Raw genomic sequence first — 288358 nt, forward strand, 5'->3', positions numbered from 1 at the left:
TTGTACTTCTGGTGTGTGTACCTGACTTAATTCTTCCAGCAATCTTTTTTTTTTTTTTTTTTAAAATTCTGTGGAGAGTAAATATTACTCAACATACAGAATCATCTTCCTTCCCTGAGGCAACAGTATAATGTTGACTTAAGACTTTTTTTTTGTTGTATTTTTCAGTTAAAGGAATATGAATGCAATACTGCAGAAGCACTTCTTAAAAAAAGAAAACACACACACACACACACACAAATCGGCCATTTTAGTAGCCCCAGTAAATGCAACACTAAAAACTTACAATCATAAACCTTTATGAAGTGCTGGCGCTATACGATTTCTGTGCTTCTCAGGCCTTGGCACTTACTGCAGACAACATAATTGAACAGACCATGGCAATGGAGAATTGCTGGCCAGTGGGGATGTTTGTCTTTCATCATCTCCCCAGAGTAAAACAAATAAAACAGTACCATATTAGAGACTTAATCAGGTGGGGTTGTGGTATTCATGGTGCCAACCTACTGTGCCAGTATTTAAAACTACATCTACAGACTGTCTTGGAGTTGCCAAGTATTGACTGCACCTTTCTCTATCTTTGATGCCTGGTTAATACTTACTCTGTGGTTATCACTCTATTGAACTCAACCTTTTTAAGTTATTGATTTTTACTGATCAGCAATAGTAGAAATATATGTTTCACTTTTAGGTGAAGAACATATATAGTATATATAGTGATAGACAGACATTTTTTTTCTGATTTTCTTTTTAAAAATTAGGATTTTTTTCTATTTATCAAACATTATTTTTAACTTATTTTTTTACTACAATGTAAACAAACCAAATTGTTTTATTTGTGTCAGTCTCTATTATTCCTGATGTTTCTTAAAAAAAAACTATTATATATTAAACTGAAAATCTTTGCTTTAATATCTAATTCAATACTGCCCTGTGGATGGTGGTGGTTGTTGGTTTGTCTGTGTAAACCCTTACAGCGGACTGGAAGTCATCCAATATCCTGACCTTCAATGAATAACCTTGATTCTAAAATTCAACAACTCCGCTTGAGGTAAACCATCCATCTCATCTTCGCTCTGCCAGGAAAGGGGTGAAGTGATGAAATAATTACGTGTCGTTGTGTAATTAAATGTTATCTGATCAGTAGCACTATTAACGGGTCAAGGTGGGTCAAGAAGGTGTATTTTTCCTCCCGTCACCGTGGAGATGCAACGGGACAGTTTAAGGTAAATATCCAACTATAATGCAATCTGTGTAATAATTCAATAGATCTACACATACGATAATTTACCTTAAGAACATATATTGAAAGATAAAGGCTCTATTTTAGTGCATGTATTTATCCTCAACATTGTATGTATTGGAAATCGTTTTAATATGTAGGTACAACCTACTGTAAAATGTAATAGTCGCTTTAACCAGCATGCGCTTATAAGCACACACACGCCTAAGACAAAACAATAAGGAGTTAATTGTTTAGACAATCAAACGCTTCATCAAATGGAGCAGAACTTCTACCCAGATGGTTTATTTGTGTTAATACCTGATCCCCAAGCTACTGAATTCCATTGGAGGAGATACAATCTCTGCTGATCTGCCAAATATTCTTGGAATTTTCACTTAGTCACTGCAGATATCTGCAGAAATCCGGTGGTTCTTTTGATAGGCAGTATACTGCTTTGCTTTTTTTTTCTATTCTCGTTTTCGATTAAAACTGACAATCTGAAAAATCTCTGTTTCAAGTAGCCCATACAAGCAGAAAGTAACAATCAACCCAACATCGTGCTTAGAATGTGTTTTTTGCATGTAATGTACTGGCAATTGCTGCTGGCATGATATGGAATGTCTGTCGCATTTCAGAATCACACGTCATTGCTTTGAAAGCTTATTTCAATTAAACGCTTTTCGCTTTAGGGAGAAGAACTCAAGAGACTTTGTAATACAATAATATAATTTGGAAAATACATAAACCCTTTCGTGGTCTTTTAAAACATAGAGTTGCATACAGTATAGTAGGCCTATTCCACTATATTGATATTTTGTTTTAATGCACACAGTTGGTAGGTGTTACGCAAGGTCATCTGTATTTTTAACTAAAGAATACACTTACAATAATAATAACATTAGTATTGCTTCTGATTTTAGCTTCTTCCGTGGTTATTTCGTGTGTTTTTTTCCTTTGAAAGCTTGAAGAAAAAAAGTTATATTATAATTAGACATAGATAGTTCAGTACTGTATATTCTAAAAAACATATATTATAATACCGCCGTTATTAAACTGATGCATTTATCTTAACCCACTATGTAGAAATATAAGTTTAAAATGAGTGTAACCTTACGTTTTCTTTATACTGTAACTATATTTCGTTAAATGTATATATTAGCCTACATTGTCTCCATTGGAGTACAGCTAGCAAAAATCAATTACAATTCTCCATCTTTGACAAAATAATTAAGACTAGATTGGCTTGTTAATTTACTCCTGAACGGCTGATCAGCGATGGATGCAGCTGTATGGCCAGTGCTTCGGTGTTCTCTGTTGAAGTGATAAGTGATGCCAGAACCAAAAACTATGGGCAAACCACAGAATAGCATGTAAAGGGACAAGAACCACAGTACCGCTGCTAGTTACAGTAAATAAAGCACCATATATATATATATATATATATATATATATATATATATATATATATATATATATATATGATATACTATAACTGTAATTGCTTTTGTCTTTTCAATTTACTCACTACTAGCAATATGGTTTAAAACAGAACATCATAACATGGAAATAACTTACAAAATTATTTATTTTTTCTTCATCATAATATTTTGGAGACACCATTTACAGTAATATTCTTCACACGGCTGCCTGGATATAAAACAACCGCAGTTTTGTGCCGAATCTGTGCATACATGCCAGCGTTTTCTCACTATAAATAAAACGCAATGCCTTTGCTGGCATCAAGCATGCTTATAGTTTTACGTTAGCATTTATTTTTAGACTAACTGTATGACTGTAAAAAGCCAATCCCCCCTCTCTAAAGGATTACGCTTGCTCAACAGTCCGTGACAATGGGACGCAAGTTCTAACGCATTTCAATTTTTTTGAAAAGCATGGAAAGCGTTTCTACACGCGCTTTTGATTTCCAACAGGTCCCCTTTTGCGCAATAACACAAAAAGCCTAATACGATTAGTAACGTTAAGTGTCTCTCTCAAAAAAGTTGTCGAGGTATTCTTTTATAATCTAAAACTATTTCACGACTTTAAATTAAGCCTTTAAAGAACAGCCTACAAAATCTTTGTGAAGTGCACATTTATTTTTAAATAACATAATACGAATCTCTGTCCTCCAAATATGTCTTTAGGATAAATATTATTTTAATAACATGTACAACGTCTTTAAGTTAGACGACGGTCGTAGTTTGTTTGAATAGCTCTGGATTTTTATGAAAATACTGTCTCAATGCGACAGACGAGAATTCTGCATTACGTGCACTCCATTAATAAAACGTATATCCATTTGATGTTAAACATTTTAAAGCATGAATTACTGATCTTAAACAAAAACGCTTTTGAACGCAGCCCAAATCATAATGTTAAAAATGTCCAGTGTTTTCCATGGTTTAAATAAATTAGACATTCGTTATTAAAAAAAATGACTTTTCGAAATTAATTTGTCTACACCAAGTTACAAAATACACCTATGAAGTATAAAACAGCATAATTTCCTAAGATCATTTGTTTTTGCTAATTATAATGCCATTTTATTGAAATCAATGCTCCCTTTCTGTATGAATTTCAACAACCACATTCCAACAGCACTTAATAACCAACCGTGGAATATTACCGTATAATTCCTCGAGTGTATTATTCAGCTCCAAATGAGTCACTCCAAACACGCAAGCTCGAAGAGGATGAGTGACAGCTATAGCCGGCGCTTGCGCTTGCTGTCCCTTTAAAAATCTGAATCCAAGGCTAATGATTTATCAAACTCTTATTATCAAGAAAATGTCAGGCGAAGGGCACCTTGCTATGCACTGACGCAAACCAGATCTTTCTCACGGAGGTATAGAAAGCTTTGCACTTACAAGAGCTAAATGCAGTCCATCTAAAGCCTTTACTGCTGTTTTCTTATCCTATCTGTTGCTGCTAGAAACATGGTAAGCATATTTTACTTTTACTCACTAAATGTTGTGTTGACTACAAAAGGGCACAACAGTTTCTTATACAAATGCTTTTTTTGTTTTATTTTACCAGGAATGTTAAGTTATTTGTTGGGATTTAATGTCATGTCATGTCATATCATATGAAGCATGGTTGCTGGCCATGGTACTGAAATCTTTCTACATTTTGACTTCGTGATACTTTTTATTGTTTTAGCTGCACTATAGGCAAGATAGTTTAAACACAGTTTTATTTTATTTCTTAACTACTGTTTTATGTTGAATATGTACTGATGTATTGCTCTGTTTTTTTTTTTTTGCGATGTTTACTTATTCTGAAACAGCAGTAACAGCTTAGAAAGTTGTTCAACTGCTATAAGTATTTTTTTTCAAGGTTTACATGGGTTTTTATGCATGCATTTATAAGATTTTGATGTGCCGAAATCATTTATAATGTATACATATATTGTCAATTAGCATTTATATTCTCTTAGCTGTGTACTAATTCTGATGCAAAATACATTTATTTTGAAGAAACAATTTTTTTAAACGATCCTATCGCGTGCATTTTTTTTAAATATAGTTTTTGATTTGTACGATTTAAATTATAAAAAAGTCGTATTGTGTCTTACTTGTAGTTCAATAGTGAATATTACCCGACCAGAGTGAGCAGATATTGTATTTATCCCACACATAGCAGAGCCCAGCAGCTTGTCTATTGCCTATCAATGTGCTTTTCTGAATGACACGGAGGAAATGGGGCGTAAAATTAAAGAATCTTTCTCTAATGGTAAAAAGGAGACCCTAGCGCCCTGCAAATCGTGAGCTGAAACCAAAGAGCCCGAGCAAAAAAGCTTTCAAAATTGTTTCACACAGTCGCGTGGTTTGCATATTATACAGTATTTAAATATCAAGACTAAGTTGGAAAGTCTTTACCGAAAACATACTAGCATTTAATTAATATGTAAAGGTTACGTGCGCGAACGCGAGACGCTGCTCACCTGCTGTGGTTAAACGTGTTCTTGTTTGGATGTGAGTTTGTTTGTTTCAGGGAATAGTTTGTGAGGCGTATTAATTCTGAACGCCTTGTTAGATTCGACCGCAAAATATTTACACATTTTCTTAATGGTAGGGGAACGAAAAAGGCACAGTTACAGATTATACCAAACCGTTTCCCCAAAGTACACCAAAACCTCACCCGATGCGATGACTATTGTTAATGTATCTATAAGCACCTATATCTAGTCGTGTTAGGTAAACACCGTTCAGATTATTTTTATGTTTTACTTCGCTTGGTTGTGAGCACAGTAAAGATTTGTGCAATGTTAATAAGCACGATTTAAAACAAGATTGTATAACCGTTGAGTCTTTCAAATAACGGTGCTCGCCTTTTGTTGAGTAAATGTATTTATTCCCTAGGACTATTCTGAGCAGAGAGACATGGCCAAGCACCCTACTAAAAACCATGCTCCCCTGAACCCTGGAGGACAGCCTGACGGTACTGCTGGAGCTATAATTAACAAGCCTGAAAAGGACCAAAACCTACCTTCTGAGGTCCATCCACCAGCACAAGCAGCCAAGGTTTCAAGATCTCCATCCATTGAGCGGAAAACTTTGTCTGCAGTTGAAGCCAAACCACACGCACCAGAGGCGATCACAATAGCGGGGACGTTAAAGAACACCAGTCCCGCTCAAGTCAATTCTGTCACTCGCAAGGATTCTATAGAGCCCGTACCGCACAAGGATGCATATACAACTGTTTATAGCAAAATTGTGACTCCCCACTGCACCGAAGCGGTACCCAATCAAAGTATTATGAAGAGCACAGTCGAGCAAAATAATGCCACAGGCAACTGGACAACCATGAGCCAGACCACCGTGGTATTAGGCACAGATGGCAACACGTCTGTTATGCCTGGCACCGGCAACGGGGTAAGTAGTTTAATCATTGTTTCGCTCCAGGAAGGTTCAGACAACCAGGAGCGCATACACGGTTATGGGGTTTGAACTAAGCCATGGTGCTTAGCTGACAAATTATTTTCATGTGTAGAATCTATTACCTTCCGTGTCCGCGTTAATAAACCCAACAGCAAAACAAAAAAAAAAAACAAACAAAAAAAAAAAATGTATTCAATTACTAGCGCCTCAGGGATTGAAGCACAAACCATAGTAGCCAATCAGCTATAAGCCGGTTTATTAGCAAGCCTTTTAGTAAAATAAAATAGAATGTAGGGGTATTGTGATGTTATGAAATGGGGTAGCAATTACACACGGGTATACTTTCTGTAATTCGATACCATAATTCTATAGGCTGTATTAATGTGTATGTGTGTGTGTGTGTATGTGTGTGTGTGTGTGTGTGTGTGTGTGTGTGTGCGTGTGCGTGTGCGTGTGCGTGTGCGTGTGCGTGTGCGTGTGCGTGTGTGTGTGTGTGTGTGAGTGTGTGTGTGTGTGTGTGTGTGTGCGTGTGCGTGTGCGTGTGTGTGTGTGTGTGTGTGTGTGTGTGTGTGTGTGTGTATGTGTTGGTGTGTGTGTGTGTGTGTGTGTGTGTGTGTGTGTGTGTGTGTGTGTGTGTATGTGTTGGTGTGTGTGTGTGTGTGTGTGTGTGTACACGTTATTATTGTCCAGTGGTAACATATGGATCAGAATATTGTTCCTAGCCTATTCTAACTATAGAATGGTGCATCCACTGTCTTTTAAAAAGTCACGTTGATTCTTGTTGATAACTAGAATTTAATGCAAGACCCTTATATCAAATCTGGGCTAGACGCCTACATCAGTCCTGCCATAGTACGTTCGGTATAGTTAGTTACTGGTGGAGACGATCTTTAGCTTCTGTCATGAACTATTCTCTTAAACCGAACAACAGCGGGTGCAAGGATGTAACCCGAATCTTTATTTTATTTAGACAATTGATTTAATATTGGGCAAACCCTCTGTTCAGTAGACCTACACAAATTATTCTTAGGACATAAAGAGAATCATGCTGTGTAAAAAGCACCCTTATAAAAAATAAATAAATGAATAAAAAAAACCCAACAACAACAACACCTTTGTATGTGCAAAATAATGTTGCAGTTTCCCGTGTCTGAGTGACCGCAGGATTTTACAATGTAATCGTCAAGGTTAACAATGGTTTTTACATAATGCTTTACCGTACTTGTATGTCTACTTTTTTGTGTGATTTTACTGTGCTGTCATTTTTCCACGTTGTTAAATAAACTTTTATAGGCGCTAAGATAAGAAACCGCTTTGTTCCCAATATAACATTCTGTACCACGTATTTGGGTAAAAAGTGTTAGAATCTGTGCAGTATAGGATTTATTAGAATTTGCATATGGAAATAAATATGTTCAAGCACAGAAAAGGAATTGAATCATATCTTGGAGCGCCGAGAAATATTAAATATCAGGTATTTCCTTCAGGGTGATGGCGATGATGATGACGAAGATGGGGATGAAAACAAAGTCAGAGGAAACTGGTCAAATAAACTGGATTTCATCCTTTCTATGGTTGGTTACGCTGTGGGTTTGGGAAACGTGTGGCGATTTCCCTACCTAGCTTTTCAAAATGGAGGAGGTAAGAACCTAAAACAAAAATACTTTAAGGTCTCAATTTATACTCAGACATGTAAGCAGATAACGTTTCTTTAAACTGGTAGATTAAGATTAAACTACCATCAACATTTGTAAATTGTGTTGCCATAAAATTGAATGGATTAAAACATTCTAAAACTTTACATGTAAACTTCTTCGTTTCATTTCCAAAGTGAGAGTTGTATGCTATTTGAGGTTTGCGTATTATTATTATTATTATTATTATTATTATTATTATTATTATTACATGTCAAATGTAAATGAAACTATTTTGTTACTATCAAGTCGAATACTAGATCATACCAAATTAAAATGTGGTTGGTATGGCCCTTAATATGTATCGTAATGTTATGTTAAAATTAAAACCAATCAATGAAATAACAAACGTATTAAAGCACATTTCTAATGTTGAGAATGCATGCTACACTTTACGATTTTATAATCACAGAAGTTAAGGGATGTTAAAATACAATAACATCGACAATTATATTTACTTTGACAAACATATACCGACAGAACAAGCATTGCACCGTAAAACCAGATGTTTAGTCATTCATTTTAAAGGCATCTTACTGTTTATTTTAATTGTTAAAGAACATACTTTTACATGCACAAAGAAACGCGAATGATTCCAAGATAAATATTACCGTAAGTTATAAATACTGCAATGGTATTCAACATATGTAATTCTTAAACATTTAGTTGGAGCCTATCCCTTGATTTAGAATTTACAAAATATTATTGAGATGTTACTTTGAAGGCTCTTTTCATGAATTAAATGCAATTTTATATTGTATATACTGTTATCAATTCGTTTTTAGACTTTCAAAGTTTGATAGAACCCATTCTTTTTTCTTCTGAGCACACAACGCATTTGAACCAAAACACATATTTCCAGTACTGAATACTTTTAGTGGAGTTGTTGTCTCGTGCATTAAATTGTTAATCATGCGATGTCGATGTATTCTCAACTCGTTTGAATGTTTCGTCTAACTCTCTTTGTAATCCCAGATTTCTATACCGGTCTCCACAGGTGCGTTTTTAATCCCTTACCTGATAATGCTGGCTCTCGCTGGTGTCCCTATATTTTTATTGGAGGTATCGTTGGGTCAATTTGCCAGCCAGGGCCCTGTTTCTGTATGGAAAGCTATTCCTGCGCTCCAAGGTAAAGTCTTTATTTCATGACAAAGGTTTATTTTCTTATTAAGTTGCATCTGATTTTTAAACTACCATAAACACCACAGGCACACACACACACACACACACACAATATGTAGCTATGCTTTTAGCGAACAATGTTTGAAACAACAAAAGCCCTTCTTCAGGGGTTTAATGTTAGGCTATATCTAAACTCATAATACGTTTTACTTAATGTGGAATTTGAAGTTCTATGGACTATATTCTGTACACGGTGGAACGACGTGTACATAACATTTCATTTGTGTTGCATGACCCAATTTCTTTTTTATATAGGTATTTAATGCGTGTAAACCAGAATTCTCCACTGCTTTATTTTCTCCCTGTAGGCTGCGGGATTGCCATGTTGATTATTTCTGTTCTAATAGCCATATATTACAATATTATAATGTGCTGGACTATCTACTACTTGTTTTCGTCCTTGTTCGGATCTCTGCCGTGGGCGAATTGTAGAAACCCGTGGAACACACCAGATTGCAAAGACAAGGACATGCTTTTGTTAGGTAAGATCGTGCTAAAATGTTCTTCAAACATACAACTCTCAAACAAATTGTTCTGGTTAAAAATACCAATTGAAGGAACTTTTTTTATATATATAAAAGACGCACATTTGAATAAGCATTTCTCTCGAACTGAATGTATTTAGCCTAGTTCAAAGGGTCAATTTAAAAGGAAATTGACCACGCGATTCACCGGATTACCCCACGCAAAATAATCGGTTCGGTATTTCATTTTATTGTAATAATTTCTAGTTTTAGATCCAACTTTTTGGTGTTCATGCTTATTTGATTTAACTATGTATTAAATACACAGCAGTAACACAGAGTGTTAGTGCAATGCTTATTTATGTTGTTAAGTATTTATTAATGGATTCCATAAGATCTATGTTTAATTCTTGAACACATGCAGGGTTGACTTTGTTTAATAAGCAGGCATGAAGGCAATTCTTACGCAAAACTTTTTTTAAAATTTCAGATTTCCATAGCTTTTAGTTCGACATGGTCTAACCATAAATGCTGACGGGTTTTCTAACCCCCAAAATACTATTACTGCGTAATGCAGGAAGCCCTCCACAGGTATCAATGTGCAAATGCATGCGTTCGTTTAGTTTCTACTACTGCAGCTGGTTCAGATAGCGCACCACAATTGCTTCACGGTAATTGAAATACACATTTATTTACATATGTTTATGAGCCTGCGGTAATTAATTTATTTAATTGCGGAAAACAAAGTGGTTTCATATTATACAGTGCTTCTTTTTGGCTTTTTGGAGAGATATTTAATATTCATATGAGGGTTAATGCAGAGGTAATACAAATTCATGCAAAGTGCTTTTATGAACATACAGGGATGGAAATAAGACTGCTATTGCATAGCAGTTTCACCTATGCCAGGTTTTATAATGAGCTTGATTAGCCACAGTGTATAGGCTCAGGTGTGTCTTATTAAACCCATAGTAAAACCAGGAATAGATCAAACTGCTATGCAATTGGAGTCTTATTTCTATCTGAAAATTCATAAGTAATTATGCTATGATGTGCTTTTTGTTTCTACAGATTCCTGTATATTGCGTGATAAAAACATCACGTCTATTAAAAACACTACCTTTTGTATGTCTGCCAGTGTTGCCAGTAACCTGACCAGGCTCACTAACGTCACATTGGAAAACAAAACTTTTGTCAGCCCTAGTGAGGAGTATTTCAAGTAAGAGGATACCTTTAAAGTAACGTGGGATCTCTTTTTATTGTTTCAAGCCAGCAATTCATCACTTTTATTCACCCTGACTGCTGCTCAAAAACATTTGTATATGTTCTTCTCATTTAGTGTGTCTGTATGTGCACTCTGGGTTCTATCAATGATCTAAACCAGGCGTGTCCAATCCCGGTCCTGGAGGGCCATTCCACTCCAGGTTTAACAGCTAAAATTAGATAACTTTAGTGTTTGGATGGAAGTTTAATTGCTTCAATTAAACAATGTAGAACAGGGCTGGAAAGAAGACTGGAAAAGCCTACTTGGTCCGCCCCTAATCTAAACCGTGGCAGAAAGCTGATCTCAAACTTGTAAACCAACTCTTTTGCAAACCTCTTTCCACAGTATTTTTTATTTTATTTTGCAATGTTACGTCAATAACTGGCCGCTGGAAGAAATCACACATGGGATTTGAGTAATGATAGTGATGTTTATATTGACTGCTGGAGCTCCATTCCAGACCAGGTTTGACAGGTAGAACGATGTAGTCACTGCTTTGGGGTCAGCCTGGCAGTTTAATTGGTTCAATTAAATGATTAAGATCATAGGATTTTGAGGACAAAAATACACTAGAGTCTCACACATGCTCTTAGGACCCTATTCTCACTTGGTTTACATGCCATTTACACACTGGAAGAAGGGTTTCTTCCAGGACTGTAAGTACCTTTTTTCAGCACATAAATCGTGCATAAACCAAGTGAGAATATGGCCCTTAGAGATCTTTAACAGTCCTCTTCTTTTAATGGTTAAACAATGGTGATATTTGCATCTGTCACAATCTAGATCAATTTAATCCACTGATCTGAAAGGGTTGCCCATCCCCGGTTTAGATCATTAAAATACAGCCCGACTTTGTATTTCCATCATACACTCGCTCAGCTACACAGTCACACCAAAGTGCAGAATCTTTAAACAAAGATACAAAGCAGGACAAGACGTTTTTAAATCATCTCTAAATGACAGCATATTTGACTGCTTTATTTCTAGAGGTGTGTGTCTTTCTTAGGACTGATAACACCTTCAGTGTACATGTTTAAACAAGGCTGTATATGATCACAGCTGAAAAGGACTAGCATTCTTGGTCTGATCTACTTCATATACACACACATAAAGAAGAGCATTGAGAAATGATGTATTCTATTTATGTAATGGGCCTGTTAAAAATTCTTCTTTTTTTAATCTGTCAGTATACAACAGGCTTTGATGCCCCAAATGTAAAACTATATATTCTATTTAACATGAATGTATATTTGCAGGTGTACAGCATTCACAATAATGCCCTTTTATTTGGCAGGTACAATGTATTGCACATTTCAAAAGGCATTGAATACCCAGGGGACATCAGGTGGCCACTAGCCCTGTGCTTGTTTTTGGCCTGGGTCATTGTCTATGTATCGCTGGCAAAAGGAATAAAGTCATCAGGGAAAGTAAGATTTTTTTTACTGATAGCACAGCACAAGTTAATTATACCTTCAGTAAGCTTGTATCAGCCAGTTTCATAAGATTACAGAATGGTTTCTCAATAAAGTGAAATATTCCGGATATTTCTGAGATTAGCACTCTGTACCAAAGCAAAGCGTTTACAGTATTTCTATGTGTGTAACTGTATGGTTGGCATTTTATAAACTGTAGTGTGGAGCATTCCCACGGTGGTTTCTTTTTGTGTTATGTTTGTTCATGAATATATTCCAGATGTTCATAATAATGCAGTCATTCTTATGAACATCTGGAATATTAAGATTGAATAAGATTGTATTATATGGTCTTCAAAAAAATCGGAAACATTGAAAACAGTTCCTCTCACCAACAGGAATTGGCCTCTGTTGTGCTGCACTTAATGTGGCCACTAGAGGGTGGGGTTTGTTGTTTTCCTCTCCACATGATGCAACAAGGCACTCTAGTGAAGACTAAAACAAGCTACACTGCATCTCCAACTTAAAAAAATGTAACAAATTCTCCAACTTGAAATAGCTCTGCATTATGTGTGTGTGTGTGTGTGCGTATGTGTGTGTGTGTGATGTCATTTACTACATAGTTCATGATGTAATGCTCCACTATTCCGGTCTATTTATACCTTCAGGCATCATGGTATTAAGTCTATTTATCCATTTCTTTTCATTAATTCTGCAATGTTGTACATAATCTGAATGTTCTTCTTGAACCTGAATTCTCTTCATTGCAGGTAGTATATTTTACAGCTACGTTCCCCTATGTGGTTTTGGTCATTCTGTTGATCAGAGGAGTCACATTGCCAGGGGCTGGAGCTGGAATCCTATACTTTATAACACCGAAGTGGGAAAAGCTCAATGATGCTAAGGTAGGGTTTATTATTAATATTAGTTCTGGTGCTGTCTAAAATGACATAGAAGTGCATAATAGTTCAATGAGAGCAGTATACAAACACTTAATAGTCTGATCTTAAAAAATATAGGCAAAGAATATGTGTGTTCATGCATTAAGGTTTTAATAATGTGGGCTTGTATTATGCAGGACAAAATAAAATGCATTCCATAGGCATCTGGGTCAAAAATGAGTACAGTATTTAAAAACTATTACAATATAGTGGTTATTGTAGCCTTGTTTTAGTGTTGTTTATTATTGCATTAAGTAAATTGTCATGGGTGTGATTTTCTCAAGCATTTACATAGAACAGCAGTGTAAATAGTGCACGTAGTTTACTTACTGATGCAGCCTGGCACTGTATTTTAATGAATAAATACATCATACCAATGTAAAGCAAGTACGTAGGAGGTACAGTGGATAGAAAACTTGCATTTCAACACAGGAACCCTGGTTTGATTCTGACCAGGGACGTGAGAAACTCAGTGATTTTATCTATCTATCTGTCTGTCTGTCTGTCTGTCTGTCTGTCTGTCTGTCTGTCTGTCTGTCTGTCTGTCTGTCTGTCGGTCTTTCTGTCTATCTATATATCTATATATGTATACATTCTTTCCATGCTGTTCCAGTAACTTTCCACAGTGCTCTTTACAGACCTTCCTAAACTTGTGTTTCATTAATAGGTGTGGAAGGATGCTGCTACTCAAATTTTCTTCTCCCTGTCTGCAGCCTGGGGTGGACTAATTACTCTCTCATCGTACAACAAATTCCACAATAACATTTACAGGTAAACAGGGAAACTCAATTGCATATATCTTATTACACACAGCTGTCTCTGTCTCTTCTGTTCTTCTCGTCAGCTCTTCGGATGGGCAAGAAAAGCGCCAAACCCACATGCAGCAATATTTTAATTCATAAAACAAATGGTTGTGTCCAATGGGCTTTCAAATTAAAAAAAAAAACAGAGCAGTTTCAAAGGGGCCACTCATGATTGAACTATTGAAATAGACCCCACAATGTGTAATGGTTGATCTTCTGTCATGCTGCTGTTTAAACAGCAGAGGGCACAAGAGATATGTACATGTACTGGAATGTAAAATGTTATTGAGTATTTTGGCTGCAGCCCTGGTTAAAATCACTTTCTTACAGTTTCCAACACTGCACAACCAGGGAAACTTGTACCTTTATGAGACTTCTTTTGGTAGACAGCATTTTAATGCAGCCGGTGGCGGAAGCGATGATTCACAGAGCAATTTTCTCTTCTTCAGGGATACGATCATAGTGTCGTGTACTAATAGCGCTACCAGCATCTTCGCAGGATTTGTCATCTTCTCAGTCATCGGGTTCATGGCCCATGAACTTCAAGTGCCTATTGAAAAAGTTGCTGATGAAGGTAATGTGACAGAGCTGCATGCGGGAAGGGATTTTACACAGAAGCCAGATAGTGCATTTGTTAAAGCAGGATGTATTGGAATGAGGAGCTTCACCTGTAAGCGCTCTCCTGAGGAATCCTTTTATACATTATGATGTTTTATTTCTCTTCACAAAAGTACATGGTGTAAAAAGGCTTACGGGTATTTAGAGTGGTGATGTACTTGAATTGAAAAGCGATGCACAACTTAATAATTCACTAGTTTGTTAAATCAGGGTTACTAGGCTGTCAGGTTTTTTTTTATGTAAGTCAGGCAGCAAAATAAAGAGGGAGCACTAAATATATCTATAGGAGTTTTAAAATTAGGACACTGCATTAACTCATAATGGGACCAAGCAGGCAGATAAACACTCAAGTCTGCCAAACCTCATGTATAAAACGTTCACAAATCATTATTCATTTTCATAAAGCAGCTTGCAATAGTACAATAGACATTATTAGAGAAAATATGCTTGATAATGACAGTATTTAATTGTCCTTATATGACAAGAGCATGCTTTAGTATTTCTTATATATGCCATGACATTAATTAGTCAGTGCACTGGTTCTGTTTATCAAACTAGTTGTAACCCATATTTATTATACTGCATCAGTTTATTACATGTGTTAATTACATGTGTTAACTCTGTTTAAGCACGTGCACTGTAGTGAACACTCACAGCTAATGTGTAATTGTTATCAGGCTATGAGCATTTATTAAAGTAAGTAACTATAATTCTTCTTTGTATACTCTTTTAGGACCTGGCATTGCCTTTGTAGTTTATCCAGAAGCATTAACCAGGCTTCCTCTCTCTCCATTCTGGGCCCTGATATTCTTTTTAATGCTGTTGACTCTTGGGTTGGACACAATGGTAACTATTACTATCTTGTTATCTACAAGGAAACAAATTCCTACTCCTCTTTATATGCATCTTATGTAAATGCTAGATATAAATAGAGAAGTCCTTTAACTCCATATTCATTCTGCTGGTGTTTTCTTTAGACTTACTCACCCCACCTTATTGAGATTTTTAAATACAATTTGAATATGTTGTTGGTGGTATAAAGATACTGTTACGATCATTAACAGTGTCTCTTAGCAAGGCAGAAACTGTCTCAGGGATATGTGTTATGCTGCACATTTCAATTTAGCTTAGAGGGAGGTGATATATCCAAGAATTCTCCAGTTCTCCACTACGGAGGATTTGATTATCAATGGCAAACAACTTAATGTAAATAAAATGCTTTTAATTAACAGAATGTGCGGCATGACGCTTGTGCTGCCAGCGGAGGAGGTTTCACACATTATTAAATTGGGTGATTTTGTAGTAAAGTGCCCTGCTGTCATTTAAGTGTGTGCCACTTACTGTGGAGTTAACTTGGCATTGAATGACGGGTCATGAGAACATGTTCTCTTTCGCTGGATGACAAGGGCAACTTGTGTGTTTTCCTTTAAGGCTTCATGCAAAACCTGAAATGTCAACTGCAATAAATGTATGCTTGAGGCATATATTTGAGTGATATTTACATGCTGCATCAGGCTTGTGTTAAACAACCAGGGTGTACAGTAGCAGTGCAATACACCTCCAGCAGAAAACAAATGAATCATATCTGTCGAGGAATTGTGTTGACTTTCCTCAAAGGAGGGGGTCCAGTTGAAATCCTCTGTATTCTGTTTATTCATTGTACTTTCTATCTATTCATTTTCCGGCAGTTTGCTACCATTGAGACAATAGTAACATCTATTTCTGATGAGTTTCCCAAATACCTGCGTAAACACAAGCCCATTTTCACGCTGGTCTGCTGCGTCTCATTTTTCGTGCTGGGATTTCCCATGATAACGGAGGTAGGCAGCGTGTGCTCCAGACGCTCTATATTTTTCAATAGAATGCCCCCCTGAAGTAGCTTGTTTAGTTAGATAAACCAACATTTGCTTTTCTGTTTGGGTAGCTTAGACATTTTCCATTGCAATTAATTTACCAATAAGAAAAAGCCATCACATTCTGAATTATATGTGAAGAGAGGGTGTGCTATGCCAGTAGCAAGCATGTTTAATAATGAAAACCTGCGCAGGATTTGAACATACAGTATTAAAATTGCAGTATTGTAAGTCACACTAATAAATATGCATTTAGTACATAGAGGAAGCATGTGTAAAATCAGCATAGAGCAGGATTTATGTTATACTCACATGTATGTTTTTATTTTTCTATTTCACTTACAGAATGGAATGTATATGTTGCAACTTGTGGATACATACGCTGCCTCATACTCCCTGGTCATCATTGCAATTTTCGAACTAGTTGGAATTTCATATATATATGGTAAGGAATATAATGAATCATTGGAATAGCTTACAGTGTGGTTTAAACATGGGCATTAATTACTCACTTCCCATTGGTCCACCTTGCGTTTTCTTCTAAATCATGTGTTACCTGTTGCTTAATTCATGATCCAAACCATGTGGCTTTTTCCACATAGGCCTACCCATTTATCATCTGGTTATTTAAATTATGATTATGTAGTTTGTTCATTTTGTGTGTGTGTTATTATTTACAGTTATTATTACACTGTTCATTGGGATTCAAAATGACTGGTATATGACATTGATTATCGTGTTGTAAAAGGTATCTATATCCACTAAGAGCTGAGCTAAAAATGCTGAATGACTGGCAACACTTTATTTTGTGTGCCATAAAAATGTATTTAATTGATATGCAATAACTAATTTATACACATTGTACATGTAAATAAACAACCAATATGTGTGTAATAGGAGTGTTTGTGTTAGGCTTCCTAATTATCTACAATGTTACCTGTAGGTATGTTTTGGAATGATACTGATATTTTGCATTTCAAAATACAGTAAAGTGTTACTGAAAAACATTGAACAAAATAAAATTAGGCGTGCAATACAAATCTTAACCACTAGATGGCTGTAAAACTATTTTTCATGAAGTCTGCCTTCACCCTAAAATCCTTTGTTTGGACATTCCAAGTGCCAGAATGTAAATCATACAATGTGCTCATGAACTGTAAATTTCATTTTAACTACATACAATATAGTTCTCATTATTATTTGGTTATTAATCTAAAATAGGAGGAACAGCATCATTAAGAAGAAAGTAATGAATTGGTTTACCTGATGTTCTCTTTAAAAAGGCAGTATTGTGAGAAGAATCTTTTAAACAGGATATGTGTCGTTGTTTGTTTATTGCAACCCTGCTTTCATTAGCAATTAGGAGATGGTTCAATTCCATGCTGGTTTCTAAGCCTGTCTCCTAGTGGCTGGCTTTCATCACACACACTTCTCCATTCCATATAGTATTGATTGATATAAACAACGCCACACTGTTTTAATACATAACTTATGCAGTTGCAAATCCGGGAGACTGATGTTCTTGGCAATATCTGGTATGTGTTGACACAGGGTTGCAAAGATTTTGTGAAGATATCGAAATGATGATTGGATTCCAGCCAAACAAGTTCTGGAGAGTTTGCTGGGCTTTTGTCACTCCAACTATCCTTACAGTATGTGTATATATGTGTATTATTAATACATGCATCAGTATGTTATAAAATATACTAATAATATTAGAATACATTTTAATGTACATAGATTTATATAACTTTACATTAAATACATATAAAAATACTATTTTAAACATGTATCTATAACTGTCTATAATGCATTCATTGTTGTGTGATTATGCATTAGGGAAGTATTGTAATGGTTAAATACAAGAGCAGAATTACTGTCTAAACAATGCAAACCAAGAGATACAAACTGTATCTGAAGATCTGTTAACATGTTATCCTGGCATGGTTTAGTCTGAAAATCTATTCATGCTTCCTTCTAGTTCATCCTGTTCTTGAGTTTGTACCAGTGGAAGGTTATGACCTATGAGGATTATGTGTACCCCACTTGGTCAATGGTGCTTGGATGGTTGATGGTAGTGTGTTCTGTCATTTGGATTCCTATTATGTTTGTGATTAAAATGCATCTGGCCCCTGGCAGTTTCATTGAGGTAAGTATATTGAGAGTGGTTGTCAGGGTAAGCTTTACATAGAAGAAATTAATCTCTCTCTTAATGAACTGAAGTAAAGGGTAATGTGTAGGCAATCATTTAAATAGAGTGGCATGAAACCAACTGGACAATATTAAGAATACATGCATTCATCTATTAATGTGGTCTCTGTGTGCCTCAGTCTACTAGCTTAAAATACCAAAACCCCAAGATCTGTCAATGAACAGGCTTGTAATTCACTGTGCAGAAACCCAAATACAGATGAGATATACAGTACTTGACTCTGTAAGGAAATACTGAATACTGTGATATATTTGAAGTGCTAGAGAGACTTAGTACGGTGATATATTTGAAGTACTACAGAGATTCAGTTGATACACAGAAATCATTTAACCTTCAGTAATGTATTGAGGAAGCCTGGAAGACCAGTTTGATCAATACATGTGGGCTACAGAGAGAGACAAACATTTAATTATCTAAAAAGCACATACAACACTGTAGTCTAAATTTCATTCTTATTTATATTAGAGACTTTGAGACAGATATATAAAATCTGCAATTACAGCAGTAATCCACTAGGTGGCACATGATCAATGCAAAAAGACGTTGTTATCCAGCTGGCCACTAGGTGCCCTGTGAGTTAAAATTGGATTAATAATAAAGGCAAGACAATGTTAAAGTTTAAATGATGTTTGCCATTATCTATCTATCTATCTATCTATCTATCTATCTATCTATCTATCTATCTATCTATCTATCTTTAATATGTTAAAATGGATTTGTGTTTATATTGCTTTAGAGGCTTAAGCTGGTCTGTTCTCCACAACCAGACTGGGGTCCATTCTTGATGAAGCATCGCGGAGAACGCTACAAGAACATGACCGACCCCCTGGGAACCAACTCTCTGGGGCTCAAACTACCACCAAAGGATTTTGAATTAGGAACTCAGTTTTAGTGGCACTATCCGTTCTCTGTCACTTTATTCATGTAGTTGTTTATTTGGTAAAATCCACAGGCTCGTAGTATCATCAGATCTAGATATTTGCTTATTTGGGGAAATGTGTTTTATTATGTGGTTTCCATAAGTAGCTGAAGCTTGTTACAATCGCATATTTGGGGAGTTCAATTCAAATAATATGAATAAAATAAAATAAAAACTACATATATTGTCTAGAAAAGCTGTCTGGCTTAATACAGTTCCAGTGCTGCAGTTCCAGGCTGAATGTCCTTCAAGGCATTTTTCTGCTTTATTACAAAACTGGTACAGACAGTAAACATCTGTGCCTCCTATAAATTCAATGACTTCTATAAAAATGCTAGCTATAAAAGGTTGGCATTTACTAGTACCTGTTTATAGGCTATACATTTGTATAAAAGAAATAGTTTTGTGTGAAATAAAAATGGTACTTGTGGCTACCATTACTTCCAACATTTATCCAACATAAAGTAAATTTACAGTTACCAGTATGTTTGTTCCTAATATATGTAATAAATGTATTCTTTTTTATCATAAGATAAATAACAAATATGTGATTGGTGCCTAATTCTATATTCTCGCAGTAGTTTATCTGTATGCTCAGTTTTACACAATATTGATGGTTTTACTCGTACATTAATTAGAACTGCCCAGCTCTTGTATAGTTCTGCATTGTAGAAACTAGATGTACCTTTCTCTCTTCACTAAAGGGGAAATTAATTGCGCCCCAGATCTATAAACGCTTCAATACATATTCTCTCTTATAGAAACTTAATATAAATGAATGATTGTTGATAGTTTGTACCATGTATGTTTATGATGATCCGTTTGCCTCCTTTTTAAAAGAAAACGCCATCCAGAAAATATTGATCTATGCTTTAAAATTTGCAGATATATTTGATGGCCATATACGCGGTGGAGTGTGTTTATTGATTAACAGTACATTTTGTGATCTAGTTAAGGGAGTTGTGGGTCATTTCCCCTTACATAATCAAGTGATTTGTCAAGTAGAATTAAAAGTAAACTAATAAGAGAGAATCTGTATAGCTATAATTGGCAAATTGTCTATCTAATTGTTACTTGTACAAATTTACACTTTTTACAAAGTGATCAGTGTTCACGTAGTACGTACTAGTGTTGTCATGTCCCTCTTAGTATCTTATGATGTAGAGATGGTGAGAATAGGATAGTTTAGAAACATTTTTTTCTTAAACTATTATAGTCGGAAATCCTCTAGTTGACTTCCGGGGACCGTTTCGCCATTCATTTGTCTGTTTGTCTTCATGTTACAGGGTCTCAGGTAAACTTATGTTCATAAATTCAAGATGTATTTCAAATATCACCATTGTAGATGACTAATGATATTTAGCTCCTCGTATTTTAAAGACATGTGTTACTTTTAAAAGATTTCAGAAAAACTTTAAATAAAAAAAAACAACAACAACAACAATAACAGGAAGATTCTCCATGCTGCTGTTGAAAAGATATTCTGCGGTAGCTTCCTGTTTCCTGTTACATTTAGGCCTGTCCAGTTGAAGCCACTTAGACAGGCAGAATTGCGACTCAAGTTCATTTTCCTTTGAGGCAGCTCATTACCATGCTCATGACTCTTCAGAGCTGCCTTAAGACAATTCTAACATAAGTGTAAAGCACAGATTTGCATTTCTGTTGGTAATGGAAAAATACACTGCTTGATTTAAAGGCTTTTTGTTCATCAGACTTACTGTTTAGAAGCAGCAAATCTTTAGCTGCAATAGCATTGCTATTTAGCTAATAGAGCAAATAGCAGAAAAGCCATTTTCCAGTACTGTAACAGCGTGATATAATCGTAGAGCAAACACCATGTGAGGAATATGAACATTCCATTCGAACAGTCATTACACGCTGTGTATACAAAGCAGGGATTGAAACACTTTTTTTTCTTCACAATTTTTTCCCCCTGTTTTGTAGTTGTTATGAACCATGACTTTTATAACAGCATCTGTCCTTCGTTACTTTAATTGTATGTGGGTTTGAAACTGTAAATTTGTCACCCTTCCATACTTTGAGCCATACTTGTAATAACCTTAGCTTTGTTTGCATTTTGTAGAACAACCCACACTGTTTCTTCTTTCAGTCTTTGCTAAGTAAACAATTGACACATCTTGAAAAGTAATCAGCTCCCTTGGGAGATCAGGTGAGCTCTATATCTCTGCAATGGGGAGGATTAGGACATCTAGACTAAGCCACTCTGCACCCAGTTTGAGATAGTTTTCTGAATGAAGTGTTCTAAAAGTTATGGCCGTATAGACAAGGGTTATCCCAGTGATTATATTCTCCTAGTTGAATCTATGGACCTTGTTATACATAGATTTCAATTCTGCTGTTGGTAAATAATTCAAATAGGGCCATCGTTGATGTTTAACATACATAAAAGAGAACTATCATCTGCACTCATAAAAGAAGCTGCTTTTCCTTAAAACACTGTTATGAAAGACAGCTCGAAAAAAGGGGTGTTATAGATCTGCCACTGTTTAGGGCAATAAAAAGCACTGTATATCTGTATTCAAACAGCATGTTTTGTGGAAATCCATTCAATGTTAACAAAACACACAGGGCTACCTTTTGAACCAGAGCAAAGGCGCGGCAACGTTTTGTACTATTTCAAACTCTTTAATAGTTGTGAAGGTTAGTATCTGACACCCCACTTGCATCGAAGGTGTATCTCTGCATCTGTCAACAATGAAATCCAATTTTACACTAGAGCAAAAGTGTATTAAATGTGGTTCCTGTTGTTACATGTTTTGCGTGATGTCCGTCCTTTCATAGTTTGTTTCGTAACTCATCTTCCACTTCAACAGGTGCATTTAGCCTCACCCAGCTCACCCATCCCAACATGGTACAGAATTCACTGTCACTTTCTCATTGACATGAAGGAGAAGGTTATTCTTTACTAGATTGTTCTGATTACACAGTATGTAGAGTATGAGTTCAATTATTATTATTATTTATTTTGCCTACAAGTCAACTTTAGGCAGTAGATAACCAAAGAGGGAAGAGAGATTTATGAAGGGTAAAAAAAAAAAAAAGAAAAAAAAATGTGAGAGACTGAGAAACTGCCAGTCATGTTTCATTTGTGTTCATTATATTTGCAACATAGTAAAACAAATACATCTTCAGGTAGCCATTGGCCTTATAGATGTGTTCTAATTTTAGAAATATATTAAATGTATTTAAATAAAAAAAATAAATAAATAAATAAACAGAGTAGCCTATAGTCTGCCATATATATTATATCTCTTATGTAGTGTATGTTGTGTCTTTTTTGGCACTTTATTGTGGACCTATCACGGTATAGGTTTAATTCTTAATTACTTGCATAATGTCATATATTTGTGTGTGTTCTCCCTGGGGTGCTGCTGCCTATGGATATAGATATGTACCCCAGTCAGGTCCTAAAACACTTGTTTGCCATACAGATAAAATATAAAGATATAAATATTATGAATATTGTGCCATATGTATCATGGTATATTACATGTGAAATGCATTATTTATTTTAAAAAAAAGTCATTATTCTTGAGGCCCTACCTCAGATTTTGTATTTATGTATACAAATGCAATTTATGTATATTAGATTTGCCTATATTACAATGTTACGGACTAGAGTTTATCCTATACTGTATAAGTTCTGAAATCACTAAATAAATGTCAATGTTTGAAACGTCACTTGTGTGTATCTATTCTTTTGTTGTGAAAGCTCATGCCCCAGACCATCACAAGCAGGATGGCTTTAGGATATTTGTACACTAGGGTGGGTGATTAATACTTCTCCCTTGGTAACTTGATTGTGCTGAAACCACGTTTAAATGAGCCACGAAACATAGCATAACATATTTAGCACTTTTTCTGTCACAGCCTGGCACACATTGCCATGCATGTATTATAGGTAAACATGTTAGCATGTACAGGGTAACTATAAAATACAGAGCATGCTATTGCTGATTGACAAACCTTAACTCGTTATTTAAAACGGAAAATGTAACACCTAAACATTAAAGCTATATTATTTATATCCGCTTGTGTAAATGTTTTAAAAATAAAATACCACTACTACTACTACTTCTCTCTACATTCCTTCACATCCTTTCTTTAAAGTCCTCGTTGCAATATTCCAGCACTATCATTTTCAACTAACTGCTGGTATCACTGTTTGTCTAAACCGGGGTCGGTCTATTACATTTGTAGGGGTATGTTATAAAATTGAACAGATTTTCTAATAACAAAAATACGCTTTACTAATAAGAAAGCTGGTTGATGCATAAACACATGTGTCGCAAGACTCTATAACCACAAGCACCATTGGAAATAAACATAAGCATTTTATGGGTCAATTTGCTTAATAGCTCGAAGGTTGGCGTGTCCCTTTTCTGACGTGGGTGGGCTGTTCCACACAGCAGCGTACAGCACCAGTGGAGCTGGCACAGTTTTCAAGGCAGCCTGAGAGCGAGTTTGAATTTCAGTGAAATCCACCGCGCTGGGTCTTTTTTGTGGAAACTGTACAGAGTTACACCCAGTAAATACAAATGGATGTGTTTCTGATGATTTTCGCAGCCCTGCTCATTGCAAAACCAGGTAGGCATTTAAAAAAACAAAACAAAACTTGACTTCTTTATACACCAGCATCAGTATGAAAGAGTTTATTTGCGCATCTTTTATGAGTATGCATCAGCCTTTAAAATGACATGAACACGAATACAGAAGTCAAGACGTGCCTCTACCAAATTAGAGAGCATCTGTACATATTTAGTTTCCTGTGCTGTGGCACAAGCATCGTGTATAATACACATTTGTATACATATAAAGCATTACACGATTTAAATAAATCCTTCTGGGACTCAATGCCTTTGTTGTATACATTATTTGTGCAATATATACAACATTGACCTAATAATACGTCTGAAAATGAAATAAATAGAGAATACATTTAAAATGTGCACTGTATTTGTTTATAACTGCGTAGTGTACGCAAACCTTATTGTGACTATACAGATGTTAGCAATGCTTGATGCTGCAATTCACCTCTGAACTTTTTTTTTTTTTAATTTGTAATTAGTAGGCGATTATCTGCATTTTTCTACAAGCTAATGTAATTACACAGATAACATTTAACACAATAGAAATCTGTTCGGCTTTGTGTTTTGTGTGTGTTGAATAATTGTTGATTACTGTTTACTGGGTATTGAAAAGCGTTTTCAATCTTGATACAAGTGTGTACAGTACTCTGTACTACTCAGCCATGGTAACATCCTTTCCGAACGACTTCTTAGTAAAGGCACGGGATATATATATATATATATATATATATATATATATATATATATATATATATATATATATATATATATATACGACAATCAGCTTTTCTTTAGAGGCAAATTGCACAATATTATTACTGTACGATATATGAGTATGAACTCTATTAATGCAACTACAATAAAAAAAATGACATTTGCATGAATATTAAAAACATTAGGACCTGTTATTTCAGTAAAGTGAAACGTGTCGTACGTTTATGCTTCTGATTGTTTTTTGTTTGTTTGTTTGTTTGTTTGTTTGTTTTGATGCTAACAACAGCTTTTGTTTTTCTATAGTTTTCGGGTTTGGAATGGATCCCGAGTTACACATTGATATTATCAGCGAACTGGACTTGGTGAATGCAACCTTTGGAGTAACCCAAGTGGCGGGGCTACATAACAATAGCAAATCATTTTTGTTTCAAGGTAATCGTCTTTACTTCTTTACATTTCCACCGAGGCAGCTTGAAGCAGTTTTTGTTGTTGTTGTGACTATTTCTTTAAAAATTAACCTAATTCCCTGATCTCCAGGGAAATTAACAGTACATTTGTAATGTGTGTTACAGCTGTCTGGATGGTAGAACATAAATAAAAAATGTAGTGGTTATTTTTATATATATAAGCGTACACCTCACATAGTTACTTCAAAACTGTACAGTGTAACCACAGCATGTTTCATGTGTTCCAATGAGGAATCAGACGCTGATTTGGGTAAAGCCAGGTTTGTGCACTCAGGGAAAAGTGATTCTGCATGGAAGGTATGATTTATGACATTCATTTACCACCTAAAACAACTGTATACAATGCATCTCCAGATGAAATATGTCATGAAGAAGAAAACTAAGGAGAAGAAACAGGCATATAAATGTGAGTTGGAAGGTGTGTAAATGGAGATTTATGTTTAACTGACTCTGATGTACTTTATCCACAATCGACTTACCAAGGTTAGGCTGGGGTCAGTGCTTTATCTTTCGAGATATATATATATATATATATATATATATATATATATATATATATATATATATATATATATATATATACCAACAAAGATGTTCTGGGTCTGCGGTTCATGATATCTGTGGTTAGAAATCCTATTAGTTCTGCTTGCTGTAGCCTGCAGGAGAGATAAAGCAACCAATCCTGCACAAGGTGGTGTTATTTTTGGTCGCAAACCAAGAAACTCCCGGGAGTGCTATCTGATAATTACTTCACATTTAATTTGTCCCTTGCAGCAGCTGCTTTCAGGTTTTCTGCTTCACGTATACTTAAAATGTATTACTGATATTATAACTTCATGAATATTTCATGTAGAAATTAGTGCTTAACCTCCTGGAATTGTGGATGGTTATTTTTTTTTTTTTTTTTAAGTGTAGGCGCTTGAAGCAGATATAATATTATTATTATTATATATTATTATATATTTCTTAGCAGACGCCCTTATACAATTGTTACAAGGTATCACATTATACATTATTTCACATTATACAGATATCACATTATTTTTACATACAATTACCCATTTATACAGTTGGGTTTTTACTGGAGCAATCTAGGTAAAGTACCTTGCTCAAGGTTACAGCAGCAGTGTCCCCCACCTGGGACTGAACCCACGACCCTCCGGTCAAGAGTCCAGAGCCCTAACCACTAGTCCACACTGCTGCCCATTATTAGCTCTTGAGTAATAGTGTTTTTCAGATTATTCAGGGTCCTAGCACCAAAACAAATGCCAAATTTCAGTACCGTATAGACCTATATGTTTTTTACTTAACACTTTTATGCAAATTAAGAAGCAGAAACCAAGTGAAATTCTCATTTTGATTTGAACTCCAAATACATTTTCCTGCTGTGAATTATTTAGCACCCTTTAAAAATGTATTTCAGCTTCTTAAACTCCCTCATACTATATAAGAGACTGATTGAAACCTGACATAATAAGCCTGAAATAAGTGGCATTTCTTTTGTCGTGCAATTCAATTCTCACATTACATAAAACCCTCTGTGCTGCCTTGACACTGCTATGCATGCTGGGATCAAAACCACAATTTGTAAAGAGGAACAATAGGAATTACACTCACATGAGCATTGAAATGATTCCAGATTCTTCTCCTGTGAATCTCAACCCCCAAAGGCTCTGATAGTTTTGTGTTCCATTTTTCATTTACTTGGGAAACTACTTTACTTGCATTGAATTGACTTTTAAATGTCTCTCTTGGCAATGAACATGACTAGTTTACTCAGTGACTCTGTGGTCCACTATATGTGTGGTAACGTTACTTGATTATTTAAAAAGTGTTGGTCTTTAAAGTTATGGTTACATATGACAGTATTGTGATTGAGATGGTATTTGTACATTTACTATATCTTGCCTGTTCAAAGAGATGATTTATGCAATCTACTTGTTCAACATTAACCATTCTTATGATGTGTGTTTCTGCTCAGATCATAATTTTTCCATGCTTAGTACCTGTTTCAGCACAAATTGGTTTGGAATGTTGCACAGTGCTTCACCTACGGGCTTCAGTCCACAGCACAACATTGATATGCTTCCCCACCTCACTGCAGGCAAATCAGCCTTGAGGGAGCTGTTCACATTCAGTTGGTTGCTAGAATAGTAAGAATGGCAAATAATAACCAAGGCAGAAATGACAATAAGAATGATAAGAGAGCCCACATAATATGATGTTAAACATGTTGGAAATTTTACAGGATATAATTCCTTTACTGTAAGTTACATGCTCAACAGATTCATTTTTAACACAGTGCATTGGAGACATTAAATATACTGCATTGGAAAGTGGACCTGCATGAGTCACAGTGCAGTAGGAGGACAATGGGATCTTTATTCACCCTGAAATACACAGGCTTAGACCTCTAGGTGTTGCAGCGTTTCTTCTCCCAGCAAATCTCAACTTCAACATACTGTCCCGCCCAAACTACCACCAGACATGCTACAATAGCAATGGCTCTACTTGATGATTTAAAAAAGGCAGTTTTGAAGGTCCTTGACGTAAGTGATGTGCAGCTACTATTTAAAACTCTTTTAATCCAATCTCAGTATTACCCAGAGCTGTTAACCAAAGCTTGTGGGACTTGGTCTGGCAGCACTGTATCAAAACAGGAGAACATTACTCCAGTGTTATCATTTCCCATCTCAATCTGCTAGCTTATTAACCAGAATCATAGCTCTTTTTTATTTGCTTAAAATTGCCAAGTTTTTTTAAGACAGTTTTTTTTATTTTAGCTTTTTTTTTTAAAGTGTTGGGAATAAAAGTTAGTGGATACAGCTGGTTTATTTAGCATTAATCTACATTCTTCTTCTTCTTAATAATAATAATAATAATAATAATAATAATAATAATAATAATAATAATAATAATAATGATGGTAAAAACTATGACAGTTTGAAATTTACATTTTATAATTTAGATTCATTATACAAAACCTCTATACCAGAATGCTGAGTGAACTTAACAATACACAATTTAAGATTATTGTCTGTCTTAACATTTCTTGTTCGGCACTGGAACTGAAATCATGTTTACCAGATCTATTCACGATAATATTAAACACCTGGACCAGCAATCACTGGAAGCTCCTACAGCAGTTTTGTACTGTTAGCTATTTTTATTAAGACGCAGATATTACCCTCTTAAAGAGTGTCCTCTGACCACATTGCCATTTGCTGTTTCTGTTAGGTAATGTATCATAAACATTAGCGTTATTGCCTCAGCCAACAACACAATACAGTGGGGACACATGGGGCACAGATTTTCAAATGAAAGCCCATTTCAGCTCAGGAGGGAGAGGGAGAAGAGTATTAGCATCCCAGGCACGTTGGCTGTCACTGAACTCTCTGCAAGGGATGCTATCAGACTTATCATATTTTATTCATGAGTTGTGGGCAGCTTTGGTGAAGCATGTGAAGCAGAACTCGCAAGCATTACCTGGATGTGCAATAATCATAAAAAAACTATTTACACACATTAATTCTTAACAAATTCTGTCTGAAAGCCATGTTCCTTCTTGTAATGGGCAGGGTAAATGTGAACTTCAAATAAAGTTACATTCTTTGCTTCGCTGTTAGTTTCAACGTCTTGGAAAAGGTCAGATTTTCTCCTTCACCCTGTAACGTTGATTAAAAAGAGAATAGTGAACCAGAAGTCAATGCAGTTGTAATTAAATGAGTGCTTAATAGCAATAGCCTCAGAGCATTTTCAAATAGTGCAGCCATCATACGTTGCGAACTACTTTTTAAACATATTTTAAAACAGCTATTGAAATCCCTTTAGTTTCATGACTTACATCATTTTCTCAAGCATGCACCGACTTTACTACGAAGTTATTTTAATGGGAAATAAATAACCAGGTGTAGCCTATCCTTGATTAGCAAATAGTTATTAAAATCCAAGTTCACTGGGAGCAATAGAGCCACATGTTATGATACATTAGCAGGGAATGGCATCACTGTCATTGAATGCATAGGTAAAAAAAACACACATTCCTCAAAAATGGAAAACTGACAGGCTAAACGAATTTATACCAGCCATCCTTAAAAGTCTGATTGATTATATTTTTAAAAGTGGGAGATAATGCCAGTCATGTTATATACCCTGGTAAAGTCAGATGGAATCAGCCTCTGGAGTGATTAATGTTAGGTTGTTAAGAAGATCTGTCACAAAATTAAACTGATACCACTTGCATTCAACTGTTCTATTTACCAGTAATGGATAGCAAAATCGAAATAACTGGTACACTACTACTTAAAATAAAAAAAATAGACAAAAGTGGAACAGACCTCCGCCTATGACACACACAATAAAACACTTTTACAGTACAAGAGACTCACTGATGTGTAGACTGATATAAGTAGCAGCATAAATTAGATTTTGTCATCAATACAGGATCTGTTATATAAACTCTTAGAAAGACAATAGTCTGCTGCAGGGTTTGTAATCAAGGACACTTCATGTTATGATGTAGTAATAAAAAGTATGACCATATTCATTTAAGAATAGGGAGACCCCTAACATATGCCTGCTGTTGTAATAGATGAATATATTGCAAATTAAATTTTAGATCCAAAGAAGGACTATATGTAACGTCAACCAATTGATCAAAATAACTTTATTTTAAAATAATGCGTTATGCCCCATATTCACAGAGATAAAGAAATAAAACAAGTGTTTTGGAAAAAGTAAATGCAAACACACACACACACACACACACACACACACACAAGTAGGGCTTAAGTTTTTTTTTTTTTTTTTTTTTTTTAATCAGGTAACAAATTGAGCTGATTCTGTTTCATAATTAAACTGTTAATTGCAAAACAATCTTTGCTTTTACCTTCATATCTTGCCTGAGCCTAATTCTGGTCCCTTTGATTTTTATTTCAAACAGAGCTGACAAATTACGTGAATTGTTCATCCCCGGTCCTACTTTTAACTCGCATTTCATTTTTGCAGTCGCCTAATTTAACGTTGTGCTTTTGTTATTTTCCACACAAGTTTAACAGGGCGGAAAATAGCATACCTAGTGCAGAGTGTACCCTGACAGCAAGTCAGTTGTCAATGGGAAGTGTTTTTTGCTAAGCAGTCAGCATCTTCAGGGGATTCTCATGAAGAAGATTGCTCATCTGCATCTCAGCCATCTACTTCTGACTGTACGAGTACTACAGTGACCAAAGCAGTTGCAAGCAGCAGTAAAGCAGAAAAACACAAACGAAAAATACGTTCTTACAATTTTGAATTGGAGATGAAGTATCCGTGGCTTATCGAGACGGCAAGATGAAAGAGCTTGGGCAAAAAAAATATATATATATACGCACGGATGTACAGTTTTTCAAGAATCTTCGCTTAAAAGACACGGTGATCCTGTTGCTGTTATTGGAATGCAGAAAATTTTGAAAACATACATAGATGAAGGCAACAAACAGTGCTTAGAATCCCGTCTCGTTGTCATGCGAACGGTCTACTGTTAGTATATATAACAAAGAAAAAAGTGTGTCTGTGTTTATATGTATATCTATACACAGACAGAGATTTTTTAAACTACTACATTCCATAAGAGTTTTTAAAAAATGTACCAAAATGCACATTCCTGGAGTTTATTAGCCTTTGTGTTAAAATGTATATTTGATGGATGGGATGCAAAATTGTGGGCATGTGCGTTTCAGGAACGCATGAAAAGAAAAGCCAGCGCGACCTCTGATTAGAACTTCAGGATTGCTAATAAAAATATTTTTTATTTAATCTCCTAGCTTTATTGTGGTTTTTCAAGGTAAATAATCACTGGAAAACAGCAATTTATTTATTACCTTGGTGTGTATGTTTTTTCATGCTTGGTTGCTAAACTGGTAAACAACATGGAAAGTCCAGATGGCTGAATGCTTCGCTCATATTTAATAACTCATCAACTAATTACCTAACGATGCAGGTCATTTATTAACATATAGCATTTAGAATCACTTAGTGGATTTAAAAATACATGGATTGCCCTTTGAAGGCCTTTCACCAACTTTTTGGATTGAAGTCTTATTTGAAGATAGAAAAAATTACTTTAGGAGAGCTCCAATTATACAATTCATGCCCTCTCTACAGTCTGTCATTGTCTATCATACTTCATCTAAGTGAATAATTGAGAATCAAAATGTGTGTGTGTGTTGTACAGCATTTTTGAGCTAGGGCTGAACACCTGGGATGTAACTTCAATTTGTTTTTACATTTTTTTTTTTAAGGAACAATGACAAATAATATACAGTGAATAACTACTTCATCAGTGATCTGTGCAGTGATTGCAGCTAGAGTACAGAAAATACAAATTCAGGATGATATACACTAACTCAAACTTCAAATGATCTAGTATACATTTCAGTATTTGAATTAGTGAATTGTCAAAGAGATAGTTTAGGGAAGTGTTTCCCGAACTATGGTCCGCGGACCACTAGTGGTCTGTGAGCCTCTTTCAAGTGGTCTGCTAGTTTTTAAAATGCCAGCGTGATTGTTCTGCATTTCTCTATTTCTCTAGTTAATAGTGTTTCCCAATCGCAGTTCTAGGAACCGCCCAGGTTTTTGCTTTTTCCAAGTTCTCAAAAAATATGTGGACAAAATAAAATTTTGCAGTACGTTTTGCAGTACATATAAAAGGATATACTTAATATATCCATCCACACATTGCATCATTGGCTACTGTCCTGCACGCTTTGTTTTTGGATGCATTAAGACTCAATTAAGTACATCTTTTTATTCGCGCTGCAATCAGAAAAAGTGAAATGATTTTTGCAGCACTGGGAGACTAAACATTCCTGTGGGAAGAAAATTGATTTGTGGTTAAAAACTGTCTCGTTAAAGCAGAACATGACAGAAAACGAAGAAGACAATGAGTTACAAAGTTTAACTGTTGATTCAAAGAAACGAAAAGGTATCCGAAGATACTGTGAGAAGTGTTTAGAAATGCTTTGTCTTATTTAGCAGATATTTTCAGTCAGCTAAATGCACTCAGTTTAAGCTTACAAGGAAAGGCAAAGTGGATGCAATTATAAAGAAACTGGAGCTATGGGTCCGTCGTCTTGATAGGTCAAACTGAATCATTTCCTACACTAAGCAATTTCCTTGGTGAAAATGAAGAACAGCTTCCCATTGATGTGAATGATGCCATCAAAGAACATCTTCAAAGCCTAGGAACACAGTTATGTGAGTATTTTCCTGCGATTGACTGCAGAAATGATTGGATAAGAAACCCATTTCTGAATGAGGATGGTGAATTGTCAACGAATTTGATGTCAAAAGAAGAGAAAAACCTTTTGGAACTGTCTTGTGACAGTGCTTTGAAATTAGTGTTTTCACATAAAAATTTGATTGGGTTTTGCTTACGTGTTTGGTCTGACATATTTAGTAGTTACATATTTGATGCCATTTCTAACCACATACATTTGTGAAAACGAAGTACTGCAATGAGCTACATGTGGAACCAGATTCGAGAATTAAACTTACGTCAATTCAACTGGACATTGAGGTATTGTCTTCACTGAAACAGCAACATCTATCTCACTAATGCACCTTTATGACATGTACAGTAAGTCACACATTTTGCTTTCACAATCTACTTTATTTGATTGATATGTTTTTTGTAGTGTAGTGTAGAGGTTTGAAAGTGGCCCGTGGTCACCAAAACTTTGTGAACCACCGGTTTACTGTATTCTGGGATTATAAGATTTAAGTATTTGTAATGTTTAACTACACTTGAAAACAAAGCACAGCTATTGCACACCGTGACGCTATAAAAAAAATCACAAAGACATGTTTTGCTCTTTTATGTTTTCAATTATGGACTGCTGAGGATCTCTCAGCCAATCAGAGTGCACGTTTCGCCTGCTGTATTCCATGACACATTGTGACATCAACCGTACCATTTTGAGTTTTTACCATGCTGTATTCTCAATATTGGCAATTTTGACAGTACATGCTTTAAAACTCATTCATGAGGCACCACTTGGAATTCCATTCAACTGCAAAATCAATTCAAAACGGTGACATCACAATCGGCCACTTATCAGTACTATCTTCCTTTTCCCTCTTTTCAATGAAAATCACAATGGACTATAACGGTTGGTCATGAATAGAAAAGAAATATAGCTGTATTGTTTAACTTGTATGTTAACAATAAGGCAGTATGCAATGAGTTATAAGACGAGGAGCATCTTTGACTGGGTAATGTCAACACACGTACTGCGTAAAACGTTCACTTCCACTCGTGCCGATATTTCCCACATTCACAGATGTTCGTTGTCCTATGACCCTATAATATATTTTGCTTTTCATTTGCACCCTTTGCTGTAGTCTCCATGGTTATTTCCTTCAGTTAGACAGGTTTTGATGGTGAAATTAGACTGTATATAAAATAACTAGAATTTGGATTGCTTTGCTACTGACATTTGTTGCAGCTGAACTGCATATAAAAACTAAAGAGACCTGTAACTGGCAGCTGCATTGCAGTCATGTTCAGTACCTGTGTTGGGACAGTAATATAATGTCTGCCAATAACATAAAGAGACAAATCTGAAGGCAATCACATGACATGCAGTAACCATAGAGGCAAAGAATGGTATGCATTATATATAGATGTATTCCTGCATGTCGGAATATATTCTGCTGCATAAAAAACCCTTGTAGGTAGCAGGATTTCTGTGTCTTATTCTCTTCTGCTGTAATTCTCTTCTTTCTAGAATCTGTTTGCAGATACATAAACAAATTACTTTTTTTATATACACAGTATGGTACGGCATTATTAACCCACTTGCAATCGTCCAATACGTTTACTAAAAGGACACAGACATAGGAAAGCAACGACAAATACAAGTAAGGTGCCAGAAAAGAAAGGTTTCCAGGGGAACAGTCCAGATAGCATCTCATTGAAGCATGATGTATCGGCTGTCCCTGTAACTTTTTGTATTGTTTTATTGACTTGAAATGTGAAGGGTACGATAACCACCAATCCCATACAACTGTCTGGAAACCACCTCGGAGGTTTATTTGTCTCAATGCTACGATTTCATATAAACAGATGAATGAATTGCCTTCAAATCAGATTTTGCAAAGAGCATTCATATACTGTAGGTGAGCTGATCAGATTTTGGAGATGATGTGCTCAAAGACTGATGGATATCTGTTCTCCTTTTTATATTGTAGTCTCTCTTTCTCTCAAAGATTTATCAGTTTGAAATAGCCGTGAAGGTGGGTGCCCTGTTAGTAAGAGAATCTGTCTCCAAGACTGCACCTGGGAAATCAAGCTCTTTGTCACGTACACCTCTGAGCAATAACAAACTTTCCCAAAAGGCCAATACTAATCAGTCTACTTACAATGCACGCTAACTCAAAAAAAAATTCAATCTGTGGCCTGAAATTGAAGTGGTCTGTCAGTTTGTAATTCTGTTTTCAATTTGAATGTTTTATTCAACCTCTTACCATCTATTCTTGATTTTCCAAATTGTTTTTTTTTATTATGCAGTTTTTCTTTTTCAGTAAACTTGCAAAATGTAAGCCACAAAAAGTATTCAATCATTGCTTAATTGGTTGCATTACATTTTTTTTTAAGGTAAATGATAATAGAGTTAATTAATTTGTTAAGCAAGATAAAAAGGTGAATTTGTAACTATTTTGGTTGAGAAAGCTCTTTGTAACATTAAGACCAAAGAACACAGACCTTGGAATTCGAGTCATTAATTGAAAGGAACATGAAAATTCAGAAAGAAAAATTGGTAGTCTTTGAATCTGCAGAGTCAACAGTTCACAATGTTACTCAAAGACACTTTAAAAAATATGAAAAACTGGAGGATGACGATTCATTTTTCTAAAGCATATGGAATTTCCTGGATTTTAAGATTTTAATGATTCATAATTACATAGAATTTTGGCTATAATGTATGCATGAAAACCCAGTGCATTGATTGAATGAACTCTGAGGCTCAGGAAAACTTTGCATCTCACATCATGTAATTACATTGGAGCTTGGTAAATGGTTGCAAAGACAATTGTAATATTTTACAGCTGAAGAATATATTATCTACATTAACATTATATCTAGCAACGTATTATATATGTCAAGATATCAAGTTGTTTCCGAATGTTTTTACAGTATAATGTCATTCTACAATTTCTTAAGATGGTACGTCATTGTATTTAAATAAGCCCCACTGTTTTATTTTAATGGAAGTTGTGAGAGTTCATAGGGCATCGTCACACTCTTGCCCTGGTTATTACTACAACTTCTAATTTAACGAAAACTCATTAAACTAAAACAATAATTAAAATAAGACATCATCGTGAGTCCTTTGAGTATGGCAGGATGATCTTATAAGGAATGCAGCTGTATCTGACGAAAATGTAAAAAGCTGCAAGAAGAACTCAAAGCAAATTAGCATAATTCAAACCTGAAAATACAATCCCGGGAGCTCCAAACTCAACAATAAAATATGCACATAATACGACTACAAGCAAGTGGTGATTACCCATTGATGCTGGAAATACTGTAAGCCCCAGATTGAATTGCCTGAGCCCAATCAGAATGGGCCACATTAGGGGTTTAACCAAGGCAGAGCTTGGATTACTGTTCATGTATGCGTTTAGTTGATTGCTTCACTGCTTTCTGCTAAGAATTGCAATAAATGTTTGTATGAATGAAAACAAAAACCCAGATGAAATGGGCTGTAAACTGACATTCCAATATCTCAGGTCCCTTTGGGTTTCCATTGATTCAGTTAAGCTGCGTTATAGTGTCAACTAGAGCAGAAATGGAAATCTGCTTTATTCATAATATGAATGAATTGGGTGTTTGAAAATAGAACTGGAATCATACCATTCGGTTAAGCTGTTTACATATTCAGTTGAAGTGCTTTTTTTATTTTTTACAATTTGGAAAAAGATGAAGGCAATAAGGACTGTACCATTATACGATATAGCTTTAGTTTTTTATTACATCTCGTGCTGTTTTTTTTTTTTACTTTCAGTCTATTGCTTGGTGATATCTACTAGATATATCAATCCCATGGGTAGTTACTGTACACAAAGGACTTGTAGCCAATTATAGGTTTGCTTCTGTCTTAGACAACACCGCTCTCAACAGCATCTTCACCACAAATGTCAACAGACAAGTAGTGCCTCTTTCTTTCTTTCTTTCTTTCTTTCTTTCTTTCTTTCTTTCTTTCTTTCTTCATGTTCATACTCAGCTACTCTGGAGGTTGTTCATTTCTCTGAAAATTAGAGCAGATCCCTGGAGTGTATTTGATAAAGCGACTCTCTCGTGAAGATGAGGTGGAGAGGGCTTCAGGGTGTGCACTAGAACTGATGTCACCACCGACTAGTGGAAAATCTCATTTATCAAACAGTTTTCCCAATTGGAAAAAAAATGAGCTGGATAGTTTTTTTTTTTCTTTTGAAGAACCCTGCATGAAATGTAAAAACAAAACAAAAAAAAATCCAATACAATGATGAGTTCTATTTGTTCATATTACTAAAATCTACCAATAAGGGAGATTTTTTTCTGAACTTGTTTGATGATCATTCATTAAACCATAAAATAGTTGGGTAAATACAGTAGTTGAAAGCCATGGGCTGAAATCAATAGTGTGCAATAACAGCCTAACTCTTTCTGTATTGACAGAAACATCATAGTATTATATTGAAAGAAATAAACTTGTCTATGTGTGTTATATATATATATCTATATATATATATCTATATATATATAGATATATATATATATTTTTTTTTTCCCTATATTTTTCCTATATTATTATTATTATTATTATTATTATTATTATTATTATTATTATTATTATTATTATATATTTCTTAGCAGATGCCCTTATCCAGGGTGACATACAGTTGTTACAAAGTTTCACATTACAAAATATCACATTACAGATACGAGCAGTTATAAAATACAATAAAATCAGTAGTAAGATCAAATTCAAATTAGAGAAAATAAAAAGAAATACAGAAAATAATTACATTTGAGAGCGATTACGACTAAGTAAATTCTATTAAAAGCAAGTAGTAAGTATGATAAATGAGCAATTACAAAAAACGTGAATACGGAAAAAACGTGAATAAATGTTTGCTGGCAAGAAATAGTCACTAATTTCAATTTTATTAAAAATCTGCAAAATTAATTTTTATGTTAATTTTGCACAAAATTAACATAATTACTCAATTCAGTTTATATGCGGTGTAAGTATAGTTTACATGCGGAAACATTTGTTGCTGTAACTATGTCCCTAGTGAGACATCCGCAAAATGAAGTTGCCGCAGAATGTGCTGTATATGGATTTGGATCTTTTCAAGCCTGTCTGCATTTGGCTTTTAGAAAGTGTTCAGTATGCACAACAGAATCTGTTTTCCCACTGCTGAACCCCATTCTGCCTGTAAGGTTGAGGTGCACAGCTTTGATTAGGCTCGGCAAAAGAAAAAGAGGATGAACAGTATCATTTTATAATTAGGCCATTATTAGTGCGATTGTGGGAGGATATTCATTTCGTTTGGAGTAATGAGTGTTTAGACGGTTACATTGTTTCTAGAAAATTATCCATAGGAAGCATATGTTTCTAGTATCATGACTCTCCGGTTTGAGATTGCTTGCCATTTACATCATTAAAATGGGGTATTAAGTGTACCAAGGCTATGGAAATCAACATCCCTAACAATACATGCAACTCTCTTCAGTGTGTTTTTATTTGTAAAGAAAATTCGTTTTTTGTGACCCTATTTTAATGATTTTAGCAGCTGCGGTTTTTATGCCCTGTTCAGATCAATGGAACAGGTCCTATCCATGAAGCGTTAACATACCAGTGAATTCATAGTGCCTATTTGTCTCTTGTGTCCATTAAAAAGGCTGTCGTGTGCAATATCAGCTTAGTCTGGGTGGCTAGGTTATTCTTCTACAACATGAAAACAACAAAAGAACAGATCTCAGACCCATGTATGCATAGCTTTTGATCAGAAATCTGAAGTTTAACATCTTGCTTCCAGTGGTGTCCTGCCTCAAAGACATCACATTACAAATAGTTTATAACATGCTTACTGTTACGGCAGTACGTTTCTTTTAGAGGGACAGTCTTCCAGATTGGGTGGAATAATGGAAGCCCTCCAGGGATGAATATGTTAACATGTTAGATGAGAAAAAAAAAAAGCGAAGTTCTAAGTCAAACCAAAAGACTGCATGCCCTTATCATGACCAGTGTTTGCCTTAGGAGAAATAATTTAATTTCCATTTCAGAACACTTTTTTCAGCTGTAATCCCCTCCTTGCCGGATGAAAGTTTTTTGCAAATGTGTACTAAATGCACTAATCTTGCACATTTCATTTCCCAGATAAAGAGAGAGAAATCCACGCCTCACCACACGTAGCTGAGAAAGTGATTCAGCTGTTTAGGAATAAAAGTGAATTCACGTTCCTGGCAGCCATCCAGCAGAAGTCATCAACGTCAGGGGTCATATTCTCCATCCTTGAGTCAGAACACAGGTAAACTTCTATACTTATATATCGTAGATGAAATTTTGTGCAAAGGCAGAGGGTAATTTGGCATGCTGCACTATTGTCTTGTCGTAAACGGTGACTACAGCAAACAAACTACCAGGAATCCAATTCTGCATTCATTCTATAAAGTCCTTGATGGAATGAGGGATAAAAGTGTTGAATAAATTGAATTTGTGTTTACCCCCTGCTCCTACAGCACTCACAAGTTCACCAAGCACAGTTGGCTCATTTAGTTAATTACCACCACTGCCACTGCTGTACTCAGCAAGCGAAACAAATGTCAGTCAGTCAGGCTAAATGCAACCATTTGAATTTTATAGAGTTTAATTATAATTTACTGTGCATTTCTAGTAGAAATGTACAACCCCCCCCCCCCCCCCCAACACACAGGCATACTTTCACATATTTTTTTTTTTCTGAGCTGCTGGAACAGTTGCATGGTGGTATGTAGCCAAAAGGAGTTCTGTTGTCTAAGGTCTGCACTAATATTTCCTGTACTTTAATGAGCACTAAAACTGTAGCACTAAATTATAACGTGGACCTGCAACTTCAACCTTAAAAACATAAAAAACAACATACCTTCCCCACGCTTCCTGCATCCATAGAACAAACCCAAGGTAAAGGTACCAATCTTCTATTCGGGGATTTTTACATTATGAATAGATTTGAGTTTCCTATTATTGCCAGAAATGAAACACAGTTGCAAAAGCAGAGTTGTACTATACAGGAGAATATGTAATATTTCTGTGTTAGTATTATTATTATTATTTTTTTACATCATTCAAGTATCAGCAGGGTGTTTCTTTTTAATATTTTTTTTTTCATAAAGGCCATTCTATTTGTTCTGATTACATTTCTTGCTTCTCATTCCCAACTCAGTTTGAGGCCCTGGTCCTCAGGATTATTCTCCTGACAGTCATATACTAGTGGGCATTACAAATTGGAAAGCATTAAATTCAGAAGCAGCAGTTTATTCCCAGAAAGGCTTTAAGAAATGCCTTGGATTTTCAAACAAGTTCACCGGGTTCTGTATTCTTTGCTTCATGATAGTGTTGCCGACTTTTATTTTAATTTAACTTGTCAGCATTTCAAACCTTTTTTCCTGTCATAGGATGTTTAAAATTACCCTTGTCTGTCCACACAAGCTTGTTCGAATGTAAAGCCTTAATCTATACAATTTCAGCTGTCAGCAATAACATGCTGATTATTTCACATGACATGTATGTCAAACATTTCCTGTTTGATTGACATGAACTCTCATTTATAGGATTTACTAGAGATTTACGAGTATGTATGCTTTTAGTCAGAAACTGTACTTTCTTTCTGGGGCCAAGGAAAAATAACTGAAAAATCGTTTTATTCAAGGATAATTCCTGATTGGTTTAAAAGGATGATTGTAAACAAAGCAATGGCATCAGCAACATTTGCTTTATATTTTAGATTGGCATATAAAACATGGTAATTTAACATATATTAGAGTTTTCCCAAACATTACCTGAATAGTTCAATCGCTTTTAAAATTGAAACTGATATTTATGCAATAGAACACTGATTAGCAGACATTGTTTCTAGGTAACACTTTATATTAATGTGCTGCTTATTATTGTGTTATAAATGTATAATATATGCTTAATAACTATGTTATATAGTGTTAATAAAGCAGTATAGATGGTTTATAACGATGCTATAAAAATACTAAGCCGTTGTCCAACATCTGCCAGCATTTTCCAGTCTCTAGCAGCTTCCAGTTGTTCTAGACGAGTTTTGGTTTTAATACCTTTTCTTGGTGGTTGCTCCCCTGGATGGAGGAATGCTGTTCTTCGTGTGTCATATATTGCTTGCATTAGTGGCAACCTGTTGGTTATGCTACGCTGGTCTTCCAATGCTAAGGCTAAACATCACAGCACCTGGTCATGACGCCAAGTAAACCATCCTTGGCTAAGACCCACCTTACATCCTGTGAGAATGTGCCTTAATGTAGAAACAACACTGATCCTCTTCTACCCATAGAGTTCCCCTTATTCAGTCATTGAGACAGGAAGTGATGTACGTGACCTGCAACAATTAAGCTTTTTAACGAGAAATGCGTTCATTAACAACCTCATCGACTCAATTTCAAAGCATTAATGGGTTGATTCAATTAACACATTTACTTGCTACTAAAGCTCTCGTTACTATATCACAGGTTCGACACAATAACACTGATTTTTGAAAATCCTGCCCTGTTATCTTTTAATGTACATTAGGCTGTTTTGTTATGGCTGTTGTGTTATGGCTTTGTGTTGCAGAATAAGATTGTAACTATAACCATGTCAGTAAAATAGACTTTTATTGGGTTCTATACAAATACAATTTATTATGTGTCCTGGACACTGTACAGGACACTGTCCTGGACACTGTACACTGTACACTGTACGGCAGCAGTGTGGAGTAGTGGGTAGGGCTCTGGACTCTTGACCGGGGGGTTGTGGGTTCAATCCCCGGTGGGGACACTGCTGCTGTACCCTTGAACAAGGTACTTTACCTAGATTGCTCCAGTAAAAACCCAACTGTATAAATGGGTAATTGTATGTAAAAATAATGTGATATGGGCGTCTGCTAAGAAATAAATAATAATAATAATAATAATAATAATAGTAACATAAATAAGCTCAGTTTAGAAAATCAAACAATTTGTGTTGTGTCAAAAATGACAGTGTTAGAACACATTTTTTATGTGTTAGAGTACATATACAGAACCTTATATAAACAGGCTGTATGACCTTGGTAAACCATTGATGGCATGCTGCCCATAGTTAAGATGTGTTTTTTTTGGCTTCAGAGCCATATTTGTTGAGGGCAGTTGGCTAGATTGGTGTGAAATGTTCCCTTAACAAGCTTGTTAAGCCCTGCCAGTCTTAGCCATTGTCCTCAACAGGTTGTATTTAACCAGGTAATTTGTTTCCACCTGGGGTTACCTGGGTGTGGAGTGTGTGGTGGGAAGACTGGCCCTTTTTTGTGCAAACAGAGTGAAACTTATATGTGTTCTGTTGTTTGTGCAGGAGCTGAGCTTTGCTCTGACTGTGTATTAGTTAACTAGGATAAAAGCGGAATACCCCATACTTATACTGGGATTCCGTTGGAGTTAGGTTTGGTTGTGTTTCTTTTCTTAAAGGGCCAATGGCCTAACGCCGAATCTGAGGGAAGCAATAAATGGGAGTTTAGCCACCATATTCACATCTTTTGCACAAGGAATAGCAGTAGTCTGTTTCTTATAATGACTTGGAATGTACCAATCGAAACTAAGTGTCTTGATGTGTGACTGTATGATGACCTGTTGCTAAAGAGCTCTCTCTCTATATAAATATCTGTATTATTTTTATTCACAGTTATTTTGAACTGGAGAGCAGCGGGTTACGAGATGAAATCAGATACCACTACCGCTTTAATGGGAAACCCAGAACAGAAGCATTCCCTTATCGCTTGGCAGATGGACAGTGGCATAAGATTGCGCTTTCAATCAGCGCTTCTCATCTGCTACTCCACGTGGACTGCAATCGGTAGGAAAGAAAAATATGATGGATCTCTTCTTGTTGCAACTCTTTTAATAATACTCATACTTAGTAGCACCCATACTTCTTAGTTATTTCTAATAAATCAACCAATATGCAGGACTGTGCTCTAGATCTAGACAGAATTGCAAACTCGCACATTCATTTATAAGCCGATCTTTATCCACCCTCACACTTGTGTAAAGCATAAAGCCTGTGTAATGATGTGCTGGTCCGGCTTAAAACATGTAATTAATGAGAAGCAATGAAGACGCCGGTAATGGCTTTGGTCACTCTATGGCTTGTGACAGGAAACTTTGTCAAATACAAGGTGAATTATGCTGTCTGTGGTTTGCTTTATTGCCTTGGCCATTATCCTATAAATATATGTACTGTCACACCATTAAAACCTCAAAGCTGTGGTAAACTTCTTTTGAAAATCTGAAAAAAGTCTACGTGAAACTCAGAGCATTGTATGGAATTGTTAATGAAGTGGATCATTTATTTTGACGTGTAATACATCATTGAGAAAAAACATCAATACATTCCCCTTCAGATAGGACTGCTGCTTGTTAATGCATTGCAATCCTATGCTCTTAACCCTACTTGGCATTTTACACAAATATATGCACAGCCACACACAATGAAGTGATGCTCACAAGTATCGGCACCCTCAGTGCTATTCCCATGAGTAGCATGCAATATATTCATTGTTTTAACACTGGCGTCAAAGATCAGGGTTTCTGTTCCCTAGCCTGGTCTACGGCCAGGTCTGAATCCAATCAAGCATTGATGGATCGAAGACAGCCTTCAAATATCGAGCAGTTGAAATTAATTTGTTGAGAAAAGTGTCACATTATATCCCCTTAGGTTCCTGCAAAATGCGCGTCCACACCATCACAACGAAATTCCAGCTTGTGACTTCCTATTCAAGTAGTCTTTTCAGAAAGCCATTTTTTTCAGGTCATTGCTCCGGGTTGAGTGACCAACAGATGAAATTGATAGATCTGTATCTGCTGTATTCTGGCATCTGTCCAGGGATGTTTCATTTAATGAAATCTGCCAACCCCAGTTGGAAAGTTGCAGTTAACAATATCCCATTACTCAATCCCTACAGACCCTTACATTATTTTCTGTTCATTTCTCCTGGGTAGATATTTGAACTAACTGTTAATCGTCCTTTTGCAGTGAACTTGGGCAGTCCATGAATCAGACTGTTCCACTATATACCATAACCTTTCCAGCTTTCTTTCTCAACCCTTTTGATTTTTAGCTCCACCTATTTTGCAATGTATACTGTACATCAGCAGTAAAGTTTATATATAAACAGTATACATTCTTTTGCATATGCGTTGAACCTGTTATGAATAAACTGCATAGTATTAACCCTTTGCAGTCCATTTATTAAGTGCGTGTCAGTCGCGTCAGGTCCAATTTATTTTCACACGCACAGTTATTTTTAGACGCGCTGTTTAAAAGTATTTTTTTCCACAGTCAAATGGGTTTAAAAGGCCCTGCATATCAACAAAGCACTCACTAGGCATCTCCAGCTCCGCCCCACCCTTTCGTTCGCTATAGCTTTCACATATGCTAAGAAATAAATAATAATAATAATAATAGTCGTACATACCGATCAATCATCTCCTGATCACTCATTTTATCACCAAACCCCTCAATAATGCGATCCAAGTCATTATTCTATTACTATAACATCTCAAAAAAGCTCTGCAAATGTCCATGATATTCTCTGTGCGCTGATTCAGTAACAGCCAGCTTGTTTCCTTATGGCCGCTGTTATCTGATGCCAGGGGCAAGTATGACTAATCATGAGATACGCCCTTTTTTTTTTTTTTTTTTGGCTTGTCTTGGCTCCTGTCGCTCCCACTCGGCCATTGAATGGTTTTCTCTGCTTTTTCCGGAGAAAAAACGACTAGAAACCCGTTTTTTGTGTTTTTTTGATGATGTCGGACAGGGTCCGACATTGGACCGGATAGGAATAATTGCAATGTCGGACCAGGTCCGACAATGGACCGCAAAGGGTTAATGTAAGTATCCATTGTGAATAATACATCTATAAATATAGTGTAGAGGGTGTTGAAAAACTGTATTAGACTGTTGTTAATAATAAGATGATATAGCAATTTGGTTTAGGTTCTTATTCTTACATAGTGTATTAGATTATGTGAACACACTTTGAAAGTGGTTCAGGGTAATTCATTCCCAGAAATGCACAATGTTTCATGGAAAGTGACAGGTCTACTGCCTTACCTAGTTGGGTTTACTTGAACAAAAACACATATCTTTATCCTAAAGGCCTTTGATTGAAACTGAAATGCTGTGAACATTTAGCTGTCTAAACATCACATTAATGATAATACTAAAATAAATTAGAGGAATTCTGGTACTTCATTAAAAAAACATTATTCTAGGAGAAAAGGGCTTTTCCTGTTTTAAAAACCTGTGAAAGCATTTGGAGGAAGACAGATTACGTGAAAGCCGCATTTCTCAAGGGATGAAAGGTGAAAAGAGACTGCAATCCTTTCTAAAAACAACCTGCCAATAAATGTCCGTAATGAAGGTATACAAATAGTTCTGTTGAGATATGCTATATTTCAGATGTCGATTAAAGAATGATTAGGTAACAGACACATTTATGTCTAGTTGGATATGTGCAGAGGAAAAATACCTGCTGAGAACTATGTACTAAACCTTTAATTTACACTACCTCTGAACGTGTGAATACTGCTATGCTCCAATTAAAACGTTAGGTTACTTACCATAACCCTGGTTCCCTGAAAGAGAAGACAACGACCAAACATACTCATGGGATATGCCTGCCTGTTGGTAGGTATTCACTGAGCTCTTTATATCAGAGCTGCCGATAGGCCCCTTCCTGGGGTGACGTCCTCGGTCCCGCCTACCGAGGGATCAAAACAGTCAGCCTACGGAACCCATGTCTCTTTTTGCATCGAACCCATGAGGGCGACCGATGCAACCTCGCTGGTTGGTGGTCATCTTCTCTTTCAGGGAACCAGGGTTACGGTAAGTAACCTAACGTTCCCTTTCAATTAGAAGACGACCACCAAACATACTTATGGGAAAGTATACTAGAGCAGTCATGAGGGAGAAGGAACCTGCAGCAGATGAGGGACGCGTCAGAACCACATAACCCAAGCTTAGCGGTGCAAGTGTGCAACCTCAAGGACCCTCGTGCCTAATGAAGGCAAGGAAGGATCTATCACATTAAGGCAACAGAACCTGGAGAAAGTATGCAGCGTAGCCCAGCTAGCTGCAGTACAGATATCGGACAGTGAGGCCCCTCTGAAGAGGGCCCAAGATGTAGCCAACCCTCTGGTAGAATGTGCGGCTACCCTCCCAGGTGGGGGTAAGCTGGCACTATCATACACAGTCGAGACTGTATCCACAATCCAGTGCGAGAGTCGCTGCTTCGAGAAGGTCTGTCCTAGGGTCCGTATACCATGTCAGACAAAGAGCTGGTCAGTATGACGCAGAGCTCTTGTCCTATCCATGTAACATCTCAATGCCTGAACCTGGCAGAGGAAGTTCAATCTCCAATCCTCCTCCGAAGAAAACAGAGGTGGTTGGAAAGACTCCAGTTCCACAGACTGGTTCATGTGGAAGGCTGTGATCATCTTAGGGAGTAAAGCAAGGTTTGTACGTAGTGACACCCTGCTGCCATCGTCCCAGATACGCAGACAGGAGCCATGCACTGACCTGTAGCTCACTGACCCACCTTACGGAGGTGATAGCCAAGAGGAAGGCTGTCTTCATAGACAGATCTTCAACACTATGGAGTGTAAGCTCAAACTGGGCCTTCGTAACAGCCTCCAGCACAATATCAGGGCTCCATTCGTGGAGAACGACTCTCTTTGGGGGGCGTAATCGCCGAGCACCCTTAAGAAAACTGGTTGCCAAGAAATGGTCAGCCGGAGATACAGAATGCCGCCTGGTATGTAACCCACTGGCGCCGCACAACACGACTGCATGGAGTGCTAGACACAGGAGCGCTTGAACACCGCGAGCACTGAGGTACCGAAGCACCGAGGGCACCACGTGCTCCAGGCTATGTGTGCACCAAGATACTAAGTAACACGTGCACCAACCAACACCGTGCACCAAGAGCACTAGGCGCTGTGTGCACTGTGTGTACCAAGCACTGTGAGCAGTGCATGCACCAGACACCGTGTGCACCGAGCACCATGCGCACCGAGGCACCGCAGTACCAAGGGCTGAGCGTGCACCTAGGTACCGAAGCACCGGGGGGCAGCTAAAGCAGCAGTGCCTACACTGACCGCGTGCAGTCACACACCTGGTCAGCGTGCAGCATACAGCATACTAGGGTGGGCGGGCCGAGGCAGCCGGCGAAGACTACTCTACAGTGGGACAGGTAAAAACGCAGCCCCGGTGGAGGAAAAACACGGCTGAATGGCTGTTGTTGTTTGTTTTTTGGTTTTTTTAAACTGCACTGCAGCTAATCCACAGCCCAACGCAGGCAAAGCACAGAGGTGGACACGCAACAACAAAAGTAGAATTTTTTTTTTTTTTTTTCAATTTCGCCCAACTGCACTCACAGTCGCCGGTGGGATCACTTAACGGCGGGGGTACAGCAGAGCCTAGCCCCGGCGGAGGAACTGTGTTTTTCCCAAGAGTGTAGGGTTGAAAAGACACACACACGCACTCCTTTAAATCAATATTGCACAGACAGTCGCACACATACGACAGACAGTAAGAAAAGACAGCCTGCAATGCAAGAGAGGCAGGCTACTGAAGAAAGGAGATGAGAAAGAGGCTTTGTTTTAGAGCCGCTGATTCCACGAAAGCGGCAAGCCAGCTTTCAGCACGAATGCAGGGGAACTGCAGTCGACTCGGAAAAGCTCTTTCAAAATACGCTCAGTTGCTAACACAGAGGTCTTACCTTACTGCCTTGAGAGGCAAAAAGAGAAATGTTTTCCTTGGGCTGACTGTTTTGATCCTTCGGTAGGCGGGAAGGGGCCTATCAGCAGCTCTGATATAAAGAGCTCAGTGAATACCTACCAATAGGCAGGCATATCCCATAAGTATGTTTGGTGGTCATCTTCGAATTGAAAGGGAACTGTTTTAACACACAAACCTTGTAATTACAACAAAAAGTTGTAATTTGGTATTCACTTCTCTACTTGTTAAGCAATCACACCTCCTAGCCTTGACAACAAGGAACTAGTCCAAAAGTCATAATGCAGTAAAAAAAAAATTGCTTACACAATGAGCTGTGTTAGACAGTGCTTTAAAAACCATGTGATCTGCATGAGTATGAACACCCTGGATGTCTATATAGGAAGTGCCTTCACACTCAACTTTGTGACTTTCATTATTATTTTACTCCCAGTAACAAAACTACCTCTGGAGGTAGGCTTAGCTAATTTAGAAGTTAGGTGAACACTCTCTCTGTCCGTTCCTCATGTTCTCTATCCGCCCTATTAAAGCCGTGTGAAAACTGTGTGAAAGAAATACCTGTCTAGAGAGAGATTCATTACCACCAGGCGAGACGCGGGAGGTCCACCAATCCAGCTGTTGGTAGAGGGCAGAAAATAATTGCCAGTGTCTCCAACTCGGCAATTATCATGAAATTGGTAAATCATAGACGAATGGACCACAGGAAGAAGTAAAAAGTTGGAGACATAAAAACAAAAATTATTATTCATATTACACTATGGTTCATAAAAGGGAAGGGAAAATATGACTGCATTAGAGTGAAATGAATGATGGAGAAAGACAGAATTAGGGTAAGAAGGGGCTTGGTAAAAGCCAGATAATGAAACATCAAAATTCTGCACAGGCTGTTAAGGGGAGATAGAAAATAAGTAAAGCAGATTAAGTGGGTCACTTTGTAGAGAGAGTGGATGACTAAAGGATTACATAAGAATTCAGAGAAATGGGGGTTGTTTAAAAGACAATGTGGGTTAGAGTTGTAGGAATCTGCATCAACCCTCCAGGGGGAAAAGTCAGATGGCGTAATCTTTTTAGGTGGGAATCATGCAGGTAATTAGAAAGATCAGGGTGATGGATAATGGAGGAAGTGAATTATGCAGAAGTAAATACAAAATATCCAGAGGAAACATTTGACATTTGACATTTAATCCTTCCTTTTTCAACAATAATGCATCTGTTTTTGAGGTGAACCAGAAGTACTTATTATTATTATTTATTTCTTAGCAGACGCCCTTATCCAGGGCGACTTACAATTGTTACAAGATATCACATTATTATTTCATACAATTACCCATTTATACAGTTGGGTTTTTACTGGAGCAATCTAGGTAAAGTACCTTGCTTAAGGGTACAGCAGCAGTGTCCCCCACCTGGGATTGAACCCACGACCCTCCAGTCACTGTTGGAGGGAGCCAAGATATTGTGGTGAAATTGTTACAAGCCTTTAGGCCACCACATGATTAAATGTGGGTATTATGAGTAGTTAGCAATAATTAACAATAATAATCTATTTATTTGTTAAATTGTAAACGCTGATAACTATATATTCTTGTTTTTGAAGCAGATAATTCATACAAAAATGGTTTAACCCTAATTCTCTTTATATCATAAGAAATATGCACAGTTATTTTTTGTCTGCTTTTGTAGCCAACAAGAATATATATTCCCCCCCCCAATTAACAACTTTTAAAATACCTACAGAAAGTGAATAGAATAGATTTTGTTATTGCTCTTGTTTGTGGACAATTTAAAGATTCACTCAGAAAACATGTCATACCACCTCTTTATGCTGGTTATATACCACCCATCTTTTTAACGATAATTATCTTCTATATTATGCAGCCTAATGAAGGAGAAGTTAAAATGTCAATATAGCGGTATGCTAAATTGAAAGTCTTTCGCTCATTGATTTTGCTCCTATAATGTGTACCACACAGGGATGCAGGTCAATACTCAGCATCTTCTCATCAGGCTCAATTATTGGTTCCTCTGACATGCAGTACAGTATCAAAGATCTGCGGAATTGCTTTTATGTCTTTTCACATTTGTTTGGCATCTTGAAAGAACAGGTTTAGCCTGTTTTTCAATTAAACAAATAACACTGTTGCATCAGTCTCTCTCCAGCTAATGATTCTAGTCTTGACATCTACGCCGTATGTGCATATTCAGAACTGATAATATATACCAAGTTCAGCAACTTTCTAAAAATAAGCAACAGTGGCAGTTGTTCCCATGCCACTGAAGGAGATCCTGCCTGAAGGACTGGGTGGAGCAGAGAATGCCCTACTTCCCTTCCTGATCAGCATGTAACTTCAGGCTTGTGCCACCAGACCTGCGTGCACATTCCCCTGTGTCTCGCTGGCTGGGCACTGTGCTAGCAGTCATGTTAGGAAAAAGAGGACAGTCTAAAAGAAACTCAAAGCTTGCGAACAATGAACTAGCTTGCCTGCTGCTTTGAAAAATGTGTAATATTTGCTGTAATGTCGTTTATTAATCACATAAGACCCAACACAGAGGATATTTTGTAGAAGTGTCCTGTGATCCCTGATCATTTTCCATCTGGAAATCCTTTTTTTTACTGTGCCTTTAGAACTGCCCATCCCGTTGTGATGAATCTTGGCATGGGCTTTCATTAGCACAAGTTGTTGAGAGTATGTGAATCTAGGTCACAATAACAGACATATATTGATACTGGTAGATTTGGTAATCTTAATAAACATTCTTAATAATTAAGCAAATAAATGCATAGTAGTATTACATTAAAATAGAATGTTTGACTATATACACATACTTTTTTCTTTTTTTTTAAGGCAAGTGAGTGTAACTTCACCAGAGAAAATAAGTTAATTTTGCTTTCACCCTGTCTTAAACTGTAAGCAATTTTAATACATTTCTCAACTAAAGTATTTCTGCATTCTGTATTAATCATTTTTAAATCCAGTGGATTGTGTTTCTGTTCTGCTGTTGTATTGCATACTTCATTAAGAAGACTTTAGGAAAGCCAAAATAATTAACACTGTCTGTGGGAAAAAAAAATGTGTCAGTATAATGTGACAAGAAAAGATGAATCCATGCAGGAATATTTTACCTGTATCGGTGGCTCCCAATGTTTTCAAAAGAAAATGCAGTATTTGTTCACAGACCTCAAACAACTTCAGACCATAGGTACATGTATTTATAGCGTATGAGGCCCATTCCACATTACGTGGGTTACAGTTTGGAGCACACCCTCCTGCATTGTAATGTAGGCTGAGGACTGGGTGTAAGACATATTTTTAGTTATGTAGCCAAAAGCTTCCTAAAGGAACATTTTCTTTATTTAAATTTTTAAAAACTCATAAGGAGTCCTTAAAGTTGCTGTAACAGACGTGACGTGAAATGGGCCATAATTGGTTGATTTAGTGATGCTTTTTTAAAAAGCAATAATGATGTTTACATTGATACCTTACTTCACTTATACAGGTGCGTTGATGCGGTATACTTACTTTCTAATCACCCTGTATGTTTTAAAAATGTGATACTGTATTTATCTCAGTATGTATAGATCTCATCTACTCATCTGCTCTTATCTACATTCACAGCTGCACACAACAGTCACCCTCTCCGTATTTTGCCATTTTAAGTTTTAGTTTAGTGGCGAAATCCACCCATTTATCATTGACATTTAACCACCTCAAAGGACATCTTGTGTTTCGTTTTAAAGAGGCTTGCGGTTTTCAAGCGCATACTGCGTAAAGTCTTTAATGTATGCCTGGAGTTCTGTGCAAGATGCCATAGTGTCAGTTGGGGAACTATGCATGATTTGAAAGACTGCAATTTATTTCTGTGGGAAATACAGCTGACACAAGTGTTTTTTTTTTTTTCCAAGGATAATGCTGTCTTTACGGGTGTTTCATTGAGTTATCAGAATAGGCCTGTAACAGGGAGAGACCTGTGCTGACTCTTCTGATGTGTTCATAGTGCTGCAGGGAGAGGGCAGCAGCCCGTCAATATCCGCCTGTCAGTCATGGCAGTGACAGGGAGAGGTGGGAGAGTGGGTGTGCGGGCTTTCCTTCTCTCTGAGTGGCTGAGAGGCGGGTCTTGGGGGAATTGCTGGCCCTATAAGTTAACATTCTGCTGTTCCCTCAGGTCTGCCCTCTGAGACGTAAAAGGCATGCGGAAGCGCTGGAGTAAAAGCTGCGGGGACGGAAATCCCAACAAGAAAAGAAAATAAAAGAATTAGCGGTAGCAGGGAAAAACCTTGGGCAGCCCCGGTAAACAGTGTATAGCAGGCTGAGGGAGCCGCTAGTGTAGGATGGAGACCCGGGCCGTGCGGGTAGCGACGGTTGGGGTGAAGCTGCCGAGCGCAGCACCTTTTATTTGTAGTTTTGTTTACTGTGTTTTATTTTCCCTGTTCCTTTCGCCTTTTGATTATTGTTTTGTTGAACACCTGTATTCTGTACCGCCCCCGGTATAATTGTGGCTCTGTCGTTTCCATAGTTGGTACGGCAGACCACAGACAACAGCGCCCTCTGCGGGCTGAAAAGAAATTACACTCCCATAATAAAACTGGGCACCTGTGCGGTGTTCCTAAATTACTTCTCTGTGTCCTGTGTGTCAGTGAATTACCCACCACCCTTCCACAAGGCCACATGCTGTCATTTAAATATAGAATGGGAAAATTGTAATTCTAAGAAACAAGGTTGACAGCCACTTAACGTTTGTTAGGCGACTTGTGAAACATAGATGCAAGTCAAACATCATTGAAAAGTATTACTGGAGTTGGCAGTTTAAAAATAATCACTATTATTTTTAGAAGATAACCAATTTTATCAGTAAAGTTATTCGCTGGAACCAACAATTGCTGCTTGATATAGTGGATAAACAGGAAAATATACCCTTGCTTATCTGTAGTAGCAGCCTGGACAAATGGACTGTGAGTATGATGCCTAAATAGGTGGAACATCTAATTATGCTTATCAACTTTTAATTATGGATTATCTAATGGAACATGAAATTATGCTTATACACTGCTTGGACAGCAATTCATAAAGACTCAGGGAGATTGAGCTTGTTGGCAGAAAGGTGACAAGCGGCTTTTCTGCCTTGGATAAAGGCGTCTGCCAAATAAATAAATAAATAAAGCAATGCTCTGTGTACAGTGGTGTCAGAAATATCAAACACCATAAATTGAAGGGACAAAAATAAAATGAAATATGAGATAGACATGGGGGTATTTTGGCATTTGTCAGTTAAAGCAACTCAACTCAGTATGAAATGACAGTAATGAAAGCTTAGATTGCTGCTCTTAACCAACCAGGCCAAGCTCAAGCTGATTTAGAAAAATAAATCAAACTTTAAAGGTTCTTTCCTCAGTCTCCCTAAAACACGTTTATGGCAGCATGCCATGGAACCATGATAAAAGTATAGACATGCAGTAAAGCATATTAAAGAACATAACAGGATGGTGAAGCACAATAAAAACCGTGGGGAAATATGCTAAACAGAGGAACTTTAATGTGACTGTACAAAATTGGCTATTAAACTCCACAATTCAGCTGAATTCTGTGAGCAAATTAGTTTGGATATCAACTGAGCACAGCAAGTACTTAGGCTATCTATTGAGGACCCATACAAAATGTACTGTATATGGAATACTTTCATTTTACTGTAATATATTAGACATATGTATTTGTTTTATTACGGTTAATAGCTGTTAATCTGTGTTTCATTCTTAAAACTGAGCTTTTAACAATGCTTACCCTTGACATTCCTAATGAACAAAGCCAGCAGAAAAAAAGAAAAAAAAAAAGATAACCTAATTTGTATGTATCCTCTGTGTTATCAACATGCTTTTCTCTGAGGACTCGTAATGACCCAGGTTTATTTCTGATCAGGGACTTCTGATTTGTAATTTCTATGACCTGTGTTGGTATCCAGCCCAGACTGAATTAACCAAAAAAAAAAAAATAACATTTTCAGTCTGTGGCAATTTGCAAAATGAGCTCCGATAGTCTCACCCCATTTCTTAGTGCTTGAATGTCGCCATTACAAAATTACCAACCCTAATTGGCATGTGATTCTGTGGTCTCAAATCACAGAGGCCAGAGTAAAGAGATGCAGTGCTGAGGATTAGTATGTAAATTTGAGGCTGTTGAGATTGGGCATGCAGTGCATGGATAGGTCCCTTTTCTATCTCTGACCTTGAGAACACTCATGCTAAGTTATGCACAGACTGTTGCCATCTTGGCCAATCTGAAAGGAATATAGTGGATATATTCAATACACCAATTCATATAATGCTGAGCTGATTAAAACAGAAAATCTATGCAAATGAACGGTAAAAAAGGGCTGTGATCATAAATAGAAATGCTGTCTGCAGTATTTCAGTTCTCAAACCCAGGCTGAGAGACTTTCAATTTAGCAGCCTGTAGTTTTTTTTTAGCAGAAGGCAGAATTGTACCTTTTTTGTTGGTAGATGTACCTTTTTTGTTACCTGATGCATCATATTGTAATAGAGCTGGGGCTCTCAAGCTTGTTTGAATCATGCCCTACATCAGCAATTTCCTATTTATTTATTTATTTTTATTATTTTATTATTACTAGGGCTGGGTATCGGCAGTTTCTTCACGAAACAATACATATCGCGATGCGAGGGTCACGATACGATATATGTGTCACGATACAGTAAATGAAGCATGAAACACAAAAATCACACAATTGTCTCATTTGCTTGTGCAAGTGTTTGCAATAACACTGGTAAAGCACTTTTGGTCAAGTAAGCTTTACAGCCTGTTTTGCTTTTGTTTCCTGTTTCTGCTGAATGGTTAATCTTTGCAGCTGATGACTGCAGTGAACTCAGCATGTTTATATTGAAAATATTTTAAGTGTTGTGTCTGGAATTGGTGAGGGCACCTCAGTGTAACATGGGAAATAGCATGCTTCATCTCCAATGCTCAGTGTCAGTCCTGATCTGACATCATGCAATACAGACAGCTCTTATGATTACATGTTACCGTTTATTTTTCAGTAAAAACAAGTTTAAATTGCAGTGAGTTGGTTCTGCTATTTACGAGATGAAATACGAAATGTTTACACAACACTCGAACACGCTTGGTCACCGTCACTGTTGCATGAAACTGGGATTACCGTATTCTGCTGGTATTAATACAGCTCCTATCTGCGCTGACAAGCATTTGTAGTCGATGAAATTGTTAATAGTATTAGTGCATTTGTTACCACCCTTCTTGCACTTCAGTTTATTAAAACGTGTGATATGCGTTTTATTCCCCCTTACAGATCGACATCATAGCACATTCATAAATATTGACTCGCTTTTAAAGGAGAGGCAGCATTTTTGTGTTACAAGCGCCAACGCGCCTAATCCCGCAAACATTTTAGTCCCAGTCTGGATCCTTGCAAATTTGAGCCTTACACATTTTACACACAGTGTGACTCTTATAGAACATGAGGCGAGTCCACACTGGATTTTAAACCGGCCGGATTAGGTTGAATTTCGCCTTTGCCCTGATGAAATTATCAACGTTAATAACTCACCTCTGCTCAGCTTCTGTTTCGCGCCACTGCCGGCGGACTTGACAACACAGTGAATGGTAGGTGAGGCTACTAGAGTACATGATAATGAATAATATTATCTAATTATCAGTGTAGACACAAATGAATGCATGCTCATGTTAGCAGACCAAACAGTGTATCGATAAAAACAGTGTATCGATACAGGGGTCACGGGGTCATTATTAACATCATACAATAAAATGACATTACTCCTTACTGGGGTAACACATTTAAGGGTGGTGTTATCTACCATAGATCATTTAGATAACTAAATGGTACATTTGAACAGAAAAACAAATTTGAAAAGAAATTTGCCTCCTTGCTCTTGCCAGTCTCAACACTGATTCACTAGAAACTTATTACAGGTAATTTAGGGCTTTTCAGCATCTTTTTCTTTAAGACCCTTTTCAAAGATTATTGGCTTCATATCGGCAAAGTAGTTCCTTGGATTCTTCATACCCTTGGAAGACCTTTAACTTTTAAGTATGTTTGTTTTCATTTGCAGGATTTATGAGCGTGTTATAGACCCTCCACAAACTGATTTTATGCCAGGGAGCACTCTGTGGCTTGGCCAGCACAACAGAAAACATGGCTTATTTAAGGTGAGTACCTGCAGTGATTTGGATAAGCCAAGCTACACTTACAATATGAAAATACTGCAGTCCATTGTAATGTATCGAAGTAACAATGAATATGCTATTGTGCTTTTTATGCAGAGGAAATGAGATTCGTAATACAGTAGAAAGCACTGATGAGCTTCTTTTTGGACATTCTTTGTTAAGTAATTTAAAGTTCGGATACATTATGCTAAGTTATTATGCTTACAATTAACATAATTACAACTAAGTAGATGGATTGATTAGTTCCATTTCTAGAAAACAACTTTCAAAATTAAAACTAATAACCACCCACATTCTTGTGAAGCTGGTTATAGAGCAGAAAAATAACATAACATAATGATTAATTAGACTCCCTGAGTTAAAAGCTCCTTTAAAAAATAATGACATTTTCTTTTAGAATTGTTTTTGTAGACGAGAGATGAACCTTGACTCAGAAAAATAGCTTGCTGTGCAACATTATTTTAATACGCTTCAAAAAATGGCAGTAATTTAAAAGATCCATTTTGCTCTCTGTATTCTAAAATCTGAAGACTACTCACTTACTTATAGTACCCGAATTGTATTGTTTGTGTCTTAATAATGTCAGCATGCTTTGCCATAAAGAACAACAATACTTTTTCTCTTCATTCTGTGCCTGCCAATTTCAACAATTACACAATCATATGTTTTGACATTGGGCACCTTTATTATTGATCTTACCGCTGCAGATCTTTCAACATCTTATCCCAGAAACCATTTGAGATATTCACCCTATTCACAAGGCTCTATAAAGGGTAAACAGCTTCAGATGTCATCTTAATTGAGTTACCTTTTTATTAGGTTTTAAATCATGCTGAGTACCCTGTATTATCTATTGTATATCCATCTTAACCTGGCTTTGAGCTGGCATGGATCACCCTTCAGCATTAGCTGCCTTATTTCCTGCAATTTTCTCTACTACCTCATTCCCTACTAATCATGTGAGAATATGACTTTTAAGCTGTGCTAGCCCCTTTGCTGTGTAGTAAAGTATAGAGAAGGTGGGGTCTGCCAAGTTGAAAGTTCATGTTGTCACATGATTTACATGAAACCAGGAAGTAAATGCAAACATGCAGGCAGCTAGGGAACTAGAAAGATTATCCAATCAAAGCCGGGATGAGAAAACATTTATATAATGCAGCATAGGAGCAGCAGAGCTCAGATGCACTAAAAATGATTGCAAATACACTATTATTATAAGGTGAAATCAGTTAAGATGGCTTATGGAAATGGCATATGCCTGTAACACAGTGTTAACATATCTGATAGATGCACAATTCATTCAAAATTCAATCCCCTGTCATTTTCCATAAACAAAACCAACAGCAGCAGCAGTACACAACCTGGCAAGAAACTTGCTGCATGTTGTCTACATCCCAGGCGCTTTTTGTGATTGGCTTCCTGCCATGTTGTGAGCCCACTTCTGTCTCCCGATTGGCTAGTCTGCTGCTTAGTAGTCTTTTTTTTTTTTTTTTGTAAATTCATCACCATATGTGATGCACTCAGACACTTAAAAAATGTAAGTGAAGCAGCAGTTAGATATAAAGACACCCGAACAGCTCTGATATCATTACATTCTGGTACAAACCAATTCATTGTTTGTGCACATTCCCAGTGGATGTTTTTTTTTTTTTTATTTAAGTCACTAAAACGTATCCCCTCCAGCTGGATGTAATACTTAGCAGTAATCCTTGACAAGGTTCCTTCCCTAATACATGTTTTGTTGGTTAATATTATGAGAAAAAATAAAGGACCGTTTGTGGGGTCAGAAAGGTCTGGGGTAGGTCCGCTTTTGAAGGGATTATTGCTATAAATAAAACTTAGTGATGACAATAAAGTGCCTGCATTGTAATTTAATAGTTTAGAAAGACCGAAATGAACTTAGGTATAACAGTGTATGTAACCCATATCGTTTTACTGTATACAGTATTTCTGTGTTTAGTTAGCTGGAGACTGGTCCATTCCCAGCAGTTAATAGCGGCGTCTCGGCAAATAAATGCAGTATTTCATTCCGTGCTCTTTTCTTGTTTTGATCTCACTGACTCCAGTCCATTTGAGAATTTAAATTCTGTGCAGTTGAGGCATTGTCTAGACGATAGGGTAGTGGGTGGGGTATGTCTTCAGCCCTCTTAACCTTGGCTATGTGATCTGGCACACTGTCATGCTGCAGCAGAACATATCTCTCCAGCTTCCCACGCCTCTCCTTCAGATCTCACATGCTAATGAGTTTGCTCACAGTCTCTATGCTAAAATGAAAAATGATTACTTGAACATTGTTCCTGAGCATTACCTGCAAACTATCTTGTTCAGCATAAATCTACCCAAGCCACAGAGTTTTCTTTATTCTGGAGTCTGTGCTGTATTTTTAGTTATGTGCAGTGAGCGTGCAAAGATAAAAAAAAAAAAAAAAAAAATATATATACTATATAATCTAACTGATTTAAAGTTTGTAACTGGTTAATTGCTTTTTGTTCACACAAAACAACTTTTTTATATTCTTATCCAACAGCACAAAATACTTCTCCTGCCTTTTACATGTGATCTAACACCAGTACAAGCTGATGAATACGCATCACGAGTCAGGCGTAACTCTACTGGGGGTGGAAAGTGGGCGTGACTCATTGAAATACTCAGTAGAGGTTCACCTAGTATTCTTTTTCCCAATGAGAAATAATGAACCTATCCAGTTACTCAAGGAATCTATTCATTGCTGCAACGCGGCCCTCCCAGTATTGCTAAGACACCCATAAAAATGAGATCAGTGCTACCCAGGAGTGTTTTTAACCTGGATCATCATATGAACTGAATTGAAAACCGGATCACTTTTAACTCCAAAATCAGACCTGTATTCTTCAGTGCAGAGGAGAAAGAAGATTAGCATACTGGAGTTATGGATGTAAAACCTGTATAGTATTGCTACATACTGCATTGTCTCAGTTAACTCCCTCAGAGGCTGTGGCTGGAAAGTGTTTAGACAAGGCTGAAAGAAGAGTTCGTTTTAGGGTTAGGTGATAGATGGAAATAGATAAGAAGTGTTTAGGTTGGGTCTACAGAGCTTAGCCTGTAACTGGCTTTAGAGGGTTCTTATCAAATGTTCCTATTGTTTCATGTGTATGATAATGGCTGATATTTGTTTAAATATGTCAGAACGCCCTCACAGTACAGTGTTTACTGTATGGGTCATATTTCCTAAACAAGCTTTGATGCAACTCAGATGCACAAATATGAGCTATTGTGTGTGAAGTCGCCATGAATAAAACAATAAAGAAAGAGAGTTTTCATTTTGGATTACATCATTGTTGTTTCTTTGATGAATAGCACAGTAATTAACATTAATATAATTTATTTTTAGTTAAAAAAATACTTTTGCTTGCATAAGTATTCAACCCCTGTGCTGTGGAAGCTCCCAGTTTACACCGATGAAAGAAATTGGCCTAACGAGGACACAATTACCTTACCATTGGCCTCCACCTGTGAACGATTAAAGTTGCTGTCACATTTTCTGGATAAAAACCCCACTGTTGAAGGATCATTGGTCAGGCTGTGAATCTGAAGGAAAATGAAGACCAAAGAGCATTCTACAGAAGTTAGAGATAAAGTAATACAAATGCATAGATTAGGGAAAGGGTACAAAATAATATCCAAGTGTTTGGATATCCCAGTGAGCACAGTTGGATCAATAATCAGGAAGTGGAAGCTGCATCACACCACCCAGGCACTGCCAAGAAAAGGCCGTCCCTCAAAACTCAGCGCTCAAACAAGAAGGAGACTTGTGAGAGAAGCCACAGAGAAGCCAACAATCACTTTGAAGGAGCTACAGAGTTCAGTGGCTGGGAGTGGAGTAATGGTTCACCAGTCAGCCATATCAAGAGCTCTGCATAACACTGGCCTGTATGGGAGGGTGGCAAGAAAGAAGCCGTTATTCAAAAAGTACCATCTGAAAGCACGTCTGGAGTTTGCCAGAAAGCATGAGAGTGACCCAGCTGCGATGTGGGAAAAGGTTCTGTGGTCAGATGAGACCAAGATAGAGCTTTTTGGCCAAAAATGTGTGGCGCAAACCTAACACTGCCCATGCCTCAAGACACACCATCCCTACAGTGAAGTATGGTGGTGGCAGCATCATGCTGTGGGGATGCTTCTCATCAGCAGGGACTGGGCATCTTGTTAAAATTGAAGGAAGAATGGATGGAGCAAAATACAGGGAAATACTGCAAAAGAACCTGCTTCAGTCCACTAAAAAACTGAAGCTTGGGAGGAAATTCACCTTTCAGCAAGACAATGATCCCAAGCACAAGGCCAAAGCAACATTGGAGTGGCTCAAGAACAAAAAGGTGAATGTCCTACAGTGGCCCAGTCAAAGTCCTGATCTCAATCCCATCGAGAATCTGTGGCACTATTTGAAAATTGCGGTCCACAACCGTCGTCCAACCAACCTGAACAACCTGGAGCAAATCTGCCAAGAAGAATGGGCCAAAACCACTTCGACACTGTGTGCAAAGCTGGTACATACTTACCCCAAAAGACTTAAAGCTGTTATTGCAGCGAAAGGTGGCTCTACCAAATATTAATGTGTGGGGGTTGAATACTTATGCAAGCAAGATATTTCAGTTTTTTATTTTTCTTAAAAATATTTCCCAACATGAAACCAATGTCACCTTACAATAATTGTACCATTTGTAATTCAGTAATATGAGAGAACTGGTCAGGGGTCTGAATACTTTTGCAAGGCACTGTATATATATATATATATATATATATATATATATATATATATATATATATATATATATATATATATATATATATATATATATATATATAGTTACCTAGTTCATATAAAATATATATTACACATAAAGTGTATTGTTATTAATTGATAGTTACATTTTAAAGTTATACATACATTCACTGGTATTATTTTTCTTTTCCTCATCCAGCATACCAAGCGAGCTCTTGAAGCAGTCTAAGAATCTTTTGAACCAGTTTCAAAACTGATGCTGGCCATTCTTGGAATTTATAACACTGGGCTAAGGACAGCATTGACCCTTATGCATGTTGTGTGTACTGTATGCTGTAATTCACATGCCTGTAGGCTCAGGTGCCAGTGAAAGCAAAATCATACAATTGTGATACCCGTCTGTATAGAAATATACATAAGTTAAAGCAATACAGTGTGTCAGAACGTTAGGCTAATGTTAGTTACAAATCATTTAAATGACGTAATCATATATCTAACAACAGCAAGTGTAATGGTGATTTAGCATGCTTGCTGTAAATTGTGACACATGCGGTGATGTTTCTCGTATACCTTTGAATATAGCCAGCTATTGAAATGCAGAACAGCTTGTTTAAAGAATGAACGTTTGTGGCTTATAGACAGAAGAGAGTTTCACACCTTGAATGGTTGCCAGTGTCTTTTTTGTTTTGTTTTTGATGAACATTGTTTTGATTTATGTTGACAATATTGCTTAAATAAGCAATTGGATTCGTTGTGATATGACAATGCATGCTGCTTGATATTTATTTCCCGAACAATACAAGATGAAGCCCTTTAATGTATTTGTATTTTTTTCAGGGTACTATTCAAGATGTCAAAATAATCTTTGCGCCTAATGGATATATTACACAGTGTCCAAATCTTAATCGCAGTAAGTACAATCCTGAAATGAGCCTGCTGTAAATTTAGTCGACGTTTTTTTTTTTTTTTTTGAGGATTTTCCAACTTTGGATGTCTGTTTTAGATTACGAAATCTGTATTTAAGACATTTAACAGTAACACGTAAGCTTCCAGATTTTTTAAACCTTGATGCCTTTGATTCACTTTGGAACTTCTAGTTAACACTTGTGCTTATTTTAGAAAGCTTAAACATTGAGTATAAAGCTAACCAATTACTGGAACAAGAGCACAGTATTGTATGCCTGCTAAATTGTAACTTTAATTCAAACCATTTTTGCAAAACAGTTGTACCGAGATTGAAAAGAAGCAATTCATTCAATTCAGTCAGAGAACTCATGCGTTAGATAAAATATTTATTACAAATTAGACACTAACACATTTATGCATATTATATGTTCTTGGATAAAACAGTTAAAATATAATACATCTTTGGCCTTTGGCCTTGCCTCGGGGAACCCTTGCCTATAAATTTTCCCACTGATAAGTGGAGAGGCTGACTGTAGGGAAGCCATGGGCAGGAGGCAGGATAGCTGCCCTCTCCCTTAGACGAGCTAAAAAGCAGGTGGAGGCTGGGGAGGAGGAGGCGAACGCTAACTCAAAACAGGGAGGTAATGGATCAGGTAAGATTTAAATCCTTTCCTTGATAATCATTGGACAAGTAATTATGTTGTTAGCGATAGGTACTGCTATTTCGATTGACAATGTCTGGCTGTTGATGCTTGATGACTTGATTTGACCGACTGATTAAAAGTGAGTTCCCTGCCTGAACTACCGCTTTGCTTCATTTCTCTTTTATGAAAACTCCCTGTGGTGCTTCAAATACTAAATGTGAGGGTTAATGAGGTCCACAAAAATAGGTGAAATAACAAAAAGCAACTCTCACCTTCTTTTAATTCAGTAAATCTGTTCTTAAAACTGTTACATTTGAATAAACATATCCATTTAGAAAGTCTTCATCTGCCTGCATTAGTCACGCTCAGTGCAAGAGCAAATAATATTCAGCACTAAAACATGTGCACTGTATAGTGAAGTGATATGCACCTTTCATGTGCGGTTCTGTAAACTTGACATACAGAAGTATGTGTGTATTACTACATACAACATATAGTGTACTCTGCAAGCTGATGAGTGATTAAACAGAACCCTTCTGTTTAATCAGCTATCAATGCCACACATTCCCAAACACCAGTTAACTTTACTTGATTACCCAAGCTCTTTCCCCGACAGATGTTGGTCCCTGTAAACTGATTACAATTTTTTATTGCCTAATCTTGCAGAACCGTTGACGAACATGTTGAGTGTTTGCCAGAACACTGAAAGCCTTTAATTTGTACCTAAATCTGGCCATGGTTTCTACACCTATAATATAATATAGTATGTATAATGTGCAATAAAAATGATTATGCAGCTTTAGTAAGGTTGCCAGTATATTAATTTTAGGCTTTTTACAAATCATTTGCTGTTTAAAATCTTCAAAGAAAACATTACACTCTTCACATACCCTCTGAAGGGAAAAGAAGGATGTTTGCACCTTGTTCTATGGCGACGGGTAATAAATCTGTCGAAATGAGAAAATAATTTCACTGGTCACGTTGATGTCATGTCACAGCTGTGTGCAATTGATTTAACACACCACGTAGACATACTTGAAAATACAGTTATAATTCTATTTCAATGGCTTTTCTGTTTTTGTTCTTTTCATGTTAAAGCGTAAATACAGAGAAGGGACATCATGGGGGAATAATTCTGCTGCTATTGTTATTGTTGAAAACACAATTATTATTTTTGGGGCTGTAATAACCATGCTGCCGAACACATGCAGTTCTAATTTGTTTATATTATATATAATTTTGTTTTCTCAACATCAGAACTCCTACAGATGCTTCACATGTTTGTTTTGTGTTTTCTTTCACTTATGGAGCCTGTCCAACATGCAGTGATTTCTTGAGTCTTGTACAAGGCATCATGGATTTGCAGGAGCTTTTGGCTAAAATGACTATAAAAGTGAGTACACCTGGATAACCTTTTCTCTTTCACAGGTTCTCTTGAATGAGGAGTCTGTCAGTAAAGTGGTTGGGACCCATTGTTGCCATATAAAGCACAGGGTGCTTACAAAACAGTACATCAATGTGGAGCTGGCACAATAGGAGACAGCGATTACTGTAATGTGGCCTCTTTTCTATTTAAGTTGTATGCTCTGCAGGGAACACTGCATGGAAGCTTGTTATAAATGCATCGTATAGTGAATTGATAGATGTCTGTTTACTTTTTTTTTTAAATACATAAAACTGTTTAAAATACCAATTTCTATTGTTATTACAGTATTTTGTAGTTTTCTAACATACTTGGTTTAAAACAAAGTTTTATTACATTGATGAAAATGACTGAATGCTTGTACAGATGCCGCTAACACTTTCCAAGTGTCACACAGCATACATTGGCGATTGATGCATTATTAATTCATGATGAAGAGAAGAGTCCCAGCAGGAGTCAATGATACTGTCTCATGCTCATTGCTGTTCTGCCCTTGCAGGGAAAAGTGTCCTAAGTAGCAAGAATGAATGAATCAAAACCATGGGGGGTGGATCAGCTTTGAAAAGCAAAATATTGTATTAGCAAATGTATAGTGTGTATTCCATGAGATGTTGTTTTATGTGCCGTGGCTGTTTTAAATGCTAGATTATAATTTTTTATGGCATTGTGTTATTAATATCCTTGCTGGGGATTTAATACTGTAAGCTACAGAAATACTAGATGGTCTCAAACATGCATGACTTCCACTGCCCTCGAGCTGGGATGAAATAAAAGTTCCAGTACTCAGTACAATAAATCCACACAAAGACTTGTCAGCCATTTCCAGCAATATAAAACACCAGCACCTAAACAGTGAAAATGAAAAAGTGCTGATACTTTGTACTGTGAGTATCATCCCATTTGAAAAAGCGCTGATACTGTGTACTGTATCATCACATTTTCAAGCACTGTAAGCAGTTCTGTTTGCTAACCTGCAAAGAAAAAAGATTCTCCCCATTAGCCTATGTCCAACATCTTAAAGGCTTAGTATCTTCAACTTGTACCCTGAAGTCCAACCTTAGGAAAACAGTTCAAAGTTACTGATTCAGTCTATGATGTTTAACCTAAGAAGGTTTAGCAATTAATTATCTGAAATGTGTATGAACTTAAGTTGGAGTAAATGTGGGTCAGTTCCATACAGCCTTTAAATTAGAACTTCAGTTTGAGGTCACTGGAATAACATTCTGTCTCTTGCTACAGTATAACCATATTGCAGTCCAGCTTCTCCTTAATATTATTTCACTCAATTTTTATAGCATTTTTAACTGCTGACCTTTTCCCCTCCTGCATTAGCGACTTGTTAGTTACTGCATTTTCCAGGTTTTATTAACCACGTCTCCAGTTATATCATGTCTGAAGATTTGTAACTTTAAGCTTCGGAATTCATGAATATGATGTTACTTTGCCATTCACCTTTGTGTACAGTGATACATGTTTTTGTGATTAATAAAAAATCATCAACCAGATGGAATGGTTTAAAGTCAATTCCACTGCTGTTAACTTTAGAGCACTTCTCACAAACCTACATTATTGTCAATGCTCAAGTAGGGAAGAGGTACAGCAGCAGAATCATCATGTTTGCTCCTATATGTTCCTTTCACAGGGAAGGAATGTACAGGGTGATTAGAAAGTAAGTTTATCACATCAATGCACCATATCATTGATGTGGTAAACTTACTTTCTAATCACCCTGTACAATACCAATAACAATACAACTGCTCAGTTTGCCCAGGGTTTAATGGTGCCGTTAAAAAAAAAAAAAAAAAATACAAATAAAGCGTGGCGCTTTGCGTTTTGTTTTTCAGTTAAATTATGCGGAAACAAGACTAAGCCAGCTGGAGAGTTGCCACTGTGAAAAATCCTGCAAGGTGAACGGAGTAGGCTTCAGAGATGAAGAGTTGTGGGTGGAACCTGAAAACTGCAGAAACTGTGCTTGCAAAGTATGTTTAGAATACTTTCTATGGAAATAATAAATGTCATTAAAGATGTAAATTACAGAAGTAAGAATCACTCCTTCACGGGGAGACACCAACTAAAAAAATCAACAAAAACAGTTGAATTCGTAACACCGCTGAAGGCATTAGTCAAAACGCTCGTCTGTTTGAATAGATTCTTTTAATTTTAGATACTGGTACCAGTTATTTTTTTATTTTTCAGGTGACGTTTCCTTATTACTAACATAGTTGCATTTTGTTTTCCATGCAGAATGGTGTGGTGGAGTGCAGGAGAATCCTCTGTCCTCCTGCTAACTGTTCTGCAGGCTCGCTTCCAGTACATGTTGAAGGCAAATGCTGCAAAGAATGTAGGCGTAAGTCAGATACACTTAATTATTTTCATATGGAGCTGCTCTTTAGAAAAGTTCACTTCATATCTTGTAGCATTACCGTGCTTACAAAAAGGGGTGATACATAATCTGTGGAGTATTACTTTAATCATTGCTTGTTGGATTTAGATCAAAGTGTCAAAGATAATTAACAACAAGTATTGTGAGGTCAAAATGTGTACGAATATGCAATTATCAGGTTACATTAAATAGTATAACATGTTGGATGTTAGTCCTTATTCCTTTAACTCACTGGTTTTTAAAATACTGCAGTCTTAGTTGATTACATTGTTAGGATGTCATCTTGAAACAAACTATCTTTGACCTTTAACTTTGTTTAAATGTTTTACTAAATCTATATAATGCATGCATTTTATGAAGATACAGATTATTCTGCATACATTGCTAAAAACTGTATGCTACATTTGATATTATTGTAAAGCTAAAATCATATGAATTTATGCTAGTGTTTATGTTCTGGTGATATTTTGTTATACGTGTCTATTAAATTTAAGGATATACCTCCAGTTTGTCAACCGAGGGTCGACAAATATTCATAATAAAGCTCAACAATCCTGGAATATGATAAACTAATTCTACAGTATAATTCAAATTCTAATCCTGTCTTAGAAAAAAAACAAGTTTAGTTGGATGGCAAGAGGGCAAGCCAGCCAAGATTTGAATGTTTATATGATTATCTGCCATGTGGAAGATAAGCTTGTAATCTTCAGATTGGATATTGTGTTTGTCATATTATGTGTGCACTGTTGTTGCCCGCTGGGGATGTTGAAGGATTTGTTGCAAGTTATTAAACCAGGAAATCAAGATCCTCAAGGCTATATATATATATATATATATATATATATATATATATATATATATATATATATATATATATATACTGTATATATATTCTTTTTTTTATCTACAGCCAATTGTATCTACATGGGAAAAGTGTTGTCTGAGGGACAGCGAGCCTTAACTAAAAGTTGCAGAGAATGCAAGGTAATTGTTTGATTTTCGAATTGTGTGTTATACTGGGGTATTCTTAATTAAATTAAGCAAAATGATCATGTTAGCATGGTTATACTAGTTCCCTAGCAGATAAACGATGTGTGAATGTCTTTCAGTGACATACACAATCTGTCTTCTTAAGTTGCATGGGGGACCATATTGTTTTTGGTCAGCTGTCTTGATGTGTTCATCATTTTCTTCACTATAGACCTGCTGTATTCCTATCTGTACTGTACGTAATGCATTTTCGATTGCTTTCAATGCTGGATTTAATGGCTTCACATTAATTCTGCGGTTCTTGTCTGCATTTCTTGAGCAAGCAATAAACATAAATTTACTGGGGTTTCCTCCTCATGTATGATATTAAAAAGGCTCAGAGGCTTAATTATTGAATATCACATTTATATTAACCCTCAGGCATTTGCTGTAACCTTACATCTGTGTTTCAGTGGAAAATAAACCAGTGTGTCATAAGGGACTAAGGCTGCTGTTCATAAAACATCATTAAAGTCATTTGTTATTTTACAACCTATTTATTTTTTAAAAACTCCCTTGAATTCAATGTTTAAAACTTTTCCTATCGAGAGAAAATGGAAAGTGAGAAATGGCTTGTATGGCAACACATACAATTTCCACTTGAAAAACTCCAATTACTGTTGCCATGTGTTCTGTTTCTACAGTACATTTATTCAATGAACTCCTATGAAATGTTCAGTGTCTAATTGCAGAACTACAAGTATACATTTGAGGTCAGTAGGCAGTTGAGAATTGTCAAATACAATTGAGTTGTTTGTATTTTCTTGTTCCTATGACATCACTTTAAGGGACCGTGGTCTAAGAGAGATTTTTCATCATGAAATTGTTTAAATAAAGAGTACATTTGGGTCATTTCAAAGGTGACTCTGCCCCTTGCGTCAATATCACGTGTGTTTTTTGTGATAGAAATTCCCTACAAAAATCTTTGAAATTATGCTGACGCTATTTGTCGGGATCTAATTGAAGAGAAATTCAATTATTTATTATTAATCATTAAAATTGGAATATTTGCAAAGCTTCAGACAACATCTCACCGTGTGACCTTGAAAGTGGAGTGGAGGAATCTTGTGCTGTTATATTTAGTTATTAGGTATTACATTAGTTATTTTCTAATGGAATATGACACAGCACTGATTTATAACAGGATATATTTAGCAATTGCTAAGATTAGTCGGTCATTCTCAGTGTCTACATAACAGAGTTTCGCAGCTGATTTTATAAGATACCATGAAAGATTTTGTGACTATAAGACTCAATTTTTCTATTACTGTATCTTGTCTTTGTTGGTTTCAATTATATTTCGTGACCTATTTCCAGTTGTTTGATTTGTGTAGACTGTTTTTAATAGACTTCAGAGTCCTCGATGCGAGATAACGTTTAAAACATGCACGACTTATTGTTTTATAACCTGGGCAACAAGATTATAATCATCACACTCTTTGTAGTTTTTGAAACAATAGAACAATGGTTATGAAAATACTGCAACAGAAATGTGTGTAAAAGACAAACAGCTGTGACAAATACCAAAAGGAATTATCTGTGCCTTTTTGGGGACAACATCAGAGATAAAAAACAAAAAAAAGCAAATGATCTCAAATAAAAATACACCAGCAAACTATATTTTGAAATACAATTGGAGGAGGTAAGATTACAGCAATGTTGTACTATGACGTTTTAGTCCTGTACATACATGTGCTCTGGTAAATGCTTTCTTTCACAAAGTACAGTATAAAGGCCCTAGTTAACAGTGTAAAAAATCACCAATGATTACATCGTTTGGAATAATAATGTAATAAAAGCCATGAAATCTGTTTCTATTGCAGAACGGGATGATGGTGAAAGTGACTGAGAGCTGCCCAGCTGTTAACTGTACAGAAAGTGAACGTTTTCTACCGGAAAACAGATGCTGCAATGTTTGCAGAGGTTGGTTACTTTGTAGAATTCAACCATCCATTTATGGTTACTTTGCCTTTGGGATGTATCTGTCTGTGGCAGTGGAGTACTGAACAGATTGAGTTTCATACAGTATTTTGGAAATTGTTGTTTTAAAAAGTTATTTGTTGGTGGTACTGTACAGTTTGGATTTGTTTGTTTGTTATTGTAATTGTAGAACAAGCCACCTTTACATACAATTCTCCAAACAAAGGAAGGTACGATGTAATGGTATTTATTTTGAATGGTTCTCCTTGATGGGAGTGTATATTACTATTTTTTTAAATATATACATTTATTGTTTCTGTAACTAGGAAAGGACAACATATGCACTGTTTACTATCAGATTGACCCTCCTTCCCTGAGAACATAGAACCAGTGCACCTTGATTTTACCAGATGTATAGGATAGTATATTTCACATCCTATGGAATTCTAAGATATGGTCTCCTGTGACAGCGGTGACTGCTAATGTAATCTTATGAATCTAACTGGAATCTATATAACTGTATGCAAGGTGTTGGTCCATGTTATGGAGTATGAAACATATACCATTAAACAGAATAATCGGAGCATAATTAGCATTGATTTAATCATGTATGGACTGGAATGTTTGGTTAATTTAAATCAGCATTGCAACTGAATTCCAAAGTTTAAAAGAGTTTCTATGGGAATTATTTATTTCTGACAAGTCATGAAACCTACATAAACCTTGGATTAACCTGAAATAAGAATTTAAAAAAAGCTTACAAGCTGTTAAAAGAATGTATAATCATCTGTAATTGGTCAAAGCACACCTCTCACCACCTAAAGTAGTATTCTTTAGAACAGAACAGCATGAATAACCCCGCGCCCCCCCAAAAAAATAATGGCTGCTGCCTTAAAGCTTTTGTGAAGTCCAAAATGTGTTAGCTAGGTATTGGTTTGTCTCATTTTTCTAAACTTAGTATGATATAGTTGTGTAGTATTGAAATGATCCAGCTTCTGTTCAGTGTACAACTGTGGATCCAGATCTTACCAGATCTCAAAAGCTGGTCAGTACTTAGAAGACTTATCTCCCAATTATTATTATTATTATTATTATTATTATTATTATTATTATTATTATTATTATGCATTTCTTAGCAGACACCCTTATCCAGGGTGACTTGCAGTTATTACAAAATATCACAATCACCTTACAAAATATCACGGTGCAGAATATCACATTACAGTTAAGAGCAGTTATAAAGTAGAATAAAATGAGTAGAAAATAAGAGCGAGTTTGACTAAGAGCAGTTGACTTATAGTAAAAATATTTGCTTATACAAGTAAAGTCCATTTAGAGCATGTAGTAAGTACGATAAGTGGATAAGAACAATTTCAAATAAGAGCAGTTACCAAAAACATGAATATGGATATCTGAGAGTAAAATCAAGTACAAGATACAGTGAATAGTTATAATTAAGAGCAGTAGTAGGATACGGTAAGGTAGGAAGCAGTTCAGTGCAAGTACAAGCTGATGCAAGTACTGGTACAATGGGGTGCCATATAGTCCAGTATAGTAGAGTTGTGAGGTTTACAGATGTGTCTTTCTGTTATGATTGTGCAAAGAAATTGAAATAAGGCATCTCAGTGGACAGATATTGTATGCTATGAATGGAATAACCACACAGCTGTATCTAATTTTACTGCAGGCTATGACTTCTGTGCTGAAGGACATAACTGTGGAGAAAACTCAGTATGCAAAAACTGGAATACTAAGGCTGTCTGTGAGTGCAAGAGTGGCTTCTCTTCCATCTCCGGAGACTCGGCATACTGTGAAGGTAGGACTATAGACATGCACAACATCACTGCAGTGAAAGAGTCAGCTTGCAAAAACAATAATGGAAACCATTCACTGCTCTATATTAAAGCACCAAGGCTAGATTGCAAAGTGGAACAATAGGGGTGTCTATAGCTCAATTAGTAAGCCAGTACTGAAAGACGGTGGTACCTTCTCAGAAAAGAAGACAAGATGCTGTTATCATTACAAACCAGGGTTTTATGGAATGCAAAGTATATAATTTTGATTTGGCCAAAGATAGGAATAAACAGGAAGCATTTTTTTAAAAAACATTTAGAACAAAAGACAAGACATTTAAGACAAGAAATTGACTGGTCGTTAATGTTCCTCACTAAAACTATAGGTCTTTCTGTCATATTAAAAAAAATAAAACTGGAATGGATAGATATGTTTTGCCTCTGGCATTTCCCTTTTAAGAATCTGTGGACCATTAAAGGTCTGGATTGGCAGCCTGTCTTGATAGAGGTCACGCAGGAGTCATGTTACATAAATAATAAACTATAGAAGCATGCTATGTAGATATGTAAACCTTTGTTCTTTCAACCACCAATTTTAATTTGTAAATTAATTCAACAGCGGAATTCTTTCATGCCAAAATTTGCTTTGGAAATGATCACAAGGATAAGAGAAGTAATCTGTTACATGGCAATGAAATGTATAAGTGACATTTCCAACTCTGTGGGTGGTGGTATCAGTTAACCAGCAAACATGTTCATCTCTTGAAATATCCTCATGTCTTAGCTAGTGAACAAGGTCCTTATTCAGTCACCCACTTTTAATATCAATTTATTGTGGTGATAGGTTTGACTTTGACAGCGAAGGCTACATTAATCTGCACAAGATAAACTTTTTTGTTTGTTTGTAGCTTTTTTGGTCTTTTGTGCCATTTGTTTACTGAAACACATTTATAGATTTTCATTTCAACGTTGTTACATAAAGAAGCGACAAAAGCTGAATCTCTGGGCTGTCAAACAAGGTAATTTATCAGATTTGACTTACAAAACACTGACATGCTCTAAAGGTCACCTTATATACTAGATAACAGAATCACAAACACATATGGCCCATTGGATCTATATTTTACCCTTTAGGTGTACTACCGATGTTGGCAAATCAATCCTTTCAGTTGGATCCCATTGCTTACAATTGTTTTTTCATTTTTCACAATTTTCCTTTGTTTATGGCTAAAATAAATCTAATTTGTAATCCTGTCATTAACACTGTAACTGGATCACTTGTATGTATGTATGTATGCATCTATGTATGTATCTATGTATAAAAATGCCCACATATGTATATGGGTGGGTTTATATACAATATGTGTATAAAAGGGTGTTAACTCAGACGCATACACTTCAACAATTTAAAATGTAAAGCAGGAATTTAATCCCTAGGCATAGTCCAGATTATAATGCTGTATTTTCCAATTTGAAACAGTGTTTTGGAGAAAAAATATGTGTTGGTTAGATTGATTGGTAATGTCAACTGTCAGTAGTGCAAAGGATTCCAACAAGATATTCGATTGGAGGTGTCAGTAAGCTGCCAGACATACAGGACTTGTACCGTATGTATTTCATCACATTACAACAAAACGTCTCATAATTTTAAACTTGCCCCTTTGCCGATCTTAGACTTGGAAATTACCTTTGCTTCCCTCAGACAGGGTATGCAGGAACTGACTACAAACTGACTATATCCTTTATTCATAAGATTGAATACTGCAATATCCTCTACAATTTAGTAGAATTATTTGTCGCTTGTTTCAGGAAATTTTCAAGCATAGGTTTACAAAAATGATGCTCTATTACTTTAGATAATAATCTTAGCTGAATCGTCTCAACATTTTCTTATATTTCAATCTAAGAGTAATTGGTTTCTCTCTCTAATTAAAAAAATATATTGATATTTAAAACCAATTCATTGTATTAATATTAAAAATTACTGTTCATAAGTTATGGATAAAATGGGTTGTGCTTCACTGTCATCTGTTAATTAGGCTCATATAAAAGTGTGCTAATCGGCTCACATTAAACTGTATTGCTAGCTCTTTCTCACAAAGTGATGTAAATTGGGCACATTTGGTGCCGTCGCTGGTGTTCACGCCAATGGGCTGAGTTCACCCTCCAACAGCAAAGCAGGGTTAAAATAAGTCACAACTTGGATGGCAGACCACCAAGAAGCACCAGATGACAGATGCTATAAGGTGTAACTGGAGGTGTATCACAAGGGGACCTTCTCACATGTGAGCCAGCACTGTTCATTGGCACTGGCTGTTTGGAGAGCCTTTTTTATGGATAAAGCACTAAACCAATGAGCCCCTTCCAAGATCAGGCCTTCCCTGTAAACAAAATGCCATCTTAGTGGTCAGGTCCAAGCAGTGCCTTCCTTGGCTTGGCCTTGCCGGCAGGATTCAGTACCTTGGTGACGTCCATTGCTTAGATTTGCAGGTGGAAGGGGACAATATATTTTATATAGCGCCTTTCATAGTGGACCAGAATCACAAATCGCTTTACAAGATGCAGTAACACCAAAATACATACTACTTTAAATACAAAGTGCATAATACATGATATACAGTAAAAAAAAAAAAAAAAGCCTAATACAATACAGTGAAAAGTGCATAATACATGATATATTAGCATAATACATGAAATAGTAGCAACAACACAGCAGCTAATAGCAGATATCAGGCTTAAAGAGCATGGAAAGCAAGAGAGAACAGGTGGGTCTTGAGAGTTGATTTAAAGTGTGCGAAGGTGGAAGCATCACGCACCAAAGCTGGCAGAGAATTCCAGAGTCGGAGCCATGAAGCTAAATGAGCGTTCTCCAAGTGTGGTGCACTTTTGCTTGGGGATAACAAGCAGGCCTGAGTCGGAGGACCTCAGCTTGCGGGCAGGGACTTAGCGGGTCAGCAGGTTGAGGAGGTACTCGGGACCTGTTTGATGAAGGGCATTGTAGGTGAGCAGGAGAGTTTTGAAAGTGATGCTGAACTTTACAGGTAGCCAGTGCAGCTGGGCAAGATGGGGGGTGATGTGTTCACGTTTTTTACATCTGGTAAGGATCCTGACAGCGACATTCTGAACTAGCTGCAGTCCGTTTATGGTGCATGTCGTGAGACCACCATAAAGAGTTGCAGTACTCAAGTCGAGATTTGTAGATCTCCTGATTTGTAAGTGGGTTGCAGTCAGGAAGTGCATTTAATGGCCACCCTTGAGACTTACTCTCCCCCTTCAAGCACCCAAAGTGTTACAATCCTACAACAGCTGCAGCTGCAAAAGCCTTTTGATGTACTGTACAAGTACGAAGCGCTCTCATAGCTTAGTAAGCAAACCAAAAATGGATATGATCGCTATGGGGATTTTTTTTTTTTTGTTTCTGTTGATAACATTTTACAGCAAGTACCTATAGCTCTCATAGAGTATTATCAACAGCTGCTAAGGGAAAGAGCTATGAATTGTGTTACAAGCTCTACCCAGGCGTTTTTGAGTTTATCTAAGGCTAACAGAATTGATTTCAAGGACATTTGTGTTTGTTTATCGTATACATGTGAAAATCAGCCAGGGAGGTCAATTATATTGTACATATACTGTATATTCCATCAGCATACTGGCTAAGTAAAGTGGACAGACTACCCATCACAGAGCATCATTGTACTGTTACTTATAGTTTGATTAAATGTGGCATAATGGCAAATTACATGTCCTACATCTCATAAGGATTATCATCAACCAAGTCTCTCTTGACTTAAGTAGCATTTTCGAAAAATGGAACTGACACGTTGGGTAATTTTAAAGGGCACATGCCTACTTCACCAATTGCTAAAACAGCATTTAAAGTGGGTCCACATCTGAGTGACCAGTTGCGCAACCCATTTGCTCCCGAAATCGCGCAACTCAGTTGCAAGCAATTTCTGTGTCCACATCTGAGCATTTACTTGTTGTGGCAGGGTGGCTCGCAGTGTTGAGGTGTGGTGACGTCACGGACCAGGAAGTACAAAAACCAAAACAGTGGATGGGCGGGTGAAGCTGAATGCAACGGCACTCAGCGTGGATTTATTAAATAAACAAACCAAAAACAAAAGATTTAAACAAACAACAAAACAGAAACAAAAGGGCTCGAGGGCCAAACGAATAAACAGACAAACAAGTAAGTGTCGTGCTGGCTAATCCAGCACGTTTTAGCAATTGTTATTTCTGTCTCCTCTCTATCTCCCCGTACCTCCTCTCTGCACCCAACCCTGCAGCACGGACAGCTGCAGGTTCTTATACTCTGGGCGAGGGGTTAACTAAATAATAATAAATAGGGGCGGGACACTCCGCCACACTTGTGCAACAAGGTTCCCGCATCTACAAGTTTAATAATTTTTATGATAACTGAGGTGACATTTTTTTTTTACATTTTTATTCCATCTACAAGGTGAAGTGTTTTTTTTTTGTTTTTGAGAACTGAGTTGACACGTTTTATTATTATTTTTTGTCCCGTGTCTACAAGTTTAGAATTGTATTTATTTTACTTAATTTTTGACAATTGAGGTGACACTTTTTTTGGTCAGGTTGTAATGTGTCCAGTAATTAACGAGAAAGAGTTGGCTGTTATTATTTTTTCAACTGTTGTTATTTTAAATGCCATATTCCCTTAAGAAAAAACAGAGCCACGTAAAAGATTTTTTTAATTATTTTTAAAATTAGCGCTTCTTTATGACAGGATATGCAAGCTATGCAGTCAGCATTATAAGAACCAATCAGAGTTTGCGAATCACCACGTGATCGCCTATGTCTACAGAAGTCGCTCAGGAGGTTGCTTGGAAAGTAGAGCCCTGCTCTACTTCAATCAACTGGTTGCGCAACTGCTCGCAACTGGTTGCAGGGACATCCACATATTAGCGACTCGGTTGCATGCCTGATCGTTCAGGTGTGGACCCAGCTTAAGCCTGCTAGTCCAGGAGCCAACATTGCATAATTTTTCTAAAAATTGACTTGATAGTCCCTAAAAGTACTAGAATTTGAATGTCCATTTTTGTAAACTACAGATCTCAGAGAGAAGTAAATAACAGGTCAGCTCAAAATATGGATTGCAAAAATCCTTAAAATTGCACAAACATAAGGATGATTGCCTTCCAAAAAAAATGTTTTTTAACAAAAGAACACTGTCGTACATAGTTTGCAGCCAAACTCTTAAAAATTCTGCACGACAACAATATCAACATCCCGGCTAGAAGCGAGCGTGTGGCGTTGTTCAATAATAATTGTACCTTATATCTGCTACACCCACGCTGCCTCCTTCTCGCAAGCGCGCTTTCGCAAACTCGCTCGCCCAGAGTCCCAGGACAGACTGCAGCAGCCCCTCCTCTCCAGTCATGGTCGTCTCCTCCTCTCCTGCGCAGCACAGCTGAACAGAGCCGAAAGAGCTGGACATTGGGAAGAACATCTCAATGCTGTTGAACAAATGCTGCCTTACATTGCTGCGGCAGGCCACTACAGATATGCAAATCACCTACCAGTCTATCTTGACGAAATGAAAAATCTCCCTCAATCAGCACCAGAAGTCAATACAGAGTTTAAAAATGGAAATTTCACTATTCACAGAGCTACAGGTAGATTTAATGGAATATGGAGTGACCTAGCCTTGGAACAAACTTACAATCGGCAAGGTAAAACAGCCCCGATTAAAGGTCATACAGAATCATTCTGCAATGGAAAAATACATAAAAAATATCTCCTGTCATGACTGAAATTTCAGAAAAGGTGAAAGAAATGACCCATTTACACCAGGATTCACAGGAAGGTCACCATGACAACTCAGCAAAACAAATAGAGAAAGAAAACTCTGCTGTTGAGTTTCTAGTAAGTACTGGTACATATATAAATCCATGGAATTCAAGAGATATACCATTCTTGGTGAATATTGCTACTGGACAAAGAGCAGATTCACAAGATGTGCTCGATGCAAAGCAAAAATTGATAGAAGCACTGAAAAAAGTTAAAGAAACAGACAGTGACACGATTAAGAATATAATGATAATGCCATTCCTCTCCAAAATGAAAAAAGTCACAACTGAAAAGCAAGTCAAACAGATACATGCAGATGAAAGTAATGTTATATGGTCTCGCTATTTTGCACAAAATATGGATGAGAAGAGTAAACTTGAAGCATTTCAGCATCATTGGGCAGCATGTCCACCTTCCCTCTTTGAAGAAGATGAAATAATGGTGACTGGATTTGCTATGTGGAAGGGCCAAAAAAAAGTGATTTTTTGATACCACTTCACAATGCCATTGATATTTTGTGGGAACAAGAATGCCCATCATCAACAGTGTATATCATTGATGCAATGGCTTTTACCCAGAGATCTCAAACTCTGAATGTCTCTACTTTTAGAGACTTACAGCATAAATGCCTGTGCAAAATAATCAAAGAGAGACCAGCAGGTTGCAATTGTATTCATATAGTTGGTGACTGCTATGATGTAGACATAACCTCCTCCCTTAACACTAGAACTACTGGGCGTACATACATGCCTAGAACTACTGCAGCTGTCTTTTTTTTACGTTATATTAAAATGCGTATAAAACTACTGTAGCGTCGCACGCTGCGAAACTGTTCTGTGTTAAATGTAGTCAAAACAGTGTGTTTATTTTAACATACCAAACATAGTGCTTACTTTTAATTCCGATTTCCTCACTTGTATTTTCCCATAATTGTTGGCTCATTATACAAATTATAAATCATGTATGAGAACCAATCACTGTTCAGGATTTCTTGTGCAAACTGCACAAGAGACATAATAAGAGACATCCTACATTCCACGTATTAGCTTATATAATTACACTAAATAAACATCATTGATAACATCAGTTTATACGGCATTCACACATCCTTGTATGCAGATTGTGGTCTGTGGTATTAGGAACTGCATTAAAACCATGTAGGAGGTTTGGAGAGAAAAGTAATGTCTCAAGTCTCATCAACTCCCAGATCATTCAGCAGATAAACCAAGGAAAAAAGGAAAAAGGTAGATGCTAAGCTAAATTATTCCATGTAGTGTGCATACAGTATATGTATGTATTTATTAGTGTTAATTTACAGTATGTTGGGAAAAGGCAATTAACCTCATGCATAGGCCAGACTATTCCTTCTCTTTACAGATTATTTGCTACAACAGAATTCAGTTTGATTTCAGATATTCATGCTGTAAAGCTTAAGTGTGAGAAAAGAAAAGAAAATAAAGAAACTGAATTTTGCAGGTAACCCTCTGACCTTTCTAGAGCACAGTCATAAATCTAATTCAAAGGCTTTTAGAGTGCATGGAGGATAGAAAAAAAAAAAAAACAATTCAATATAATGTTCATAATTTAATGAAGAGTGAACTTTTGATTTATTTCCCTGTCTGCTGTTATTCAGATTACAGCTGTTGCTTGTGTTGTGTTTCAATTATGAACCTGTTAGAGCTGCGATCAAGTGACATTTTGCATTAAGGAATAATTGTTAAGGTTCTATTGCAGTGTATCGCCTTCTCTGTCCTACTTCCCTTTTTTTTTTTTTTTTTTTTTTTATAAATTTAGTCGTTGCCAATTATTTTTATTATTTTTCTCCCAATTTGGAGTGGCCAATTATTTTATTATGCTCAGCTCACCGCTACCACCCCTGCGCTGACTCGGGAGGGCGAAGACGAACACACACTGTCCTCCGAAGCGTGTGCCGTCAGACGACCGCTTCTTTACACACTGCGGACTCACCATGCAGCCACCTAAGAGCTACAGCGTTGGAGGACAACGCAGCTCTCGGGCAGCTTACAGGCAAGCCCGCAGGTGCCCGGCCAGACTACAGGGGTCGCTGGTGCGCGGTGAGCCGCGGACCCCCTGGCCAACCTAGCCCTCCCTCCCACCGGGCGACGCTCAGCCAATTGAGCGCCGCCCCCTGGGAGCTCCCGTCCTCGCTCGGTCAATTTCTAAAATAAAAAACAGATTAAGATTATTCACAAACCCTTAAATTGCATATCTGAGTTGTGGATTGTTCATTTTATGGTGGGCATTTTTTCTTTTCTGAACAAAATAAATACACGTGCTAATGGTGGTTTGGAGTAAATAGCTTTGAAAAGTGTAGCCTAGCTAAAGGTTCCTGTGGTGGAGTCACTACCCAAGTCTTGCAGTTTTAAATGCCAGGATTCTCCAAACCTTTTCAATGATTTGCTTGCTGATCCCCTATTGATGAGGAATCGTCCTGAGGGAGCAATGGAATCAAGTGCTGAATAAACATTACTTAGCCATTTTAAATGTGAGTGAACCTCTGAAGTAAATTGAAACTAAAAGCCCCAAACAATAGTTGGAATCTTACAGACATATACACACACACACACACACACACACATATATGTTGGGGGTTGAAATCAGGGGGGTTACTGACAGACAAAATTAAAAATGTATTGTTTAGGAATGCATACGTGTGTCTTTTTTATGATTTGAATATTTTATATGCCATTACGAATTGAAGTGTTTTGCATTGGATTTTGTATGTTTCTCGGTATTAATACATCAAAATATATGTTAACCGGCACATTGACTATATATTGAAATGAATAGCATATGTCAAGAAAAGATATGCATGTGTTTCTGCTGTTGAAAATGAATCATATACTGTAATGTCTTATAAAATGAGGTTGTAATGGTCTTGAATACATTTTCCTGGATCTTTTAACTGGTAAATGTAAAAGGATTAGGTACTAACATCAGTACTGTCTGCCCATTAACAATCCTGCAGCATGCTGAGAAAACTTGCCATGCAATTGTGTTCTTCGGAAAGGAAATGCCACTGTTGGAGAGTGGTCTATTGAAGCTCAGTGTAATTTACTGCTTTAAATGTCAGGGAAAAAAATTATCTAAATTAGAAACTTGTTATTATTTTACCCCAGACTTCTATTGTGAAAGAACAAAGCATTGCAGTGGAAGATTTATCTGCAGCTTTTCAACTTCTTGATGAAAACATTTCTTCATTTGTTTCCCGTTAATTTTGTGACAATTTGCCGGAGTGCTTTACAGTCTTGCTTCGGTGGCAAAAATCAATGAAATTCAGTAGACTTCATTCTTTTTAATTAACCAGGAGTGTACGTTTAATGATATTTTGAGCATACACAGTGTTGTTAATTTAGCAGCCACGCAATGGAAACAAGAACGTTGAACATTGCATTCTATATCTCTGAATCAGTACAGTAAAGTCGTTATTTTAAGAAGGTTAAGTAGACAAACATTTTCGGCTTGTGAAAACACTTGTCTACCTTGTACTATACCTCAGAATTTGTGATTGAGTGTTTGTAGTCATGAGAAAATTCAACCTAATTAAAAACACTATTTTCATTCTTTTGGAAGCTAATACATTTAAAATAATAAGCTTTCAAAGAAGTCTTATTTAAAAAGTGAGGCATTACAATAAATGCTAAAGGTCATTTTTTAATAGATCGATAAATCAAGACTACATTTTTGCTTCATTTGTGTGTGCATTGTGCTGAGCAGTGATGACGATGGACATAAAATGATACCTTAAAGAAGGAAATGCACAATGTATGTAGACTTTCCTATGCATTTGGCTAATGTCAGTATTTAATCACCTGGCAAATGAGTTACGGTTCTTACAAAGATCTACAAAAGATTCTTATAAATGCATGACACATGTAGTTGCTTGCTTGTTTCCAGATGGTGGTGATTATCTGTAACACTATGAACATAGTTATTATATGTAAGCTTTATTTCTACTGCACAAAAGCTTGGGACTCTTGAAACTTAAGAACAGCTGAATGTATTTGACAATTTGTATATAACTTCATAATGGTGGATTTGTTTTCATGGTATTGTTTCTAATTAATAAGCTTTGTTCAGCAGTGGGTTGCGAATATTTATTAAGGAGAATGGAAAGAAGAGAATGCATATTGCTTTTTAAGCTAAGATCACACCAGTTACCCTCAGGCAATTGAAACTTGTTGTTTATAAAATGCAAACAACTGCAGCATTGAATAAAACTGTCTCAGAAACTTGTTAGTTTGGAGATCACAAGTGGATCAAACAATGTCCAGAGAATGAACTCTCCAAGGCTGGTGGGACCTGTAAAGTTAGACGAGGATTTGAGCTCTGAACATGAAGAAAGTGTAGTTTGAAAGCACAGATACATTATGCATGCAAATTGCACCTTGCTTCGCAGATGCGTCGATGCCAAAAAAGCTTACAATGGGGAATCGCAATTCTAAATTCAGCCCACGTCTGCTTTCTCTGTTCTTTAGGCACAAACCATTTGCAAGTTTTATCTCAAGTGTGGATCACCCAGAAACAACAGCACTTCTCCAGTTGTATTATTTGTAATATTTAGTTTTGTTTGGGGGGGGGGGGGCTGGGTTGGGTTATAGTGTTCTATAAATTTAAATAGACAAGAGGATATGTTATGTCATAAAACTGTGTTTGGTAAATACTTCATAAGACATAGACAAGAACACCCTTTATGCAGATGTTTTAAGAAGTTAATTGGCTTGTTTGAATACCTGCCTGAGGGCAAATTTACAGTTTCACAGTGAGAACTCTTTATCAAACCAGCTTTCTTGATATTACCCTTAGAGTGTCTTGAATACATTTACACCTGAAATGGCACACAATATGAACACATATAAAAAGTGTATAGAAACTTTAAATATGAAAATAAAACACAGTAAAAGTAGGAAGCAATCAGCCTGTGTTTTTCTATGCTGTCGAATTAGCTTTTTGTGGCTTAAATAATTTATTATTGTGACAATGCAGAAGGTATTGTTTACGCTTGGCACTATTCCCAATTTTTGTTTTTTTGTTGGAATGTGAGCAGGAAATAAATGGGTGAATTTGGGCAGGATGCATCATTGATTACTCTATTCATAATTTGTTACAAAATCAACAAAGCATTAGTCTACAATCTGTTTTAAAGGTGCATCATTATTTACATGCAGGATAAATAATGGTTCTAAACGGGAAAACACACAAAAAAAAACAAATTACTCTGAACCATCATGTTTTCTGTTAATCCTACTCGAAAATGAATACTAGTAGTTGGTTGCTGTATTACTCTGCCAACCAGTTCAGCGTTCTGAATGTCATACTTTGGCATAGATTGGCTGAGGATGACAACAATATTTTCATAAAGATTTCTTTAAAATAAACCTTTTTAAAATATAATAGCTGTGTCCTATTTTGGTTTGAAATTCCTATTGAAAGAGGAAGGTAATAACACACTTGGGATTACCTGCTGTACAGTAGCAGCCTAGCCTGTCTTGTGAGGTTATGATGACTTAACATTTTGTTATATGTGAATGCAGTTGAACTTTCAATAGATAAAAACTGTGAAAGAAAGTCATATGAGGAGCAGTCATTTGTGTCTACATGATTGAGAATATAGACAACACTTGTTTTGTTCTGGAACTTAACCAACGTCTTAAGCCACTGAAATACTCTTGAAGAGAGTACATGTTTTTTAAAAGAGATTCTGTCAGTTACTCTGCATGGTACAGAAGACTTAGCAATCTCCATAACATACCTTTAGCATGGTTATAGGAGGCCATGACTGAAGATGATGAAGAGTGTACATCGTCACAGAAATAGAAAAGAACTCAAGGACTACTATTCATACAGTACTGGGCTGTTTAACATGCAGCATACCTGTTATTCAGCAGAGTGCATTTTGGCAGAGTTCAGATTATTTTGATGATGAATGTGTCAAAGATTTGACTTAGGGAATTTTAAAATGTAAAACCAAAACAAAACAGTATATATATACAGTATATATATACATATATACATACACTTAGCTGAAGATACATGACTACACACAAATGAGAAGAAAAATGCTTACAGTCGTAAAATAATAATAAAAAGCCAATATTATGCTATAATTTGAAAAAAAAAAACATTTTCTTAAAACTTGGAAGCATGGAGATTTCATATATTTGCTGGCTGATGCACAGAGGTCAAGGTAAGCTCTATAAAAGTATTCTGCAGATGAAGGCCAATTATTGAAGGTATTCACCCTTGGAGACCATTATCAGATTTATGCTGCCATATGCTGAAAAAATGAAATCAATCAGTTAAAGTGAGTAGTGTTGACACTGGTTGTAATGTACGGTTGTGATAAGGGCTTAGAGCTAATCTGTCAGCAGGTATCAGTTTATAAGGTGATAGTGAGGGAACATTACCATATCATTACCATAGCACTCTACAAACAGTAAAACATGACAGAGGTCCTGTCTGTGGGAGTTTTAATGCATGGTGGTAAAATGAAACCTAATGAATGATATAGCCAGGAAGGATTTGTGCAATGTATAATGTTGCAACTTTTATGCAGTAGCACTAATTGAGTTTGGGTTTTGAAAAGATAATGAACCACGCATCCAAAGTTTTTCTTGGAAAACTTGGTTGTATTTCTGGAAGGAGAATCCGCCCACTAATCAACACATCATATCCAAGTGTTATAAAAACTCTTTTTGGCTTGCATTAATGTTGCTTCTTTTTGCTTGGCCTCTCAGTCACGCACAGTGAGGCCAAACAGGGAGACTGCTGTCTTTAGAGCCTGGAGGAAGGGCTCCCCTCAGCCATGGAAGGTTTCCTCCTACCAGCGAGTAGGGGTTTTTCCTTACCTGAGTGCAGAGCGGTTGGTATTTGGTTTCTGTTGGGTGTGTGGCAGGCCCATGTTTCAGCTGCTTACTTTTCATTCATCCTTTTCCTATTTTTGGGGGGTAGGTGGCATTGCACCACTGCAGTGTTGCATTAACCAGTCATCATTTTCATTTTATCCAGTCATGGTTTGGCAGATTTGTCTTTTGGGGGGAGGTGGCCCTACGAGCCACTTCCTATCCGCGGCACTAGACTACATGATGTCATCGTGTATTTGCTGGTCGGCCAACATTGCGGATAGCTGTCAGCACCCACGGACAAGGTCACCGCCAAATTCATCATCATCATCATTAATTCATCTGTTCAATTGCAATTTAAATCATTGTGGATTCTCCGTACTGAATAAAAGGTGTTCCTTGTTTAATGATCACTTTTTTCTTTAATAATATTCCTAAAGAGCGGTATGAGGGTTAGGGTTAGGGTTAGGGTTACTAAAGAGCGGTATGAGGTATCTTAGCAATCATTTCAATAACCAAAACACTGAGACTGGAGCTTGTAGCAGTTGGTCATTTGAATGCTGTCATTTCTTTACATTTCAATGAAATTGCGTATCTCCGTGCACTTGTGCTGTGTTGTAACCTGGTAGTAGCTGATGTACTCAGTTAAAGCTATTGTAATAATTTTAACCTACATTGTTTTGTCTGCAAAGCATGCAAAAAGTGAGAAACTCATTCAGTATCTCTGTAACTGCAGATCATAAAACTGTAAAAACAAAATACAAATAAACAGGCTTTTCACATATTAAAAACGACATGTGCTGTATTATTTAGTTGTTTTTTTTAAACATGATCAATTCATTCTGTATTACTCTTTATCCAAAACATATTCCAGTGTTCATTTACAATGTCTTTCAAAGGAGACAAGTGGTCTTATCTCTAGCAGAACAGCAGCTGAACCTGAGGTCTATAAATGCACTCTTGTTGACAATAAAAGTAATCAGTTTAAGTGTTTCCAATGCTAATCCAGAAGCCACCGTGCTAGATTCTGTACTGAAATATCTTGACAAGTCCCACAGTATCTCCTAATGAAAAGAAGGCAGTCTGGCTGTTGAGGATCCTGCAATTCCTTTTTAGTAGTAAACACATCAGTCTGCCTAATGCCAGCATAAACCATATGCTGTTTTAAATTTATAGGTGATGCAAAACGTTTGACCATAGCTGTTCTTGATTATAGAGTATCCACAGAATGAAATGTATGAGAGAGAGAGAGAGAGAGAGAGAGAGAGAGAGAGAGAGAGAGAGAGAGAGAAAGAGAGAGAGAGAGAGAGAGAACATTCGCTAAGATTAATCTCAAATTAAAGATAGTGTTATTCACAGTTTTGGGTAAATTACATACTTTGCTGTCATTCATTGAAAGAGCTGAGCTTTAAATTTAAAGAACAAGAATACAAATTATACCTGCAGTTGACGAATGTGTTGCTATTATTATGAACACACTAAATTACAAAGCAACTCTTTCGGGAAATGCAATTAATGTACTGTAGCTTCTCTTTTAGCTTACTTGGCAGCCTAGATTCAACTCTGATTACTGTAAATTGTTGTTTGTTGGCATGCCTACCTTTCTCTTGGATTGTAACAAACTCCAAGAAATGTGAACTTACTACCACAGTTCTGGCCTCATTGCACTGGCTACCAGTGCATTTTCAGGAGCTTGTGACTAACTGTATAATTTAGCTGTGGATCTTGCACTCAATGATAAAGCATTCTAAAGCTTTAAACCACAACATGTTCTGTATATACAAATTAAGTATGTTAATATCAGGTTTTCATCAGTTTTTTTTTTAATTTAAATGTAATGACTTATGTTTCTAAGTGTTCGCTGGCTACCTCCAATCACTTTGCTGGTGAAGAGGCAGGAAATATGTGATGTGATATCTAAGGGTTAAAAACGATTGTGTGGTGTTGTGAGTACTATGCGTTATCATGTTGTGTTCTGAGCACAGGACATTCAGCACATTTTGGTGAGAACTGCTTGAGATGCAGTTCTCAAAAAATAGTTAGGATGCTGTTATGTCTAGTTTGAGGTAAAGCTGCTTAGTTAAAAACAACCCCTTCTAAGGGAGTCTTCATCTTTGAGAAAGTTCTCGAAAGTTCTATAATCATGACGTGTTAATTTGCCTATTTGTTGCTATGCTAATCAAGTATAAATATTGTGCTACCTTGTCAATCATTAAGAGAGAGTGTGTTCCTGTAACCATTGCTGCGCTTCCCTTGCGCATTGTATTAAAGCTTTTTGAAACTGCTATTCGAGTGGAGTCATCAGTCATTTCATATTAAACAGGGTTTTACCAACTACACCGGCAAGCCTAACAAGCAAAGAGTGCACAAGAAATACACTCTCAACTTGATTAGAGATGTTAACCGAACACGTATAAACATACTGTGCACGATTCCTCATACCTGTAGGTCCTTGACTGCAGCTGGCTGCATTTCTATTCATAAGGTTGCTTTCACCTCTGGATCTTTGCTTACTGCTTAAGTGATCCACAACATAAAACCCTCACAAATACATCCTCATTTCTAAAATATAGTCTTGATTACTTTCAGATAGCCTCGTGAACTAACCTTTTGTGGTTCTGCCTGTTAAAAAAAATATATATGCGCAGACTTTTTGTTCTGTTGAATATCTTACAAGCTCTGCTTTAAATGTCTTTGTTCAGATAGTTGCTCTGTCTCCACTGTGGAAATCATTGTACATGTTTTATTTTCAGTGCTTTGTTCCTTCACCTTGAAACTTACAGGGAAAGCAAGAAATGCAAACGAGAGGCATTATTTATGAGAGGAATTGCACAGAAATCTGTACACGTAACTAAAGACACGAAGATGCCTTTTGTACTTTTGAAGGTAATTGCATAAAGAGCAAGCCACCATGTTCTCACCTCTTCTCGACAAACGTTTGATAAAGAAATAATCTGGGTTAGATAAAATACGACCACTGGGTTGCCTGGTAACATACAGCTTTAAATGTTTTTTTTTATTCGGCAGCATTACCGATCCTTCAGCGAATACTTATTCTTTCATTTTGTGGAAAGGGTACCATATCCCTTGTGTTATAAATCAGATAGAAGACTTAGAGTTATTTCAGATGCAAAGCGGTGGTTAAGTACATTTGCTTTATTATCATGGCGAGCAGCCCGTCTTCCAACAACTACATAAAGAAGTGAAATGATGTATGCAAGCAACAAAGCATAATTATTGCTTATACTGAGGCTAATGTAATTAAGTTAGAAGATCCTCTGTTTACAAATTATATGCGCACTGAATTTTCATACATTTTGCTCAGCGTTTCTATGATGGTTTGAGAAATCCACTTACAGTAAATGCAGCATGACCTGGCTGTGTGGATCTCCTGCCTAGCTAGCTAAATGAGATCTGTAGGGATATGGTATGTTTCAAAGCTGACAGGGAATGTTCCAACATGAGAAGCTAAAGCAGTGTCTTGTTAACAAAATGCAGATATAAAACGTCTTACAAAATCAAAGCTGTGCTAGAGACACTCTTCATACTAATAAAAAATGTTTTGTTTAATACTTAAAAAACAAGGCTCAGAGTTATGTGCATAGTCCCATTCAGATTTAATAAGCTTTCAACTGACCCTTATATACCCATAGCCTGCCCACTGTCATATTTTTCAATGAAAGCAGTGTTTTGAATAGTGTGTGGACTGCATTTGTTTTGAGTCACACAATTGCCCTACTTTAGTTACATACCATTTATGGGCCCTTTGCTGTGTTTTACTAGCATAACCCATATCGTTATGTACCCTATTTAAACACTGATAGTCAGGATATTGGAAACTATGCAGAACAACACTTCTATTTCCATTTTCTAAAGCACATATACGTCCAGTATTAAAACCACCACAATTACCGTGGAAATCCTCAAATGTCACTGAAATCCTTCTTCAACTTGATCTGTAATTTTTGATGCTGCAGTATTTGTAATGGCATATCCTAAACAGTTTTAATCAAATGGTTTTATATGGCTTGTTCAGTATTTACGTTGTCGGGTGGTAGTGTTTATGGAAGCTGTTTTATGTCAATTCATCAAATTAATTAGCAAAATTGTCAATAGATAGCCCTTTCAGAGTTGAAAAATACAACAATAAAATGCTCCCATGGACTTAACATTGAAAATCATTGCTTTTCTTTGTCGATATTAGGGACATGAATGCTAAAATAAAATGTTTTAATGTGTATCTGTTGAAGACAACTACCTTTTCAGCCTAATGGGTTTAATTTTTGAGTGTCCGTGTGATAAATATACTTACCACTGTTGGAGTTGTGTAACGCATAACTTAGGTGTAATGTATGTTATTGTACCTGAGTTGCTTTTGAGGTGAAGTTAAGTGTCACTCTTTGATACATTGGCTAATTTGCTGCCTTCTCTATACGGTTAACAAAGGGGATTTGAAATCTCCAAAGATTAAGTGCATCGTAGCTTTTCGTAGTTACTGTTTCAAAGGCTCAAGCAGTTTACAGCAAAAAGCTGTCTTTTAAAAGAAGAAGCAATGTGTCCCAGTTTCAATCCACACGAGGCCAGAGAAATACATTTCAAAGGCATTACATTTTAAAACAAAGAATTACTTCCGAAATAGGTTAAAGCTAGACATGAGATCTATGTCTGATCAATAATGCAGTGGGACAGTCTGTCAATGTTAGATTACGTTAAGGCACAGAACCATCCAGAAATTCCTTTGAGGAATGTTTGGCTGGAAGGTGGGAAATAGAAAGTCCAGAGACCAGGAGGATGAAGAAAGAACTTCATTTTTGCAATCTAAATATTAATTATATCCCAAATGTTTTGCTTCACTACTAAGGTTGGTTCAATTTCAAACACCACAGCATTTAACATGGATAGCTTATTGTTCTTTTTCAAATCAGAATAAGTATGGTACAATTAGGAACTCCAGGCTATGGACTATTTAAAATGAAACCTGAAGGTCAAATAAATGTACTTGTTGCATCTAGGTAGAACATTTTGCCCCTTGTTCACAGGTATTACAATGTATTGAAGCACAAAGCTAGTATGTGTTGCCTCTTAGCTGTGCATGGTGGTGCTGCTGCATACTGCCTAGTGCTGTGTCTAGTTGATTGCTTTTAGAATGCACTGCGTGTTTTGGATGATGCCCAGCTGCAGGTGACAAGCACCTCGATCTGTTAGTAGCCTCTGGTGACCACTGGTCACCTTGGCAAATGCTGTGTATTCCCAGACAGCTGTATTCCTGGTCACTGTCACAGCTGAGTTATATGGTCGTCCTCAGGGGACATGTGAGAGGAATGAATCCTGCCCTGCATGTGTTGCTAATCAAAGCGGTAAGGCAGTTTTTTTTCTTTTTACTGTTAGTTTGCAGTTTATCTTTTGTGTTTATAATTGTATTATTTGATGTGTGACAATTACATGCTTGGTGGTGCTTTCTGGTTATTCGAAACGCGATTAACAGCAGCAAGGCTCCACTTACCAACACATTGCTTAGCCAGTCTGCTTCCATCCTGACATCTGAAGTTAGCATTTATTACAGTTCTCTGAGCAATGACTTCCAGTGGTTCAAGATTGAGTGGTCGATTTGTGATGCCAAAAACTGCCCTGCAGCCACTGAGCTGAGACCGCCAGTCTCATTACATTTGAGCTGATCTGGATTCTGCAGGCTAGAAGTGTAAAGCAGCACAATCCAACCTGATCTCTTTCCCTGCCCCTTCTCTGATGAATGTGTTTCATAAATCGCTTCTCTGAAATGTAAACGCCCTCACAACAGCACAAAACTAAATTAAAGTCTTCTACCTCAAACAACTTTGAATTCTGCGCCAAATCGGAATCTTTAAATTAAGTTTGAAAGCTCATATGAAGACCAGCCGTGATGACCGTCACAAAATAGAGTTACTCAGAGACAGAAAAACCCAGACAGACTGAAAGCCCTACACATGTATATGAATTACATGGAAATACCGAGCCACACAGTTCTGCTGGGAACTCTCTGTGCTGTGTTTCAGTCCATGTGTTTTGGATGATGCCCTATTCCAGGTGACAAGCACCTTGCACTGTTAATAGCCTCTGGTGATTGCTATTTACCTTGCCAGATGCTGCCCTGCGCCAGGTGGAGAAACCTGTCAGCAGACAGTCATCTATCTATGCATGTCCTTGTTGCATCCTGCTTGTAGGTCCTTTGTCCTTCCCTGTAATCGAGAGCATATCAGCACTACATTGACTTACCTTTAATACATTTGACACAATGAGTCAGTTGAAGTCTGCATCAACCTTTTGTATAGCACTTTACTGTAGACTTTCGGAAGATATATTAAAGAAAAATTAACTTACCCGGCAGTTCATACGATTAATGGGTACTCTTGGCCTGCTGTATTTTGACCCTTGCATCCTGGGTTCAGTGGGCATGATTGAGGACTTTTATTTAAGTGTCAGGTGCATGTGAGCATGCAGTGCAGAATGATTTAAATTGGTAGTGAATGTGACATTAATAGCAGCATCAGTCAAAGATAGCCACCAAGTTTATCAATAATATATACTGTATTACTAAGTATCTGAATGTATCCGTTTATTAAACCTAAAGCATTTGTGAAAATATGATGTTTAGCTGAGATTATTAAAATGATTATACAGTTTGTAAATTGCTTTTGTGGACCATTTTTTAACTATTAAAAATATAATTTTCAGCAGCACCACTGTTCTCTAAAAAGCAGTGTTAGTCCTTCAGAATGCCACTGCAAAAGGTGGTCAGGGGCACAGAAGCTCCATATCAATTATATGGTTAGCTTACTAGAATTTATCATCTGAAGATAGCATCTGTGTGGATCTGAAAGATTAGGCCAGTCAGTATCACAGAGGCAGTGGTAGAAGGACACTGTAAGACAGGGCACTGAGTGCTATGGATAAAAATAGACTAGCAGACCAAAAATCGTGGGGGAAGGAGACGAATAGCGATAGTCAGGTGTTTTAGAATTGTCAGGCTACTGTGGTGATTCATTATTTTAAGACAAAAAAAACTATTTAATTCCCTTAGAGCACCCAAGTAAATATTTAATCACAGGTTGTCTAAAGATATATAATGTGCTGTATATTTAAAAATAGCATACCTATCATATAATTTTATTATGCACAGTAATTTGGAAACTGATATTGTTTTAGCTTTAGAGGAAGCTCTGCCCATATTGTTTGGTATTTTATTGCCATAGCATACAGTTGTAGATAATTTTTTCAGAACATGGATTTTGTTTACAGTAAAATAAGATTACTTGGTAGTGCTCAGTATCAGGAATGAGTATAAACCTTAAGAAAAATGATTGTATTCTAAATGCTATGTAATAACTGTTTTAGACCAGAATGATGGTTATTTAAATACATTTTTTTAACATACTTTTTTTTCTAACATGCACTCTTTTAAACAGTTTATATGTGTACACGTATAGCACGTGTGTGTTTTATAGGAGGTATTATTATGGTAGAACATTATGCTAGGGTTGTATTTGAGGGTTGCATGTTAGAAATGAGGTGCTTGTTGTACACATGATTGGAACTAAAGGTTTGTTTGTCATAAGTGTTATACACAGAATGTACTTTATGTTCTAAGCAATATGGTAAATATGGCGAATAGGATATAGAGGGTTTCCCAGTGGCTCATCTAGTAAAAGAGTGTAAGCTAAGTCATGCAAGCATGCCTAATATGATATTGTAAGAACCTGGACTAGAATTTGATACGGAATGTATTCTCTCTCTCTCTCTCTCTCTCTCTCTCTCTCTCTCTCTCTCTCTCTCTCTCTCTCTCTCTCTCTCTCTCTCCACACAATATCCATCTATATCTATATCTATATCTATACCTATCTATCTATTTATATATATATATATATATATATATATATATATATATATATAGGGTGATTGGCAAGTAAGTTTACAACATCAACGCACCATATCATTGATGTGGTAAACTTACTTTCTAATCACTCTTGTACACTATCACTGTGTATTTCGTTAATAATTGAATATGTCATTTTTGTCTTTATTTTTTCAAGTACTGATATCAAAATTCACTGTTTTAAAAAACAATCCACAAAGAAATTCTGTAGGGGAATCTAGAAAGCCTTAGACCAAATGTAGCTCAATGGGAAAGTGCTTTATACAAAGCTAAAAATACATCCCTGATGCATACAGTATCAACAACTGGCAGATGCCTATTGCAACATTCAGTCTTTATGTAGAGCTGATTTAAGTGCATCTTGCCTGAAATTAGATCTTGCTTTCTAAAATCTACTGTGAGAGCTAACTGTCAGCCATCAGCTATTATTACACATATTGTGAGTTTTTGTATTGCCCAGTGTAAAAGTGTACTGTTGGTTGATTTTTATTATATAAACCTTTGGGTAAAGTTGTCAGGAGCCCATGGTTTTGAACTCCGGCTCACCAGATGCGTGCTGACCAACGAATACAATATCTGAGATGAATGTGAGGCAAGATATGAATGTGTATGTGCCAATGAGAAATAATTGAATAAAATAAGAGAACATGTTGTTTTCAACTTGATGCAATTTAAACTGTTTAATGTGTCTAAGGACCAAGGAAAGGGGAATTTATGTTGACAATTTTACTGTTCAGGGAATATTCGATTACCAGTTCCGAGTTCCGAATGACACCACAGATTACTTGTACTATCTTCATTGCAAGGGTGGATTGAGGTAGAATGAAGTGAAAGTGCTCCAATGGTTGGTTATTTTATATAAATATGTGTCCCTCAAGTAAAACTGTCAGTTATAGTATGTCGGGTGAGTTCAGTTCTCCTTCCACTACTCTAATTGTCTCACAGCCAGTAGGTATTGGCCAGAAGTAACTTTACTTTAAAGATATAACTTTCATGAATGCAGTGTGCTTCTGAACATAACTGTTTGTCATATGGTGGGAAGCGCAATGAAAGCGGAGTTTATATGCTTTCCCTTGGTTCTTAATGAGTCGTGTCCCCATGTTATGTTGTTTTGATAGGCTTTTAGCTTTGTCACACAGCAAGGCAGTGAAATCTCACAACCTTAAAGCTCTTGAAACTAGAAACATGACCCTGTTTCCTAACATTCTTTACAAAAAGGACAGTAAACCAAAAAAAAAAAACCCTTCAAATTTGGACCTTCTAACTGAAGTTGGACTTTATTTAGACTACTGTGCTCTGCACATACAGTATTTGTTACACAGTGAAATTCAATGCATGCCAAGTCATCTGTTGCTGTGTTTTTTATTGCATTGATGTATGTATGATGGAGGGACGGACGGATGGATGGACACGACAACACTGATTTTGATGGAGCAAGACCAGTAGTGAAAACTAACCTATCCCAAGGGGCGGGTTCTCCTGAGAAGGCACACATGCCTTATTTTAATTTTGAGTCAGGTTAGTAATGAGCTGAATTAATGATGCCACTTGATTACTTTGGTTGGGTGTGGTCCAGACGGAAGTTCAACTTGAATTGTTTCGTAAAAATAAACAAAAAAGAATGCTTTTGATGGATTGAGGTTTTGGGAAAAAGGGATGTTTTGATTTTCCAATTTTCACAGTCTGTTTTTACCAAGTTTAACGTCTGTACTTGCACATCATTTTTAATATCTTTCTGTTGACCTTTTTCAATGAATTTTAATGTCTGATGCTCTCTGTAAACAAAAATTCAGACAAACTTTGTCAGCTTGAATACACCTAGTTCCTTTATTTTCCCAAGCTAGAAGAATTTGCATGCAATTTTTAAAGATTGATACTGCATATCATTTTCCATCAAATTATTTTTCAGTCCTTAAGTATTCCCCTGAAAGTGGAGGCATCAATCATGTATTTTTATCACCCAAGGGAACACCCTAAGGTGATCTGTAATATCTCAAAGGTGACATGTAATCTATGCCCATAAATCAAACCTTGAGTTGAGTAATTTCAATTTGTATACAAGTTAGAATATTCCATTGTATCCGTGGCAAGAAAATTTTGATTATTAAACAGAGCATAGATTTCTAATAAGAAAATGCAATTTCTGTCAGAAATTCAGTCAAGTGTAATGCAACTCTAGGGTTTTCAGGGGACAGCTGGGGGGAGCAGAGTGTCCTATGGTTGCTTGGACTCTAATCCTTTTGAAAATCTGGTTACTAAAGCCCCCTGGCAGTTTGCTTTATTTATTTGTGTGTTGTGATTACGTTCATACAATTAGGCAATATTAAAACAACAAATCACTTTTATGATCAGACAATATTAAAACAAAGGATCAGCTCGTGAAATTGTATCTTGGCCTCCTTTTTAATGAATAGTAGCCGTACTCCATTCATCCCAAAGAGAATTTCATCATATGACATCTAATATGTGTTTTCACGAAGAGATAGTAATACTAGGTCAAGTGTCTGGCATTTTTTCTCTACTGATCAGCAGCTGTTTTCATTGCCGCAGACAGTCGGTTGGCAGTTTCTTGATCTCAAGATCAGATGTTCCTTCATCCTTGCAAAGGCAAACATAGTTGCACTGGATCTAGTCCCATAAGTAAGAATGAAAGCATTGTCTAGGTAAAAAAAAAAGAAAAAGAAAATACGCTAATATTAGTTGTGTGGCCTGAAGATGTGTCTTAAAAAGAAAAACACTGATATGCAACACATTTACTGTATGAGATTACCAACATAAGCAGCATCTAAATCAACTTCTTCTGCAGTAATCGTCAAAGATGAAAGTTTACAGTAGCTTTATTAAACAATACGGGGTTGATTTGATCATCCTACACCAAGCCGGACGAAACCCCAGCTGGATTTTATGGGATAGTTTACATCACTGGGGAATCTCACTGGTGTTCATCAACCATCTGTCCTGGGTTATCCCAGGCTTGCCTGTTTAAAAAAAGTGCTTGATGCAATCTAGGGTAGATTCCTTGGTACTGAAAAATGTTAATGTAACCACGTCTAGAGTTCATGCTTTACATTCAGGTCAGCTTTTTATACCGTAAGATGTGGTGTATAAACTCACGTACGTATAAGTCACATGCTGCATTGAAAACAGTACAATAATGTTGATAAAAAGTCAAAAATGCATTTTTACATAAGGCTCAAGGACCTTGAAATTTGAACACAGTGGTTTAGATTCAAGCAGATTAATCCTAATGGCATTCTTATTCTGCACAGTGGCCACTACCTGCTAGATCATTTTCCCCACGGATAGTTTAATGCACTTGTGACTCTTAAATGTTGCTGTGGTGATTATCTGGAAGCTAATGCCTGCTGCGTTGGATGTTACAGCTAAATTAAATGGAAAAAATATTGGACAATTCATTCTCTATGCTCTGGTTACTACAGTCTCTTCTGCTAATGAAACAGAAAGGATAGCTATTCATTTTATAAGTTTCCTTGCCGTGTTGTTATTCCAAAACAAATTCCTTTTTCCAGAAGATAAGCAGAACTGGTTGGCTGAGGGCAGTCTTGAATTCCTTATTTGCTAAGCAGTTATCTAAATACCTGTCAGTCAAACACTTACATAATCCCCAAGAAAAATCCATATTCATACCTTTAGTAAACTGTGAGGTTATCCCATTGTTTAGGAAATGGCCCCTGAACCCAAAGTTTTTAGAGCAGTCATTTGAGATTGGCATTTTAATGGCCATTAAAACCCCTGCATTTTTTTTTGTTTACATTTACATTTACCTACCATTTACTGTTGATGGAATGTAATTGAACTATTTTAACAGTACACCTGTCTCCTTGATTTAATTTCACATTATTTCCATTACTCAATTCACCTCCTATATCCTGGCTGCAGGCGGTTTTGATTCATTATGCCGGCCAGCTTCACGCTGTAGGGCTAAGTAATTATAACTCTTAGACACTGCCCCTGCTGGGATCATAGTGCTGAGCACGCTGCAAGTGGTACGCCCCCTACTGGAGGTTGGCAGGGATAATCCAATTTCTAGCGTATCTGGAGAGTACTTTGGGAAAGTGCTTAAGAAACATGCCAAACAAAGAGCATGTCTACTATAAAGTACTGCTAATAACTATAGACAAGTTATGTTATTAAAAGGTTAGTTACAATCAAAGAGACAATGTTGGTTGGTGGCTAAGCAAAAATGCATTCGTTTCAACAGGTACTTATAACAGTAACAACAATACTTGTATTTTTGTAGAAGACTTTTCAATGCAAGGCACAGCAACTGTGCTGCCGCTGGTTGGCCACTTGCTGCAGAGGATGAAATGAATCATATTGGTCAAGTAGATGTGAAGGAAAGCAACATGCCTCTTTGCTTAATTCACAGTCCAGTCTGTTTTAAGCTTCTTGCTGCCACTTAGGAGGTATTGCCAAAGCGGAACATGTGCAATCAATTTTCTTTCAAACATGTTGCCATAACATTTCTACATTCCTAAACTCCCACATTATTGAGCTATTTGCTATAAGCTACTTGCTAAGCAGTTGACGGGATTAGTGAAAGTAAGAAAAGGTCGGTTTGTTATAACTGTGTTTCATTAGACACACAGATACCCGTGACAGTATATTGTTTGGATAACATTTGCAAGAAAATAACAGTGGTCCTTAAAGGCATGCTTGATTTGCAATACTGATTTACAAGTGAGTAACACAATAAAAAACACAGGTTATCAATATATTTAGTATGTCTTCCAAACCCAAAATGAAGAATTAGGTATTTCTGTACGTTTAATAAAACAACTGGATGGTTCCTTATAAAAGTTTACCACAATAAAAACATAGCTAAATGTAATAAAGCACAGTAAAAGCATTGTAAAGCATAGGTAAGCATTGTAAAGCCGAGAGATGTATGGTAAAGGCATAGTATAACCATGGGAAAACTGCAAAATTACAGTGTAAATTAACCGTGGTAAACTAACATACAGTAAAGGGTCTGACCCAACTTAGTGTTGATCAGTGTGACCCAGGATTTTGGGAGCATAGCTTGGATTACCTTTTGTGCAGTTTGTACATTACGCTGAAATATATTCGTCCTATAGCATTTCTCTCTTAATTGATTTATTATTACATGAAAAAAAAATGAAGAGGATTATTTGAATTTTAAGGCCAGCTTATGGTACAATATTCTGCCTTCTCAGTATTCTACAGGTTTGAGCAATAGGACTAGTCTAACAGACGTGTGCAACTGGCCCCAGGAGATCATGAAGAACAAATGGAAATTTGACCTCTCGGGCAGTATCTAAATGCTTATTGAATGACCTATGTTTCAGCCACTGCATCTCCCTCTATGTTATTTTGAATATGTATTATTCACAGGTGCTTCCTGGCTTTTGTTCTGGGCGTCCTATTGCACGTTCCATAGTGTAATAGTGTAATTTTTTTATAGCTCTGGTATGTATTATCTGTGAAGTTCTATCTGTCTAAAGGTTGGTTTGTTCCATCTGCAGCTACGGCCAAACATTTTGCATCACCCTATATAATTAACTAATTTTGCTTCATAAAGTCAAATGAAACCTGCTGAATAATGTTACGTTAACATATTGAATTACATAGCACTTTGTAGTTTTCCATATACTTAACAAAAATCTTGACAAAAATTGAAAAATGTGACTTTTAGAAATCTAACATGAATTCCCAGGGGGCGGTGCACAATTGGCCAAGCACTGCCTGGGTGGGGAGGGTTTACTCCCCTTGTGGCTGACTGGGCTCCTGCAGGCCTGCCTGTGTGCTGTTCAGACCTGCTTGATCCAAAGACGCTGTAGTTCTGTAATGGCTCCATGGCGGGCTTGCAGTGTGAAAAAAAGCAGATGGCTGATGCAAGTGCTCGTATTCGTCTCTCCCGAGTTAGCGGTGAGTCGGGTTGAATAATTGGGCATTCCAAATTGGGAGAAAATGGGGGTAAAATCATAAAAAAAATATGATATCTCAATCCTAAAATTTGAGGTGATACAAACCTTTGGCCGTAGCCGCACATGTACTTGAAACTGCATTGATATTGCTGTGATTCTGTACAATAACTGTCATTGAACAGTTGCTATTCCAGTAATGAATAAAGGATGGTTTGAAATCTGGAGCTTTCTAAAACACAGTACAGAAGGACAATAAGATGATGTAATTTTCCCTGCATCTTTTGTTCTGTGGTTGAATGGGAAATATATGACTCTCTTCATGATATAGTTGCCTAGATGTATCATAATGAAACTATGCAGGGCAAGATGAAACAGCTGCATGTTGAAAAATTGCGGCGTATGTTACAAAAGGTTAATACATTTTTTAGATAATATCTAAGTTTAGATTTAATGAGAATCCTGTGAGAAGAATTATTTCTTTGTCTCTTACTTTGCTTTAATATGCACACTGTGCATTACAAAATGTATAAACTCTTTGATCTTGAATCATTTTGAAGGGAACATTATATATACAGTGTACTCAAATTTAAGTCACCCCTGAATTCAAGTTACACCCCCAAATACAGACACCAAAAAAAAAAAAGACCCTGAATGCAAGTCACAACTCTCAATGAAAAAAACACAATAATTAACAGTTAAATTACTTTTTAATTTCTAGGTGCCAGCAGGGAACACTGTATTACTGTACATTAAAGCATCAGAGTATGTCACTTACTATATTATTATTATTATTATTATTTATTTCTTAGCAGACACCCTTATCCAGGGTGACTTACAGTTGTTACAAGATATCAAATTATTTTTACATACAATTACCCATTTATACAGTTGGGTTTTTACTGGAGCAATCTAGGTAAAGTACCTCGCTGAAGGGTACAGCAGCAGTGTCCCCCACCTGGGATTGAACCTACAACCCTCTGGTCCAGAGTCTGACAGCCCTAATATATATATATATATATATATATATATATATATATATATATATATATATATATATATACACCCTGAAAAACAATGTATAAGTTCCCCCCCCCCCCCCCCCCCTTTTTTTGAGACTGCAATTTATATATGTATGTTACGGCCAATGTCCGAAGTCGACCAATGACATAAATGGCCGGGCATTGTTGCCGGGCAGTGCCCAAGAGCAGCAGCCAATGACAACATTGACCGGGCATCGACGTCATTGCCCAATTTTGTCGGTCCATGTTGTTATAAAGACCCCTGTATATTTTAGAATACTTGATTGATGTCATTTGCCGAGTTTCGGACATTGGCCGTAACATATATATATATATATATATATATATATATATATATATATATATATATACACACACACACACAGCCCACCGGTACTTCCCTCATCAATTAACATTTTATATCGAATAGCTATCTCATTTGTTCAGGTCATTAATGACTGAAGTTGTAGACAGATGGTGTTTTATTTACAGTGTTACTTTTGTTTCCCCAGATATTGATGAGTGTGCAGCAGAGATGCATTATTGCCATGCTAACACTGTCTGTGTTAACCTCCCTGGATCTCACCACTGTGACTGCATCCCAGGGTATATAAGAGTGGATGACTTCTCCTGCACAGGTAAGTGCAGAGACTTCTAAGTAGATTGGGATAAAAAAATAAGTTGTGCATTGCTGCTGAATACTGAACTTACCTGCAATGTATTCATCCATTAGTGTTGAGACTAATGGATGTCAAGTTTGTTTTTGTACTTCTCAGTACATGCCTGTGGTCTCTGCAGCAACAATATCTTAATCATTATTAAATTAAATTGTTAAATTATTTGCTGTGATTTTAGGTTCGTTTTTCAGTGATTTGCAGAGCTTGTACAGAATTTTAGCATGTTTCTAGATTTGGTTCATTGGGCAAAATGGAACTGTGCAGTCTCTAATTATTCCCTTCGTGGGAACATATGCCCATTTTTCTGGTCATCCAGTTATGATAAAACTTAAGATAGGCATTCACTAGCACCTTGTCAGAATATAGCTCTGGTGAACTAATTATACATAATGTCTGACCTCTGATTGGTTATGCTAATGTACAATACCTCTTGGGAACTGTTTGCCTGAATTTGATCAGCATGGATATTTGACTAGACAATGCTTTTTTTTTTTTATCACGTTACAGATTCTGATCAGCATGCTGAACAAATCACTAATCTGATCAGGGTCCAGTCCCAAATGTTTCAGATTAGCGAGAGTCTGCTGTTCTTATGAAGACTAAAAAAGATACAGTTTGATGGTACTGAAAGAAAAAGATTTTGGTGCATCAAGATCTGCATCATCAATAGGCACACTTGCCATCAGTAATTTACTATTGTTGCTTCAGACTTCATCTTGTAGTTTAACTAAACTCTTGCAATCTAGAAACATTTAGAACTCTCTTCACACATGGCAATAGCACATTATTCCCACAGTAGTTCTGTACTCCAGGATTGTGCTCAAGTGTACTATTTCCTTATCAGATGTCCTCACCTCCCTTTGGCCTGACTGTTTTATTGTCAATTAGTTGCTGTTCCTCTGGATCGTTACACTTTATAAGTGTAGTCAAAGGTTAATTGGAGTTCACAATGTATTTTATTTTAAAATGGTCTTTTCTGCTATATTTGATCTATAGATTTGCATGTCATGTAATTACCATATGTTTACATGAATTTCCACTTCTGTTTAGATTCACGCTCCTGTAAAGGTCAGGCCAGAAATACTTTCATTCTCATAAAAATAAGTGTTGCTTGTTAAACAGACAGACAGCATAGATGGTCTTCAGTGAGTTACAGAAAATTAATTTCATCTAGGGTTTCTGTGATGTCATAAATTACGAGACCGAAGGTCGAGTAATATATAAACTGTCACAGTAACCTGAGATGGAATTGTTTTCCTGTAACTCACTGAAGAGGCCCATCTATTATTATTTTTAGAATACATGGATACCCTTGTGATGCTAATATTAAAGAAGACGAGGTTCAGCAGTAAAGTTTGTTTTTTTTAAACGTAGTGTTTCAGTGCTGTACAGACATTCTATGTCGTTATCCGTTTCTCTGAGATACGAATGTACCAGCTTTACATCTTTTTTTTTAATGTACTCTCATTTTGTTGATCATTAATGAACATTTCTGTACTGTGGGTGTTGTCGAGTGATTGAAAATGAGACATTTTGTGTTTGAATTGAAAGTGATGGTCTCAAGGAGTCGAATGGTTCAAAGTTTCCTCTAGAGGAATTATCACTTTTTGGATCTCAGCCTTCTTACTGCAAGTTGCCAACACTGAGGTACTGAAAATAAGTAGATATGTAGAAAATAAATCAAACAACCTTGCTTCACTAACTGATGTCTTTCTTAGAGGAAAACACGAGGCCTGCAAAGTGATGGTAATTCAAACTAGGTTAGGTTTACTGGAATAGGTTTGCTAGCTCTGTGTGTTTTAAATATGCCTACATTGATCAGTTATTTAATAACACTGTAGATTTAGTGCTCCCATGGTGGCAGTCCTAGAATTTCATTGCCCATAACCTGCTGCCTCCTCCTGCTCTCTGATATTGAGGGATTTTTTTTTCACCACACAGCTTGAATGGCTTTTAAGTTCTCCTGCAATTTATAGTGTAAATGCAATCCCTTTTCCTGTGTTGAAAAGCAGACTTCCTTAATGTAGCCTGTCTCAGAATGGGAAATGTCTTGTAAACAACATTGACAGGTTTATTTCACTCTTAAAAGACAGACAGCATCTTAAAAAGCTCACCAGTGACACTGACTTAAAAATGAGTCAGAAGGCAAGAACAGGCAAGTCTATGTGTCTCTGAGTGATTCCACTTAACTTTGCTAATCAAAAACCAGGCATCCTACTGTGGCTGAAGAAAATTAGCTATAAAAGATGGTAAAGAAAATCAATCCTCCTCCAAAAAAAAAAGAAAGGCTTTTATAACTGTTATAGGAAAGAGTTTCTCCTTTGAGGTTAGATCTTATGAGAAACTCTGAATTCATGTTCCCTTTGACAGGGGCATAGTGAAGGTGGCTGTCTGTCTGCACGTCCTTCATTTTACAGTGTTAGGTATATCCTGAGAACCACTTGTCCTATTGTGATGAAATTCGTGAAGGACCTTCTTTTGCATACAATATTGAGTGTACCATAATCTGGGGGTATATAGTGCCTGTCATCCTTGCATGTTCACATGTGTCAAGAACACTGCTTAGGCCCTTGAAAAGCAAATTATTTAATTAATTTGAAAATGACCAGATGTCACACGAACAATCCAAACTTCAGGGTATGATAAGAACCATGAACATGGACCAGAATGACCCATTGGGTTGGGCTTGCTGTAGTTAGTTCCCTCACTAACATGAGTACTTGTGTATTTAATGCTACGTACGTAAGCCACTGTGAGCTTCAGTCTTGGGTTCCCTGATTTCTGGAATGTGACTTCTGCTCAGGAAACAATTGATCAGATTACATCAGATTTAGACATCAGCAATATGTATTAACCGGTTAGTTTAGATAGTTTGTTGTAAAATTCAAGTTATATACAAAAATACAATGGGGCAAATATTCAAAGGTCTTGCGAATTTTCTCATCTTTCTCGGAACTCTGCTTGCGTTGTGAATGTTTTGCGTAAAATCACAAGTGAGTGAAATATAAAAGAGTTGCTGAGAAACTGCAATTATCGCAGTGCTGCGCAAATTAATAAATTAACATGAAATCAACCGCAACTCTCTCTCGAGGTATGTAACCATCGCAGCTTTTTGCAAAATGAAGACGCATTATTTGGGCTTGACGACGCACAGCCCCAGCACCCCTTCAGCTATGAAAGATAAAAATGTCATTAAATGTTTTGCTCTCAAATGCGTTTTCTTACAATTCTCAACACAGTTTTATCCATTCTGCAAGTTCTTGCGTGTGCTAAACAGAGACAGTCCACTGGCTGTGAAAGAAGTACTGCGACTCTATTGTCATTTTTTATACACACGTGAAATAAGCTTACTTGATTTGAAAAACGTCTTGAACAATACAAGCAAATTCCTACACTACTTGGTTTGATTGAATGAGTAGTACTCATCAAGCTTCAATATGAAAGCTGAGCATTAATTTCAATAAACAAGTTTTTAATGAAAACAAATATTGTAGCCTACTTCACTAAAGTGAAAACTGGCTTCTGTTTTCTTTAAATACCACTGCTTCCGATTATACTACTGCTTAATAACAGGAACATTCACAGCGCTGATAACGGTAGATATAGCTAGATTATTACTACAGCGCGGACCATGGGTCAAACCAATGTTTGAGTAGGGTGCGTGTATTGTTTTGGTTTTTTTTTTATCAATGTCAGCCTTCTGGAGTCATCTGAATGCCTTTCCGCTTTTTATTTCATTTCAAACCTTTTAAATGCCAAACCATAACAAAACATAGAATAATAGTGCATATACACAGAGCAAAAAAAGTGCAGAAAATACATAGTTGTCCACCTAGAAACAGAGATTGTCCTGAAATTATTATTATTATCCAGGGCGACTTACAGTCGTAAACAAAAATACATTTCAAGAATCACTGTACAAGTATTAATACAATTAAGCAATTAACAATTAATACAAGCAAGATAAAATACAATGACTTCAGTTCTATATAATGCAAGTTCTTGCGTGCGTTAAATGACTTCGGAAATACTTCCTCCGAAATAATTAAGAGGAGTGTAACCAGTCTTAAGTGATTTCCATGCAACATAGTGATTTGCGAGCAAATTAACTTTAGCTCGTGGTGGTGAATTTGTGGGGTTATTCATGACACCTCCCCAAATTTGAGGCAAAAGCACTTGCGAGAGAACAACCATTTTTTGATTTAGAACTTCAAAGTCTTCGAAAGGCTGTTTTTCAATACAGATTATGAATATTTTAACTGACTGCAGTCCCTCTGGCTAATTCTGGCCCAAAACAGGTTACAGGTGCCTTTCTAGAATATTAATACGTTTTGAGTTTTTGCTCTTTAGAAATACAGTGTACAGGTGGTACAGGGGGAAGTTCAGTGAGAGCTACTGAATGAACAAAAGCATGCCTAAGTGCAGATGGGGTCAAGTGACTAAAAAATAGAATGACTTCAATATTATGAATTCAATTAGTTTGGGCAGTCTCAGTCCAGTCCACAGCTGATTCTCAACATCCCAAAGCAATTCCAATCAGGCACTGACCATTACCCAGTCAAGGGAAACAAGGGCAATGGGTATATGGATGAGAATGTAAAACTGATGGAATAGGACATTTAAATAAACGTTTTATAACAATAGTAATATAAAAATATATTATCCCTAAAAAAACATTTGTATTGCCTGCCATTGGAACTCCAATTACTTTAAAGCAAAAAGTATATCAGTTTACAATGTACAGTACAAAGTACTGTATAATATTTATTTCCATAGGTAATTATCTTTCAATATACTCGGTTTATATGCAGCTGTCCTGTAACACAGTGCAATATATGGCTTGCTACAGGGAGATTGATGAGTTCTTCTAGAAGGGGCTGCAGATTGTAGTAATGTATTAGCATTGCATGTGTTACAAACAGACAATGGAAGGAAAATATTGAATTTGGATAACAGCATTTGCGTTTGTTTTAATTATTATTATTATTATTATTATTATTATTATTATTATTATTATTATTATTATTATTATTATTATTAATCATTTTAACTTACTTAATTTTAAACTTGCCCTTGCAGATCCTTGACAGATAGACTTACTAAGCATGTGCTCCTATGAAGGTGTAGGAGTATTTAAATGAAAGTTCTGAGCTGGTGTTTTGAGACTTTCATTGTGTGCTCGTTTCTTTTACAATACCAGAGGTTAATACAGCCAACCGGAAACGTCAATACCTACTCAATCATTCTGTAGACATGTGTCCTTGTTAAAAAAATTATTCAGTGTAACAAACCCGTTGTGTTTATATGGAGCCCTTTTAGAAGTGAAAGCTGGATCATGAGTTTGGCCTCACTGAGATATGGAACTTATTTTTTTCCCCTGTCATTTTGAGTTTACATCAATTCAGTAATCCTGTACCTAAATTTAGCACATTTAACAGGGGCAAGTTAATAATAAAGATACAGTCTCCGACAGCATATTCCTTCTTATCTTCTGATTGTTCAAGCACAATCCTGAGATTACTCCTTGCCGTAAGCAACCATTAAAGGCTTGTCAGTGACTATTATATTATCTATTATTTTTTGCTGTTTGATGTCAGCATAGGTCTCTTTCTAATGAGACACAATTTAAAAAATATGTATATATAATGTTAGGATTTAGAAGGTAGGTAGGAGTAAAAAATAAATTATGCTCAGAAAATATTCATGATAAAAAAACGAAAAGCCTATTTTTCACAATGCTAAACTAAAAATGACATCTTGACTCTTCACAGCTTACCATTCTTTCACTTGCTTGCATTGTACCACTGTAAACCGTTTTAAAACTGCCAGATCCACAACTAGTTTCACAGATAAAAAAATCTTGTCTCCTGAAAGAGTTAAAGCAGCCTGTGAAAGGTAAATTTGCTAATGCTTGCTTTAGCAAAGAAAAATATAATTGAATGTAATTTAATGTAATGTAAATGTGTTACTTGTTTCTGTAGCTTATGACGGCCGTGAATTAATCTTTTTTTCCCATTATAAACACTTTCCTTAATGTAAGTAGCAGTGACACTTTTTAAATTGCTATATTAAATTGTCTCACCATCAACTTATTTTATTCATGTTGTCAAATACATTCTGATAGGTGTTTAAGTATTAAAATAGTGGAAGACAGTTGATATAATAATTACTGGTATGTACACTATAGCAGACAAAAAGGGAGACACAGGACAAGTGAGAGAAAGAGAAGCAGCAGTAAGATATACCCCTTACCTATACTTCTGTTTTGTGTAAACTACGCTGTGTTCCCAGTGAGAAAATAAATAAAACCCTTTTTTTTTTTTGGAACCCTTGCATCGCCCTGAATCAATACAAGTGCAACATTACATTAACAACAACAACAACAACAGCGAAATATGACCAATAGATGTCACAAAGAATCCCGCAGCATGAAGCGCATTTAACAAAACTGTATTCGAAATGAGATGTTTATCATTATTATTATTATTTCAATGTTTCCAGTACTGAAAAAAGTTACACAAGTCTACAGATCTGAAGGGACTAAATGTAGGTGTACTATATAGTATTTAAATATGTATTATGCACTTAAAACATTCATTTATGTGATATTTATATATATATATATGTGATGTTTTTATATATATATATATATATATATATATATATATATATATATATATATATATAAATTACAATTTAGTCTTCAAATACAATTAGAAAGCTTTTTTTGGTCTCAAAAACAAACGCACATCATATCATATAGTTCATGTCAGTGCAATAGGAAACTGTAGATGGCTTTACCTGGCCGGTAAATTGACATCTTGTTTAGTAAAAGCCTCTTATTTTGTGAATGACATTGACGAGCAATTAGACAAGGTACAGGAAAAGAAATCAATCAGTATAATGAGAGACTGGACAGAAATAGCCTTCATGGAGTAAAATGACCCTCACAAGTTACATCTCTGACAAGCAACGTCTTGTTCCAGAAGGGCCTATTAGGCAGCTGGTTGCAAAAAGTTGCATCAAATACCCTGACATTTAAATGCAGAACAAATAATTACAGTCTGTCAACCGGTTTTAAATAAAAACTATTTGAAGCGTCTCAGCATGAGGTCATACAAGGATCATTAGATCAGAAAGATGATACAGTTTCCTGGCACAACCATGCTCAGTCCTGGTCAAAGACCTGCAAGCATTAGCACTTTCAGACAGAAGAAGTATGATTTGACTATGAGTAGTCTTAAGGAATTAATGCCACAAACACTGCCTCACATCTATTGCAGTAATTGAGATGCATGCTGAATTTTAATGAGGAGAGAAATCTTTCTAATTGGGCGAAGATTATAGTTTCAGAATACAATAATTTCAGCTGTCTAATTTGGCCGTTGAGTCTTTGTTTTGTAATGTATGCAGACTCATTTTTGATGTGAAGTAGTAAAGAGGTCATCTTACATGCACTGCACCCTTCTAATTAGTTACCTCTACAGACTGCATTAACAAAGGAGGAGGCAATGTGGCACTGACAGCATGCTTCTGGTGATTTAGTGCCTGGTAAAGTGGCTAATCCTGACTAGGAGGGGACTGAAAGCCTTGTACTGGATTACAGGTGTTTTAAAGTAAGCATACAATACTGTTGTCTTTTTATCGTTTGTGAACTGTAGGGATTTATTGGATCTCTTTTAGACCAGTACAACGGAGGTCTTAGTATTGGAATCATACTCGTATAGTATGAATGTTCGTAAACAGTATTTATGACAGTAGAAAAAGTAAAACCAAAAGCATTTTATCGGATTTTGCTATATACGTTGAAAACAATCCCTATTGTTAATTTTTCCCCAGTTCTGTTAATACCAGATGATGTTCTTGCATGAAGCCATACGACTTTTTCTAATGTCAGTTACCACTGTGCACTGTACATTGAAGTAAAGGGCCAAGGTACTCTTTATCTGCCTTGGATTCAGTCTATTCTGGGCTGTGTTTACATAGAGGTTGTGGCAGAGCTGAAGCCCTGCACATGTAAATAGTGTGTATTTGTTTATTTTTAAATAAAGTTTGTTCAAATTTAAGTTTGAGCAAGATATGGCAGGGTTGGTATTAGAATCCCTTTCTGACAAGACAAGGGGAGGGAGGCCAGGCGTTAATCGATTTACTGATTATCAATTAACCCTGGCCATCTGCCTATAAGAGGAGCTGGAAAGCCAGTTCTTTGTTCTCAGCAAGCTGAAGGTGAATCGTCTGGGAATCCTCAAGGCAACCAACAAACCAACCGGCCAACCGACCAACTCCTCATCACTGTGTGTATAATGGGATCATTGGAACCAGGATTGCCGAGTGTGTAAACCGGGATTCTAGTGTTTAGCATAAGGGATTCATTTAGGGGGTTTTAATCCCACAAAAATATATTTGAGTGTGTGTTAGGGAGAAGGTTCCTGGAGCAGGACCATCCTTATAGTGGAAGCAGCGCTTGACCACTCTTGGTCAACTTTTCTTTTCTAGCTTTGTTTTGTAACAGTGTTTTGTTTTGCCTTTTTGTGTTACACTTGCGGTATGTCTGCCCGTGCTCTACTGTCACTGGTACTGCCATGTGGGTTATTTTATATGTAAATAGAACCTGCGCACCTGTGAGGCGTGTCAACCACAACTCCCATGTCTCTCATGTTTCACAGCTGATAATCCACACACCACTAATACAGAGATCCAATACCCTCAACTGCCCTTCTACCATGTCTAAAGCATTACCTTTACACTGCAGAAGATCAAGTACAGTACACCAAGCTAGAAATAATAACAGATGTATCCTTACCATAGAGCAGCTGCAAGTGATAGATTTAATGTTGAGGCAATTGCACAAGGTATCACAGTAGGAACTCACTGGGGGGTAGTAATGTAATATGTTTCATACAATGTTCAGAGCTGGTTTTCTCTGTGTCCAGTGTAATGTGTTGTGGACTGTTACAGTCACGTTTCTTCTTTCCCTTCTGAAGCAAAAAAATAACCATCATTACAGACCAAATCTGACTGGACACATTCATTAAATTAACCTTTCATTTCATATATTATTAAAATGGAGGAGAAATCGTTTACTTATGTGCTCAGTTTGCAAGAGGGCTTAATAAGTGCAACTCCCAGACTACACGTTAATAAGGAAGAATTGTTGGGAGGCTTATGTATTATAGTTCCTACATATTGATCAGAAACATGTCAAACAGTATGTTTCTCCCCTAGATGTATCCCAAAATGAGTGTGGGCCTTCAGGGCAGGAATGGCTCTTGAACAAGACAAAAGACAGAAAAAAATAAATAAAGAGCTCTATTAAAATGATCTAAAAATAGGAGCTGTATTGCATTAATTATTACTACTGATAGCACAAACACTGTGATTTTATCCAGGTCAGAGGTGTTCAATATTACTACTGTTCATGGATCATTAATATGGGGCTGTGTGTTATTTATGTATTTACATTTTTATTAAACTTGAAGATCAGCAGTTTAGACCAATCACCTTTTACTACTTCTTCCCTCACAGAACATGATGAATGTGGAAGTGGACGGCACAACTGTGATGAGAATGCAATCTGCACCAACACCATCAGAGGACACAGCTGCACCTGCAAGCCAGGATACGTGGGCAACGGAACCATCTGCCTAGGTAGGTGTGCTACTTGCAAGCCAATTAAACCATTTTGTTAAACAGTGCTGAAAGACTGGGAAGATTTAATAGAGACACGTGTTCAAATTAGTTGCAGGTGTATGTTGGGTCTTCTGAGAGAGCTGTACATTTTGGAAAGTGCTTGTCACACAATTTGAAGGTTGGATGAACTAAACTAGCACCGATTTTAGAAGGCTACAAAATATATTAAATTAAATATAACTGAGCATTGTGTTATGTTGAATTTTTTTTAAAGCCCTGTTACTTTTTGCATATGTTTTGTAACATAACATACATGTATGGTATGTATAAAGTGAGATGTCAGTCTGTGCAATCACCAAATAATTTAACAATGCCTGCTTTCTCCAGTTTTATACATACGTCTATATTTTTATATTTCTGGAGTCTATGGCCGCCACCTCTATATTGAGATTAAAACCATTCAGAGGTAGTCAGACAGTGCCTGAAGCCCAATGGAAATGATAGAAAAGGAGAATTACCCACAAATAGTCATGCTGTACATTCACATTAATCTTCTGAACCCAGGCACTAGGGAGATCATTAATATTACTACTGTGTGTTGAAGGGTAACACAACTGCCCTGTAAATCAAACAAAATGGAGTAACTCTGAGTCATGTTCTGAAGTATTTCTTAGCTATTTAAAATAATCAAGATTACGAGATTTAGTCAACTCTTGTTTTTTTGGGGGGGCGGGAGGGGGGGGGGGTGTCATATTTATTTTGTTATCCCCTGCATCATCCAGAAAATGGCCAATTTATGTTTAATACCTCTCAAATTGGTGGTAGGATCCATATTGGTGAACCTGTTGGTTTAAAAGCATAGAGGTAGTCATATGGTAAATGTGAGCATCCTATTATTGGTGTCTTGAATTTTAACCTTATGAGTCATGCATAAAATATAAATATATAAAAAATAAAAAACAGAATCTGTGTATCCAGTTATATTGCAGCCAGCAGGTTCCTGGCTTCTAGGAAGTGATTAAATCCATTGTTATTTTGCCTGCAGAAGAAAGAAAAAAAACATGTTGTGGAAAGATTTATTTAAATCAGATTGCAGAGGAGGAATTTGACTTCTTTGACTTGTTAGTTTTAACCACAAACAAAATACCTTATTTTTCATGATGCATTTACATTACATTCCTAGAATTATTATGCTTCACCAATCCTGAGCTAATTCTGTAGCTGTGCTACAGTAATTGCTGTGCTGTGGTTTTGATTTAACAGAGGATGGTCAGAATGCAGTCAAGAAGTATTCTTCTCGTTTCGTTTGTCAGTTTTCAACTTTGGAATTCTCTACCAATTGCAATATTAACTCCTTATCAGTGATTGTGATTAGGAAATTATCTTGTCAAGACCATCAAACTGGAGGGGAGTTGTAGGGAGGTAAAACTTTAAACTCTTGATTAATATAAAGTCAAAAGAGTCACTGTTGGATGAGATGGTGACGCTTGTTGAGAAATAGGGCTGGCGGATATCAAGCCCTTTTTCCTCTTTCCAATTTAGGCAGTTTGCCTTTAATCCAGTGTGGACGATAAAGCAATTACATAAACATCCTCTTAGCTACAAGCAGTGAACTAGCAGAGGAAGTTCAATTAAAACATAGCAGTAGATTATAGATTAGTGTGGTCACTATGTTTAACTTGAATAGTACATCCCTCTGTCAGGGAGACAATAAGAGGGTCCATCTTTATAATGGTCTATTTCAATATGAAAGGGTTTTGTTTTAAAAAAACAAACTTATATGTACAGGCTGACGCAGTGTCTTAGGATAGTGGCTCAATACCACAGAAAAAACACTTGAATGTCTTCTGCACTTCCTCTGAGTTCTGAAGTAATTCATTTTAATTCATGTGAATTTAATTACCCATATTCATTCCAACATGATCACATGTTGATCACATGTATAAGATATGCATTCATGCACAAATTAACAGCTCTCATAGTCCCCTGCTCATGCACGAATACATTCTTTATACATGTGATCAACATAATTTGTTACAAAGAAACATGAAATTAATATGTGTACTTAAATTCAAATGAATTAATAGGGCTGAATTAAAACAATTAATTACTTCAGAACTCAGAGGAACTGCATAAGATATTCAGGTGTAATTCCTGTGAGATTCAGGCAGAATTCATTTTTTTAAAGTGGTACCGATAAGTGAGCTACAAAGTGATTCTAAACAACAAGAAGAAAACATTACTTAAGATAACTGGTATTTCAGACCCGTATTCGGACCAGCTCTTGAAACCATTTTTACTCGTTTCCTTCAACTATACTAATAATAAACAATACTGTTTCAATAGATGTAAGATAAAGAGCTTGCCTTTTAAAATTTGCATGGGTTTTTACAAGCATTGCATAAACTCTGGGATCAGAGCAACAAATCCTTGTTTCGGCACAGATTTTATATTTAAGAGGACTTTATTGCCTCAAACCATCCAAGGAAGAACACAAGAGTTTAATGGATATCTTTGGCAACAGTTTGTAGGTTGGTGAGGTGATGGAGGATACAAGTCTGAAAGCTGTGGCCATATGTGGCTGGATTCTGTCGCTCTTCTAAGTACTTTGCCAGAGGGTAACACAAAATCAATATCATGCAGTACAGCTATCAGCATGTGGCTAGATCACTTCTGCTGAAGGGCTGGAAAGCGGAGGCTACTAAATAGAGCCTTATCGCATGATATCCCACATAAGAGGAAATAGTGTTTAAAATGTTGAAATTCTCAGTTAAATCTTTCTGGATAACGAAATGCAATAAGAAAATGAACCCTACATACCTTTCTGTTTACCGGCATTACAACTGATGCATCTGTTCTCGCTGGCGTCAGTTGTGGTTGTGGATTGCACACTGGTTGATTTATTTCAGTTGTTTTCTGCTGTTTTTCAGACAGTGTTGTTACCCAAGTTCAGCTCATCAGGTGCCTCCTGATCCAGACCAGACCCATGACATTTTTTATCTTTGGCCACAGCATGATGTATGATGCTGAAAAGCGTTGATCCAGTAATGTTTCCAAAAAGTCAAGATATTTGCCTTGGAGCCAAAAACTCAAAGTTTAATAGTAATCATCAGCCCTGAGCATTACCTTTATACATTTTCAGGGTTCATAGTCGTTAGTCTTTTTTATCCTTTCTAAAGGCAATTGTGTCCTCTTGGATTGCCACACAGAAATGGGAAATTGCCATGGCTGAGCGGATACAGAATAGCTTATTGTCAGAAAAAAGCAACACCATTCCCATCACAAATGTGTCATCCTAAAGCCAATTAAAATCCTGCAATACTTACCAGGCTGGATCATTGGTTTTTGATGATTTTTTTCACTGACATCATAGTACCGAACCACAATCATATTATATTTGAACCTGTTTGAATCCCCCCCCCCCCCCCCCCCCCCCCCCATTATAAGGTTTACTTGTCTTCTACAGTCAACTGCATCATTGGGTAGCCAGAATCATGCACACACGTTAGTCACTTAAAGCTCTGAACCACAACAAAAACACATTTTGCCACACAGTATATACAACAAACATTGCTTATTTATGTATTAAAATACACAAAACATTTGAAGTGTGTTTCAAATTTGTAAGCAGTCATCAGCCACCCTACCTAAAGCTAAACCTCTAAGTGATTATCGCTGACTGTATGCCTTTTAGTAAGCTTTCAATTATTTTGCATACTGTGGCTTTGCACTTTCACAGACAGAGAGAGAGAGAGAGATAGAAAGACGTGGTTGTGTAGTTTTCAGGTCATGAGCTCTAAATCAGCAAAATAAAAGCGGTGAGGGAGAAAACTTGACTGGAAAGACAAGATTCTCCCTTTAGGTCTGATAAGAGACTCTCGGATAGCAGTTTGACAGAGACAATATGATACCTGGCTTCTGTTCTGGCTCACAGAGAAAGCTGTTATAATCTCTCCCCTGCTGTTGCTCACTTCATCAATTTCATCATGCTTTTGCATTGGCAGAAATTAGCACTTGACAACCTGCCATTTTCCTTGGCTGTGCAGGTATAAACTGGTGAAAAATATCAAGCCTTCTAGGCAAATAAAACTGTTCTTTTCGACATTTGTTATTACTAATATATATATATATATATATATATATATATATATATATATATATATATATATATATATATTGCTACATTGCACCCTAAAAGCAACATGCAAATCTTTCCTGTTTTATGTACTGTATGTCTTTAGGCCATATTACCATGGATATGCAAATGAGTCTTATTCTTGCATACTCTATGACTGTTGCCATAGTAACATAGTGGATTCTTCTGAGACTGTTCCGTAGGCCTTAGACTGTACAGTATGTGACCTGTTAAGGTTAATTTAGTGATTAAGTAGGTAAAAATAATAAAACAATGTATTAAAACAATTGATATTACCAAAAAAATAGAAACTATGTCAATGGACATAGTACTGGAGGTGTAAATAGTGCAACGATGAAGGAATGATGAACCTTGTAGATGATGCCTGGAATTGAAGAAGAAAATGCAAGCTTTATTGTCACGAGCCACCATAGCCAGACAGAAGAAAAGCTTTTAAAACAAACTACATCACAAATTACAACTCTGAACAGCTATTTCAGCCAAACCACAGACAGGTCTCTCAAACTGTCTCATCCAGCCATAACCAGACTGCTAATACTGACACTGTATACTTGATAAGCCTAATAATTACACAACTATATGGAACATTTCAGGCAGCATTCTTAGACCCCGGTATGAATATGCAGACCATTCAAGTCTAAAATCAAACTACCTATACTGATGTCCTTGGAGGCTAGGGCTTTGTTAACATCAGTATTTTAGGAACATTAAATTATGATCTGCTGTTTAAGTAAGTCTACAACCTGTACATTATGTCTCAGAAGGAAACATGTTTCACTTATCATGTAGACATTGCCTTGCTAGATATGTCCCTTGATTGATTCCATCTAGTGTAGGTCCAACTGTGGAACAATATAAGCCTTCTTTCACTCGGGATTCAGCCTCCTGAAAGCTCACTATGTCGGATCCCCTGGAACACTTCTAGCACCATTTAATGTTGCCTGCGTTACACATTCCGTTTCTGAAAGGAGAGAATCACTCTCCACATTGGCCTAAGTTTGACTAAATATAAGTTTGATTTTATCATACCAATTACATCTCCTTCAGTGGAGAATAATATCTTCACCTTCATGTTAATGTCATAGGCACAGAAATAGTCCGACTGCCTCTAATTTATTCATAAGACAATGATATCTTCAGTGGTTGAAATCCTTTCAGAGACAAAAAAACATTATCTATTGTCTTATCACTCCAATGACTAATTTTACAGACAAGGAGCCACTGGATTGTAATGTGATTTATAAAAGGCAGTCTGCATCATTAATGGAGGACACTCCAAGGCATAGAACATTTGCAGGAAAATAAAAAAGTTAGCTGATGTTAAATGTAGTAGTGACATTGCATGTTAAGTTGACATCTCTCTGGGTCTTTGTTTTTGGGTCTTTGTTTTTGATTTTACACATGAGGTTACCAGAAAGTGTTTCAAGTAGAATTTCTAAATGCAAGCTCATTATTATCATAATTATCTCGTTTGTATTTGATGGGTTATAAAACGTTATCGTGTGTATTCTAGTTTATAATTACACTTACAGACATGTCATAGTTTAGTACTTTGCAAGCAAGGTGTGGTCCGGTGGTTAAAGAAAAGGGCTTGTAACCAGGAGGTCCCTGGTTCAAATCCCAGTTCTCTTAAGCATACAGCCAAACTCAAGCCGTCCCAACTCATCTCATCTCAACTGGCCGTACAGAGTGGATGAATCGTAGCAGTGTGCGTGCCCTTAAAACCAAGATTATGCAGTCGGGATATCTTCAGATTTGAAGATTGAACATATTGAATCTTTTTCAGGCGCAGTTTCGTTCAGATGTGATCAGTCTGTCTGTGTGCGGCGGTTGCCGACCAAGACTGACTGAGACTGATTAGTCATAAGAGTGTCAACCAGTGGTGAAGCAGGTTTAAGTGACATAGCTTGTCATGTAACTTGTCATACAAGATGGCGGAATATTAACAGGTTTAGTTCCACAGGTAAAAATACATTAGTCTTGAATTGCTCTGAGTGTCCTGAATTCAAAAATACCAGATAAGTGCACATTTGAATAGTTTTTTTAGGCGTTTACTAATCGAAGGTAAATTATCAATTTACCTTTTTATTATCAACCTACTGGCAGCCTATATTTTCTTACTGCGCTAAAACAGAAGTAACTGGTATGTCGATCTCCAATAGGTCACAAATCACAAGCCCTTTGATCCACACACTGAGAAAAAGACGCCAAAGTCAAATAAAAATCAACAGGTTGGATTTTATTTACCACAGGCTAAAGTGCAGTAGACAAACTATGTAAAAAGTCAAATACTGCCTGAAACGTTTGCACGGTGTAAATGGTGTGGCAAAGTGGTAATGACGTGCAGGTGAGTGCAGTGCAGAAGAATCACACAGACAAACGTTGGTACAGGTGCAAGGGTGTTTATTTAAATTAATAAATGTCCAGAGCCTCAAGGCAAAACCTGTAACTAATAATAATGCTGGAAGTGATACAGCGGCGTGTATCACTTCTCGTTATAATCCTACGGGTTTGACCCGCAACCCCAAAGTCCCGTTCCGACACCCACACTAAACACAAACACAAAGACAGTGCGTGATTTAAGTGCTAAAAGGTGCAAAACAAAAGACAGTTCCAGTAGTGAAAAGGTGAGTGGTGAAGTCCGGGTTTGTCGCTGGCCTGCGGCTGCAGCTCCGGATCGTGCTCAGTAATCTTTAGTGAGACAACAACACACAAGACACACAGTGTTAGAACACAGACACAAAACACTCACGGTCGATCTCACAAACGGGCTCCTTCTTGGTCATATAATTTAACCATATGCAAAGGAACAGATCACTCAAGCCATGCCCCCTATTTATACCCTTGCCCATGACCCCGAGGTTAACGAGCGCATCCGCTCCTCCAGTCCTCGGATGCCACGCCGCTTACCGTCTGGGTCACTGAGCTCGGGTGCCATAGCTCCGCCCCCTTCCGAACTGACCGACTTCCATCTACCCTACGGAATAAATTGTCGTGCCATTTCATTAAGGGTACTCTGTTCCTCGTACACCGTGCTCTCACAGGTCGAAAGGGAGATCTAACACTAAGACTCATTCGATCTCTGTCACATATCCCACCGCTCAGAGTGGAGCCGAAGGAACACTCGGCTAAACCTACCTTTCCCATTACTCCCCCCTCCCGGGAAAAATAATCCGCATTTTGGTGGTCTTTCCCTGCACGGTGTACCATATGGTACATGAAGGGCTGCAATGCCAGATACCACCGAGTTATCCGGGCATTGCTGTCCTTCATTGTGCTTAACCACTTGAGTGGGGCGTGGTCAGTGACAAGATCAAATGAGTGTCCCAGCAGGTAATATCTTAAAGAGTGAGTAGCCCATTTAATGGCCAAACACTCTTTTTCGACGACGGAGTAGTTGCGCTCCCGAGGGAGCATTTTTTTACTTATGTACAGAACAGGGTGTTCTACTCCGCCTACCATTTGAGACAGGACTGCACCCAAGCCGACATCCGAAGCATCGGTGTGGAGGATGAATCTCTTAGTGAAGTCTGGCGTGATGAGAGCAGGGGCCTGGCAAAGTCTCTGCTTAACAGTATTAAACGCCCCCTGACATTCTTCTGACCATTTAATTGAATTTGGTGCGCTCTTTTTGGTGAGGTCAACTAAGGGATTAACCACTGTGGCATACTCTGGGATAAAGCGGCGGTAATAACCGGCTAACCCCAGTAGCGACCGCACTTGAGCCTTGGTTTTGGGGATTGCCGCGTCTACCAAGGCCTGGACCTTGGAGACAACGGGTTTCACCCTGCCATTCCCCATTACAAACCCCAAATATTGCGTTTCTTTTTTGGCAAACGCACATTTTCGCAAGTTAGCTGTCAGCCGGGCTGCCCTTAGAGACTGAAGGACGGCTGTGATCCTAGCCAAATGCTCTCGCCAGGTGGAGCTGTAAATGACCACATCATCAATATACGCTGCCGCATATTCACGATGTGGGTGTAAAACCTGGTCCATCAGTCTCTGGAAGGCAGCAGGCGCACCATGTAACCCAAACGGCATGGTTGTAAAATGAAACAGCCCCTCTGGTGTTGAAAATGCGGTTTTCTCTCTAGAACTACGAGTTAACGGGATCTGCCAATATCCCTTCGTCAGATCCAGAGTGGAGATGAACCTCGCCGTCCCCAGTCTATCTAGGAGTTCGTCGACCCGAGGCATGGGATACGCATCAAACTTGGCAATAGCGTTTACCTTGCGGAAATCAACGCAGAAGCGGTTGGTGCCGTCCTTTTTGGCCACTATCACAATTGGACTGCACCACTCGCTCCTGGAAGGCTCAATCACCCCAAGTTCGAGCATGTCCCATACCTCTTTGCGAACGCCACTCCGTCGACTTTCCGGGATCCGGTAAGGTCTCTCTCGCACTGTGACACCTGGGGGAGAGATAATGTCATATTCAGCAAGGTTAGTTCTACCGGGCGTGTTAGAAAAAACATCGCTAAATTCCTCAATTAACCTACGTAGTTCACGTTGCTGATCAGGAAGTAACTGTTCCCCCATCGAAATGTTCTTTGTGCTAGAGGGTTCTAGCTCGGGCCCTAAATCATCCTCTATATTGCCTGGGGCTATAAATAACACCTCTCTTGCCTGCCAGGGCTTTAATAAATTTATATGATAAATTTCTTTTTTGTTACGGCGATCGGGCTGTTTAATTTCGTAATTCACCTTTCCTATAGCCCGAATCACCTCATATGGCCCTTGCCATTTAGCACATAGTTTGGATTCCGCTGAGGGAAGTAGCAGCATTACTTTGTCTCCAGGTCGAAAAGTTCGGATTAATGCATTTTGATTGTAATGCTGCTGTTGTCGATGCTGAGCCGATCTGAGATTGTCTTGGGCCAAACGACCGACCAAATCTAGGCGATCTCTCAGTAGGAGCACATGCTGCACTACATTTTTGGACGAGCCTTTGTGCTCCTCCCACCCCTCTCTCAACAGATCGAGAATGCCGCGAGGCTGTCGGCCGTACAAGAGCTCGAAGGGGGAGAACCCTGTCGAACTCTGCGGCACCTCTCTCACCGCAAAAAGGAGGTAGGGAAGAAGCGATGCCCAATGTTTTTGCTCCTGATTCACAAATCGTCTCAGCATCGCCTTTAGAGTCTGATTAAAACGTTCCACCAAACCGTCCGTCTGTGGATGGTAAACCGACGTTCTGATGGGACGTATTTTTAGTAATTTATATACCTGCTGTAGCGTATTTGACAAGAAATTAGTTCCATGATCAGTCAATATCTCGTTGGGGATCCCTACTCTTGCCATAATCTGCACTAGTTCTTTGGCTATCACAGCAGCACTAGTGGACCTCAATGGAACTGCCTCTGGGTATCGCGTTGCGTAATCTACCACCACTAATATATGCGTATACCCGGAGTCAGAAGGTAGCAAAGGGCCGACTATGTCCACTGCGATGCGTTCAAAGGGGGTGGAAATAATCGGCAGTGGGACCAAAGGGGCGGGGCGCACTCGACCCGGCGCTACTCTCTGGCAGTCTGGGCATGTGGCTACATATTTCGACACTTCCTTATAAAGACCTGGCCAAAAGAATCGAGCCAATATCCGTTCCCTTGTCTTGTCAACTCCGAGGTGCCCCGCAAAAGGGATATCATGCGCCAGCCTCATGACCTCCAGCCGACAAGACGGGGGGACCAATAATTGTGTTACAGGATGTCCTGTGCCCGCGGCCAGGTTTACCCTATATAGTAATTGCCCCTTGATAATGAAGTGTGGAAATACTAGTGCCCCAGCGCCTTCAACATCCTTACCTTCAATGGACCGGACCTGTCCCCGAATGTGCACCAGTGATGGGTCATTGTCCTGCTCCCACACTAGGTTCACATTCGAGTGCCACATGTCCGGTATATTGAGCGGGGCGGGAGTAACATCTGCCCTTGATGGCCCAGTAACCTCGCCCTCTCGGTCACACTGCGTTCCGACCCCCTTCGACTGACGTTTTTCACCGTTATAACAGGCTCCCACCAGCCCCCAGCCTTGTCTCATTAACGCTCCCTCCCATTTCCGCAGCCTTCTCTCTTTGTTTGTTTTTTTCGGCCGGAACAGGGAAGAGAACATTTCCGCTTGAAAGGGAAAAACATTACCAATCATTTCCCCTTCTACTTTTTCTGCCACATTTGCGTGTATGGCCGGGACTGCCCTTAATTTCAATAAATCTTTATAGTTGGGCCAGTCCCGACCCAGAATAATGGGATGTGGTAACCTTTCCGCTACCCCAACTACCAGGGAACGTTTCATCGGACCGACCGATAAATATGCTTTTACTGTGGGGTATGTTGCCGTGTCTCCATGGATACAGGAGATCGCCACCTGACCTTGTGGCTGCCACACCATACCGCCTAAGAGAGATGCTCTAATTAAGGTCTGACCACACCCTGTGTCCACTAATGCATGGGTTTTCACATTTCCAAAAATCACCTTAACAATACAAGGCCCCTCCCGACCATTTTTCCCTCGCTTACCCGCTTCAGATGCCAGATTACAGACGGCCACGTCACACTCCATCGCAGATGGGCATGACCTAGCCTGATGTCCCGGCTGGCGGCACCTAAAACAGGTAGGGGGAAAGGAGGGCACAGTATTAAATGGTCTGTCCCGCTGCTGGTATGGCAACGGGGCAGGGGCAGCACCTCTACCCCAGCTGGGGGCCAACCTTGGTCTCCATGAAGAGGAGGCAAGGTCGCCCATTGGGGTTGGTGCTCTTGGAGGTCGTTGAACCGGTCCTGGTGGTGGGGCTGATGGAGCAGAGAGAGGAGGTGGGGCTCGGCCGCTCCGTTGAGGTGGGGTGAGTAGCCCGGTCTGGGCGGATACCAGGGAGTCCTCGAAGTCCTCAGCGAGCTTGACTGCCTGTTCCAGGGTGTCGGGGTTGTGGCGCCGTATCCATCCTTGGGTCTCGGCGCCGACCACATGACAAAACTGCTCAATGACGATGGCCTCCCCCATCTGGGCAGTTGTTTTTAGCGCCGGGGTGAGCCAGTGTATCATGTGGTCACAGAGCTTCTGCGCGACCACCCTGGGGCGTACGTTCGGGGACCTCCTGTACTCCCTGAACCTCACTCGGTGCGTTTCCTCCGTAATGTTAAGACGGCGGAGAATAGCCAGCTTTACCAGGTCATATTGAGCGGCGTCGTCATCCCCCATCGCCTGGTAGGCTGCCTGCGCTTCCCCAATCAGGCAGGGTCCCAGCTGGCTTGCCCAGAACTGTCGGGGCCATGACGCGGTGGTAGCCAGCCGCTCAAATGCCACCAGGTATGCCTCTGGATCATCATCCGCCGTCATTTTCTGCGTCCGTGCTTTGGGCGCTCTGAAGCTGCATTCTGCTGATGCTGTGGGAGGTATTGCCAGCCCGACCCTCTCGATCAGCGCAGTGTACCTCTCCTCTCTCCGTCTTTCCTCCACCTCCCGTCTGCTGTCCAGCTGCTCCAGCAGCGCCGACAGTGTTGCGTAGTCCATCCTTACTTCTGACAACCACGTGTGGCAAAGTGGTAATGACGTGCAGGTGAGTGCAGTGCAGAAGAATCACACAGACAAACGTTGGTACAGGTGCAAGGGTGTTTATTTAAATTAATAAATGTCCAGAGCCTCAAGGCAAAACCTGTAACTAATAATAATGCTGGAAGTGATACAGCGGCGTGTATCACTTCTCGTTATAATCCTACGGGTTTGACCCGCAACCCCAAAGTCCCGTTCCGACACCCACACTAAACACAAACACAAAGACAGTGCGTGATTTAAGTGCTAAAAGGTGCAAAACAAAAGACAGTTCCAGTAGTGAAAAGGTGAGTGGTGAAGTCCGGGTTTGTCGCTGGCCTGCGGCTGCAGCTCCGGATCGTGCTCAGTAATCTTTAGTGAGACAACAACACACAAGACACACAGTGTTAGAACACAGACACAAAACACTCACGGTCGATCTCACAAACGGGCTCCTTCTTGGTCATATAATTTAACCATATGCAAAGGAACAGATCACTCAAGCCATGCCCCCTATTTATACCCTTGCCCATGACCCCGAGGTTAACGAGCGCATCCGCTCCTCCAGTCCTCGGATGCCACGCCGCTTACCGTCTGGGTCACTGAGCTCGGGTGCCATAGCTCCGCCCCCTTCCGAACTGACCGACTTCCATCTACCCTACGGAATAAATTGTCGTGCCATTTCATTAAGGGTACTCTGTTCCTCGTACACCGTGCTCTCACAGGTCGAAAGGGAGATCTAACACTAAGACTCATTCGATCTCTGTCACAATGGTCAATAGCTAAATTAATAGGCTAAGCGCTTCTTTTGGTCTCCACCGTCTAATCAGCATACGATGTCATGAGGGTCGCTATGTTGGGCTAAGTTAATACAAAAATGTGTGCAGGGCAGTATTAATTAAATTTGCATACATGGTATCTAGTTGTGGTCAGTAATTCAGTCTTAGCAGTGTGCGACACCCAGTCGGGAAAAACTGAACTGTGACGTCAAACCAAAACTGAGCACAACTGATCGCAGAATCTGTGCACACTCAGATGAGATGAGTCCGGACGGATGAGTCGGGCTGTGTGCGACGGGCTTTACTGATTCACTGTGTGACCTTGAGCAAGTCACTTCACCTCCTTGTGTTCCATCTTTCGGTTGAGACATTGTTGTAAGTGACTCTGCAGCTGATGCATAGTTCACACACTCTAGTCTCTGTAAGTCGCTTGGATAAAGGCGCCTGCTAAATAAACAAATAATAATAACAATGAAATAGAAAACAAAGTAAATAATAAACCGAATATTTTTGGTGGTTTTGCTCAGTGATTGCTTCTCTTCACATTTCATCAGAATACATATTAAGAGACCTGGAGAATCCGTTACTAAACAATGTATAACCATCCGCCTGTTTAAATATTCCTCCTTAACAAAACTGGCTGAGAAAACCAATTAAATGGTTTAAATGGCAACTAATTGGATACTGCTTTGACAAACTGACAAATAATGGGAAGGCGTTGAGTGAGCAGAAGTCTCCATCAGCTTTTCAATCCTAAAGTCCTGCTTTGTTTTAATTATATTTCTCATTAATATGTCTGGAATCCTAAGCATGTTTTGATTTAATATAATACATTCAACTTTTTAAATTAGGTATCCAGTCTATATAATGCTCTTACTAGTAATTATACATTTGTGTTAATTTATAATACAGTGTCTGTTTTTGAGCCCAGCTTAGCAGTTGAACTTATACAAGTGAATGGTTCAGAAAACAGGTTGCTGAAGATTGTCCCTGATACACAATATATTTTAAAATAAGCATACCTTCTCCATATGGTAGAACTGGCCATGGAAATTACCCACAGGTCACAGTAAGGCCAGTAGAACATTCAAACAATTTTACACCTGATTGATTTCAAAAGGAACTTTGCTTGCAAACTCAAACCAGAACTTTTATTAGAGTTTCTACAGGACAGCTAATTATTGTTGTTACACTGTCTCATACTATTTAAAATAGCAAAATAGGATGTTATGCAGAAAACTCCTATTGCCTGCAATTTCAAAGGATGTTTTTTTTTTTTATATGAAAATAACCAGCGCCACAACAGAAAATGAATGTAGACACAGAAATATGACATCTACAGCTGTTTAAACAAATAGATATAAAAAAATAAAAACTACATAATTGCTTTTAATGTGTCAGGAAGGGTCAGAGGTTTTGCTTAGTAAGTTTACCTTATGCAATGTCAAGGGCAATCTATTTAAAACTGATCCATAACCTAATAATTAAAAGCAGACTCACTTCTCCTGACTCTATGATCATGTACACAGGAACGTTAGATTAGCTGCCCCAGGCACTCCACCAGTCTATTAAAGAGCATTCTGTAGACTACAGCGTATGGCAGTTAAATGAAAGGGTAACATTTTGTCGGTTAAACCAGGGTGAAATAGTTACATGTAAGAGGTACCCTTCTTTACCAGCATGCATGCCCTCAATTTCTTAAAATTGTTTAACCTCCATTTCTGTGTTTCTTTCACATTCACTGTATTGTCTTTTTTTTTGTTTTTTTTTACCCTTTTCCACACTTATTAAATGATCCCAGCTCTGTTTTTTAGTTAGAAAAGAGAGACGCTTATGTCAGACTTTGTGTAGTTCAGAGAAGTAGGACATGAGAAATGGGTGAATATCCCATATACTTAATGAACAAAAACTGAAAAATGTGACATTTCGAAAATCTAACATGAAATACTGTAGCACTATTATGGCTTCCAGTAGACTTTTGAGATATAATTTTGCAATTTATTTTATTACATGAATATCACAATTATGTTCATATATATATATATATATATATATATATATATATATATATATATATATATATATATATATATATATATAATTTTTTTTATTTTTTATTATGTCTCAGTCTTAAAATTCTTGGTGATGCAAAACTTTTGGCCATAGCTGTATACTGTAGTAACCTTTTCATCACATGATGAATAGAAAAGCTGGATCCTGTCATTTATACTTATAGAAAGGCTGTTTAAAACCAGCACCCTGCTTCCCAATATAGTTTAATGAGGTACCACACAAATCCCAGTATCTGTGAGAGCCTGTGAGAGCAAAGGTGAATGCTTTAATCAGACAGATGATTGACAAATGTAGACGGTTAGTTTTGAAAGCTCTTTCATTATAAAATTGACTTGGGGGAGGGTTGCACATCAGGGACTGTTTGAAGTGTTCAGTGTCAGGATAAGAGAGGCAGGTGATTCAGTTATTGTTTACATGGCTAGACAAAAGAAAGTCCGTAGAATTCCCAGCTGAATTATTAATTGTATTGCTTATAGTCAAAGAATGGAAGCTCTCCCCGAGAAGAATTGTGGTCAATGTTGTGCCTCCATCTGCTGGTTTTCAGCAGCCATATGTATACAATCATTTTTATTATAGTTATTGTTGTTTGTGTAGCGTGGTGGTCTCAATGTCTGGGTAATTATCTGCGAATGACCTATTGTAATGCATAACCACTTTATGCTTAGACCAAATGTATTACTAATTATGTTGATTTGTAATTGATGGGAAGAGCATGAAACCCTCTCATAGGTCTACAGCTTCTTAATGTTCTGCGCTATTCATGTTAAGATTTAAAATTCAGCACAGATTTTTTTAATTGAAACTGTATGCAGATTTTGAAGGAGCAGAGGCTATTCAATACCCAGTGCATTAATAATACATAGACATGACAAGGTGATTTGGAATTATGAATATTCTGGAATATGAGTTTGATTCTTAAGGGAAATGTCACGGTCACAGTAAGGTTCCTTACTGCTGTTGATGCAGCTCAGTGCAATAAATGTTCAATCTCTAGAGCTTTGGTCTTGGCTTCTTATTAGCTTTCATTTTGGTCAAGGTTAACTAAGTTACATGGATCAATAGCTCTACTTCCCCAATTCCCCCATTCTTTCCCTAGCTACAGTACATCTTGTGGGTGAATGAAGAGCTAGGTTAGATAATGGAAGAAAAAGGCAATTCTTTTTTCTCTGGCAGCTGGAACACCATTTGCAGCTTGTTCGTGACAAGGGCCATCCCTTTCAATTCCCCCGGGTCTCAGGCCTCACATTCCTCCAGGGTAAAGCTCTTACAAGCCTAATTAATTCCATACACTTTATGAATATTGCATTCATATTTGCTCCCATTAAATGTCTTCGCTGTAAATCAGACAACTGGTTTGTGGCAATGAGAATTGCTGAATGTGTGGTTGACCAAATGGCTTTTGAGTCTGGTTTTGGGCACGTCGTTAACAATCATTATTCATTCTGTATTTTTGATGGAGGCTATGCATTTATTTACTGATTTTAGCATTTGTTTCTTGGGATACAAAATTAAGAACACATTTTGGGTTAGATTCCCAAAGCTGTTTACTCCAAATTGTCATGCTGCATTTTTTTTTTCTAAAAGAAAAAACACCAATTCCAATTCTAACAAGAAAAACAAAGTCCTTAAATTGATGTTGTGAGTTATTTCTGGTTTGGTAAATTTAGTCTGGTGCATTTTTACTATCTGGAGCAGCTTTGAGAATCTAGATCTATGTCTCATTTACAGTATGGTCCCGGGGTGACACAGACAGATTAATCTTAACTTCAGATGTTTAGCATGATTTACCAAACCTTACTGGTAAGTGGAAAATAAATGTTTTTTTGTCTTGATAATCTACTTACTGGGAATGAAGCAAGCATTCTGAGATTGTTCAGCAGAATCTAGGATCACATTCCCATCCACACTAATGCTCCTTTTCTTTCATTCCACAAGATAATTTCATAGACACAGATTTGGAATATGTAAAATGCCTGACAGTGGTTTTGCAACAGCATTCAGTAATGCTTTATTTATAGTAACACTTCATTACCATAATGTGTTGGTAATGCACTGCAGCTTAAATGTAATTACTTATGAATGGGAATATTAAAGTCATATTAAGCTATTATAAATGTATGAATTCACAATGCATTTTTTAAATGAAATCCTACCCCCTGGGTATAACATCCTTCTCGATAATAGGTACATTATACATAAAAAGTAATCTTGACATGGAATTACAATACACAAACATATAAAAAATGTAGGACTGTTTCTTTGCTTTCCCGCCACTAAATTATTAATTTCTAACAAAGTAACCAATTAAACTCGCCTTGCATCCTCTTCATTGTTGCTTAATTTTTGCATTGCCTCTCCTCTGCTCCCCCACACCCTTTTCAGGGATAGCAGATCTTTGTAACAAAAGGGTAGCTCAAGACATGAGAGCAAAGATATTTGTGATTGTTATTGTAACCATACTACAAAACCATTCTCATTTTACTCAACAGCAAAACTTTTTGTTCTGGCTGAAATACATTTAGGGCAATACCAATTGTGGATAGTATCTGAATAAAATCAAAATGACTTATGGTTTTGTATCTGGTTTTGCAAAATCATCAACATATTTAAAATTGTAATATTCTGCCTATGAATGTGACCGAATTAGATTGTAGTGGATATGCATTTGCAATTATTTCTGCAAAATGGTTCATAGTGCTAAGCTGTAAACTTCACCTTATCTGAAATACAAAATCAGCCCATGGTTGCTTTGTAAGTCACTGATTTAATGTACCCTCATGTGCTATTATATGGAATTGCAGATAAGAAATTCACTTATGTCTGAATACAGCCTCAGCTTTGGCATCTCAGTACCAGCTTAGAATGAAACTATGTTTTTACATGTGGAAAGAACACACTTTATATGTTCCATTAAAGTAGCATTGGTACAGTGCAATATATGCAGTATTTTTCATGTAGCCTATATTATTGTATGCATATTTCTGAAAAGCATGGAACAAAAAAAAAACAACAGTAATAGATATGCCAAGTTACTTTTGCATTGTTTTAGCATTACTAAAACTGTTAAAAGATTAATCTTAAGGCCATAATTACTCTTGAGGTGATCAAGGCCTATTACAGTATCTACCCAGAAACTTTGAATATAAAAACAATTGAACACATTTTGTTCTGTAATAGTAAAAGAAAAAGGTTTATAATGTTCAACTCTTCGTTCAGTAAAACAAAACAGGTGTATATCAATCTGGGTGGGTTTTATTTGTTAAAGAAAGCTCTTTAAGAAGTTTTTTTTTTTTCCATACAAATTGACATTGTTCCATGGGACAAAATGTGTCAAATTCAATTAACAAATTGAAGAATCATCACCTTATTGAGACAGAAGTATACTTCCTTATCTACCCGTTAGTCTCGTGTTAAATAATGCTTATCACACAACTTCAGAACAAATAATGTTGCGTCAACGAAACTTGGTATACAAATGCACAAAGCTATGAATGTGCAAGATGCTTTATCACATATAATGAATTGAGAAATGGATATGCTTTTGTGACATTTCAAAGTGTTCAAATATAGTTAATGCAGGCAATGACTGTATACTTTTGTGTACAAAACAGTGTCCTTGGAAAGGCATAATTCAATGAAAAAAAATATATGAAGAAAGTAACTCTTCTTTAGAAATTGTGGTCCCTTGCCAGCAATTCTGCTGAAGTGTCTAATGTGCACGGCTGTGGGATGCAGTGGAAGAGCTGTGCAACCATTATCTAAATGGCACGTTGATGGTTATCCATTTTCCCTGATGAAAATATTTATTAAAAAAAAAAAAGTTAATTAGTTCATCTTAATAGGCATTCATTTCACACTACAGTTAGATTTAGTTTTACTGTGTGTTTGTCCAGATATTGACAGCAACAACAAAAAATATTTTACATCAGTACGGTATGGTACACTTTTTTTACTTTTGGTATTCATTGTGAATGCTACCCTATTTGGAAAGGTGTAGCTGAATTAGATAATCAGGCATTGATCTTTTAATGAGGTGCCAAGTAATTATTTGACAGTTGCCTGATTATTTAATTGACTGTCAATGAGATCTAGGAATAATATTGCTAATTCTGCTAAGACACAATTCCCCATATTTATCTTGCCTAGTTCCCTGCCTGTCTCTCTATAACAAATGGTGCTAGTCTATGTTTCTTGTCTCTACTTCTGACAGCATCATCTTCGACTAGACTGATAACAAAACATATACAGAGGCATACATTGAAAACAAACTCTGTTGAATAACAAATGGCAGTCTTGTTTCTGTGGGCTAAGGAAATGACAGTATTTGAACCAGCTTCCCAAAGGTGATTAGTGAATATAAATTCTGAATACAGACAAAATGTAGTGTTTAATACACTCTTAAATTTGAATGCATAGTGTTAATATTATATAGCAATAACCAATACTTTAAGGTGTGATGTAGGTATCTCCTTAACTGCCTGATATAACTAACACATCTAAAGAAATTGCATGAGAGGGTTAACACTTAAGGCCAATTGCAGTTTTACTGAATTCAATCCAAATCCTGTTAAGATATTTGGGTTGGGACTTTTAAAACTGCCATCCACCTACCCATTGACTACTGGCCATCAAAAAATACTGTCAAAGCGTGAAAGTGGTGACGAATGCCTTTTACTATCAATTTCAGGATTGGGTGGTACAGCTTTCCAAATTGCATATGCTCGGTGCTTGGCCCTCTGCCAGAAAGAACTCAAGTTTCATTTTATACACCTCTGGATTCAGAGTCATGTCCTGGTCTGGCCAGCGGTCACACTGTAACATTCACTACAGCAGGTGCTCAGTGCCTGGAGGCTACATTAAAGCATACTCATCCATTTAACATTTAGCCAGAGACGAAGAGGGAATGTAACTCTTTTCACTTAATTGATGTCATTAGTGTGACATGCATGGGTTTCTGCTGATGGAAGTAAAATGATAATTATAGATATAGATACATTGAGTCAATATAACTGTAATTAATTTTAAGTGTGCAGATTATTAGTGCGGAACCAATCAGGCTTCTAATTATCTGATGATAAAAATGCTTAAACTGGGGGGAACAAGTCAAATTAAAGTGAATAACAGCTTCTGGCAAAGCACTATGCTTTTTTTTTTTTTTTTAAATGTATTTATTTAATTATTTATTTTCCCTTAAATGGTTGTTATATTCGGCAGGTAACTTTTCCAGATTTCATATCAAATGATCATTTGTTTAAATGTATGTTTTCTAATGTTTTGTTGTTGTAAATCTTTGGGCTTTTAGTACAGTAAAGTTAATATTACATTTAAAAAAACAGGGTAAACACAGATTCCTCGTGTAAGAAGTTATGTAATGCATTGCCAGTTCTTTAAACTTGTTCAAGTCACACATGAATAAAAAAGGTAAAAATTAATATTTACTAAGAAAACAGTACAAGTTGATACCCAAATTGTAGTTACAAAGTTAAGAGGGAATGATCAGAGAATATTGCAATTCCTGATGTGGAAGGTATTATATTGAAGGTATTATATTGTAATAATCTGGACCTGTGTTTTATTTTGCTTCATTGTTATTTGTGTAGCTTTTATGTAGCTTGCATTCTTTTGCAACAGTATAGGTATTATATTTTTAAAAACTATTGCTAATATATATTTTTAAAAGCTATTGCATATATATATATATATATATATAGAGAGAGAGAGAGAGAGAGAGAGAGAGAGAGAGAGAGAGAGAGAGAGAGAGAGAGAGAGAGAGAGAGAGAGAGCTCAACGAGCCAGCTGCCCTAACGTTTCGATATGGTACATATCTTTCTCAAGGGAGCATGTGTTTGAATCAAAACATTGGGGTTATTTATAGTTTTCTGACGACATGACAACTTCTTGTTATTGTTTATATGCAATAATTTATATTTATTACCATTGATGTAATGGTGTTCTATATATTGTGACATAATGAAAGGTGGTTCTGAATTCTTTTATATAAAGTTGTCCCAGTCTCTCCAACATATTTTATTTCATCACATTTTTTCATAAATAACATTTTTACAGTAGATATTAGTTTTTAGTGGATATGTGTTGTTCTTATGTTTAATTATATTTTTACTTTTGTCCATGTATTTACACTTTTACATGTACTAGTGCAAGTATTTGCAGAACCTATTCTGTCAATTATTCTTTTATGTTTACTGTGAACTAAAATATCACCTAAATTAGCTACTCTTTTGAATGCTACAACTGGGGCCTTAAGAAATACTTTTTTCAATTTTTCTGAATTATGTAGAATCCGCAAGTGTTTCCAAACTATCTTAGAAATATTGGGCAAAAGTTTAGAGTAAGTCATTACTAATGGGACTCTTTTGACCTTTTTATCTCTATTTTTATAATCTAGTAGATCGTCTCTTTTTAGTTTATCCACTTCTCTTAACTATGTCTCTATAATTCTTTCTTTGTATCCTCTTTTTTAAGATTTGTTTTTAATACATTTCTTTGTTTTACATAATCACTTTCTTTTGAGCATTTTCTTCGTATTCTTAATACTAGACCCTTTGGGATTGCCCTTTTAGTGTGTATCAGATGTGCAGAGGACATGTGTAAATACTGGTGCATGTCAGTAGGTTTACAGGAGAGGTCAGTCTCAATTGAACCTTCTTCAAGTTTTACTATGGTAACTAAAAATGATATTTATTTTCTTGTCCATCGAAGGTTCACCTTAATATTACTGTGTATTTCATTTGCCATTTTATGAAACTGGAAAAGATATTCTTCTCCATGTGTCCAATTTATTAACTAAAGCATTGTTCTTTTTAGCATTCTGCGAAGAAGGCTGCAGGAGTGGGGGGGCATGTGTGTCACCAAACATGTGCCTCTGCCCTTCTGGATTCACAGGAAGTCACTGTGAAAAAGGTAGGACTTATTTTCTGCACTTAATCGCTAAACTGATGGCGTATCACATAAGCTGACACATAGTGACGAAGTGTGTGTTATTGTTTATAACACATTTTATAACATCTCTAGGTATATTATAAATTATTTTTAACTGATCCATAATCTAAAGTGCTGTATTCTTTTTAAAACATGTATACGCTATTCTTCATTGTGTTGCTAGTATGTGTCTTGAACAGTCAAATCTGCAGGTGTATGCTGATTTTCTCACTGTGGTTTGTTGCTCTGCAGTATTAAAGTTGTGTTTTATAATGCAAGGTTTATCGTGAGGAAAAAAGATACAGATGTCTGTAAAACACACACACTTCTCAGTGTATAATGCACAAGGTTAATACAGGATTGCAATAGACTGTGCTTCACTAGTGGTGTACAAATAGCAAAGTAGATTGATTTTGAATGCACTTATATCTACAGCGTATTTATCTTCTGCCTTGACATTTAAATATATTAGCTGGTATGAATAAGAGAATATAACCCCTTTCTCACTGTCCTGTTTTTTTTTTTTTATCTGGATAACATAACAGCAAGAGGAAATTACTCGACATGCAAAGATCACAATGCAACCAAAGCTTTACTGAATATTTCCCATTATTTATTAGAAAAGGTGAAATCCTTCTTTCAACACTAATTGCATGTAGTACTCCTATAGGCCATATTGTGAAGCGAGGGCCAAGACATTTTCTAAGAGGAATGGAGATGCTGATGGTACCATATGATTAAAACATGACTTTTGGATATTTTGAAATCGATACATTTCAGAATTCTGTTCTGTTCAATATTTTAGCAGATGAGCTAACATCTCTTGGGTGTGAGTTTCTGTTATCTTATTCAGGCCTGGTTGTGGGAAATGTGTAGACAGCGGCTTAGCAATCTAAATGAAACATGGACTGGGAAATACTTTAAGAAGAGCATCTTTCAGTCTTAGTAAAATCAGCACTTGTTTCCTTTATTGTACTTTGTTCCTTTTTGAAGACTGCAGTTAGCTTGGAGCTACGTAGATTTACAAATGCAAGCCTATGATCCAGATGATGGGTTAATTTGCATTTCTCATATAAATATGAAGGAATCAAATGGAAATCTGGTGATAAAATGTAGTTTAATTTGCTCACCAGGGTAAAAGACCACAGAACCAGTCAATTTTGCAGGTTTTATTATCGCTTGTTCCTTTGGCTTTAGGCCCAATACTAAGCAGTTCTTTGAGTTAACTCATCCTACAAAGTGAAACTCCTGCTATTGTTGTGCAATTCACTAGAACACCAGTGTTGTTGATTTTGTTCTGGACCTGAACTCACCTCAACAATGTGATGGACTATGACAGGACTACCCTCCCCAGCTACACTGCTACTGGTTGCTCTCTTGCAATAGGACAAGATACACAGGAATACCTCAGCTCACCTTTTGCAGACAAGATGACATGCAGTTTGTGAACAGAAACTGACGGTGCAGTGAAACCATCTGAGATCTAACTCTGCAACTGTGAAATCAAAGCCCCAACATAGTACAATTTGATTTGATCAAACTGTCCCCTGCTGGGATTAGACACACCTGTTTTTTTAAATCTTGAAAGCCATACTGAGATTACTTTAAAATCATTATATTTTAGCCTAGCTTTACATTCCCCATTAGTAACACTTTCAAGATTGACAGTGTAAAGAATCACAGGCGAGGAAATGGACATTGGATTGTCTGGCAGTTCCATACTGTAAGCTTTATCTTGAGCCCTGAATGAAAAGTAATGCATGTCATCTGTGTTGAATTAGAAATCTGTGTTCTAAAGGAGTAATGAACTGTCAGTGATATGGGCTTGCTAAAATTCTCTAAACAGCCACATTCGGTATGATTCTGGAACATCCATATTCAGCAGTATGTTTGCAGAGAAAGAAAACTAGTGTGTCAGATTCGGAAAGACTAGCAGTACTTGTAAAAGGTAAAATGAAGCACTGTTGATAAACCAAAAAGAGCTGAAGCTATTGTATATTTTTCAACACTTTTTAATTGGAGATAGCTATGATGAATTTGGACCTCAGCTCCTACTTAATAATCATTTTCTTTTACTTGATTTTGTTCCCATACATCTGTTGATAACCCTGAGTATATGGCAGGTACATGTTTAATCTGTAGTTTAATCTGTACCATTTGAAAAGCAGTTAATATACTGTATTTATCCAAAATGAAAAAGAACAACTAACAGTGATTGTTCTGGGGGGTCAAAGGGGAGGTACTTTCGGTATAGCTACAAACTTATAGTTGCACTGCAAAACAATGCTGCATTTAAAATTACCTGGATTTAGAACAAGATATATTCTAATTGCATGTCATACTGCAGTCAGATATTGTGTGAGGGATTACTGTTTGATACATTTTTCATTTTGTGTGTGTGTGTGTGTGTGTGTTGAAGTTCCTCTTTGAGCTTTTGTCTGGCTTGACAATTCCATTCTAGTGCATGTGTATGCTGACCACCATTTTGCTACCGCCCCTTAAGTCTGCTGATGAAGCAGCTTGTAAAAGCTTGTTTACAAACTGTTAAATTCTTCCAATTTCTGTTACCGTTGAATATAGCTGACAACAATGTAAATTGCTCATAGTGGCGGGGGGTGGGGGGGGAGGTGGAGGACAATATTGAAAAGTAGAACAACAGGGTCGTTTGATTAGGTTTTTGAGCGATTCCCTTACTATGCAGTACACACACACACGTAAAGATTTGTTTTATTGTAATATATATATTCCAAGAAAAAATCATATTCCCAGCTTTGCTAATTGGGATTGCTACTCACTACTATCTAAAACTGTTTATTGGAATTGCAGCCAGAGACATGATACCTCTTGCTATTGAAGTAACAGTATGAACATATTAACTCGGTACAGTTTACATTATCCTACAATTTCAAAGAACAGCTGATAACCTACATTTGTCATTTTGACAATAGCCAAGAGTAAACAAGCTGTCGGCAACATGAAACAAGCTAATAAAATACCATTTTAATTGAGTGAACTAGAGACAGATAAGGCCTATACACACTATCTTCAAATGGAAGTACAAACAAGCACCTGCATATCTTTCCAATATGAGCAAAGGGGACACATGTATTTCTTGGAATTTAGGGTCTGGCAGAATTCTTAGACTATAGCATGCACCCTATTGTGTTTGGAAGAATCCTGTGTGTTATATACAGGTTGTGTTTATATGCAAGCTGCGCAATACACCAGGGTAACAGAATAGAAATATTGACAGGAGTAAAAGGCTTTTAGTGGAAATCTGTTACCCTGAGGATTAAAAAAAGAGGGCAGTGATGCCTGAAGCGTCAGGCTTAAACCTATTATTTATTAAACTCTCTAACACTTTACATTAAATGTCTCTAATTACTTACACAGAATTACAATGTTATTATGTATAGCTACAATGTACTTAATGTGTAAATCTTTTTGCATATATGTAAGTACACAATTGTATCATAAAAGGGTTAGGATGAGAGTTAGGGATAGGGTTAACAAAAAAACAGATTAAGTACATTTTAACAGCACAGACATCACAAAACATTAAAAAACGTAAAAATAGGATATTATACCCAAGATTATGTTTTTCACATAACAGAATTTCAACAGGAATCGAAAAGCATGTATTCAAAATAATTAATTTATAAGGGAAATCAACTCAAATTACCCATGGGCTTACAAGCAATGCTTGTATAAAGCTCTGCTGAGTCTAAATACTGTACCCCAAAGGGGCTGCATGTTTCAAGTACAGCAGGTACTTCACAATATTTAAGAGTCATCTGTGTTCCCTAGACTTCATACATCCTACCAAATACCAAAGTTCTCCTTTAGTGTAACTGGAGGATATAAGAGGTTAAAAGCTACTAAAAATACAGATAATGGAATAATACAGAACAGATTTGATGGGAAGTATTTCCAGGTTAATTCCCTCGACATATATGTTACTTCTCATGCAATCTGATAACATTAAAATCATCAAAGCATCTACGGCATGTTCTGTCCATCCTTGTGGATACAGTGAGAAACACAAAAGAACTTACCAGTACCTAGTCACCTTTAAATGGGAATTTCTGTTCAAAAAGAAAAATCTGTCTTTAAGCCAAAAGATGTGTTTCAGATGCTTTTAGTCTGATCTTTGATATAGACTTGATATAGCCAGGAGTGTGGGTTTTTTAGTTGGGTCACTCAGAGCAAGGACTTCAACTTTATATAGCCCCAAGTCGCATTATTAAACAGTTTGTGGAGGCAGCAGTAAGAAGAATTATAGTACTTATTTAGAGAGACAAGCAAATGCACTGTGTTTTATTTACTGGCTCCTGGGACCTGATGCATTCTTATACCAAGTAGCTAGAGTAGGATATATATATATATATATATACACACACACAGTTTCACTTCAGATTCTTGAAATTAATTGCCTTTTCTAATATTCATAACATTTGTATTGCCTGATTATTATGCCAGGAATATAAATACTGTGATGGAAAAGAAAAATACATCCAGATGTTATGAGTAACTACAGGCCTTCAATCTGCCAGGTCATAGAATTTAGGAGGGACCTTCAAGAACAGTCTCATTCTGTATTTCAGCCATTCCAAGTTGAACACTCTATTATTAAAAAAATATATACAATATGACTGTTATTTAGCATTCCAAAAAGCTGTAACAATGGCTTCCAACTATAGTGTTATAAAAGGGGACTTTATTAGACTGCTGTGGATTCGTATCATTTCATGTAAATGTTAGCAGAACCACCTGACTTAGCAGATTGCTATATTACAGAACGGTTACAGTGTTTTACAATGCAGGAATCCTTAAATTAACCATTTAATTGAACATGCACAGGCAGTATTTGATTGCGAATATGCTATAAATCCCTATACTGTGAAATACCGTGAGTGTTTTGTTTGTTTTGTCGTGTCTAAAAATCTACTTGTTTGTCATTATTAGATGGTTAACACGATCTGGAGCTGTTGCTTAAGGCCAGCACTAAACTCAGACTACACTGCACCATTGTACATGGATAAATTGTATTACACCACAAGCACTATAGCTCTCACTCTGGACTTGTGAACGTGTGTCTTTGTGTGTGTTCTAATGTGTTTATTATTTACAAACTTTGTCTTATTATTTTGGGACTGCAACCCATTGTTTTGGAACAGTGCAATACATCAGACTAGGATTATAAAAATAAAACCAGTTTAGATCGTGAACTTTGTTGTCTGTCTTCTGTTTCATAATCACATCACCACTACACCTGCGCACTGCAAACCACTTTGCCACAATCCCACAATCTGTCTTTTAAATAATTTGTTGCAGACTGCAGATTACTATCATTACTGTACATATATTTAAGGTAGTTTAAAATAGAAGAAAAAAGAAAACAATTAAATAAAAATTAAAAAAACAATTGTGCATGAATATAATAGAAGCATTCTGACCTATCCTTTGGTATGCATTGCAAAGATATTTACATTACAGAATTAGGGCAGAGAGCAGGAATCAAGACTATTGATTACAGTCCATGCATTTTTTTTAAACATATTAATAGATTAATGCTACTGTTTAGAAGTATCTATTAGGGAAACAATCTGGATTTGATCCTAGCTGGCTTTCGAATGAATGAGGATCTATCGACAGCCTACGAGCAGATCAAGGGGTCAGTGCAAGATTATATATTTTATATGTGGATTTTATATAGGTAAAAATGTATATATTTCATATTTCCATGTGATCTAATAATTTCCAGCATTGCATTTATACATACAGGTTAGATGAGACAGAGAAGTTATTAGTGGAATAAAGACCAATGCTCAATGACCATTTAAAACACGTTATGTTGCTAGAGATACATTATATGTCATCAGTCACGAGTGAGTAGAAGGCTTTATTCCAATGATGTATTCATACAGATTCCAGAAGACTGTTGCAAGGAAGTACTTCTAAAAATTTTAAGGTGGCTTTCCTGGTTTCGATATAGTTGCTATCCACTGATGGGACTTTATGTACTGTTTTGGGATACTGTTCCGCATGGTCAGATGTGTATAATATATGATCTCTCCACTGTGAGCTTCCCCAGGAACAGTGTGCTGCATTTGCTTCAGCCTCATTTTATACGGCAGATCCCTTTTCAAATGCAGAAAAGCATACATTGTAAGAACCCCAAAGGAAACATACATACCATCCCTTGAAGAAAGCTGAATCTGTAAAGTGACGTGTTCCTCTTTTTAAGAGCTATTCTGGTGTAGAATGGAAAACCAATGGGCAACGGTTTGCAGGTATTGATTTTATGAACAACAAATGTGAGTGATGGTGGGCTGCGTTTCACATTATCCCAACTAAGCCAACTGTAGGTCATTCACTTGATTCACATCAGCTAATAAAAGGGTTACCAGCAAAGGGGGGAAAAAAAGAGCAGGAAAGAAAAATCAATTTACGAATGGACTCTTGAGGGTAAAGTCAAGCACATTCCAAATAGGATTAATCATATTATGCCAAGAATGACATATTAAAGGACCACACTTCTAATTCCAGTTTCTCTAATGAATTGAAGATGTTGGGGTTGAAAATGGAAAAGGCAGCTGATAAACAGTTAGACATTTCCATTATTTCAGGAAACTAAAATTTAGCAGAAAAGGAAATTAAGTAAGACCCAAGGTATGCATGCCAGGTGACTTTTAAAACATGCGCTCATTAGTGTGCACTATTCCTTTCTAAAGCTAATTTGACCTTTAAAAAAATGAATCTGTACGACAGAAAGTTCAGAACTGGAAACAAATCTGATTTTCCTCATTGTTTCATTAAGAGAAAGGCATACAGTATTACTGTATAGGGTGATTGAAGTGAATCCAGTTATGGATAGTTTTGCATCCCCTAGAATTTTTGGATTGAGACATCATAATTGGTGGTTGAGAGTTCTGACATTTGTAATTCTTGATACAGTACTGAGAATACTTTTTCCTGATTGTTAAAAGAGTAAACAGGCATATCGGCGATTTTCAAAAGCATGTATAATTTTTTTCCTTTTGGCAGAATTTTGGTAGATTGAAATTGAATAAAATAAGTTACGCAGTTGGTGTTTTTGTCATAAATCATTGGAAAGAAATGTTGAGCACAGCATTAGCTTCTGAAAAGTGAGCATGCTCTCATTAATTGGTTTAGATATTTGCAAATGTAGTCCACTGTATGACCTGGACTGGAAGCTAAATACATCAGAAGAGGCAAAGGAGGGGGGGGGGGGGTGATCCAAACCATATTAACCCCTCCCAGTTACACCTATGTTATTTTTCTGCTCCTTTTCATTTACATCATCAATTGATACAGCACCATTGCTGTATTAGGAAGAAATGACCTGCTAAATTGTGATGCACTAAATATGTAAAATCTACAAACGCTGTATTAGTAATGAATGGTTTAGCAATTATCCTGGCTCCAACACTTTTTATAATGAGTTTGTGTACAGCTTTTGCAGTCAGTCAGCAAGCCTTTCTATTGATCTGTAAGCTCTGAATTTGTAGCACTTCGCAGGAAGAGCTATTATAACAAAATTGGCGCTTCTTTTGTGCATAAGATACTTTGAACGTGAAAAGTGATGATTTGATTTTCAAGCTCTTAGATCTGTGTGTCAGAAAGTGTGTTCTGTACAGAGACCCTTAACAAGAGAATATGAAACAAAGAACCACGCACAAGAAAACAGGATACAAAGTGATTGAACCAAAAGGAGCAACAAAAAAAAAAACACATTAGCTATGTATAACATAAAGAAGATGAGAACTCTGCAACCTCACAATAGTGCACCCCCTGTTTTTTTCCATTATAGAATGATTATTGTTATCAGTTGTTATACAAAGTGAGCCTATTGTCCTCTGTGGAAAAATGCAAATAATAAAAGGGCCTGGGGCATGGGTGGTTTATGAGTAAGCTTTTAGATTTTCATCTGTGATGAACAAAATATCCTGCTACAAGCCATTAGATATTCTCTTGAGATTACCAAAATAACAGTTGCGAGAAAATAATCAATTTACATCATTTCATTTGAAAATGAATCACTACAATCTCTAATTGAATTATTCTAACTTGTACGTCTGAACACTTCAGTCAGTGCACTGTAAATAACTTAGCCAAAACCTGTAGAAGTTATTCAACAAATGTTTTTTTTTTTGTTTGTCCAACAGATTTTTAACCCTGTAATGCCCAAGCATTTTTTAAATCAGAAAGGCTGCTTTATTTATATAACACATAATGTACTGCATATGAACAATTCTGGCTTGTGAGGCTGGATTTATAAAAATAATAACATAAGCACTGCATTATATGAGATAGAGAAATGGGTATTACAGGGTTAAATTAGAATTTACACCAGTATAGGCCACACTGGAGTAAAAGATATAAGAGATTCAGGTAAGTATGAAAAAAAAACATATAAAAAGGCTAGAGACAGACAGATGGCCACTAGTGGCACTTACAGTACAATGGTCACCAAACCTGAAGAATAGCGGACAAGCAGGCAATTATGCTACAATGACAAGAAAATTACAGGGCTTTCAAGAAAATAGCAGTAAGACCACAGTTATTAAAGATGTTTGATAATGGCAGTACTCACATGAGAAGATTCTAAGTAGGATAAATATGACATGGTGGTGCATTTCTTTTAGCTGCTTTAAAAGACAAACGTTTTTAGACGGTTCACTTGTATAAATATATTTGGAAGCCCCGGATGTAATTCTAATTGAAAATCTTTGAAAGCGTAGGAAGTAGAACTGGACTAATGAGAAAGGGAAAAAAATGTTAATGCATCTAGAAGATGAATCATAAGTTGTTTTTGCTGTGCAGGATGGCATAAAAAAATACACAAGAACAGCTTTCTAAAAATATGTTAACCCAACCTCGCCACCCAGAAGCTGTTTTATGTTTACAAAGATTTTAATGGATTGAGGCAAGAGTATTTGTTCTGTCGCTGCCTCATATCTCGCTTAGAAAATGTTTGTATGAGAATACAGTGTACACTGTAACATCTGTCCGGTAAATAAAAACCTGGGCTTTTAATGCTGATGTCATTTATATACATTATTACCAGTAATTCACGGATCATTTATTCAACACAAAGTACTGAAAGGTGTTATCAGAAAACGATTCAATACTGTCAGCCAATCAGATTCCAGCTCTAGCAGGTTTCTATTGGACAGCAGAAGGCTGTTTTGATGTCAGAGCATCAACTGATAATCCGCAAGTATTAGCTTTTTCATATTTACTCTCCAGCTTTGAGAAGAGAAACATCAAAGATGTTCTTTTCAGAGGATGTTGTAATAAAGGTTTGCAGCTGCAGTGTATAGACATGAAGAGTTAGTTGGTCCACATAGATCCTCCAATCAATGATATGCCTAAAAAACAGTCATCTATCTACTGTTTTCATGTTAAGCTGATCTGCATAGGTTAGCACCTTCTTTTCCATGTGCAACAACCCGACAAACCATAGAAACACAAGGCAAATCCAGGCTTTAACACTCAACTCAACTCAATAATACTCATACCTAAAACCACCGCAGGCAAGTCATTGTGACTGTTACATTTTAAACAACATCACTATTAAAATGAAAGACAAACTATTGGATACAACTCGTTTTATTCAAGCACATCATATCAAACATCTGCACTACTTCAAAAAATAAAAAACTATAATAAAATAGGAGGCTGTGTGGTCCAGTGGTTAAAGAAAAGAGCTTGTAAGCAGGAGGTCCCTGGTTCAAATCCCACCTTGGTCACTGACTCATTGTGTGACTCTGAGCAAGTCACTTAACCTCTTTGTGCTCCGTCTTTCGGGTGAGACGTATTGTAAGTGACTCTGCAGCTGATGCATAGTTCACACACCCTAGTCTCTGTAAGTCGCCTTGGATAAAGGTGTCTGCTAAATAAACAAATAATAATAAAATAAAAAAATTCAAAAGAAACTAGTGTGTTAACAGGTGTACATACAAAACTGTAAAAACAAAAGTTGTTTTTATTTAAAACAAAATCCAGGTTGAGCTGCTGCAGCCTGCTGCTTTGCAGTTTTTTGATCGAAATGTTTCTGCCGAAGTGCTGTGGCTAGCCTCAAGATGAAATCTCGCCTACTGATATTTTCCTCATTCCTTGTACAAAACAAAGGAATTGATGGCTGCCAGGTCCAGTAGAGATAACAACAGGCTTGTATATAAAAATAAAATAGAATGTTGTAGGTTATATTCAGAATAAAAACATAATTGTGAAAAGGCAGTTAAAATGACTGCTTTGGTGGTTCTAGATGGGTGGGATTATAACTTCCTTATTTTCATGATCCTGCCTTTCAAATGCCATCAGGGTATTTAATACATGTATATACATCATAAACGGACAACGGCATAACTTTCAGACATGCAATGTAATTTAAATTTGAAAACCTCAAACCGTCAAAATGACTGCCGTGGCAGTTCTAGTGTTAAAGCGAGAAAAATCAACAGTGTTTATTCTGAAATAAACACAGAGTACACAGCTGCAGCCTCTAAATCTCATTTTAATGTTAAAATGCAGTGTTTTGCTTCACATCTGGTGAACCTGGCAGGCAGCTATTTATTATTGATTTTAGAGTAAACAGACTGTGTTTATAAACAGAAAAGCGGGGATTGAAGCATGCCGTGGTATGAGAATGACAGGCAGAAAAAGACGGAGGCTCAATGCTTAACAATGGACTCTTAGAAATGGAAAATGGGAAACTGTTTCTATTGAAATGCCTGTTTGTTTTAAACAGTACTGTACATAAAGGTTACCAAGCACATGTAAAAAAAAATACAATTAAGAGCAGAAAAGGCTCAATCCGTTTTATAATTAGTAGTAAGAATTATTACAAAGATTTTAATTATGCAAGGAAGAAATTGATGAAAGCTGTTTGATAAGTGAATAGTTCCATATTACGTGGCTTAGGCTTGATATACTGTTTCTACTACTTCCGCATCAGTCAAATCACCTGCTTTGTCTCCCTTTGATTCGTAGTTGATGGAATGGCAGGGATGTTCTTTTCTGCTCCATGTATAAGGGACTACATTTCCCATAATTCCCTGGGTATGCTTGCTCTGTAGGGATGTCGGAATGGGTGATCAATAGCTTCAGTCCTTCTGAGCAGCGATGTGCCTGTAAAATCTGAATTAAAGATCACTGGAGGAGAGCCATTTTTTTTTCTTTTTTCCATCCTCACTAGAATTTGGACTGTTAGAATGTACAGTACAGTAGGTACAGTAATACAATACTTACTGATGTTGCCACCTTCGTTGTAGATTGTGCCTTTTTTGTATCTTTAGAAATATCCTGAAATGTTTCAGTGCCCGGTATGGTTTTAAAAACAAAGTTAAAGTATTTTTGGTGAAAAAATTTGCAGGTGAATAACTTGAGTTATACCAGAGTTTGTAGCAGGTTTTCAGTGGGTAGAAGTGAATATTCCCAAAGCTGAAGCATTTGGAAAATAGAATTGGGCCGTGTGCTTTATTATAAAGAGCATTGCACAGAAGGCCAGCGTAAGGCAAAATGTATTACAGCAGATGTCAATGAATCATATTTTAGTGTAACATTAAAATGGTCGAGGTTCTGCACAGCTTTAATTGCCTCTTTAAATGGCTTCTATCACAAAGTGTTCTTTCTTCCTCTTTTACACACAAGTTACTGCAGTTTAATATCACCATCATACCAGGATCCATTCCCCATTTGGGGTGCACCCCTTGTTTAGACCAGGTAACAACAAAAGAAAAACACTAGACTCTTTTTTTGTTTATTTATCAAGCAGGTGCATGTTCTCATCATTTTAATGCATACAAAATAGGCACTTTTTCTTTTCTACAAAACAGAATTCGCAAACTTGTTTTCTGTAACGCTTACTATAAGTGTACATCAAATCTGCATTGCAGCAGTCATTTAAATAGGAATGCTGACAACTACAGAGATTTAGTGTCAGCTATTTTACATCAGCATGAAGGTATTCCATTACTGCTGCAATGTTTTTTGTTCTGAATTCTTTTTGCTGTTGTTTTTGCTGTCAAAGTGAACACAGGAATATACTTCATTATTCTGATTAAGTTGTACGAGCTCCTGTTGCTTTGACTCGTCTGTTTCCCAGGAGGCTCTTGAAAATCAGATAAGATATCACAAGGAGTAAGCAACCAAGGGAATATGAAAAAAAGAATACATAATCACAGTAAATCTGTTACAGTAACACTCTTTTCCATGAAAGAAGCTATATACTGTAAATCTGTGGGTCGATGTTGTGTAATTGCTATAATGGTCTGGAAGCACCAAATATCACTTAGAGTTTCCCCCCTGGGAAACATATTGCCTAACCTGTTGTTCAGAGTTGGTCAACCTTTTTTATTTCACTGTAGGTATCCAGAGAATTATCGCCTAATTCCCTTTTTACCTCCCAACGTTCCCTAAAGAGATCTGGTTCCATTTTGATCCTGCACTTCCAGTCCTTGCACTGTTTTTATCTCAACATTTACATGAACCCGAAATACTCCTAGAATGAATTTGGTGTAAGGATTGTTCAGACAGCTGGTATTATCGATGAAGGGGTTAGAGCGAGTCACTCACACTAAATGTTTGAAAATAAAAAAGAGTTTAATTGTTATACATGGTCATGGAAGAGAAAATATACTATACACTGTACTGTATGTTTTAAAGGATACTGTTCATAGACAAGGGAAGCCAACAATGACAAACCAGAAAGGCATGCAGTGGCAGTTTTTAGCAGCCAGTGAATGAAAATGAAAGTAATATTTTTTTGTATTATTATTATTTTTTTGTTTCTGAGGCAGATATTGATGAATGTGCTGAAGGGGTCGTTCGGTGCCACAACCACTCGCGCTGTGTCAACCTTCCAGGCGGGTACCATTGTGAGTGCCGAAGCGGTTTCCATGACAACGGCACCTACTCTCTTGATGGGGGGTCTTGCATTGGTAAGCAATTAAGAGCAAACAGCTCATACTTTTTTAGTACAAATGTTTATAGGTCATTATCTTGCATTTATTGTAATACCACTCTTTATAGAAATGTGTTTGTTACTTCTCTCAAACATTGCAATCAGTGTAATGGAAAACTCCAGGTCCACTTCATTATGCTTAAGCACGGCTGTATGCTATTTCATTCACCTTCACTCAACCAGTCTTACAAGTAAGATGTTTTGTGTTTATTAAATTCTCATGACACTTTAACAAGCTGTGAGGCAAACTTATTTTTATACGCTAAATGGGATGACCACCTAGTGTATAAAAATCATCAAGGTGTTTTAATTCCTACTGAAAAGCAACTTCTAGGAAGAGAAGATGATGGACGGAATATTGAAATTGACATAAATAGCAAAGAAAAAGAAAATGATACATTAAGTAATTCAGCTGTATTTCTAGTAATCCAATAGGGTTAATTTGTCCTTAGTATGTTAAAGGGTTAATCAAAGTGAAGTATCTCCCTTGGAATTCTATTCACTGCTGTACAAAAGCTTTCAGTGAAACATCGATTTCAGGTCTTTCCCTGTATCACATACAGTAGCTTTCTTTATAGTGTACTACCTTGTTGATTTTGCTTACTGCACTGGCACATAACTCTCTTATTTTGGTCGGTCTATCACTGAGGTCTATTCAGGCATCTAAATGGCGAAAGAAAGAAATATCTCTGTTATTTAAACTATTATAGTCGGATTTAAAATATTTTTTACAGATAGATATGTACTGAAAGAGGCTTGCATGCACTGTTAGATGTTTGACTTGCTTGACCTTGGTACACAAAAGGGCTCTATTTTTTATTTTTTTAATCAAAACAGTGACTGCATTTTGATCCACTACTCTTTAGAGCAACCAAGTACTGTTGACTATAGAGACCCCTGAGACTTGAAAATGTAGTAAGGAGCAAACGACGAGAGGAAATTTGTGCATCAGTATGGATGCGATGGGTGACCTTCCCATAAATGCAATAATAGATCTGTTTCTCAGGCTAGAGGTAAACTACATTAAAAGGACAACTTAGGCTATAGAATACAAATGATGGAACCACACTGTGAAAGAAAGATTTCAAAGTGATGTGCTTTATATTTTTTTCTGTAAGGTAATATCGGAAGATAGCTGCAATATTAGTTTGGAGCTGTGCCTTTAAGCATTTATGGGTTTAAATTAATTACTTTAGGAGCATTTCAGAGACAAGAGAGGGGAATGGTATTAAAGTGTTTTGTACTCTATATAATATGTGTTCTCTGCATAGTCTCATAATGCATTGTCCCCAAAAGATCAGAGCAGCAGCCATTAATAACAATAAAGCTTTGCAATAGGAACTTCTAAGTGATCTTTAATCTGTTATTTGTATTATAGTCACATATATTAATAGTGCTGTCACATGCTGTGCATACATAAATCCAGATACAAAATTTAAAAAGAAAACTTAAATGAATACATGTCTATGTTTGATTCATTCCTTTAAAGTAAAAAGTAAAAAAAAAAGAATGATATAAATTGTCAGACGTGCAATGATTCCAGCCTTATCTCCATCTTTGTAGTGTCAGTTTAATTTTAAAATGCATTACTGCCGACACAACCTCATATGACTGTCTTTCATACATGTGGATAAATGTAATGCTTGCGAACTTGGAGGTAGGCATACCGATTGTGATAGAAATTATTTTTTTCTCCCAAATCTGGAGCAGCACGCACCAGTAATTCAATCCGTCACATTGAAAAAAAGATGCAGTCAATGACCACACCCAGGTCCAATATTGAAACATCTGCTTATCCACAAACCTTGAGCAGGTCACATCACCTCCTTGTGCTGCAGTCCTCTCAGCTACAAAACTGAATGGATAAGATGAATCTCAATAGATTATGAGAAGCTTCTGGTTTAAGGACTAAATAAATAAAAGCTCCAAGGAGAGGTTGGAAGGTTCCAATCCTGGTCATGCCAAGTTGTCAATCTTCACAGGGGACCCCCTGGGTGACAGCCGCGTTTGCCATTGCCCTCACACTCACCAGAGCACAGTGACCCATAATAATCAGGCAGCAAGCACACATTCAGTAGCTTGGCAACATGCTCTACATAGGTTTACCGGATGAAAAGAGACGATTGACTTGACAGCGTTGATCTCCAGTCCTCCAGAACTGGTTTGTGTGTTACAGCTCTGAGGTGGCATTTGGGCTTCTCAGACTGATAAAACAGGAGTAAACACCTCATTGGGTTATTTTAAAGAGTCTGAATCTACATTGTGTGACAATGGGACAATCTGATTTGAAGATTCTTCACGGATTATATATTTGTGAGGCAGCCCCCAAGAATGGCTTAGCTGCTGAAGGGAAAGATTAGAAAATTGTAACCAGATCCTTCACTACCAATCATGCAGAACACTGCAGAATGTAAGCGGTGATAGAAGCAAGGAATTGACAAGTGGCAGTCAAAGACAAGCCTTCATCTGTTCCCACACAGAATGTCTTAGGCTATTCACAGGACTTCTGCTATCATTTATTAAATGGGCACCTCCCTCACATCACTTACTAATGTGTGATGCAAATGGAATCTTTGACATGTGCAGTATTCAGTATTGCTGTATATAAAAACTGCATCTCCCTTTCGCAAGTCCGTTTCAGTGTGCAAGCCAGCAGATGCGGCTGCTCAGTTGGCAGTTGCTTCCATATCCAAGAGTCCACAAATGAATTATGTTTCACGATGAACAGCAGAGGAATCTAGGGGGCCATTCTGGAAAATAGACTTCTCTGCATATTTCAACCACCAACTTCCCCCGAAGGAATTCAAAGTAGTCAATGAAGAATGGTTACTTGCCAGTTGAAACTGTCGATGAGATGTTACATCAATCACCTGCTAAAAAATATATAATAGGGTCTCTGTTTTCTAAGATTTCGCCCCACTCTCCCAGCAACGTGTTTTTGTCTTTTTTTAATGGTTGTATATCCCAAGACAAATTATCCAGAAACCATGAAGGCATTCCATCATTTCATAGTATTATACTCCAGATACAGGGGAATGCCCTTATCCAGTGTCCTTAACCCCAGTGCATATTTGCTTCTATATGCACATTCCTTAATCATGGTCACTTATCCGCTCATCTATGTCTAATTTGAAAGAAAGAATCAGCTCTGCCTTCCGTTTCATCATGGTAAGATGAATTTATTTGTAGAGTGCCAATATTAGTTATAATAATCTACTTACAGCACTATTAACATTATTTAAAATAATTACTTAAGATGTATTATGGTGTCAGCATTTCAAAGCTAATACATTTTAATGATTTACAAAAAGGGTGCATTTACAGCCTATCGTGTAGTGGGTACAGCTTTAAATATCTGTAATGTTCTGTCCTACACTGTTATTTGTCCTGGTTTACCCAAACCTAGAACTGTATGACTTAATATAGTGTGAAATTAAAAAGCATCCTGAAATGTAAAATTGGTGGTGTCAATATTTGAGAAAATCCAATTATCAGGAAAAAATTAAAAACGTACTCTCATAACCAGAGATGTAGAGTTTTGCTTATCATAATCAGATACTGCAGGGCTATGGTAATCACAGGAATCGTTATGCTGAGAGTGAGAGATGTTTTCATAATCAAGTTCAATGGCATTTCTATTGACTTTCCCCATTTCTGGAAGCAGTTTTTGCTTCCACCAGGTGTCATAAAAGATAAAACTCCCTTCACTCCTACTGATTCTTATAAGTTAATAGGCAGTGGATATTAAACCATAGATGTTTCCATTACTATGTAGGGGGTGGTGAGGGGGTGCCTAAATTGCAAGCATTGCTCATATCTGCCTTTATATTAGCTCATATATGTACAAGACTTTCATCTACGTATGGTACTTTGGGAACATTTACATTTATGTAATTTATATGCACATCGGGCTACATTCTCACAGCTATTAACTCCTGTGACAGAGACAGAATGATTCTTGGTGATAAATCCCTCTCCTGACCTGTGAGTGCACTGTGTAAAGGGAACAGAATGCCCTGGACTGGCTGGCCAGACAATTCATTCCCAGGGTTAGAAGGAAGTCGGTCATCTAGAAAGGGGGCGGAGCTACGATACACAGAATCATTGATCCGGAAAGACGTGGCAGCCACGGATTGGAGGAGCGGTTGCACTAGTTAACCAAGGGGTCATGATTGACAGTACAAAATGGGACGTAGCAAAGTGATCTGTTCCTTTGTATGGTTGAAGCTGAACCGGAAGGAGAACGTGCATTGTAATCGTGAGTGTTTGTTTTGTTTTTGTCCTGTCTAAGCAATACTTGTTTGCTATTATTAGACGTTGAACACGATCCGGAGCTGTCCCAAAGGCCAGCAGTAACCTGGACAACACTACACTGTTTTTGCAAACTGGTGCAAACTGTATTTGCACCACAAGCACTAGAGCACGCACTGTGGACTGGTGATTGTGTTTGTGTTACGTGTGGGTGTAAAAAGAACAGGACTATTATTATTTTCGGGACCAACCCGTGGATTACAGCGAAGCAATACACGCCGCTGTATTGCTTGTTATCATTATTATTTACCGTATTTGTGTCATCAGACCAAATGGATTTACAAATAAAATAACATTGCACCTGGATTATTGTTGTCTGTCTCTTCGTTGATCACTGCTGCATTCTTGCACCTGCACACTGTTAACCACTTTGCCACAACTCCAAATCGTCATTATCATGATTTTTTCAATACCATTTTTTCAAATACCTGGTCTGAATGGACCACAGTTGTATATCTCAGCACTAAGCAGCTTAAATACTTGATCCATCAAGTAAATGATATAAGTTACTAAAAAAACAATTTAGAAGCCATGCACATTCATAAACAGATGGTACATAAGAATTATGCCAATAAGACACAAATACACATTACCTTATATGCACCTGTATTTTACTAAACATAACCCGGCCATATGGACTGCCTAAGGGTATTAAAATGAAATGCAGCTGACGTTTTTTAATACATCAGTCAGTCTTACTAGTAATTACTAACATCTGTTTCTGGAATAAATTGCATAAAATCCATGGCAGGTTTCTCCCACACACCCCCCCCCCCCCCCCTCAACTGGGCCACAGGGTTTAAAACAATTCTCTTGAATGTGGAAGGCTGTTCAGTAATGGAATGGAAAGGTAAGAAGTTATGCAAATAGGTCTGATCGTACTTCAAAAATAAGTGAATGCTCCATTTTCTTTTAAGTTTGTGTTTAAGCAGGAGAAAAATTGCATTTGCCTGAAAGCAAAAGGCACATGTTTGCTACATGCATTACTTTGATGGAATTACAAGGTACCTTAAAACAATGCTGACCGTATAGCTTCATTATTTGTAACCCATAATCTTTCCTCAAGGCCCTGGTGGGTTTAAGAAAAGTTGCCTAATTTAAAACTACCTTTCAGAAAAGCACCGCACGTTGATTAGTATAGCTAACATAAACAACAATGAGGCATTTTATTTAGCTTATTTAGCGACAATTTAGTGACGCAGGATCATGGGGAATGTATGGGCGAGAAGCATAGAACAACCTTCAATTTTTTTTTTTAAATGTAAAAAGGGAATCCATAAAAGCATACCGAGCAAGTAACATCTAGTAAGATGTTTTAGACCCTGTCAGTTGAGTATACTAATGCCGAGGCATTGAATTCTCCCTGGAACGGCTGTGTCACTGGTAATGGCTATTTTTATACAGCTACTGTCCTGGATGACAGTCCAAGGTGTCTCTTTAACAAAGAATAAAGATTGCAGAGTTTGTTTTACTGTCTTGTAGACATTGACGAATGTGCTACAAGAACACACACCTGCTGGAATGACTCTGCTTGCGTCAACTTGGAGGGCAGCTTTGACTGCTTGTGTCCCACCGGACCCTCCTGCTCTGGAGACTGCCCTCATGAAGGAGGGCTCAAACGCAATGGCCAGGTCTGGACTCTGAAGGAAGATAGATGCTCTGTGTGCTCTTGCAAGGTACAGTATGTGTCGTGGGTTCTGGGGTTTATTTTCATCAAACCTGCCTGCTGTCCCATGCCTATAATCATGCAGTTTTTTTTTTAGCAACTTAGAATGCCATCACCACATTGCTACATTATAATGCCAGCCCACTCTCTCCTTACGAAGTATAGGATTCCCTACTGGGAAGTCAAATGACCTGCTTTTTCATCTGATTTGAACCCAGTTGAGTTAGGACACATTTCAACATCATTCCAAAATCAAGCAGGTTATTCTGTGAAAGGATTGGTTCCATGATGTGTAGGTGTACTACAGGTTAATTCCTAGAGATGTAGGCACTATTGATGAAATGCTCATGTCACAAGATGGAACGTGCTTTTATTATATTATAAAATTCAGACGGAGTCACCAATTTACCCCCACAATTCCATTATGTATTTTTTTTTTTCATTATAACTGCATTTACTGGCCTGTAAGATGTATATGATATTGCTATAGTTCATTATTATAAATGTTCCCATCTCAGTACATCATTTATGGCTTTATAGGTTCTTTACCACTATTCTGATTCACTTTTTTTTAAAAGTGCTTTTGGATGAGGTTATATCGCATGGTTAACAGTACAGAAATGGAAAAGGCACAGTTCTGATGAGTGTTGGTAAAGGAAAAAGGATAGTATGTCAGGTCAAATTATAGTTTGCAAGAAAAGATGGGCGTGTAGTAAAAAGTTTTGTCATTTCTTGTATTGTACTGTAAATACAAGACACTTTGCAGCAATCTCTGGCATGACATTTTACGTCTTCTCTGAAGGCTTCCCTCTTAATTTTTATTCTTATCCTTGCATTATTGTTTTGCAAAAGTGTAAAGAAATGTCAATATAGTTTATATATAATACCCAGTAGCCTACAGTATGTACACCACTTCTCACAAACATGACTTGTGTTCTGTAAACAGGGATGAACAACAAATATATTTGCAGTTGTACTTCTTTTTTATATTTAACACTTACCTTAAATATTCCATGGTTGGAGATTTTACACATCACCATCTTATCCTGATGGCTGCAGTTGAGGGCCTAATTTACTAAGCGCTCAACAGGGAAGCCATGAAAACATAATGTTTCATCTTTAGTCATATTTCAGTAAGTATAAACCCTACCAGAGGCTATTTTAAAGGTGCTATTCTTCTTCCTAATACCAGGATGGGAAGATTTTCTGTCGAAGAACCGCATGTGACTGCCTGAACCCCAATGTTGACCTTTTCTGCTGTCCAGAGTGTGATTCCAGAGTGACAAGCCAGTGCTTCCATCAGAGTGGGCACAAGGTGTACCGCAGTGGGGACAACTGGACGTACAGCTGCCAGCACTGCAGGTGTTTGGTACGTCACTGTACTGTATATCTTATTTCTTCAATTGAAATATGTAACTGGTCATTTTAAACACTCAATCAATTATTTGGTTAATCTGTAATAATCTAAATTCCATGGTCTCAGAGCATTAGTCCCAATCTTTAATATTTTAGTTTTTTCATTTTTCTCGTGTCAAATTTTAGTAGGGGAATTAATTACATGAAGAGGATTAATTAAGTGCATTTTAAAGCATTGGTTAGCACTCTTAATGGCTGGTTTCACAGACCCCATTCAGTACTAATCTTTGGATTATTTAAAATAACATTAGGTAGTCCAAGATTAGTGCTAATGTAGGTCTGTGAAACCAGCCGTAAATGTTCCTTTTTTTTCTTCTAAAGGAGGGGGAAGTGGATTGCTGGCCCCTTGCCTGCCCAGTTGTGGACTGTGAGTACACGGCTGTCTCCGAGGGAGAATGCTGTCCTCGCTGTGTCAGTGATCCGTGCCTTGCTGACAACATTGCATATGACATCAGAAAAACCTGTTTGGAGAACTATGGAATCATACGGCTCAGTGGGTCAATATGGACAATGGCTGGATCGCCCTGCACTACATGCAAGTGCAAGGTAAAGAGTAATATATATATATATATATATATAACCATTTGACAGCAGCATTGGCTGTCTTTGTGTTTTTATCTTAATTACATTTGCTTCCAGTCCCAAGCTTGAAATGTCATAACCGAGAAGAAGGGAGGGTAGGTATTTTAAAAAGGTTACCACTCCGACGATTGTCAGTAAAACAAGCAAGTGGATTTTAGTGTTTCATTTCTTTAATAAAATTAGTGTCCGACACTGCACAGTATAGCTATTTTTTTCGAAATGGGGACTCAGTGTTGTAAGCATACTCTGTAAACATTGAGCTGCTATGGCCAATGTACTTTTGCATTATGAAACTTGCTTTCTTTATTTAATCTTGGATGCTTTTTCATTGACCTTGGTATAATTAGTCACTTTGTTGATGAACATTTTAACTGGAAATCAAATAGGATTTTTTTTTGGTAATTACATATTAGTTACAATTTTAATACATGGGTATTCCTATTGTAATGTACATGTTATGTACTTACATAGTACTTAATGTATATTAGTAATACTGTGCAGTATGCGCATTACTTGTGATAATCTTTGGTGGATTAAAATTAATTACAAATAGTGCATATAGCACATACACATTAAGTACTATGTAATCTGCATATGTATTTACTGCAAATTAAGTTTTTTAAGACATTTTTTTTTCTAAGAAAAAACGATATATCAAAGAGTTGTGTTTTTTTGTACATTTTCTTTTCCATTGGCATTACTAATATAGATTTGTGTTGCTGTCATTGCAGAATGGGAGTATCTGTTGCTCGGTGGATTTAGAATGCCTTCAGAATAACTGAGTCAGCTTCTTTGGGTTTATACTCACAGACTGAACGGTCATCTATGACAATTGCCAAAGTCTCCATAGAGGAAGCTGTCTGGAAATTCTGCTTCGAAGGACCTGTTGTAATACCCTGTTCCGTTGTCCTTGAAAGACACTTGAACTTCCAATTTGATAGAAATTGTCATTCTTAAATGTCGAAACCATGCGTGATTCCATTCTTACTCATTCCAGATCTGTTAAATGTGTTGTGTTAGTTGAAGAGTGAATTCACAAAGGGGAAAGTTATTTCGCCCATGTTGCTATAATTATGCATAAGAAAAATGCTTCACTCTATATATATATATATATATATATATATATATAGAGAGAGAGAGAGAGAGAGAGAGAGAGAGAGAGAGAGAGAGAGAGAGAGAGAGAGAGAGAGAGAGAGAGAGAGAGAGAGAGAGAGAGAGAGAGAGAATGGATTTCTAAATTTTAATATTACTATCTCTACAGTAATAAATCACAATACTTGTAACTGTTGTAACTGTATTTCTGTATCTGCCAATGAGAGCAGACAATCAGACTTCCAATACAGGGACACACAAGAAGACTTAGTATGAACATTTTTCAACAGCAGAACAGATTTACAGTACTATACATTTTAAATGCGTGCACCACATTAAAATATGTATTTCCTTTTTTTTTAAATAGCTGTCTTGTATATGGATTGAAACTAGACAAAACATAATTGGTTTTGGTTTCTGTCTTGAGGAATCCAGCAAGACCAAACTGGTTGAATGCCACTGGTATATAATCTGTACATTTATTTTTTTCATTACATTAAAGGAAGAAAAAGATATTTCTGTACAGTATATCATGGTAGAAACAAAACCTTCCAGTGGTGAATTTGAAAGCTGATGAATGAATTTTCATTTTCTAAACCTATCAAAAAAAAGGCTTCTTCCCCTGTTTTCGCTGATTTCCATTAAAATGTTCCGCCATTTTATAATGGTAAGGGTCTCCATAACTGTTGTGATGATGCCAGACATTTTGTGAGAAAATACATTAAATTCAGAGGATTGGTAATTCTAGAATAAAAAATACTCTGCCTGCAAGGTTAAAGGAGAAACTAATAAAGGTTTATTGTTGAGGTAGGATGGTTATATGCCAGCAGTTCAGCAGGTTGGCTTATTTGCGTATTGCTATGCTTATTAAGGAATAATATACCATCTTTGTCCAGCCCTTTCTTGTACCTCTAAAGTACACAGCTTTCATCAGTATGTATTGGTATGTCACTACTCAACCCTTGATGCTGCTTATATTAAAAGGGGGGGGGGGGGGATATTGTAATAGATTTTAATCTGGATTCATACCCTATGTCCTTGCGGTATGCAAATCCAAACCTACAGCTATGGCCAAAAGTTTTGCATCACCTAGAACTTTAGTATTGAGACATAAAAAAATCAAACTATATGAACATAATTGAGATCTTTTATTTAACATCATGTAATCAAATAAACTACAAAATGATATTGCAAAAGTCTACCGGAAGCCATAATAGTAGTACAGTATTTCATGTGAGATTTAAAAATGTCTAATTTTTCAATTACACAGCGGTATGTCATTTAATAGGTTAATGTAACATTATTCAGCAGGTTTCATTCGACTTTATAAAGCAAAAATAGTTAATTCCATAGGGTCATGAAAACCTTTGGCTATAGCTGAGTATTGTAACAATATTACACAGTGAAGGCATATGGAATGATTGTATGCAACGGAAAACTGTAAGACAGAGTAAGTGACCTATGCTGCAAATGAGTAGAAAACGAAGAAAGAACATAAACACAAGTGGAGAGCAATTTGCAGTTTAAGGGACTGTGGCATCAGCATTGTAATCCTTATTGCTGGTTTGTAGTGTTTAGGCTTTTATATAAATATATATATATATATGTATATAAATTGATGTTCCTTTAATTACCATGAATTGTTTGAGTCTGTGAATTGTAAATGTGTATCTTGAGAAAACACTGTCTTTTCTAAACCTTTATCACTTGTAATTGACCTAAATCTGGGTCCATACTGAGTCGATTTTGTTGGCCAGAACTGTAGAGCAACCGAATCGGCCAACATAATCTTATGGCGTCTTGGGCAACAGTTTATTGTTGCAGTTAGAAAAGTGCCCAACTTTTTTGGTGTGCTGTCAGTTTATGCTGCAATAGATTTCCTATTGATTATTGTATCATCTCATGTTTTGGTATATGCAAAAAATTGTGTTTCCATAAAATACTATTTTGTTTATTAAAAGTATTTGCTATATCAAAAATGTCCCGAACAATGTTGCCAACAAAGTGGGGAGGTATTGGTTTGTTGTGGACTAGGCTTCAGACAGCCCAGCTACATGATTCAGTAATACTTTAGCTTATAGAGCTGTTATAAGTGATTATAAACCATCTATAAACATGTTACTAATTTTGCTATTAACAGTTATAGATTATGATTATAAATAATAAAAACTATTATTATACACTTTTGCTATTGTTTATAATTGGTTATAACAGATACCTAAACTAAAGTGTTTACCCATGATGCTACAAAAATCTCTCCACTTTACAAGAAGGGATTCAAGGGGGAAGATGTGGCTTAAAGTCATTGAATCCGTCTATCTTGATAAGATTACATCCACAGGGTAACACAACACAATTCTTAAATCACATGTGTATCCACCAGCATTACAGACTGACTGTACTTGTGAATTCTACCCCTATAATGGGGTCAAGGATCTAATCCAAATTATGGTCTTAAGAGATGTAATCGTCAGAGAGTTTGGGCATATTGGATTGTCATGTTATCGACTAGTCTGCGGTAAAACAATAAAACCTTTTTAGAAATGTCTATGTAAATTTCACTGTTGAGGTTTTAATTTATGTGCTTAGAATTTTGGTGCAATATTTTGTTTTATGTAAATACGATGTAAAGCTGGGGGCTAAAGGAAAAACAATCATGTGTTATAAGGTTCTGATTATCCTTATGCAGTTAGTAATTAAGTCATTTTTTATTAATTATGTTTTCACTTAACAATGGGAAGAAAAGTGTCTAACAATATTATATATATATATATATATATATATATATATATATATATATATATATATATATATATATATATGTCTGTGCCTTAACTCTTTAAGAATGGACCACTTTATTTTAGACATTACAATTTGGCATTCAAAATGCAACTAAATAATTACACCCCAAAAGTAGACAAATCTAAATCTAAAACAAAATGGCCAAAATGCTTTAAAAGATCAATTAAAAAAAAGATTCAGCGAAGAAAGGTACTTTACAGAGCGTTTAAAAGGGACCAAAAACAAAGTACACAGAAAGAGTACTTGGAACTGCAAACGCAAGTCAAAAAGGAAGTTAGAAAGGCCAAGAGAGAGATAGAAATGAACACTACTAAGGGGGCTAAAACCAATTCCAAAAAGCTTTTCCAATATTATAACAGCAAGACAACATTCAAAGAGGAGGTTAAATGTCTAAGAGATACAAATTGTAAAATCATTGACGAAGAGGAAAAAATAGCAAATATATTAAATGATTACTTTTCACAAGTTTTTACAAAGGAGGATACGGACAACATGCCCCACATGTCAACCTGTTCCTATCATGTTTTAAATAACTTTAGCATAACAGGCAGTGTTAAAGGGACTAGGAGCTCTTAAAATAAACAAATCCCCTGGGCCGGATGAGCACCTCCCAATAGTACTCAAAGAAATGAAAGAAGTTATTTACAAACTGCTAACCAAGATCATTATTATTACATTTCTTAGCAGACGCCCTTATCACATTATTTTTACATACAATTACCCATTTATACAGTTGGGTTTTTACTGGAGCAATGTAGTTAAAGTACCTTGCTCAAAGGTACAACAGCAGTGTCGTCCCAGTGTCGTGTCGATTTTTGAGGATGCAACATCAACAATGGATAATTGCAAAGCATATGACATGGTTTATTTAGATTTCCAGAAAGCTTTTGACAAAGTCCCGCATAAAAGATTAATTCTCAAACTGAACGCAGTAGGGATTCAAGAAAATGCATGCACATGGATTAGGGAGTGGTTAACATGTAGAAAACAGAAAGTACTGAGTAGAGGAGAAACCTCAAAATGGAGCAAGGTAACCAGTGGTGTACCACAGGGATCAGTATTAGGTCATCTGCTATTCCTAATCTACATGACCTAGATTCTGGTATAGTAAGCAAACTTGTTAAATTTGCAGACAACACAAAAATAGGAGGAGTGGCAAACACCGTTGCAGCAGCAAAGGTCATTCAAAATGATCTAGACAGCATTCAGAACTGGGCAGACACATGGCAAGTGACATTTAATAGAGAAAAGTGTAAGGTACTGCACGCAGGCAATAAAAATGTGCATTATAAATACCATATGGGAGCTACTGAAATTGAAGAAGGAATCTATGAAAAAGACCTAGGAGTTACTCAGAAATGTCTTCATCTAGACAATGTGGGGAAGCTATAAAAAAGGCCATCAAGATGCTCGGATATATAGTGAAAGTGTTGAATTTAAATCAAAGGAAGTAATGTTAAAACTGTACAATGCATTAGTAAGACCTCATCTAGAATACTGTGTTCAGTTCTGGTCACCTCGCTACAAAAAGGATATTGATGCTCTAGAAAGAGTGCAAAGGAGAGCGACTAGAATCATTCCGGGTTTAAAAGGCATGTCATATGCAGAGAGGCTTAAATAATTCTTAAATAATAAATCTATTCAGTTTTGAACAAAGAAGACTACGCGGCGATCTGATTCAGGCATTTAAAATTCTAAAAGGTACTGACAATGTCAACCCAAGGGACTTTTTCGACCTGAAAAAAGAAACACGGGGTCACAAATGGAGATTAGATAAAGGGGCATTCAGAACAGAAAATAGGAGGCACTTTTTTACACAGAGAATCATGGGAATCTGGAACCAGTTCCCCAGTAATGTTGTTAAAGCTGACACCCTGGGATCCTTCAAGAAGCTGCTTGATGAGATTCTGGGACCAATAAGCTACTAACAACCAAACGAGCAAGATGGGCCAAATGGCCTCCTCTTGTTTGTAAACTTTCTTATGTTCTTATGTTCTTATGTTCACTCAACACCGGTATTGTTGTATGATGTGTGCTATTATGATGCGTCATGTGCATTGTGAGAAATCACAATCATTTAACTTTGGGTAACCTGCTCACTTTTCTGTGGATTTCTGCTACTGAGTGGTAATTAAACACACATCATGCTCATCTCGTCATGGGGCACAAGTTGATGTTTTTTTTTGTTTGTTTTTTTCTGGCAATAAAAATGCAATATTCTAGAGAACTGCTTTGGGTTAACCTTTAACTGAATCAGCTTCCAAATCTTCTACTGTTTGTTATTTTTACAAACGTTTTCATCTGGCTGATATTCATAAACATGGTTTTAGCCCCCTGTTTTCCCTATGTACATTAAAAAAAAGAAACTTGTTCATGACTTTTTAAATACTGTAAAAACTACATGTGACTTTTCTTGTGTATAAATACATCACATCTCACATCTGTGTACTTCAAGGGTTAAGTGTCAGTTGATATGAAGACTGTGTTGTAATAAAGCATTATCTGTAAAATCCTCATTTAATAAATATTTCAGTTGTTTACTTTAACAGTGGTTTGAGTCATGTGGTATGTTGTTTTCATTCATTAGTAATTCTGGTTGTCATCAGCACATTGACCTGATAGAGAAACGTTATGTCATCATCTTATGGTTTGGCTAGTGTCACATCGAGTCAATCAAAGACTTGTCAGTACTGTGATGTAATCAGTCATGTCCGACATGCTGTCTACCTTAATATGACCCGGTTTTAATATGTGATTTTTTGACACTGACATTGCAGATTTTTTTTTTCATTATAATCAATCAGGATTACCATTGAAGGCTGCACCATACTATTTTAGTAAAAAAAACAGTAAACAGTTAATAGAATGCATATCTGAGAATTAAACATTTGTACATTGTCATCCTCTGATCATGTACGTTTTCTACCATTCTGCTATGTAGTGAACAAAAACACACACACACACACAATTTAATTATTGTTTCTAAGAATCAATAAATTTAAAAGGCGTGGAGGTGGGGCTCAGTATGTTAGATGGATAACTCACAATTTTGAAGTTTCATATTAAAATGTTTTAAATAATTGAAAAGCTTCAAAACTTTATCACTGTCAGATATGAACTTTCTTTTTAGTATTTCTAAATTAAACACTATTGAATGTTTCATAATTATGGATGATACAGCTTCTAATAAAGGTTTTTTTTGTATGTGTGTTTATATATTTTCAGTTTTATTTAGCAAATGCAAAGTGTCTTTGGTCACATATATATTTAGAGATCGTAATTCATTTTCTGATCAGTATTTGCAAAGTTTAAAATGTATTTTTATTACACATTCAGTTTTAAAATGAGTTCCCAGATTATAAAACAGTTTAACGTGGTGTGCTTATAATGACAATGTTCCGCCTTATCATAGGACTGCTAGTGAAAATGAAGCAGTGAAAAATGTAAGCAGAGAGCATATTACCTTATAACTGATTCCACACTGTAAATGGTTGAATTTTAACTGAGGGAATGAACAGTATTGGTATATCAATTCAGTTTTACATATCCCAAGATACCGTTTACAAATCAATATAAAAACTATAATACAGTATGTGTATCTCAAGATGTGCTGTATCAGTAATACAATTTATACATGAGATATCTAGATCATTAAACATGCATTAGTCCTTTTCTCTCTCTCTCTCTCTCTGAAAAGACAATTTCATTTGAGTCAGAAAAGGTTGTAACAGCTTTACTGTCTATATTCATTAGCAGTGCTCAGGTTTAATCACCACCCCTCAATGTGTTGGTCTTTAGAGACGACTCAATTATGCCTGTTGAAATATAAAGTTCATACTGTCAGTGCTGGATACATCTGCACACATTTACTAAAACTAATCATTTAAAAAGACAACCAACTAATGGTTCCAAATGCATTATTGTAAATCGATACTTTATATAAGCTTAAAAAAATGTTTTAAAAAAAGACTACTACCCTCAGATCACTGGAGAGCTCAGTTGACGTGTGAAAAGCGCACTGTTTTCATAAACAAAGTGGGATTTTTATACTACGTTAGGTGCTGCTGTTATTTTTTAATTTCCTTGTTGTTTTTGCAATTAGATTTTGAAACAGGTTATTCATCATTTTATATAGGAATTGTCTGCAATAAAATTAATTAGGCCTTCCTCAAATCCATTTCTTGTATTAATGTTTAATAAACAGAAGTTCAAAGAGAATATGTTCACTTCATGGAATAAAAGACACTAAGCAGGCATTTGAAATAACTTTGATGAACAACATCGATCTAAAACAATGCCTCAGGAGTTAGGCCTAATAACCTTGACCAGGCTCTATAAAGCCTATATGATAAATAACAGAATTTGGTTATGTACAGTGCATGCAATGTAATGCCCAGGTAAAGATGGCATAGGAACACCACTAATCATAGCTGATCCATATGAATGAATTTATTGGTATTAAACTTTATTATTAATTATCTGGATATATTTGCCCATTATCGCATTAAGTGGCAGAACCTAAAAGGTTTCACAACATATGTTGTAATGAAGTCAGCTCAAAACAATGTTTTACTCCAGTGATATATTTCAGCATTTTGTGTGTTACTCAAAAATGAATACAGAAAATGAAGAACACTACATATAACAACAACAACAGAATAACAGAATATACAATATATCGGGAGAGCAAAGTGCAGGAGAATCTCCTTTATCAAGCCTGATTGTATACAGAGTCCCCAACTCTTCCATTTAAAAATCCACTCAAATATACATTATACAGAATCTGCTCAAAAGATCCAAAGTTGTATTAGTAATGTTTGTATGCAGCACAAGTACTGCATCATAAATAAAATGCATCCAGTGAAGTTCTATAAAATTTCTCAAAAACACTGGGGAAAATACAAGAGCTGTGTGTTTTTGCTTACTTCAAGTTGTGGGTACAAACTAACATTTTATTTTTAAAGAAAGTAACCCCTGCGGTTACTGGAATTACTCATGAGTGCAACAAGGGACTGAAATAAATTGTTCCCTGTGTTTGCTGTAAGCATTTTATAATTGATTCTGTGAATCAGGCCAGAGCAGTGCCAGAGATTCCCAGGTCAACGAAAGAGGATGGGAGAATAGAGTGATCGACAATGTCAAAGGCAGCAGAGAGATCGAGGAGAATTAGGACAGAGGAGTGAGAGGCAGCATGGGCAGAGTTTAGCGAGCTAGAGACAGACAGGAGAGCCGTTTCAGTGCAGTGAGCAGAGCTGAAACCAGATTGGAAAGGGTTGAGCAGAGAGTGGTTAAACAGAAAAGCAGAGAGCTGGCGGTGTACTGCCCACTCAAGGGTTTTAGAGAGGAAGGGTAAGTTAGTAGGGGAGACAGAGGGTATTGGGGTTGGAACAGGAAGGGGTGGGGGGGAGTGAGAGGTGTTAAAGAGTTTGTGGATATCAGAGATTTTAGTGGAGAAGACAGTGGCAAAGTTGTCAGAGGAGATAGAGGAGGGAGGAGGAGGGGGAGGGTTGAGGAGGGAGGAGGAGGGGGAGGGTTGAGGAGGGAGGAGAAGGCAGAGAATAGTTTCAGGGGGTTGTTAGTGGAGGATTGGGTAATAGATTGGAAATAGGAGCATTTAGCAGAGGAGAGAGAATAGGAGAAGAAGGAGAGGAGGGAGCAGTAGAGGTCTAGGGCAGCAGGGAGTTTGGTTCTCTTCCATTTATTTTCAGCAGAGCGCAGTTTGGTTCTTGCTGAGTGGAGCACAGAGGAGAGCCAGGGTTGGGGAAGGGAGGGGCAGGCAGGTCGGGACTTGAGGAGACAGAGGGAGTCAAGGGAGGAGGTGAGGGAGGAGAAGAGGGTGGAGGAAGCAGAGTCTACAGAGAGTTGGGAGAAGGAGTCGATAGGAGGGAGGTGAGAGAGAGCGGTGGAGGCAAGGACGGAGGGGGAGAGAAAGTGGAGGTTACGACGGGAGGTGACAGTGTGGGTAGGTGGAGTAGGGAGAGATGGGAGAGACAGAGAAAAAGAGATGAAATAGTGATCAGAGCGGTCCAGAGGGGTGACAGAGAGGGTGGAGGGGCAGCAGGCCCTGGAGAAGGTGAGGTCCAGTTGACGGCCAGCTTTGTAGGTAGGAGGAGATTGAGAGAGAGTAGTTGAAGGAGTGAAGGAGACAAAGGAATCCGGCATAGTGGGTGGGGTTGGAGAGATGGATATTAAAATCACCTAACAGGATAGTTGGGGTAGACAGAGAGGGGAGGGAGGAGAGGAGATAGTCCAGTTCATCGAGAAAGTGAGTGAGAGGTCCAGGGGGACGGTACAGTACAATTAGCAGGAGTTGACAGGGAGAGGTTAGTTGGACAGTGTTAAATTCAAAAGTGTTAACAGAGAGTGAGGAGAGTTCAGAGGGGACATCAAAGAGTAAGGAGGGAGAGAGGAGAAGACAGGAGTTACAGTGTTATCAGGAGAGAGACAGGTTTCAGTGAGAGCAAGGAAATTGAGAGAGAGGTGGGAGGCCAAGGCACAGATGAAATCAGCTTTGTTAGCAGAAGAGTGACAGTTCCAGAGGGCTCCAGAGAGAGTGTGGGAGGGGAGAAAGTGGGAGGGGGGGGGGGGGAGAGGCAGATAGATGAGGTTAGAGAGGTTAGGGGTGCAGCGGTGGAGAGAGGACAGAGGACGGGAGTGAGAGGACAGAATAAGGGATGTGAGAGACAGTCATAGCAGGACAGGTGAGACAGATAGGTACAGTAGTAATGAGGGCAGGAGCGGTGGGGGGAGGGTACAGACCTGTCTAGTAGTTGGCGTCTTCCAGAGCGCTGCTAGGTTCGGATTTTCTCCAACAGTCTCTCCTCGCTGGACTCTTACAGCTTGACTCCCGGCTCTTTGGTAGAGGCTCTTCACTTTGCTGGTGCTTCCTGCTGGTGCACAAATAGGCTAGCGGTCTATTATACTAACTAGATGGATAAAAGCTGTGTGTAAAACAATCAAATTGCAAATCAACCTCTATTCAATTTAACCACACTCACCTGGTACTAATCACAAACAGTAAATCACCTAATTAAAACAACACCACCTTTATAATGTTACTTAAATACAGCTTATGTTAATTACTTGAAGCAGGATCACTTACCTATCGGCCGCTGACTCTGGCTACCTGTAGACTGACCACTAGTAGATTTATAGTTCATGTCGTGGTAATGTAGTCATCACTATTTAATGCCAATAAAATGAACTTGTTAATAGCTTGTTTATTATATTTCACAATCACACAGTGCTTCTACAATAAAGTGTATCTTCCATAGTCAGTTCCTTTTGATTTGCTGACTGAAGCCTCCACTTGTTATTCTCTGTTTCAGTATTTGATAAAAAAAAAAAAAATGGTTACATTTCTCCCTCTCAAAATACCAGCTTATCAGAGGTGTGACTCATCTCTTTACATAGCCCACCATAATAGTTACGGAATCAGTTATCCCCTATTGGATTAATTACAGACATTAACCATGTGCGAAGCAATTGCCAAAACGGACTTCATCATTAAAAATTAACTACATTAATTAGTGACATTTAGCTCTTCTCTTTCATTGATTCAAAAAATGACAGTACATACATGCAAACCAGCTCAACTACATTATTACCACGAATACAACTGGCTGATATCTGTATGGATTGGAAGTATAAAATATACTATTATTATTATTTATTTATTTATTTCTTAGCAGACGCTCTTATCCAGGGCGACTTACAGTCGTAAACAAATACATTTCAAGAATCACAGTACAAGTAATAATACAATTAAGAGCAAGAGTAATAATAAAATTAAGAGCAAGATACTAGTAAAGTTAAAAAGGGTAAGGCTTATCCAAATTGGGGACTTAAGATACTCTGTACAAGATACGTTTTTACTGACATTGACTTCAACGTCATTAAAATTGCAAACTAAAGTAGAAAATAACATTACATGAGGCAATTACTGGAGACAAAATATAATTGTTCCTCAGTATATTCATATATATATATACAGTATATATGAAACCTTGGATTTGTTTCATTGATCAAAAGAAGGTCACATGGTCGTCTATAAAAATTAATTTTGCGGTCTATATTGCAGGTATCGGGCGATATTGAATGTGATGACATCATCACACTGTCTCCTAAACCAATCCCCAGAACGTTCTTGGCAGGCTCCCTCACACAAAACACCCGCTGTACTCTGCTGCTTCATCTGTGCAGAGACAGTTACTTCTACCAGTTCATTAATAAGTCTGTAACATAACATTAAAACAAAAAAAGGACTCCTTCCATGTAAGTGTAAATAAAAAATGTTTCCGTTCCCACCGGCATTATCAATATTTATTTCCCTCCCAACCACGATCTGACTGTCATTTTTGCTTCCTTCCCTGTCGGCAAAGCTCCTGCCTCACTTAGTTATTGTTTTGTTTCTTTCTTAGTCACGAATTGCAAAAGGTTTCATAAAGCAAATATGGACTGCTACTTTTGTCATATATCAGAAAATGATTATTCGGGAAGGCAATACTGAGCTCCAGGGGCAATATAATCCCTGTCGGTCAGTATTGACTTCCTTCTGGGGCAATAATTTTCTGATACGTGACTGTGGAAATGTGCCCCGCCCCTGTGTGCATTTGTGTGTTATGTGTTGCGTGTTGCGTGTGTAAATGTTGGTGTATAGATTGGTACACGGGATATAAACGGGTCTGTGTTTCACGTGTGATTTAAAAAGGTAGATTTATATTTAGGCACGAGGAGGGCACAAATCACTTCACGTGCTGGTTAAATGTAATATGTGAGCACGGGGTTGCACAGAATTAATTCACGTGCTGGGATTCAAGTGAATAATTAATTAGTAATTGAATCCCAGCACAACAGTATATATAGAGAAACGTAGCATTCACTCGAGTTTAGGTGTTCGGTGAGTGGAGAACGGGATTGGAGACGGAGGTAAAGATAATAATAATAATAATAATAATAATAATAATAATAATAATAATAATAATAATAATAATAATAATAATAATAATAATAATAATAAATAATAGTAGTTGTTAAATCTGCTCACCGTGTTTTGTCTGTGTAGTCCGTTTTGTTTGTCTTTTTATTTTGGCGTGTAGTGCCGTGTCCCGTGTTTGTGTTTAAAACCTTTTATTTTCTGTGCTGTTTATTAAATGCTGAGCGAAAGCATTCGCTCAGCTTCACCAAACCAGACCTCTCTGTCTGTTTATTTCCTGCTTCTGGTCTGACGCCACCCACTCCGGCCGTCTTTGTGACAGTGACTCAAAGGGCAGTCCATATTTATACAGCAAACCCTCACTATAACGCACCTTTTGGGGTCCAAGCCTTTTGTTCATTATATCGAGGGGTGAATGAATCGTTTAAAATCAATCTGATATGAATTTTGCTTTGTCGCATGGTTGCTGAACAAGCCAAAAAACAGTGCTTCTTTCAAACAATCAATATAGTTGCAACATAAAATGATTTTCGTTTCGGAGGCATAGTAACACAGCGCATGCCAGAGGTGGCATCCCGTGCGTACAGACCAGGATGCTGACAATGCGTGTTTATATGGTCTTTTTTAAAAAAAATTATTTGGGGTCCAGGGGCCAGGTTCGTTATGTATTCGTTATAATGAAGGCCGTTATAGTGAGGGTGTACTGTATGTATGTATGTATGTATATATATATATATAAAGAGAGAGAGAGAGATGACAAATACACAATACATACAAATACCCCTCCCCCCGATGAACATTCTGTGCTGTATTGTATTACAACAGCAATTACCCTCATAACACTTTTAAATGATAATCCTGGAGACACATGTGTTACTGCTAGCCATGACATATGATATTTTTCAACCCTGGTATTTCAGATAATGTTAACACTTTAGTGTAAGGGTCCATTATAAACAATTAATATCTAATTAATAATTGTTATAAAGGATGTTATGAACATGATTAGCTACATCAAGTACAAATCACAGTGAGAATCTGTTTGAAATCTGTTACTAACCAGAAAGCCCTTTAATGATACCTGCTGGTGGCTAATAGCCTAGCTCTCAATTTGTCTACCAGCCTACCTTAGTGCTTCACCAGTAACATATCTCTCCAAAGTAGGGGGTTGGAGGGGGTGATATATTAATTTCCCTTGTGAACTGTTCAGAATTGACCCCATAGGTGAAAGGTTAGTGCAATAACCCACTTCATAGGCCTTGTTTTGCCTAAGTTATTAAGCGGTGCAGGTCATCAGGTCAATAGATTTTGATAGTGATTAGATCAATAATTCTGACTCATTAGTTGAGCATATAAGATGTTAAGGTTTTACAGTGATGTATACGTAGGCACATGTAAGAGTCTATTATGGACTTACAGCATCTAATTCCAAAAAAAAAAAATATATATATATATATATATATATATATATATATGCTACATTAAGCCCCTCTTTGTTGCTGTATGGATTTCCATGACTGTAAATTCAGATAGTGTGCAAAAAATGACAATGTGAATGTGACCCACTAGGGTTGTAAAAACTTTCCATGCAAAGCAACACTTTTTGTACTGTTTGTAGTTGCTATCTATGTGCTGTTACCATTTTTTGAGGCCTTATTCTAGAAAAAGGCTAATATAAAGACACAAATAAAGGGACATCAACTCACACATTTGGCAGACCACCTCATTAACATGGAAACAAAGACTTAGCAGACATGTAGGTAGGCTTCATGAAAGTGCTTTATGAAGTTGTTGAATACTAAGGAGTAGATTGAATTAAAGAATTGCAGCATTTTAGGATTCAAGTTAATTCCCTGTTCTAAGTTCATGTTCATTCAGTAAATGTTTGTGTGTCATCACAGAACAGGGAATTAATGTGAAAAAACTGATCTGTATTTTTGATAGAATGTTTTGATAGGTCATGGTTATCAACTATTATTCGGTGCAAAAGTCTAACAGAAAGAGATGTTCATCTTAAATGGGTCATTTTTTTGCATGCAGAATTAATTTACGATACAAGCAGAATACAGGATTAGGTGTAGATGTAATGTTGATTATTATTAGTAGTAGTAGTAGTAGTAGTAGTAGTCGTAGTCGTAGTAGTAGTTTATAACATATTTAGCACCATGGCCAAAAAACTGAATATGAAAGTCTAATTTAGCATTGTCATTAATTAGAAACATGCATTAATGATTGGAGATTTAAACAGATGTAGACAGAACCATTTTTATATAAATCTTTTTGAACAAATCAATATGTCAGTCCACATTATACATTTTTTAAATGTTGTTGGGGGAGGTGACACTGTAAAGATTAAGTAATGTTGAAATATTATTGTCAGTTCACATATATATATATATATATATATATATATATATATATATATATATATATATATATATATATATATAAAAGCTTTATGCATGAAGCGTACTGTAGTTCACATTTTGAACTTTCAATTTCAAGGCAACACCAGCATGAAGCAACATTGATTTTTACGGTGTGCAATTAGAATGAACATTATAATTATTGTTAGTCATTTTGTAAAACTTACTTAATCTGCAGATTACATTTCAGAGGAAGAATCGACGTACCTGATGGCGGGAGAGAAGTGTGGTTCCATTAAAGGTGCAATTAATTTTGAATGTAAATTATCTTCCCTTGCTTGCCTCAAAGTCACAGCCATAAATGCACATTGCTTTGAATGTATGTGGAACATTAAACTTCAAAGACTTCATACAAAGATTGATTAGTTATGTAGTTGGAATTGATTAAAAAAGATAAAAAAATGTTTGCTGGGGATGAAAATATGGAACATTAATTTTGTAATACAGTACCAGTACTATGTAAAATGCATGTGACTACAATACCTAGCTTCAAATGTTTTGTTTATGTGTGTGTGTCACCTTTGGGGTTAGGTATTATAAAGCAGGTTTATAACCCTGAAATTTCTCATCACATTCCTTAAAATGATCTATATATTAAAACAGGGTATCGGAGACATCAGCTTCTCTTTATTTGCGTTTTTTTTAATGGCCAAAAAGCTTAAATGGAATTCAATTGTTATGGGTGTTATTTGCAAGGAGTCCTGTGGTTGCAGGGAAGGTGCTAAGGTTTACAATGACATGCCTGTCTGTCAGCTGACTTTAAATAGAGTCTGTGTTAGTCGGCTGAAAACACCAGGCATGCATTTATTCTTTCTGATCATGGAAAAAAGTGAAAATGAAAAAAAACATTATAATATAAATGAAAATGAATGAGTCAATGGTTTTAGAATTAGAAAGCAATTACATTAGTACTGAGACTAAATGTAAAGGGACTGATAGGGACTGCTACTTTTCAGCAACTATATATTATCTTAAGTGGCAAAAGCACTTAAGAAAATGTGTTAAAGCACACCCTCACTATAACGAACCTGTTGGGGGTCCAAGCCTTTTGTTAGTTATATCGAGGGGTTCATTATAGCAAAAGGACCATCAAAATGAACGATACACTGTTGGAGTAAGTTAATGAGATGAGGTTGTGAATAAAAATAGAATGACATGTACCTGTTCTTCTCATGTAAGCAGTGTTCTGGTTTTGTTTTATCCTATTCTTTGAAGAATTAAAACACAGTGCAAAAAAAAAGCACAAATCTCAAATTAAAGTTGAACTTTTATTCAAAATCAGTCAGATATGAATCGTTTCAAAGTGCACCAAATATGAATCCAACCTGCAAGAATCACAAACTGAGCTTTTATTCCAAATTAACCTGATGTGAAAAGTTCATCAGATCAAAACCATTATATACCGAGACAAAACCAAACCAGGTAACTACAGACCAATAAGCCTGACTTCTATTATATGTAAACTTATGGAAAGTATAATAAGATCCAAAATGGAAAATTACCTACATGGTAACAGTTTCCTGGGAGATAGTCAGCATGATTTTAGGAAAGGGAGATCGTGTCTAACTAACCTGCTTGACTTTTCTGAGGATGCAACATTGGCAATGGATAATTGCAAAGCATATGACATGGTTTATTTAGATTTCCAGAAAGCTTTTGACAAAGTCCCACATAAAAGATTAATTCTCAAACTGAATGCAGTAGGGGTTCAAGCAAATGCATGCACGTGGATTAGGGAGTGGTTAACATGTAGAAAACAGAAAGTATTGATTAGAGGAGAAACCTCAAAATTGAGCGAGGTAACCAGTGGAGTACCGCAGGGATCAGTATTAGGTCCTCTGCTTATCCTAATCTACATTAATGACTTAGATTCTGGTATAGTAAGCAAACTGGTTAAATTTGCAGACAACACAAAAATAGGAATGGCAAACACTGTTGCAGTAGCATTCAGACAGCATTCAACAGATGGCAAATTACATTTAATATAGAAAAGTGTAAGTTACTGCACGCAGGCAATAGAAATGTGCATGTGGCAGAGATGACTGGTGGATGACGTCACAGACCCGGAAAGAACACACAGACAGGCAGTACTGGGGTTGAAACTGAGGCGCTGCAGTGCTCAATGTTTTATTAAATAAACAAAACAAAATAAAAAGTTTAACAAAACACAAAAGAAAAAGGCTTGTTGGCCACACAAACAAACAGATGATAAACAATAACAAGGATCGTGCTGGTTTATAAGCCAGCACGTTTTAGCAATTGTTATTCTTTGTTTTAAATCAATTTACCTCCTCGTTCCACTATCGTTCTCCACTCTGAACACTTCAACCGATGCAGGTAAATTGCAAGTCTTTTATAAATCTGGCAGAGGGGTTAACTAGCTAGTAATTATCTTATTACCACTCGGCCATAATCTGCACGAGTTTAATAATGACGTGTGACTGTCAGTATCTGATCAGTCACGCATCCTCACAAGGTTTCGAAACATAATAAAACAATAACAAATAATGGCGGACATCTTTTTGTCCACCCTGTAAATAATAATACATTATAGTACTGGCTTTTCGTCGGTCATACATTTACAATAATAATATACAATACACATGCACCGTAACAATAATAATAATAATAATAATAATAATAATAATAATAATAAAAATAATAATAAACAACGGGGTGGGCACTTTGCCACAGTGCATTATAAATATCATATGGGAGATGCTGAAATTGAAGAAGGAATCTATGAAAAAGATCTATGAGTTTATGTTGACTCAGAAATCTCTTCATCTAGACAATGTGGGGAAGCTATAAAAAATAAATGCTCTGATATATAGTGAAAAGTGTTGAATTTAAATCAAAGAAAGTAATGTTAAAACTTTACAATGCATTAATAAGACCTCATCTAGAATATTGTGATTAGTTCTGGTCACCTTGCTACAAAAAGGATATTGCTGCTCTAAAAAGAGTGCAAAGAAGAGCAACCAGAATTATTCCGGGTTTAAAAGGCATGTCGTATGCAGACAGGCTAAAATAATTGAATCTATTCAATCTTGAACAAAGAAGACTATGCGGCAATCTTATTCAAGCATTCAGAATTCTAAAAGGTATTGACAATGTCGACCCAAGGGACTTTTTCAACCTGAAAAAAGAAACAAGGACCAAGGGTCACAAATGGAGATTAGATTAAGGGGCATTCAGAACAGAAACTAGGAGGCATTTCTTTACATAGAGAATTGTGAGAGTCTGTAACCAACTCCCAAGTAATGTTGTTGAAGCTGACACCCTGGGATACTTCAAGAAGCTGCTTGATGAGATTCTGGGATCAATAAGCTACTAACAACCAAACGAGCAAGATGGGCCGAATGGTCTCTTCTCGTTTGTAAACTTTCTTATGTTCTAGATAAATTAGGAACGGAGGATGCTTCAAATCTTCTGTATTACAATTCCTCTGTCAAAATATGTCTAGGGAGTAGGATTTTATTTAATATGAAGCTTTAATGGTGTACCACTGGCCGGGAAAGCAATTGGCATGCAAAGCAAGTTTGCAGTATGAATTTACTTTCAAATTTGCAGATTTGAAAAAAGGTCAAGGGTCACACAGCAGTTCATTACCCTTCCAGATAGGTCTCAGGTCTGCTCCCTGTGTGAGGCTAAACCCCTAATGGATGGCTTGCTAGTTAGATAATATTTCCATGTGTTATGTGTTATACTATATGTGTTTGTTGCATGGATTAAAACATCTTTATTGGATAAAAAGAGTATGGCCTCAGTTTTAAATTATTAGTCCACTATACTCTTTTGACACGTGTGAGATTTTTAGAAATTCAGATATTATTATATTATTTTCTGATTAATCCATCACGCATGCAGTCCACTAGATCTGAATCTGGATAGTAATACCAGAGGAAAATGTACAAACCCTTAGCTTTGTAAACTCCCTTAATATTTTATACAGCAGTGATTATTCAGCCACCTCTGGTCTAGTTACACAGAGTTACAATTGACTCTGGTTGAATACAAGTTAATTCATTTTGAATAAAGATGAATCCCTTTTCATCGGTTCCAGACCTAACATGACCACAGCAAATAAATAAATAAATAAAAAGCCATTATCTATTGAAACATTTTTTAAGTAAATACATAAATACATGTATTAGTTCAGGCAGTAAGCCTAATAGGGTTTTTTTTTCCTTTTCAGTTCTTCAAACTTTTCAACTTTTTTATGAAGAAAATGTCAGCAATTTCTTGTATTCTGTGTAAGCAGACTTGGCAGTGGTTAACTAAACTGCTATCTGACAAGTAACACAGGAGTTCCTGTGGGGACTGCACCAATAGCATGGGACAATGGCACCACATATATTTCAAAGTACTGTTAGATTTAGCATAAAGCAAGCAGATAATGTGCAACATTGTGCATGGTATTTATTAGTCCATTGTGATACAGACCAATATTGATCTTTCATGTTTTGGCAATCACAAAATGACAATTTTGCCACATAATGCATTTCAAACAATCTTTGTACACACACTAAAATGGTCTTAGTTACAATGCAATACCTTTAAAATCTACTCCAAAGCCACAGTTCAACAATGTTCATTCTCATGCCATGTTAAGGTTAAAAAGATTGCAGCCAAAGGTTCAGATCTCATTTCATTCTAATCAGTAAAATTATATTATCAAAATAATAACAAGCTATTTTATAAACATTTATACTGATAACAATCCCCTTCCCAGGTATTTGAAGACACTCAATTGGGCCTCAAGCCTCACAAGGCACCTCACCTGCGTGACTTAGCTCATTAGGCAAACAAATGTTTGGTGTCTTCTCACCACAGACACTAATTTATTGATCAGCTTATAACCATTGCTCCAATTATCAAGCCAACTTTTGAACCTGTGGATGTTAACAAGGGCCCAGCCTGGGTGCCTGGATTTTTGGGGTACCTGGTCAGTAGGGGTCTCCACAGGTGAACTATCCGCAGCCAGTTATTCTCCCTGACCCACAGTGCAAAGGCCAACTCAACATGACCAGGATTCGAAGCAGTGTTCCTGATCGTATGGCTCATCTGCACTCAATGTGGAAGTGCCTTTACTGGAAGAGTTACATGGGAATGTTTCTTTACCCATTTCTAACATTTTGCTCACCATTCTGAAGATTTATAAATTAAGGATTCAACCATCTTTCCTTAGAGGTATACGATTGTCAAGAAAGTAAAAACATACATGAAGACCACATTGTATAAGAGCTGAAGAAACCATAATTTAAAATGCTGGAAATATTGATTATCTCAAAGTATAGTTGTCAGTATAGTAGCTACGGAAATAACAGCAACAAGGAAAGAAGTACTGCACAAGAAATATTGAAGATTGTTTTTTTTTTTATTCCTTCAAGTCGTTTTTTTTCGGTTCTTCTCTCTGGAAAACATGTTTCAACTACTGGTTTCTGTGAATTTGAGAAACGTCAAAGTAGTTCTATGAGCATCACCATACATCACCATTTGCATTTCAGTAAATCATTCAGAACCATAGACGGATCAGTAGTTTTGTTTGTAAATACACCGTTCTGTATTCTTCTCATGCAATGATGTTTTTTTTTGTGTGTGTAAGTTCAATTAAAAAAGGGCAACTATGGAACAATGTAAAATGTGAGAAACCTCTGTTAAACATGAAAAGCCCAGCTCTATTAAAATAAATGCAGAGGAATGCTTAAAATATTGAGATCATTAAATTAGGGGGTTATAAAGAGTCGCCTTACAATTGAAGACTCACTAACCAAACATAAAGTAGTAGGTTTAGTACTATGCTTAATTGTTACCTTAATAACATGTTATATGGCTGGCAATTTATACTGTAAGCAGTAAATTCATTTTTTTAGGCATTCATTTATTTATTTTTTTGCCAGGAATGGCATCGACTGATTTATTGGCAAAAACATATTATCATTATTAATTACTGCGTTATAATTTTCCACTCTGAATAAAGGATTTCATAAATTGCATAATATAGTTTGGTGCCAACAGTCTGCGTGATATACAAATATTCTGTTATTTAAAATAATAAGATTTGCTTGAATAAGGATCGAGGCAGTATATTTCAAAAACCTGGCTTCTTAGGGGTTCTTTCAATAAAAGCAGCATTAAATCAGTTCCTTGCTTCTTTTCGGTTCCCCTGCAAGCATATCTCTACATGCTTAATCCTCCAATATTATAGATGACCAATGTTATCTTCGTGGCAGCTTCCTGCTGTTGAAAAATAAGTTTAACATTCAAATCTTCTCCATCTTTTTCCCATTTTAAAACATGGTTACTTTGGAGAAAAGAACATTGCATCTGATTTTAAATGAGATAAGCAATTGTATAAATGAATTAGAATCCATCTTAAATCCCTTTCTGTTTATGTATTTTTTTATTAAATGGACACAATGAACTCGGCAGACAAACACAGACTTAAAAGCATGTTTTGGCTGCAGTCCTGTTAATCATACTTATACTGTAGCTATGCTTTCATCAAAAACTAACACGTATTTAGCATCTCACCAGTTAAATATGCGGATTGACTATTAATACTGCTTTCTAGGTTTTTTTAAGGTTTTTTTTATCTGATGCATGTTGTTTATTTAATGCTTGAAAGACCAGGCAGTGCTTGTTAATGCAGGTTGGATTAATCTGTTTAAATGTGTATTGATGTTAGAGCAATCAATGTTGGAATAATTAAATGAGGGTAAAGTACGACTGAAGCATCTGACAGGCAGCTGACCCTTGTGACTTGGTTTTAAACTGTAGAAAATATTGATTAGTATCAAATTAAATGGATAAGCTTTTTTTGTTTGTTTTGTTTTAATCGTATCGTTCTTTTGCACTTTTAAAGGGCACCCCTCCCAGGTAATAAAGTTTGGGTTAGATGGATTTTATTGTGAATGCAACACATGTGTCTCATTGCTAACCTATGTTTTAAAATACATTTTTATATATGTATTTATCACATGTTATTAATGGGATTGCTGGTATTCAGTTAATAAAGAAAATGTTAACCTTTTTTAACAATGCAGTTAAGTTTGTCCATGCATTCAATGCATTATTCTCTATGTATGTTTAAAAAGTGTAAAAAGGTTTGTGTATAAATCTGCTGTGATTAATTATTCTGAAGTGCTATTCTATACTATTTATCAGATAACTTTGTTATACAAACTCTAGTGTTCAAGACCTAAAAAATCTCTTAATCAGGTGAAAGTGGAAATTACAAAAATAATAATAATAATTTACTTTACATTTATACTTACACTGGCAGAAGAGACTTTTGTTGTCTTAAAACTAGTGTATATAACAGCTAATCTAAAACAGATTAGCACTGAAAAACTATTTTAGTATAAACTTAGCTTGAGTAAGGGATGAGTTCAAGTTGAAAATAGATTGTTATGTCATATATAATTTTAAATTGCAAAACAAAATTAAAAAAAAACATAAACCAACTCTTGTAAGGAAAAAGACGAACACATTCTGAAATGAAATAAAGGCGTACTGCTTTTGTAAGCATAGATGGTGAAACACAGTAGAACGTTGTCATGGAAACCATAATGAAGTTACTTCCAAAGATGTATAAACATGCTGATACGCCTTATTAAAAAAAAAAAACGTTTTAATTACCAGTGCTGCTGGCCTCTGGAATACTTTGCAGAGTGCTAGCAGTCTTGTTAATGAAATACAGATACTCAATTTGTTTCTTCAACAAGGATAATATTAAAAAGTAGAAGAAATGAATCTATCGAGATATCTATAATTAGCATTATAGATTCAGATAATGTGTGTGTGTGTGTGTATATATATATATATATATATATATACAGTGCCGTGAAAAAGTATTTGCCCCCTGTCTGATTTTCTGCATTTTTGCATATTGTTGACACTGAATGTTATCAGATCTTCAACCAAAACCTAATATTAGATGAAAGGGACCCTGAGTGAACAAATAACACAAAAATGTGATACATATTTCATTTATTTATTAAAGAAAGTTATGCAGCACCCAATGCCCCCGTGTGAAAAATTAATCGCCCCCTTAGACTCAATAACTGATTACGCCACCTTTAGCAGCAATAACTGCAACCAAACGCTTCTTGTAGTTATTGATTGGTCTCTCACAGCACCGTGGAGGAATTTTGGCCCACTCCTCCATGCAGAACTGCTTCAACTCAGTGACGTTTGTGGGTTTTCGAGCATGAACTGCTCGTTTCAGGTCCTGCCACAACATCTCAATGGGGTTTAGGTCTGGACTTTGACTAGGCCATTCCAAAACTTTAAATTTCTTGTTCTTCAACCATTCTGATGTAGACTTGCTTGTGTGTTTTGGATCATTGTCTTGCTGCATGACCCAGCTGCGCTTCAGCTTCAGCTCACAGACGGATGGCCTGACATTCTCCTGTAGAATTCTCTGAAACAGAGCAGAATTGATGGTTCCTTCAATGATGGCAAGGCATCCAGGTCCTGATGCAGCAAAGCATCCCCAAACCATGACACTACCACCACCATGCTTGACCGTTGGTAAGAGGTTCTTACAGTGGAATGCAGTGTTTGGTTTTCACCAGACATAACGGGGCCCATGTCTGACTAAAATGTTCCACTTTTGACTCATCTGTCCATAGAACATTGTTCCAGAACTCTTGAGGATCATCCAGATGCTTTTTGGCAAACTTGAGATGAGCATTCATGTTCTTCTTAGTGAGCAATGGTTTCCGCCTTGCTACTCTGCCATGAATCCCATTTTTGCACAGTGTCTTTCTGATGGTGGAGTCATGTACACTGACCTTAGCTGAGGCGAGAGAGGCCTGCAGATCCCTGGATGTTCTAGGGTTCTTTGTGACTTCCTGGACGATTATACGCCTTGCTCTTGGAGAGATTTTGGCAGGACGGCCACTCCTGGGAAGATTCACTACTGTCCCAAACTTTCTCCATTTGGACAATATGGCTCTGACTGTGGTTCGGTGGAGCCCCAGAGCCTTAGAAATGGCTTTGTAACCCTTTCCAGACTGATAGGCGTCAACAACTTTTTTCCGGATGTCTTCAGGAATTTCTTTTGTTTGTGGCATGATGTGCCTCTAGAACCTGTGTGCTGACAACTTCACTCTGATGGTAAGGGCCAAAGTTAGTCAGATTTATATTGGGCAGGGCTGGCCCAAATCAGGCCTGGTTGTTAACCAAAGTACTCAAAACAGCTGACCCTAATTATCCCTTTAATTGGGTTGAGTTAACTAGGGGGGGGGGGTGCAATAACTTTTTTCACACCTGAAGATTGCATGTTTGATTACCTTGCACACCAAACAAATGAAAGAAACACCAAACTTTGGTGTCATTTTTTCTCTCAGACTCCCTCTATATACTACTACAACCCACACAAAAATCTGACCAAATACAATGTGAAAAATGTGCAAAAATGCAGAAAATTAGTCAGGGGGCAAATACTTTTTCACGGCACTGTATATATATATATATATATATATATATATATATATATATATATATATATATATATATATATACACACACACACATATATACATGTATGTATATATATATATATATATATATATATATATATATATATATATATATATATACACACACACATATATACATGTATATATATATATATATATATATATATATATATATATATATATATACACACACACATATATACATGTATATATATATGTATATATTATTTGTTTATTAAGCAGACACCTTCATCCAAGGCAAATTACAGAGACTAGGGTGTGTGAACTATGGTGAACTATGCATCAGCTGCAGAGTCACTTACAACTACATCTTACCTGAAAGACAGAGCACAAGGAGGTTAAGTGACTTCCTCAGGATCACACAATGAGTCAGTGGCTGAGGTGGTAATTGAACCCGGGACCTCCTAGTTACAAGCCCTTTTCCTTAACCACTGGAGCACACAGCCTCCTAATATATATATATATATATATATATATATATATATATATATATATATATATATATATATATATATATATATATAATTTTTATTTTCATTATTTTTTTTTATTTTTTGCATAAAATATTTGGGTTGCAAAATGAAAGTCCATCTGTGTAGGTATAAATTGGTGAACCAATGCATTGTTTTCAAGGTTAGTCGAGAGAAACTGTTGGTCATTTGAACATCGATTCAACACTTTGAGTTGTTTATTCACAATTTTGTGATGCAAAAGATATTCATTCAATTAAACCATGCAAATATTAACAATGTTATTGATCTTCAGAAGGGATGTTTTTATTAAGTCCAGCAAAATATTATTCTGTCTAAAAAGACATTTAAAAAACATATGCCTCAATGGATGTGATGTGTGCTTTGCATTTTGAAAGACCTCATGAACATAGTGCAGTGCAGCCACATGGAATCAGCTTACTCAACAGTAAGGATCTGCATAGTAGTGCTGCCTGCAGAAAATTGGGGTCAGAGAAACCTTGTGATTTAGAAACTAAACAAAGTATTTAAAAAGATTAGAGCCAATGTTTACCACTGACAGCTGAGGATGGCTCTGAATTTTATTCTGAAATGTGACAATAATAGTATGTTTAAAACAATACAAAAAGTGTCCACTATGATGACTTCTAGGGGGTAGAACACAAGGGTAAGATACACGACTGGGCACGCACAATTTTTACACTTTAAAAACATCCTTTCATATGGACACTTCTCCTCTCACACTTTAATGCAGGGTGTCCAAACTGGGATGCTGTTGTTAAATAATTGAATACAAATTAAATTGTCTTCCTCGTCAGGCAATGGTGAGATCAGATACTTAAGGGGAAAAAATAACAGTGGTATTATTTCGTGCCCTGGGAGTCAACTTAAGATGCGATCAGAATTACAATAAAGCCATTTAGCTAGCATTTATACAAGTTTTGGAAAAATAGATATATTTCGAATGAAGCAAATGACAATCCATTGGTTTCAATGCCTGTTGATTGTGCGTTCCTTACGTGGATAGGGTATTTGTAACTAGTCAGAACTACAAAACACATATATTATTCAGGTGCTAAACTCAAGTCTGTTTTATTGAATGGGTATATATTCACCAAGTGTTCTGTACTGGCAGTGCCAATACAATAACAGTGGTAGCAACAATAGTACAAGTAATTGGTAAGATATGACTGACTATAAAGCAGTGGAATCATTAAAAAGGTAGTGGTCTGCTCATAGTTCTGCTAAGGTTTGTTCAGAGTAATACTCTACTATTATAATGGCCATTAGCAATGTTTCTATCTTTACTGTAGGCTGTGAAGGTGTGCAAGTCCTTTGTAAGTGTGCTTTTGTGTTTTTTGTATCTTGTGTTTTTTGTCTGCTTGGCCTGTAGCAATCATTTTCCAAAATTACAGTTTGACATCATACTTGCCACTCGCACTTTATGTGTTACGTTCTCATCTTAAAATCTTTCCACTTTCTACCTCCCAACCTTTTGACATACCTGTGCCAAAGACACCTCTGATTTCTCTTTGATATTGTATGAAAAAAATACTCTTTCTTTTCTATAGCTTTTGACAAACCTGAAAGTTACAAGCAACACTGTATTCAAGATAAGTGCTTATCTTTAATCTACCACTGCCGTTCCTTCTTGTTTTTATTTTTAGAGAACTAAATGGAGTACAGTAGTTTAATTTGTTACTCCAGTTGGGAGGAGATAATGTAATGTCGATTGTTTTTTTTTCTTAAAGTCACCCTATTCAGAATAACCTTTGAATCATACGTTAAAGAGGTAGTAGAATTAGCTGATTTGCCCAGAAAACACATCAAACACTAATTATTGTTTTAAACCACCGCTCTAGTAATGTGTCACATAAATCATTAAAGAGATTAATAACCACTATAGTTCTGATTTACAACATCTCTGTGTGAGTCGGTGTCAGTGGGTTGCTCAGTGTTCCCTTTGGTTCATAGACAGTCCACAAGCCTTTAGTTGCAAATGAGGCATACAGGTGTCTGATGCTCAAGCATGTTCTTTAAAACAGGGGCATTCAGCACCCAGTGAGGAAGGAGTTGTAAGCTCAACAATTCCAATTAGCCCCTAACTGTGACTAAAGACTCCCTGTAGCCACCACCCATTAAAATACAGGATGCAAATCCATGTCAATTCTAATGGAATGGCTGTTATTCCCATTATGTTTTTGCACTTAAAAATATATGCGTTTTTTTTTTCTCTCCTTGAAATTAAAATGAGAAAAACAAACCTTGTGTTGATCTCAAGTAAATGCACTTTTCAAAACGTTTCTTTAATATACCTAGCAGCGTCTTGTAATTGATTATGATTCAATTACTAGTAAGAACAGACTTGTAGACAAACATATCATTGTTCTCATGATATCAAACAACCTTTCCTTTATTTAGTCACCCTGGTCCATATAATGTATTAACCAAGTACCGATAACCTCAAATAAGTAATCCTTGGCTCCAAGGGGACTCAAACTAGGTCTCCCGGTCTTGGAACCAGGTTTCAAGCTACTGTTCCTGAAAAAGTGGCTTTGTGTTCCTTCAGCTTTTAGATTACATGGCATTTCCATGGTTTACTGCATGTTATAGTGCAGTCTGTGCTATATAGATTGCTTTCAAAATACAGTATAACCATCTGGCTAAAGTGTTGATGTCTACAACCTCAGACTACCACATCTTGTTGCTGCTGTGTATTTATTAATTATTTAAAGGTCTTGGTAATTTTCTACAGACACTCACATGGACATCAATGCTGCACCAACTGTTGGCATTTGTTAGAAATAATGAAGTATATATTGTATATCGGTAGAAGTATTTGTCTGTGGTGGTGTCCCCATGTACAGTACACACATGTAATCCATTGAAACTTAGGCCGCAACACTGCTGGGCCACTATGCTATTGTCATCTTGAAGGATTAGTTAGACTCTACCTCAGATTGAAATGTAATAAGACTAAGTCTAATGGGGAAAAACCTTATTGAGGTCCTTCATCCGCAGTATAAGTCAAATTATTTTAGTACAATTGTCATACAGATATTAGAGCATGTCATACATTTTTCATCAATTGTGATATAGTATGAATTCTGTGACACTTTATATTACGTGTCTTTAATTACATAACAAATGCACGTGTGGTTACATAGTTATTGCATTTTAAATACATAACCACATGTGTGCATACATTGTAAATACAAAAGACATTCTGCCAACATTTTTAGTTTTGTAATTAGGCATGCTGTTGCACTGTAACTACACAACGGTGTGTGTAATTACTATGATATTACAGTTTTATTACAGTGCAGTTAGAGAATCTTAATGTAAAGTGTTATTTATTATTTAGTGAAGCAATCAGAAACCCAAGTACATGTTTAAGACTAGTTGAAGTATATAACCCAGCTATTATTAAAAGCCTACCCTAAGATCATTTATTAATAAATAAATAAATAAATAAATAAATAAATGATAGCATGAAGCCTGAAAGAATAATAATAATAATAATAATAATAATAATAATAATAATAATAATAATAATAATAAAAACATAGGCCTGTCTAAGATTGTTGCAAACTGCTGACAAGGCTATTCAATATCGTCCCCTTTCTTTATTGAGTGGAACACATCATATATTAAAAGCGTATTATTTATAGTTTTAGAGCTCTAAACATGCTATTAAAGATATGGAAGGCTTGATCTATAATGGCCCATAAAAAAAGCAATTGACATCCAAGATCAAATGTTACAGTTCTGCATTGTGGTCCAGATGCAGATACTCAGCACTGAATGCAGTATATCAGTTATGCTGTACAATAGCAATAGAGGTTTATGTATGACCAGCTGACAGAATCATATTGTTGACTTGACCAAGATAAATGACGGTTTGGCTTTGTCAAAGTTAATGAGTCTACCATCAGGCATTCTTCTTGGTACACTATGCTAGAGAAACAAAAGATACATAACAGAAACAGCGGACACACTTAAATAAAGAGAGGAATACAGAGAAAGTGTAGTAGTAGTTTGCATAGGGGGCTATAGGGTCACAAAAGTGTGTCACATTAGTTATCTAGTCAAAGTAATATTATAAAAAAAACTAAGCACTTCTGCCAAATAACAAAAACGAATTAAATCCAAAAACATCAGTTAACTTCATCACTGTAGTTTTATGTTATTAGGTACTTTTTAAAAGCCACTGAAAGAACAGTAGCACCATATAAAAATGTTACCCAAGGGCTAGTGTCGTAACTAACTTTATCAAGTTATATATAAGATATAGCTTTGTTAAACTATTATCGCAATAAATTGTACAGACGCATTTGTTCCTTTGCAGGACAAAATAACTCTTGTTTGAAGAAAGTGCCTTTTGTTTTCATGGCAACATAAGGTTGATTATTTGTGCCATGTTTGAGATAACACTGAATCATTCAATTTCTGATAATAGAAAACCTTAACTGCACACACCCATACCTCTGAACTTGGTTATAGCTTATATTCAGTAGTATACTGGTAAGTAAGCACTTATTTATTTCTGCAAGCTAATAAAGATATTCGTGGGACTCAGTAAACTGGCATTAATGCATTAATTAAGACTCCAGATAGACTGGTGATTATTTCATAGTTTCTAATTAAAGGTTGTAGCCAGCTTGCCACGCACACGAGTGAACAAGTCTAATTCAATCTCAGGGGAGGCCATAGAGGTTAAATTTAATTCTAATGCAAATGATATATAATGTTGTTCAATATTATAAAAGTGATACATTTTCAGATAAGGACAACTGCACCCGCAAGGCACTACCGTCATTAGAATGTTTTTTTTTGTTTGTTTGTTTTTTAAATGGTGGTTGATAAATGGGAGGGGTAAATGTTATGTCTTTTGCAGACATTGAGAAAGACCCATCTTTTTTTTTTTTTTTTTTTTAGATTTGCTACTTCATCAGTGAAGTTTCATAATTGAAAATGTTGGTTTGGGGATTGAAGCTCATCTTTTTGCACGCTTGGGGCATACTTACCAATCGTGAGTACGTACAAATTTCATTCTAAACTGTGCGTATGCACATTCTAACAGAAAGTATGAGATTTAAGTATTTTTTTTACACTCAATTGATAATTATAGCCCCTGGATCTTTAAAAAAAAAAAAAAGCGCAGTAAACATGGAATGCGCTGCTTTTACTATTAAGAGAGATCTCGATGACACACACTGAAGGGATTCACTTAGGGTTGACACCTGGCCCCGTAATTCCGGAACACTGCGAGACAGAACAGGATTTTGAAATTGCCTTTAAACGAAGGAAATCAGCACGTGAATTGAGAGCTAATTGATTCTGTTGATTCATTATCCCGAAGTGGATTATACCACTTATAACACGGCTAACTGTCATTTGGGGGGATGAAAAAATAATTAAAATAATTAAAACACATTTTAAATAAAGACAAAACCAGAAACTTTTATTGTGTATACATCCGCAGTGTAATAGTCCCAAATGTAATTTCATTTCATTTATTGTTTGCTTATTGAAAGTAAATTGCACATGTCCGTTTATTGTGAATTTCTGCATCAAACATGGCATCTCACTAGAAACTAGAGGACTGAACACACGCTGCTGATGGGCGGAGTTTCAAATGACACCGAGGAAGTAAGGGGAAAAGCTGCCATAGATGCTGAAGCTGTATCGGCAGGTGAGTTTGTGTCCTCGTTATATGCAAGGCACACATATTCAAGTCCGTTTTTATCCTTTCAGATCTCAAAAGATATTTTGTTAGTTGTCAGACACCCTCCTATCCAATTTGTGCCAGATTAAGTTGAAGATCATACCAGACTTTACGCACCAATCCGACTGTGGTGTCAGGGGACAGTGCCTCAGTTTTCTGCAGACGCTTCAAATCCAGGCCTGTAATTCGGGGGGGTGGTATCTGGCCTTGTCTTTACCTGCTTTTCTAAACGTTTTCATGACTGACAGAAATACATTATTGGTACATTAACAAACCAGTCTTTAAGTACATTTACACCCCATGCTGTAGTTTTTTCTAAGTTTTTTTTTTTCAATCTTTGTTTTCTTCTATTTCGTTTAGCTGTTCCTCATCTACTGTTATGTGTCTACTCTTGACAGTTACTGGTGCACTTATTTTATTTGTAGTTTTTTTCAGGTGGACTGCTGTCTTCACTCAGAAAGTTAGTGTTGTACTAGTTATCTGGAGTTTCATCCCCAAATATATTAAAGGAAACAGGTGGAATGTCACTCATTTTTGGCAGTGTGAAGCAGTTCATTAGTATGCAAGCCATGGTATACCTTATATATATGCACAGTCATGTGATGCTGTTTAACCAATTAGAGGTGGTTATTTTTCCAAACCGCCTGGATTAACTTTGAAAGAAGAAGATGCATTTCACGACTGTTTGCTTGAGAATCAAGACAGTGGCTTGTTTTCTAACAAGATATGCTGCAGTGATCAATTTAAAAAATACACAATGAAGTAACACTGCGCTTGAGTTGACTTTTGCTTATATTACCAGCAAAGATTCTGACATATCCAGCCACTGTGAAAAAAATAAACAGGTTTGAATGTATATCTTATCTGTGTCTTACATTTGTTTTCATGCCCATTAACTGGCACCTTGCTATGGGAAACAGAGAGAAATGAAACAAAGCAGTGGAAAGCTGTCACGCGTACTACATTAACTTACATACATAAACCGCTATACAACACAAAAACACTTGCATTACAAACTAGTGTACAATAACATCTCCCAAGGGAGTACTGGCAGCAGGGACTGAACCTTCTGCCCCAGGAATCGTACCACTGAGCTTGAGGAACATGTCCATTAACTCAGCAGATATTCTGTTAATTCTACAACACATCAGATCTTCACAACACATCAGTTAAGTCCTGTGATGCTACATGCATTGACTTAATCAGAGGGAAGGTGAAATTACCTTCTCACACGCTTTTTGCTTTGTAGTGAATTCATTTCCAATAGTATGTTCCCTTGATTGTTTTTTATGCTTCCAGGCCATAGGGCTGGGAAGCCTGTTGTTATTGGGATTATTCTTATTATTCTTTCTGCCAAAAGTTGCTCGAAAAGTGACGAAATTTGGTAGGATGGTAGATGCTTATGGGAAGCTGGTAGATGTTAATTGAACATATGTCATAGGTCACATGGTCTGGCTGCCATATTGGATTGAAAAAAAACATTTTGCCTAAATGTAAAAATTAGTCTTTCGAAAACCACTTATTGCAGAGTGCTGAAAGTTGGTATACTTGTTGAGGGATAGTCCAAGATTAACTGGTGTTCATAAGAAGCTGATAGGTTGTGTGGTATGGTGGCCATGCTGCATGTCATCATAATCACACGGTACAGACATCATAATCACAAACTACAAAGATCTTCTTTCTTAATTTATCTAGAACATAAGAACATAAGAAAGTTTACAAACGAGAGGAGGCCATTCGGCCCATCTTGCTTGTTTGGTTGTTAGAAGCTTATTGCTCCCAGAATCTCATCAAGCAGCTTCTTGAAGGATCCCAGGGTGTCAGCTTCAACAACATTACTGGGGAGTTGGTTCCAGACCCTCACAATTCTCTATGTAAAGAAGTGCCTCCTATTTTCTGTTCTGAATGGGCCTTTATCTAATCTCCATTTGTGACCCCTGGTCCTTGTTTCTTTTTTCAGGTCAAAAAAGTCCCCTGGGTCGACATTGTCTATACCTTTTAGGATTTTGAATGCTTGAATCAGATCACCGCGTAGTCTTCTTTGTTCAAGACTGAATAGATTCAATTCTTTTAGCCTGTATGCATACCACATGCCTTTTAAACCCGGGATAATTCTGGTTGCTCTTCTTTGCACTCTTTCTAGAGCAGCAATATCCTTTTTGTAACAAGGTGACCAGAACTGAACACAATATTCTAGGTGAGGTCTTACTAATGCATTGTAAAGTTTTAACATGACTTCCCTTGATTTGGTCAAGGGAAGTTGCTACAATAAAAAACATTGCGGCCATGTTGGATGACATCATCAACATACAAAACTGGCTTACAAAAACCTTTGTCTCTGAAACCACTAGTCCGATTGAAACAAAAATTGGCACACATGATCCTAGTGTGGTTGTCTTTAAACTTTGTTCAAGGGAAGTTGCTACAATAAAAACATGGCGGCTTTGTTGGATGACATCATCAACTTACAAAACTGCCTAATAACTCCTTGTAGAGTGCGGATCGGGCCACTCTATTTTTTTTGTTGTTGTTGTTGTGAAAGCACCATCAGACAGTGTAGGAAATTTTTTTGTTTTTCCCTTTATTAAAGCTGGCTGCAATACGGGACACCTGAGAATTAAAACAAAGCTGGCTTGACCTGCCCTGACACTTATTAAACTGGGACTAGAGGCAGTGATAGGAAGAAAAAAAATCCATACTGGAGTCAGATGCAGGTCCTTGCTGGTTCATTTAGGCCTTCACTCAGTCTGCATTAGGAAGGATCCAAGAAAAAAAGAATTAGCAAACTGTACTTTCCTATTTTGCAGGGAGATGGATGGACTTCCCTGATAACTGAAGGCCCTTTTGTTTATCTGCAGGTAAAGAGAAGATTGCTGCAGTCTTAAGCTTTCCAGCATGCTGACCTTCCAAAGCACCTTAGACCGTATCTGGAGGGGTAGCTTCTCTTTGGGGTCGTTGGATATTTAATACACCACATTCATCTGCTTCCTACAAGCCAAGACTGCTAGCTGTTGTTGTTCTTGTGTTTCTTCGTGGCATACTGAACTACTATTAGCATTCAGTTCATTCATCTAGTTTTGAAAGAACAGCAGGCATTTTTTTCCCAAGCTATGTAAAAAAAAAATAATAGTTTCAGAATTTGATGACGCCAGTGTGACAGCCCCCAAATTTGTGATTGAATGAAAACTGTAGGATGATAAGCCAGACATATTTTCCCCATTTAATTTTTTGTGTCTATGAAAACAGAAAGAAATCAATTAAATCATGCCAAAAGCTCAGCAATGGTTTGAAGACTGAGAACAGTACTCTATGAATACTTCAAAAGACCTGCTTACATAAGATATCCCAAGGTGATCGCACAACAAGTAGCTCCCTGCTGGTATTTCATGCTTTGTGATTGCAATTTATCAGTAAAGAAACAATATAATTAAACTCACACAGCTTTCACAGAAAATTATAAGGAACTCACTCAAATAATGGAGCAGGGCTGACTGATGTTGCATTCACTTGTTCACAGCTGCACCTCACACTGTAATCTGGGTGTATTTATTTTAGTTGGTTAGCATTTGACTTTCTGAAATAGATGCAAAACATATAATGAGCCTTTGGATCAATAATAATATTTTACAAATCTTTTAAATGCCATTTAATAAGCTAGCACACATCTCTAAACAATACCAAAGCTAAACTCTATTTTGTGGAGTTATAAACAGTTGCATGGGAAAGCACTATATAGAACATTCACAGTAGTTTAGTGACATGGAAAATAAGCAAAATGCATTTCAGTTTTATATACAGTAAAGTAATTTTCCTATTGTTGTAGAAATCTGGCCAAGGCAGGGAGTAATGTACTGTATCACTAGTGCTGCGGGAAAAATCAGCTGCAGCAATTTATGTGGCCGCTAAAATATAGCCAGAGGCTACATATGAATACCGTAAGCAGGCTGTAGACACTAAAAGAAGTCATGCCTGGGTCAGAAAACTAGAAGTGTTTAGCTTGAAGTTGAGAGAAAAGTGCTGCATTTTTAAAGACAGATGTACTCTTGTTTATTCAGATTACTGTAAAACCATAAATATTGTTTGTGTTTTTTTTTCACCGCTCCCCAATCCTGGTAAAGGAAAGGTCTCATCTGTTTTTAGCATTCCCTTGCATCAGGAGGGAGAATTTCAAACAAGACCCTTTTCTGCCTGTCACAGGGGGATAAATTAAAATCTTCTGATTATACACTTTTCTATTTTATTATTTCGACCACCTCATAACACTACCCTACTTCGGTGACCTGAACAGACTATATAACAGCTCTTCTGCATTACAATTTCAAGGGTGATTAATTGAAAACATGATGGTTCTTGCAGGTAACACATATTCTATCCACAATGAACTTCTTGACCAATACTGTGCTGTATAAGGATTATGAATTTCCATTACAACAAATGTTATTGTGTATTGCAATAAATAGGGTAATTTAGAGAACCAATTAACAATTAAAAAAAATAAGACTGAGAAAAGTCACTCAAATCACACATAGACAATGATTGACAGAAGAGTATATGTATTGTATATTAATGATCCATATCTGGTTTAATGATTTATGCCATCTGTCGTGAGTAGACACACTTAATTCATTGGGCCAGAAAATAGTCCATATAAATGTTTAGAAATATGTTTTTGACAAAGCATTAAAGCACACCTTGGATTACTTTTCTGGTTTGCCAACTTTACTGTTAGCTGTAAATCTCGAAGAATAAAAAAAAAATTACACCTTGACAGCAAATCTAGGCATTTGAACAAAAATAATATGCAATAAAGATAATGTACGATTAAAGCGAGAGACTGTTCTTTCCAATGAAACTGCACTATTCAGAAGTTCCAAATGCAAACTCCACTATTGGACTTTAAGCTGTTCTATGATGAAAAAAATAATAGCTGCATACCAGTTCCAGGCGTTGTGTGAGGCTCTAGAGTTTGACAGGTGTTGCAAGTGTTAATGGAAAATTATTCATTGGATATCCAAGAGTACTGCACAGATTGTTAGATGTTTAAATAGATTTCCAAAATGAAGATAAGGAAGGTGTAATATTCCCATGTATTTTCTGTAGATGAGCAATTTGAAACATGATGTTTTTGAGATTATACAGTATCTGTGATCTCAAGGGTTAGGATTGACCCATAAAATTTGTAATAAACAAGAAATGTAATTGAATTCCCTTGAATAGCAGGTTCAGTGTTGTTGGTTTTCAACTCCAGCTGAAGTGAGGAAGAAATATAATAGTCATAGCTGTACTGCACCTTTCTGATTTCTCCTGAACTTTCCTTTACAAGCTTAAATTGATGTCCAGGAAACATGCCAACTTGTGAAAGATGTGTCTGAAGGGTCCCCAAGAGGTCAAAGTATCACATCTGTGATCATCAACTGAACACGAATGTGTTTTATGCATGGCCTCAACACTAACAGTGTGGTTCTGATCATTACTGAGTTCATGAGAAAGGATACAAATCCCCAAATTATTCTCTCTTGGATGTAGGTGTTATGTGGGAGGTGTACATATTAGAGAGCAAGAGGGTTTGAAAAGTGTCAGCTTATGACTCGCAATATCTATATTAAGCTTCACCTTGAAACTCCAGGCTGTTACCAAAGCTGTTTTCAACCTTTAAAAACAACCAGTCCATAATTTCACTTTGCCTTTAAAAGTTTGAATTACGACAAGGGCTTGCAGCCTGTGTATAATTGCCCAATTGAAATGCATTAAAGACCAGATGTTCAATGCTTTTATGTTTATTACTATTAGAGGATGCAACCTATAGCTTGGAGATCGCCGATTCGAATCCAAGTTATGCCACTGCCGACCGTGGATGGGAGTTCCATGGTGTGGCGCATAATTGGCTAAGCCTGCCCGGGCGGGGTAGGGGTTAGGTCAGATGGGGAGTCCGGTTTTATTTTTAAATGCTTCCTGTCAATTAACCTACTTCACATTTTGTAAAAAAAACAAAAAGCAAGCCAGAAATGTTTGGCCTGCCAGAATAGCAATCAGTGCCCAGGACCTTTTTTTTTTTTATTATCCACAATTAAATGTACATCTGTCTGACTTTTCTACCCCCCTCTCATTATAATGCTTTCAGAGGCAATGCTATCTCAGTTTTATAGGGAATTTGGCTGAATTTGGAACCCCAATTTAATTGGAGGTTATTGCTTACAGCTAAACTCTCCCATAAACAAACATGAACAAACTGACATTGCACAGCAGTATAATCTACATTTCCCCAACTCAGAAAACAGGGTTAGATTCAAAGTTAGCTACCGTATTTTTCAACCAGGACTAATTTCACAAACACTCTATTGTACTTACTTCCAACCTCACATATATACAGGACTCTCAAAACAATTAAAGTAATAGTGAAGCTACTGTACAATGTACCAGGCAACTTTAAAAAACATTGAACTAAATTTGTAAAAAAAAAAAATATGGCCTTACACTGTTAAAATATAAGATAAAATAATGTGCCGGTAACTAGTAGGAACTCAATTTCAAATGTCATAACATAATATATATTTAAACAATAAAAACTTTGAACTTATTTATACATTTGTATACCTATACATCCCTGTCTTTCATTTTTGAGCTCACATGTTCAACCTTTCTCAGTTATCCATCTTTTGTTACCCATGTTTTTCACTAAATACCTATGTCCTGGTGGAGTATTGAAATTCAAAACCAATCATGAAGAAAATGAAATTCTCAGTCAACTGTTTTATTTATATTCTGTAACATGAATCCTTCATTTTTTATTCACATCATCTTTCTAAATGCAATAGCATCTGCATCCCTTAGAAGAAGAAGCACAACCACTGTTTTAAAATTAACCTCTTGAATATAGGAGATGAAATATTAACATGAAATAAAATAACTTTTAATAAGATGAGACAAACAAACAAAAAAAGTGAGATGTTGATGTGTTAGATTGCTTTGTAAAAAAAATATTTTAAATCCAGAATGACTGGTTTTCCTTTTATTTTCATTTGTGTAACATTCAGAACAGATATATCCAGAAAGGACTGAATGATAAATGGATGGTCTAATACTATATTGCAATACTTGGCCCATACTATAGTCTTGTCTAATGGAGCATCGTATGTTGAATATATCTCAACAAATAGGACAGGATCATAATCACAATACAACAAACGTGGTTGATTGGATGCTGATGCCATATTCTTTGAATACATTACACAGGAGCTCTCTGCTCACGTTGGCCAGTAACAACACTACACCAACTGGTAACCAGCCTGCCTCAATTGGCAAGGTCATACATTGCCGGCCAACTCCTTGGAGAAAGAAGATGGCACTGTACAAGGTTGGTAAGAGATGTGTGGAACACATGTTTAATTTCTGCACAAGAACTCAACAGAATTCTGTGTGGCCTTTGAAATTAATTCAGGTGTACTTAATCCCTCTGTGATACCTGAGGACCACATGTATAAAGAAAAGATTGTACCTTTATATTGTTTGATAATTGTATGTTGTGTGGCAATTTAGCCACGCCCTTGTGCGTAGTGTGTTTATATGTTACGTGTTGTGTGCAAATGTTGGTGTTTATGTATAAAATACACAGGATATAATATGGGTTACGAGCACGAGTGTTTAAAAATGTAGATTTGTATTTAGGCACGAGGATGGCACAAATCACTTCACGTGCAGATAAAATGTGTATAATGTGTGTCACAGGATTGCACTCAATTAATTCACGTGCAGTTGTACCGAGATTCCAATTGAATGATTGACTAGCAATCGAGTCTCGGTACAACTGCATAAAAACAGCATTTTTTTCACTCACTGGGGGTTGGGTGTTCGTGAGTGGAGAACGGGTGAGAGAGAGAGAGAGAGAGAGAGAGAGAGAGAGGAGATAAGTTATTAGAAATAACAATTGCTACAGCGTGCTGGAAGTGCCAGCACGGTACTTGTTTAACGTTTGTCCCCTTGTTTTGTGTGTTAATACGTTTTGTTTGTCTGTTTATTTTGGCTCAAGTGCCGTGTCCTGTTTTTGTGTTCGCTTATTTTGTTTATTAAATGCTGAGCACAACCAAGTGTTCAGCTTCACCAACCTCACTGTTTCTGTCTGTTCCGTGTTTTACTCAGTTTCTGGTCTGATGTCACCCACTACAGCCGTCTTTGTGACAGTTGCTACCGGTACAAATGAATTCAGCCCTCATCTTCTAACTGGTTTAAAAGTGCACATATTTCTGTCAAACACATATAAACAACACTTATCAGGGCTGTCGCCAGCTATTAAAAATCACGAGGCACTTGCCAGTGCCACCCGCCACACAAGTTTTTATAACAGAAGAAAAAAGATATGAGGACATTATTACATGTTGTTTATTTAAATACAAAAGTCTGAATAATATACTATTAGAGAATTTTGAGTACCTGAGGTTCTAAATTTGCAGGACCTGTGTGGGTTTGTACAGTGCAAATGAGCAGCTTTTTCTTTGCAACATTCAAATTCAATATAAAAGGAAATAACACATTTAGCAATGCCAGAATAGTAGATACTATACTTAGTTTTAAATCCTTATCTATCAAACGTGAATTTTAACAGTGATGTCATTATCCAAATACTAAGTTCAGTTGCGTGAGTTATAAACACATCATAACCAGTGGTGTAGTGGTAAAAAAAAAAGTAGCGGAGCGGTCCCAATGAGAATCAATTAAATAGTTAACGAGGTATTAACAGTTACGCCCACTTTCCATTTAACGCGATTTAATCGGGGTTTTTTTAATAATAATATAACACATATTTTACTTAACAAATTTCTGTAAAATCTCCCCTCTCTATAGAAAATTAAAAGTTGCACTTACCAATCACAGGTTGTTTTTAGTCAACTATAGGAACTGCCACAGAGCGTCAGGGGAGTCGCTGGAAATTGGAGCTGCCACCCGTGTACGGCTGTCATCTGCGGATCGATGATTGTGTCGCAACCAAGTGGTCACATAAGGGCTTGGATTCCACTGTCTCAAAGGGGGTCCATGAAGCTTGATAAACATTAAGGCTGAAGCATGTTTGATTAAAATTTTGGAACGCTGATCAGTTATAATTAAGTTCATTTGGCTGAATCCCCTTTCACATTCAGCAGTACTGCACGGGATCACACGTGTGCAGTTAATAAGTGGAGCTAAATCATCTGGAATTCTTCCGTTGTTCTCCTTAAAATCTCGAAATGCATTTTTGATAATACGTTCATTTAGCTGAAAGCGCCGACACAATCTTTCAACTTCATTTTCGCCATAACCCTGGGGTAGTTCTGCAGGCCAGTGGTGTGGATCCAGGACCAAGAGCTCAGAAAGAAGACTTTCATATTTTTGGCAATTCACCTCGGAAGAAGCCTGAAAGAATAAGCTATTTGAAATTAATGGTAGCATTTCTAAAATGTATTTTCGAAACCTTAACTGTGTATATATATATATATATATATATATATATATATATATATATATATATATATATATATATGCGTTTTGTAGTTTTGAGTAGGATTAAATAAAGTAAATAATAAAAGTGAGATTTTGCAGAATACATATACTGTGCGGGAGTGTTTTTCTATTCTTATATTTACATTAGTCTATGCACCTGCGATGAGACTGACAGGAGTGCAGATGTTTATAATTTATTTGTATATACTTCTCAGTTGCAGTTTTATACTACACATGAAACTGAAATTAACGCCCCCCTCTGCTCGTTAATTGCAAACAATTAGGCTAGCTATTAAAATTAAAAAAATCTGTACAAGGTTTATGAACATACCTTCTCATTTGATGCAGTGGTTGTAAAAAGTCGTTCTTTCATATGATTGGCGAGTTTGGTAAGGAATTGTTTATGATTTATTTTTACATGTTTGGGATTCGACGTCAGCACTGTAGATTTAAATGTTCCTTCCATGGCAGCTATCTGCGCTTCAAGAGTCTTTGTACCTACATTCTCATTCATGGATTCAAAAATCCTTACTGTTCTACGTGCCATTTTATCTGCATAAACCAATGTAGTAGTCCGTTTCTGGAGAATCTCTGACAGCAGTGAAAGTTCGTATAAGGCATCGTACATAACTCCGAGGTCAATGAGAAATTCTGGCGAGCACAGCCTTTTCAGTAGACCGCTGTATGTCGCTCTTTCAGCAGAAGTCCGCTTAGAGCTTACGGCAGCTTTAAAATGAGTCGACAGAACTTCAAAACTTTCCCACACAGCGGAGACAGTCCTGAACGAACTGGAAACCCATCTCACATCCAGTACACGACCAATTTTCCTCAAGACAGCATCCAGTTCCTTCGCACAATTTCGGAGTTCTTGCTGATTTAGTGCTGATCTACTGTAGACTGAGTATAGCTTGTCCATGAAAGAATGAAAATGGTTCATGCCAGTAGTCTCAGAAACACTATCGGCAACTGCAAGTTCGAGTCTGTGATTTAGACAGTGCCAGACAACAATGTTGGGGTACATGTCTGAAATTCGTTTTGCCACACCAGATTTTTTCCCAAGCATTACACTTGCACCGTCACTTGCAAATGCAACAAGATTCTTCTGTAAGTATGCATGGTCAAACCCGTGTTTTTGAAGACACTTAGTAAGCGCTAACACTATGGACTCAGCTGACTGATCAAAAAGTTCAACTAACTCCAAAAACATGAAGTGAGGGTCACGTGTCTTGTCTGTCTCGCATTTGAGATGCACAATAAGTGCTGGGGAACCATTCAGAGCTGTTGATTCATCAATTAACACAGCAATTTTTCCATCGATGTGTATTATTCTCTCACAGGCCTTTTTGACCATTTCATCAGAAACGTGGTTGATAATTTGAGTGGCGCTGTATCTGGAATGAAGACCAGTTCCCACATTAACACCATTTATTTCTTGCAGTTCCAGTAAGGCCTGATGATCAGAATAGGGTCGATTTTGTTTTGCAAGGTAGTAAGCAGTAGAAAATATTTTACAGGTAGTTTCGTGATCTCGCCTTTTTGCACTGTCAACACATTTCCCAATAATGTCCTCTGTGTTCTGCTGTAACAATGCAGTGGCCTTGTTATGAGCGCTGGATTTCTTGTGTTCAGCTATCTTTTTTCTCAAAGATCGTAGCTGTTGCTCTCGAGTTTTTCCATTGTACCCAACACTGTAATTTTTCCACTCAGAAGACAGAGAAACACCCTGACTTTTCAAAACTGACAGCGCAGAAACACGTCTACAAACACGACAGCCCAGATTACCATCCGCACAGTCAAGGAAAGTGTAAAGTTGTTTCTTTTCTTCCCATACCTCAGAACTCCAGATGTTTGGCCATGGCTGTTTCTCCGCGCTTTTTTCTTCAACTGCTGTAGGTTCTGGTTCCACTGTAGGTTCTGCTTCTGCCGTACAACAAACGATCTTCTGTTTTTTACTACTATTGATTGTATCAAAGTCTCTTGACGAGTTCGTTTACTACCTCCGAGACCAGACATTTTTGATTTGCGAGTTGTTTTTTATTATTATTAATACCGTTACTAATATCATCACCTCAGTTACGGCCAAGGAACGAACCGCCTCCTTCTCTGATTGGTTGTCAGCAACATCACTTTCAAAATTGATTTGCTAAAAAAAAAAAACTGGAATGACAGCATATTTTAATGGCATAATAATGGACCAATCAAAAGCAGCAACTGTGCTGCTTATTGTGGTGACATCGTTTTTCAGATTACTTGATGTTTTAGCCGACAGCTTGTCTTTATTAAACGTATAGCTAGCTGTCTGTCTGTCGCAAATTCGCACAGCTGGCACAGAGCCGCAGGCAATGCTTACTACAAGTGTTTAGACAAAATTCGAACACGAAAATATTTTAAATATATGTATTTATAAATGTGAACATTTGCAATTGAAAAACATGGATTGAAAAAGTGCCGGAGCGCCGCTCCGCCCCGCTCCGGCTCCACTACACCCCTGATCATAACTAATGTGTAGTTCAGAAGGTCGCAGCTCGAGCTTTTCGGTTGACCAGTCAATTTGATTGGCTGTTTGGCTGTGTTCTTACATACTCATGAATATGCATTTGACTTCTATTAATGTGATTGGCCAGCTGCGAGGCTCCTTGCAAACCATAGCCCGATAAACTTGACACAACCCTCAACTCAACTACCAGTGTCAATCACGCACTGTCTGAAATAAACCTTCAAGTATCCCACTGCAGATGCACAAGTCAAATGCTTCTAAATACACCAGAATGGATATTTAGGGTTTCTGGTTTACGGGTTTTATTTCTGAGCTATATATGCACACAACAAGGGATAAAATGTATTTTATTTTGTGGCAAAGCAAAGAATATATGAGAAACGAGCAAAGTGTACAAGGAGAAACAAAAATACATCTCCACAGAACAAAGTCATCTCTGGAGGCTGTAACGATGAATTGGCTTTACTTAGATGAATACCATTTATGATTAAATGCAGTCGTGCTTTTTTTGTTACACTGCACAGGTAAAATGGATTTCTCAGGTTTAACAGCACGGAGCTCAAGCCATTGAACCAAATTCCCCCATCCAACGAATAAGTGCAAACTAATGGTTAGGGTAAATGAGTTTGATATATATTTAACCATCACCTCATTAACTGCTAATTCATTTGAAGGGATATGCATTCAGAGTCAGAACATACTCAGCAATAGCGTTTTTTATTACAGCGAATGGCATATAATTATCCTAGTGTCCAACATGCTTTGTACTTCTGTCAGACTTGTAATCAGTCACATAACAGTAGTTTCAAATTATTACTTTAGTTTCATTTTTTTAACCTTTTCTTTAAAAAAAAAAAGCTTCTTTTTTTTTGAGAACAATTTAGTATCAAGTATATCATTAATAGTTGTTTTTTTTTTTGGTTTTTTTCCCCCTCTGGTATTGTATCTTGATGAAGTAAAAAAAAATAAACATAAAATGCTTCTATCCTAACAAGCCAAATGTAAGCCAAATGTTTATTTGGTTTTAAGGTGCATTGGTCATTTAAAAAAAAACAACATAATCACTTTTAGGAAGAAGCTAGCGTGGTTGAAACGGGGAAATGGTTGAATTATGATTTGAGCAGAAACAGCCATGGAGAATTATACAGTCCATCCATAATAGGATATTAAACAGCTGAGAAAATAAATATTGTGCAAATGTAAATGGCACAAAACATCCCTTTAAAATGCCCTGTACTGTGAAGGCAAAAGAGCAATGGTCATATTGTCATCACTCAGGATTCTGGCTGTGGCAAAGCAAGCCCAGATTTTGAATCTAATAGGACTAATCTTTAAAAATCTCTTGTAAGGATGGTAATGAGAACACAGCTCCCCAGTGTTCACTGGGATGAAGGTACTGCATTCTAAATGAGATTTTGCTCTTTCCTATTGTCTATGGTCTGTTGTTCATCTCTCTATACAAGGAGAATCCTTATTTGAGGTAAGGACACTGCTTGGAATGCTTTTTTTTTTTACAATGGATATAAGCTTAGTTGAGACCTCCAATTTTTCACAAGGATTGAGAAGTAATAAGCGTTTCAAACTACATTATGCATTACCTTCCTATATATACTTCTCCGAGAAAGTCAGAGATACTTGCCAGTTATTCAATAATTAACACTTATATTTCTTGTAATTGCTGTCTATTTTCAGACATTGGCATTACAGAATCCCCTGCTGTTCTCCCGTGAAGTCTCATGCTGCTGCACGCTTTGCTTAGTATCTGCATTGTTTGCAGCTGAGAATACATCGTTATTGTTCATGTTCCCACTTTCTTAAATCCATCAATTTACCAACTGAATAAAGGCTGACACCATTACCATTAAATTTTTAAAATTAAGTTTACACTATAACTAAATAAGCTTGGAATGAGGTCATAGCTTTCATTTCTTAAAGGGTTATTATCTAACTACTTATATGTAAATTGTGTTTAAATGACTGACTGTAGAACTCTTATGTGCCAGCAGTGGTATATTTTCAATGCATTTTTACCAGTCAAAATTGTAAATTACATTCTATTACTTTTCTGTAAATCATTGAATTACCTTGCAATAGGCCATGGGAAGCAAAACATGTAAAATTATAATATATTTCAGATTTCTAAAATGATGCTTGACTTAAAATAAATTTAACATTTCACTCGACGCCTTACATATCTTCAATATCTATATCAATAAAAAAATGTACAGAGAATAATCATTACTTCTCAATAATGTAACAGAATTCAGAACTGATCAAAATGATTGAAAATAGTATCAAGAGTGAAGAAAAGTGTATGAAAAACAAAACCATATTCAGATAGATTTCTTTAGCTATGCCTGCTACAAGGACAAGAACAATTCTAAACATGTTCCATACCAGGTAATGTATTTACTCCAAGACACTTATTTGAATAAACAGTGGTGGTGGTGTATTTAACAAAACAGTACAGAAACATTATCCTTTATTGTTGCCCCATTTTCCACACAAAGCCTCATTATTTTCATTGTTCATTGTGTCTGCCAACTCTGGAAGAAATTAAGCTTTTCTGACAGCTGTTTTATTGTATGCCCACCTTATTAAATAACCTGTGATTGAAATATACATAAACCCCTGAATTCACTGTAGCACTTCATTTTGATTTGCACTGCAGAGGAAAAAATTGGGTCAAGCTGAAAGCAATAATGACAGCATAATACGTCCATGCAATCAGTTCTGTTGAATGAAATAAATCAAAATGCAGCACCTCTCATAGTTAATAACGTTCCCACAATATAAATCAATACAAACAAAGTTAGATAAATGAATCTGTTCCCTAATGCTGTTTGCTATTATTGTGGGATTCTGAATGACTTATCCATTAATAATCGTGCCAACAATGGACATAATTCCACAGTTCCAAGGTCTCAGATTCTAGGGTTTAAAAGAAGCAGATGGTACAGCAAACATGTAGTATGGTTTGGAATGTGGGATCCTTTCACTGCATGTAATTCCTGGGGTATACTTTCTGTATGACAGGGTTCAATGTTGGAATGGTTTAGAACCAATGGTTTAGGAGGCAGTGGTTAAAGAAAAGGGCTTGTAACCAGGAGGTCTCCGGTTCAAATCCCACCTCAGCCACTGACTCATTGTGTGACCCTGAGCAAGTCACTTAATCTCTTTGTTCTCCGTCTTTTGGGTGAGACGTAATTGTAAGTGACTCTGCAGCTGACGCATAGTTCACACACCCTAGTCTCTGTAAGTCGCTTTGGATAAAGGCGTCTGCTAAATATTATTATTATTATTATTTATTTCTTAGCAGACGCCCTTATCCAGGGCGACTTACAATTGTTACAAGATATCACATATAAATTATTTCACATCATACAGATATCACATTATTTTACATACAATTACCCATTTATACAGGTGGGTTTTTTCTGGAGCAATCTAGGTAAAGTACCTTGCTCAAGGGTACAACAGCAGTGTCCCCCACTGGGGACTGAACCCACAACCCTCCGGTCAAGAGTCCAGAGCCCTAACCACTACTCCACACTGCTGCCAGCACATTGCACCAGCACTGTGTTATGTTCCCATGCCACAGAGACCTGAAAGAGATTTGAAATCAGACTCATTCTTTTCCATCAGCAGCAGATAGACAGGATTGTGTGCTGGCTGAACTCGATTTCTTCATCTCATACTGATGGTGGAAGCTACCTAATAACTGTCCAGTATAAAGAATGCAGGTTTTAAATGGTGGACTGCAGAAAGAACAAAAAAAAACCTCTAGGTAAAACACAAGGGCTTTCAGTATATGATACTGACAGGGAAAGATTTTATGTTGGTGAATTAAATTACAAACAGCAATAGCAATACATACAGGTGATCTTTGACTGTTGTGTCATGTCTGGTTGCAGATTGTTTTGTAGAAAGCGGAGGCAGCTCCAGTTTGGTATTGGACTGAGATGAGACTGGTTTGCAGACTGGTTTCATGGTGCAGACTGAAACGTGGCATTAGTTTACAGAAGCACTTAGCCAGGATCACATTCTGATCAGATTTCATTGCATCACATATAACATTTGGTTTAGTATTTCAGGGAAGTCATTTTTGATTTGTTTTCCTTTTTTATTTTACAGAAATGTCCTAAACAGTTTAGATCACAAAAAAAACAACTCTTCCAATAGGGTCTTGAGCCAAGTATTTTAATGCAATATAAATTACAAAGCTACTCTGAGTTACATTTTTTATTGAGCCTTTGTCATTCTAGAGTATGAAATAAATGAAAACGACTGCAGATTTAACCATCAATTATTGATTGTTATAGAACATTCTACCATAAATGAATAAGAATTAGATTTTTACTGAAGGAGCTTCTGCAGCACACATAACTTATATAATAGAAATGCATATTTAATCTGACAAGTTCATTCTCAACAGACTGGCTTTTTAAAATGTATTATATGGTCCTCAATACTTCTCGGTAATAGTAACCTTGGACAAAAATCAATATGGCTTTTAAAATAAATTACTCAAATAAATCAATACTTTTTTAAGCCTCTATAGCAACACACGTTTTAAAAAATACATCACACTTATGTCATATATCCTCCAACATTTGACAGATGAAAATAGGTTATGTTATGTTAACTGTGTGGTCCAGTGGTTAAAGAAAAGGGCTTGTAACCAGGAGGTCCCCGGTTCAGCCACTGACTCATGTGACCCTGAGCAAGTCACTTAACCTCATTGTGCTCTGTCTTTCGGGTGAGATGTAACTGTTAGTGACTCTGCAGCTGATGCATAGTTCACACATCCTAGTCCCTGTAAGTCGCTTTGGATAAAGGCGTCTACTAAATAAACAAATAATAATAATAACTTCAAAATATCCACTTTCCTGCATCCTAGAAAGCAGATTTTTACATTTGTATAAAAAATACTTAAATCATTACAATTAAAAATGTAATCAACTTGTTTACGTCCATAAATTTAATTATTATTTTTTTACTTTTTACTGATGACAACTTTACGATTGTAGTTTATAAATATGCAGCTGTAAAGACTTAAAATAAAAACAAAGGATTGGGAGATATCGCATCCAATTTAAATGTTGCATTTTCTAATTACTTTCTAAGTTTCAATATGCTTTGAAATGTGCTTATGGTTTGCTTTCACTTTTGATATGTATTGTGATTTTTTTATACAAGAATAAATGTAATTAAAAGGATGCCCTTTGTGTCTGTTCATTAGTACTGTTCATTATTTTCATCTATATCTGTAGGCTACTCTAAATGTTCTGTTAAATACTTATTGTTTGGTTTTTCAAATCTAATTTCCTGTAATAGCTACATTCAAATGCTAATTAAAACTTACTTTAAATGAGTTCTGTGACTCATTGGGATGATCTTCATTAGCTAATTCTAAAATGATTTTAATCTAGATAGTTTCCTCACCTTTTAAAGAAATGTTTTATAATTATTTTTTTTCTGTGTGACGGATCATCAAATTTCAAATCTACTTTACAATAGAATGAGACTGACAATCATATTGTGCCATTTACAGCGTACTTATATTGAATCTGATTGCTCAGAATGTGCTCAAAAGTGCATGGAGAATGGATAGGTCTGTGTATATATACACTCACACACTTACATAACACTGTCCAAAGGTAACCAATGACTAAAAGCCAAGTCAAAAACATGACTTAAAGTAAGATTTAAAAAGCATTCACAGAATCTGCAGTTGTAATGCACTGAAGTCCAGCCAACTTCATCCAGAACCATCTAAAATGAGAGCAGCATCCTGAAATCCTACAGTATGAGCAGGGGCACAGGAAGTGAGCAGTTCTGTGGGGTAAGTAGGCCCTAAGAAAGTTATGAGGAAATTCTTATAAACCAATGCAAAGATTATAATACTGGTGTAATAATTACATTGATTTAAAACCCTTGCTACTGAAGTACATACAAATGTCAGATCATGTTCTTGATACGCTGGCATAGCACCTACAGATCAGACATGCCCTAAAACTGGACTCCAAATACACAATTCTGCCAACACCCAACACATTTTGATAAACTCTTTTTAATTCATATTTCACCTACTAATGTAGATGCAAGACAACACACTTGTAACAATCAGAATTCTTCCACACATAGCTCAATGTGAGTCTGCCAATGTATTTTCTAGACTCTCTTTAGCAATATAGCAATATGGTAAGAATATTTTATTTCAAGCTTGTCTGGAGCTCAGAGAGCAACACTGCACACACCTGATCAAATCTCTTAAGCAACTGAGCTGTTGAGACTTCATCAGTGGCTGCTGGGATTTTAAGTAAACCATTATGATGAAACATTTGGATGCGTTGTTTAATTCAGAGACACTGGATGGCACAATGTGAGTTACAACCCTCTGTTGTAATACAAGGAACACTGTAAATCTAACTTGTTTTGACAGGCTGTGGATATAAAAAGCCCAGGATCCCTGTACCCCGACTGCAGTGAGCATCACAGCGTTTAAGAATTATAATATATGGCAGGGTAAAAGGAACACTGAGATTTGAAATGTTGTTTTTATGCAGCAGATATGAAACCAGATGTTGCAACACAGCAAGTAATTACAGCTTTATTAGTGGCATATGGTAGTTACAAAGGGTCATATTTAGTCAAAGATAAGAATGCATAAATATACAGTATAGAGTGCTTCCTCATTTTAAAGGAGGCCCTTTGTAGCACAGAACCGGTTATAAGGTATGATCATAACTCCCATTTCCCCCATAATGCCATTACACTAGCACATGTGTTCTCATTATGATGCAGAATATAAACATAGCTCCTGACTGCAGCGTTGAAAAGGAGGAGCACATGATATGCAAATCCCAAATAGGAACATCCTTATTTTCAAATGATTTCGTAACTCGTCTAGTTTTTAAATAATAAGCAACCTAAAATGTACACCGTAAGAGATTATAATACGTAGATGTTTGGATCTAGGGCTGAAGAGTGAGCAGGTATTTTTAATATTTGAAATATTAAGCCTGGAGTAAAAACTGTGAAAATATGGTCCAAGAATGTTTATATCTATTCTAATATTTGGTAGCAAATATGCCCTCTTTTATCTTAGATATATTACAAAATTAAATTCTGTACTGTTGGTCATCTACAGTGATAGGCAGCACGTACAATTCTATAAACAAATTACATTTATTAAGCCAGCACAAACAGAATCATTGCCTGTAGGTCAGAATGAATTAATTTCATATCCTTAAAACCAGTGACTGTAGGCACAAACTACAAGGTATTCTCCAGCTGTTTGTAAGTACATAATTTAGATTATCAGAAATCTTTAATTGCATTCTATACCTAATTAGTTACAAGTTTAAAATCCCTTTGTGTTCATTAAACCCTAACGTTATATACCCTTCCAGTATCAACAAATGTGTTGAAAAAATGCACTTGAGAGTTAATTATTTTATATCAAAATATAAGTATGAAAAATATGTAACAGGGCTATATTCATTAAACAGTATGTAAAGCTATTTATAATATATCAAGAATGTTTTATTTATTCGATTTTTGGGGTTTTTAAGATTTAAGTTTATACAAGGTTAAACAGTTAAATAAATTACAGAAATCCAAATGGAGGACAATCTACAAATAAAATACTGATGCAATTGAAACTCTAAGTAGAAGGCAAGTGTTACCCTTCTTCTTGGTGACTTCAAGTTCCCACACTCGCCACATTATAGACTTTGGGTGCCACTAAAAACAAGATGCTGGTTTCTGTAAAAAAACAGCAATTCAGATTAAACAAGCAATCAAGTAACAGCATGTCTCTTATGCTTCCACCACAATCGAATTTATACAGCCTTATGGTTTATAGTCCCTACAGTAATTATTCCATTTTATAATAAACAAGAAAGGAAGAAAAACATCTAATTGACACCTAAACTAATATGAGTTCATAATTCATAGTTCAGGAGGGCTTAACCATGGAAACACACACACTCATACACACACACACACACTTGGCTGAATTTAAATTCTTTATACGTACCTGACTATGGTTAGTGATCTCATGGTACAGAACATAAAAGGGGGGAACACCCAGATTAAGTCTGTCAAAGGAAAGCTCTGAGGATCCATGTCCATAGATCTCTACACACTGTGACTGTAACGAAAGTTAACAGCCTCTTCACCGACTAGGCACTGTAAAGACTGGTCTGAGGGGATTGAAACCTTGACACATGAAATTACACTTCTGTGCCTTCCGTTTAAGCCACTTACTTGCAAGACTTATATAACTTCAGATGACACGTATTTCCTCTGATGGCTTCAACTGACAATCAAATTGGAATTATCAGCCTGCAGGGCTTGGAAATTCAGAATGCAAATGTGTATCAGCCCACTGGGCTCTAAGAGGAGAGATTCTGCCGCTGAGGTCAATTCAATCAGCTAGTTACCATTAAGAGCAAGATCTTGTTTGAAGCGGGGACCTGGTCAAGAGACATGGAGACGCAGCAGGACTCCATCGTAGATCATAAATGTGCTGTTTGAATACAATGAAACAATTAAGAAAGTTAACTCGAGCGCTCCAGGTTATATCCATGCTGCTACTTGTGTTGTTTCGTCAATATAGAGATGCATTGCAGTTCAGTTTGATAATTGGAGCACATGTTCACTCTCTTTTCTTTCTGCCCTCCTATCATAATTAGGATAATTATCTGGCTTAATTATAACCTCCAGTCAAAGTCCACCAGAACAGCAGACAGCATACAACCTTCCTTCTATTAATTTGAATATTTTCCTTGACCCACTGTACCATAACAGTGTAATACAGATAGGGATAAACAGACCATTTAGAGAGACCTTTACAAGTCTATTGAACTTAATGTTAACCTGTATCTTAATATGCTGAATTGAAACCAGGCTTGACAATAAAAAGCATTAGTTGGCATTATATTTCGTGTTACAAAAAATGATACGTATCTTTATATATGCCGCAGGGCTAATTTGTTATTATAAGCTGTGTGTAAAGAAAACACTTCAAAAATAGTCAATAAAATCATTAGAACTTTGATGACATACTTTTATTAGTTATGGCAACTACCTCAGCTCTATTGCTTGCCAGTTCTTTTTATCTATTCCTGAAAACCTAGCTGTTCTTGACTTAAGTCACAACAAGTATCATGAAAATGTCCTTTTTGGTTTGACTTAATGTTGTTTCTGTTTTCTTACTCGGATGGACATGCTTTTAAATGGGATTGCTACAAAACTAATTGGGTTGTGACTCATAAATCAGGGCCATGCTTCAGAAAATATATTTAAAAAACTTTCAGGAGCAATGAGTTCTTGCCCTATGTGGAATCTGGATAATTGAATGTCCACTGTAACATTGCTCATGACACCTGGTCATGGCTCAAGTAAAATGAGGTCTAATGTGTTTACTAAGTTATGTATATATAAAAAAATAAAGAATATTATACTAGGCACCACATATTGTATTTGCTTAACAGAAGTGTAGTTATCATGGCCCATTTTGTGTCAGATTTAAAGCTATCATAGCATTGGTTACTAATGCAAAATGCAAATTGGGGACAGCAGACTCTCCAGATCGCTGAAGCATCATTCAAATGTCTCCTAGGGGGGGGAGCCCAATTAATAGACAATTTACATAAACGACTTCGTCCACACAAAAAAGAAAAAAAAAAGAAAGTCTGCATCGCAATCTGCTTAACCCACACAATGTCATCCCACCTTTCTGTTGTAACTGAAACAACACAGCTGCTTAAAAACATGAACCACACTGTAAGAAACTATGATTCGTTTGGCACTTGCACAAATCATGAATATTAATGAAATGCCACTTTGTGCATTTGCATAATGGTATGACCTTTTAAAAAGCATTGCATCCTTTATACTAATTTCTTGCGGCACCACTGTTTCCTCCTATCCTGCCTCGTCCTCCGTGGTCACAGCAGGATTCATTTAAAATGGTAGCCATTGGCCAGCATAATCAGACAGCTTTTACCTAGGGATTAAATGGGGTTTCTTGAATATTTCTGCAAAAGATTTATCATGTGAATGTTTCCTTTGACAAATAATCAGCAGTCGATCCAGTGAAACCTTCATGGAGGAATCAACATGGAAATGCAATTACAGATAAGCTCAGAAGAGTGGTGTATATGAATGGGTGATAATAGTTTTTAACAATGTTTTCAAAATTGTCACAGCCTACTTTGCAGTGTCTACACTCTTCCTTCATTTTGGTATGTTTACCTATTTTACCAACTGCTTACACCGACTGATGTTCACAGTCAATTAGCAGGCTGTTTATTAGTTGGGTAAACACATTCTAAGAACGTGGAGTGAAATGCAATTAGCTAATTAGATTAGAATAAACATTTAACCCTTTGAGTTCTAAAATGCCCTGTTGGTTGGGAGTGAGGTTTTCTGCATGCGCTTGATTATTACAAGTACAGCGTACAAACAAGCTGAAAGCTATATGTAAAATAAAATTATTGAAGTATCTGAACTGTAAATATATGTTATAGAGTCATTTAAAGTTAAACTGTTGAAAGAACATATTAAAAGTTTATTATAACAGATGCCTGACATTGACAATGTTGTAGACAAATTGTTGACACATTTGAGATAATGTTCATTTAATTTAATCAGTTTAAGAATTAGTTCAGTTTTTGTCTCCAACTAAACAAAAAGTATTTTAGACATTACAATATCAATTAAACTAAAGAATATAAATGTTTAGTTAATATAAGGGTTCTACTGTAATAAAAAACAGAGGAACTGTTAAGTTTGAATGTAAGATAATAGAGTGTAAACTGTATTAGATAACCTTAGCATACAGTAAACTTGCTGAAGGAATATAACTAAATCTGTGACCCCTTTTTCACCTGCTTATAAGCAAAAGCAGTACTGGGCTTGAAAAAATAGGTTTTGGCAATCGAAGCGAGCTTTAAGGGTCGTCAGGAGTTTCATATTAATTAAAACACTAGCCTTGGCAAGTAAACAGGGTGCCAGGAACCTGCTTGTGCAGGCGAATTTTTAGAGAGAGAGGTCAGGTTTAGTCCAAGAATGGCACAGTTAAATAAGGCTATTATATCTAACATGTTCATTATAGCTTACATTTAAATGGATATAACTGAACTGACCACTGTATGCTTAGTACTTTCAAACAAAGGCTTATGATAAACCCCTACAGTGTTTGTCCAATACTTTGTTAACATACCTGTATATAAAATCCTATATAAGCCCGGAGCAAGACCCTATTTGATACCATTGAACTTGATCTTGCAAGCTGACATGGTCCATGCTCTGTCCTTACATTATATTCTACACTTCCATATATATTTTGGAAGGTAAGAACTATTTTGAATCTTTATCTCTTTTATATTGATGCATTGCTATAAGGTATATGATTTATGTTTTAGTCTAAAAGAGTGATATATTGGATGCTCTAGAATTTAGCGGTGGGAGTTTTCAGCTTTTTGCATGACTAGCCTAAGGGCTAAGCATATGATAACTATATTTGTATTACTGTATTGAAGTATTAATGCTGTTATAACTGTAAAGGCACTGGAGACGCCCAGATTGCCTGTCAGCTGGGATTCAAAGTGGTCTGTTAAACTACTGAGTCCATTATTAAGCATTTAATAAATCAAAAGGGTACTAATAATACTCTGATTCATTAAAACTTCAAATCGAATGAGTCTCTGTGATTTTCTTGTTTAAAAGTCATCTGGATCCACTTACAGAAGTCCGAGACATCTTTATGTCCTCCTAAACATCTCCCCTGAGTTTAAGAGTGTGCATCGAGTATGTATATAAATAAAAAGAGTACGTGTAATTCTGACAAAATACACAATAATTTGATTAAAATGCTGTTTTATTTTGACTCTGACATTGTAATAAGCAGCACTACACCGTATATCCAAGGATACAGCAGACGTGTAGATGTCAGATGATCAAATAACATTCAAAACGTGGTTCTGTCACTTTACAAACACATTATCACCTGATTATGTTGGCCAATCAAAGTCTTGACTATTGTGGCAATTGCTGTGCGTAGTAACTACTAGCTTGATCAAAAACTAAATTGAAATGCACTAAAATATAATATTTTTGGTGGATGAGGAATGGGGAGAAAACATAAACCAGTTTATGAATATTCAAAAGAAAACAAATATTTCAAAGTATACAAAAAGCAAAAATAGCAGAGGTGGGTCAGATGAGGCAGAGGATGCATAGCGCTGCAAATACTGCTGCATTGAAGTACATGTTCGTGCTGATAATAAAAGAACATACTGAAAAATAAGCGACACATTACACTAAAACAAGAAAGTGAACTGAGAGACAAGCAATCCATTTCCGCGGCTTTTACACACTTTGTACGAGTTTGTCGGAGCACTGTGCTTTGCTGGACAGTCACTGTTTATTGCAAAGAGGTATGCATTGGTGACTTCGTGTGACAGTACCGTCAGCTAAAACACTCCCTAACGCTGATAAACTTAATCGTAAGTATCTGACAGAAAATGGCGATGCTTTAGTTGGTAAACTTATATGAAATTAATTGATGGAATTATCTAGTGTGATTCTTGACGCGTCTCCCAATGGCTTGCACCACCCAGTTGTCAATTTTCTTTTTATGATTAAGGCAAATAAACCTGGCTTGTTTTGTGCTGATGTCATGTTCATACCTTCTGTAGATACTATTTCCGCATCATATTCCACATGTAAAGTATGTATACTGAGATTTCCGCCACCTCCCAATTTTTACTGATGTTTCAATTATTTATTTTTTTTTTTGTTACCGATTTTATCCCTACTTTAATATATGTAAAATAAACTCCAAAATACTCCCAGATTTCTTTTTTTTTTTTTTTTTATAAAAGATAAAAACCGAAAACACAGAACACCAGTTATACAGCAATAATTTTCCCTATTGGACTACATCTAATGACATGTGGTTCCCAATTTGGATTAATCTCTAGTTCATATCCAATTACAGTATTCGTACCAGCAGAACAGCAAACACAGTTTCGTCTGCTAAACAGGCTGTATTCTCTGGAGCAGTAACATTTCAGAGGTAATTAAAAGTTGGCCTAAAGGGAGGTTCAAGAAACAAAATAAACAAGAATAACATGTACAGAAAATAACCCTGCAAGTTTGGCAGTCCTACACACTGAAATAATTATTGAAATATTGTAAACTGCATATTTGGAGCAGTGTTCAGAACAAGATACTTTGACTATTGTATTGCTCTGAATAATAATGGGATCCTTGTTCATATTCCAAATACCAGCTAGATCCTGGCTTGACTGTGAATGCTTGCTTAAAGCCAGTATGTGTTTTTGTGTTAGTGCAGAACACTGAACATTACATTTGATTATTCAATGAAATAACTAAATATAATAGCAAATGCGGATATTGTGTGTCCTATATGTTTATTCTTATAAAGGAGTGTAACCTTTAACTAAATGGCACTAGGATTATTCAAAATGTAATGTTTCACAGTTATGGAGGAGAAATACCCTCAATAAGGGCATATGTTACCAAAAACTTTTTGCACATTAAGAACATTTTTCTGCTACATGAATTGTAAGTCTCTGTTCCCAGTGACTAACACACCATTCATTAGGTGTGTAATTAGGGAACACATTTACCTTTTAACAACATTCTTTTTATAAAATAAACACATTTAGGTTTTGCTGCCACCCGGTGGTTACATTTTCCCATTGCTATATTACTTGCTCTTCTGCCGCTTCAAAAAAATAAAAAAAGATTTGTTTAAAATGTTTGACAATCAGATCTGTCATTTAAGGGAAAACAAAGTATATTGGGAAACACGGATTTCTGTTGCCTTGCAATCCTCAAAACCAGATGGAAACAGAAAACTTTACAAATGTCAATCTAAAAAACACAAAATATGTAACTAGTTAACGCAACCTTTATTTACAAAACATTTATTGCTTCATGCCATGCTTCATGACTCCTTCATAAAAACCAATGCTTCAAGTTTTACATGTACAGGAGTTCACAAAAGGAAAAAAAGCAAGCTAACAGTTAACATTCTAGCTTTAAGAGCTCTGGACAGAAATGAGATAAAACATCTTGCTAATGATCTTGAAAAAGATAAGTTGAAACAGCTAAGAGACAAAGTACATTAATATTACCACAGTTTCCACAGAGAAACTGTACACTAAAACTAGAACATGACATTTTTGAATGCTCAAGTGGTTAGGAAGCCTGATGTATGTACAATTAATTGTGCCACAACACTTAACAGAAAAAAAAGTAGTCCACTGTATTATACATGAAACATATGTTTGTTTATACACACCAAGGCCCAAAAAAGGCGGCCAGTAGCTATGAAGGTATCTGCTTTAGGTAAGTGAGCGAGGCTGAAAGTGGTTTTATTTGCGGTTGCTCTTTATTCTTTCTAGCCTCTTTTTCAAGTCATCGAGGTTGGTGGCAGAGGATGTGGTACTCGTGCTGCTCTGCGTGTGCGACTGGTTAGATTCAAGTTCCTGATGGTAATGTTCTCGGGACTCCTTTAGTTGTGAGAGTTTACTGTGCAGCATGTCTGTTGAGGAGGCGACCGCGGGGGCCGACAGCTTTGAAAGCGAAGATGTAAGAGGTGGCCTCTCATCTTGTTGCTGTGATGGGGAAGAGAAAAAAAGTTTGATTGCAGCAATACACCCCCTGCCCCCACAAATACTGATTACATTGATCACATGTGAATACCCAATGAAACTGTATACAATGCATCTCGCAATTAATTGTGGAAAGTTAATGGCAGTCAGTAAGTGCAAAATCAGTTTGCTGTATTATTTAAAAGCTATTCATTGTCTTGCTAACACCATAAGTCCGTTATTTAATCTCTGTAAAAGCCAACTTGGTTTTGATGAGAATCTGTTGCTACAGGGCTATAAAATGATGCCACGGAGGTGAATCAAAACAAGTGAATACCTTTGAATTGTTTTCTAGGCCGTGCCGCTGCCGGAGAATCTTTAACCTCTCCAGATACACGGCAGGTTTAACCTCCTCTCCGTTGGTAGTGATTGATGGTGCAGTAGTTGTTGAGCTGGGCACAAATGTATCGGCACTTTGTGGGCTAATTCCTGTTTATAAAGGAAACAGCACATTTAGAAAGAATCCAACTTTCAGATGAGATCCAGCTGAAAAAAGTGCATTTAACTGCATAAACAAATCATCTTGTAAGGATGCTACTGTTTTTGTGCAGTCATAGCTTTACCTGAACTTGAGGACTGAACTCTTCCTTTGCCCTCTCTTTCCAACTCTATCATCCGGAGACCTCGTTCTACATAGCTCTGGAAGAACTGGGAGGTGTTTTTCAAGAAGGGATCGATATCTGCATCCGAGTACTTCTGCTTATATTCATAAAGCTCTGTTAAACCCTTTAAAAAATAAGTAAGAAGCAGCATTGTGTGTTAGTAAGGATTTGTTCAAATACAATACAAATTTTAAATCTAAAAGAGCTGAGAATTTGGGGTTACACAGGTCCAGCATCTCTAGGCACAGATATCAATGCAACATGTGTACTTCAGGTGTTGAAGCTAGATAAAGTAAATAAACAGATGGAACAATTAGAGGAAACAACCCCAATTTACAGAGAGACAAATTAAATAAATAAAAAAACACAACACAACACACACCACTATCCCAGGACAGAATTTCTGGAAATAAATTCTTGCCTATATCCTTACTCAAGATGACCATGTTTTTTCTATTGTATTTTTGGTCAGAAGGAGGAACAACTCACCTCATCTGAAGACTGGAGATGAAAAAAGACAATGTAAAAAGATGGCTTATCTGAAAAATGTTCTTCGTTTTGTTTATACTTCCCCTCAGGACTTGACGATTTCCCATGAAATTGGTTATGGAGATGTATCATGAATTGTATGATTGCAGGTATAATAGTTTAATTTTATTTGAATAAACTCAGAAATCGTACGAAATCTATAGTAAAATGCCTGCACCTCCACGAGTCATTACTTTAATTGTATACTTTCCCACCTCAAGCATAAGTAGTGTGCTATACCTTTATAAAGGTAATAACTAAAACTTCTTAAATGTTTTAGAAAGTTAATTTAAAAAAACAACAACTAAAATTAACTTCCAAAGTTTTTATAAATCATTAGTGCACAGATTAGACAATTTAAATGTACATTAAAAACACAAGTTGAAGTATGATCTGGTATGTGCTGGAAAGATTTTGGTAACTGCCCTCTTTGTATAAAGGGATGTCCAGAGGACTCTGGATAACACTTAAATACAGTCCACCAGTGACACGTTTACTCGCTTGCTTGAGTCAACATTATCAAAACAAATGTTGCTTTGGTGAATCACTGTGCCAAACAAGATCACACAAACTTGATTCTCTTCATGCATGAAACAGTGATGTCAACAGCTTCAACAGCCAGAGCAGGTTGACAGAACAAGTATGAAAGATACCTAATGGTCCATTTATACAATTCATTCACTTTACTAACTGAAGTCAAGCAGTGCTACTGCTGGTGCACTAAAAAGCCAGTTTAAAAAAAAAAAAAAAGACAAAACAGAAAACTTACCTCTTTAGTATTTTCCTTGGAACCTATCTTCTTAAAGATTTCAGCCAGGATGTCACTCACTTTTGATTTAGAAGCCATTTCATCCTACAAAATTTAAGTTATATTTAAGAAATTCTAAGCAGCCCAAGAAAAGTGTTTTGTACTTTGAAAGCTTTATATTGTGCAATCAGTAAAGCCAATGGACAGAGTCTGGAAACACACACAGCAGTGCCCCTCCTACTTTACATGTCATAAGAATTCCTACCACTTGTTTTGCTTTAGGAAAAACTTGTGTTAAGTATGTAAAGGGACATTATTTTCATTCCAATATCTAATAAGTGATTACAAAGACTGTAGATTGCCACAAAGCAGGCAAACCGGTAAACATGAGAACACCTCTATAGCTATTTGACATGAGACACTAATATTAATTCTCTGTTGATGACACAGTACAACTATTGGCTTCAGTGTGCAATATGGACTAGTAGACATACCATTCCGTTGGCTCCTTTTTCTGTTTCTCTGTCAGACTTGGAGCTGGTCTGATCCAAGGAGTGTTTCACAACTCGTCTAAGATGTGTTTCCAGCTCGGATTCATTCTTGTTTTCTATCATGGTCATGTGATCCAAGATCTGTATAAATACAATTAATTGGTATTCAAGACAAATATCTAAAAACAATTCAGGATTAATTAATTATTCATGTTGCTGCTGATTCCTATTTGTAATTAAAACAATATTTATTAATGCTCATCTTTCATCCACTAAAACTTTAAAGTAGTTTCTTCAAAAAAAACAAAAAATACTTCAATTAGTTTCCTCAGATATACCTTTGGTCCCGTCAATCTGCAGAGAGTGTGCAGCAGTGTTTTAAGGGTCCTCAGTGGAATATCACTTTTTAGTTGTTTTAACTTATCCTTTGGAAATATTTTCATAAAGTTGTGTATGTCCAGAAGGATTCGGTCTAGATTTATGTTATTAACAGACTCTGGAAGGAGTCGAACCATACGCCACAGACACTAAAAAAAAAAAAAAAAATTGTTAGTGGGGAACATCATGGTTTATACAAACTCCTTTTAAAAGTCACAATACAGCAATCAGTTTATATTTAAAAAAATATATATATATTTTATATATAAAAAAGCAAAGCGACAGATTACCTTCATGACTAGTTCTGAAAACTTTGGCGAGCTTGCAGTGGCAAGGAGGCTGTCTTGTAGAAGCACAAGGAGAGCACTATAAAAAACCAGAATGTAAATAATGAAGTGTTAATAAAAACAGCCTTCATGTTTATTTCATTTATTTTTTTAAATTTTTTTATTATTTTTTTTTTTTAAACATGGGATTTTCAAAAGGAATGTCCTTTTTTGGATATTATGCTCTATTTGGGGTGGGGTACAGGGCAAAAAGAAAGACAAGATGAATCATCTCTTACCTTAATATGTTGGTCTGATCTGACTTTTCTAAAACTTTAACAACAAGCAAATTGACAGATCTGATGAGCTGCTGCCCATCTTCCAAGTCCTCCACTCGAGAATCTAACATTAAAGTTATCAGTCCGTGCATCAAGTCTTTCAGCACTCCCATTGATGCCTCCCGTGCCAGCATTTCCATCTGGAATAGCTTTAAAAAAAAAAAAAAAAAAAAAAAGAGCAAAGCAGGAGCCATCAGTTAAGAACACAAATAGCTTCCAATACAAGTCTTGTGTCAGGTGGCCCCTGTGCACTTTGGTCTGTCATCAGGGATATTCTGATTGAAGTTGCTGTGCCACTGCACTGCTGTTCCAACAGTCTGTGCAACTCATCACTTAGATATATTATGCTACTCAAGTACAGGAAGATAGCCATCTCTGGCAAAATACATAAGCCTTTAGCTCATATTGCATCAGGTCAGTATTGCCGTTAGGTGTACTGTGCAAGTTTAGTTAACATTTCATTTGTCATTCATTAGGGATAAACTGACAAATTGCTAGAACTTACTGAAATCATATTCCCAATAATACAGCTGTAAAGTTTGACAATGTCATCTTTGTCCAGTCTTTCATCAGCCATGTGCGTGCTGTAGATAAGGCGAAGCTGCATAAAGGTTGCAATCAGGAACTGATCAATGTGGCCAGACATAGCTTCTGCTTTATCCTCCTGTCGCAAAACCTCATCAATCTATGGAATCATATGAAGTATATAAGCACATCAATTATACATTTCCCCTACTTTACAATTAAATGCATCCTTACCCATAGTACACGGCAGTGAAATAAATTTGTAAAAAACTATTAAGTAAGTGACAAGAAATGAGTACAGGTATTCCTAAATGGAGACTTACTATATTGCAACTAGTGTATTTTACGAGAGGAGGGGACTGCGAAACAGTCAAGAAATCTAAAATTTATACAGAAACAAAAATCAGATATTCCATATCCATTACAGCTATTGATGTTCTGTGCACTCATGGATGTAATGCAGAATAAGGTTTTGTTTCTCTTAAAACAAAAAATAAATACTTGATAGAGTAGTAGCCACATTAAAATATTGTTTAAAACAGTTAACCAAGTCATTTAATTCAGTTAATTCAAAAGGATGCCCTTATTACAGATAATCAGATGGCCCCTGTGCACTGCTACTACAACAGTCTAAGCAACTCACTCTCTTACCTGCACTGTTTAAAACACATTTTGTAAAGCTCATATTCTCTTACCTGTGCCAAGGCCTGGATACTGGTGTTAATGTCCCCACTAGCTACCTGTGAGACAACAAAATTTATGGTGGAGGCTATACTGTTGTGCATATCATCAAAATGGGGAGAGACAGAACGGATCCTGGAAAAAAAAACAAAAAAAAAAAAATCACTGGTTTGCCATAACCACAGTGCCTACCTTCAAGGTAATTTAAGCTACTGAAAATGATTGGAAACAATTTATTTCAAACTTAAACTTCCTGGGATTGCCAATGTCAAGACAGCGTGACCTTGTCCATGTCCATTAACATACTGAAAACAGGCATCATAAGTTTTATAGAATTATTGTAGTCAAGTTAATCCTTCCAAGATTGAATGGAATCCAAGATATTCTGTAATTTATTCCTCTTTTTAAAACATGCAGTCTCATCTACATCTGTTTTCTTCCACAATATTACTTACTTGGGCTCTGGTATTAAGACAGGCTCCAAGAGTTCATCAAGTTTATGCTGTACCAAATCTGGCATCTCACTGACTCTAGTATGATCATTTTCAATGATATCAAGGTCTAACTGGAACTCTCTTGGAATTGAAGGAGAAGATTGCTCCGGATGTGCATTCTGAGATCTGTATTGGCTGTTGAAGAGACAATACATTAGTTTTAAAATACATAGAATGTGTTAAGACTGATGAATGCAGAAAAAGGACAGACTTGTTTCAACTTTGCAAAAATGGATTCAGCAGTAAAATCACTTAAAAAAAGGCTGTTTACAAAGCAATATTCTGAACCTTAAATAGTATTGTCAAGCCATTCTTACTGCCATAAAACGTCACTACTTTAAATACTTACATTCTATAGGTATGATACATTATTCTGTCCATGGGAAAGCAGCGAAAAGTCAGAAAGCACACTTAGAAAGAGCACATGCTGGTAGAAGATTACAAGCAGATGTGAACAATGGAATGTTAAAGTGGTCGGCTGACGGCACACGCTTTGGAGGACAGTGTGTGCTCGTCTTCGCCGCTCCCGAGTCAGCGCGGGGGTTGTAGCGGTGAGCTGAGCTAAAAAAAAATAATTGGACACTATTCGAGAAAACTACAAAACTAAAATTGGCGACTACTAAATTAAAAAAAAAGTAGTGACACTAAGGCCTAAGCGTAATCATTTGAATGGCATCACAACAGGGGGGGGGGAGAAATACATTTAAATGACTTGGAAAGTTGAAAGTAAAATGGATGACAACTAAACTACATCTATGGCCAAAAGTTTTGTATTAGCTAGTATTGACAATAATTATATATTTTTTTGCCAAAATCGACGATTAATAAATCTATGTTTATTTTAATGGGTTAAAAAAAAAAAAAAAAAAGAAGACCTTTATGCTTTAAAAAAAAAAAAAAAAAAGACATGCCATTGAGAAACGTCTCATTTTGCAAAACCTCTATCATATTCAACATGCAACAAAACCATGGTTACCAACATTCTAACTGAAATAACATTTGGTCACAGCGGAGCTATACATTGTAAAGATAGATCCTACAAAAATGTAAAGATTGTCTCAAATAAACCGTAGAAAACGCAGCATATAAGTGTAATACACAGACTTTCATAGCATACATTTGAGTAAAATATGCACAGGACAAAACGTTAGGATAGTTAAACAGAACTAACTTGCATTACTTATTCGGAGTCTGAGCTCCCCCCTCGCCTGCTTCAGCACAGCTGGACTCTGAGTAACTGGAAGGCAGGGCAGACGGGCCCGCTTCATTCTGTCGCGGAGACCGCGGGTCAGGGTATTGTGCACAATGCTAATTAAATGTTTTCCTCTGCCCCCATTTTCAAATCAATCAAGTAACTGTCACTGTATACCTATAACAAAAGCTTACATATACCTTAACCTGCTAATTTCAAAGTAGGAGCTTTGAATGACAGGCGCTGTAGCTGCCAAATGAAAGTGCACAGTTGGTGCAGATCTTGATTGACAGACAGTCATTTAAACGAATGAGCACATTCTAGCACTGCTTCAGGTCAACGAGATCTGTCAGAACAGGATGAAATGACACAGTGAAACTACAGTAGCCTACAAAAGGACCACCGAGATGACAGACAGTGACAGCAACAGCGACCCCTAGCCATTCAGAACAGAATGGAGACGGGACAGACAGCAAGTATGAAAACTACACAAACTAGAGATGATTTCTATATTTTATTTTGATACCAAAAATATAGCGAATGGTTTTACCAACGTTTATCCTAAGTAAATTTTAGTCACTCATTAGTTTTACCGATTAAATATCAAAGTAGCAAGCCTATATATATATGTCTTTGCTCAAAAGGAGCAAACTTCCCTATCTATATAAAAACTATATGAACATAATTTAGAAATCAATTTATCATGCAATCAAAGAAACTACAAAATGATATTGCAAGTTACTGGGAGCCATAATAGTAGAACAGTATTTCAGGTTAGATTTTGAAATGTCACATATACTTCACAAAAAACTGACAAAGCAGTATGTAATTAAATAGGTTACCGTAATAGTATTGAGCAGGTTCAGTTCAACTTTATGAAGCAAAAGGAGTTACTTCTAAAACCTTTGGCCATAACTGTAGAAGACAAAGTAATTATACTGATTTCCTCCTTAAATGTAAGTAATTTACATACTTTAATTTTGAAGGTACTTCATCCAAGGGTGGCCTCCGCATTAAACTGGCATTAGGATTTCCTCCTTGTGATCTCTGTGGTTTTTCCTCTACTTGTTTAACAGGTGCAGCTGCTGGTTTCTTGGCAGAACGTTTAATTCTTTCTTCCAACATACTCATCTCCTTCTCTGAAAGCTGGTGATCAAAAGTAATTTATTCACAGACATGCCTTTTGAAGCTCTGGTATACATTTAAAATGGACAGTTGGTGTAGACGTTGATCCTAAATGTAATTGTACTTACATTTCCAATTAGTTTGAAAACCTGGTCTCCACAGACGTTATATGCAACAACTACAGTGTTAAGGGCGGCATTACGAACAGAGTTGTCCCGATCTCCAATATGAACTGCAATTTCTTTAAGTGCTTTTGCTGCTGTAGGCTGGCAAACATGCATCCCATAGGATTCAATTAAACAGCCCAGTTCCTCCAGACATTCTTTAAAATAAAAAAGGGGGGTGGGGTCAGAGAATTGGTTAGACAACAGTTTAAAATCTTGGTACACATGGAGTTGTATGTTCGATATACAGTATTGTTAGCAACTTACCAGCTCGCTGTTTTGAGTTCTTTGATTTTGTCCCATCCATTAGGAAGGTGAAAACCTTGCTTGCAGGATAGACCTTACACATCATATTGAGAAGTGCACGCACATCTTTACGAACAACATCTTTTGATTCTCCAACCTTGACAGAAAAACACATTTCGATGTAAAGCCAAAACAGCATGTGATGAATGAAATAACAGAAAGCAACTGAAAGGGTCTGCTTTCACTCAGAGTCAGATGGCCCCTGTGCACATTGGTCTGTCATCAGGGATAGTCGGATTGAAGCTGCTGTACCACTGCACTGCTGCTCCAACAATCTGTGCAACTCATCACTCTCATTTGTAGGAATTATACACAGCAAATAAGTAAAACCTAATTTACACATTTGGATGGAAGCAAAAAAAAAAAAAAAAAAGAAACCACGTACCTTAAGTACAAGGTATGGGATGAAGGAAGAAGCCTCATATTCATTAAGGTGATAGTTCTCTCTGCTCAACATTGTGAAGAGCATCTTCAGGTATTCCAAGGCCTTCATAAGGACACTGGTGTTGGTGTCAAAGAACCGCAGAGTAAACCACTTCAGAACCAGGTCCAAGCAGCTTATAGTGGCATCTTTTTCATCTTCCAAGTGCTATTTAAACAAAAGTCGAAATCATTTGAAAAAACCAATTCTACCACTGATCTACTGTACTGTGAAAAGTCAAAATTTACTTTAAAACAATTACCCAATCTGGGGTATGAACAATACTTAAAATATCAATTTAGCATTGATTTTTCCACCATTAAAGTGGTTGATGTTCAAAATGCAATGCCTTTCAACACTATTAAATTAACTGTAAACTGTCCCAATGTGCATGCTGCCAAATGATTTCTAGGTTCTCGTTATTAAAGAATATATTCAAGTATATTTATCATCACACAACACTACCTCAATCATAGCTGTTAAAGCTTTGATGTGATGCTGGAAATCCAAATGGAAGAGCTCGTCCTGTAACCACTTTGCTGAACAGCCTGACATCTGAGTTTTCAACTGCTCAATGTACTCATCTCGAGGAGTAGTAAAGTTCCACTTAAGGACCTAAAAAAGGAAAGATTTACATCACCTTTTAAATTCCAAGGACATTGTCAATTGTACATTCAAGGAAGGGGACGAGAAAAAAAAAGGACCAATACAATTTTGCTTAGCAAGTTTTTAAAATATAGGTTTACCTTCAATCCTTTTTCATCCTTTATTCTCTGTTCTTTTCCATTGGGAACATGGGTGAAAATGGGACCAGATTTGTCCTCCTCTTCCTTGGCATTTGATTTGATTGGTGCTTTCTTACCAATGACACCCTAGAAACAATATAAAAGAATTATACATTATAGATGAAACAATATGAAAATGACCATGCAATAGGATGGTGAATATAGTATCTGCACTTCATTGACAAAGATTTGTTTAAGTTCTGTGTTGCTCTCCACAAAAAGGAAAACGTGACTTTACACCCATTGGGTGTATGCTGTAAACCAAAAAGATGGTTGTAAGAAAAAAAAAAAATTCTAGTGTTAAAACATTTCCCCAAGTGAAGACAATTCTAAAACCAGGAAAATAACACCACTATCTTCATGCATAAAGTGGTGTGGCCATCCTCTGTTATGAAGTACCTGTTTACTTGACTTTCCTTTTGTCTGGCTGTTGGGTTTAGAGAGGCTGGTATTAGCCTTTCCCATACTGTCATTAGCATCTGAAGACTGTGAAGTTGTCTACCAAATAAAAAAGTTACCATTGAGTGTATTATTTGTGGCAATATAGCACTTAAGCACATTCTGCAAGTAATGATGCTCAACCATCCATGAGTGTACATTTAAAAACACATATTCAAAACTATTGTTTTTGAAGGCTTAATAGTAAGTAAGACAGGGAGGACAATGTATGTTGTAAAAAAACTGCTGGGAATCTCGGGTTCTACTTGAAAGAACTAAATAGCTTGAATCATGTTTCTGGGACCTAAATCGAGAAACAATGTTTACATAAAATAATCAGTCATCCATCCATCGTATTTATTGTGGTGTATACCAGAGGGTTAAGTGGTAAAAACAAATTAGTAAAGCTTTATAAAAAACAAAACAAAAAAAAAACCATATTTTTATATATATATATATATATATATATATATATATATATATATATATATATATATATATACACACACACACACACATACACACATATATAAAAAGAATGAAAAAAGACGACGTTCATAAAGATATTAGCTGTTGGACGGGAGATTCGGGTTCTTACCTTTCCTTTGGCAGCAGCTCCAGCTGATTTGGCTTTCTTGGGATCCTGTTTAGAATCAGGAACACTCACTTCAGATTCATCACATGCTGGAGATAGCTGCGGCTTGGCAGAAGCTACAAAAAGAGACAAGTTATTAAGGTTAATAGCAAAAAAAACACCCACCAACACACCAATGTATATCAAGAGATCCACAAATACGTTCTTATTTCAATGGTGTGTTGTATATATGCAGTAGTATGAGATCAGGTAGTGGAAACACTCAACGTGCAACTTAATACAACGCACCACTGGTAAGACATTTATAAAATGTAAAGCTAGATGTGAAGTACCTGGTGCAGACTTTACACCCCCTGCTGGTTTAGAGTCAGCAGCCTTAACAGGAGCAGCAGGCTTAGCTGGCATGTTGGTCCTGGCTTTTTCCAGCAAAGACACCACCTGGTCCTTGGATGCAGTCTAGTTTAGAGAGGAAAAAATAAAAAATAAAAAATATATATGTTTGAATGGTTTAAGAAAGGGGAATTTTTTACAATCCATATAATGCGATTTCAAAATTAACTGCATTTTATGAAGCATCTTTGGTTTCTATCGTCATAAAGCAGATTTTAAATGGCAGTACCTTTAGTTTACTTGTAGCCTTAAACATTTTTTCATATCCAAGGTGCATCATGAATGTTGGAAGAGCTTCCTGAGCTTTCTTTCTTACATCCCCATTCCTGTCTTCTAGACAGGAGTACAGGTGGGGCACACATAGCATGAGGTCTGGGGGCACAGTGCGTAGTGTGGGCAGCTTATCTGCCAGCCAACCTAAAACCTGTTGCAGGGGATAATATGAAATAATTTAATATCTTATCAATATTTAAAATGTAAAAAATCTAAGAATTGTAATGCATCTTACCTCCTGCCTCAAGAAGGGATTTTCCTTCTTCAGTTCCTCAGACAGATCCTCTCCTTCCAACCACTCCTTCATTCCCGTTTGTTCAACCCAGGCATTGAGTGTTGCGAGGGCAGCAGCTCGAACATTACTCTGCAATACAGTACAAAGCATTGTTCTGAGGTCTTAGTTACATCATTAAATTCAAATTCAATAAAAAACAGCAGACAAAACGACAAGCACATTACATCTTATATTTTTCCTTTAAAAGGGAACAATCAGACCATTTGAGCTCCAACTACAGATACCAATTACAAATTATGTGGTTGTCATTTTATTTAAAAGCACAACAATATTTTTGCAATATATTAATTGCCTTTGAAGTTGCACAAGTTACCTTGCTGTCCCCCAGCACTGTTATAATAGGAATCCCAAGATTCTTAACATGTTGTTTGATGTTGGGGCCCATGGCTGTAGCTATCTGTTGCAGGATCGTCAGTGTTTGTTGTAGCTTAAAAGAGAAAAGCACAGAATTTAAGGAATTTGGCAAACCTGATCTAAATAAATACACTGAAAATAACTAACACGAGACTGTCATGTATTTAGGTATATCCCTAAACACATTCTAAATTGGATTTTATGACTACGGTAATACAGGCCATATCATCCCCAGCCAGCACTGTAGCTGTGGTGTGATATTTCATAAAGTGCAAGATGCCAAGCTTCCAATGACCCGCTTGTGACTTAACTGGATCTTGCTAGAAAAGTCAAAGTTCCACAAATAATGCAAGGTGTCTAGTACAGTAAACCAGCAGATAATCACAAACATTGCATTTAGAAATATTGCAGATATTGTACCAGAATCTTATTGGAGTCCCCAAGACGCGCTTTCAGTGCTATAGGAAGCTCTCCGATATTTGGCTGAATAAATTTGGCCTCATTAATCACAGCCGCTACTTCATCCAGTCCCTCCTTTCTGATCTTCCAGTTCTTATCACTCATCTTTGACACCATATCAGAAGTAATTTTTTCGCTGAAATAAAACAACAACTGATTCAACCCAAATAAATAGGAGGGTTAGGCTTACTAAATGCTTTAGTAACTCCTTCAGCGCAAAGTAGCATTACAGAAAGATACATCACTATGTGAATTATACCAACTTGAACACTAAATGCATCTGTAAACCCTAGAGTTATTCAGCCAATATAAAAAAAGGGGGCCAATACAATAAACTTTTAGCAAGGGGCCATTAGATTGTCATGATTGAGTCATGTTATCATCTGGTTTATTGCTCAATGTTAGAAAGATCATTTTTATATGTATTGAGAAAACTGGGAGTAATATGAAAACTATTGAACAGAATCCCAGATACTGAAAATACAGAATGCATTTTGTCATGCAAAACTAGTGAAATAAGACAAACCCAATATCAGATCTTGGCAAGAGATCCATGACATCATTTCCACCTTCCTCATCTGGTTCCTCTGCCTCCTCATTTTCATCCTGACCTCCCTTCTTGATGGAACCCCGAAAGGGAGCTGGGGGTGTCTGGCCTTGCATCTGGTACACAAATATGCCAACATTCATCAGAATACATTTGAAAACAGTTGCTGGTAAACAGTCACGTAACTGCCCAACAATGGATTGTCTTACTATTGTATTTTTTTTTTTTTTTTTTTTTAAAGTCCCTCAGATATAGCAGCAAACGATCAATCAAATTAAACCAATTATTAAATATTGCATTATCCACTCATAAAAGTATTGGAAATAGAGTTATAGCAGCAGCAATTTCACAAAAAAACTATTTTATTTGAAGACAACTGCAGTGCAGAAAAAATATCCAGATTCAAGATGCAAAAAGGCTATGCTTTATTAAGCCACTAGATGACACACAGGTTTTCTGTTAAGGCAAGTTATCAAGTCTGAAGACAATTTAACAGAGATCTAATATCCACAGATATCTAAAGGGTACATGTGAACCTTACCTTTTCAAATTCTGCATCAATTTGCGTTAGCAACGCTGGCTTTTCATCTTCAAAGAACATACGGAGGGGGGCACCCATGTACAGGAACATTACACCCAGCAAAGCTATAGCAGAAGTTCGTACAGCCTATAGGAAAGTATACAACTTATGAGTTAGTAAGTTAAAAGCATTAAGACTAAAAGAAAATGTGTACTTATGTACACTGACAATTGGTAGAATTTTCTTTAATCAGTTTGGGTTATATCAAGTTCAAAAACAGCTTGTGTCTACAACACATTTTTATCCACATTTAATTAAACACAATTAATTTCAATAGGCAAATCACAGATGCAAAGGCAATTCCTCCAGGGCAGTGTTGAGGTATAAATGATGATTAGAAGGAGACAGCATTTTCTATGTGTACCCACTGAAGTTTGTAACGAACTGCACAGAATTAAACAAAAATGAATGGCAAAGATATTCAACTTGTCATATAAAAATTACTTGTAACCAGCTTCATCAGCATTAAATAAAGGAAATCTAGTACTTACAGGATTAGTTGCACCCAGGGCAGTCTTGACATTATTAATAAAAGCCTTTACATTTATCCTGTTTAAAACAAATAATGAAATTACAAACTTTGTACCAAAAGGTTATAAAGTGTGGGCTTTAGAAGACAATCACTTTAGCTTCAGTACAATCCATTCCCATCAACCCCATCACATTACGGCCAATACAATCCACTGTTCAAACTCTACTAGGCCAAAAAACATTTAACAGTTAAAACTTTGTTATGTTCCACGAGATCTGTTTCCCCCCCCATAGTGAAAATGTTTAGCTTACCCAGAAAAACCAAATTCTTTCATTGCATTTGCCAACCAGTTTAATGTCTCTGCTTGATTTTTTGGATTCTTCTGTGCAAAAGCCATTGACACAACCTGCAAAACATCATATGAAGAGATTGCATTAAAAAATACTATGAGAGCTATAGATGCATTATCTAATTGATATGTAAATAAAAATGCAAGTTTTACTGTAATTATTACTTCATAAATGTTTGCTATTTTAGGAATCTTCCTGCAATACAAAACTACTATTAAAAGAAAGTGCACAGTTTCTTTAATACTAACATGTTCAGCAGTCCATGGCAATGAGCATGCCTCTCCTATCGCAGTAAGGGCCTCTTTGGATTTAATTCCACACTTCACATCCCCTATTTTGTCAACCAAACACTCCAGAACAACAAGTGCAGAGGTTTTTGAGAAGTTTCCTTTTACAGCAATCAGTCCAACAATATGAAGCTTCATCTGCATCACCTATAAAAAAAAAAAAAAACACACATTAATTCTAGAAGCATTCAATCCAGTGTATACATGAGGTATACAAGGATAACCCCACCCTTCACAGTACCTGAAAGTTAGTCTCTTTCCAGCCTGGTTTCTTTGCCAGCATCCGAACCAGGGCCTGGCAGGGCATCTCACTTTTCTCCATCTGTTCCACTGCCTGAGAAAGAACCAAAATTATAGAACAAAAAAAGTTTACTGGATTAAAAGTTAAATTCAAAATCAGATACAAAGTATACAAGTTCATATTACATTGGCAACTGAATTGACAAAGCATGTTATAAAAAAAAAAAAAGGTAGTTGGTTTGCTTTATTGGGTTACATAATTTAAGATTTCTTAACAGCATGCAGAAAATACCAATACAGACTAAAAATAAAGTTCTAGATTAACAGCTAGTTTCACATACCCCATTTAGAACTAACCTTGGACTACACAATGTTAATTTAGGTAAGGTATTCCAAGACTAGAGCTAAATCAAAGTCTGTGAAACTAGCTGTAAAGAGATGAAAATGTGTATATGGCTCCACATTATGAAAACTGTACTGCTCATTAGTTTCAGCAGCATGGGTGGCTTGCAACTTCAAAAATCATTACATTACCTTCTGGAACTCCTCCATACTAGCCAGCCTTTCCTTCCAGTTACCACTGTCCAAAAGCTGCATACAGGATGCAGGAAGCACAGCTGAAGCCTTCTCTTCACATGCCTCATCCTGTGGAACACATAAAATTAAATGTCTTCAGGTCATAAAAGCTCACAGGTTTGTTTTCTATGAAAAAAAATTCTACTGGCAAATTAAAACAAACAAACAAAGTTTTTTTTGTTTTTTTTAATGACCTACTATAATGTAAATGCTTGAATTGTGTTAGATATAATTGTTCCATCCATTAGCTACTTACAGAAAGTTCAGTCTCCACCACATCTTTAGTCTCAACAGGTGCTTTCTTCCCTTTCGCACCAGCTCCTCCTGCTACTTTTCCCTTCTTGGGAGGCCCACCAGGCTAACATTGAGAACAAGCAAGCAGTTAACATCCATATTGATGCAAAACAAACTGGAAGTTACATCAAAAAGGACCCACAATTAAAGCAAAACATGTCCATGTTCCATAACCTGCCAAATAGTTATTAATTTGGATATCTGTAAACACCCACTACCAAGGTACATTTGCGGTATATTCTCACCTTGGCCACCGGAGCTTTTTTTTGAGGGGCTGCAGGTTTTGCAGGTGGAGCCTCAGCTACTGGTGCAGTCTTTGTGGCAGACTTAGCATCTTTTTTTTCTGCTCCACCAGCCACTTTCTTTCCACCAGCTAACTCAATTTTCTCAGCACACTCTTTAATCTAGAAAGAGATTAAACATTATTCAACCAAAACAAACACTGAATACAGGGATTCTGCATCATATTAAGTTCCAACAGACAAAAAAAATGTAAATAAATAAAAAGCCTACAGGGTATCATCATTTATTACTTAACAGGAAGTTTGCATGCATATCTAGAATCCATAAAAAAAAAAAAAAAGTATTCAGTTGTATTTAAAGTGATCCTCTACAATGGTTTTGAGCACTGCAGGGAAGGGTCTTTTACTAATCTTACCCTGTCAAGTTTGAGCTTATCAACATCAGCCAGGAATGGATTCACAGCTTTTTCTCCAACCACTTTCAATGCAGTACCGAGTGCTTCAAAAGCAGCATCTCGGACCTCAGGGGCTGAATCATTAATTTGCTGTAAGGGATGGCAACACATTAGAAACGAATTCCTAAAGCAATTAAGACATCTTTCATAATAATAAAAAATGTTGTTAAAATTCTTACTTCTACAAATTAAGCAATGTCATACCTTCAGCAGTGCAGCACAAAACGGTTTCAAGAGACTTTTTGGCAATGTGGAGGGGGTGCAGTGGCGAAAGCTTCTTGACAGAAATAAAGATGACTGCTGTTTGATTGAAGGATTTTTGTTGTCCATCACAGCCAGTACATCTTCAGAAACATTCTGCAATGTAGTCTATAAAAAAAAATAACAAAAACACATCTAGGAGTTTGCTGCTGCTAACAGATGGCCACCAAGTGTAATTGACATACTATAAAGCTTGCAATTTACTGATCAGTTCAGACCACAAGGGTACAGATTAGTCGAATAGCATATTACATATTCGAGTACATGAAAAAAGCCTTCTATATTAGCTCTAGTAGAAACAAAACAAGCCTTTAAATGCAGACGCTTAAGTGTTAAATCAGTCTTAAACCTCAAGTCAAACATTGTTATTTGCATAATAAACGGATGGACCCTAATTAATTATGCAATGCTTGTAACAACAAAATTCTACAATAAGTGTTTTTTTTGTTTGAAATTGTTGCCTTGTTTTCAGCTAATGTGAACAGATCCCCACTTGAGTTCCCCTACAATGACTGCACACAGCAGCTTCTGTGCTGTTGCTAGGTAGTGAAACAGTTTCCAGGAGCACAGCACCAGCAAGCTCATTTTGTAAACAGAAAAAAAATTTAACATATACAGCAAGTGCTAAAAGAAAACAGCCAAACATGGGTAACATTGAAATTAGAAAGCTAATTTACCTGTATGATGAATATAAGAGTACAACCTGATATTCTCCTTATTTACACATTATTGCATAAACAAAGTAACTTGACACTGATGCATCGTATATCAGTACTCATATGGCTAGTTGTAATTGGTAGTAATGTTAAACTACTGTAATGTATTTTCTATTTTGGCCAGGTTACAACATTTGCACTATTCAGATTTTAAGAATGTTATTTGTTAGAATTAAATAGATGTAGAATATGTAGGTTGTTATGTTACTTTATTCTGAAAACAGCAAAAAATATTATTTTGTACTGTTTTGTACTGCTCAGCATTATGTTACTGTAGCTTTAACTGGAAAAGATACGTGCTGTGACGTTGCTGCTCAACTGTGTCTGGTACAAGTTTCATTGAGCTCTGTATTTTAATTCAGTAAACAAAGGGAAAATCATGTGCCTAAGAAAATAGAGTATTGAATGAAGAAATCACATCTTGGACATTGTTTGTACGGTTTGTGAACCCAACCAGCTTCGAAGGAAGACTAAAACTTAAATTTGACCGGCTTACACGGTTATGCTGTCTGCTTGTAGTAAACTTATGTATTTGCCTTTTATTCTTGGGAACATAAGAGCAGTGACTAAAGTTCAGGTAATCCAATACCTGAAAATGTTGGACCCTGTGTATTTGAATGGGAAACTAGTTCTCTTACATCTATGTAAGGCCCTATGAAATTATTTTTATTTTTAATATAACAACTCAGTTATATTTATATCAATAGTATATATGTTTTAACTACATTTATTTATTAAACATGATCTGATTTTTTATAAAACATTGACAAACAGACCTCGCACTGAAAAATAATTGTTACCATAATTACCATTAGCAGCTTTAACAATAACGTCCCCCACTCTTTAACTGCCTATTTACAGTAAATACTGCACATACCCTCTATTAAAATACAATAAGAACAAATATTTACACTGCTCTACTATTGTGGGGCTGTCAATTGCACATACAGCAATCTACCCATTAAAAAAAAAAAAAAAATAGGAATTGTATTTCAATCCCATTGCACTGAAGCAATATATATCAAGCTTGGGGTTTCTCAGTATTTAAAACAAAGCAAAGCAGATTCATTCATTCAAATTCATTCAAACCCCAAACAGCATTTGCTCCAGTGCAAAGTTTGCACCGCTTGAAATAAAACAAAAGAATTATCATACCAATATAAAATGTAAGCAAACAAGCCATATTTTCTCCAAAATTAATAAACAGCGAATGCTTAACGACGGTGTCTTTTGACTCTGCATTCCAGCCGACAGTTGCAAAATGCACATCATTATTTTGTCACCGTCAGCTGCATACATCCCCTCATCCTCAAATTCTTTGCAGCGTTGTTTAATTGTTATGCGCGATTTAGGCATTTTAGAAACAAATGTCTTCTCTCTTCCATCACAATTTTCATTCCCAAATAACTCGCTACAAAATTATGCACCTAAGCAAGTGCTAGTCAGAGCTTCAGTTTCCCTTCAGAACGTGTCTATAGTAATGGCTGAGCCTTGACAATTACAATTGCAAGTATTTATTTAAAGTATTTTATATAAACCTCCCAATTTAAAAATGGAATTCTATGTTTGCTTTATAATGATTTTTCGTTTTATATTTTCATTTAGTTTTATATGTTGCATTTCGTTTTATTTTGTATTTGCAAAAGACACAGGGCTCTACATATATGTCATCAAAACATATTTCTAGTTTCCCCCCCAACTCACTTACAGTAAGGAAGACAGCATCAATTGCCTCCTGCAAAGCCTGGACCACATTAGGCTTCTTCTCTTTGAATTTTTCCAAAATAGTTGGCACCACCTTAAATTAAAAAATAACTTGCTTACTTTGACTAGTTACTGGAAATGTACAAACTCTACTCCTTTATATCAACATGCAATGCATATTAAAGGATTTTTTATAACTAGGTAGTGCAATTTAACATTTTGCAATGAGAGATGCATCCAATTACCCCCCCCCCCCCCCCCCATCATTCTGTGTTTCTGAAACCAAATGTTACTTTCATATCTTCTACTGAGCTATCATTATTTACTCTAACTATCTATCTATCTATATTTTACACACACGTATACATATACAAACACACAATTAAATTTTTTAGCTTCGATGCTGATTAAAAGGAACATCTGTAAATTATCATTTCAGAATAAAAGCTTTCCTTTAAATAGATATATAGAGGAAATTGAGAAAGTAAAAGGCATTTAGGAGGTTTATTATAAAATTAAATTTCTATCAAAGGTAGTAATTTAGATTTAAAAACATTGTACTTCCCCCTGCTATTTACATAAAGTAAACTAACAAACTACACTAGTCTGTATTAATGTATTTAAAGTAAATCATAGTACAACAAAAATAGGTCAATGTCGAACTTACAAGGCATGCGTATGTCCCAAACTTCTTCCTCAGCCCAGTAGCCAATCCAACAACACATTTTGCTGCTGCTGCAACAAGCATTACATTTGTATCCTTTCCAATAACCTGAAAAATAATGTGAAAATCTTGAGAACAATTCAAAAATGAGTCTAGTATGGAAGAAGTAGATTGTATTATTTTAATCTGCTTGTGTTGACAAATGCATACCTTTTTAAGTGTTCTGACCACATCCCCAAAGTCTCCAGCTTCTATTTTAGGATTTTTAACTAAGATTTCTAAAGCTTCCAGAGCCTCTTTTCTTTCCTGCCATTTCTTTGATTCCTACATTATAGAAAATAAACAACCAGTAAGGCAAATTAATAGGAAAACAGCAGCTGAATAAATAGTTTACATCATAACATTAAGAAATAGATCACATCCTTCTGCTATACTGCAAGTTACAATCTTAGAAAAAAAACATACTTCCTCAAACTATGTACTGCGTTGTTTCATGACCGACATGTCCAAAAGCACTGTGCACAAGTGACTTTCTAGAAATAATTTATTGAAGACGCAGTGTCCTGCAACAAAGCTAATGATTAAGAAACATTTCAGGACAGACAGCCTTGGTCTGTTTACATTTTTCAAAGATGGTACAATAGCAGGGTAGCAAGGCCACCATTGTCTTGAAACTACAAGTCACTATAAACCAAATTGTAGACACCGCAGCAACTACAGATAGGTCAGGAATATTCTACAAGCACCATTCAAAAAAAATTATATATATATTATATATATATATATATATATATATATATATATATATATATATATATATATATATACACACACACACACAACCACATCTTCCAAAATGTAAAAAGTAATTTTATGGGGCAGTCTAATCCCATCCCATCCCAATTTCAACATCACTTACAATTTTTTCATAGAAATCTTTAGGTAATTTCGAAAGAATCTCAACAGCTTCTAGGAGCTCATAAGCATCCACTTCTGGGGGAGCTTCTTCATCTTCATCCCCTTGAGAAGGAACACACAAACCATAGTAATTGACTAGCACAAACAATTACATTCCAAGGCTTAAAAATGTGAAGAGTTATCACCATCAGGAATTCACTTAATGGATACAAGACAGGAAAAAGCATGCACCCTAACAGAAACAGTAAACTACAGGGAAAAGGAGGCATAGTTGACACCTTGTGTCAGAGTGGCAGTAGTAGCATTTCTATAGGTGTCAATGCTACCACCATGGCATGTATTTATGCAATGCCATTACCCAGAATGTAAAATAGCAGGTCCAAATGAATTGCAAGAACATAAATCTGAAGGCTCTTGTCTGTTAATTGAATCCAGGCCAATATGCAATGGAAATTATATGACAGTAACGCTTTTGTTATCTTTCACAGCTGATTTAGAAAACAAACCTGAAAGATAACAAAAGCGTTTATCGTACATTGTATACACCATACCATCAACTCCATCTGAACTTGCTGCCTGTTCAAACTTGGTTTTTAGATCTTGTTGTGAGCGGAGGAATCGTGTCTGTTTTGGGGCTGAAGGTGGCAACTTTACCCATTCTTCTTCCAGCTCTTTAAACTAGAAAGAGAAAGAGCAAACTTTAGATTGCATGAACAATATAAGGGGTGGTGGTATAAATACACCCATTTGGTACCAGTACCAAATTAGTTCACAAATGAATTCTGATATGTCCCTTACCTGTACAGAGTTAATGTTCTGGAGTGGAGGTCGCAGAGCATCTCGAATCCACCTATACATCTCCACCGCTAACAATTTGGCCTCATCTCGAACAGCTTTCTCTCGAGATTCAAACAATTTTGGCAACACTTTGACAATTGGCTTCAATGTAACAATTTTCGAACCAAATTCACTAGAAAGGTGGACAAAAATATATAAAATGAAGCACAAACTAGAAGGAAAAAGCCAATCAAGTCCTGAGGCATAAAGCTACTGCTTTTCATAGATTTAACATTATTTATTGAATTTTAAACTCAGCAGAACTTGCAATAAACAAAATTTAAATTGTGGGGCAGTCTAGTTTCAAGTAAAACCAATTTGCACAATGCTGAAACTTATCTGCATAGGTCATTGCCACAACAGTAACTCACCTGAGTGCTTTCCTTATTGTTTCGATGCACATCACAATAATTTTGGGATTTTTGTTATCCAATCCTTTCAATAGTTCTTCCTGAACTGCCTCTGCCTTTTCTATCTCTATATACATCATGCAGATTTCTAATCCAAGTTCCTTTGCCCGGGCTTTGGGCTGATTAAAAACTTTACATACAACACCAGACACCACCTCTCCGGTAGTTCTAAAACAAAAAAGAAAAGATACAGTAACATGGTTTATTATTTGAGAACCTTAAGGTTAATAACTATTTACAGTAGAAATGCTATGCATTTGTTACTCAGGAAAATAGATTTGCAAGGTTTCCTTACCTTCCAGCCACATGCGCATTTTCAACATAAGCAAGTACCGCTTCCAGACCTTTCAACTGAGCGACAGCATTGGAGTCCGTAACAATTTTTTTTATGAATCCAAGGTACTTTGACCATTCTGGGCTTTTTTCATCATCAATCCTCTGAAATAACTTCAGAGCTTCCTCGTAGCCATGCAATCTTGCTTTCCACAGCTATAAATAGAAAACAAGTGTTCAGTGAAACAAAATAAAACAAAACAAAAAAACCCCACAAAATTCTCTACAGTACAATATGTTACCCATGTCATACCTCATTTAGCCTAAGCATCCTTTGTATTAATTTTAATTTTTATTAAATGCAGCAATTTAAGGTCATGGTCATGTTTGCCTCAGTACATTTCACGAGTATTTGCATATTTAATTTTTGTCCCTGGGCATGCTTGAACAAATTCTATCTAAAGTAGTCAGTAGTTCCTGCATTTTAACATATGAAAAAAACAAAATGTCTAAAAATAAATAAATAAATAAATAAATAAATAAATAAATAAATTAAAAAAAAAAAAAAAAAAATCACCTTGTGTTCACATTTCTGATCAATGGGCAACTTCATCCATTCACTGTCGTCCGCCATGGTGGCAAGTGTTCGCTCAAGTCTACACCTAACAGAAAAATATTCACATGTTAAATTTAACAATAGTTACTGTGTTTGTGTGTTGTAAAGCCCGGGACAGACAGGCGCAGCGTGAGGCATTTTGCCACCTGTATCGCTGACATTGCTTTCATATAGTGTTGGACAGATCAGTGCGGGATGATACCGTTAGTCCCGCGGTACCACTCAAATCGAATCCAGAGTGATTTCTTCTGGCTACCGCGCGGCACCGTTGGTGGATTAACCAACAGCAAAGTGCTGACGACATGTGCTTGGCAGGAAGAATCATGAATGAAACTCTTGTCTACGGAGGTGTCCAAGCACCCTGAAGTGTTTGATCCCTCCCGTATTTCATAAAAAGGACAGGCAAGTCTGTATTTTATAAATCGCCCCTGATAAGCATCCTTCTTGCCTTTTTTATTATTTCTGTACATCACTACTATTTTTACTAAATAACTGGCTTTAAAAGGATATCTTTTCTAACACTTTAATAGTAGGCTACTTGCTGTCAGCAACGTATTGTATGTTTCTTTGGCAAGTTCAGATTGCTCACTTCATACACCTGCATATAGAGGACAGAAACAACATTGAAAATCAAACCAGTTTTAATTCAATAGATTATTTGGGGAACCCTCCAGTTCATAAAATCAATAATCTTCTTTTAATAAGCAATTGAAGCAACCAATGATAGCAGGGATCTCTATTAAACCGCCCATTCATAGAAGAGGGATGCAGTTACAGGGAGTGGCATTAAGGAAGCTTGCTTCACTTCCCAAACTGAGCAGGGGTGAGAGGAGGTGTTGATGTTTGAAAGCTGTTACATTTAAATGTGAGTTTAAAAACATTAATTTACTTAACCATTTTATTTAAAATAAATATATTTTTCGCCCTCACTTATATCCTTATATAAATGCTGTTGTGTCGTCAAGCTAACATGTTCAACACCAAAAATAAAGTGACAGTGTTTGGGTTTTTGCTTTTAATCCCCAGGTTGGCAATATGGTGGTAGGATAATTAAATAACTAGAGAATGCGTAATGATTTGTTAATTGTAATAAGCAGCAACCCAGACTCTTACTTATTTAGAAACTATTGTTGTGGCCTCTGACACTGCAGAAACTAACACAATCGTGCTACTAGACCTAAGGACTTGTACCTTTTGAAAATTGCTAGTCCTTATGTAAACTTACAAATCCTTCTGTGAAGTTCCCAAGTAGGAATTAACAGCTTGTCGGGGTCCCTAAAATATTAATTAGGCTTAAATTTTATTTTCCTAAAAAATGAACTTATAAATGTAGATTTTTTTTTTAAATTAAAACAGGGTTTGTTGATTTAAATCAAGCCTATTTAAATCACTATTTTTTTTCTTTTTAATCATTGATCTAAATAGTTTATTTTACTAACTATTTCATATAATTTTGCAAGGAAAAAAACATGAGAAGTATCTACATCTTAAAGAATAACATTAGGAAAACACAAGCCAAGACAATTGTGTTAAACTGGTAAGAATTCTCTACAGGAGCCCTGATTGTGTGGGCCTCATGCACATTCTATTACATCAGAAAGAAAGCTGTTTATTACACAACACAAACTTTCTTTGAGTAAAGCAATCATGCCTATTGTACTACTTGCAACACTAGGATGTTTTAAGTTGTGATACTGTAAGGAAACAATTTTATAGCAAACAACTATGTAAATTAAAATAATAAATCACCAATCTACATGTAGCAAAAAAATAACAAATCTAATTTAAATTTCAAATCACTCAACTGACAGAAATGAAACACTTAATAATATATATATATATATATATATATATATATATAAGCAATGACCGCTGCATTGTCGGTCTTTAAATAAATGCTACGTCAGTGTTCAAAAAAAAAATTTTGCATAGCAAACAAACCATATCATCTGGCTGTATTTGTTCTGTATTTGTGTACCGTTCTCACCCGGGAGCAGAGCATCAGTAAAGACCCAGCACAGGGCCCTGCTTAGCCTGCGAACCTAAACAACGTAAACACGCTGCAATGCAATCTTGCGAAACACCCTACCCTTTAAAAAAATAATCTAGAAACCTCAACATTCACCAGACTAGAAATTACCAAATGTGATATATACCGCAGGTGTTCAAGCTAACAACAGAGCTACTATTGTTGGTCACAAAAGCACAACCATCTAGCAGGCCCTGAATGCGCAGCAGTGACCAGCTGAATTACTTAATGGCAACAAACACAAACTACAGTGCACTAAGGGGCTTTATATTAACATTGAGTGCTTCCAATGCACAAAAAAAAAATATCAGACAATAGCGTTTATTTACTTACGTTTCTAGTTACACGGGCACCCCGATAATATTTTAGTGCCGAGATATGACCATTTCTCTGAGGTTTGAAACGCCTCCAAGGGCGGAGAAAACGAGGGAGGGGCTCACTCAGCCAAAGACAGTAAGTACATATACAACACAGGGAATAGACTGAAGCTGGCATTTAAACTCTGTCTCCAGCTAGAATTCAACGTTATACAAGCAAAGTGCAAGTACCGGTAAAATGCTAAGTTACTCAAACTGTATTTTCTGCTTCTAAGTAGACAGATCAATCAATTAAGTCAGCAACCCTTTGTTGGAATATAAAATAGTTGTACATAGTCCTACATCGATTCCATGTCTTTTCTCGCTCATCTTTACAATTGTACAAACATTTCTGTCCATCAAAGCGTTCCACCACAAACCGTATGACGAACATTTAGTTTACACCTATGTAAATGCAATCACATACTAAATGTTTCATATCCAGTACTCGGAAGTTGATTTAAATCAAACAACTATATATTATCCGTACAGACTGTATGCTGAAGCAATATTATTATTTATTAGCAGACGCCCTTATCCAGAGCGACTTACAATTGTTACAAGATATCACATTATTTTTACATACAATTACCCATTTATACAGTTGGGTTTTTACTGGAGCAATCTAGGTAAAGTACCTTGCTCAAGGGTACAGCAGCAGTGTCCTACATCTGGGATTGAACCCACGAACCTCTGGTGAAGAGTCCAGAGTCCTAACCACTACTCCACACTGCTGCCCTGTTCCATTTAAGAACTAACCACTAAATCTTTCAAATCAAGTTGTTGATATATGACCCATATACAAGTTTTAAAAACGTCATAATGCGCACCAGCAATCCTGCCCACGTAAATATTGGTGTTTGAAAAACGAAATCAAACAGACTATGGTTGATCGCAGCAAGGCATAGTATCATTACTGTAAGATCAGATATGACAATACTAAACTATTTGCCATTTCCCACGTTGGGATACATACCCAAGGGGACGGAGTCACACATAGTGAGGGTCTGCCACTTTTGTCATGTCCAATTGATTTGCTGAATAAATTCTTCAGCACAAATTCAGTGCATCAATGTAGTAAATACTACATCTTTCACGGCTGAGTGTTTAACGAAGTTCAAATATTGTTTTATATTGGGTACTACTGTATGGTTTAGTGACCCGATTGTTCGCAAATCTAACTGGTGCAGTCAGTGAAATAGAAAAAAAAAAAAAATCTTCAAATGGGAGGGTATGCACTACTGTACTAATACGCAATGTTTTGTTACAGCATTTGCAGTTATTGCATTCATGTAGGCCTCGCTGAAAAGAAGAAAGCATCGCACGTAAAACTACTGTAACTAAAATATTTTAAGTTGTTCTTTAACTGCAACACGGAAGCCATTTCAAAACAATTGCAAAAACCTAATTCTGCAATCACAAAACCATCACCATAGCCTCGACTGTCATGCAACTGTACCCCTGGCGATACACCCTTGGGTGCATGTGAAACACAATCTGGATCAGGATTCCTAACGGGTAATAAATACAGAGTCCCCAGTCTTGACTAAAGACTAAGCATGTCCAGCAATGAGTGTGGTGTTTCGTTATGTACTGCAATGTAATTCCATCGAGTGGAAGTGGGGTATCCACAATGTCACAGCACACATATCCACCGTTAAGTGTATTCAACTTTGCAGACTTAATTAACATTATTTAAGTCCCCGTTTTGGAAACTATCCTGCATGACCACATTGTGTCGTAGATTTGATTGGAATACAGGACGATTAATTGTTTTAGGTAGTTTATTTTCCAACTTTAATTTATATGTATGTTCTGCAATAGAACATAATTGCAAGTTACCGAGATGACATGTCACACACTGGCTAAACCCGATTTTTTTTTTTATACACCTAGTTACTGTGTTTTTGTTTCACAGCTGCCAAGAAACAAAAACTAGGGCGATTCTTTGGCAACAGCTACTTAGACATCAAAACAAAATCATACGCCTTCATTCATAATCGAAGAGATTAACACTGCCATACGTTACAATGAACTGTACTCTTTAAATATATGACTACTGACTGTATGACGTTAATTATTCTGTTTTTTTTTTTTAGACTTCTTGCAAAGAAAAAAAAAACACGTTAGAACGCAGTTTTATCGCATACACAAATGTACTCACCTTTAAAATAATCCAGACTAAATATGGGTTTAAAACGTAAAATATAAATATAATTTCTTCTCCCTCTCTAGCTTTCCGAAATACGTTAACCTTCCTCCTTCGTTTGAAAAAGGTCACAAACCAGTAACCCCCGTAATGATTGGTTTAGAAAGAACGCCGGCATACTGCAATGTGATTGGACAGTTTAAATTCGGGTTAAAACGTCCCTCTGTGTTGAGTTGCACTTCTTAAAGAGAAAGCTACCTATGATTTATTTGAAATGTTTACTACTTGAATGTACGAAAATGCAACCCTTTTCTTATGAACAAACATCACACGGGCTCATGTGAGTCCTTGAATTATTGTAAAACCCATGTTGAAAAACAAAAGCAGGTGTCAGCTTTTAAACCAACATTAAACATTCAAAATACCTTTGTAAAGTATTAGAATTAGCAGTCTTAGTATTAGTTGTACAGGTACAATACCTTGATATTAGGCAGAATTGATCTTATCCCTCCAGTTATTATCACATTGTCTTAGTAAACCGGGTATTTGTCTTGTAAAATAGATGGAGGTACTGGCTCTTTCAGGTTATTGAAACGTTCCAAAGGCAGACCTGACGATGTCAGTTGATTTTTGTTTCTATGGAAACTTATGTCTGTACTCAGTCATGCTTGTTTTTCTTGGCTGAGTAATATAAATACAGGAACACATATACAAAGACATGTAGCTTATGAATCAGCGCTCAGCTGTGCCTTCTTCAAGCTACAATCTAGAAAGAGAACAATGCTATTTTAAGGCCTACAACGTGACAGCAAACCCCCTGTGTTTAATGAACTGTAGCAGAGGACCTACAGAAAGGTGTCCTTTTTTGTCCTAAAGAAAGTCTGCAGTTTTTCAGTATTATCACCTGGATTGTCAACTGCAGCTCACTATCACCTGTTAATGAAGTGTGCACGCCACACACTTGATTTAAATGTCATGCTCACTCATTGGTTTTCTTTGGAAGGGTATTTGGAGCAAGAATTACCAAGGTCTTATACTCAGTTGTAATCTGCATTGTCAATTTAAAATCTGGCAACAAAGACCTTGATTAAACCTTCTTACAAGCCCTGTGGGTCCTGTTGTGACAACAAACTCACATGCTTGGATTCAAAACTCTTTAGAAATCCTAGATTCATCAAAAAGGTAACATTGATAATATTACTACTATAGTATTGACAACCAATTAATATTGCACATCTATTGCATTAATATTGCATCTTGATTTATCTAACTTGTGCTCAATTTACAGTGCTGGCATTGCAGTGTGGCTGTACTAATCAACATGGATGAGGAAGTATTACATTCAAAATGCTGATCTTTTAGTGTCCCAGGAAAGCATATAGAAATCTCAGGACACCTTCCTCAAAACCAGGATGATCCATGGTTTTATCCCTAATCTTCTGTGGTAAGTCAGAATGCAAGCATTAATCCAATAGTTAAAAAAAAAAACCCATCAATTTTAATAATCAATTGTTCATTTTATACACACGCATACACAATATACCTTCACACTACTCAGTCTAAAAAGTTGGCAGTTTTATAACCATTTTAAATATTACATAATAATAATAATAATAATAATAATAATAATAATAATCGAGTAGATTTTAAAAAATGTACAAACTCATAAATGCCATTTTAAATGGATTCCTTAATTAACAGCTTGTGAAGGTGAGCAAATAAAAAAAACAGATAATTTTGAGAAACAGAATTTCTTTTAAAGCACTTAGCACAATTATATATATGTATACACTCACACATACACACTTGAGCATCCCAAGAAAAACAAGTAATAACAAGCCATTTTCAGTGATGAGGTGTTCACCCTCTCCCATGAATATACTGTACTGACAACGCTGATAGTCATCCGGCAGACTGCCTAAAAGTTGAATCATCTGGTCAAATGACTGTAACATATATTAATATATTATTATTAATATTTTATTTTATTCAGTGTAATTATTGCTTGTAACAGATTTGTATTCTGTTGGTCATAATCCCTTAGATACAGTGCTGTTTTCTGAAATCATTTATGTACAGATAGATCCCATCAGGTGTTTCTAAATGAATCTTCTGATCAGACTGATGTTCCAAGCGATACTCAAAGATTAACTTGACTTGTTCTTTTACATACAGCTCTAGAAGATGTTTGCTTATGTGACTCCATGTGTACACCAGAGTGCAGAGGATTGGCTCATACTTATTCTTTCTTTTTAAACCAGTGCTGATCTTGTATGTTTTGCTGGGTCTGGCACCCGCCAACCAAGCACCATCTATCAGGCCTCTAGAGAGCTGCTGTCTTAGATCAGGACTGAAATTGACTTGCAACAGGTAGATTCCACTTTTATATATTACTTATACAGGCAACATGGAGAGAGAGAGAGAGAGAGAGAGAGAGAGAGAGAGAGAGAGAGAGAGAGAGAGAGAGAGAGAGAGAGAGAGAGAGAGAGAGAGAGAGAGAGAGAGAGAGAGAGAGAGAGAGAGAATATATTATAAAATACATCCAGGAAGACAAAAAATTGGGATCAGCAACTTAATCCCTTAATGAAAGGGCATTATTTATACACCAATCTTTACATTCATGCATGATGCTACCCTTTCTGAAATAATAAAAAAAGACAAAAAATACTCATCATGCATAGAGAGGTGAAATGTTATTTATAAAAAAAACAAAAAGTAAAACAAAATGCAAAATTATAAATAAATGATATATACATTTTTAGTTCACTTTACAACAGTTATAATTGACTAGAAGCCATAATTTGTAATATCAAAAGAATACTCTGTATTAAAGAACTGGCACATCCCTAATATTTATAATGTTCTGAATAGACACAGTGGTTAAACAAACCCAGCAATCATTATTTTCCAGTGAGTAAAGTTAATAAATTCAAAACAACAGGGGAAAAAATAGCTTAGTACAAAAAACAGATTTCTTTATACAATAAATCAGTGCTTACAGAGATTTTTTTCAACAAATACACATGTCTTATCTCAATTCTGTACAGCTCGTTTGTTAGTAATGTTTAATCTGAAATATAAAAAGTAGGGCACATTTTTAGAGCTATCACAGAATACAATATTAACCAGCATGCTGCCTGATAGTTATAAGAAACTTTATTGTTATTCCGTTAATTAGCTACCAATAAAAGGTGCAAACCAAAAAAAAAGATACTGGTCAGTTATTAACTATTTAGGATAACCCCAGTACATATCAAATACAAAATTAAATCTAAGTAGACAAATGTTTCGGCTAGTGATTTCATCCGTGTACTGGTAACTAACAATAAACATTTGTCTACCTTAATTTAAAAGTTACATTAGTGTTTTTGAAGTTAAGGATAGGCTGTTCTATATTCTTGGAAGTCACCCATAGAGTACAGTAGCAAGTCTGGATAAGCAGCTTGTGTTAGTGTTGTTATTCCAGTCCATTCAATAAAGTTTATCTGCCTTTTAAATAATAGTTCTCTCTGTAGTCGTACCTGAGACTAAAATATTTTTTATACTGCTTTCCAGGTCAGCTCAGTTAGAAAACTTCAGCCAAATGATTTAGTATGTTGTGTTTTGAATACAAAAAACATGAAGTTGGGAAATACATACAGATCTAGATATTGGTTTAAACCAGCCTCCACAAGCATTGTAATAATAAAATAAATATTACCACTAATAAGGTTCTCAAGTTGAACATTTGCCAACCTCAGTGTAGAAATGGATGCTTCTGTTAAAGTGATATTTGAGTTTTGAAATTACCTTAAATGGTGCTTTCTTTGCATTTTAAAAATCACAAGCAATCTTTTTAGACATCAGTGCCACACGTCTTTGTTTTGTCAATAGACCGCTGGCAGTTGCGAACAACTTTTCAAAATGCATTTTCATAAATGTATTTAAATTAAGCCGCAGTATGATATTTCCAACAGTGTCTACAGATTCAGAAAACAAAAACACTGCTTTATATTTGGGTTAATCACCATTTGGGATTGTTCTTTCTGGTTTTATTTTTTAAACACGTCATACACACTGCTCATTTGTACCACAGAGACAACACATTATAAATAATTTTACCTGGTTGCCCAAGAAAGTTGTTACTATGGTAATATTCAGGCCTTAAGGCGCAGTATATTTTGTGATGCACACAGTCTACATCAAAGGCTGGGTACAGATAGCAACATTGCTGAATCATATAACCCAAAGAACGTCAGCAATATTCTTTTTGATCGTTTAGAATAGAATGCCACATAAAACATGGAACAGACGTTGGTGTTTTCCTCAAAAGGAAAAATAAAGTTGCTAAGCGTTTCTCTTTAAATGAAATTATGCATATGGAATATCTTGACAGTAAAGGTGGGCCTTTTTCTCTCAAACCACCCCCTTCACATGTGGGCTGATTTTCTCCTCCAAATATTATTTATTTAAATTATTTGTTGATGTACTCTTTGGCTGATTCTCCAATATCTATTGGCCATCTAACCAGCAGGAACATGTACCGTCCGGATGAGGCAGTATCTGTGCTATTCAGCTGATGCCCTTTGTGAAAACTACAGGGAAATGCAAACCAAAGGGAATGGACCTTGACTGGATAAAAAAGTCAAGCTCTTTTGGCACAGACATACACACACACACACATAAACACACACACACACACACACACACATAAAATGCCTCTTTGGGCTATTTTTTTTGTTTGTTTTTGTTTGTTTTTTAGTTTTTTTTTAAAATTCCAAGTCTCTTGCTGGATTTTTGTTTAGAGGCCTAGTATGTTTACTACAAAACCACTCCAAATAAAATTATAAATAAAATAACTAAAATAACAAATCTTCCAATATATTTTTAGTGGCGTATTAGGAGTTATTAGTTTACCGAGTAGCCCCCCCCCCAAAAAAAGTCCACATTTAAAATAACACACGAAAGCAGTCGATAACGTATTTTTGCTTAAAAAAAAATAAAAACGGTTCCAGATATTTATTTATTTATTCTTTCAGTCTTATTTTTTTTTTTCTTCCCCACCCAGTTCTCTCAGTCTCTATCTGAGGCAGCAGCCGCAGGACTAAAGTAGCTGAAGCCAGATGCAGTTCGTGGTGAAATAAAAAAAAAAAAAAAAAAAACACAAGAAGAGGAATCTAGGCCTGCTGGCGGGAGGGTGAATCAGACCTCGCTCTCAGTGGAGGGCTTGCGCTGGATCTCCCAGCCTGTGTCTGGCAGGGAGCTGTGTCGCTCAGGCGTGGTCGCCGTGGTGGTGTGGACGCTGCTGCACTCGGATTGCTGCTCCTCCTGCAGCAGCTGCTCCGTCTCTGTGTCGTTCAGAGAGCCGCTGCTGCTGGCCTGCAGGGACACCGTGTCCGTCTTCATGCAGACGTGGTCCCGCAGGATCCCACCCCGCGAGGGCTTCATCTGCTTCAGGTCCTCCCAGTACAGCTCGTCGCTGGACAGCAGGCAGATTCCCTCCACGATCTTGATCTTCTCCTTGGTGTAACTGTTGTCAATGCCGGTCTGAGGGGAAAAACAGCAAAACAGGCAGTCAACACTGTGAAGCAGCACCAATTCAGCAATTCACCACCTCAAATGTGCAGGAAAACAAAACATCAACCACAGTTTGAAATACAGACATCCTCAGCATATGGACCATTACAAGTTGAAGACAATTTGAACATTTGAACAGCCCCTAATTATAAGACTATTCGCATGTGTATTAGAGGGATTCCACTGTATTACTGTATGTATGGCTCCTCTTCGTCTCTCTTTTGAGCTACATGGCAAAACCAAAAAAAAAAAAGTGAGAGTAATGTGTATAACATTTAAAAATAGCTCTGGGAGGCCCACATATCTTTAACTTGAGAGTTATTTAAAGACAGTTTCTTCAAGGTTTTGTATGTGTTAAATAAAGTTTGGTTATTTATGAAACTGTCGGAAAAGCAACCAGGAACAGTCTCGCTGTATTTTACCAATCAAAACATTGCTAAAAAACAAATGAGTGAATAGGACTCCTAGTCGTTAACAGAACTCAAAAGGTTGACCTTTTGCCAATGAAAGTTAATGCAATTGTAATTCTAGTTTATTTGAGTCTAGTATAGTAAATAGGTGTAGCGGGCCAGGCATTCCATCAATGATACAGCAGAGAACATTAGTTGGTATAAGGTTGCACTTCTCATTGATTAGGATAAGTTAGCAAAACAATACAGAAGAACAGGAGAGTGGGTTTTTAGTAATTTCATGCACAACCTTTTTGGATCTCCATGCTGAAAAAAGACGTTTGCTAGAACAGTAAAACAATAGGAGAGTAAGAAAAGCTGCATTACATTTCCCAGTGTTTATACTAAATGAAATGACTGACAAAAGTCTGTTAGTTCTTTGTATTGAGGAGGGGGGGGTAGGCCTCATTCAATCATGCCACTGGAGTACCTGGGATAGGAACGTGGAAGAGAGGTCAAAAGAGAAAAGGTGAAAGGGACTCGTTAGGGTCAGAGAGCTGTAGTGGAGAAAGGAAAGCGTGAGCAATCAGTGTGGACAATACGACAGCAGCATGTCACACTGAACCTGGAGTAATTACAAAAGACAAAACAGACATACGATCCTTCTACTCTTGCTACGCCTGGGTCCATGCTTGCTAGAATAATCAATGACATGTTTCTGACATGAAATGCACAGGAAAACTATACAACTTAGACTGCAGACTACACAATTCAATTCCATATCCATACGTTTGAAACACCTAGAAATAATGTGTATATAATACTGTCATCAGTGTTAAAATGTGTTTGCTTTACCTCTTTCTTATATCGTAGCTGGTTATAAATTGGTGGCTTTTGCACTGTTTCTATTTTCACCTCTTGCGTGGAGGTGCGATATGATGGGTTACTGTAAGTCAGGTTGCTCACTCCTGGATCTGCAAACTTTGACTTTTTGTGCCTGAAAGAAAGAGACCAAAACCATATAATTTAACAGGACTGAATACTGTAAAACTCTACAGCAAAGTTCTAATGAGAGCTGTGATAAATGAATCACTATCTTTAAAGTATTACAGTTAAAGTTAGTAAAAAAAAAAAAAAAAAAAAAAAAAAAAAGTTATTCTGCTCTGGAAAAGCTCTTTGTGGACTTTAAGTATTTGATGTAATAACAAAGTGCGTACACGAATATAGTAAAGTTCCCAATACAAGCCTAACAGAATTAACAATAACAGACAGATGGTAAAATAGACAGTATTGTATCTTAAACAGGCCCTCCTTAATCCTGTATATAAGTGGCCCAGGATGGGCACAGGCTATCGTCAGTCCAAAAAGGTAAAATAAACATTATAGTGGCTCTGCAACTTAAACAAGAATTCCCCTTCTTTACTCTGGGCAAGGTCTTTTTTATATTCAAAATAACTGATTGTTTTTTAAAAAAAAAAAACGAAATTAGATGACGACAATTACCTGTATATGATAAAGGCAGCAATAAGAACGAGGAAGGCCAGCATGGTGAGGACTCCCCCAATGATGTAACTCAGGTGCAAACTTTCTAAAACAGAAACACATTATGATTGGTTATGCATTGCTTGCCAAGGTGACATACAGTACATACATCTGTACTACCAAGTAAAATAGCATGCTAGAGAACATGGCATGTATGAAATTCATATTCCATTGCAGATGGTACAGTAACCAGATAAAAAATAAATAGACATAATTAACTTCAATATTGAAGAGCAGATTAGCCCTTCCAGCTTACCATCGGAGGGGACTGGACCATCACCCCGTTCAGTGTTACAGTTTGCAAGACCTGCACCATGTACAGAGCAACTAGAAGTAAAACAAACCAAAAATCAGAACACCACCACATACAAACAGTTTAACAGGTTTTAGTCTTGGTTGAAAGGATGTGGATCGGAAGGCAGCCAAGCACTGTCTGCATTATTCACATACATTCACATACAAAACGGCTCATGTTTTTAATTGTGAAACATACTTTTTTCCAGGTGTATGGACAGGTGGTGTGGGTTTCTCTGTGGAGACACCAGGGTTCTTGTGAGATTTATCAGGCTTAGCAGCACTTGTTGTAGAAGTCTCAGGAGCTGGTGGTACATAACCTGGAACTGAAAGAGAAATGCACAATGTATGAGGAAAAAAAAAATGTGAAAAATTCACCATGACTTACAGTAAATATATAGAATAATGTATATTAATTTAAAAGCTAAAACAGTTCCTGTAAATGACAGTGTTCACTTTTTGGAGCACTGATATATTGATATACTTACTTGTGGAACAAGGTTTTCCATCACTTTCGTCCGGACAGGCACAAACAAAATCAGTGGTTCTGGCAAAGCAAAGGTGAGTGCAGCCTCCATTATTAACTCCACAGAAGTTGGTACCTAAGGAAATACAAGTACATATATATTTAGCAACAATTGTATGAAACAATCGTTGCTGCAGAGATGGCACAAAGCTTACACTGAATACAGCTGTCTCTTAACAGAAAGAATAAACTAGGTTTTCTAAGCGTTACAACATTTTTCACATACAGGGAAACATTTGTGGCTGCTTAAGACAGATGGTTGGTGAAGCTTTCATTGAAAAAACTAGATCCTTTCTGGGTTTTACTGGCTGGCGTGAGCAAATGATCACTAGAAGAGCAATACAGAAAGACAGATTATTTATAGATATTTTAGAGTGGTTTTTTAACAGAACCATTGCGCAGATCCAGAAACAGAAGACTCCTACTGGAAACTGGAAATTAATGACACAGTGGGAAAACCCGGCCCTGTTTGTTCCTCAGGGAGAAATGAGCCTTTCCTCACCGGTCTGCCGCTGTGTTGACACTACAATGATGTCCATGAGTCCCTCAACATTGGCAAGAATGGTCTCCTTGCTCCTTCCTGTGTACTTGTCTACTCGCTGAATAGACTTTGTCTGCCAGTCAGTCCAATAAATCCATCGGTCTTGCTGTGAGAGGTGGGAGAGAATGGTTAGTTTCGAAGACATCGTCTCCGGCTGAGTAAAAAAAAAAAAAAAAAAAAAAGAGAGAGGGGAAAAAGAAAAAGGAAAAGAAAATAAGGGTCAGAGATGAAAGGAAAGGGGGAATGGTAAGGGGGGTTAAAATTTGAAGACAGTAGAAAATGGTGAAAAACTGAAAACAAAATCGAACACATTTTTGTTGTTTGCGTACCTGTGTGAGGGCGAAGGGGTGGGAGACAGGGCTGATCAGGATCTGGCGCAGTTTTCCATTGAGATCAGAACTCTCTATCCGGTCTAAGTGTGCATCAACCCAGTAGATCCTGCAATTGAGAGTTATTATAAATCTCTCATACCGTACCGAGACTGCAACAGTAATCTGTTCTTTCTGCTTTCAAAGTACAGTTTTGCTGAGAGACAGCACTGCCACCTGCAGCCACATAATGGGACTGCACCGAAAACAATATTAATATTTTCTCCTGCAACTTATTCTGAAAACAGCAAATCCTACCTTCGGGTGTCGTAGTCCAGAGTCAATCCGTTGGGCCAGCCCAGGTCAGTATTGATCAGGACCTTGCGGTCAGAACCATCCAGGTGTGACCTCTCAATCTTGGCAATGTGACCCCAGTCAGTCCAGAAGAGATACCTGTAAGGATGAAAATATATTCTTCAACAGCCGTCAGAACAACAGTAATAAAAGCTGCCTTGCTAATTGGATTATGTGAGTAATTTACATTAGTAATTAGGGCAATTAGAGTACCATATGAACATTATACTTACAATACCCTTAAATTATAGTTCACGCTGTAATACTATAGCTGCATTACTATAGCTGCATTACTTACCCCTTCCTTGGGAACACAGCGATGGCTCTGGGCTCGTCCAGACTGTTGTTAATGAGCACTTTGCGATTGGAGCCGTCTAGCCGGGCTACCTCGATGGTGTTCCTGCCTGTGTCTGTCCAGTATAGATTCCGAGCCACCCAGTCCACCGCCAGCCCGTCCGTCGTTTTCAGGCCGTGGCCAATCACAGTCTCCAAGGTGCTTCCATTCAGGTTGGCACGCCTGACATCAGACAAGCAGTTGACACACTCATTTGCTGGTATGCAAGTCACCGATTCAAGCCGTTATTATTCTTAAATCTTAAAACAAGCCCTTGTCCATGACTAAGGGTTTAAAATGAATTTGCCGGCCGTTTAATTTGGATTTTAAATGATACTGAAGATTGTGTATTGTTTTTATATGTTTTCTTGTATGGGTGCTTGTGTCTATGAAAGCTTGTGGCTCTTGACCTGCTGGATCGATTTGAAAATGTGTGGGGTGGGGAACAAAACACATACAAGTGAAGATTTTTGTGTAGCAGAGAGTGCCCTCAAAACACTGAAAACATTCACCCACTGACTACTGACGCCCATTGGCGTTTCTAGTTAAATCTGAATTATTAACTGGTTCTGAAAGCTGATTATTTCAGTTCAGGGGTTTCCAAGGATAAAGCCAGTCCAGGTTGTACCTGATGACGTCGAGATACACGTCTGTGTAGTAGACCTTCCCGTCCACGCTGTCGAAGTCCAGTGAGATGACATTGTTGAGCTCAGGCACCGGCACGTAGACGTCAGTGTGGTCGTTGGTGTCCAGGGAGATGCGGCGGATGCTGCCACGGCTGGAGAAGAGCAGGTATGTCTCGGGGGAGTCGTCACACGTCCGCCCATCGCTCTTCAGCTGGATCCCCGTGGGGCACGAGCAGGAGAGGCTGCTGGGATTGGGGAGGCACAGATGGCTGCAGCCTCCGTTTCTCACACCACACTTATTAAAGCCTACAGGGAAGATAGAAGACATATCCAATGACATTCCTGCGTTCCAAGTCGGCTGGCTCTGCCAGCTGCTGTTATAAAATAACTGGAAGCAAACTGCTGCAGTAAAACAGTACACACACAAAAACACGAGAAGGATTTCTTGGCTAGTATTTAAAAAGTGGGGCTGGCTAAATCTTGCATTGTGATCCAGGTGTTTGTTCCTCTAAAATCTATACTTTTTTTGTTGCCACAAGGTCTGAAAAATGGCCTGAATTATATAAGTGGACAGGAATGGAAGCTGAATCATTAGGGCCAGATCAGAAGGAAAGTCTGGACGGGAATAGTCATTTGATGCCAGTTTTGGCCAGCCCTCAGAAGGCTGGCACTTCGCCTGGCATACACCAAGAGCTCATTGTGACAAAGTGTTTCATTTCCTGTGCAGTTGATTGAGCCAACAATGGCACCCCTTTGTTGTGGTATCAAACATAAACCGCAGCAAACAATTGCCTGCTTGTCTGACAGGATCCAAAGCCAGGACCAGATTCCTGAAACAAACTATATCTGGATATAGATAGTAGCAATCTGTAAATGTATACTACTAGTTATATTGATAGTTATTGTTGTAAAAACTATCTGCAAAATCTGCAAAAAACATATAACAAAAATAATGACACACAGTTACTTAAATCATGGAAATCTATTAGATTATAATACAGGACTTGAACATATGCTTTGAATGGAAAATTGAAAGGTGTTTTCAGTAATGGTTTTGTTAAGACGCCTGCTTTGGTTAATTAAATCAAGTTTGCAACAGATCACAGAACTGTCATGGAAAACTAACTATTCTCAATATTCATAGAACCATTTCTGTTTATAAGTGCTTTTCCAAAACAACAGCCTATATATATATATGTATATATATATATAAAAAATATTAATGACTGTTTTTAAAAACAGAGGAACACAAATAGCAGTTGGCCATCCCTGTGGACTAGCACTAGAGGGCAGTGTTGCCACCCTTACAGCAGAAGCTCCCAGCAATTGGTTTGATAGCATTCGCACCCACCCAGGGGCTTGTCCCGGTCCACAGCCTGAATGTCCATGAGGCCAGGCAGGTTTCCGCGCACAGTGATGCTGCTGCCGCCCGTGTTCTTGTCTGTTCGCTGAATGCTGCGGGTCTGCCAGTCTGTCCAGTAGATGTGTGGGCCAAGTAGGGTCAGTCCGTAGGGGTGCTGAACCGGGGAGACCAGCGTTCGACGGTTGGCGCCGTTCAGGTCAGCTGCCTCAATACGCTACGAAAATCAGATAAATATTGGCTTTAGCAAACTTGGAGGAAGTGCTTTTAATTTTGATTTTTTCCTCAAAAACATCAAAACATGACTAATGTCAGCTCTCCTCCCCCTATCATTTCCTTGTTTTTTGATGTCTTTATTTCTTAATTCTCTTTTTACTTTCACTGTAATGTTTCACTGATGATTCCAAAAGACAATGTATCCGGATTTGTTACAGCCTCTTACACACTGTACAAATCACATTCAGTGGACTATCAAAACTTCTAAAAACACAATGTAAAAAGATAGGACTGCCAGGGTGGAAGGTTATGAATGCAGTAAAAGCCTGACACATACCTCAGTATGAGCATCAGCCCACAGTAACTGGGACCCTGCCTTGTCTATGGCCAGTCCATTGGGCCAGCCCAGGTTGTTACTGATGAGTACCACGCGGTCTGTTCCGTCCATTCCAGAACGTTCCAGCTTTGCATGCTCTCCCCAGTCAGTCCAGAACATATATCTGAAGGATTAAGAGTAAAACCTGAGTAAACACACACTTAACAAGTCGAAAATGGGCAGGAGTTAACGAGGAAAGGGCCAGGGTACGAAAGACAGAGTCAACTCTTACCCCATTTCATGGTAGAGTGCAATGGCCCTCGGGCTGTCCAGATTTTGCCAAATAAGAACTTTTCTCATTGATCCATCCAAATTGGCGACTTCAATCCGGTTGGTCCCAGTGTCAGTCCAGTAAATCTTACGGCCCACAGCATCCACCGCCAGTCCATCCGTCGTCATTAAACCTGAGACAGGACCACAAGATATCTGTGTGATTCTGCAAACCACCTTGGAGATACTCCGCTCAGAGATTTATAATAATACAATATCTGCATCTAGCTAGACTAACACACAAGTACTGTAACTACCTACAAACATACATACATACCAAACCGTTAATTAAAAAACAACAAACAATTCTAAGCAATCTGCCTTACCAGTTGTGATAATATCTTCATACTCTGTTCCATTCAGGTTGGATCTGCTTATTTTTTTCAACGTACTGTCTGACCAGTACACCTTCCCTGTAGGATAGCAAAGAAAGACTGTAAATATTCTCATTTCCCTTTTCTTTATATGTTAGTCAAAAAGTTCTAGTCATTTGATCAAAGCCTGGCTCAATAGGATGACTGGAACATGTACATTCTTTACCAGATCGCTTCTGAGTTTGGTCTCTTACCTCCTTTAGGATCCACAGCAATGGCAATGGTATTTTTCAAAGATTCATTGATCGCAAGAACAACATCGGCAAAGTATGGAATGTCCAAAGAAACCATGCGGATGTCTGTCCTTCGTGCAAAAATCAGGAAACTGTTCATGCCTAAAATTAACAAAGAATATATTAGTACTGTAAATGCAATCTGAAATAGGGGTGTTACGTAGGAATGTTAGTGACCACTCGGGTAGCCCATAGCGAGAAGTACTTCAATAAATTCAAACTTATAACATATTCAAAATCTTTTGATAACATTTAAAGCTTTGAACTATTAATAACCCTAATCTGAATGGAGCATGTCTTATAAGGACAGATCTAAGATCTTTCTTGCTCTTATTGTATTACTTGTATTGTAACACTTGAAATGTATTTGCTTACGATTGTAAGTCGCCCTGGATAAGGGCGTCTGCTAAGAAATAAATAAATAAATAAATAAATAAATAATAATATGACTTTTTACAGCACTACAACAGCAGCATAATTCACACTCTCTAGAGCAGGGCATTGTCCTTGCTGCAGGTGCATCTCAGGGCATGGTTCACTGGGCCAGCAACACTTCAGGCAGTTCCTGTGGCCACCTCTTACCATGAGCGCAGGTCTTTCCATCAGACTGGAGGTTGATTCCTGTTGGGCAGGCGCAGCTGGAACCCTTGGGCAGGGGAGCCAGCAGACAGAGGTGACTGCATCCTCCATTATTCACTTTACACACTGTGGGCACTGCAACATACAACAATTAAAACATTGTTAGTGTCCGCAGTTTTTCCCCCTGTTCCAAAAAGAAGCTTTCATCTGGGCAAAGTGCATTCACAGATAGCACTGGTATTTAAACAAAAAAAAAAAAAAAAAGGAAATAAATTAGGAAATCATTTCTTCTGCTTTCACGAAGGAATCTATGGAAGCCCTAAAGGGACATGGTGCGAATTAAAAAAGAAGGTCACTATCTCGTCCGCACAAGATACTAACCTTTTTGTAAATTCTCACCATGTCCCTTTAGCGCTTCCATGGGATATCCTATAGGTGGCAGCAAATATATACAGAAAACAAAAACTAATATAACATTCCCAGTATAAACCCCCAACATATTCTGGAAGCTGAAACAATCTGTCCAATCGCAGATGTGTGTGTGTGCTTACCTGGTGACCTGTGCCGGTGAAACATGTGAATATCCATGAGGTTCTCCAGGTTCTCTCTCAGAGTGACTCGGCCCAGGCCACTGAGTTTATTAGCACTCTGGATGCTCTTGGACTGCCAGTCTGTCCAGTATATTTTGTCCAGATACAAAGTCAGCCCAAAGGGGTGGGGCAGCTGGCTTCCAATCAACACCTGCAAGATACACAGTCAGCACGGAACATTCTAGCAGGGTTTTGGAAAGTAAAAGGAGCTGCAATCTTCAACACTCCACACCTAACACGCCTAAAACCCCACAGAATAGAACCCCCACAAAGAACATTACAACTAATTCAATGCATACATTCTTGTGGATTAGGCTGGATTAGTACAGGATTCCTTTACCTGTCTGTCAGTGCCATCCAAGTTGGAGAACTCTATGGTTTTCATGCCAGCATCTGCCCAGTACAGCCTCTCGGTCTCATAGTCAATCGCCAGTCCATTGGGCCAGGTCAGGTTGGAGGAGATGATGACAATGCGGTTTGAGGCATCCATCCCTGCCCGCTCAATCTTGGGGCTGGCTCCCCAGTCTGTCCAGTACATGTACCTAAAGGAAACCAGCATGGATTAAAGCACATGGTTGGGACACTAATATATCAGCATGATATATTAGATTTCATAAGCAGTTCATTTTGAAACGTTTCAATGTATGTAAATGTCAGATGCAATGTTACCATGTTACTAACCTAGAGTGCTGTAATAAATACATACATTGCCCTCATGACCAATAAGTACCTACCCTCCAATGGGATCCACTACAATGTCCCTGGGTCTGTCCAGGTTCTCCCAGATCAGCACAGTCCTCATGCTGCCATCTGCATTGGACACTTCAACCCTGTCTGTACCTGAGAAGACGAGCAAGATCAAGATGAAGTTTCTTTCTTTCTCTTAAGTCAACTTTAAACACTTAAAAGTCAACAAGCAACTTTCCTCAACATGAGTTAGTCAGATAACATAACAAGACAGAGCTATATACTGCATTACTTATTTCAGGGCATTTTCATCTTCCACAGACGTAATTGGAATGCAAATGTAATTTAGTACCTGCGTCTGTCCAGTACAGTTTGCTGGTCACCCAGTCAAAAGCAAGACCGGCTGGACTCTCCAGACTGGTATCCACAACAACCTTATAACAATTAAAAAAAAAAGGTTTTAGAGCTTTTTAATACAAATGCAGTTAGAACTGGAATAATTAGTTAACCGAGACAAATCACTTTAAATCCCCTTTTCTTACATCTGAGACCTGGTAATATGCATAAAGTGCTTAACAGCTAGAAATCTGTAGTCGTGGTTTAATAATGCCAGCAGATGGCACTACGTTATTTAAAAAAGACTTGCAGGATATCAGATTATCTAGTTTTAATCATTTTATGACTCAGTGTTAACTAAATCTTAAAACATATATAAATAATCTGCCCAAAACTCTTTCATTGCTTATTTTTCTTTCTTTTCTTAAGAGACTGTATTTTGTTTGTCAAAGAAAACAATAACAATATCAATTCTGGTTTGAATAGTCATAATAAATACAGGGAGCCTGTGACCCTTCTTAAAATGTTTTTCATTATGCCATATAAAATTGCTGCAATCATTTTCTTATGATTCTTATATGCATGGCACAATACAATATTCATGCATCACAACAACAAGTATTCCAGATGACACCACAATGCCTCTATTGTCCAATATTCTATTCTGGATCATTACATTTTACATGAAGAGAACCTTGGCATTTACTGTATATTTATAAAACTGTTATCTGTATAACGTCACATTCAGTAATACAAATATAAACTAGAAACAACAGAATACTGTCAGACAAGAGACACTTATCAGAAATGATGTTCCATTCTGGTCACATTCTGTTATGCACCCATAACTTAACACTCAATTGCAAACTGCAAGGTAAGACTTTAGGAATGTCTAAGGGGGCAAAAGTTTGAGGGAAAACGTGATTTAAGCAGTATGTTACAGGGAAGGTCTCACCTGCTGTCTGGAGCCGTCCCACTTGGCCCTGTTAATAGAGTCGGTGGTGACGTCGCTCCAGTAGATGTACTCATCCTTGGAATCCCAGTCCAGCGCCACAGCGCTGCGCACATCAGCCAGCGGGATGACATCGTCAGACTTGTCCTCTGTGTCGAAGCTGATCCGACGGATGTCCGTCCTTCGGGCAAAAAGCAGGAACTTGTCAAGACCTGATCAAAGGCCAAAGGTCTCTTGTCATTCTTCTATGTTTATAACAACAACAACAACAAAAAAAACACAAAAACACACAAACCACCCTGCAATTCAACTACACCCATCAAAAACAGCACTGAAATATGAAAACTGCTAGACAGCAAGGGTAACTTGAAATATAAAGAAAGATACTATAGACGTGCATTTCTAAGATTACTGTAGGATCTGCACAGGTGCTTCTGAATGGGCTTTATCATTTTATACAAGTTAAAACCCAGGAAACCAATTACTTGATAAAATCTTTTTCTTTTTGTTTTTTTTAAGCTTAATTTCACCATAAAGTTGTATGTACAATGAACAAAAGTGGCAGCTGTCTTATAAATTATAGCAATTGGCATGAACTGATGTTTTGTATGACTGGGCCAAAAACCTAAATGAGGCAAGGTTTGCCTGAGGCCATTGATGTACAATATATTAGACAGATGCTGATGTTTCGCTTGCAGTCCTTAAGGAAAGCTACCGATGCCTGAATCAAGAAAGCTAACTATTCAATCAATAAGCTCCACTCACTTTGAGCGCAGTTGAAATTGTCAATCTTCTGGAAGCCAGTTGGACAAGTACAGGTGAATGTTTTGTTGCTGGGCAGGCAGAGATGGCTGCAACCCCCATTGTTGTTCCCACAGCGGTTTCTCCCTCCTAAAAAAAAAACGTTAAAAAAAATAACACAATGTCACATGGATTTCATTACAGAGAACCACTGCATTGGCTTTCCATGCATGCAATTCAACGGTAGCAAGTGCCAAAAAAGAAAGAAACAAGAAACTTAAAAGTCACATTTGAGAAACCTTAAATTACTTTAAATCTGAAGTGTGTGTTTTGCTTCTAATTTTTTCATTGGAGTAATAAAATATCCCTAACAGCAAAGCCTCATTCTTCTTCCAGCCCCTCCCCACACGTACCCGCTGGCTGCCGCTGTGGGTGCAGTGTGTGGATGTCCATGGGGAAGTGGAGTTTGTTGCGGATGATCTCCTGGTTCTTGCCTGTGAACTTGTTGGCACTGTTGATGCTCTTGGTGTGCCAGTCAGTCCAGTACAGGCTGTCCTCAAAGACAGTGATGGCAAAGGGATGAGGCAACCCTAAGAATAAACCAAAATACTAACTTAGTTTCAAGTCAGTCACCCAGCCTTCTGGTAAGAATCATCTCAAGATCACACTTTCAGTCACTTAGCAATTCAGATTTATCACATGGATAGGGGAAGGCATGAGTCCAATTAATGGATAAAGAAAAACTGAATGCAAATGAGTTTTACTATTTCTATTTGCCCTAAATCTCAATGGATGTACAATTGTCAGCTGGATGCTCCTATAAAAAATTCTTAGAACCGTAACCAGTTCCTACAGTATATACATACAAATATACCACATACACTAAAAATAACATGAATAGTTTTAATGTCTTTAACTGCATCAGTTTTGCAAAAGTAGAGCTTTTTATCCAACTGGTACAGATACTACAGCAGGATTGGAATGCTCATGCCAGGTGGCGGTTCAGGAAAAACAAATAGGGGACCTTAACCAAACATCAGTAGCACTGTATTGCTCTGAAACATCCACTCTCACGCAACGCCACTTTACTTTTCTACAAGCTGAAGCACTGGAGATAGTGCGAGCAGGCAGCTTGCGACAGCTGCAGGAGCAGCTGCAGGGAGTATTCCACTCCGATTTGGGGGGCCCCTTGAAGTTCCCTGTTCTACAGGTGCAGGTGAGCAAACTCCCTCTGCAAACAAGCACGGGGCGTTCTGCTCCGCAGCGCTTCCAAGCACCCCTCCCCTCCCACATCAAACATGGGGCTGGCTGGCCTCCAGCTCTCGTCACGGACACATGCTGAAAACACACATCACATTTGTATGGCCTGTTGTCTAATCAAACAGAAGGCTTGAGTGGGACCTCTGCATTAAGGTGAGGCCTGCTGGAAACACATCATCATGTGATACCATCTTATCCCAAGCAAGGCTTAAGGATCACTGTGTGAAGCAATTTGTAAGAGTAGTAAACTTTTCAGTTTAAACTACTACTTTTGACACAATACCCCTGTCATGTTGCAGTTTGACTTGTGAGAAAGGATCACACGTTCTGGGTAAACCCACCCAACCCACTTTTCACATCTTTTTCTCTGAGACCTAAGTGATAATCTAGTTACAGCTAGTTACAGTCATATTCCCTAAACACATTCCCTAAACTCTAGGGCTTAAGTGTACTGTCAATGTCTAGTAGCTTCTAGTAAAGAGCCCCATCATTGACCTTTTCAGCTGCCAGAAAACAAGGTCAGCAGAGCTCAACCGCACCATGTAATTTGAGTCCATTTGTTATAAAGTGACTGTCAACCTTTTGACTTCCAACACAATTACATTTCTACAACAACATATATTAGTGAAAAAGAGATTGGATGTAATGGATGTTTGCTTTTCATTCCAGTACCATGGTTCCAAATACCTAGCTTAACAAGTAAGTACTTTATAAGTAACAATGATAAACTTGAAACACTTAAAATAGTAAACTACCAGTATATATCTATATGTATTTCTTTGTAGAACAATTACAAAATTAGATTAAATATGATTAAGTGTAGTCAATACAAAAACAGAAACAAAAAATTGACCTCAAGGAAAATGAACCCGTCAGGATTTCAAAGAGCTGCTTTGAATATTTGATTTTTGAAAATGGTAATCAATAAATAGCTGGGAGAATCACTTTTCATGTAAATTCAAGTACAAATAAAAAATAAAACAAAAATTGAAAAAAAGAAAATGCACTGATTTAACTTAAATGTTTTTTAAATGGTTGCTTGCTCAAAGGGCTACCCTGAATGAGAATGTTTTCAATGATCAGCTTCAGAATCTTCTGCGTTACATCCATCATGTTAAGTCTTAACTACATCTCTCAAGCCTTTCACAGTCCAATGTTATTACATTGTAAAAAAGGCTACAGTTTTATTCTTTAAGACAGCAGAAAAACAGAATGTGTCCAGTAGAATTAAATATGTTGCAGTACCAGCAACACCAAAGTGACTCTTTCCAACATGCAATCACATAGCTTATGAGACAGTTACTATGACAGAAATACTTCTCCCAAAAATACCCAATCAAGACACATCTGTCAGACTGGATCTTTTTAAACCTGGCTTCCACTTGGTTATGCTCTTTGACAAGTAACTGATAAAAACAGTGAGGTTAAGGGTAATGCATCTAAAATGACGCCCTGGGCATTTTCAAAGCATTAACATTTCATTTTATAATACAAGAATAATGAATGGTGTTGCTTTGCATATGTACTATACATAAATTAAACTTGACAGTTTGAGTATGTTTGGTATGCTTTTACATTTAAAACAAACAAACAAAAAAAAAAACATTCACATGAAGTGATAGAATAGTAACACAATGCTTCAGTACACCGAGCTAAACTACCAAAAAAGCTGAATCGCTTGATATGTACACAGATACATCCGAAGTCTACTATAGCAGTTTGCCCAACCACTTACAAAGCATACCGAATGTTCCTTGCTTTTCACTATATTTCAGCTGCCATTTTGGCAACACTGACCATTCTTCAAGTCATTCAAACAGCTGCCGTGGCATAGTGCAGTCGTATTGACAGCTTCCCTAATGATTTGTGTCTTTCCAATGCACATCACTTGAGCTCCTTATAGGCCAATACCCTGGGTAATAGGGTAGTTAAGCAACCATCCCAATCTTGTCCTTGACCTCTGACAGAATGCAAAGAAAGGTGCCAATTAGGGTCATCTTTCAAGGTGTTACCAGTTGTGTATAGCTGACAGCTGTCTTATAACACAAGGGTTTCGGACATATCAAAGTTATTTCCAACAGTAACCCGATGCAGTGCAGATCCCAGCTAGAACTGAACCAGTGACCTTGAGGAGCAAAGAGAAATCTTTAAAGCTAAAGCTAATAAATCCTTTAAGGACCAGACTTTTTGACATCAGCATTCTGTCTTAAAAAAAAAAGAAATCATTATAAATCCATCTTTCAATACCCTATCCCCGACTCAAAAAAATCTAACGAGTTAAGGTATACAGCAACTGAAGGAGCCAAGAATCAGTGCAAATAAAAGCTAAGTGGGTAACAAATCCATGATACAATAACAGCACGTTTCTATAATCCGTGAAGTGAAACTGTTTTGTTTCTACAGTTAGCGTTCCCCTTCCTAACAAATCAGTGCCCCTAGGACAAGGCGAGTGGCGGTTAGATTGAGTTAAACCGAAGAAACGAGTTTGATCGAAAACAGACACCCACCTGTGAATGATTGCGGCATTGCGTCAGCCCAAACCCACATCATAGCATTGCACAACTCATGCAACAAAGCCTTATTTACATGATTCTGTCAGCGAAGAGAGGCCGCAGCGACAGGCAGAGACTTTAAAATAAGTCAACCGTCCTCTCTAAACTCATTCATGTGAAAATATTCAACAGGATGCATGGGTATTTTACAGTTTTGTCCATATAGATATCATAAAGAATGTGCATGCCTTTGGATAGACATGCATCTAAATAAAACAAAAGATTATTCTTATACTGGCTGTACCAGTATTGTTGGTTTTTAAATCTATCAAGCAGAAGGAACTTGCTTTCTAACCCCTTAAAGAATTGATTCACATTGATATCCTTTATTTAACCAGATAAAACCAAAAAGAGAACACATTCTTAATAATAGACGATATTCTAAACAGGCTCAAAAGCTGCTGTTACATCATTTGAAAAACTGTAGGCTGATACTTCAGGCCTCTAGACTGAAACCTTACCTTGGCTGATGACCGCTTTCCTGTTGCTCCCATCCAGATCGGCTCGCTCAATCACATGATGCTTGGCATCCACCCAGTACATTCTGTGGCCAGCGTAGTCGATGGTCAGCCCGTTTGGCCAAAAGAGGTGGGTGTCAGCAATGATCCTGCGATTGGAGCCGTCCATGTTAGCATACTCAATCCGCGGAGTGTTGCCCCAGTCGGTCCAGTAGATCTTCCTAGAAACGTTTAAAGGTTAAAAAAAATAATAATAATTGCCACCTGTACAAAAAGGAACGCTATGCATGAAGAGTATGTGATGCTGCAATTCAGACCAAGAACAAGAATGTCTCTTTTTAATTTTTTTTAAACTGAGGCTTACCCTTCGATTGGGTGGAGAGCTATGGCTCGTGGTTTCTCCATATTTTGCCACAGGAGCACCTTCCTGTGAGTGCCATCTACGTTGGCGACCTCGATGCGAGATGTGCCAGAGTCTGTCCAGTACAGCTTGTCGTGGATCCAGTCAATTGCCAGACCACCTGAGGATACGCAGTGCCGTTAACCATTGATGCCATCAGTGCAAGTACACGTCATCTTGAGTTACCAAAGTCGTAAAAGTAAGTAACAGAAGGCTTATAGAACACACGACACATTTGTGAATGAGGAAAGGCAATTTGACCCATCATACTCCCCTACTGGAGGGACCAAATTTAAATTTTTTTAATGTTCCCAGCATTTTAGATCCTACTATTACATGCATTTATTTACTCTCTGTGTAAAATGTTTTACTCAACTTTCTTTATGCCCTCTTCTACTCTCTGTGGTAAATTTGAAGTTGTGTCTTCTATTTACCTTCCGAGTTCAATGCTGTCTTTTGTAGGAAGGTGACAAAAACTGCAGACAGTATTCTAGGTGGGGTCTTAACATAACCTCTCTAGAGTTGTATTCCACGCAATAAAGCCTAACATATAAGTGAACTTTCCTTTCTTGATATATAAGTGTTTCTGTTAAGCCCCTCCATCTCTTTCCTACCTGGACTCTCGAGGCCTGTCGACACCACCTCCTCCACATTGCTTCCGTTCAAGTTGGCCTTCATGATCCTGTCCAGGGTGACGTCCGACCAGAAGACCAGCTCCATGCTGTGGTGGAAGTCCAGAGCGATGGCATTCTCCAGGTTGTTGAGCAGGAGCGTGTACTCGGAGCGGTGGGGAAGCACTTGTCGGATGTCGATCCGGTTGGCAAACAGCAGAACAGGCTCTGGCCCTGGAAAAAAAGTCATGGCCATGAGAACAAGCGCAGGGTAATTACATTGCAGCTCTACTGACAGGGTGCCATCTTTCTATGGATTGACGAAGTCAGTGAATACAGAAGCAGCTGGACTTTTTTATTTTAATGTCCTGAAAATGCGGAAATAAGCTGTGTGTCAGAACATGGCCATTGCATTTTCGGTAGCATTTTACATTAAGTGTTTCTAAGTACTGTGTACTTACATAGTAGTTACTTAGTGTATTTACATAATATGTACTTACAATGTTAATATGCATAGTTACACTGTACTTAATGTGTAAATCTTTTTGCATGACATATGTCAGTACACAATTGTATCAGAAAAGGGTTAGGGTTATATTGTGCAAAAGATTTACACATTAAGTACATTGTACCTATGCATAATAACATTGTAATTATGTGTAAGTACACATGTATTTACTAAGTAACTACTATGCAAATACACAGTAATTAGAGAGTGTTAAATGTTACCGCATTTTCCAATGAAGTCAATAGGAGGATAGTTACCTAATGCTTTGCAGCTGCGTTTATCGGGTCGGAGTTCATAGCCGTGCACACACCAGCACTGGAAACCTCCCTCAGTGTTAGTGCAGCCCTGACTGCAGTAGCCTTCTTCTGAACACTCATCCACATCTGAGTATGGATAGACGGGAGGGACGACAGAGAGATGTACTCATCAGCGGAAAATAAAAACTAGAGCTTCCAAAACAAGCACTGCAGTAAATACAGATAATCTTCAGGTTTAAACTAACTGTATCTACATGTCAAGTCTGGATTTATACACCTACTCTGCAGCCATTCATCTTTCACTTGGAATGTATTTTGAATATTTGTTTTTAAATTCCTCGCTTACCTTGACATGACCTCCCATCATCCTTCAGCCTGAACCCAGTGTGACACGTGCACTGCACCAGTCCTCGAGCCATCTGGCATTTCTGAGCACAGCCACCATTGTTCACATTGCAACTCTCCTCACTCAACCTGGGACCTGAGGAAAGGCAGCTGTCGTTACTGGAATGTGGGAGCAAGTCACTTTAATTCTTCCTTCCAAAAACATGGGATTGTGAGCATAATGATTCAGTGACAAAATGGATGATATTGTTGAATTTGTATTATTTTGTTGGCCCATATCCCCTTCAGTGACTGTGTGCACAATTGTACCATGTTAAGTTTCCTTTCTATGCATCTATTTTATAATTCATATATGTGTTTTTTTTCAATGTTACGGCAGGGCAACTTCTCAAACTCCACAGAGTTCACACAAACTCTTAAAAAATGTCTAAAAATGGAATTAAAAATTCATGACAGAAAGGGATATACAACTCCTGGGCGAGTCTATTCTACTTTGTACATCGAGAGCTTGTCCCTTCTACCAATTCACCAATATGCTTGGCATTGCATACTCTGTCCATGTTTTCAGTCGGTGCTGCCATTTGAGAAAAATAACAAAATGTGTTCCTACTCGAAGCCGATTCCTCCAAAACCTGGGAATTTGAACCAGGTCCCATAAAACATGCGGAACCAAGTTCCCTCTGTCTCTAGCAACTCACGACAGTTCTGGTGGGGGCTCTCATCGCTGCCGTCGCCACAGTCGCTGACCTCATTACACACCTTCCTCTGACCGATGCAGCGGCCATTCCCACACAGGAATTGGTCTGGAGCACACTGAGGGGAATCTGGGGGAGGAAGGAGCATGGTGTTACATGCAGCAGAGCAGAAAAAAAACCATGCCCATTACTGGAGAACAATGTGTGTAGCTTATTATGATAGTAGGTCCAGAGATGTCTGGCTGGTTACAGGAGTTTATCTAATGAACAGTTCTTCAGGTTGAACGCATTTCTGAAACAATTGCATGCAGTTTAAATTCAGATTTTAAAATCCATTCAAAACGTTAGCAGTGAGGTTACCTGTTTTCTCACAGCCTACTTCGTCGCTGTTATCTGAGCAGTCGTCTTCCCCGTCGCATCTCCATGACAACCGCACACAGCGCCCAGACTTGCAGCGGAACTGGTCGGTGGTACAAGTGGAGGTGGCTGGAAAACAGTGGAAACAGGGTATTAGTTTTATCCTAGCTCTTTGCCATTTTACATATTTCAGTATATTAAAAACTGAACAGATTAATGCAAGCTTACTGCAGTTTTTCTCATCGGACTGGTCATCACAGTCAGAGTCTCCATCACACCTCCAGCCAGCGTTGATGCACAGGCCGCTGCTGCACATGAACTCCCCAGATCTGCAGGGCTGGTGAGAGGCTGTGGGACAACAAATAAGTGTCAGCTAAGGTACTCGGATAAACTTATTGCTCCATGTGAAACACAACTTTAAACTCACACCATCACAAGCCCCTATTTGTGAAATTAAAACAGCATAATTCAAGTACTTCATGATTACCACCTTCTAACTACATACAGCAGTGTTATTATTATAAAACCCTAGTGCTTCTGTTTTGATTTGTTGTGCATATGAACCACTGTAACTGAACATCATGGAAAATTGTCAAAATAGGAACATGTTGATTGTCTAACTTAATTACTTTAATAGGCCACATCTGTAATTCATTTAAAATAGTAGGAGAAAAGGTTTTAACAATATGTTCAAGCCAAGAAAAGATTATTATTATAATTTTTCTTTTTTTTTTTAAACAAAGCACCGTTGATGGTCTCTTCAACGCAGTGCCTTAAGCCAAGGAATGTTTCCTCTTTTTTGAAGATGAAATGTCTTCAGGATAAGAATGTGAATTGACCACATTGTTCAGGTTTAGTTTTTCTTTGAAGCTGGTTCAAACCTCTCAAAAATGCAAGACTGTACTGCGAGCAACCAAAGCTAATTAAAATGCATTGTGGCAGAAGGTTTTTTTTTAGTCCAACATAATTAGACTTGATTTGTTGCTGCCGTGTTTAAGGACAGCCAGTTTTACAGTGCACTGATTTATTTTGTATTAGTGATATGCAAACTGTTACTTAGACGCTTTCATCTTCTCCGTTCCTTTTCACAGCAAAGAGCTTTATTATATCAGCAGGTAAAGGCAGCGAACAGCAAAAAGCTATGCCAGAAACCAAGGGTTAAAATAACCACCCAGACATGTTTAAATACGTTAACGTTAAAACACCTGCTCTTGCCTTATAAAATGTGCATATAAAAATGTACAATATTTGCAAAGGATAAAGAAAGTCAAGCCTCCTGTAATAGTAGGGTATGGGTTCATACCAATGTTTTACACTCATTACCATTGTTCCCATTCCTCTGCTTGGATACTACTGCATATTTAAAAGTTATCCATCCCATAAACACACAGGTTTAGTTCATTGCGTTATTACTTCTGAAGATCACCAGGCAATATGTACATATGACGTAAGCCCTTTTTTTAAAAAAATTTAAAAAATGTTTTTGAAGTGTTACGATTCAGAGTGTGGTTGAGTACACAGACAACATCTTAACAATGCGAGGTGCCAGGCAGTGGGCTTGCTGCATGCCAGCAGCCTTCCATCAATTTAAACAGCTGCGTGTTCAGCCTGTTCAGAGATGGAATTTGACCTGGGTGTGTTGGGTTGTATGGCGCCGGCAGTGGCTTTGGAACACCAGCTTACAGTGGAACACATGGATCCTGTCCAGGGCTCTGGGTCTCCACTCAGGTCAAATACTGCTTTCTATGAAGAAAAGTGACATCCCCGCCAACTTCCTGAACTGGTGGTCCATAAAACATTCATGCGGTGTTAAAAGCAGTAGCAATCCTAGTAGACCCCAAGCTTGCTTTGTGCGAATGTGTGCATGTGAGAGGCTTACAGCAATCAGACTCATCAGACCAGTCACCACAGTCATCATCGCCGTCACAGTGGTAGATATCAAGGATGCAGCGGCCGTACGAGCATTGGAACTCCTCCACGCTGCACGTCACCATGGGAACATCAGAGGCTATGGGAGAAGTAAAAGCTATCAGAACCAAGTTCCAAACTGAAAAAAATAAACACTACAGTTTGTATCCCAGTTTCAGAACTATTTCAGTTTTGCCATCTGTGGAATTTCCAAATCAATGCTTACCGTCTTCTTATTTTCTGAAATAAAATCTGGCCTCTGATACCCAGTTACATTATAAATAAATGCATTGTAAAAGCATTATTAATTATTTTCTTTGGTCTAAATTTATGAAAGATAGAGATAGCCCCCGCTATAAAAACCTGTGCATTCCTTTGAAGTTTTGGAGTGGTTTCTAAGATCCCTTCAGCTGCTATTTATTTAAAAGAAATCGCATGTATTAACAGCAAATGCTCTGTGCAACACCAAACAAACCACTTGTACACAACAAAGGGCTCAGGCGTTTTTTCTTTTCTTTTTTACCTTTTCTCTTCCCTTCTTTAAAAGGGTCTGCTTTGAAATCAAATATCTACCTATTGTGCTTTGTGCTTCTGACTGCTGTTTGTAGAGAAAATGTGACTGAATGGAAACGTTATTGTAGCTATAGAAGTTCAGAAGTGAAGGCACACAGACCCTTTAAAGATGGGCAAAGATAGGATATGCATACAGATTGTGGTAGCCGCCTATTTCAATATTGTGCATGTATGGTACAGTATCCAAACCCCACTAAAGTAACTACAATAACCAAGGTCTATAATTCCACTTTAAAAAAACCCAAAGAATCACCTCTGCCTTCATTCATTGTTTGGTTAAAGGTGGCAAACTGTTTGAAAGGGCTGAGAGTTAGAAACAGTGTCTCAAAACAAGCCAATAATGCACCAAGCAACAACGACAAAAAAAAAAAATCTACATTCTGCATTTTTAAATCTCACATAATCACAATAATACCTCCTACTTTGGCAAGCTCCAGGATTACAGACTAGTTTAACAGAATAGGATGTTAGCTTTTGCCTTAGGCCTACTGTTTACTAAACTGGTCCAGATTAATCTCTGGTAATCCCACCTGCACTGGGTATTTCTCACTTCATTACATATGAATATTAAATCACACCCTTTAACTGTGAATCATTTGAATCATTTACAACTGTTAATACAGTTGCCCTGGTTTGACTATTTCCAGCTGTCTTATGAATTCCAAAAGAAATTGATTCAGAAGAGAGTCATTGGTAGAAAAAAACTACAAAAAAAAAAACCCTTCTGCGGTGTGGTTATGTTTAGAATACAGACGTCCGAAGAGAGAAATGTAGCAATTCCCCCAAGTGATGAGCACCGGGCTTTCATTTGCAAAGCTCCCTGCCAATACTTATCATCTCCAGACAGGACCTGATCTGTGGAGATGAAAGGCCTGCCCTTAGCCAGCTGACAGCACAGAGCTGTTTCAGCTCCTCTTTGAAGTCCTCCTGAGACTTAGCTGTTTGAAGACTAAGACTGTCAGTGTTAGAAGTCAGCCTTAACTCTTGTTTTCTATACCGGGACTAACAAAAAGTCAATCCCAACGACTATTTGTCTGTTTATATTTCTTGAATTCAACTACTACAGTACATAGTATAGAAACAGGTAACCGACGCAGTGTTCCTGGATCTCTTGTAAGTGTTTTGTCAACTAAAAATACGCAATAAGAGATTTTTGTATTTTTACCCAAACATAATACAATGCAATCCCAAAGAAATGTACTAACATAAAGAATCATTCAAATACAATTTAACCTAGCAGTCTTAGTTTAGAGCATGCAGTGCAATGGTAGCTGCTTGGGAAAAGGATACAAAACTTTTTTTTTGTTTGGCATGAAAAAATTTAGGCTTGAAACAAAATGGCAAAAATGCCATTGACAATTCTTTTGACTTCCTTGTACCAGTCCAAAGTGTTTCATGGGACCACCAGTCCTCTGTCAATGCATGCTGTTGTTTTCAGTTTTGACTTCCTTTTTTTGGATAATGCATGCAAGAATACATCTAGGGTTTTTTATATGCATTTGTTATTTTTTTTATTTAGCCATCTGTGTTGGACGTTGTAACAAAAAACAACCTGGTCTACCTGTTGAAATGTTTTTACTGTTGAGCCCCAATGGGGGAAAAAAAGCAGGATAGAATATAAAACAAAAAAAGGTCTTGAAAAACCAACAGAGAAACAACATGTTACAATAGCCACATAACAAATGAGAAACTTTATTTTTTAACCATGCTTTGTGCTGTACCTTGACTTTCGGTGTTTATTTTTTAAATTCACCAGAACATTACTGTGACCGAGTACTGTCGTTGAGTGGCGTGTGTGGTGACGTCATGGACCAGGAAATACCAGTAAACACAGGCAATGGATGGCGAAGGTGAAGCTGAACGCAATGGCGCTCAGCGTTTTATCAAATAATAAAACAAAACAAAAGATTTAAACAAAACGAAACAAACACCAAACAAAAAGGCACGATGGCCAAACAAATAAACAAAAACAAGTATCTTTTAAATATAGCAATTATTTTCCGCTCTCGTTTTCCGCTCTCGTTTTCCGCTCTCCCGTACTCTCCTCTGTGCAGCACGGACAGCTGCAGGTACTTATACTCTGGCCGAGGGGTTAACTAGCTGTTAATTATCTTATTACCCCTCGGCCACAGTCTGCACGAGTTTAGTAAGGATGCGTGACTGACAGCTAGTTAAATAAATCAGTAGCTGATCAGCCACGTATCCTCACAAGATTTTTAAAATATAAAAACAATAACAAATACGCGGCGCTTTTATCCGCGCCGCAAATAATAATACAAATAATAATAAACAGTGCACATATAAATATAGGGGCGGGACACTCCGCCACAATTACTTACGGCAGTTTTCCTCATCTGATCCGTCTTTGCAGTCTGTGTCTCCATCGCAGTACCAGTGTTCAGCAATACAGCTTCCATCAGTACACCGGAACTCCTTGTCTGAACATTTCCTCATGTCTAACAAAATAAGGAATAGAGCAGATCTTTAAAAAGGCTTGAGATACAACCAAGTGGGCTAATATTTCTTTTGATATAGACCTAATGATGGTCAGGTATTTTAAAACATTCAGAAGCTAAAGGATTACACTGTAAACCACTTCTCTACATAAGATATTTCAAGCAGTTATACTGTAAATGTGGCTTTCTTCTTTGAAAGTTTTTAATTATTTTAGCCTGCGTTGGATGCTTAAATGTTCATCGGCTATGATATGCTGTCAACTCTTCTTAGCTTCCTGTACTTATTCATTTTGCTTATTTAAAATATTATTACAAGAGGGATATCCTGTAGCAGGAAATATCACTGCTCATTACATCATTATGTTAAAAAACCAAAACAAACAAAAAAAACAACGTTTTAACCTATACAGTCAGTTTAAGAGATTTTAAGGCAATCGAGTGGAACTGTGGTCACACCTGCATGCAATGCACAATGACGAAATTCTGCTGAACTCATGTACAATTGGCAGAAATGCACTCAGAAACCCTGGGGCAGGGAAAGAAACAGTAAAAGTCAGTTGAAGAGACGTGATCGTCAACTCCGTTTCAATCTTCTCTATTTTAACAACTGTAGAGAAGCTGATCCACACCTGCTTATCTGCATATAGGAGAAGTTCTGGCTGGCTGAAGTGTGTTTCCGTGGAAAAACAAGCAGAGGCAATACACAGTGGATTAGTGGGTTATAGAAAATAACAGAGTGACATCAGGGCAGCGTAGTTCCAAACCGACTGACAGAGATGCCAACTTTAGCCTCTCAATTTTAATGAGACACTGGGAGTTCTGATGTTATTTTCCACGAATGGAATCAGTTAGAACATGTCAAATCAATAAACGAGAGCAGGCGTAGCAGAACTGATCATAAGTTGTCATCTTACTTGGAACAAAGGATGACATTTTAAACTAACACCCATAGCCACTGACTTGGTGATTGATTCAAAAACAAATTGAATGTCGTCCTTGTCAAAATCTAAAGCAAAAAAAAATAATACTACAATGTTAACAATCTGAAAAGCCTTTCGCATCTACTGATAAATGGCAGTATGCATTTGTTTCAGTGGGGTTAATTTAAAGGAACCAACGTGCAGGATCATGAACAGCCCATTCCTGATGCAGGGATTCTGGAGGTTTCAGGAGTGCATGGTTCCCTGGGATGTTCAATGGCCATCCAGATGTCCCTCTGGAGACAGCTACTCACCACACTGCTCGTCGCTGTTGTCTCCGCAGTCATTGTCTCCGTCGCAGTGCCACAGGCTGCGGATACAGTATCCGTTCTGGCAGTGGAACTCATCCTCTTCACACTCTCGGGGAGCTGCGATACACACAGGGGGAGAGAGACAGTGAACACTGGCCATATAGCTGCGATACACACAGGGGGAGAGAGACCGTGAACACTGGCCATATAGCTGCGATACACACAGGGGGAGAGAGACAGTGAACACTGGCCATATAGCTGCGATACACACAGGGGGAGAGAGACCGTGAACACTGGCCATATAGCTGCGATACACACAGGGGGAGAGAGAGAGAATCAACACTAGCCATTTAAAAATACTGGCCATTCAATCATCCTTCCAAATTGCAGAATTCAATCCATGCAAATGACAACACACTGTAGTTTTCTGTGTACCGATAATGTTATTTATGTTCGGTATTAGCACACAGGGGTTTCCACACTCCCCTCCTACACAGAAGATCAATGTGTAATTACACTGCTTTATTTCCTTTAAGATAATTAGACGACTATTGAACTGGTACATAATTAGACACTTAGGCACTGTAAATGAAGCCACACTGTCAAATAAGGAAACTAAACAGCAGTGCCATTAAGCATTTATAATACTTGTTATTATGCCAGTGGGGCCTCCAAACGCCTATATCTACAGTAAGTATTGCACTGTGATTAGAGAGCAGATGCTGGCTTTTTACAATATTATAGGTCTATTACTAGTATAGAAGTATGTGTTAAATTAAGTGCTAAAAAGAAAACTGTTGTGACTGGCATCTCAGAAAAATGAAGCTAGCAATGCTGCTTATTAAGGTTATACTTTAATTCCCACCACTAAATGACCACTAAATGACCACGGTTACCCATTGCAAGATCACACTTGGTATAGGGCACCAGAAGCAATCCAGTTTGAATACAAGATTCAGCATGCCATAATGACTACCTCTACCCAGATAAAGGAGCAGTCTCTTTGTTCAGGGTAGGCTGTTGCTGGAGTTCAAACAATAATGGGTAGAATTGCTGCCTGTGACCCTGAAATAAACCTTTAGAACAAGACTAACCCTTGTGTTGGTTCCAAATGCCAAGGGCTAAGCTGTGCATTATTATCCCAGATCATGTTCTTGACTCAAATACCTGACATATAAAATATGCCATTCCTGTTCCTATACCCCCCGCGGCCGAACATGTTGACATCATCCAGTCAGAGCAAAGAATGGTCAAAGGTTACTGCCAGCCATTCATTTGCTTGGTTGTTAAGGCTAAACTGTTGTAAATGGTCCTAATTACAGGGACGTTCATTGGCATGTACAAGGGTACCCGAAGTGGATTTGCAAAGGAACCCATAAAGTAATTTTCTTTAACTCAAAACATCGATTTTAAAAGTCAAACTACCTCATCTTCCTCCAGAGTGCATGCTCTTAGCTCAAATGTTTTGACCACGGGGCTACACTCAGGGCTCATAACTCAATCATGCATCATGACTGTTTTGATTAATAATTTAGGTCACACACAAGGGGGGTGCCTTTTAATATAAAGATACAAGTAAATAATAAAAATACAGAGAACAAGAAGAAATACTGGCTGTGCAAATAAATTAAACATTAATAAAAGTAGAGAATTTCCACTGAATGGCAGTTTTCCATACAAGGCCAGACAACCCGTTCTATTGCTGAACCAAATGAAAGTGGCAGCTCAGTGTTAAAGATATTTGAGACCCAGCAAGTAACAGACCCACCTGGGACATGCAGTCGAAGTAAGAAAGCATAGGCCATCATGCACTGAACCTTTTTAGGGGGAAAGGGAATGGTGGGGATATAGTAGACCATCGCTAAGTGACTTAATTATATGGATGTGCAGAATTTCCTTGTAAGAGAAACTAATAGCACAATAATACTAGCTGTGTAAAGAAGTAAAGCAGAAAAATTTAATGTATCCACTCATCCCTAATAACACAAAGTTTCCACGGTCAGGCTCCTTGGTTTTAATCTAACTAAAACAACTCCCAATAGGAATTTCTTCCAGTCTTGACACAGATATAACGTATGTATTTTCCAATCACAAAACGTGTCTCAGAAAGCCTTGTGGATTGAGGTGGGCCAGCCAGCTGCAGATGGGTGATAGCCAAGCTCTTAATACACAGACAGCCATCTCGTCTATCTTTTTACAGCACGCACTTCTGCCAGGAAATCCAAGGTCCCATTAAGGGGTTTTATGAAAAGGGTTGGTAAATAAAAAGCCCTAAACGAGACACCTAATGGGAGAACAAACAGGGGGTTCCATCTTTTCTTCTTTTTTTAATAGGTTTGTCATTTTTATTGATTGTCATTTTATTTGGTTTTGGGTTGGCTGAAGGTGTTAGGCAGTTTCTAACACTATGTTAAATCAGCTTATTATTAGCCTGGTGATACAGTGGGAATGGTTTTTAACATAGTGACCTCTCTAGATTTAAACCAGGGGGTCACACAGTGAAAGGAGTTCTGGTTATTATTATTATTATTTATTTCTTAGCAGACGCCCTTATCCAGGGCGACTTACAATTGTTACAAGATATTACATTATTCTTACATACAATTACCCATTTATACAGTTGGGTTTTTACTGGAGCAATTTTAGGTAAAGCACCTTGCTCAAGGGTACAGCAGCAGTGTCCCCTACCAGGGACTGAACCCACAACCCTCCGGTCAAGAGTCCAGAGCCCTAACCACTACTCCACACTGCTGCCCAGTTGTTTGGGGCTTACTTTGTTAGCTGCTTTAGTGTGTACAAATTGCTATACAAAATGATAATATTAACACACAACTTAAATGTATTAACTAACAGATTATTGGATGCTTTAATTGAGATGTATGATAAGAAGAGAGCTCTGATTGGCAGCATTGGAAGCATTCAAGCCTCAGTCACTATGGGGACCTCTATTAATATACAGGGTTCTGCTATTTCTTCACAGGCACCCTCTTGGATGCCTCCACCAGCTGGGTCCTACTTCAGTAACAAACACCTCCTGAGCCTTCCTCGGAGAGTAAACAGGAGGGCAAAGGTCAACCCCAGAACATTCCCCTAAGTCAGGTGCAGTTACAACAGGGGTCATGACCTCTTGTACATATGCAATGTTACTCAGACCACATGGAGGCATGTTTGGTAAGGTAAAACCTATATGACACTCGTCAGGCTTGTTTACTTGACTTCTCATAAACTTTACCTTCCCGTTTGAGTGTGTGAAGATATTGTTTAATATCCAGCCTTTGCTTTACATATTATTAGGCAGCCTACGAGGGGTGTCTGTAGTGTTATGAAAGAAAAGACTGAAGATGAAAAGTAAAAATAATCACTTACGACAATCTTGCTCATCCGAATCATCTTCACAATCGTTGTCCCCATCGCATACCCAGGAGCGGCGGATACACTTCCCATTGTCGCAGTGGAAATCCAGTGGGGAGCAGGTAGGAAGCACTGCAAACCAGACAGCAATGGGTTAACAATAATGCATCTATTCCCTTTTATTGAGAAGCCCAGGCCATCATATCTTTGAGAAGTTATTCAAATTACCCAACAGCTTCATTTCAGACACATTATTCAGCATTAATAACTGTGGAATACCACAACATTCAGCATAAACACTTTCTACCTCACGGAAACTGGTAAACTCTGTGGTTCATACTGTGCACCAAATTATAAATTAAAATAACCCTTTGCGGTATGAGTAACACAATGCTATCTTTTGAAATTGCATTTCTACTTTATTGTCTCCAACTATGCAGAGTTATATTACCATACGTTATGAATGTGAAAAACGTAAGGGATAAATTCTCTGCCATTATACTATACATAGCAGCCATTATACTATCTCCACTCCCCCGTCTCCCTTATAATCAAAACACCAAAATTTCTAAAACATTCGATCTTGACACAGGAAGTCCCTCAGGAGGGGGTGATGAATCCCTTATTGAATTCCCCCCCAAAAAAAAGGGTTTGAAAAAAAAAATAAAAAAAAGGGTTTGAAAAAAATCACGGGTTTAATGGAACACTTCACCGTTTCTATGGCAATGAAAAGTACAAGGCCCTAAGGGTGTAGGCCTCAACTTCCTCCAGCACACAGTCATGAATAGCCCCATAAAAGATAATGAGGATGTGTTTAGTAGGACCCTGCTATCTCTCCAAACAAACAATGGCATGTGGAGTTAGGAAGCACCATTGTTTATTGTCAGGACTTGGGGGCCATTTCTTTAGAGTTTCTAACATATGTATTATTCCCAGGTTTTAATATAAAGCAATTAAGGGGCCCAGAGTTAGCTCTCCTGCTGATTTATTAACATTGTCTGGTTCTTATCTTAATAAATTAGTAAAACTAAAAAAAGCTTCTAGTAGACAAACATTTGTCTTTTTCAGTGTCTGTTTTGTCTACTGTTTGTGTTTGGTCTTTATGTCTGTCTAGTTTATTTAGTCTGACACAGATTTTATGATTAACCTATCAGTGTATCTTTATAATATACAAAATACAGGTAGTGAACAAAAAAATGAAAACACCAATGTAAAGTCACTTAATAGGGCTTTGGGCCACTATAGTATCCCGCTCTGTGGAGGGTCTTGCTTGAACACAGCTGGACTTCTTGGGTCAGGTAACAAATCGTAGACCAAATTGGGATTCTAACCCAGCGCTAGCTCTTCCCAGCACTAGCTACCTCATGGTTACAGAGGGACGCTGCTGCTCCCAGGGCAGTGTGAAACGCACCTCTAACCTAGTTCCTCTCATGCGACTTCAGACACATTCTAATAAACCTACCACCAGCAGCTGCTGTTCACCCAAGCACATAACACAAGCCTGGTGAATATGTTTCTTATCTTACCTCTGATTACGTAACACACCCTTTTAAAGTTTGAAGGACAGACATCATGAAAACTGAGAAATCTGACACAAATATTACTGATACCCTGAACAATATGCGACTTTTTTTATCAAGCTCAGCAATATTCATCCCTTGAAGAAACTCTACAGAATGCATGGTTTCTTTTTAATGCACAGTCCCTCAGAATGCATGATATAAAGCATTTAAAACCCAGATGACACGCAAAGGTCTCTTTCTTTTAAACTGCGGATGTTGTATTTTTTAAATATCATCATTAAATGGGGCTAATTTAGTTTCTTCCATGGCCAAGTGAAGTCTGTTCATGAAAACAGCATTAAAAGGATGACCTTTGAAGCATCTGTTCCTTCTTGTTTTCTCTTTCTTCTTCTTTTTCTTCTTCTTCAAAGTATTTTAATGTGACTAACGCCAAACTGGAATGTTTAATGTGAGTTGAATCAAATAAAATCCCCAAAACCAAAAAAAAAAAAAAAAAAAAACATTTTCTTTCTTTCTTTCTTTCTTTCTTTCTTTCTTTCTTTCTTGTGATATATATCCACGAAAAACACTGCTTGATAACCTACCCAGATAACCTACCCATTCAATTTCTCAACAATTACCTTCCCTAGCCACTTATTCTTAATTTTCCATCCTGATTTGCGGACTAAGAGGTCCCTGTGCACATGGGACGGGGAAACTTTGGAAATGTAACACACTCAATAAAAAGATGACATTTCTGGGGAAATAAATGCTGTAACCCTATACTTTACCAATTCTGTTTCTTTAAGTGAACCTAGGGTATAGAACATAATTTTCATTGCAGTATAGTATTTGCAGTTACAAGTGGTGTACTAGACCCTAATAAACAAGGTCTTGTTTTCAGAAAGGCAAAGCATAGACCACATCTGAGGGGGCCAATATAACCAGCAACATACAGCTTATCATAAACCTCAGGGAAGTGGAAAAGCAACATGTGCATACACTACAGAACATTTCCACGCAGCTCTAAGGAGACCTATTAACAGAGTGTGTTACTTGTACTTCCCCCCAAGTCAATCTTCCCAATTAAAAGGCTAATACGCAGGCATCTTGTATCACAAACCCCAAGTCACTCGCTGTGTTGTCCTTCAAATGTTCAACAAACTTGCTTACTTGGTTTTCCTCTCCCTAACACATAGGCAGGAGGCTAAAGCACACCAGCACTGTTGCAAACAATGGTTTGAGGAAAACCTGATCAGACACAAAAAAATACAAGATCTAATTCCACTCTGGGGGTATGGAAAGGACACATTCTTTTTAGTAGGTTTATCCGGTCAACCCGATACAACATGAAGACAAACCAGACTGCTCAGGAGTACAGTTTATTTTATTTATTTAACCCAGGAGTTGTTGTTTTGATAATGACTCAATAATCTGTTAGTTGTATGCATCGTTGGGCATCTTAGCTAGTATTTTCATTCTTCGTCTTCATTACAGAAACCACTGGGCACTTTAAGGTTTACAAAAATATCATCAATTGTTACCAAGGAGGGAAATTCTGGCAATTGTTTCATTTAAACAAAACTTTGCTATTTACTTCAGGAGGGAGCGAATAGGAAAACTGGCACTCTTTTTTTCTCAAAGTATTTTTCACCAGCTATAGGAGAAACATGAATCTTGTTTACATTTTGGTCAGTCACAGCTTCAGACAGATAACGTTTGGCTGGCAGAAACTGCTAAAACATCCAGTTCCAAGGCCAGACCCATGAGGTAAACAAATCCCTTTAGAAATGACTATCAATAATCCTGCACACCAAGACATAAGACATTCAAATTTCACACTCTGGAAGAGAAATTGCCTCAAAGTTTGTTACAGTGAATACAGACTGACAAGATCTATACCATTTGACCTAAACTGGGCCAAATGGTGCATCTGAGCAGAAGAACCTCATCCATATTCCATTGCTATGAAAGGTCTCCAAAGACTGGTCAATTTGTCAGTGAGCTTTTACATTAGTGGAGCAGGTCTAGTGTGATAATGTACTGTAACATCTTATAAAACAATTATGTCCTGTTCCTGTTTCCCATTGTACACAGATGACCAGATAAAACAAGAAGTTATCTCCAGGATGATTCAACATTTTCAAGCATCTATCTTCATGTATTTTGATGTTCTGTACAATTAAAATTGTGGCCAAAATGACCATGTTGGTCAAAGAGAGCCATTGCTGTTGCTTAGGATCTTCTAGGTTAACAGAAATCCGGATTTTCATTCTACTCTTGTAAAGTTGCATTCCAAAACCAGCCTGTCCAAGTAAAAAAAAAATCCTTTTGGATTTAGATTTTACCCAACAGGACCATGTGTAATGTCAACTCTTTTACAGGATTCCTTAAAAAAAAACTTGGATTGGTATCCAAATTCTTGGATTTTTGGCCCGCTCGTGATTGTATGTCTCTATAAATCAATCAAAGAGAACAACAATATTTCATGTTCTACCTGTACTAACTTAGCTTCATCTTGATGGTGCAATGATCTCAGAATAAATTCCTAACGACTTTATACATAATTTACACACTGTTGCTTTTAGCTCTTCCGATACACCACCTCATAGGTGTAATTTCTACGTGTCCCAGAGAGTGACCTGGCAGTGAATAAATCACAATGATGTGAGGCTACTTTGTCAATGCACGAAACAAAGAGCCTTTGAATTCATATCAAGGTTGCACATGCAGTTTGGTCAGGGAACTTTCAGACGCAGAGCTTCAGCAAATGATTTGCTGCTCATTTTTCAGGTTCCATCATAGAGCCCCAGATTGATGCTCTCAATAACCTACGCACAAATCTTGTAGATACATGCACATACAGTAAATAGGGTTTCCTCAGTTGTATCACCATCATCAGGTAGATGCAATGTCCACTAGTATCTGCTTTTATCTCATTATTGTTAGCCTAGGAGTAGGCCACTCTCCATTACTCCAAATCATCTTTAAAAACAAATGCTTCCAAAGCCTTGGTTGGTTTAAATTGATTGGGTTGTTTCTTTCTATCTCCTTTCAAGAGTAGGAATTCTTTGAAGCCTCTTATTAGTGCAGAGTCCTCCTTTGTGCAGTTACATTATAAATAAAGAAAAGTCACATTCAAGGAGGACTCAGACAGGCAGCGCCACACACTGCTGCTTTTTGTCAACTTACTGTCAAACACACTCTCCCACTCAATAGAGAGAAAAAGGAACTACAAAAAGAAAACAGTCTGGATGAAGAGAGCCAAAAGACCCTTCAAACCATTAATGATTATTTAATTTACTGAAGTCTACGAACAATCCATGTGACTCGCAGTCGAAATCCGTTCACCAAGTTAAGTGATAGCATACAGTATTTACCATACATTTGACCCTCTCCACCAATCACTGTTCCTCCTGGGGGCTTAAACAGAAGTGTGAACAGCATGTGGAGCCAATCACCTTTTAGCTTTGCTTACAGGTTTCACAACAAACCTGGGAAAGATAAAGGAAAGATTCCATTACTCATGTTTAGACATGGGATACTTCTACTTAACCAAATCTCTCTGTGGAACCTGGTCTGCGGTCTCATAAATTTCAGCTTTTGAATCGGTTCTATCAATGTCACCCTCGACCCCAAGTACCATTCTCTGATCCGGATCCCAACCCCTCTAAATTTGCCAGCTCAGCATATTTAAACCCTTGTAATTACCATCGCTGTGATCAGGCTGAGCCCGTAAATAACTGTCACACCAATGGCCTTTGAAACCAATACTCTCACATGATCACATTACCAAAACCCCAAAGTGACTATTAGCTTTAAAACATTGCTTCATGGATGAGGAGACTAGGTTCACTGCGATTATTATTTTTTTTTAAACGATTACTGGAGGCCTCTGTCAAGCACTCCAATAATGATTTACGAAGGAGGAACCCAACATAACAGAATCATTTTTGTTATTACATTATTAAGAAGAGGTTTCTGCTCTCCATCAAAAGTAATCATACTGATAGTCTTTGGAAGGAAAATAAGTGGATATTACTTAGAAGATGAAAAAATCTAGTAGCAGCTTTCTCGTATTACTAATGTCCTATCAGAACTCTCTCTCTCTGTTATTCACAAGGCTTTTACTTACCAGTTGTTTAAAGACTGTTGTTTGGGTGAATTAAATACACTGGTACTCATAAAACTCAAGATAATGCTTTAAAGAAGCCAACAACAAGCATATAGAACTTTGCTAATTTATCAAAAAACAGTCTTTAAATAACAAATAAGTTAAAAGCTCTGCGAGTTGGACCCCAGCATATGTAATTATAGATATTCATATTTTTTTTAGAATAGTAATTTTTTACTTTAAAACTATACAACTATATTGTGATTTGATGCCAAAAAGTTTTCTGCTCAGAAGGGATTATGCAAATGCACAATATAAATACAAGATAAATCCTGAGACCAAAAGAAAAAAAAAAAAAAAAACAATTCGGCATTCCCTCGCTGTTTGGTTTTTTTTACTTCAAACGGAGATAATGGCAATATCAGAAAACAGACCCCCTGAGGTAAAGCTGATAAATATTGTCTGTAATCTTCTTTTAAAAGATGTTCTTAGCTCACGCTGTTTCGAAAGTATACCCATAGGAAGGGCGATCTTTCTGATTGGCTACGCTTGATAAGCAGAGGGATTACAGGCTGAAGCAATCTAGTTTGGACCAGACAACACCAGCAGGGTCCCACTGCTGCAGTTGAGATTGGGCTGGAGGCAGTGTAGGTTTATCAGTTGCTCACTACCCCCTTTATTTGAAGAGTATTAAACTGACTTTCATCACAGTTTTGGGCTTTCAAGTTAAAAATCTATTTTATCTCATCCCCCACCCTCAGCGGTCGTAATGTCAAAGCCTTTAAACTCAGCAGGAGTACTGCATGGCGCATAAATGAGGCATGCCGTTAGCCTTGATTTGAAAATATTAGACATTTGAGGACAAAAAAAAGACCAAGAAACAAAACCAGAACATATGGGTAAGCCGCTTGTTTTTTCACTCTGGAACATAATGGTTTTGTGGAACCTTAAGTTTCCACACCTAGTACAGTAAGTTACAACTTTACTTCTCGTAAGTAGAACGCCAGCTCTAATAGTGCAGAGTGCCTCCAGAGGGTAACACGTGTGATGTTCTGGTCCAAAGACAAGGGTGCTATTTTCTGAGTCAGCAACACCCTAGGATTATGATAGGTGCATTATTATGTTGCAGCAACTAATAGAAAAGTTGTAAGCATACACGGTAATTACTAATTCGCTTTGGACACACTGTAAATACGTTCTTCTCTCCATTTACTTTGTACTGCACAAGTGCATTTTATATTGTATATTAATCGGAATTTTTGCAATTCTAAACCTGGCTGCTGTAGGTCTGGGGCCCAATTTTCTAAAGACAAATTAGTTTGTGCTAAAAATTAATTAGCACATTGGACTCCTTATCCAGCTGTTGTGACGAAAATTAACAAAAAGGCATCCAAACTTGAGCAGATATTAATTACATTTTACAGCACAGAGATGTTACTGGTAAAGACAAAGCTTAAGCACCTTAATACCAAGACTCCTTATCTTCTTAAAAAAGTCTGTTGTAAAATTTTTTTAAAAAAAAAAATCATATAGGGTTGATTTTTAGGCATATTAAAATGCTCTGCATCACAATTAGAATGCTGTCCTTGAAACACTGGGAACTGGCTTGCTTTAACATAACTGGTGCCACAATGAAATGTTAACAGATGTAAATCAAGTCTGCAAAATAGATAGTGGTCTTGTTTCCGAGAAAATAACAATTTACATGACGATGAAAATAAAAAAGCAAACTAGTTTCATAAAATGATTTACCACAGAATTTGAGTGTTTGAAGTTATGGTTAAAGTAGCATTGACCTATTTTTTTTTTTTTTTTAAATTACAGTACTTCATTTGTGCCTGTTATCATCTTTTCCTGTGTAAAAATGTCTAAGTAAACTTTAAAAGGACCTCATTGGGGGAAATGTTTTAAAAAATAACATGCATTGAACATTTTTATGGGACATTTTTGTTTGTTTGTATTTTAAATTAGTTTAAATGTAATAAGACATTAAAGTTTCTTCTTACGCACTCTGAAATGTACGTATTTTACTGTAGTTTAAGTCACAGCAACTTAGCAAGCAGAGACTACATTCATTATCCAAGATATATACGGTTGGGTTGGATTTTGGCCAGTCAGTGCTAATAAATACAGTTACTTTAAAAATCACAACATTTTGCTTTCACCCAAACCCAGAAGCGCTGTGTATTAATAATTCAAAACTCCTTTTGATGATATGCATTAAGAACCACCACATTATCTCCTTCCTCATTTAAATTCTGCAGTTAGAGCAGGAGAGACTAGATTTGTAAGTGAAAAAAGCCAAAGTATTAATATTTATTTAATTTAATATCTTATTTATTTGGAATTGGAGCCCATTTTAACAGCTGTTGCACTAAAGAAAAGTACCTCTATACAAAAATATCTGATTGTTCATTTTGGGTTAAACACCTTACATTCTATATATATATATATATATATATAAAAAATCACTGCTAATTCCTTGGGTTTGGTATTAAATAACTGTGTGTATTCTGGAAATCTAAGCATTTTGTTAGACACATTGAATAGATATTTTTTTCCTTTGCCTCATTCTGTTGCAAATCACAAGACCCTTTGACAAGGTCCTGTTTCCTTGCCAAAGCTATTACAGGATCTAATGTAACCTGAGACAATTGAAACAGACCTTACACCAGATCTGTATTGAGAAGTATTCAAGCAGTACAGTAGTGCAGCACACATGCATAGCTTCTGTGCATGCAATTCAAAACACACCAGAGGCTGGGTTAAAAATAAATAATAATAATAATAATAATAATAATAATAATAATAATAATAATAATAATAATAATAATAATAATAGTGTGGTTTGCTACATTTGAGCTTTCTAAATACGTTTTTAGAATCTTCTCATAAGGGCACCTACACAATCGTTATTAAATTGAAAACGTTGAAAATAACTAGAAAGTTGGTAAAACCTACAATGGCTTTATGAGTCCAGTCCCCAGTGTACAGTTTGCATGTGGAGTCATTGAATCATAAATTCCACACGAGAACCACCAATCTCGGCTGGGGCCTGACCGCATCTATTGAAACATCAAGGGTCCAGATTTTTCATTCATCCAATTAAATCTTTCACTCGTGTGGTAAATTTAACAGTGCAGTCATCCAATATGTAAGAGACTCCTGACTTCTTAAAAAGCTTTCCATTTTTTTCACTTAGACTTGGGAGAAATGATACCGGTGCTGAGAGATTTATTTCACTGATTTCAGGATGGGGTCTACAATGAATAAATAGCGATTTCTCAAAAATAAGGCGATACAATAAATGTAAGCTTCTGTAGTTGCTAGTGGAATAGCATTACATGACCGCCTTCTATCATGCATTTATTTAGCAGTCATCCAAAGACTTACTGCACCCGTCTTCATCACTGTGGTCCCCACAGTCATTGTCCCCGTCGCACTGCCACTGAGCTGGAATGCAGGTGCACTCCCCGAAGGTATTCACCGCACACGTGAAATGATTTCGTCCACATGAGCATTCTGTGTTTCCTGCAATGGCTGCGAAACAAAAACAGACAAGCTTGGTTATAAGGAATTGTGTTTTATGTATGCCCCAAAACAATACCAGAAAAATCCAGTGTTCTAACCAAGTAGCATCTAGTAACATCCAGTACTTCCCCCACCAAGTCCCATGGTAACCGTCTTATGAAACTTTGGACTCCATTCCTTTATCACCATGTCACAGCTTGTCGCCTGTAAATGTCACTGCCAACCTGTCATAATCGTTTAACTAGCTAGCAACTCGACAAGCAAAGAGAAAGGGATGGTTTTTGGCAGATACTGAATAGAAATTTTCGGTTTAACAAGCAAGCAGAGGGAGAAAAAAAAAAAACAAGTGCTCCACTGGCAGCAAATGTGACTACATTTTTAACATTCGCTCTGTAATTTACAACATAGCCTCTAGGTTATAATGGAGGTAACACATTTGCTCCTTGAGTTTTGGACATTATTCAAGAATGCTGCACTTGAAATTCCCCAGTTGGGAGCATTTTGCTCCTATGCTACAAATTAAAAGAGTGTGCTTTGACAGGACACCATGGACTGCAGCTTCCACTGCGGAGAGGCAGAATGAAAGAGGCCAACAGCAGAGGTTGGAACTTGTCTCGTTTCACTTTATAGAAATGGACAATAAGTGAACAGAAAAGATAACCTAGTAACTTCCTGGAATCGAGACATGCAGAGACATTCCAACTCTTGCATGTTGTTCCCATCGATCCACATGGAGTAAAACATTACAAAATAAGCATGTGCATCTCATCCCAAAGGTTACACTGAAGATAGCATTTCTACAGCCCAGTTTACTGAACAATTATTCTCCGTACCAAGTGCAAATTGCCATGCACAGATTCTGCAAACAGTTTTTTTGTATGAACAATATCCTAGGGGGCTTCCAAGACCCCTTACCCCTGGGCGGAGCAATGCTTAGCTGCAGAACACATCCTCTGGCTGTGTGAATTCCATCGCATCGACTGTACCATGGGATACCGGGCCATGGCTGAGTGCTGAAGTCCAAGGCTTAAGCCATATGACCAGACACTACACTACCGCTTAATGGAGAATATGTTTATCTAATTTCATTAGTATTTTTTTTTTTTTTTTTTTTAACTTTGATTATGGTCAGGTACTTTGTCCATGTTGGTTATTTGGCTCCTAAAAATTCTAAAAATGCCTTAATTTGTATCCTGTATCAGTTTAAATTGTGCTACCTGTGCAAATTGATAAACTTAGTTTAGGTAAAAATGGTCTTAAACTAGCTTTTTGTTTAATCTATTTTTTTTATTTTTTAAAGCAGTAGTACTCTTTAGGCTGCAGTAGGTTGCCGCTACAGTAGAAGAACAAACGTATAAAAGCAAATTGTTGTGTGCGGTCTTCTACATCTTTCAGTTTTGTTCAAGGCAAGCTCTATGCGTACGACTCAGTGTTAAATACGACTGACAAGAAACTTACCGTAAGAGGACATTTTATTTAGTTTTAGTGACTCATACAGTACAGAGATAACGAATGCTCTTAAAAGTTCAACTGTTTGTTTTTTAATCTCTATTACAATTTTTTTCTTTACATTTTTTTCCTTTCTAACTCTGACATGTCTAGTTGGTGCAGTGTCACACCAGGGTTTCTTTAGGGGAGAAAGCATCACTGTTCACAGCAAGCTTCTCCCTACACTGCAAGTAATTTATACACTTCATATTAATGCAATTTGTTTTTAAGCAGTAATAAAACAATGTCTCAAATTAATCACAGCTGAGCCCAACCACTTGAAAGAGTAACTAAAGACCCCGCCTGCATACTTTAGCTTTTCCACATATGCATGTTTTCTTTTCTTCATTTCATATGCTGATTTCACTACAACATGAGTAATGACTTCTTCTCATTAGTTTTCAGAGCCAGTAGTATTGGTTTACTTGTGTATTTTCTGAAGCTCAAGGACTATTACATTTTGCTTCTGTATTCACGTTCATTTCGTGAAGAAAAAAAGAAACAAATGTCCTCGTCTATCACAAAAAATGCAATTCATCAATAACCCCCCCCCCCCCCCCCAAAAAAAAACCTGAAATAGTATCTTTCACTTAAAGTGAAAAATGAGCAATATTTGCCAATTAATCATCAGCACCATTTCAAAGACTTGTGGAAGCTTCTTGTTTTGTTGGGTCTTTATTTCTGGACTCCTAACAAAGGATTAACTCATCACAGGAGGCTTGGCAAAAACCTTTCACAACACTCAAGCCTTAGAAAATTAATGCCTTTTCACCCATTCTCACTTTTCTTAATTTTTTTTTCCATGAATTGTCCAAGTGACAAAGGAAATGTTATACTCTAAACTATTCCCTTCATGTCCCCGCTGGGGTCTTCATTACAGCTAGACCCAAAAGAAAATCTCTCCGTTTCTTTCATACTGCTGGCCCAAGCCTGGGGGCAGATTTTTGGCAATTTCTTCTCATCCATGGTTATATCTGCATAACATTGAAAGAGGATTTAAGCGGTAGTAGGCATACAAAACATAACCTTTCTGGAGGGAAAAAAAACGTTAATTATGAAGAGCAGATTCCACTAGGAGTGCTTTGGGAATCTGTTGTTGTGCGGACGGGGAAACCTGACCGAATTGGGGTTTTCTTTGAAACTATGGGTGTATACGACAACAGTTGCCAAAAGTTGTTAATTTGCAAGCAGGCCTGCCATTTTTAAACAGTATTAGAGGTTTGGCCGAAACAACTGGTTAATCTGTGGCTTTTCATAAAACACAAAATGAAAGATTATTGCACAGTTATGTCATACTCAGCCACATGAAAGAACAGAGTACTTGCCAAAAAATATAATTAGGGTGGAAAGCTCAGTCATCTCTAAAATCGAACCCCATAAAATGTTTGCAAAAACTTTAACAGCATTGCATCCTTTTCAAATGTTTAGAACGCAAACAAAATACATGGATATTATTTTTTGATGAAGAAAAAAAAAAAGTATTAAGATCTCAGCTGGGTTTCAAATTCTCCAAATCCCACAGTAAACTGTAGTCTGCGTGATGTGTGTTATCTGGCTACCTTTTAACAGTCACCCACGGTGTTGTAAAATATAGGGTGTATAAGTCAAAATCAATAGACAGCAGCAAAAGGACAAGTGTAGCACATGTAATTACTCTTCACCTGTGTCTTGTGAAACAGGATTCCTCGGCAGGAAGCCCTGTTATTTAAAATCTTTTGTCTCAGGAGGCTCAGATAACAAGATACAACTAAACTATCAGGGGGAAAATGATATTGCACTGGAGGCTCACAATAAAACACTAGGCTTGACTAATCAGACCGACGCTGCTGGTCAGCAGGAAAGGTAACAGATCCATTGGTTCTGAAGCCCTGCACTTTTGAAATTTACAGTTTCTCAGTTTGGTTTTGTTTCAAATCTACAACTGTCATGACATGCCTAACCAACAGACATTCCTGTCCACAGCTTTTCTAAAACCTAGGTTTGTTTTTTGAAAAATAAACAATATTCGTTTTTTCTCCAAGTCTCATTAAAGAAAACAAAACAAAAATATATATATAAGGCTGCAGGTAAATTTTAGGTTAGCCTTATCAACTTACAGACAGGCTGAACAGTATCCTGAAGACTTGTCAAAATAAGCTGCAAAAAACTGATATCATTGACAGACATGGAGGAATACCAGCCAACGCACCGTTTCTCTTAATTACTGAATCAGACTTGCGCTGGAAAACCGTTGTTGCATGAAAGGCTGAACCCAAATCAAAACGAGATTACACTTGTTTTAAGTCAATTTTGTTCAATTTGAATAGACAATCAGATTGAATTTGAAAGTACCGGTAACTAAAGTGACAGAAAGGGCAGGTGGCACTGAAGGATTAGTGAGATTTCAGGATCAACTTGTCAGCAAACTGACAGAAATGGTTCCTAAAGGCATTAAACCATGGCAATCTGCAATTTGGTTTCCACAAGGTTGAAGTATTACTTCTTTCTTATGATGTGAATAAAAGTGTACAATGTACTTTTCAGATTCATACACCAAATTAGTAAGAAGTCCCTTCCTTTACAGAAATGTGTTCTGGATTGATAACAATACAGAATTACTTTTAGAAACTGCCACAGCAACAGAGTGCAGAAGCATCACATGTGGGTAGATGTGAGGACCACAAATAAATGACCAGACAACACAACCTAAACAGGGGTACAGGTGGCCCCCACAACAGAAAAAAGTCCAAGGACAAATCTCATGGATGAAGACCCGGTCTACAACTTTCACAGCTTGCCTACTGACAATTACAGCATGTGAAATAGTTCAGTTTGTATTTGCAAGGTAGCAGGGAGTAGGAGCTGAAAAGAGGCAGCCACAGGCTAGAATTGGATTTGACGGTCCCGACGTCAAACCTATCCAAATGGCAACATCGGATTGTGGCCAAGTCTGTAGCATGATAAACTACATCTGTGGCAATCATCCCCTATTGAGTTTTTATATTGAAAATTAAAGCCAGAAAGCAGACCCAAGCTTTGAATATCTAAAACATGTTGTCAAGACTTCTCAAGATTCCCTTCAAAGTCTTCACACAGCCATCATGGTTGCGGTTGTCTCTTGTGGATGGCACTGGTGATTTTGTCCGACAGATGTTCTATTGGACTCAGGTCAGGAGAAAAAGCTGGCCATGGCAAGACCTCGACATTGTTTTCTTGAAGTCGTGCAATTGTAATCCTAGCACTGTGTGGTCTTGCATTGTCCTGCTGGAAAATCGACACTTCCGGACTGGCTTGCAGGAATAGAAAAACTGTTGCTTCAAGGACTTCATCAATGTATCACTGAGCAGTAAGGTTGCCCTCAATCTGCACCAAAGGCATTCTTGTGTTAAATGAGATTCCTCCCCACATCATCACACTTCCACTGCCCCACTGGTTGGCTTGAACAATGCAACAGTCAGCATAACACTCACCACGAGTGCGGTGACCCTCTGCCTTCCAGGACGTGGCCTGTTCCTCACAGAACTGGTTTCCTGGTTTCTCTGGACTAGTCTGCTGATTGTTGAAGCAGAACATCTCATTCTCCAGGCAACTTCTCTCAGAGACAGGCCACCTTCAATCATGCCGATAGCAACAAGGCGATCTTCATTACTCAAGCGGGGCATGGTTGTATTTTTCGCTGTTCTTGCGTTAATTAAAATCATGTCTTTTCGAATGGCTATTTATACAGATTCTTAATCAACTCATTTAGGCAATTTTAACTCAACTCAAATACCAAACAGTGAGCACCTGGCGTTTTTATGAAATCACATGACTTGAGCTCAGTATTTTGTTATCCCAAAGAACAATACTACTCAAACAATCAACAAACCTATTTGCTCACTATTTAAAATGTAAATAACATTATGTATGTGCCCAATGAGCAACTGATGTAAAACTTAGACTGTTGCTTTTTCATTGTGCATAATGGAAGAGATGGTTATACATGTACAGCTATGGCCAACAGTTTTGCATCAACCTACAGAATGAACTAATTTTGCTTCATAAAGTCGAATGAAACCTGGTGAATAATGTTACGTTACCATATTGAATTACATAACGCTTTGTAGTTTTCCATATACTTCATGAAAAACTAACAAACATTTCAAAATCTAACATGAAATACTGTACTATTATTATGGCTTTAGCAATATCATTTTGTAGTTTATTTGATTACATGATGTTAAATAAAAGATTTAAATTATGTTCATATAGTTAGTATTATTAATTTTTTTATTAGGACTCAATCCTAAAATTCTAGGTAATGTAAAACTTTTGGCCATACCTGTACATATATTGCATATCTCCACCTCCAAATAGGAAAGCTTTGGAACAAAAGTCCCCAGCAGCACAATCTCTTTGGTAAAAATACATATATGTATTTATTTCTGCAAAACACATTAGTGTGCAAAGCTTAGCTTTCCATAACTTTTCCAGTACATTACACAATGATATTATCCTTCTAACCTCCAGTCCCCATATGGAATCAGTGAGCTTCCACTCTACATGCATGGCTACTGTGGTTTCTGATTAAAATGACAATAATTCGTCCTTTAAGACTTCATTTTCCCCGAGTACCCTACTAATTATCCATTTGCATTTTCATGTCATTCCAAGATTTAACTAGAGTGGTTCTGACCTAAAATGCACATGTTGCACGCAGCTGACGGAAAGACAATAAAATGTATTTCTTTTCCAGCCTGTGTTTGGATTCATTTTGGACAATGAGTAAAACAAACTACAGATCTGTTGTGACTATACCCAGTTTTCGTAATAGAAAATACATAACTTGAACAAAACTGAAGGTGGGAATACTGTAGACTTTGGGATTTAACAGATGTACAGAGACATTCATAGCTTTATTTTCCTCCAAATGCAATATGCACCCCAGCCCTCAAATTTCACTAGCAAAAATCATGCATGCCAGTTGTAACATCCCTGTTCTTCCCTCACCCCAGCATCGGCCCTTTCCTTATCCTCATTGCTATGGAGGATGACATTTCAGTCCTGTTCTCGCTTCCTCATCTCTGTACTTTATTAAATCGGGTAATCTGACTATGGAATCAATTCAATCACTTTCTTAAAGTAGAAGGGGTGACAGGTGTGCAGGGAAGCACAGTGCATCACTGTCACAGCATATCAAACCGCCAGACTCACAGCAATATCATGAGAGTTACTGCACTATCAATCTCAAATACACATCTAGTCATACTAGTACTGCTTTGCAATGGTGTCAGGTTATTAAAAAGAAAAAGAAAAACTGAGTTCTCGTCAACTCACTTGGATTCTGGTCAAAATTGGGGAGGAGTGGCGGTTAAGAACAAGGTAAATGTGTCTGAACTGATTTATTGTGGGGGAAGCTACAATACCAGGGAATTTAAACTAGAGTTGATCTGGTATTTTAATTATAATATTGTGATAATTTGGTGCTTATTTTAGTACAGATCCCTTAGAAAAGTGTGCAACTGGAAAAATTAATAATTACTGTAGGCGATCAGTATCAAAATAGATTATATAACATATGTACTAATCATACAGTACTAATGAAGGCTTAATGAAAGACAAACATTGGACCAACATTAAAAACCTCTTCTTGAAATACCTCACTTTTCTTGCAGTATGTTAAAGTAGGCATAATACATATTGTCAACTGGGATTACAAATGGTCATTCTTTCAGTTTACACATATCTATTACTTACACACACACACACACATATACTCATTTTAACAAATACCAACTTTCAATAAAAATGTCTACCCCATATTAAATAATGGATAACTAATATGAAAATATGACATTGCAATACAAGCTGTGCATCGTCATGGCTTTAGGCAGGGAGAAAAAATAAATAAAGCAGAAATCAACACCATGTAATTAATACAACCATCTACCCACACTGCCAAGATAACACCCATGACTTGGCACTGAAAGATTGGATTTGAAAAGCTCATTAAGATGTGTATCAATACGACAAGCAGCCATAGGAATCGGTACACAAAAACACAGCCTCTGGACCTTAATACCAACAGTGTCCTCTTTCTGCTGACATATTGGCAGGGGACTGACAGCATATGTATAGAAGGATACAGCATGCGAAAGTGAAGCTGACACAGGTGGCATGCTAACAGGAAAATTGATTTTGGCCTTCCATTGGGTAGGAGTGGTTTTGTGTGGAATTGAGCTGTCGCCATAAGAAAAGAAATCAATGGAATTGAGACCTCAAACATTCAACATCTGTACGGGGGTCTTTGTTAACTCTGCTATGGACTGAATTTGAACCCTGTCGTAGACACGGCTCAGCACAACAGTTACGTCTCCCCATACGATCCAAAAGCCACTGGCTAGTTATGACATTAATATCAAAGCTCACATTGTAGAAGTGTAACTGGGGGGCTGTCGCTCATTCATTTTCTTTGGGATCGGAGTTGCTAAGTTTTTGTGCAAAGAAAGAAAGGAAGGGAGGACAGTGAAAAACAATTTAAACAATTTAATACTTGTACAGCACAGGACGCATTCTCAAGAAGGGTCAACAGTCACAGAAAAAGCATTACGCTAAATATGGGTCTAATCTCAGCTCCATGGCAATTGGGAATTCATTGTTTAAAAGGATCCCCACTTTAGTTACTGCAGGGTAAACAATACCTTTCTAACAATCGAACCTTCCATATATCCGACCTTCACTAAACTAGATGTTTGTTAGAGTTTCATCCTGTGGGGGGGGGGACTATGTTCTCAGTCTTCACATCCCTCACTGTTATGGCTTATCAAGGAATGTTAATGTCAACAGCCAGAACTCCATAAAATGACGCCGACATACGGCAGTTTATCTTTATAATAGCCCTACACACCAGTACGCAAAGATGAATGTTGGTGGCAGTTTGTGGGTTTGAAACTGTAAACAGCTGCTGTGTTAAACAAAGGGCTTCTTTGTGTTTCTGCAGTTCAGCGTGGAAGAGTTATCACTTAGCTGGGTGCCCGAATGAGTTTGTGACCTCCGATTCCAGCAGCGAGCGTGGCACTGATCCCTAAACACAGAAACACTCACAACAGGAGTCTCACGCCTAAATTCATGGGGAAGGTTTTTCATCTCCCTGGTTGGTAAAAACTACCCTCAGGAATTATTTCAGGAACGTCTACAGCAGGGGTGTCCAATCCTTAATTGGTCCAATTAAGTAATTTAGGGTACAGTTGGAACAAAAACCTGGAGGGACACCAGCCTTCCAGGATCAGGATTGGACACCCCTGATCTATAGTATGCAAGGGAGGCACAGTGGCAGATTGCCTGAAGCTGATCAGGAATGTCCCAAATTTCTAAAATCTCCACTAATGTAGGTACAGCATTTTTTTTTTTTTTTTTTTTTTGTATTAGCAGAGACTCATTGCGATCTGACAATGTGCCTTTTAATGAATGGATCATTGTGAGAAGCTGAAGGGAGTACAGCCTTTCCTGTAACAATCAACAAAGCAAGCTGAATTTGTCCGCCTGGCAATAGGCAAAGAAGTCTATTGCAAACATCCTCCCTGGTTAGCTTTGGGTTCCCAAAGGAAAATTGTAACCCCTAGTGATTTGCTGACCGTGTGGCGTCCCTGCTTGTAATTCCTGGTCACTGAATTCTATGTGACCTCTTCAGCCCTCTAAAAAGGAATAATGTGTGTCACTTTCTAGGGCCCTGTTCAGCGCTGAGGTTCACAATGCCTATCTTTCACTTCTACAAGAAAAACCAATAAAAGGCGTCCCTTTGTCAAAAATGAAAGCAGTTAACACAGCTCATTTCAATGATTAGGTGTGAAAAGTACGCTTTAAATAAACTGAAATGAAATTATTTTAATTGATACTGACTGCATTTAAATAGTGTTTGAAAAACATGTGACATTGTATGGTAAAACTCAAATAAAATAAAATGTATCCAAGTATTACAAAAAAAAAGCAATTTCTGGAACTTTTTTGCTTTCTCACGCCCCACCATCCAACCCTTCCTCACATTGGAACAGTCAACTAAACCGACCGCAAACATCATGTTCTGATTTCACAGAAACATCCAGGCCACAATTAGAGAGATCGAGGGAGACCTTGTATGGAACAGAGTCGACTCGCTGTGGTCAGTGGCAGCCAAGGCAGAACTCAAAGCACACTGTTCAGGACAACCAAATCCCTCCATGCGGGGCAGGACACTCCACTCCAGAAACCACACAGCCCCCATCGTCAGTGAAACTCAGCTAGAAGATTTCAAGTTTGTGTTATGCTTGTAAGACTGAAGAAAACTAAACTAGTGTTTCTTCACGTGTATTATGTTTGCTAATATTTTACTTTATTTTGAGCCTAAAAATAAAATGTAAATGTAAAAAGCCAATTGAACAATTTCAATAATAAAAAATAAAATCACTACGCACAGCCTTTTTTAAAACCAATAAACACATATTTTTTATTGGTTCCAAATGCACATCCCCTTTAACTAGTCGTCTGCAAACCATTTA

At 37.1% G+C, this 288358-nt stretch overlaps 5 protein-coding genes and 2 non-coding genes across 11 annotated transcripts in view; 2 read left to right on the forward strand and 5 right to left on the reverse strand.

The window, feature by feature from the left end:
* Positions 1-1086: 1086 nt before the first annotated feature.
* LOC117432375 (sodium- and chloride-dependent glycine transporter 2-like) lies at positions 1087-23169 on the forward strand. Of its 2 annotated transcripts, none has more exons than XM_059002439.1 (16): positions 1087-1226; positions 5587-6099; positions 7593-7746; positions 8797-8928; positions 9290-9463; positions 10517-10664; positions 12004-12136; positions 12892-13026; positions 13730-13833; positions 14315-14439; positions 15217-15329; positions 16172-16303; positions 16682-16781; positions 17888-17988; positions 18318-18485; positions 19285-23169. In XM_059002439.1, exons 2-16 carry the CDS (start codon positions 5608-5610, stop codon positions 19438-19440), a joined length of 2367 nt encoding a protein of 788 aa, XP_058858422.1. In that variant the 5' UTR covers positions 1087-1226; positions 5587-5607; the 3' UTR covers positions 19441-23169. The 2 variants fall into 2 exon arrangements, with proteins under 2 accessions (XP_058858422.1, XP_033910116.3); XM_034054225.3 differs by lacking the exon at positions 1087-1226 and adding an exon at positions 3831-4164.
* Positions 23170-23914: 745 nt separating this feature from the next.
* On the forward strand, positions 23915-154467 carry LOC117432083 (protein kinase C-binding protein NELL1-like). The gene is made up of 20 exons (XM_034053533.3): positions 23915-24075; positions 25095-25223; positions 38665-38815; positions 42199-42369; positions 55409-55505; positions 61117-61189; positions 63140-63222; positions 65097-65231; positions 65497-65599; positions 66546-66619; positions 68488-68587; positions 70272-70400; positions 98401-98526; positions 108091-108213; positions 129550-129645; positions 142491-142631; positions 148448-148641; positions 149824-150000; positions 150369-150593; positions 151361-154467. The coding sequence occupies exons 1-20, from the start codon at positions 24027-24029 to the stop codon at positions 151409-151411; spliced, it is 2427 nt and encodes an 808-aa protein (XP_033909424.3). The 5' UTR covers positions 23915-24026; the 3' UTR covers positions 151412-154467.
* Positions 154468-190260: 35793 nt separating this feature from the next.
* Positions 190261-201695, reverse strand: LOC131701814 (E3 SUMO-protein ligase KIAA1586-like). Its single transcript, XM_059001787.1, has 3 exons — positions 201607-201695; positions 191397-193020; positions 190261-190978 (listed from the first exon to the last, which is right to left on the reverse strand). The coding sequence occupies exons 1-3, from the start codon at positions 201693-201695 to the stop codon at positions 190478-190480; spliced, it is 2214 nt and encodes a 737-aa protein (XP_058857770.1). The 3' UTR covers positions 190261-190477.
* Positions 201696-207498: 5803 nt separating this feature from the next.
* Positions 207499-235242, reverse strand: LOC117432251 (cytoskeleton-associated protein 5-like). Of its 3 annotated transcripts, none has more exons than XM_034053883.3 (45): positions 235101-235242; positions 230513-230597; positions 229958-230151; positions 229624-229830; positions 229214-229385; positions 228967-229093; positions 228417-228517; positions 227708-227821; positions 227501-227605; positions 226838-226927; positions 224357-224521; positions 224114-224242; positions 223701-223859; positions 223418-223519; positions 223120-223230; positions 222587-222679; positions 222307-222492; positions 222020-222114; positions 221728-221785; positions 221198-221323; positions 220636-220772; positions 220071-220245; positions 219610-219723; positions 219237-219365; positions 218958-219152; positions 218671-218794; positions 218342-218454; positions 217705-217803; positions 217267-217392; positions 216986-217135; positions 216485-216688; positions 216061-216196; positions 215758-215951; positions 215478-215650; positions 213274-213447; positions 212833-212953; positions 212118-212297; positions 211574-211761; positions 211299-211374; positions 210969-211157; positions 210634-210771; positions 210161-210244; positions 208825-208987; positions 208539-208690; positions 207499-208225 (listed from the first exon to the last, which is right to left on the reverse strand). In XM_034053883.3, exons 2-45 carry the CDS (start codon positions 230567-230569, stop codon positions 207983-207985), a joined length of 6168 nt encoding a protein of 2055 aa, XP_033909774.3. In that variant the 5' UTR covers positions 230570-230597; positions 235101-235242; the 3' UTR covers positions 207499-207982. The 3 variants fall into 3 exon arrangements, with proteins under 3 accessions (XP_033909774.3, XP_033909773.3, XP_058858222.1); XM_034053882.3 differs by lacking the exon at positions 235101-235242 and adding an exon at positions 232914-233007; XM_059002239.1 differs by lacking the exon at positions 217705-217803.
* Positions 211840-211950, reverse strand: LOC117432480 (small nucleolar RNA SNORD67). The gene has a single exon (XR_004548795.1). It is a non-coding gene; the product is annotated as a small nucleolar RNA SNORD67 (small nucleolar RNA).
* On the reverse strand, positions 216285-216397 carry LOC117432479 (small nucleolar RNA SNORD67). The gene has a single exon (XR_004548794.1). It is a non-coding gene; the product is annotated as a small nucleolar RNA SNORD67 (small nucleolar RNA).
* A 1578-nt stretch (positions 235243-236820) lies between the features above and the next one.
* LOC117432306 (low-density lipoprotein receptor-related protein 4-like) overlaps positions 236821-288358 on the reverse strand; it is a 78561-nt gene continuing 27023 nt past the window's right edge. Inside the window, exons 2-39 of one of the 2 annotated variants that reach the window (XM_059002240.1) lie at positions 278241-278387; positions 269247-269363; positions 265884-265997; positions 264533-264649; positions 261592-261720; positions 259941-260060; positions 259716-259841; positions 259359-259484; positions 258662-258796; positions 258316-258441; positions 257554-257784; positions 256904-257060; positions 256543-256760; positions 252683-252859; positions 252294-252419; positions 251532-251740; positions 250593-250674; positions 250288-250393; positions 249894-250095; positions 249515-249704; positions 248967-249098; positions 248346-248486; positions 248104-248190; positions 247740-247911; positions 247469-247631; positions 246907-247132; positions 245558-245861; positions 244894-245112; positions 244560-244694; positions 244263-244371; positions 243895-244039; positions 243355-243468; positions 243066-243192; positions 242829-242899; positions 242534-242618; positions 241886-242027; positions 241521-241587; positions 240504-240611 (exon numbers count right to left, since the gene is read on the reverse strand). In XM_059002240.1, the coding sequence (XP_058858223.1) occupies positions 241546-241587; positions 241886-242027; positions 242534-242618; positions 242829-242899; positions 243066-243192; positions 243355-243468; positions 243895-244039; positions 244263-244371; positions 244560-244694; positions 244894-245112; positions 245558-245861; positions 246907-247132; positions 247469-247631; positions 247740-247911; positions 248104-248190; positions 248346-248486; positions 248967-249098; positions 249515-249704; positions 249894-250095; positions 250288-250393; positions 250593-250674; positions 251532-251740; positions 252294-252419; positions 252683-252859; positions 256543-256760; positions 256904-257060; positions 257554-257784; positions 258316-258441; positions 258662-258796; positions 259359-259484; positions 259716-259841; positions 259941-260060; positions 261592-261720; positions 264533-264649; positions 265884-265997; positions 269247-269363; positions 278241-278387 (5369 nt within the window). In that variant the 3' untranslated portion in view covers positions 240504-240611; positions 241521-241545. Of the gene's footprint in view, positions 240612-241520; positions 241588-241885; positions 242028-242533; positions 242619-242828; positions 242900-243065; positions 243193-243354; positions 243469-243894; positions 244040-244262; positions 244372-244559; positions 244695-244893; positions 245113-245557; positions 245862-246906; positions 247133-247468; positions 247632-247739; positions 247912-248103; positions 248191-248345; positions 248487-248966; positions 249099-249514; positions 249705-249893; positions 250096-250287; positions 250394-250592; positions 250675-251531; positions 251741-252293; positions 252420-252682; positions 252860-256542; positions 256761-256903; positions 257061-257553; positions 257785-258315; positions 258442-258661; positions 258797-259358; positions 259485-259715; positions 259842-259940; positions 260061-261591; positions 261721-264532; positions 264650-265883; positions 265998-269246; positions 269364-278240; positions 278388-288358 lie in introns of both variants that reach the window. The other variant, XM_034054016.3, reaches the window with a different exon arrangement.

This window comes from Acipenser ruthenus, chromosome 27 (genome assembly GCF_902713425.1).
Source record: "Acipenser ruthenus chromosome 27, fAciRut3.2 maternal haplotype, whole genome shotgun sequence".
In the NCBI taxonomy this organism is placed as follows: domain Eukaryota; kingdom Metazoa; phylum Chordata; class Actinopteri; order Acipenseriformes; family Acipenseridae; genus Acipenser; species Acipenser ruthenus.

Bases quoted from the DNA above. Each gene is read 5' to 3' on its own strand.
- LOC117432375 (XM_034054225.3), top strand. The intron at 6,100-7,592 runs GTAAGTAGTTTA...TATTTCCTTCAG, and splicing joins TGCCTGGCACCGGCAACGGG to GGTGATGGCGATGATGATGA. The intron at 17,989-18,317 runs GTATGTGTATAT...GCTTCCTTCTAG, and splicing joins TCACTCCAACTATCCTTACA to TTCATCCTGTTCTTGAGTTT.
- LOC117432083 (XM_034053533.3), top strand. From the start codon at position 24,027: ATGGATGTGTTTCTGATGATTTTCGCAGCCCTGCTCATTGCAAAACCA. The intron at 24,076-25,094 runs GTAGGCATTTAA...GTTTTTCTATAG, and splicing joins CCTGCTCATTGCAAAACCAG to TTTTCGGGTTTGGAATGGAT. The intron at 98,527-108,090 runs GTAAGTGCAGAG...CTTCCCTCACAG, and splicing joins GGATGACTTCTCCTGCACAG to AACATGATGAATGTGGAAGT.
- LOC131701814 (XM_059001787.1), bottom strand. From the start codon at position 201,695: ATGGATCCTCAGAGCTTTCCTTTGACAGACTTAATCTGGGTGTTCCCC. The intron at 193,021-201,606 runs GTACGTATAAAG...TACAATCAATAG, and splicing joins AGATCACTAACCATAGTCAG to TAGTAAAAAACAGAAGATCG. The intron at 190,979-191,396 runs GTATGTTCATAA...TTATTCTTTCAG, and splicing joins CCACTGCATCAAATGAGAAG to GCTTCTTCCGAGGTGAATTG.
- LOC117432251 (XM_034053883.3), bottom strand. From the start codon at position 230,569: ATGGCGGACGACAGTGAATGGATGAAGTTGCCCATTGATCAGAAATGT. The intron at 222,493-222,586 runs GTACTGTGAAGG...TTTTTTTTATAG, and splicing joins GGAAAGAGACTAACTTTCAG to GTGATGCAGATGAAGCTTCA. The intron at 213,448-215,477 runs GTATGTAAATTA...TCTCTTCAACAG, and splicing joins GAAGTACCTTCAAAATTAAA to CCAATACAGATCTCAGAATG.